Consider the following 212,581-nt stretch of genomic DNA (forward strand, 5'->3'; position numbering starts at 1 on the left):
AAAATCATTCTCCCCTATCTTTTGTTGTCTCCCTAACTCCATGCTATGCCTTACCTTCTAGCCTGCTCCCGCCTGGCTATTTTATGCCACCCCCGGTGTTATCTTGAGGCCGGCTCCCTCTTCCTCACTGATGAAGTGCACAAAGCTGCGGGCAGCTGCTCCTTGCGCATCCCGCACCTCATCTGAAAGCCTTTCCTCTGATGTTGCGACGTCAGAGAGGCTTCCGGTTCAAGCGCAGAACATGCATAGGAGCCACTGCCCGTGGCTTTGTGCATTGAATCAGTGAGGAAGAGGGAGTTGGCTCGAAGATAACATCGCATCGATCGCACCGTGGACCGGCGATTGAAGAACACTGTTTTGGGCCTGATGCACATGCCGGCCCTGTGGACCGGCAGGAAATTTCTGTGGACCAGCACAGGTCCATGGACCGGTGATTGCAGAACACTGTCTTAGAATATTAAGATGGAATAGTCTGAGTCTAGGATATCCTACCATGTTCAGTGAGAAGAAACTTGGATTGTGAATTCAGAGCAGAACCAAGCCCAGATGTCTCTGAATGCCTCAGCGCCCCTTGCTATATGAGGAGTGGGGGACAGATTGGAAACTTAGAATTGATCCAGTTCTAAAAGATATCTCCCTCTGTTGCCTGCTGCTTTAATTGCTTTCATGTGGACAAAAATCTTACTGTTGAAAATACCAAAAGAATGTGTCACAAGTGTCTAGTTCAGCCTGGAACTCCCCATTTATCAGTGTACCAAATACTGCAGCACATCATCCAAGACCAACACAAGGAGATACAGAGAGAAGAAAAGAGCTGCATTTGCTATAGTTGATGGTATACAGGTGGGGGAGGGGGTCAGAAACAAAGCACAATAAACATTCCATGTGAGAACACAGCACCTATGGTGTTAAGGGAGTAGACTGATTTGAATTGTAAAATGTACAAAATCTGCTCACGTGGCAACGTTTTGTCTTTCTGCAGAACATAAATAGGTCCTGCAATAAAACCAATTAGCAATTTATAACTTAAGATTAAGGTACACCTCTCATCTCAACAAGGCTCTCCCCAACCCAGCACACAGGGAATAGCACAATAAGCTCAATGGCCCGTGGCTCAGTATGGTCTGAACTTCCTCTGTGCCCGCATCAGCGCGATCTTCTGCTTGTCTTCCTCAAACTTCTTCCTCAATTGTGCAATATCTGAAATCAAAGAAAGTTCAGACATTCTATGATCAGCAAATGCCATTATCTATACACAGGCTAATCAATCCTTATAGGCATACCCGAGAATTCTCTGAATATGAACCAAAGATTAACAAAGACAGAAAAATGTGCAACAAGAGAAGGTGGTGGGAAGAGACCAGGAAAACAAGTCTCAGACAGTAGAGTACGAAGATAAAGTGAGATCCAAAAAGTTCAAAAGATATATAAAAGTCAATTCTATTTATTTATAAACACATCATCAAAATGAAAGCCCACAACTGGAGAAGCAAGACTCAACAGTCACATTTCAGCATAAATGCCTGCATCAGAAGTCCAATGTTCTAATACAGTGGTTGTTTTGCCCCCACTTTATGTGGGCATTTGATCAGTTTCTTATATAAGAACAAGATTAAGTGTTTATGTTAAGATGTGCTCTATTGACTTAAATCCCCAGAGAGGCTTCTCCCAGAGAGCTAGACTGCATCCATAGAGCTTAAGACCGCCCTTCTTCAGTCAGAAAGAACAATTGCTATGTTGTGGACCGCATGGCTATGAGAACCTGAGTCTAGCATTGTTCTCCCACTAGGTTTTCTGCCTTTATTTCTAACAATCTAACACATTTAGTTTTATATCTAAGACTGGAGAACAGTGTTATTTCTTTTCTATATATAACTAGTATTAAACAGCTTTTTTATAATGAAATAGGAGGCTGTATATTTATGAAATACCCTAATTGATTTATATGCATATTCATTAAGGATATCTTGAAAACCTGGTCTGTTTGCAGCTTCAGTCTGAACAATAGGGTGATTTATTGCAGGATAAGGAAGATTTGTTGTTTGTTTTAAATTGCTCTTTACCTCCCACAAAAAACTGGCCCATGCCCAGAGACTGCTAGTGCCCTGTACTATGTAGCAACAAAGGAGTTGGACTTTGGGATATCTGGCAATGAGGGATGGGTAGGAGATGTTGAGGATACTCACGCTCCCGCTTGGACTCTCGGTGCTGCCAAGCATAGAAATTCAGCAGCTCCTTGCGCGCTCTCTTCTTTTTCTCTCGCTCCAATGTTCGCAGGTTGGCAGCCTCTGTCCGTGGAATGCCAGGCCGCCGGCCCTTTCGCGTCACTTTTACCCAGCCCTCCTCATCCGGTACTCCTTCCTCCTCCTCAGCCTTCTTCTCTTCCTAGGGAAGATAGACAAAGACGCAGCTGTTTACTGCACACCCACAGGCAAACCAAGAAATGCCAACTTCTGCAATGCTGCAGCACAAGAACTTCCAATTTTAGCATATCTACCATCTCTTCTCTACAACTGCACGGTGTGCCACAACCAATGCAAACACACAGCAAAACATCTCTCAAAAATGTGCCCTATTTTTGAATGAGAAGTTATCGCTCATTATGCAGCTGAAGGAGGCAGATCTTATTTAGGTGGAGATTTTAACTTGACAATAACCCCAAATTAAGATAATACAGGGGTGAGACAGCTTATAGCGGTAGAGAGAGATGAGTATGCCACTCTTTTGTGGACACACTGAATGTGGCAGATGTGTGGAAATGGCTTCATCCTGCAGGGAGGAATTTCACCCACTTTTCTTATTTGCGAACTGATTATATATTTGTAGAGAAGGATCTATTGGTGATGGTAGGTGGGGCAGCTATTGAACAAATTACTCGGTTAGATCATGTCCTCCTTTGGGTAGAGCTAGGGAAGAGTTGGGTTGAAGCTGGGAGTGAAATATTGGAAACTAAATGATAGCTTACTGGATGATCCAGATATGCTTGAGGAAGGATATTGCAGAATATTTGCCTTTGAATGTTGGCAGGGAGGCTGTATGGGGGGGCTTGAAGGCAACCATGAGAGAGAACATTATTTCTATAGCAACCTATCATAAGCATCGACAGAGAGGAACTAGTGGCAATGGTAACTGAACTCCTTCACTGGGAATTGGAGCATAAGCACTAACCTAGGAAGCATGTGCTGCTTCGGTAGCTAGAGGATGTGCATAGGATCTGCAATATAAGATGGAATATCTGAAGCAGAAGTATTTTGAATTCAACAATAAGGCTAGCAGATTAGTTGCTCAGACTGAAGGAACAGAGGATCTGGAATAGCATTTTTAGTATTCATACAGGGGAAGGGGAGGGCTGGAGATTGGTCTTTCAAGAAGTTGTGATCAAGGATCGTTTAGTAGAATATTACAAAGCCTTGTACACACCAGAAACAGAGGTGGTGGAGAGGGAGGTGGATGCTTACTTCACTATTTCATTGAGAAAGATAGATACAGCCGATATTGACTGGTTGGACAGGCCTATTATACCTACTGAAGTGCAGGAGGCTTTCCACTCTGTGAAGCCTGGCAAGCTGCTGAACCTTGATGCCTTCACTGTAGAATTCTATTAACATACACTTTCAGGATTTGTTTAATCTGCTGCCATTTCAGATTTTTAATTCTATTGGTGAAGGGATGGGGTCTCTGCCATATTTCATGTGGCTAGCTGGGATCACAGTGCTCCTGAAGGCAAGGATTTAGCATGGTGTGGTTCTAATAGACCTAAATCTTTGCTGGGTGATGATACAAAGATTTTTATGTGGATCCTGGTGAACCACTTTATGCGTTGGGTGTCTCAGCTGTTCATCCAGACCAGTTGGGGGTTTGTGATGGGGAGACAAGTGGACAATAACATTTGTTGGGTTCTCAATTTGATGGAGCAGGTGAAAGGACACAATTTTGTCAGTGGATGTAGAAAAGGTCTCCGACTGGGTCTCTTGGCCGTTTATGTTTAAAGTCTTAGAGAAAATATGGATTGAAGTTGTGGAGTTAGATCTGGGCACTTTACACACTGTGCCAATGGCATGTATCAAAATTAATAGGGGGGTACTCAAACCTATTCGAATTGGCCAGGGGGGATACCACAGGGTCACCAATCTTGTTTGCATTGGTAATAGAGCCATTGGCCCAAAGGGTGAGGATTTCTGGAGTGGTGACGAATGGTTAGGAGCATAAGCTGTGCCTATTTGCATACTATATTTTATTCATGTTGACAAATCAATCATTGGAAGCAGTTGAGAGAGAACTGGAGGATTATGGGCATGTGTTGGGGTTTCAGGTTAATATGATGAAGTCTGAGAACTTGAATATTAATTTACCAAAGGACCTAGATGGAAGATTGAAAGAGTAGTTCCCCTTTTGTTGGGTGCAGTTGTCCCTGCGTTACTTGGGGGTCCATGGGGGGGATTGGGATCAAATTTGTTTTATCTTAATTATGAGCCAGTGATGAGGGAGTTGAGTTTGACCTTGGAGAGATGAAGCAGGATGTCATTTTCATAGACAGTCCTTTTCAAAGACAGGGCACCCAATAGTAAAATGATCGGTTCTCACGAAGCTCCTGTTTTTATTTCATAATCTTCCTGTTTGGATAAAAGACAGGGAATTCCCACGGCCTCCGGACTCTGCTTTCTCATTTTATTTGGGATATACACTACCACAGAGTGGGTAGAGCAGTTATGCGATTAGGGAAACTAGATGGGAGCCTTGCAGTGCCTGATTTAAAAAAATACTCTCAAGCTGTTCAGTTGCATGCAATACTGGGGTAGCAGACCCAAAAGGGTTAGCCATAAGTGGATGTGAAGTAGAAGGGCTCAGGGGTGTCATTGATGCACTTGCTTTGATTGTTGGGAAGGGCGGCCCTTATGGATTGACGATGAGAGTATGGCGACAATGTAAGCATGGCTTCTGGAGGGATGTAGGTATTTCTGGTATACTCCCCTACATTTCAAACCCAAGTTCGACCCTGAGGGGGGCCTGAGGTTTTCCATAGGTGGGAACAGTTGAGACCCATATGTGTGGAACAATGTTGCGATCAGGTGACAGGTAATATTAAATCTTTTGAGAAGCTAAAGACTCAGTATGGCCTTTTGCCCAGGGACCTATTTCCCTATTTGCAAGTTCAGCACCATATCCAACACTCTGAGATGTTCGAAGAGGTATGCTGGGGTAGAACTGACTTTGAATAATTTTTGGGCCCTGTAGTGAAGAAGGGGGCAACATCCCAAATTTATAAGAGTCTGAATAACCAGAGGGGGCTGAAATTGGGATGTATGAGGGCCTGGGAGGAAGAGCTGGAGTATCTGCTGGGGAGGAAGGAATGGGAGATGATCTGGGAAAGAGTTTGTTCCCTTGGGGTATCAACTACAATTGTTGAGAATGGTTAGAGTGATGTTGTGATGGTGTTATACTCCAGTGTATTTGGGGCAAATGGTGTGAGTTGCTGGAGAGGATGAGGGGATAGGGGTTCATATCTCTATATATGGTGGGATTGCAGTCATTTGAGAGTTCTGGGGTAGAATATTTTGGGCGAAATCTGGTCCAGTTTCCTGTTTCCAACAGTGGCCTATCCACGGCACAGTATCTGACAGAAACTCAAATAGTAGCAACATTCCATGCTTCCAATCTAGGGCAAGAAGTGGCTTCCCCCATGTGCTTCACTGGCAAGAAAAATGTATTGTCCAATTCAGGAATAATACCAACACTTTAATAAAATGAGCTTGCATCAGCAGTCATGCCTGACCATAGTGCCTCCAGAGTAATGTACTGCATGTGTCAAGGGTTACCTCTGCAATCCTTTTATCATGGTTCTGCATGAACGCATCCACTTCCATCTGCAGCTCTCCAGGATTGACAAGTGTTGTGGCATAGTCACTGATCCATTCTGCAAAAGAGGAGGGCAGCTTCAGGAACCAGAGTGTTCATAAAGTTGAGGGTGGCTCCTCTTTAAACTTCTGGTTACAAGCAGATTCTTGTCCCCAGCTGTGGGCCACAGCTCTGGAACTAAATACAGGCTCGGGACAGGCCCACGATCCGACACAAGTGAAGGAAATTTGGCATTGCTACCAAGCTCTGACAGAAAGGGAAAAGGTAAGGGATTTGACATACCACCTTTCTGTGGTTCAATCAAGTGGCTTACATATTATATATTGGGGGGCAGGGGTGTACCTGGGACAATGGAGGATTAATTGACTTGAGCAGGGTCACAAGGAGCTGTAGTGGAACTTGAACCTAGCTCCCAGCCCACTGCACCAACCATTAGGCTAGTCCTCCACTCCTGAGTGATGGATCACACAAAGTGCATGACAACAATGGATTTTTGGGTAAGATACTAGAGTAACAGCCAATGCTCTGTTGGGGAAATTAGGAAAAATACTAACATCAAAGGATGCTCCAGACATGAACCAAATGCTTCTCTCAGCACTAAAGCATCCTTTTCAAACCACAAGAACTCACAGTCCACCAAGATCCAAGGCTTCACAACCAGAGTAGAGGGGGGGATTTGAGCAGAGTTGGCAATAAACGTCTGAAATTTGAGCATGGTGTTCTTCTAAAGCATGCAGATCATTTTCTCCCCTTGCATGAGACAAATACCTTATCAGAGCCACATCTCACGACTGCTCCACTTACTCTTAATTCCAGTTTTAGTGGGACAAGTCTTCGTTGAGATCACTAGTGGCTCCCGTGGTTTCAAGGACTTGATGGTCTGTGCTCCTTCCTGGCTCTTAAACACTATATATGCAACCCTAAAGCCCTGTGGAAATTTGAGACAGAAAGAAGCTGTTAATTCACATCTGTAAACCTCCTCTCCAAGCACATGATCTTCTCATGTGGAGACACACTATCCTGCCCAGCAAGGCCTCTTCTTCTTATTCTTTCTTAACAGGGACCTTTTAAATCTGGCTTTCAGTGATGTCATGCCCCTCCCCTGCATGTAGAACACTGCCAGCGACGTGCTATGTTAGGAGAGTGCATCCTTAAAAACCATGTCTAAATGTCATTCTTTCCTCTGGCACAAATAGAGCAGTATCCATCAATTCTATTCCCATCCTCGGTGGGACCAGTGAGCTGAATGGTAATGGTATTTGTATTCCGTCAACTCCCCAAAACAGGTTCAAAGCAGATAACATGAAAAATCATAAGAACATCAACATAGAAAGAAGAACCTAAAAAAACATTTTAAACATATAAGCTTTCAACTGTTTTTGAAATAAAGAAGAAATTGTCCTCAATTCGGCAGGTAGAGAACTCCAAGCTGAAACTGCTTGATAAGGAATCAAGACAGAAAGGGATTTAAAAAAAAAAAAAAAAAATCCATAACAAGAATCTTCAGTATGAGAAGATGACAGAGATAATAGAAATGAGAAGAAAAAGAATAGATATTCCAGATATGTATCTGTAAATATTTTATGAACTCAACATGATGGGGCTCTATTATTTTTAAACTAATAGGCAGCCAGTGAAGTCATAACAAGGTTGGTGTGATATGATCTGACCTCTTTTAGCCTTTGGCTATTAAACAAACCCTACTGCCTCCCCCTCTGTCCATCCATATACTCCTTATCCCCACCCTATAGAACACACTACAAAAGGATCTATTATAGTTTTTTTAAAAAAGAGGGTGGAGAGGTTACAGGTCACCCTGTGGCTAGTCAGAGCCTTTCTTGCATCCAACACCCCAGGAGTTGCAGGGAAGACTTCTCCACACCAGCTAAAAAAAAAAAAAAAAAAATCAGGACAAAATCTGTCCACAATACAACCTATGAATGAGGTCACAGAAACAGTACAAAACCCGATGGTAAAAAGAAAAAAAAACAAAGTTAAAAATAAAAAATATTAGAGAGACGTGTACAGGTGACCTAATGGTTCATGTACTGTACAATACCCCACCTTGGGCAGAGCTCAGTTTCTTACCGGCACAGTTTTCAGGCTGAAGAATTTGGACTGTGCCCTTGCTATTTCCACTTTCTCTTCTGGTCCTGGTTTCTCCTGAAGCTCCACAGACTCTATGGCACAGTGCCGGGAAAACAGTGCAGACAAGCATTTCTGGTAAAAGAGAACAAATAGCTGCATTTTATCTGTAAATTTTTGTCACACACTGTATGCCATTCAGCACTGTTGACTCCACATATAACCCCCCTACTACTACTAATCATTTCTATAGCAACGCTGTACATCAAAACACAGAAGAGTCGGTCCCTGCTTAAAAGAACTTACAATCTAGTCAAGACAGACAAATTGGACAAGGTGGTGCATCAATACACTGTGCTCAGGTGGGGGGGGGAATTACAGAGGGAATGATAAGACAGATACTAGTGCTTAGGAGGTGGCCCTGCTCACTGGGGCTATTTTACACAATTTATAGTGCAACCCTCTCACTGTGTAGCAGAGGCAGCTTGGGATACACAGAAAAATGATGCTAGCACAGAACTTTACGTACAAGGATCATGAGGCAGGGTCCTCTGCCACACATTACCTAGCAAATTCCACATGGCACATCATATTGTTTTTCTTCAGACATTGCTTCCATTTCAATATTGCTTCCAGTCAATATTTCTCCCAGTCTTAGCCCGAGACCTCTGCAATTCTTTTACAATAATCTTACATGTCACAGCTGACCTTCCTCAGCAGTTTCCTTAAACCAAGGCTACTGACTTTGGAGAAAGGTCCTAATCAAGACTGTCCTGGTAGCAGTAAACTGTTTCTTCTTTACAATGATGGATTTGACAGAGCTCCGAGGGATATTCAAACCCATTGAAATGTTCTTACTGCCTTTCTAGACCTTTAAGTAACTCTATTCTGACGTTCCTTTGGCAGTTCTGTGAGCAATATGTTTAGACCAAATTCACTTTTACAGCTCACTTTTTCATCCATAAGTATTTAACTTATGGATCTACTAATCTGATAGGACACAGGTGACCTCTAACCTATTATAGACCTTATTAAGGCAATTTTTGAAAATAGTTCAGTTTGGGTTTGCTATAACAGAGTTTGAAGACTTAATCAATCAAGAATTTTTGGTTTCTTTTTTTTTTTTTCTTTTAAATTTACATTTCAAAATTACAAATTCAAAGAATACACTTTGATAAAGAAATTTAGAAATCCAAACAAAGAAAATAGAAATATTTAACCAACAGTAACAATTCTAAACATGCACATTTAGGGGGAAGAGACCAACAGCAATTCTACAGGATGCTGGAAATACAATAAGAAATAATATAAAAATAATAATAAAAGTAATAATAAACTTTTGTTAATAATGACAGGAGTCGCCATTCAGCATATCATCAGAAACTGGTAAAATTACACCAGACTTAATTACACATTCTGGTGGAATTCGTTGTGCTATATATACAAAATGGAAAGAACAATTGCCATGCAAAAAGGAAATTATAATAATTTTAAAAAGATTTGGGGGCCATTGATAACATATTGTAATGATTAGACACCCTTTTACACTAGAAGTATATTTATAACTAGCTTTATAGCCCGTTACATTAACGGGTGCTAGAATATATGTGTGTTTGTCTTTATTTCTTTCTCTCTCTGTCTCCTTAGCCGCTTTTTCCTGTCCATTCTCCCTTATTTTTACCTCCCCCTGTGTCCACCACCACCCCTTCACTGCTCCCCTTACCAGCAGCAGCCCTTCTCCCTTTGTTTTACCTCCCCCCTGTCCATCAGCATCTTTTCCTGCTCCCCCTGTCCAGCAGTAAGCCTCCCTTCATTTTTCCCCCGTGTCCATCATCACCTCTTCCTGCTCCCTCTGTCCAGCAGTAGGCCTCCCTTCATTTCCCCCCTGTCCATCAGCACCTCTTCTTGCTCCCCATGTCCAGCAGTAGGCCTCCATTCCCCCCCATGTCCATCAGCACCTCTTCCTGCTCCCCCTATCCAACAATAGACCTCCATTCCTTCCCCCCCCCGTCAGCACCTCTTCCTGCTCCCCCTGTCCAGCAGTAGGCCTCCCTTCATTTCCCCCCTTGTCCATCAGCACCTCTTCCTGCTCCCCCTGTCCAGCAGTAGGCCTCCCTTCATTTCCCCCCCTGTCCATCAGCACCTCTTCCTGCTCCCCTTGTCCAGCAGTAGGCCTCCCTTCATTTCCCCCCCTGTCCATCAGCACCTCTTCCTGCTCCCCTTGTCCAGCAGTAGGCCTCCCTTCATTTTTCCCCCCTGTCCATCAGCACCTCTTCCTGTTCCCCCTGTCAAGCAATACGCCTCCCTTCCTTTTTCCCCCCCATCCATCATCACCTCTTCCTTCTCCCTCTGTCCTGCAATAGGCCTCCCTTCATTTCCCCCACACCTGTCCATCAGCACCCCTTCCTGCTCCCCCTATCCACGGGAGTTAGTACAGGGCCGGTGTCTGCCATTCTCCCCAGAGTCCTTGCGCCCCCCCCCCTTCCCTTCCCACGGACCTGACTACCTATCCGGCGATTCAAGCAGCGTGTGCAGCAGTCTTCACACGCTGCTTCGGGTCCTTCTACTGCCCTGATTTACTCTGGCACGTCCCTGATGACATCATCAGAGACGCGGCAGAGCAAATCAGGGAAGTAGAAGGGCCCGAAGCAGCATGTGAAGACTGCTGCACACGCTGCTTGAATCGCCAAGGTAGTCGGGTCCGCGGGAAGGGGGGTGAGCGGAAAAGGACACGGACTACTGTGATCTGTCGCGGAGGGTGGCCAGGCTCCATTTCAGCCGCAGGGAAGGCTCACTGCCCCAACTCCTTACCTGTCCGCAGCCCGGGCCAGGCCTCCCGCGCTTTCACAGCGGCTCGGCTCGCTCGGTTGTTGTTGTTTTTTTACTCCGCTTCCTGCATTCGCTGCTCTCAGTGATGTAATAAGCGCGCATGCGCACTTGTCTTGCCACATCCCGACAGAAAAGGGATCAGGGAACACGCGAGGCAAGTGCGCATGCGCGGCTAGCATTTTATTATTTAAGATAAAGGGAAAGGGGGTGACATGGATAACCTGGACATACAGGTGATTCAACTGGACAAACTGGCCTCACTTGTGTATGCTGGACACTACAGACCTATATTTTCACTTGTGTATGCTGGACACTACAGACCTAAATTTTCCCATAGCCAGGCCCAGCCTGTACCTTGCTGTCTGTAAACATCTGCAGCCTTTGCAATGCTCCATTCCCTGCTGGAAGGATATTTCTCCAAGGTTCTGCTGAACTGTTATCAGTGCTGTATGACTTCATATGCCAGGCACCCTAGAAAGCCATAAAACTTTTATAATGAGCAAGGATCCCTGCAGGACGATGTGGGTGTAGCGAGATGAGAGAACTTGGTACCAAAACATTTGCTCCCTGTCTCTGAACCAAGTTATGAGAACCAAGCAGCTGGATTGTCGAAAGGTCACCTTTGCCAACTTTCAGCATACAAGGACACTATCCAAAAGATGCACAGAATTGTAAAACCACTAATTAACATCTACAAAGTCATCTCAGCGCTGGAGAAAGAAAGTTCACCAAGAGTTCTCTGTTTCTGCAAGGCCCCCCCCCTACTGGGGAGGGGGGGTGGAGGTGAGAGAGGCGTGGACTGAGAGGAGGAGTTAGCTATACATTATTTTATGTACCAATAGGGAATTACATAACCAGAATTCGGGGATGTACTTTTTGGAACAAAGGAAGAATTTCTCTGTATAAAACACACGTGCATTCTAGGTAAAGCCAGAGAGATTCACTTACTTATGCTACGGGGATCTGCTAGCCCCCTGCTTCTCTCCATTGCATATTCTGAACTGACAATATATTTTTCTGATATGTCTCTGCTGCTGTAATACTGTAAGTTTTTAAACTAACAATAAACGAATATTGTCTGTTTTGGAAGATACAATGCCGTCTTGTAGTTATTCCAATGAGGTAAACAAAGCAGCCTTTACTTCAGGGGTTATGTAGTTGTATTATTGGTCTTAATCAAAATTTTTGTTCATAATACATTTATGATATGATTGATTTACAATATTTGAGGAAAGGGAGGGCGGGGAAGGGCTTAAGTTATATATTTAAGATGAAAATTGATAAGAATTTCAAGTGATGTGTATGATTCAATTGATGTAATATTGTACACTTGATGTAAGATGAAAAAATGAATAAAGAATTCGAAAAAAAAAAAGAAATAATATAAAAAGAGGAGAGAGAAAAGAAACACTCCCCTTTTCCGGTTCCAAAAAGGTAACTTAGACAACTGCAGTAATACTAGCCCCTAGACATCCCAATTACTTTCCCAGATAACGTGAAAATTTAGGCAACTGAATCTTTGGGAAGGTTGTTCCAAAACCAGATTGAAATGGAAGACTCTTATTTGTGATTTATAAACAGTTCTGGTGGGAATCCCTATGTTATGTCTTTAAAATGGAAAAGTTTATGGCCATTCAAAAGGGTCAAAGTGACTTAGACAACTGCAGTAATACTAGCCCCTAGACATCCCATTTCCCTAAAAAAAAACCAAAAAAAAAAAAACCTGCAATTGAAGGGACTATACAAGAACTACTGGTGGTTTTATTAGAGGCTTCAGAGAAAATGCAAAAACAGGAACACCCCTATCTTGGGAACTACCTGTCACTGCAGATATGTATTCAGGGTTTCTTACTGGCTCACCTCCAGCTTGCCCCCTAGTATCAACTCCCTGAACTGACATCAGTGATGACAATCACATTTGTTTTTGATTGGAGAGAATACACAGCAACCATAGGAACCATTTTGGATTCTGAATGAAATAGCTGCTCAGTGATTCATCCAGGGCTGTGGAGTCGGTAGATAAATCCTTCGATTCAAACTCCTCAGTTTCTGATAGCCACGACTCTGACTCCAGCACCCAAAATTTCCTCTGACTCCACAGCCCTGGATAAATCACCATCCAAGTCAGTCTTTCTTGATCCCTGCCCCCATCCCCACGGGCTCTTTCCCTGTCCTGTTCCCACAGGCTCCGATTCTACCCTGTGAGCTCCGCCCCATCTCCATGGACTGTCATTTCAACAAGCCTCGAACACTTATGATTTTATATTTAAATCTTTTTATTAAAGTATAAAAAGGGACAATATTCTGTACAACTGTTTATAAATCACAAATAAGAGTCTTCCATTTCAATCTGGTTTTGGAACAACCTTCCCAAAGATTCTGTTGCCTAAATTTTCACATTGTCTGAGAAAGCAATCGGGTTGTCTTTCAGACATGGGTGTAGAAGAGAACCTAAACTGTATAGTGGATGAACAGGAAAATACATGTCTATTAAATGTTGGAAATGTTCCTTGATGCCAGCAACGATGGATGAATCGGTTGCAGTAACAGTAAGATGCCTGAGCAACTGGGCACGTTATAGCAGGATGTTGCAGGTGGTAGGAGTCTGATCAGCAGACAAGACTCTTGTTGCCACATCAAAGACAGACAAGACACAAATGATGTAATTTAATAATAGTTCATTTAAATCCAAAAGCACCTTCTGCAGTTTTTTTTTTAATCATTAGGCTCTCTCAAGTTTCTACTGCGGCCTGGGGCCCTAAATGCTCTGACGCTCATAGGAACTCTATGAGTATTGGAGCAGCATCAGAGCACTTAGCAGCCATGGTAAAAACCTCTATCGCGGCTTAATAAAATGGGGGATTAATTCAGTTGCCAATTGTCTAAGATGTCTTAAGGTTTTACATATTGATACTAGTCTCAAGATTTTAGAGAATGACACGGGGACAAAGTTTCTCCCTGTTCTCCCCCTCTGTCCCCATTCCATGTCATTCTTGGGCAGCTGTCATTTTGGAAAGTTTTATGTACTATTGGGTCAGTAGAATGGGGCTATGCAATTTTTTTCACAATCTAAATTAAAAACTGCAGGTACCTACAGTAGGATATGTGATTTCTGGGGTTAATGACTTTTTCACTTAATCCTACATTGCCCAGGTACAAAATAAGTACCTGGGTATATGTAAACTACTTTGAATGTGTAACCACAAGGCGGCGGCATTCAAGTCCCATCCCCTTTTATTGAAAAATGTTTCTCATTTTTTAAAGACATAATTAGTCCATACCCGAGACTGAAATTTGGAAGGATAATGCAGTTGATATTCCTCTATCTTGTGGTATAAAGAAACCATGTACCCCATTTTTGGTAGCCTTTCAATCAGTGGATCACACACATACCATGACATGAAAAATCAGCCACTCTCAACATTTTGGATCTGATACTTTGGCCACCTTTACCCAGTTTATCGGATCCAAAATGTTAAGAATGGCTGATTTTTCATGACATGGGTCCCTGGTGAAGTATTGACTGCTTTTTCATTTATTAAAGTAAGCAATATTTTGACCTAGAATCAATGATACTGAAAGCCTATACCTTTATCTAGCTTCAAATCGCAAAACCCAGAGGGTCCAGAAGGGGAGAAGTACCATCAGACAAGGAGCACATCTCTTCTCTCCTCGTCTTGGGGCACTTACCTTGGTACAATATGGGGGAACATTTAGAATGAAGAGGGTGCGGTCCTGAGGCCTTGTAGGATCCAACTCCTCTCGTACTCTATGTTCTTTCACATACAGGAAGTGATGGGACTGTGATTTCTTAGAGAACTTAATGGGGATTGCTACAGGAAGCAAAAAGAAAATTTGTGATGAGGCTTACAGTTTCACGCAGCGTGATGAAGAGCAGAGAGCAGCTTTTTGCTGTTAGTCAAGAACGTTTGCCTGAACCTGATTGTAACAGGAAGGCAGTATATAAATAGTAAATAAATGAACTTTTAAGCAAAAAAAAAAAAAAAAAGATAAAATGTCATAATATCAAATAAGAGTAAGTTCCCTAAAGACAGCTTTTGGGTCCTGTTCAGAGCTCGTAAATTCTACATAAATGCTATAAAAAAAGTGGTAATTCCATGGTCTGTAAAAACCATATCCCCTGCAAATCCACCATTTTCCTTCTTGAACCCTCGCTACCGTCATCTACAGCCCCACTGCTGAACTCACAGCTTAACAGGTCACAGCTCTGGAGGAAGCTATGACTGGTGCACACACATTAAAAGTGTTCAAGAGCTGAAGTTATCTGCAGAACAGTCAGTCATAGTAGTGTGGAAGGGAAAGAATGAAATTGCTTAAATAAGTCAAAAATTACAGTTCATCTCAAAATGTTCCTCATAAAGAAAAAAGTGAGGTCACCCTCACAAGGAAATTAAATACAATGGAGTGGACAGTATTGCATCTGTCTGTGAATCTGGCTTTCAACCAGTAGCAAAGGGCCGTGTGTATTCATGGTTACTGCTAGTGCATGTTTCTTAGCAAACATGAGATACTTAGTCATTCCAAGGCCCACAAGCCAATAATAGCCCTGGCAGACCTCTATGGTGGCCCTTCTAAATCCCCCTTGCACTCATAGACATTCCCTTCACTCTTCCAATCCCTCCATCCTCCCCGCAACTCTAAAGGCAGAAGTAATGGCCAATTGCTCCTGCCCCCAGCACCATGTTCCAGAACAAGAGGATTGGTTATCACTCCTGCCTTTAGAAATGGGTTGGGTTGAGGGGAAAGGAGAGACATTAGACCTGGCCTGGGTGGGGGAGGGGGCGACAGTTACTGGACCTGGTTGGATTAGAAGGGAAGAAAGATCCTAGATGTGACTGGGGGAAAGGTAAGGAGAAAGAAAGATACTAAACATGGGGAAGGAAAGGGAGGAGAAAGGTAAAATTATGTCCTTACCTGATAATTTTCGTTCCTTTAGTCACAGCCGAATCCAGAGACTAGTGGGATTACGTCCATCAACCAGCAGGGGTAGATAAGAGCACTGAATTGACCTCAGGTATATCTTGGATGCACATCCTCCTGGCCAATCAGTATAGGTTTTCTCAAAGCAGTCGAAATAAATCACATAAAATTAAATCACATCAAACACATTAAATATATGAGACAAAGGACACCTATGGAACTTCTTCCGTCACATGCACTACCCAAATCATTAATACATCAAAATCGAGACTGCAACTTCAGTCTAAAGGTAAGCCCAAACCGCTCCTGAGAGCGACAAACCCCGCACCAGGGTGGGGCTCTGGATTCATCTGCTGTGACTAAAGGAAAGAAAATGATCAGGTAAGGACATAATTTTACCTTCCTTGTCATCAACAACAGATGAATCCAGAGACTAGTGGGATGTACAAAAGCAGTCCAAACGTAGGGAGGGAAATAAACCAGTGAACTGAAAACCTGCCCTGCAGCACATGTCTAAGGAGATATGACCCCCAGAGAGTACGTATCCTATGAACATACAGAGGGTAACCCCTCTAGCCCATGTGAGCAGAAGTAATCCTTGCCTAAGAGCACCATGCTGCGGAAAACCCCAGCTACAATATCCCTCCATGAATAGTATGAGTGCAAAGCAGCTTGCTAATGCGATCACCAGGCTTCAAATAACCGTTTCTCAACTGAGGCCTAAAGCCCCAGGAACATGTACAGCAACGTTTCTCAACTGAGGCCTAAAGCCCCAGGAACATGCGCAGCAACATTTCTCTACTGAGGCCTAAAGCCCCAAGAACATGTCTCCCTACTGAGGCCTAAAGCCACAGGAACATGTCTCCCTACTGAGGCCTAAAGCCACAGGAACATGTCTCCTTGCTGAGGCCTAAAGCCACAGGAACATGTCTCCCTACTGAGGCCTAAAGCCACAGGAACATGTCTCCCTACTGAGGCCTAAAGCCACAGGAACATGTCTCCCTACTGAGGCCTAAAGCCACAGGAACATGTCTCCCTACTGAGGCCTAAAGCCACAGGAACATGTCTCCCTACTGAGGCCTAAAGCCACAGGAACATGTCTCCCTACTGAGGCCTAAAGCCACAGGAACATGTCTCCCTACTGAGGCCTAAAGCCACAGGAACATGTCTCCCTACTGAGGCCTAAAGCCACAGGAACATGTCTCCCTACTGAGGCCTAAAGCCACAGGAACATGTCTCTCTACTGAGGCCTAAGCCAAGTCCTCATGTGCTCCTGCACTACCAGAAGGCAAAAGGAGAAGTATTAGTGCTACAGCACACAGGGAGCTGTGCCGGCACCCGTGGTCAGGCTTTTCTTCTTATGGGAAAGGACCCTCCGACCATATCAGCTTCTTCTCTCCACGGGAGGGTGGAGAAGGGACCTGGGTGAGCCCAGGTATTGCCCCTAAAGTTGGTTCAGTATGGCCAACACCCCTATGCTCTACTGAAGCCACAGCAACAGGAGCAAATAGCCTTCTGTCCTCAGGAACCGAAACCAGGAACCAGAACAATAGCAATCATTTTTCAGATCCAGGAAAATGGTGCTGGTAGCTGCAGCCAAGCCTGGCTGAAATCCACTGCAGAATCCAGGAACTGTGAGAAACCCATCCTCAACCTGCTGGAGATAGAATATACTGATTGGCCAGGAGGATGTGCAGTCAATTCAGTGCTCTCTATCTCCCCCTGCTGGTTGATGGACGTAATCCCACTAGTCTCTGGATTCATCTGCTGTTGATGACAAGGAACATTGGATATAGGTGGAGATTTTACAGTGTTCCCGCTAAGCTGCGCTGGGGTGCGCTGACGCACAAAATATTACCTCGCAGCGCACAAGTTTCTCGTCACAGCGCACACAGTGTAGAGCACAGTTCTTCAACCGCCGGTCCGCAAACAAAATCTTGCCGGTCCGCGAAGGATTCGGTCCCCGCCGCAACGAAAGGCCGGCGTCAGCTGACTTGCAACTTCCTGTTGCAGTCGCTGTGCCGGGACTCCTGCCTTCGCCGGGACTCCTGCCTTCCACCGCGTTTGCCTCCTGCCTTGTCTCCGCACCTCCAGACCAGCAGCGGCAGCTGTGTATGCTTTTAACTTCGGCACAGAGCTGCCCCTAATCAATAGTTTAGCGCGGTTTCATAAGGCAGCCTCGGGGCCTTTGCTAGGCCGGCCCACATCGCATCATCGAAGCGGGCCGGCTATCAAAGGCCCCGAGGCTGCCTCATGAAACCGCGCTAAACTATTGATTAGGGGCAGCTCTGTGCCGAAGTTAAAAGCATACAGAGCTGCCGCTGCTGGTCTGAACTCTTGGGCCGCTGAAGGAGGGCAAAAAGCAGCTGTCCTGGAGGTTTCCCTTCCTCTCGCCTTTACAGGTTCCTTTTTTCCACCTTTTTTTTTTCCTTCAAACGGCAACGGGCCCCAGCATCGACATCAATCAAGTAAGTTCCACTGTCAATCAAGCGGTTCTGCTCGGCCAAAGCTTCCCCTGTGACATGAGCCACCCTCAGGGGAAAGAAAGTGACCCACAAAGGTGAGGGGAAGGGGGGCAGATGATGGAAGGTGGGGGGGGGGGGAGAGAGAGAGAGAGAGAGAAGGGGCAGATGATGGAATGGAGGAGATGAGAGAGAGAGAGAAGGGGACAGATGATGGAAGTGAGAAGAAGGGAGAGAGAGCAGAAGGCAGATGGATGTCAGTTGAGAAGGGAGAGCAGATGCTGAATGGAAGTGGGGAAAGAACACATACTGGATGGAAGGAGGAGATAAATAAAGGGGGAAGAAAATAGTAAGATAATGGAGGGGTGAGGGAAAGGGGTGACAAGCTGTGTGTAGACACAGTGAAAAGAGGGAAACGGGACTAAATAGTAAGAAAGAATTTAATTTAGATGGAGGCAGAAAATAGAGAAGGAAGACCAGAGAAGAAAAGGGAAGAGAGAGCAGAGAATGATCAGATCTGAGTGGAGGAAATGAGAAGAGAGATATGCTAAAAACCACAGGGGGGAGGGAAGGATAGAGATGCCAGACCATGAGGGGAACAGAAGGAAGATGATGGATGCTAGACCAAATTGGGGGGTGGGGGGGGGCAGGAGGAGAGATGGCAGGGAAAGACAGACAGTGAATGGAAGGGGCAGATGCTGGACTGAAGAGACAGAGAAGGTTATCATGCTGCTGTACCGGGCCATGGTACGCCCTCACCTGGAGTACTGCGTCCAGCACTGGTACTTTAAGAAGGACACGGTACTACTCGAAAGGATCCAGAGAAGAGCAACTAAAATGGTTAAGGGGCTGGAGGAGTTGCCGTACAGCGAAAGATTAGAGAAACTGGGCCTCTTCTCCCTTGAGCAGAGGAGATTGAGAGGGGACATGATAGAAACATTCAAGGTACTGAAGGGAATAGACTTAGTAGCTAAGGCAGGGAGAACGAGAGGGCACTCTCTAAAGTTGAAAGGGGATAGATTCCATACAAACGTAAGGAAGTTCTGTGGTAGAAAGCAACATATTTATTTGGCTCATAACTTGCTGGCGCCCGATATTTTTAGCTCACAGTGAAAAAAGTTTGCTCACAACACCCGCCCGCTTAGAGGGAACACTGGTGGAGAATCCAGGATCTCCCTACTTCTAAAAGATCCTATAATAATGATACTCCAATCAACATCTAACACATTAAAATCACCAATTAGTACTTTCCTTTTCACAGCTATATGTTGAATGTCTTCAATTAAATCTCTGTCCACTTGTCTGTGAAGGGAGTTTGTATGTCACCCCAATGAAAATACACTTTCCACTCCCCCTTTTCAAGATTGACCCACAGTGCCTCTTCCTTACCTTGTGAGTCCTGTAATTGTGTGACTTTTTAACATTATCTTTAACATATAATGCCACTACCCCCTCCCTTTCTTTCTACCCTATCTTTCCTGAACACATTATAACTATATCCCAATCATGGTTCTCCGTGATCACCACTAAATCCAAATCAGCCTCTACCATCACAGTTCTCCATAACTGTTCTATAAGTCACCTTCAACCTTTGTAAGCATAGCGCGACTCATAAATCCCAGATTAGATTAGCACTAGATCCAGAACCTTACTTACCATTCAGTGCTTTCCAGATGTTACCTCTACACCAGGGGTGCTCACACTTTTTTGGCTTGCGAGCTACTTTTAAAATGACCAAGTCAAAATGATCTACCAACAATAAAATTTTAAAAAGCACACTGTACGCAGAAAAAATGTTAATTATTATTTATATTCTGGGGTTTTTTATCAAAGAGATCAAGGCAGATGACTTTATACAATGTCACTTCAGTAACAACTATACAAAAATAGACAAATATACCCCCTCCCTTTTTACTAAACCGCGATAGCGTTTTTTAGCACAGGGAGCTGCGCTGAATGCCCTGCGCTGCTCTTGATGCTCATAGGCTCCCTGCACTAAAAACCGCTATTGTGGTTTAGTAAAAGGGGGCCATAGTGCAAAATATAGACAGCAGATATAAATTCTCAAAACGGCCACATTTTGATCACTAAATTGAAAATAAAATCATTTTTCCTACCTTTGTTGTCTGGTCATTATTCAAATCTTGTTGGTCCCAGGCTCTGGTTGTCTTCTGATAACTTGCTTGCCAAGGTCTCCTTCTTCTATCTGTCCTCCCCTTCCGTTTCCCTTCCCTCCCCTGGAAGTCTGGCATTTTTCCTTTTTTTTCATCTTCATCCACAAATCCACTTTTTCTCAACTACCCTTTCACCAGGGCTGCCCAAGTCCGGTCCTCGAGATCTACTGGCAGGCCAGGTTTTCAGGATATCCATAATGAACATGCATGAGCGCGATTTGCCTGTACTGCCTGCTTGGTATGCAAATCTCTCTCATGCATGTTCATTGTGGATATCCTGAAAACTAGTGCTGCCCAATTCAGAAAAAAAAATTGATTTGATTCAATTCAGCCTATTGAATCGATTTTTTGATTCGATTCAATTTTCCTGCTCAATTGGGTGGTTTTTTTTAAAAAAACATCCTGGTGGGTTTATTTTATAACCTCTTCACCCCCTTTGCCTTCTCCAAAACACACTGGTGCTGTGGTGTAAACAAACAAAAAAGACTTTTCCTCTCTGTTAAATCCTAGCTCACATTTGCGGTCTAACACCAGCTCTGGCAGGATACATGTTTCAAATCTGACATATTGTAATTACAAAATAGAAAATATAATTAGTTTTTCTACCTTTTGTTATCTGGTCATTATTCAAATCTTTTTGGTCCCAGGCTCTGGTTGTCTTCTGATAACTTGCTTGCCAGGGTCTCCTTTCTTCGAACTAAGCATCTATCTGCCACCTCTGTCCTCCCCTTCCGTTTCTCTTCCCTCCCCCGGAGGTCTGGCATCTTTCCTTTTTTTATCTCCATCCAGATCTACCTTTTCTCAACTACCCTTTCATCCAACATCTGTCCCACCACCCCAGGGTCCACCATCTCTCCCTTTCTTTTCCCAACTACCCTTCTATCCAGTATCTCTATCTCCCCCTCCACACCATCCCTTGTGTCCAAGCCCCCCTCCCCCCAAAGGCATGCACCCTACCCCTGAAGGCCAGTACTACCCCTTGAAGGCCTGCCTGCCCCCCTGAAGGTCTGCATTGTACCCGCGGAAGGCCTGCATGTTCCTCCCTACCCTCCCACATCAGCATGTCCCTGGCCAGCGGCTCCACAACCAGCACCCCTCCCAATTGCTACCTAAACTCGACCGACAACCCGCACAAGCCCGTCTACTCCTACTTCTCCCTTCTCCACTCTTTCAAGTACGTCCACCGCTAGAAGGACGAGAGCGTGTTACACCCCTCCGCTGCCCTCTCCGGCAGCCTGCTCTGCGCCGAGGACTCCTCTTCCTCCTCCACCGGCAGCGACAGCCTGAGGGGCCCGGAGGGCAGCAGGGCACAGTGGGGACAGAACGAGCTGACTTCTGACTGACCCTTCCCCCTCGCCCTCTAAAGAAGGAGTGGCGGCGGCCAGCCAGCAAGAGGCAGTGCTGCCGATCCTGCTTTTAGGGGGAGGGTCAATCACAGAATTGGGAGACCGATTTTTTTGGGTTGTTTTTTGTTGTTGTTTTTTTTTAATCGTATCGATTCACCCAATGTGAATCAATTCGAATTGGGCAGCACTAAGAAGACCTCAGCTCTTACCTCAACAGGCTTCTTTCTTCTGTAGTGCGCTAATCTTCATCCCCCACCGACCTTCACCCCACCCTGCCAGCACTCTGTTTGGCTGGCGTTCTTCAAGAGGTGGGCCAGTCAGGAGGGGGAAAAAAAGAAGGGAACCCGGCTCTGTGATTGACCGGTCGATCGCGATCGACGTATTGGGCACCCCTGCTCTACACAAATGCTTCATATACCTGAGGGCTTTGGTTAGAGTTGCCAAATTTCCTCTTAGAAAAAACAAAGAACACCTGGCTCTGCCCTGTTCCACCCCGTTCTGCTTCCAGCCAAACCTTCTGTCTCCTTCCCCCAGGTTTGGAGGGCCTCTGCGCGTGCATGGATGTTGACTCAATAACATCATATACATGGGCTTTTGACATCATTGCATCAACACCTGCACATTTGCAGAGAGCCTCCAGACGTGGCCCAGAGCTCAGGGACTTCCAAAACCCAAACTGCTGGGTTTTGGAAATCCTTCCGGGTACCCAGACAGTCCTCTAAAAAGAAGCCATATCTAGGTTTTCCCGGACGTCTAGTAACCCTAGCTTTGATCACCCAGCCCCAATAATTCTAGTTTAAAGCCCTTTTGAGTTTGCTAGTTTCAAAGTATTGAATCATTAGTTTCAACTGAATACAGCAACCGCCATGCTTCCGTTTTGATTAAAATATTGCTTTGAGTGTCACATAAAAATCCAACACATTAAGTAGTTACTAGTTTAAAGTACTCCCCAGGCGTGCAGAAGCAGAATGATATCGGGCTGCTTACCCTACCACCCCTGCTCCATCTCCAAGGATGCCGAATCTGTCCCTCAACGGTTTAGTGGGCATTCGGGGAAAAATCACTTTAATCCTCGAAGAAACTCATGTGAAAGCTATACACATCTTCATCCAACGTACACTACCACTGAAACCTACTGCCAGAGAAGTTTCAGCCTTTCAGTCAGCTGGAAAGGGTCGAGGAGATTATGAAAACTCGTATGTGATGAACATATTGCACCTATAAACCACCCCCACCTTCCAATCCAGAGGTAGCACACGCTGCAGTAAACCAGGTGCGCTCATAAATAATTATCGCCGAGCCTCCTTTTCCAAGTACCTGAATATCCAGCCAGAACCGGTGCAATTCTCTTTCCCTTCGTGTGCAGCCCACTGGAAGCTGCCATCTTTGCCGGAAAGACGGTGACGTCAACATGTGCTTAAGGAGCCTGCTGGGGGTTGTAGTTTTCGTCGCCCTGCAGAACGGAAGTGATGTTGGGGCATTACTGACGCATGGAGCACGTCACGCCACGTGCGAGGCTCCGTGCAGACTGCCTTTTGCTGTTTGGGGATAGAAGAGCTTCGGCCAGATGGGGACATTTGTCTGAAACGTCTCTCTTGTTCCTATGAGCTTCTTTAGGTCCGGGCTTACTTCTTCACATCTAGGGATTGTCTGTGCTTTTGTTGCAGTGCTTGGTGGTCACGAATGAGTTTTATGTTTCCAACCATCTGTTCATACTGGTTGGTCCTGCATTTAACGGCAGGCTGGCTTTGAAAGCCACCATTTTGAGATGGATCCATGTGGATATCTCATCTACTTTTATCGCAGCTGAAAAGAAGCCCCCTATTTCTGTCAGGGCTTATTCTAGAGGTGTTTCCTTTTCTTGGGCATCTGCAGTGATTGCTTTGGAGGAGATTTGCAGGGCTGCTATCTGGTCCTCCTTGCATACGTTTACCAAGTTTTTCAGGATCAATGTGGTGGCCAAGCAGGATACTGCTTTTGGCAGCATGCTCATCAGTCCCACCCTGACTCTACGGGACTGCTCTGTTAGGTCCCACTTGTCCGGGAATAGAGCGGAATTGTAGAAGAATGAAAGATTAGGCCTCTAGTCTTCAGAGCCCCTCTTTGACATGATGTATATCTAATATCTGCCTGAGCCCGAGTTGTGCTCCGGAACGGGTTCTATAGCAGTGATGCTCAGCAGTCTTTGAACTGTTGCCTCCACCTACCTTTTCTGGCTTCCCCACGGGGAGTCCAGAGCTTTGACAGGGGCCGATAAAACTAGAGCTTGTAGCTGTCCCAAAGAATATCCAAGACCCAGCTGCTGGAGGTGATGGCCAGCCATTCTTCCCAGGCCAAGAGCCGCCCTCTGATCTGCGGTGGTGCAGCCAGGGGCCTGGTGTCAGAACTGTTTCTTAGGGGTAAAAGCCGAGCAGTTTCCTGTAGACTGTTGGCACTGGGAACTGCCAAACCACTCTTTGGCTAACTGGAAGGAATGCTGCCCTGATGAGCCCCCCATAGTACTGATGGGACTGTCTGAAGGGATGAAAGCTAGGACGTCCCAGACCTTTAGAGGACCAGGGCCTGTTTTCTGGTAAGAACTTGGTTTACAGTCCTGCACACTAACCATGAGGTCATCTAGACCTTTACCGAACAGTAATTGTCCCCTGAAAGGTAGTCTACTCAGGGTCGCCTTAGGGAATGAGTCACCGGACCACTGCTGGATCTACAACATACTATGTTCCAAAATGAGAGTACACTGGGAGCTTGCTCAGCACTTTGAAGAAATAATACAAGGCCTCCGCCACATAATCCACGCCTGAAATTAAAAAGGGAAGATCCTGGATCACTACAGTGTCAGGATCATGGCGTAGCTTAGAATGACAAGATCTGGCCACAAAGGAAGTAACTGCTGCTGTTTTCAGCCTGGAAGCTGCAGAGTCAGAGTTGTTTAGGGGTAAAATCAACTCTATCGTCCTGCGCGTCCTTCAACATAACCCCTCCCATCACTAGTAAAAGAAGTGCATTTGGTGACCTGTGCCACCAAAGAATCCTCTTTCAGAGATGCAAAACGGTTAAAACCTCTTTCAGAGATGGTTAAAAGGTGTCCACAATCAGTAGAGCTTGGACATGGCTCTAGCAACTCTCAGAGGACCCTACGACACCCCCCAGTGGTCCATGAGCATCTTGACAATGTCAGGATGATCAGGAAAGGATGAAGACTGTGGCTTTGTGCTACTCATAAGAGAACATTCTGCTACAGCTGAATGCTCAACCTCCAACTTCAACTCCTGGAGGGATTCAGAAATTAGATTGACCAAAGCTAAGGGCTTGAAAAACCTCCACAGTATGGAGGTCCTCACCCAGATCTGGAACCTCCCCAGAATCCAAATCATGGAGATCTGCGAGTGCCACAACATCCTCCGTGGTAATGGTGCCAGTCTGCATAAGCAATGGTATGGTCAGGTCATCAGCCGACAAAACATCCCTGGACAACTCGGGGAAACTGGACTTAAGACTCATGACCTTGGGGGGAAGGGAGACTGCCGTAGCCAGCAAGGAGTCAGAGGAGGCATGGAATGCACCTTTTTCTTGGCTAAATAAGCTCGGTAGAGCATATTAATAAATCCTAAGGAAAACCTCTCATCCAGGGTAGCAGCCACCTCCTGGGAATTCAATTTGAAACTTTTGGAGGACTTTGGTGCCTTAGATGCCGAATTGCAGCTATGTTTTACCAGGGTTACAAGCATGCTGTCCCAGGGGCCCACTTTTGACTTTTTAGGCTGTCCCTGGCTGGAGAGAGTGGCGAGAACCCCTTCAGGGATCGAGGGAACTTGGGCTCATGAAACCACGGCCCTCTCCCACACCGTAGAATATCTGGAACAGAGCTGCTCACCAGACAGCCATCAACTGCAAACAGGGCATGAATCTGAAGTATTCTGCCCTGAGGAGTCCATCTGAGTGGTTTTCTTGCAAAAGCAAAGCTTCTAGAGGTAAAAAATAACTTTAAATTCAAATCATGAAAATCCAAGATGGCTGCCACAGGTGTAATTTTTAGGGGGAAAAAAACAGCCTGAGAAAAGCACAGGAACCCCCAAAACACTGCAATTTTAGGGGGAGGGGAACTAAGGCTAACTCCCAAACTGCCCACAATTCACTTTTCAAGACCCCCCAAATCACTGAAACAGCCCGACAGCCCTGTACTCACTGTGCCATGCTTTGCTAGGAGCTGCCGTAAAGGAAGCTGAATCTGCTGAACCAGCTGAGAATTATTAGTAAAGATTTGCAATTAGAACCAAAGTCATCAACAAATGCAAATCATATGCATTTATATTGAAGAAATCCTTCTCAACAGTTCTCAAGTGGTATATCCTGAGCCATCAGAAGCGGCACCCCAAATACATCAAGTATTGATTTAAGGTGCTAATTTGCCACTAATGCTTCCTCACAGGCTCGTTTACCACTTAAATGTTTTTATAATTTATCTCTGTCTTCAGTTTATAATTCATAAATATCTAACATTATGTTTAATAAATATTTTGAAATTGAGGTAAACTTATCTTTTAAAGTCCTGGTTCTGCGGTAACTAACACCAGGAATAGCAAGCCGCTGATGCTGACATGCATGTTTCGTGCATTAATACTGCTTTAGGGCATGGCAAAACTACAATAAAAACCATAAAGAATAATTATTAAGCCTAAGATACCAAATAACTGTATACTTATAAGATATACTAAATAATTAAATTTACAATTTTTACTTGAAAAACTTTCTGAACATGGTGGGCATCAATGCTGATCCAACGAACAGGAATAGAACAATGCTCCGCCCATCCCACATCATAAGGACGAGGGATGAATGTGATAGTCTAACGTGACTCACTCTAGCAACCATGCAACAGACTGGCATCTCAAGTTAACGACATCCAGTCCAGTTCTGCATTGAGTCCATTCGGTTCCAGAGTGTGGAGATCAAAAATCCACCTCTGTTCTTTATAATTAATCAAGGACTCAATGTTACCACCTTCCCACCCTACTATGATCTCTTTCAAAATCCTCCATTTAAAATTTATGGGATGATGTTGTGCTACTTCCCAATGGGATACCAAAGGAGCTAAAGAGTTTTGTTTTTTAGCCTAGATTTGTGCTCGAATAGCCTAGTTTTAATTCTCCTTAAAGATCTGCCCACATATAACTTTTCAATATAAATGCGTATGATTTGCATTTTGATGGTTTTGGCAAAGGAAGCTGAAACAGCTTACAGGGAGATCCTCTGCCTTAACAAGCCTTGCAACTGAACTGCTGGTCTTCTGACTGCCCCTCTGATTTGAGTCCCACAGCTAGGGACCTCTGCCACCCACAGAACACACTTGGTGAAGGAACAGCTCCGATCCCAGCCACACCTCCATGAAGCCATGCAGCCTGCACTCAAACCCACTAGTGGATGAAACTGGGGTGAGCTAGCTCCCAAGGGAACGAGTCCCTCAGCCCTGATCTGAAAGTGCAGTTTATCCAGAAGGTACACTACCAGGCAGTAAACCCCCTGGAAACAGACTTTATCCTCAAAGTCTGCAATCTCTCGCAGCTAGAGATGTCCCCCCTGGGAACCTCTGCAGCACAAAGACGTGAGGCACATAAAAATACTGACTTTTAAGAAAAAATAAACACGAGCAGAAAAGACTAGCTCCTACTGTCTCGCTTATAGGAAAGCAACTGGAAACCTGTGGGCAGTCCTGAAGTAAGAGGGAAGGGTCTGAAAAATTATGTAAATAAGGCTTCCTACAAGCAGACTTGCGACTTGGGATGCATAGCCTACTTGTTCAGGAATAGAGCAGGATTGTACAATAATTTCTGAAGACATCTATAAAAGACGTCATTAAGTTTCCAAGTTTAATAAAATTTGATATACTGCTTAAAATAACTGTCTAAGCGGTGTACAAACTAGAGAATAAAAATATTTAAAAAAACTTTAGGGGAATATGGCAAAGACAAAAACATTACAAAACATACAGGAACAAATGGAAAGGAGGGCAGAACTACAATTGTAATAGGAAAGAACAATAATGGAGAACACAGGGAGGGGGGTTATAGTCTTCATTTTTTTGATGTCTCGGAATGGAGTCTCAGAAAGGTAACGATATCGCTGGTCATATGCATCCCTAAATAAGAATGTTTTAAAATTTGTTTTAAATTTATCAAGCTGTTTCTCTTCCTGTAAGTGTAGAAGAAGCAAGCTCCAAATAGGGGCAGTAACTGAAAAGATTTGTTTCCAAGTGGTGTCATATAATAAATGCCATACAGAAGGAACATTTAAGAGAAATTGATTACTAGATTGCAGTGTTCTCAAAGAGCAGTAAGGCAGTGGTTCCCAACCCTGTCCTGGAGGACCACCAGGCCAATCGGGTTTTCAGGCTAGCCCTAATGAATATGCATAAGAGAGATTTGCATATAATGGAAGTGATATGTATGCAAATCTGATCCATGCATATTCATTAGGGCGATTCTGAAAACCCGATTGGCCTGGTGGTCCTCCAGGACAGGGTTGGGAACCACTGCAGTAAGGGATGAGTAATTTATCAATGAAACCTGGGATGTGTGAGGTTTTTGTTTTAAATGCAAGCAGTAAGATTTTATAAGTGATTCTATGAGTGATCAGTAGCCAATGTGATTTTATTAGGAGGGGAGTAACATGGTTGAATTTTTTAGCTTTATATATTAGTTTACGGTATTTTGGATGATTTGTAGTCTTCTAAGTTCTTTTTGGGCGATTCCCTGGTATAGTGAATGACAAAAATCCAGTTGGGAAATTACTAGCGAGTGTAGGAGAATGTTAAGAGATTAGAGATTGATCTGATCATTCTGTTTATAGAAGCTTTTTTTTACCACTGAACGGATTTGCATATGAAAGGTTAGTTTATCATCGATTATAATGCTGAGAATTTTAATAGAGTTTGATAATTGCATTGGAGTGGCTTTAAAGCAGGGGTGCCCACACTTTTTGGGCTTGCGAGCTACTTTTAAAATGACCAGGTCAAAATGATCTACCAACAATAAAATTTAAAAAAAACACAACGCACACTGTACGCATAGAAAATGTTAATTACCATTCCTATTCCAGGGTTTTTCAAAGAGGTCAAAGCAGATGACTCTATGCACTATCACCTCAGTAACAACCATACAAAAATAGACAAATATACCCCCCTCCCTTTTTACTAAACCACGATAGCAGTTTTTAGAGCGCAGGGAGCTGCGCTGAATGCCCAGCGCTGCTCTCGACGCTCATAGGCTCCCTGCGCTAAAAAACTCTATTGCGGTTTAGTAAAAGGGGACCTTAGTGTAAAATATAGACAGCAGATATAAATTGAAACACATTTCGATCACTAAATTTAAAATAAAATCATTTTTCCTACCTTGTCTGGTGATTTCATGAGTCTCTGGTTGCACTTTCTTCTTCTGACTGTGCATCCAGTCTTTCTTCCCTTCTTTCAGCCTGTATGCTTCCTCTCCTCCACACCTCATTCCCTCCCCCAACTTTTCCTTCCTCTCTCCCTGCCCTTTCTTTCTCTCTGCCTCCCTTTCCTTTTTTTCTGTTTCTCTTCTTTCCTTCTGTCTCCCTGCCTGCCCTTTTTCTTTCTTTCTTTCTCCCTGCCCTCCCCCAAGACACTGCCACTGCCATCGGGGACCCAAACTGCCATCGGGGACCAGGACCCAAACCGCCACCAATAACACGCCCAAAAGCCGACGCCGCCCCAACCTCTCCCTGCTTCGGCCGACCAGCATCGCGAGGAACTGTTGGGGGAAATGCTGCCGGGTCCTGCCTTCGCGGAAACAGAAAGTAGGCAGGACCCGGCAGCAAGAAGAGGAAATGCTTTCACTAACATGTCTCCCGCCTTAGCCCGTAGCGAACGCTTGCTTCAGGGCTCTCAACATGTGCGTGCAGGCTTCCCTTCTCCCCCCCTCCCCCTCCCCGGGCATAACTTCCGGTTTCGGAGGGAAGAGAAGAGAAGCCTGCATGCACACGTTAGAGCCCGGAGCATAAGTTCGCTAGGGGCTGAAATCTCCAAGCCGGTTTTTTGGGTATTTTTTTAAAATGTTCAGCAGCGGCAGATGACAGATGGGTGGACCAACCAGCTAAAAGGCCCTAGGGAGAATACTGGAGAGGAAGGCTGATCGGCCCGTAGATCAGGACGGCAACACGAGTGCGATCGACTCGAGTTGCCTTCCTGAGCTACTGGTCGATCGCGATCGACGCGTTGGGCACCCCTGCTTTAAAGCATATAAGGGAGATCGGGTGTGCATTGCCATTCCATGAAAAGAGCATCCCATTTGATTTTGAGGGGTTTAAGAATAGCCATTGGTTAATCTTTTCTATTGTTGATATCCTGAATATAGTTTTGGTCGGTGAGGTTGATTGAATGTAGTAGTTGGATGTCATCAGTGTAAGTCAGGGGTCTCAAAGTCCCTCCTTGAGGGCCGCAATCCAGTTGGGTTTTCAAGATTTCCCCAATGAATATGCATAAGATCAATGTGCATGCACTGATTTCAATGCCTATTCATTGGGGAAATCCTGAAAACCTGACTGGATTGTGGCCCTCAAGGAGGGATTTTGAGATCCCTGGTGTAGGTGAATATGGTAAACCCGATTGATTGTGCAATTGTAAGAAGTGGGGAGGTGAAGATATTGAAAAGAAGATGGGAGAGTATCATCCTTGTCCATAGTCTTGTTTAAAGCACTCTGATGAAGATTGTCCAACAATGACTCTGGAATTACGGTTTGAAAAGAACGAGGAATCATATTACATTTATTCCTTTTATTTTTTTGCTTTGTATTTGTATCAGGCTCTCTGTTATGAAAGCTAGCATTCTCTATTGATGTTTTGCATTGCTGCTGTTCTGTCAAATGCATCTTGTTTGCTAATAAAAAAATGGTTTACAAAAAAAAAAAAAAAAGAACGAGGAAAACCAGTCGAGGACGGTGTCTGTTATTCCTAGAAGTTTGAAGGGACTCAATTATACAAATGTGTCCAAAGAAGCATACGGGTACAAACAAATCCCATAAGCTGCATCTATCATAGACATGAGCCTATGCACTCATCCGGCTCATGTCTATGATAGATGTAGTTTATGGATTTGTTTGTACTCATATGCTTCTTTGGACACATTTGTATAATTGAGTCCCTTCATACTTCTAAGAAGATTGGTTAATGGCATGTCTTTTATAGATAGTATATTGTTCTGACCCCTTAGGCAGGCTCCTCCGAGCTGGGTCTTTATATCATTTGTCAATAAAGAATTTGGGATATAAAGTCATTCTGTCCTACTGCATCATTCTCATCAGCTATTCCAGTGACATGTCCCAGGTTTTATTCCTTCTCTCTTTGTTCTGTGGGATTTTGACTCCATGTTTTGCTTTACTTGATTTTTTCTAGGAGAAATTATACCTGCCTGGACACAAGCAAGGGTTTGCTCAATATTGAGAGTACTTGAGCACCTACAGAGCTAGCTATTAGATAATGCACTTGAAATCTAAATGCATTTCAACTTAACAAAAAGAGAAAACTAACTGCTAAGGCAAAGAAACAAGGAGTAGAATCCCCTTCCCCAAACTTCTTCCTGAAGACTTTGGCTAGCTTCTGTGTAGTCATCCTCCTATTTATTTTATACTTAATTCACACAGAGCTGGGGGAGAGGGGTTTCTTACTAACCCTTGGCTGAGGGAAATAAAGCACTAAACACCTTGAGTCAAGCACAAGCCCACCAGGGCTGTCCAAGTCCGGTCCTCGAGATCTACTGGCAGGCCAGGTTTTCAGAATATCCACAATGAATATGCATGAGAGCGATTTGCCTGTACTGCCTGCTTGGTATGCAAATCTCTCTCATGCATGTTCATTGTGGATATCCTGAAAACTAGTGCTGCCAAATTCAGAAAATAAAAATTGATTCGATTTGATTCAGCCTATTGAATCGATTTTTTGATACGATTCGATTTTCCTGCTCAATTGGGTGGTTTAAAAAAAAAAACAAAAAAACATCCTGGTGGGTTTATTTTATAACCTCTTCACCCCCTTTGCCTTCTCCAAACCACACTGGTGCTATGGTGTAAACAAACAAAAAAGACTTTTCCTCTCTTAAATCCTAGCTCACATTTGCGGTCTAACACCAGCTCTGGCAGGATACATGTTTCAAATCTGACAAATTGTAATTACAAAATAGAAAATATAATTACTTTTTCTACCTTTTGTTGTCTGGTCATTATTCAAATCTTGTTGGTCCCAGACTCTGGTTGTCTTCTGATAACTTGCTTGCCAGGGTCTCCTTTCTTCATACTAACCATATATCTGCCATCTCTGTCCTCCCCTTCCGTTTCCCTTCCCTTCCCCGGAGGTCTGGCATCTTTCCTTTTTTTCATCTCCATCCAGATCTACCTTTTCTCAACTACCCTTTCATCCAGCATCTGTCCCACCACCCCAGGGTCCACCATCTCTCCCTTTCTTTTCCCAACTACCCTCCTATCCAGTATCTCTATCTCCCCCTCCACACCATCCCTTGTGTCCAACTTGTTTCCTTTTCTGTTCCTTCCCTCCCTAAATCCCATTGCCCATCATCTCTCTCCCTCTCCTCTATTTTTAGACCCATTATTTCTTCCCCCCAAAGTCCGGCATATGCACGTCTCTTTGAACCCCCTTCTCTCCCTCCGTGTACTTCTACACCAGGGCCCATTCACCTGAAGGTTTGTCCCCCCCCCCCCCCGAAGGTCTACACCCCACCCCTGAAGGCCTGCCTGTTCCCCCCCTCTGATGTCAGAGGGGGGGGGCGGGACTGCAGCAGAGAGAAGGCAGTTTGAAGACCCGATGGCAGCTTGTAAAGATCCCTAGCACTAGCGATCTTATCCAGGCTGCTGAAATTAGGTAAATTGAGGCCAGGCGGTCAGGGGGGAAGCCGGACAGAAGCACTTCTCGACTAACACTCCCTACTCGCCCTCTAAAACAGAAGCGGCAGCGGCTGGTCAGCAAGAGGCAGCACTGCCGATCCTGCTTTAGGGGGCGAAGAAGGGAGGGTCAGTCGCCGAATTGGGAGGCCGATTTTTTTTGTTTTTGAATCGATTTGAACCGATTCACCCGAAATGAATCTGTGAATCGATTCGAATCGGGCAGCACTACTGAAAACCTGGCCTTCCAGTAGATCTCAAGGACTAGACTTGGACAGCCCTGCCCTACACAATACACATGAACAAAATTAGCATAAGTTAGCTAAACCCCACAAATTGCAGGTCATAGGAACTGCTGCTTCAACAGCTCAGGAAAATAAGCAAATTTAGGCCCAGATGCTCAAAACTTTAATGCCATCACTAAACTGTTTTCCGATAGTTTAGCCTGCACACATTTTAGCGATGGATTATCTCTGTCTTTAGCGACGTTTCTAGCACTCTCCGACACTAACATGCAAATGGCCTCTTCAGTATTGAAATGAGCACTCCGGTGAATTTTTAAAAATTGCCGAGCTATTTTCTAAAAGTGCCATCGGCTTTTGGCGACAAAAATAAGCGACTGGTCTAGGGCTGCAGGTACAGTCACAGCACTAAAACCCTGGCTTGGAAGTCAGAGTGCTAGAAAGCAGAGTTACTTACCGTAACAGGTGTTATCCAGGGACAGCAGGCAGATATTCTTGACTGATGGGTGACGGCACCGACGGAGTCCCAGTACAGACAATTTTAGAGTGATTGCACTCTAAGAACTTAGAAAGTTCTAGTTAGGCCGCACCGCGCGTGCGCAAGTGCCTTCCCACCCGACAGAGGCGCGCGGTTCTCAGTTAGGATAAGCCAGCTAAGAAGCCAACCCGGGGAGGTGGGAGGGACGCAAGAATATCTGCCTGCTGTCCCTGGATAACACCTGTTACGATAAGTAACTGTGCTTTATCCCAGGACAAGCAGGCAGCATATTCTTGACTGATGGGTGACCTCCAAGCTAACAAAAAGAGGGACGGAGGGAAGGTTGGCCATTAGGAAAACAAATTTTGTAAAACAGATTGGCCGAAGTGTCCATCCCGTCTGGAGAATGCATCCAGACAATAGTGAGATGTAAAAGTATGAACTGAGGACCAAGTAGCAGCCTTGCAGATTTCCTCAATGGAAGTGGAACGGAGGAAAGCTACAGACGCTGCCATAGCTCTAATCTTGTGGCCCGTGACAGAACCTTCCAGTGTCAGGCCCGACTGAGCATAACAGAATGAAACGCAAGCAGCAAGCCAATTGGACAGGGTGCGTTTAGATACAGGATGACCCAACTTGTTAGGATCAAAGAACAAAAACATTTGAGGAGATGATCTGTGAGGTTTGGTGCGTTCAAGATAGTAAGCCAGAGCACGTTTACAATCCAAGGTATGCAAAGCCTGTTCACCTGGATTAGAATGAGGCTTTGGAAAAAATACAGGTAGGACAATGGATTGGTTAAGATGAAAGTCAGACACAACCTTAGGGAGAAATTATGGATGTGTACGGAGGACCACCTTATCATGGTGAAAAACAGTGAAAGGTGGATCGGCCACTAGTGCATGCAGCTCACTGACCCTCCTGGCAGAAGTGAGAGTTATAAGGAAGACCACTTTCCAAGTAAGAAATTTGAAATGCTCTGTGGCCAAAGGTTCGAAAGGAGGCTTCATTAAAGCAGAAAGAACCACATTGAGATCCCAGACTACCGGAGGGGGCCTAAGAGGTGGTTTCACATTGAAAAGGCCCCTCATGAACCTAGAAACCAAAGGATGAGCCGAGAGGGGTTTTCCATGGACCGGCTCATGAAAAGCAGCAATTGCACTAAGGTGAACTCTGATAGAAGTAGATTTAAGACCAGAGTCAGATAATGAAAGAAGATAGTCCAACACCAGTCCCACTGCTGGAGACATGGGATTATGGTGATGTAAGAGGCACCAGTAAGAAAACCGAGACCACTTCTGTTGATAACACTGAAGAGTGGCCGGTTTCCTGGAAGCATCAATGATAGAACGGACAGGCTGAGAAAGGAGTGAATGAGCCGAAGTCAGCCCGAGAGAAACCAAGCTGTCAGGTGCAGAGACTGCAGGTTGGGATGCAGAAGGGACTGTTGATGCTGAGTAAGCAGAGAAGGAAACAGTGGAAGAGGTATGGGTTCCCTGGAACTGAGTTGAAGTAGAAGGGAGAACCAATGTTGCCTGGGCCACCGTGGAGCGTTGAGAATCATGGTGGCCCGTTCCCTCTTGAGCTTGAACAATGTCTGCAGCAGGAGCGGTAGAGGCGGAAATGCATATAGGAAGAGACTGGTCCAATCCAGGAGAAATGCATCGGGCGCCAGACGGTGAGGAGAGTAGAGTCTGGAGCAAAATAGGGGCAGTTGATGGTTGTGGGGAGCTGCAAAAAGGTCCACTTGAGGAGTGCCCCATTGAGCGAAAATGGACTGAAGAGTCATGGGATCGAGAGACCATTCGTGAGGTTGAAGAATTCTGCTGAGATTGTCTGCTAAGGAATTCTGTTCCCCTTGAATGTAGACAGCCTTCAGGAATAAGTGACGAGCTGTCGCCCAAGACCAAATCCTTTGGGCTTCCTGACACAACAGGCGGGAGCCCGTCCCTCCCTGTTTGTTGATGTAGTACATTGCAACTTGATTGTCTGTGCAAATGAGTAGTACCTGAGGGAAGAGAAGAGGTTGAAATGCCTTGAAGGCATAAAACATCGCTCAGAGTTCCAGGAAATTGATGTGGTGTTTCTTTTCCTGGGTAGTCCAAAACCCCTGAGTTTGGAACTCGTTCAAGTGAGCTCCCCAGGCATAGGGGGAGGAATCCGTGGTGATGACTAGTTGATGAGGAGGTAGATGGAACAGTAGACCTCTGGATAGATTTGAGGATGTCAACCACCAAAGAAGCGACTGTCGAAGAGACGAGGTTGTGAACAAGGATCCGTCGCTTGGGACCACTGGGTCGCTAAGGTCCATTGAGGAGTACGCAGGTGGAGACGTGCGAAGGGTGTGACATGTACTGTGGAGGCCATGTGTCCCAAGAGCACCATCATGTGATTTGCAGAGATGGAAGTTTTCTGAAACACCTGCTGACAGAGATAAAGGATGGTGTGAAGGCGGTTTGGTGGAAGAAACGCCCTCATCCGAATAGTGTCCAGAATGGCTCCAATGAATTGAAGTCGCTGAGTTGGAATGAGGTGCGACTTGGGTAGATTGATCTCGAACCCCAACAGTCGAAGGAAGTGAATGGTCTGTTTGATGGCAAGCTAAACCGCCTGAGGAGAATGAGCCTTGATCAGCCAGTCGTCCAGATAAGGGAAGACTTGAAAGTTGTGAGAGCGGAGATAGGCCGCAACCACAATCAGATATTTGGTGAACACCCTGGGAGAGGAGGCCAGGCCGAAGGGTAACACCTTGTACTGATAATGATGTTGGTTGATGAGAAAGCGTAGATATTGCCTGGACGTCAGATGGATAGGAATGTGTGTGTACGCCTCCTTGAGATCGAGGGAGCATAGCCAGTCGCCCTGAGAGAGAAGAGGGTATAGGGTGGCAAGAGATAGCATTTTGAACTTCTCCTTGACTAAACATTTGTTGAGATCTCTGAGATCTAATATTGGTCTGAGGTCTCCGGTCTTTTTGGGTACTAGAAAGTACCGGGAGTAAAATCCCTGGCCTCGCTGATCTTGAGGAACTTCTTCGATGGCGTTGAGAAGAAGGAGGGATTGAACCTCTTGAGCGAGAAGGAGGGACTGATACTTGTTGGAAGCAGACTCTTTTGGTAGGTCTAACAGCGGAGGAGTCTGGAAGTTTAGGGAGTAGCCGTGGGCTATGATCGAGAGCACCCACTGGTCGGTGGTGATTACTTCCCATCGAGAGTGAAAAACGTGAAGTCGACCTCCTATGGGCTGTGGAAGAGGACAGGAGGGAGGAAGACTGGCAATGCCCTAGAGAAGGGAGTCAAAAGGGCTGCGTCGGCTTAGTTTGAGGGGCAGGCTTTACGGTAGGCGGCTGTTGCTGACGAGCCTGTTGGTGCTGTTGGCGTTGCCTCCGAGGTTGAGGAGGATGAGGCTGAACCGGCCAAGCAGAAAACCTCCTCTGATACGATGGTTGTTGTCTAAATGGACGAGGAGGAGGAGGCTTCTTCTTATTTTTCAACAAGGTGTCCCACCGTGTTTCATGGGCAGAAAGCTTTTGTGTGGTGGTATCCATGGACTCCCCAAATAGCTCATCCCCTAGGCAGGGCGTATTGGCAAGCCGGTCCTGGTGGTTCACATCCAGGTCTGAGACTCGGAGCCATGCCAACCGTCTCATCGCTACAGACATAGCAGTGGCCCGTGATGTCAGTTCAAAAGTATCATAAATTGAACGGACCATAAACTTCCTGAGTTGCAAAAGGCTGGAGGTGCATTGTTGAAATGCAGGAAGTTTACGGTTGGATGAGATGTTTCAGGTAAAAAGAGAAGTGAAACGCATAATTACCTGAACGGTTGGCCAACATCGCATTTTGGTAAAGACATTTCCCAAATTTATCCATGGCCTTGCCCTCTCTGCCAGGAGGGACAGAGGCATATACACTAGCTCCCGTAGATTTCTTCAGGGTCGACTCCACCAGCAGAGACTCATGGGGAAGTTGGTGTTTGTCAAACCCTGGAATAGGAATCACTTTATAAAGTGATTCCAGTTTCCTAGGGGGCTCCTGGAATTGTTAGAGGAGTTTCCAAATTTCTGTAAAAAGTTTCCCTCAAGATGTCATGGAGGGGTAACTTCAAAAACTCTTTGGGAGGTTGGTCAAAATTCAAAGCATCGAGAAATGCCTTGGATTTTTTTAGAGTCAGACTCTAGAGGAATTGAAAGGGTGTCTGACATCTCCTTTAGGAACTTGGTGAAGGAGGAGTGCTCTGGCTTACTAGCAGGATCCTGCACCAATGGATCATCCTCATCAGACGAATAATCTTCCTCGGTACCGAGGGGATCGTCAGAGTCATCCCACAAGTCAGGGTCCTGTACCGATTGAAGACGGCCCTGCGAAAGGGGAGTGGAGGATTCGGTATGCTTGGTCTTGCGTACCGATTTCCCTGAACGTGTGGATACCGTACCTGGTGACTGCACAGCGGTACGGGTGTCAGAGAACGGTACCGGATCAGAAGCCGAGTAAGCAGTACGCCGAAGAGACTTCGGCTCTGCCGACAGAACAGGCATAGATATAGATTTTTGCAGTGCCGATAATGTCGATGCCGATAAAAGAGGCTGATCGACAATCGGCACCGAAGGCTCAGTAGGTACCGACACTGGAAGGTTCGGAGTCAGTAGAGCCGGGAGCAATTGTTGCAGTTGCTCCTTAAGTTGGACCTGTAGGATGGAGGCAATACGCTCATCCAGAGTCGGTCCCGATGGCACCGGTACCGCTTTTTTCTTGCTCGGTACCTGCGGTGCAGCTCGATGCTCAGGCGAAGCCGATGAAGAGGCAGTAACTTCAATGGGAGCGGAGCGCTTACGGGGCCGACACGCAGTCTGCAGGACTTGGCTCACTGCATGCTCGACTGGCGGCCCGAGAACAGTAGGGGAAGGCTTCTTAGCCGGCTTACCTACGGGGTGCAACACCGGCGATGGATCTTGCGGTGTCGACTTGGAGGAAGTTGCAGGAGTCGATACCGGTGGAACTTCCATAGCGGTACCGAAAAGGATCTGCTGCTGTATTTGCCGATTTTTTAAAGTTCTCTTTTGAAGAGAACTACAGCAGGTGCAAGTTTCTGCCCTATGGTCCGGACCCAGACACTGCAGGCACCACTTGTGCGGGTCGGATAATGATATAGGGCGCGCACACCGCTGACACTTTTTAAAACCCGGTGATGGGGGCATGAAGGGAAAAATGGCCGTAGCAAAATCGAAGCCCGAGGCTTCGATGGTGCCAACAGGCCCCGCTGGGGCCGACCGAAAAAATCGAAAAAAAGTGATTTTTTTTTTTTTTTAACACAAACTAAATAAAATAAGAAAGAGAACAATTCTCGAAGAAAAAGAATGCGCGAGCGGGAAGGCGAGTAACAATGAAAAAAATTTCCAACAGCCGTTGGAAGCACGCATCTTCTTAGCTCCGTGGAAACTAAGAAACTGGGGACTGCGTGCCTTCGTCGGGCGGGAAGGCACTCGCGCACGCGCGGTGCAGCCTAACTAGAACTTTCTAAGTTCTTAGAGTGCAATCACTCTAAAATTGTCCGTACCGGGGCTCCATCGGTGCCGTCACCCATCAGTCAAGAATATGCTGCCTGCTTGTCCTGGGATAAAATCTGTTTTGAAGCAACCCCACCTCCCCCCAGCAGTGGGAGAGATGCCCACTGTCTCCCACCACAAACAAGCCCCTCCCCCAGCAGGAGAGATGCCCACTCTCTCCCACAGCAAACAAGCCTCCCCCCTCCTCAGCAGTGGGAGAGATGCCCATTCCATCCGCAAACAAGCCTCCCCCCTCCTCAGCAGTGGGAGAGATGCCCACTCCAGCCGCAAACAAGCACCCCCCTGCAGCAGAAGAGATGTCCACTGTCTCCTGCCACAAACAACCCACTCTCTACTGCTGCAAACAGGTTCACTTGGCAACAGGAGATGCGCCCACTCTCCCGCCAAGTAACCCCCCCCCAGCAGCGGGAGAGATGCCCATTCTCTCCCACTACATCACAACCCCCCCGGCCTCTGACTCCTCTTCCCCCGTACCTTTAGATGGCTGACCGGAGGGATGCCTACTCCCTCCAGTCATTTGGCCCTCTTCCAAAATGGACCTTCTGCTCCCCAGTGCTCCGATTGGCCTGGATCCTATAGGAGGGGCCTTAGGAGTCTGGGTCAATCAGAACCTTAGGTCCCTTCCCAGTGCATCCAGGGAGGGGCCTGAGGCTCTGATTGGCCCAGGTAGTAAAAGGCCCCTCCTTTGGGAAGGGCCTTGAACAACCTGCACCAATCAGAGCCTCAGGATGCAATGGAGAGGGGAAGGCCCATTTTGGAAGAGGTGGGCCAGCTGACTGGAGGGAGCAGGCCTCTGGTCAGCCATATAAAGGTATGGGGGAAGAGGGGTTGAAGGTGGGGGTTGTGATGCAGAGGGAGAGAATGGGCATCTCTCCTGCTGCTAATGGGGGGGTATCGCTTGGCAGCTGGAAAGTGGGCATCTCTCCTGCTGCTGGGGAGGGGGGGAGGGCTTGTTTGCAGTGGGAGAGAGTGGATATCTCTCCCACTGCAGAAGGTGGTATTTGTTTGTGGCAGGAGAGAGTGGGGTGGTTGTGTGGCAGTGGGAGAGATTGAACATCTCTGTCGCTGTTGTGTGTTTGTTTTTTTGGGGGGCCACATTTTTTCTGCACATGTGCCCATCTCTTTCACCAGCGATGGGCACATGCAAATTTAGCGAGTCTTCGCTAATCTCCACCAACCACATTTATATGAGCATTTTTGGGAGAATGACTCGTTTTTTAAAATTAGCTATCAGAATGACTGCTATAACATATTGTCGCTTTTTAATGCGATTTTTTTTAGAATCTAGGCCTTAGTGACTGTTGCTGGATTATCCTGGTAATCTTCCTATTCCTGATGGACTTTGGCTCTCATTATTCAACTACATTGCAAACCCTTCAGGAACAACAGCCAAGAAGCAGAAACTTTTCAAACATGAGAGGAGAGATGTAGCAACTAGTTCTGCTCTGTAAGGCCTGGAAATGACGATTCTGGAGAGGTGATTTCACACCTTTTATCAAAAGGAAAATATACTACTCGGATGTTGTATCCACTTTCAATCAAGTCACAGCACAGGAAAAAAAATTAAGTATTTACAAAAGAACATTGTTTGTTTTTTTAATAGAAATAATCAGTTTTCTGTGAACTTTAATAACCAATCACAAAGGGGAGGGCTGAAGAGAGAAGCCAGAAGGTTGGATGAGAGTTTCGTGTCCGGAAGTCCACAGGAACACTTTGCACTATTTTGGAGAACACACAAGGAAAAACAAAAAGTGCTGAGACTATGAAGACAAAATAAACTAATGTACAAGGATGGTACTGTGTGTAGAAAATGACAATAAAAAGCCCAAGAGAAAAGCAGCAATGTTGGGAAACATACACAATCTTCTCCTCTGCTCTCAACAAGGTTTCAATAAAGTCCCTGGAGAGCCGCTTATTGTTTTTGTGTTGCTGCAGTTCTTGTAATAATCCTCTTCAGGGCAACTCCCACCCAGTCTTGGGGAGGGGGGAGGGAATTCAGAGTTTAATTTGGAAAGCCGTTGGCTGCACCGAAGCAGAAGGTCCTGAGGATTTGAAGAGTGCCTTCAAAATGGTGGCAGGGTCCACCTCAGCTTGAGGGTTAGAGGTCAAGCCTATACTAGACCTGCGGGCCTCACTGGTCTTCTTCACAGAGGCGGGAGTGTCACTCAGTCGCCTGTAGAAGGAAAAAAAAAAGACAAGACAAAGCCTGACAACACATGAAGGGGTAGTAATGAAGCAAAGATTTTATCAGTTTCCAAGGGTCAGATGTGGCCCAATAAAATGCATTTTTGCTTTATAACGTTTTGCTCAGTAGCAAAGAGAAAACTCACCTTCCTGAAAAAGGGGCTTTTTATCTTTATCACTTATATTTACTATTTCCCTCTGCCTTTGTCTCAGACATGCCTAAATTCCACGGAAACATGGTACGCTGTGCTTTCTTAGTCTGCCATATAATAATACACATAATTGGAAGAATTATGACAGGATTAATTACACTTTTTGGTGGGTAAATGTGTGTACCACATATAAGTATGAAAGAATGATGGCGGAACGTTTGGGGACTAGTAAGTCATTTAATGATGTATGGAGTCCATTGACTACATTTGTTGGATTACAGTAAGGATACAGATGTTCTGGAGATAATTTATTAAACACTGACATATAAAACCATGAAAATTCAATTAAAAAAGTACAATGATAAAAAAATACAGTGATAAAAATCCAACCGGACCTTCACGGTCCGTGTTTTGGCGAACACGACTTCCTCAGGGGTCCAATGGTTTGCAAACTCACATATAAAGAATTGGACTGAAAACAGTCTATTGTCTTTAAACATGTGAGCAAAGAACACCGCAGACAAGCTGAAGTAGCAAGGCGTGTTCGCCGAAACACAGACCGTGTAGGGTCCGATTGGATTTTTATCACTGTATTTTTTATCATTGTACTTTTTAAATTGAATTTTCATGGTTTTATATGTCAGTGTTTAATAAATTATCTCCAGAGCATCTGTATCCACAGTTTTTGTTTTCACTGTGGATCATTGGGTCTCCCCATTTCTCTTTGTTGTGCTGCATTACAGTAAGGGTCATGTTTTTTCTTTTTCATTAGATTTCTTTACACATCCAGGGAGGGAAATTTACTTTGAGGAGTTAAATTATTTAATTATAATATTGAAATCACATATGTATTATTGTATTAATAATTAAGATGAGGATGGGAGTAAATGACTGTTTAATGTAATAATTGTATATTGTATTAGTGCGTTCTATGCAGTATTTATGATTTACCAATTGTATTGCACTATTAAAGTTTGAAAATCAAAGATTGAAACAGAAAAAAAAAAAAGTCTGCCATATATTTGAATGTTTTTTTAATCATTCTCTTTTCCCCTTCCTTCTTCAAATGAGTGCACTTAAGTGTTTTTATACCTCATTTAGAATTGTGTACAAGCCCTGCACCATTTTGTTAGGTCCCCTTGAAGCAGAAGGATCGTATTGCATAGAAGTTCCCTCAGGTTTTTTTTTTTGTTTGTTTTTTTCCATTGCATTCCCAAACCTTAGTTAGCATTCACTACCCGCAACTGTATTTTTCAAGCATGACAAAGCTGGCTACTTACAGGAGAATGGGCTGGTCTGAAGTGATGACATTTCCATTCATATGAAGATTGCATTTCATTGGCTGCCCTGGAACACAGGAACAAATGTGTTAGGAAGGAGGACATCATCCTCCTGTATTTAACCACAATAAACCTTTGTATGAATACATCAGCATTTTATTTAATGTACAACCATATATAATCTGCTAGTACATAAAACCAGCCACTAGTAGCTAACATAATAAATACAACATATCAAAACAAACCATATCATTCACATAAAAAAAATATAGCAAAACTATACGTCTGCCTCAAGACAGCTGTAGCATCAACCAACAGGGGCAGGGATTAGTGTACACCAGAGTTTCTCAATATGTGGTACACGTACCCTAAGGGATATGCAAGCCACTTGTTGGAGGTACGCAGCACTGCGTGGGTCTCCCGCCCCCATCCTCAATGGCTGCCGCCGGGGATCCCATGCCCTCCTTCCTACCTGCCCCCTTTGCTGAAGCCGCAGATCTCATGCCTTCCTTCCAGCATTCCTCCCTCCACCAAAGCCGACCCAGAAGGCTTCCCTCTGATATCAGAGCTGACATCGGAAGGAAGCCTTCCAGGTCAGCGGAGGATCCCAGTTACCTCCTTCAGGGCTGTCCAGTGGCTCTTGCACGCTGCATGTGGCTGACCCAGAAGCCTTCTCTCCAACATCAGAGCTGACGTCAGAGGGAAGGTTTGTGAGTCAGCTACATGCAGTGTGTAAAAGCCTGCATCCCTGTGCGGCTGAAGGCAGGAAGAAGCAGCCCAGCTGGGTGGCCCTGAAGGGAGCGAGTGCAGCCCTGGAGTGAGCAAGTAAGGAAGAGAGGGGTCATATTCGTGGGAGAAAGGAGGGGGGGAGCACAAATTTGGGAAAAAGGCTGGAAGGCAGGGAGAGGGACACAAACTCGGGACACAGAAGGAAGGGAGGGAGCATGAATATGGGTCACAGAAGGGAGGAAGGAAGGGGGCACTAATTTGGGACATAGGAGTGGGAATAGAAAAGGAAAATTGTTGGACATGAGTGTGTGAATGAGAGGAAAAGAGATGGTGCACATGGAGAAAGGAAGAAAGAGGAAAATTGGGCAAAGAGCGAGGAGCAAGGTAGAGATGCATAAGGAATAGAAGGACGAGAGGGAGAAACGGATGTGGTGGAAAGGGAACAGAGGGACAGATTAAAGGGGATGCAAGGGGGAAGAATGTTGGACACGGTGATGGAGGGAGAGATGTGGTGGCGAGGGGACAGATTGAAGGGGATGCAAGGGGGAGGAATGTTGGACACAGTGATGGAGGGAGAGATGGGGCATTGTGCTGGAGAGGGGTGATAGAAGGAAAAATGGGCTAATGGGCAGTGGTGAAAAATGCTGCACATGATCCGGGTGAAGAGAGAGGGAGAAATGTTGGATGTGGAAGTAGAGGGGGTGGGAGAGATGCACCCTGGATCTCTCTCTCTCTTTCCCTACTCTCCTTGCAGGAAGGGAGGGAATGAGAGAAAGACAGATGGACAGTGAGAGAGAGGGGGAGACATGCTGCCAATAGGGGTGGAGGAGAGAGGAAGAAAAGTTGGACTTATGGAGGGACAGAGAGAGATGTTGGTTGGGGAAGGGAATGAGGTCCGGAGGAGAGGAAGCATGTGGAGGCAGAAAGAAAGAAATATGAGATGCACCGTCAGAAGGAAGTGCAACCAGAGACACATTAAATCACCAGACAACAAAGGTAGGAAAATTATTTTTAATTTAGTGAAAAAATGTGTCAGTTTTGAGAATTTATATTTGCTGTCTATATTTAGCACTATATTTGTCTATTTTTCTATAGTTGTTACTGAGGTAACATTGCATACAGTATTTTAAAGTCATCTGCCTTGATCTCTTTTGAAAACCCCCCAAATATAAATGATTAACATTTTCTCTGTGTACATGATGATTAACATTTTCTCTTTGTACAGTGTGCTTTGTGTTTTTTTAGTTTTGTGGTTACCATTATCCTCTATAATAAAACCCTAAGCGCGCATGCGCACTTAGGAGGCCGTGATCCCTGCTGCCGTGCTGTGTGCTTCCGTGGCCGCATTCCATTTGTGGCACGTACACGGGCTTGGGATGGCTTGCGGCGTGTGTAGTGGATTGAGCGGCAGTTTGTCTCAGCAACAGCAGATGTTTGTCGTGAGGGTGCTGCGAGGTGTCCCATGCTGGTAAGAAGTGGAGGGGGAGAGGGAAAGGGGGCTGCTTTGGGAGGAGGGGTGTGCTGGGGGCAGACAACAATCATGATTTGCTCTGGGGGGGAAGAACAGAAGGGGGCCACGGAGAGACAGGCAGGCATGGCACAACAAGAAATACAGGGACAGGGGGAGGTAAAACGAAGGGAGAAGGGCTGCTGCTGGCCAGGGGGAGCAGTGAAGGGGTGCTGCTGGATAGGGGGGAGGTAAAAGGAAAGAAGGCCTGCTGCTGGACAATGGGAACAGGCAAGGGGTGGTGGTGGAAAGCCGAGGAGAGAAAGAAAGACAGACAGACAGCGGCAAGGAGAGAGAAAGAAAGACACACACACACATCTATTCTAGCACCCGTTGATGTAACAGGCTTAAAGACTAGTGTATTAATAAGATTATATTGTGTGTATATGAAAAATGAATGGAAGAAATTGCACTGCAATTAGTACTATTATGGGGGTGTGGTCTTGGGTGGGTCTGGGGCGGAGTTTGGGTGGGGGTACTCAGTTGCTATTTGTTAGACTTAGGGGGTACTTGGCTTGAAGGTGTTGAGAAACACTGGTGTACAGAGTCAGCTGCTAGAAAAGTCCTCTCTAAGAAAAATTGCTTTTACTTGTTTCTTGAAGATCACATATTAAAAATCCTGCCAGAGTGTTTCCAAGAGAAAGAGCCCAGCTTTTTTTTTAATTCTTTATTCATTTTTGCATATTACAACAAGTGTATTAGATAAAATCATATGAACTTATAGTTACACACTTGATTAACTCTCATATAACACATTAAATATAACATTTCATTACATATTTATATTCTTTAATATCTTGAATATTATGTAATACACCTAATATCTAAACAATTATTATTAAATAGAAACCCTCCCATCCTCATCCCCTCCCGTAACAGAATTTCATACAAATATATTGACACTATTGATATATTCATATGCATTATGAGATAAATAAAAATAATACCCACCCTTTTCCCTTCTATCAAATATCTTACTTTGGGAAAATGTTATCATTCATTACAAAAGCCCAGCTTTAATTCAAGTTACACAAAGCAAATGCTTCCCAGCAGGCTGAGGGACAGAACAGCTAGATGTCATCAGCATATATTCTATAACATGTCAGGTGAAGCAAGCAGCTTCTCTAATGGCTGAAAGCAATGTTAAAATAACACCAGAACAGAGAACCCCTGTGTTTCCATGTGGAACATTTATTGGTAGGAGAGTATCCACCCTGAAGATCCTCTTTGGTGTATCTATTCAGGTGCAATCAATGTAGAAGAGACTATGGATTTTGTTTAGTGTATGCTCTATGAAATACTGCATCTAATGCATAGCAAAAGGTTCCAGGTAAACATATTGAAAATGGAAATAATGGAGACATCTGCTACAAAGTACAGATACAAGATCCTTTATCTGAAATCCTGAAAACCAAAAAGCTCTGAAAACTGAAATCTGATGTGAACCAGAAGTAGTTAATTTCTCTGACATGACACACACTGAAACCAACACAAGTGCATGCATTTCCCCTGATCTCTACACAATTCAGGTTGGAGGGCTGGAAAGTGGCGAGATTCCAGGGTGGCAGTGAGAAGCAGAAAAGGTTAGATGGCTGACACTTGCTACACCTCTTAAAGCCTGTAGCAGGCCGGGACATAGGCAGAAAAATAGCCGCCGCAAAGTCGAAGCCCGCGGGCTGCGGCCGAGCGGCCCGTCCCGGAAAACGAACGGAAGAAGAAAAATTTTTTTTTTTAAACTAAAATGAAAGAAATAAAAGAAAACAGCGATTCGTGAAGAAAAAACACCAACTGCGGTTGAGAGAAGGCAAAAAGTGAACGAAGTTAAACGCAGAAAGTCAGACGGACTTCTCGGCTCCGCGGAAAACAGAGAACTGAGGAGACGCGCCCTATGCTGGGCGGGAAGGCACTCGCGCATGCGCGGTGCGGGCGACTCAAAACTTCGAGTTTCTTCAAGCAAGTCTGCTTGTGAGGCATCTGCATCCGGGCTCTGATGACATCACCCATATGGGAGAATACCTGCCTGCTTGTCCTGGGATAAAGAGTTATTACTCAGCCTTGATTAGTAGAGCAGACACCTTTTCCTTTTTTGGAATCAAACTATTACCTTCAACCTACAGAATGCTATCTAATGCTGATATTAGGTCAAATGCTCTTGAATTAGCAATATTTTTTAAAAGGAAAACTGAAAAAACACACTTAGGTCATCTATTGCAACATCTAACTGGCTAATTCAGACAAATGATTTGTGGGGTTGTGTTCCTACAGACAGGATATGAGGTATTTTTCCTAGGATTAAGTTAGACAAGCTTGCGGATATGGTTACGTATTCTGCATTTCACAGCATGCTGGACACTTGTTCGACTTAAAAAAAACAAACCCAAAACTCCTCCTAATGGAATTTTTATCTTGGTTAATGAAGTGGCTGGAGTTAAATTTCTCTTTGGATCTGCTCCCACAGTATTTACAAAACATAGTACTCATCCCCTTCCCAAAAAATCCACAAGAAAAGTTATCTTTAATTTCAAACTATTGATTCAAACTATTGCCCAGTAAACGCTCTCTCGTTTTTTATAAAGTTAATGGAGAGCATGGTTGCTAAATACTTGATAGACTATCTAAAATTGCATGATGTTGTTATTACATAAATCTGAATTAGCATTTAGAAAAGGATTTTAGCACAGACATTATTGGGTACTTAAGTGTTGGAAGTTAAAGCCCTAATTAGCACTGGCAGCCAGGTCCTACCTGTACAATTTGACCTAGCTACATAGGGAGGGAGAGAGAATTGTTGGACATAGTGATGGGAGAGGAGTTAAGCAGAGATGCATGGGAATGAGAGGGAGAAATGTTGGATATGGGGTGGAGAGGGAACTGTGAGACAGATCCTGCATGGGGATGGAAAGGAATGCGAGAAAAAATGTTATACATGGTGGTAGAAAGAAGGGAGGGGGAGATGTAGCATGGGCTGGAGAAGGTGATAGAAGGAGAAATGTTCTGCATAGGACTGGTGGAGAGGGGTGAAAGATGCTGCACGGGGTAGACAAAGGGATGAGAGAGGGAGAGATGTTGGACATGGCAGTAGAGGGGGACTGAAGATGGAAGGGGACAGAACAATGAGAGAATAAAATGGAAATTTATTAGAAAGCTGAAAAGTATGGAGAAAGAGGGTGAACTCTGAGTGTACTGAGGTAGAACCGAAAAAAAGGGAGGAAAGAGCTAAATGGAAAGGTTAATATGTCAGAGGCAGTTGTGAGGAAATGGATCAAGACAGGAGAAAGAAGAAAAGACTAATGGACAACAACCGCTCAAAGAAGAATTTGCAGAAGACATGAAAGTAGTAAATTAGCAATTGGTGCAAGTGCCCGAGATGCCTGAATGGTATGCAGCCGAGACATCTGCAACAGCTCCTCCCTGAGCATGGCTCAGTACCCATCGAGGGCAGGCACTGGCAAAGTCTGGGGAGCGGCTTTAAAGACAGCCTAAGAAAATACTGGTGCTGATGAGTAGATTAAATCTGGCTGCTTGGAGACTGGCACACTGGCATCCCCACCAAAGAGAGGGAGCTACCCTTTTGATGCCTATACTTTTTGAGTACCGGCAATGCCAATGCCCCTACACTCTCAGCACTATGCTGGAACCCACTTGACGGAAAAATAATCTCCAGACAACAAAGGTAAAAAAAGGAATTTATTGATTGAAGTACAGTACTCCCCGAAATTCACAGGGGTTCCGTTCCAGGAACCCTTGCAAATTTATTTGTCAAAAGGCAGGGGAGGCAGGAGAGGGCAGCTGGAAAATCACTCGTGGTCTGCTCCAACCACCTCTTCCTGCTTTGACACGCAGCTCCTGATTGGTGTAGCCCGACTTTACTACAGGAAGAGGTGGTCGGAGATCATGAATGAGCGAGTCCGAGATTCCCAAACCGTGAATTCACGGGGGAACACTGTACATTAGCTTTGGGAAATATGTATAGCAGATGTCATCGTATTGTGTTCCAACAGAAAAGGAAATGCATTTCTGGTTTTATTTCTCCAGTGTTGAAACTCTTGATGACTCTTGCTTTAAGCTGATGGGGATCCCCGAGCACCGCCAACTAAGGACCTCCTCCAAAGGTGGCCCTTCTACCAAGCGCAGCAGTCGTAGGCAGCATCCATAAGCCACTAAAGGTGCCAACATCTGTGACTTAGTGACATTGCTGCTGCCTGCCAAGCTTGTAAAAGGGAGCTTTGGCCACCTTCAGAGGAAGTCTTCTGACATAGTTCGAGGGTCCTCATCAGCTGGAGTATTTATATTTTATTTTTACATTAGAGGCTCTGGCAGAGACCATTTACAAATTATGTATTCTTCCCAATTAATATTTCTAAATTAATAAAGTGTCTTTGCTTATTTGCAAATTGATCTCTATCAGAGCCTCTAATTCAGTAGCATAAATAAATGAAATAACTACTTCTGAAGTTTATGGGGATGGAAGAGACTACTTGTGGAGACTGGTTTGATTCCAGTGGGGACGGACGGAGGCAGGTTTGATTCCAGTCCTCAAGCCACTCTCTATTTTCTACTTGCTATATATGATGGTATGCACAACAGGCTCTGTAGGATGATGTCACCCAGATGTTAGAATACTAATGCCCTGTTTGTTCTCAGGTCTACTTCACACTCTAGCAATTTCCAGAACAGACTACTATAATAACATTCTTTAAAAAGAGCTCCCAGCCTCATCTCGAAACAGAGAAATATGATGGCAGATAAAGGCCTAATGGCCCAACCAGTCTGCCCATCTGTGGCATCCACTATCCCTTCCTTTTCTAAGAGATCCCACGTGCCTGTCCCATGCTTTTCTTAAATTTAGACACAGTCTTTGCCTCCACCACCTCTACAAGGAGATTATTCTGTAAAAAAGTATTTCCTTATATTACTTCTGAGCATATCACATCTTAACTTCATCCTATGTTTTCTCATTCCGGAGCTTCCTTTCAAATAAAAGACTTGCCTCATGTGCATTTATACTACATAGATATTTAAACATCCTTATCATCTCTCTCCTCTCCCGCCTTTCCTCCAAAGTATACAAATTGAGATCTTAAAGTGTGTCCCTATAGATCACTGATCATTTTAGTAGCCTTCCTCTGGACAGACTCCATTCTGTTTATATCTTTTTGAAAGTGAAGTCTCCAGAATTGCACACAATATTCTAAATGAGGTCTCACCAGAGTCTTATACAGGGACATCAATACCTCCTTTTTCCTACTGGCCATACCTCTCCCTATGCACCCTAGCATCTTTCTAGCTTTTGCCCTCACCTTGTCAACCTGTTTGGCCACTTTAAGATCATCATATACTCACACACAAGTCACGCTCCTTTTTGACCGATACAGAACATGACTATGACACTGCTTTCTAGTGCCCACAAATTTAATCAGGTCACCCCACTATTTGTGCATCATTATTGATTACTAATAAGTTGTTTAAGTTCAAACTGCTGCTCATCCTTACTCAGCAGACTTTACAATTTAACTCCCTTCCGTACCCCCCCCCCCCCCCCCCGTCTGACCTTCTAATCTTTGACTAGATTGTTCCTTATGTTCTTCATACAAAAGCTTACTTACTATCCCATCCCTTCTCCAAATTCATTTTAAAATTACTCAACGGACAGCTTTTGCCTTTCTGGCTTCCTTAATGTGGAATAATCTTCTGCTCCCAGACCAAAAACTCAACAACTAGATTTAAAATAGTACTTAAAAACATGGCTTTTAGGGTCCTGGACAGAGGAGCCAGAATGTATGGAAAACAGGCAATGACAACTCCTCTTTATTCTTTTCCTTTCTTTCTCTCTCTTCTGTTATTTTTGTTAGCATGCGTCTAAATTTATACACTACCTTAATCTGCAAGAATATAAAAGTGATTTAAATTTTACTATCCTGCCCAACAGATAAACCGTCAAGCAAAAATGCACATTAAAGATGTGCCATTATATACTGTACTGCTCTTCTGAAGGAGGGAACTATATGAATAGACACTGCATTGCATTATATTTAGAATCACTCAAAATGCGTGGCTACCAGCCTTCCCTATGTTGTCAGGGAACAGCACCCATAAAATGCAATCCAACTCTGCTGCATAGTTCCAGACTACAAAGTTGACCTTCCTTTCTTTCCCAACCAGGATCCCAATACACTTTCCAGTCATATGGTCACCTCTGAGATGTGGAAAGTCTACTAACCAAGCAGAGACCGTCTATAAATGTCAAAATGTACAGAGCTGCATACACCTTTCAGCGCTAAATAAGTGATAAGTAGTAGTAACCAATCTTCTTACATCACAAGTAAAAGGGAGAGAAGGAGCAATATCATTACCACCCAATTACAGTTAAACAGACAAAGAGCCAACATTGGAATGTAAGCACTTTGTCCAAATTCACTGCAGTATTGGACTGAGAATCTATTGATTTCCATCCAACTTTCAGCTCGGTGCCTGAACCACATGGTCTAAGCATAAAAGGCTGCCGGTGTGTGACCCTGCACAAAACATGTGGCCTTTGGTTAGTCAGCCCACATGCCTCACAACTTACCATCTAAGCATCTGTTATTATATTTCTTGTAAGCGCTGATGGCATCTTCCTTCTTCACAAACACCACCTCTGCAACACCAGGCTGGATGAGGCGAGCTCGCTTCAGAGCGCCACATACGCAGAATAATTCCTGAAAAGGGAAGGTATAATGATATCTGTGCCACTGCCATGCACAGTAACACCAGTTACTTACAAGCAGCAAAATCAGATGCAGTGACTAGGCAGCATCTGGGACATATTTTACAGACCCAAGCGTACAAGACCAGTCTGGGGGAAAGGATATAAGAAAAGGGTTCTCATCTTTATAGCAACATCAATTTTTCCCTCCTTCATTGGCATTTTCTTACACATCTCCATAACTTTTTTCTCAGCTGTCATACCTACTCTTCCTCCCTTAAGCAGTCGGGGACTCAGATGTTTGGGGAGGTTAAAATGGAGAGGGACTAATGCAGGGTGAGATGGGGCAAATTTAAATCTTTGGGGTCACAACACATGTGCCTGTAGGGCAGTGGTTCTCAACCCTATCCTAGGGGACCCCCAGCCAGTTGGGTTTTCAGGATGTCCCTAATGAATATGGATGAGAGAGATTTGCATATAATGGAGGAGAAAGGCATGCAAATATGTCTTATGCATATTCATTAGGGATATCTTGAAAACCCAACTGGCTGGGCACTTCTGTCTCTCTCTCCCCCCCCCTACTCACCACCATACAGTATAACTTCTCTCTCAACCCACCCTCTCTCCTTCCTACTATACCATCCAGAATCTTCTCTCTCTTCCCTCTGCCATGCTGCATCTCTTCTCTCTCCCCTTCCCTCAGCCATCTAAGATCTCCTCTCTGTCTCTCTCTCCCCATCTAATGATGTTCCTCCGTCTCTTCCCCCAACCAGCATTGCCTCCCCCCCATCATTTAGCACTGTCTATTTTCCCTATCCCCAGCTATTCAGCTTTGCCCCTTGATCTCTTTCCCCTCCACTCCTCCTCCCCTATAATCCTCTCTCTTTCATTCCTCCCATTTCCTGGCTCCAACATTTCCTGGCTCTTTCTTTCTTTTTCTTCCCCAGCCCCAAAAAAAGAAAATCAAACTGGAAAATCAAACTGCTGCCTGTCTGTCTGATTCATTGGTTGTCAATAAAGAAAAAAATGTGCACAGGGTCAGAGAGGCTCTGTATGCCGCTGACAGCTCTGCCAGTTCTGCCCAAACAGGATGTTGTCCCATGAACTTTAATCTACACATAAACCCATCAGAGGCACATTTTTACTCTTTAATGGGTTATTGAGCCCCTTCACATTCAAACTAAATCCTCATCGCATGAAAAATATTCACATACACTCAAAACATTCACCAGGATAACCTCCACACACACTGGACTCCCACCCCATAAGCCTAGTAACAGACCCTAAGCCCCCAACAACATAACATCACCCCTTATCTTCCACCCTTCAATGCTCATTAAAGCGCAAATCTACAGTGTACCAGTAGCCTGACCAAAAAACAGCTTCCCAAACCTGAGGCAAAAAAAATTCACTCCCCCATTATATAAATATGCAAGATAAGCAAACACTGATTCTACAAAACTCAAAAGGAAAAAAGCTTATGTCTCAATAACTTCCTAGAATACAAAACGTAACATAAAATTTTATTTGTATACTGCGATATACCATGAAGTTCAATGCGGTTAACACAAATTATCTAAAGACCTTACATAATCAGAGAGGGTACAAATACAAAAAAGCCTAGAGACAAAACAGGATCAGCATCGGATACAATCAGGTGATTAATACAAAAAGTCTAAATAAGTAAACAGCTTGAGTTACAATTAAAGTTATAGAGAGAGATCCCCAAATACAAATAGCTAAAGGGGTTAGGACATAGTATTAGATGAATCTGCACATGAAGCATTTACAGTTGTCAGGAAGAGTGTGAGTGCTCTGCTAGAAACTTATTGAACAGGTATGTTTTTAGTCTTTGCCTAAAATGCATGTATGATGAGGAGGTCCCTATGATGGGGAGTAGTTCCTGGCTTAAGTGAGTTGCTTGGTAGGATAACAGTTTTGTGATGTAAGCTCTTTTAAGCCTTTGTTGCATGGAGGGTAGAAAAAAAATGGAACACAAAGGCGGGTTGGGGAGGTAAACTCAAATACATCAAAATCATGTAGTTTGGTAGGAGGCCATACAGCACCTTATACTTGAAGCAGCACAATTTGAACAATAAGCAGGCCTCGATGGGGAGTCGGTGCAGTTGCTTAAAGTAAGGTGTGACATGGTCATTTTTCCTTAGTCCAAAGATAAGGTGCACAGCTGTGTGCTGAATCATTCGGAATCTTAGTGTTTCTGGGGGCATGAAAGAAAGAAGCAAAAGGCAAAAAACGTGGAACTGATGATCTTGGATCCAATTTATTTGAAAAATGGTGTAGAACTATACAGGTATACAATAAAATGTGCAATAACACAAAGGACACAGTATAAATGTGGCATAGAAAGAAAGATAAGGCAGTAGTGTAGCATGCTAAGGATTAGGGCTTCTAATATTATCAATACCCTTGTTGTGTAAAAATGTAAAATAGCATTAAAACTGTTATAACTACGAAAATAAACTATTGCATCAGTATGTTAAAATATGCTCAGAGACCTGGAGACAGTCAGATATTTATCTCACTTAAAAGCCTAATCGACCAATCATTGTATATTTTGAATTATTAGTTGAAAAATAACATGTACTGTAGTCATAACCATCAAAATAAACTCTGTAGTCATAACCATCAAAATAAACTCAAAGTACAACTTATCCTAAAAATAATCACATTTGTGGAGTGATACATTTAAGATAAGTTGTACTTATGACTGCAAGTAATTTTCAACTAAAATTCAAAATACGCAATGATTGGTCGGTGAGGCTTTAAATGTGAGATAAATATCTCAAATAGTCTCTGGGTCTCTAAGCATATTTTAACATACCAATACAATAGCTTATTTTTGTAGTTACAACAATTTTAATGCTGGTCTACATTCTTGCACAACAAGGGTATTGATACATTAGATATACGTTCAATTACCCTGTTATTGCAAAAATTTACTTTTTTCCCTTTAGTTTTATGATAAAGATTAGGGCTTGGCATAGGATTGGAAGGGAAGGACGTCAAAGTAAGATCAAATAGATCACCGTTTCCAGAGTGCTGCAAAGCCTTCGCGAACTACAGAAGCCACTTGGGTTTCCATTGTCATCTTGCGATCCAGCGTCACTCCAAGGATTTTAAATGGTGGACTGTAGCGGAAGGGTGTTACCCCTAATTATGATGTTTTCCTCATTCAGGTTTGAGGGGTTTGCAAGAAAGCACAGTTACTTACCGTAACAGGTGTTATCCAGGGACAGCAGGCATATATTCTCACATGTGGGTGGGTGACGCCATCTACGGAGCTCCGACGCGGAAGCATTTTCAAGCAAACTTGATTGAAGATTTAAGTTTGCTCTGCTGCTCCACGCATGTGTGCCTTCCTGCTCCACTAGGGGGCGCATCCCCTCGTGGTCTCCAGTTCACTTAACTAGCAAAGAAGCCAACCTCGGGGAGGTGGGCGGGTTGTGAGAATATATGCCTGCTGTCCCTGGATAACACCTGTTACGGTAAGTAACTGTGCTTTATCCCAGGACAAGCAGGCATGATATTCTCACATGTGGGTGACCTCCAAGCTAACTGAAAAGGGATGGAGGGAAGTTGGCAATTTAAACAAATAGATTTCGCAAAACCGAATGGCCGAATCGGCCATCGCTTCTGGACAGTGAGTCCAGACAGTAGTGGGAGGTGAAAGTATGAACCAAAGACCACGTGGCAGCCTTGCAGATTTCCTCGATAGGTGTGGACCTGAGGAACGCTACGGAGGCTGCCATCGCTCGGACCTTGTGTCCCGTTACTCGACCATGCAGCGCGAGACCAGCTTGAGCATAGCAGAAGGAGATGCAATCGGCCAACCAGTTGGACAAGGTGCGCTTGGAAACTGGGTGACCTAACCGGTTTGGGTCGAAGGACAAAAACTATTGTGGGACTTTCCGGTGTGGCTGAGTGCGTTGGAGGTAGAAGACCAACGCTATCTTACAGTCAAGAGTGTGGAGCGCCACCTCTCCGGGATGAGAGTGGGACTTGGGAAAAAACACAGGCAAGACAATGGACTGATTGAGGTGAAGATCAGACACTACTTTAGGCAAGAACTTTGGATGAGTGCGGAGTACCACCTTGTCGTGATGGAATACCGTGAAGGGTGGGTCCGCTACCAGAGCCTGTAACTCACTAACCCACCGAGCGGAAGTGAGCACAAGCAGGAAAATTACCTTCCAAGTGAGGAATTTTGGATGGCATTTGTCTAGGGGCTCAAATGGAGGTTTCATTAGTTGAGCCAGAACCACGTTGAGGTCCCAAACCACCGGAGGAGGTTTGAGAGGAGGGTGGACATTCAGGAGACCCTTCATGAAGTGAGAGACTAAGGGATGGTGCGAGAGGGCTTTCCCTTCCAGGGGCTGGTGAAAAGCCGCAATCGCACTGAGGTGTACTCGAATGGAGTTGATCTTTAGGCCAGAGTGAGATAATTGAAGTAAATAGTCAAGGACCAGAGGGACGGGGACCGACACTGGGTCCTGGCTGTGGGAGGAGCACCAGGTTGAGAATCTGGTCCACTTTTGGGAGTAGCAGGTTCTCGTCGAGGTCTTTCTAGAGGCCTCCAATATCTCCTTGACTGATTGAGACACGGGGAGAGAAGTCAGGGGGAAAGAAACCAAGCATTCAGATGAAGAGATTGAAGATTGGGATGTAACAGCGAACCCTGACCCTGTGATAGTAGAGAGGGAAACCGAGGCTGAGGCAGTGGATCTCTGACACTGAGTTGAAGTAGAAGGGAAAACCAAGGCTGGCGTGGCCAGCGAGGAGCAATCAGGATCAGGGTGGCTTGTGCTGTTTTCAGGTGGACAAGCGTCCGCGGGATCAGAGGAAACGGCGGGAACGCATACAGGAATCTTCCCTCCCAGTCGAGGAGGAAGGCGTCGGCCTCGAGCCGGTCCGGGGAGTACATCCGGGAGCAGAAGAGAGGCAGTTTGTGATTGTGGGGGGATGCGAACAGATCTATTTGAGGTGTCTCCCACTGTTTGAACACCTGTCGTAGGGTTTGAGAGTGCAGTGACCACTCGTGTGGCTGGAGGAGGCGGCTGAGTCTGTCCGCCAGGCAGTTTTGTTCTCCTTGTATGTACACCGCTCGAAGGAAGGTGTTGTTGGAGATTGCCCATTTCCAGAGGCGCAGGGCTTCCCGACAGAGGGACCAAGACCCTATTCCTCCTTGTTTGTTTACATAGTACATTGCTACCTGGTTGTCGGTTCGGATGAGGACCACCCGGTCGTGGAGCAGATGTTGAAAGGCTACAGCTGCGAGATAGATGGCCCGGAGCTCTAGCACGTTGATGTGACAGCGGCGGTCTTCCGCTGACCACATCCCCTGCATGCATAGGCCGTCCAGATGGGCTCCCCAAGCGTACTCTGACGAGTCCGTGGTGAGTACCTTGCTGTGATGAGGGGTGAGGAAGAGTAAACCTTTGGAAAGATTTGAAGAGTCGGCCCACCAGCGGAGCGATCTTTGCAAGGAAGGAGTCACTGTCACGGGACGGTCGATCGGATCCCGGTCTTGACGCCATTGAGAGGCCAGGGTCCATTGAGGAATTCTCAGATGGAGGCGGGCGAAGGGTGTGACATGGACGGTGGGGGCCATGTGGCCTAGGAGAGTCATCATCTGTCGAGCTGATACCGAGGTCAGCAGAGAGATCCTTTGACTCAGACTTACTAACGCCTCTAGGCGCGGAGGGGGGAGGAAGGAACGGAGGCGAACCGTATCCAGCGTGGCCCCGATGAACTGTAGGGACTGCGAGGGGCGTAGTTGGGATTTTGGGAAGTTTATTTCGAACCCCAGACTTTGTAGGTAGGTAATAGTCTGTTGGGTCGCTGAGATAACCCCTTCCCTGGACGGGGCTTTGATCAGCCAGGGGAATACCTGGAGGCCCTGGGAACGTAAGGTTGCTGCGACCACCACGAGGCACTTGGTGAAGACCCGAGGTGATGATGCTAGGCCGAAGGGGAGGACTCGGTATTGTAGGTGCCAGTCCCCTACCTGAAAACGCAAGAACTTGCGGTGAGCGGGGTGTACTTGGACATGTGTGTACGCCTCCTTCAGATCGAGGGAGCAGAGCCAGTCGCCCTCGTCGATCAGGGGGTAGAGGGTCGGTAGGGAAAGCATCCGAAATTTTTCCCGTACTAGAAATTTGTTGAGGCGTCTCAAGTCTAGTATTGGGCGTAGGTCTCCCATTTTTTTCGGTACCAGGAAGTAACGGGAGTAGAAGCCCTTCCCCCGTTGGTCGGGGGGAACCTCCTCCACTGCCCTGAGGCGAAGCAGGTCTCGAGCCTTGGAGAGTAGCAGGGGTAGCTGTGTCCGGTTGGGTGGGCATTTCCTTGGGGGGTTGTCTGGAGGAATGGCCCGAAAGTTGAGAGAGTATCCTGATGAGATCACGCCAAGGACCCATGCGTCCGACGTGACTTGTTCCCAGCGAGGGTAAAAGGCTTTGAGGCGGCCCCCAATAGGAAGGGGGCCTGGGACTATGGCGGAGGGGGCCCGCCCCCTTCCGCGAATCCCGTCAAAAGGACGGGGATGGTTTTGAAGTCGCAGGCGGTTGGGACTTGGGCATGGCTAGCGGACGCCTGGGTGGAGGCCGCGAGAAGGGAGGGGTGGATTTTTGTGGGTAGCGGCGTGGAGGGGCCCTGAACTGCCTGGGCGCGGGCGGTTTAGGTTTTTGCCGGACGAGGGAGGCAAATGAGCGTTCGTGTTCAGAGAGGCGTTTTGTAGCTGCCTCGATCGTCTCATCGAACAGCTCTTTTCACACGCAGGGTAGGTTAGCCAACCGGTCCTTTAAGTTGGGGTCCATGTCGACCAGGCGCAGCCAAGCTAGTCGGCGTATGGCGATAGCAAAGGCTGCCTCTCTGGAGGAGAGTTCGAAGCCATCGTAGGCCACGTGGAATAGATGGAGGCGCAGGTTGGAGAGGGACTCTAGAAGCAGGCCAAATGCTCCTTGGCGGGAGGCCGGTAGGTCAGTCTCAAAGGCTCTCAATAGTCCAATGAGGTGTTTGAGGTAGGATGTGAAGGTGAAAGTGTAGCTTTGCACCCTAGAGGCCATCATGGCATTTTGATATAGTCTCCTGCCGAACTTGTCTAGGGTTCGGCCTTCTCGGCCTGGGGGGACCGCGGCTGAGACCCGGGAAGGATGGGCCTTTTTCAAGGAGGATTCTACTAGCAGCGACTGGTGGGAGAGCTGTGGTTGTTCGAATCCTGGGTAGGGTACTGTGCGGTACTTGGCCTCCATTTTGGAGGGTACGGCTGTGACCATGTAGGGGGTTTCCAGGTTCCTGAAGAAGGCCTGTTGGAGTACCGGGTTAGGCGGTAAGCGGAGGGACTCTCTGGGCAGTGATGGCATATCCAGCTCCGCTAGGTATTCCTTAGAGTATCTGGAGTCGGACTGGAGGTCTAAGTCCAAAGCGTGGCCCATGTCCTGGACAAAGCGAGTGAAGGATGGGCGAGATGTTCCCGAGGCCCCGTGCGGGGTCGATGAACGAGACCTCCGTTGGGTGGAGAAGGATGGGGAGGCTTCCCTCGAGTATCGAGGTTCCTGCTCCGATCCACGCTCCGAGACCGGGGAAGTACTGTGAAAGTGTTCCGGGGTCGTAGATCTCCGACGTCTCGAGGAGCCCCTCGGAGACAATGTCGGGGTTCGAGGTACCGATCGATGTCGAATCGGTGACCTCGACCCGGACTCCCTCGGTGAAGACCTGCAACCTCGGGTCGGAGTCCCGGTCCGAGGGGGAGTTCGGAGGATGCGCGGATTGGAGAGTGATAACTCAGCCACCCTTAGCGGTCCCGTACGAGGTGTAGGTGAACGGCCTCGTAGAGTGGGGGAACCCCGGGCCTTCTTGGAGGTACGGCGGTTCGAGGTTTCTGTCGTTTTAGCATACGTTTTACACCGCGGCGGTCTGTGGAGGGAGAGTGCCTCGGTGAGGAGTCCGAGGAGGATGGAATGCGGCGAAGCTTGCGCGCTTTTCTTTAAGGTGGCTCGACACGAGACTCAGGCTGGTCTGGTACATGCGGGGTCGAGGTCGAGGCCGGTTGCAAATGGGCCATTGCAGCGGACAGCTCCGACGAGATCATCGCTCGGAGTAGGTCCTGGAAGACGGGCACGGACAGCATCGAGGGCATGTCCACTGCCTCGGTGCACTCCACCGGGGGCGACCTCGTATCAGAGTATTCCCGTGTGGTGGAGGCAAGGCCCGAAGGCTTGGAGGGCTTCGCCGGGGCTGTAAGCATGGGACTTCCACCATGCGTCGCCGGTGTCCCCGAGGCCGGTTTCTTTGCTGGTACAGAACCTGAAGAGGGAAGAGTGGACTTACCCGGAGCCGAGGTTTTCTGTTGTCCCGAGGACTTCGGGTTCGAGTCTCGAGGCGATGCCGAGGTATTCGGGGCCAAGGTCAAGGCCGGGGCCGACCTCGAGGCCGAGGTAGAGGGTTGGTCCGGGGCGAAAAGATCCGCCATGCGGGCTTTCCTTTGACGGAGGGCCCGGTTCTGGAAAGTAGCGCACTGGGGGCAGGATGAGTGGCCCCCAGGCAGAGGATGCACCGGCGATGCGGGTCTGTGATGGAAAGAAGCCGCTCGCACCGGGAGCACTTTTTAAAGCCGGTCAAAGGCCGGGACATAGAATCGAAAGTGGCCGCGGCTCGAATAGCCACGCGGCCACGGGGACCCGGAAGCCTCCGGGTCGGTGAAAAACGAAGCAGGAACAGTTGAAACAAGAAAAAACTCGCGCACAGCGACTAAAATCGAGAAAAAAACAAGAAAAAATCGTGGTGCTAGAAGGCAGTTGGGGCAGAGCCTGAAAAAACACGACTTCTAGGCTCAGCGGAAAATTTTGAACTGGAGACCACGAGGGGATGCGCCCCCTAGTGGAGCAGGAAGGCACGCATGCGTGGAGCAGCAGAGCAAACTTAAATCTTCAATCAAGTTTGCTTGAAAATGCTTCCGCATCGGGGCTCCGTAGATGACGTCACCCACCCACATGTGAGAATATCATGCCTGCTTGTCCTGGGATAAAGAACTTGTTTTTTAGGGTTTAATTTCAGTTTGTTTTATTATCCAGTCTTCCATTGTTCTGATAACCTCCTCAATTAATTCCGATTCCTGGCAGAGTGGGGATTGGAAGAAAGACCATGATGTCGTCAGCGTAACTATAGCTCTTAACTCCTGATGAGACTAGTTGGATCCACAGCAAACATAAATAGATATTAAACAGGATCGGGGACTGTGGGGAGCCTTGTGGAACTCCGCAGTGCATGGTCCAGACAGGGGAGACTTCATTGTCGAGGAAGACTTGCTATAAGTAACTTGTTAGAAAGCCCGGGACAGTGCCTGTGAAGCCAATAACATCCATGTAAGAAATAAGTATGTGATAGTCTACTAAGTCAAAACCATTGCTCAGGTCAAACTGCAGAACAAGGGCACTCTGTCTTCTACTGAAAAGTTGGCAGATGTCATTCAGTAGTGAGGATAGAACTGTCTCTGTGCTGAAGAGTGACCGAAAGCCTGACGGAGTCTTGCAGTATATTGTGCTCTTCTAGGAAATTAAGCAGCTGGTGATACACTAGTCTTTCTAGCAGTCTCAAAAAAAAAAGGGATGTATGCAATGGGGTGGTAATTAGCAACTAAAGAGATTGGTTCCTTGCTGTTCTTAGTAATGAGTGTTATCATGATATGCTCTTTATTCTCTGGGAATATGCCATTGTTAAGCATTGTCTGGGTCCAATTGAAGAGTAAACCCTGAAAGGCTGGAGTGAATCATATGATCTAGGGTGGGCAAGTGTCTAATGGGCATCGCCAGCGATATGTAGTCATGGTTTAGGGGCTCTAACAGTGTTTTGAGATCCAACTCACACGCTTTCTGCGACTCCTGACCCGCAGAGGGACCAGAGGGGACTAAGGCAATGGATCCTGCCCTCTCTTGGCATGTGGTACACGGACACTCTTTAGGCACCCATTCAGGGCAAACTTAGCCCAAATTTGCTAAGACCACCTGAGAAGTCCATTACAATCAATTTAAACAAAAATCAAGGTGTTTTGGAGGGGATAGAAGCTTTTAAAATAAAAATGGGAAACCCAAGATGGCTGCTGCTGAAGCATTTTGGCACTAAAAAATGGCCCATGGGTTTTCTTCTGATTCGTGTGTGGTTTGTTTGATGGGAGTTTAGCGAGGGGACCCTATGTATTATCAGTTTTTTGGATAGCAATTTTATATGTGTGTGGGGGATTTTCTTCTGTGACTGGATATTTTGAATTGTTATTTGTATCACTGTTTATTTCTATGAAAACATTTAATAAAAATTTATTGAAACAAAAAACAAAAAAAAACAGCCCATGGGAGCTAAACTAAAAGTTCTTTTTTTTTTTTTATTTTTTATTTTTTTTTATTTTGGTGGAACACAATATGTCATATATTCAAAATGGAAAGAGCAATAGCAATACAAAGAGGGACATATATTAAATTTATAAAAATATGGGGGCCTTTGACAAATTATTGTAATGAGTAAATAGTAGGTTTTTTCTTCTTCTTTTCTTCTTTTAAATATCTTTATTATGACACACATAGAGGGGGGGTAATGAAAATAATTTTTACATAATATGTTATAATATATTATACAATATGTTATGTATGAATGAAAAGTAATAGAAGGGTGGAGGGAGGGAGGGAGAGGGAATAAAAATATATTTAGAACATAATGTATTAGATATAAAAGTGTTATTGTATATTCATCAATTGTATTTTAACATGTTGTACACTTTCTGTAAAATTTGAAAATAAAAAATAATATATAAAAAAAAAATAAATAAATAAACTAAAAGTTCTAAAATCCTATTTTTGGCTTTTTTGAGTTGGGGAACCCTTGGAATAACCCCAGAAAACTTTAGTTTTGCCAATTTCTGACCCAACCCAATTTTCCCTTAGACAGTAATAAGCTGTGCTCATAGAACTGCTATGTGCTGCTCCTGTATCAGCTTCTCACTACCACTAGAAATAGAGAATTGATTTCTGCCTCAGACAAGCAAGGGCGACTCCAGTGGCTCATCTCTTCAAGCTGCCTTTTATTGAGGTTCCAAAACCTGAAACTCTTAATCCTTCACACTCCCACACAATTCATCAGGGAGGGGAGGAGTAATGCAGTCAACCTCCACCAAGCCTCCTGGCCAGTTGTGGGGTCTAATCAGCCTGCGTTCAAGTGCACCGCAGCTCCTGATTGGTGAGGCCAGACTTTAGTGCAGGAAGAGGCAGTCGGAGCATATAGCAAGTGATTTCCTTCACTCGCCAGCGCTCCGGCTGCTCTCCTGCCTCTCCGGCTGCCCTCTCCTGCCCGGTCATTTGCGGTCGGAAAATACCGCGATGACTGGGACCACGAATGACAGGGGGAGCACTTTATGTCAAGTCAAGTCAAATCAATCCAATCCAATCCACATACAGTCGAGTGAGATTCTGTAAATAGCGCCCAAATTTAGGTATTGAGAAAAATTTGTGCTAAGCGCCTGGCATAAATCCTGGTATGCTAAGTTGGGCATGTAACCCCAGTATTCAACAACACTGTACCTAAATATTTGAAAAGCCTCCGATTCGCTTGTGCCCCATCCTTGGCCACACCTCCTTTATAGTCACATGTGAATATAAATGATAATTAACATTTTCTGTGCATACAGTGTGCTTTGTTTTTTTTAATTTTGTGGCTACCATTATGTATCTACTATAATAAAGTGCTAAGTGCGCATGCGCACTCTTACCTGCGTGATTCGTGATCTGTAGGTCCGTGGCCGGCAGGAGTGCGCATGCGCGCATACAATGGTCCCTCTCTTGCAGACCCTAAGCTGATGTGTGGTCTTGCCGGCTCACTTACACTTCACACCCAGCCGAAGTTTATTTTTAAATTAAAAGCCGCCGCGGTGGCTCCTCTCATGAGCCGCACCTGCATCGGAGAAGGCTTCTGACCTAGGCGGCGATCGTGAAAAGAGCCACGACGGCACCTTTAAAATTAAAAATAAACTCCGGCAAGGGACTAAGGGAGCCGGCCAGACCGCGGGAAGGGAAGGGGGGGGGCGGCAAGAAACTAAGAGAGCAGGCCAGACCGTGGAAAGGGAAGGGGGGTAAGGGAAAATGCTGCTGCTGATGCACAGGGACATGGAGGGGGAAGGAAATACCGCTAATGCACAGAGAAGTGGAGGGGGAGGGAAATACTGCTGCTCCTGTTGCACAGGGAAATGGGGTGGGGGGAGGGAAATGCTGCTGCACAGGGAAATGGAGGGGGAGGGAATGCTGCTGTGACTGCTGCACAGAGAAGTGGGGAGGAGAGAAATGCTGCTGCTGCATAGGGGACAGGGAGAGAGACACAAAGACAGACAGACAGCGGGAGGGAGGAAGAAAGAAAGGAAGAAAGACACAGGGGCATGGAGAGAGACAGAAAGACAGACAAAGGGGGCCAGGGAAAGAGACAGACAGAAAGAAAGCCAGACAGCGGGAGGGAGGGAGAGAGAAAGAAAGAAAGACAGACACACATATATTCTAGCACCTGTTAATGTAACAGGCTAAAAGACTAGTTAAGATTATATTGTGTGTATATGAAAAATGGATGGAAGAAATTGCCTTACAATTAGTACTATTATTATGGGGGTAGGGTCAGGGGCGGAGCTTGGGCGGGGTACTTAGTTGGTATTTGTTAGGATTAGGGGGTACTTGGCTTAAAAAGTTGAGAAACACTGATTAGATCAAATGTATAAAGTATAGGAACTGATATTGGAACACGGCATGTTTGTAACCACTGAAAACATATACATAAGTTATAAGTAGAGTGGGATACATAGCATTTAAATATTGGCCTGTTAATGTCAGTTTATATTTTCTTTTTATCAAAAGCCAATTTACAAAGAAGATATTGTGAATAATGTTTTCATAACTGTTCAAACAAAAATATTCAATATGCATGCAATACTATGTTCCAATTATTATTTTCCATATTTATCCTCTCAATTCCAAATTACTGGAAAAGTTATACCACTACTCACTGGAGGGCATTTCTTCATTCTTGTCCCATATTCTAGTCTTTTGTCAGCATGGCTCTCACTTTTTTCTTCCCCACCCTGCTCATGTGATGTTGTAAAATCAAGAAGAGAGGGTAGGATACCACTTGTTCTAGTATGTAAATTCTGCCTCTGCTCTTCTGCCAGTTCCCATTAATGCCAAGTTTGGAGCTGGGTACCCTTCCCTCAGAAATTCAAAGTGCAATGCTAGCAGCTCCCCAACACGTTGAAAACAGGTAGGCAGTCTTGAGTACCACAAAAACGTTTGGTTTTCAGAACAGAGAGTGCTCAATCTGTGTATATTAAGCATATATTAGAGATGGTTTATAATATGAGACTTCATATATAATATTCATAGTATAGTATATCTCATGAACACCAAACCTATTTCTGGCCCTTAAGAATTGTTGAACCTCCATCCCTCCCCTTCAGTCTCTCCAGAAGAGGAAGTACTTTAAACTCCAAGGCAAGCTCTGAGGATTCTTGACCTACACATCTCAGCAATGCAAACATTCAGGAAGGTTACCAATTCTGTCCATCTTGTGCCACTTACCACAATATCTTCCTCTGTGACGCGAGGATGGAGGTTATTCACAGTCATCTTGGTACCTTCCAAAGGACTATACACTGGCTAAAAACAGAAAGCATCAACAGTGTATGCACATATTTAAGACAGTCAAAGAGTTCAACAAGAAAAATGACCTGGGCAGCCATATCCTAGACTACACCTCCAAGAGTTAGGAAACAATCTCCTCGACATTCAGTGGTACTTAGCCAACTGGGAACAGCTCCCGGATGGCTAAGTACCAATTAGCCAGCTCTCTGATGATGTTCAGAAGGAGACAGACGGCCATCTCCTGCTGAATATCTGGTTTGCCAGATTGGCTGGTGACAGGCTATGTCACACAACAGACAGTCACCACCAATAATCAGTGTCTAGCTGGCTGGCTAAGGCTAGTGGCTAAACCCCTAAAAAGCAGGTCTATCTTTTGATGCTTTACCTTAGCAGGCCAGCTGTTGAATATCAGCTTGGCAGGCTAAGTTTGAGGTGGCAAACTTTGACCCAGATTTACAATGCTGATGACCAAATACAGAGGTAAACCAAATAAAACAGAAATGTGGAAACAAACAATGATCAAGATCTTTGTTTTATTTCTTCAAGAAAACTTAAATACTATCCACATTTGTATTGAAGGGACCCAAATGTGGATAGTGTTTTAAGTTTTCTTGAAGAAATAAAACAAAGACCTTGAACATTGTTTGTTTCCACATTTCTGTTTTGTTTGGTTTGCCATTTTCTCTGTGGAAACTTGGGTCATTTTCTCTTGTTTTTCGTTGGTTCAAATACGAATAAGCCAGGCTGCCTCTCCATGATCTCAATGTTAGGCCCAGTGTCTCTCTTTTTTTTCTGTTCCGTGATGTCTTGGTCTCCTCCATTTGTCTCTTCACCTCTTCTCTTTTCAACATATTTCTTATCTTTCCTCTCCTTTCTTCAGCTGTTTTTTGCTGTCTTTTCTCTTTCCTCTCCTCAGCCTAGATTGCCTCATGACCTCTTCCTCCTTTCTCCACACTTTCTCCCTAGCTATGCTAGTTCTACCTTTCTGCTCTTTTACTCCCACCACTAGCCTTCCATCTAGCATCAATTCTTTCCTCCCACCCCAAATCTTTTACTTCCCTCTTCGAGATCTTTTATCACTATTGAATCCAGCTAAATAAATCATAATGACAGGTAGAGAAGAAACACCAGACTGGCAGAGGAGGAGAATAGAGAGGATATGCTGGATAGAAAAGCAGAGATGGCACAGGGTGGGGTTAACAGAAAGAGAGATACCAGCAGGTTGGAAGTGAAATGAGATCATGGTGGTGTATGGATTGATTTTCAGTTTGATGAACAAGATTATTGTAAGTCTATATGGAGATTTGATAATACATTGATTGCGGATTCAACTTTCCTTGAAGAATTTAAATTAAAAATGATTGAATTCTTTCAAATTAATTCTTCAGAAGATATCAGCATAGAAATGTTATGGGACACATTTAAGGCTATCATGAGAGATAATATTATTTCATATTCGGCTTATATTAGAAAACAACTTAAAAAACAATTTTATAATTTAGAAAAAGAAATTAAATATTTGGAATCTAAATTAGTTGATAATTGGGAGCAAAATACCTTACAGGCTCTATTAAAAGCAAAAGGTAAATATAATGAGATATCTTCTAAATTCGTAAGGAAAGATTTGTTTTCTCAACAAACTATGTATTATGGTAACTCAAATAAGGCGGGAAGATTATTGGCAAATTATCTTAAAGCAAAGAAAAGAAGAACAAAAATTATTGCAATAAAGGATAAAAATGGAGACACACATACTAAGATTGAAAATATTTTAAGTCAATTTTAAAATTTTTATAAAGATCTATATTCTTCTGAGCCTTATGGAGATAGGGAAAAAGATGGTTTAGAATTTTAAAATTTAATTGTTGGACCAAAGGTTCCTGAACACAATACACAAATCAACATATCAATCTTTATGACTAAACTCCAAGATTCAAGTTGGCGGTTTTAAAATCATATGGAAGCATTGGATTATTGCAGGTATACAGACTCTAGGTGATGATATTTTAAATGGTAAACTGCTTGATTTTTCACAGTTGCAACATAAATATGGTCTTAATAAATCACAAAGCTTTAAATGGTTGCAACTGAAGCAGGCTATTCAGGAGGGGTTCCTTGAATGGAAAAATCTTAACAGTCAGTATAGTCTGGAATTCTTATGCTTTCAGGCAGATTTCTTGGGTCACCAGGCCGCAGTGGTATAAATTAATATCTGGATTTATGAATAAAAAACCAAAGACTGGTCTTAGAGATATTTGGAGCATTGAGATTAAGCATCAAATTTCTGCATCTCTATGGCCATGAATTTGGTCTTGGAGAATGAGATGTACATTGTCTGCATCTATGAGGCAAACCTGGTTCTTTTTGTTACATAGAGCATTTTGGACCCCAGTTAGATTACAAAAGTTGGATAGCTCTAAGTCTAATAGATGCTGGCATTGTAATCTAGAAGCAGGGACTCTAGATCAGTGTTCTTCAACCTTTTTACACCCGTGGACCGGCAGAAAAAAAAGAATTATTTTGTGGACCGGCAAACTACTAGGACTAAAATTTAAAAATCCCGTTTCCGCCCCATCTCCGCGAGCTCGGTCCCCACAAATCATCTGATCCCATCCACACAAGCCTCAGTTATGATTTTATATTGAATGTATTTTATTAAAGTATAAAAAGAAACAATATTCTGTAGAATTGTCATTTTATAAATACAAATAATTCAGAGCAAGGATCAACAAAACCCCTGTCTCCCCTCCCCTTCACATATATCCCCTCTACTATCAAGAAAACTGAACAAGCCAAATTATTACAGAATGCTACACAGAAATATCATGCTAACAGAATACTGAAGTAACACATGACAGGAATAGTTTTAGGGGAGTGCAACTAGGGCAACTGCCCCCTGGTATGAGAGCGCCCTAAGCCAGCTGAAAGCTAAAGAAGCACTGCCTGGGTTTTGCAGTCCCCAGTTATGTTTAACACCAGCTCTAGCAGGATATATATTTCAAATCTGATATATTCTAATCACAAAATAGAAATAAAATTATTTTTTTCTACCTTTTGTCGTCTCTGGTTTCTGCTTTCAATCTTTTTTTCACTCTCTTCCTTCCAGCGTATGCCCTCTCTGTCTCTTCAATCCAGCATCTGCCCCTTCCATCCACTATCTGTCCTCTCCCCCTTCCATATGGTATCTGTCTTCTTTCTATGTCCCTCTCCCCTTTCCATCCAGCTTGTGCCCCTCTCTCCTATTTACATGATTCATTCCAGCTTCACTGCTCTCTTCATTTTTATCTCTCCTACACCAGATCTATCATCGTTGTCCCTCTGCTTATTTTTCTGCTGACCCCTTCCTATCATCGATCTCTCTACTTTCTCATGCCTGTGTCTCCCCTTCCCCTCCTCTAATCTCTCTGCCAGCTGTTTCCTTCCTTTTTTCATTCTCCCTTCCCTCCTCCTCCTGTCCAGCAGTAACTCTCTTCCCTTCCTCCCCTCCCAGCAGCATCTCTCCGTCTCCCTCTCCAGTAGCAGCTGTCCCTTTTTTTTTCCTTGCCCAGCAGCTTCCCAGATTCCTTTCCCTCCTCCCCTCCCAGAAGCATCTCTCCTTCTCCCTCTCCAGTAGCAGCTGTACCTTTTTTTCCTTGCCCAGCAGCTTCCCAGATTCCTTTCCCTCCTCCCCTCCCAGAAGCATCTCTCCTTCTTCTCCCTCTCCAGTAGCAGCTGTCCCTTTTTTTATCTTGCCCAGCAGCTTCCCAGATTTCTTTCCCTCCTCCCCTCCCAGAAGCATCTCTCCGTCTCCTTCTCCCTCTCCAGTAGCAGCTGTCCCTTTTTTTCCTAGCCCAGCAACTTCCCAGATTCCTTTCCCTCCTCCCCTCCCAGAAGCATCTCTCCTTCTTCTCCCTATCCAGTAGCAGCTGTCCCTTTTTTTCCTTGCCCAGCAGCTTCCCAGATTCCTTTCCCTCCTCCCCTCCCAGAAGCATCTCTCCTTCTTCTTCTCCCTGTCCAGTAGCAGCTGTCCCTTTTTTTATCTTGCCCAGCAGCTTCCCAGATTCCTTTCCCTCCTCCCCTCCCAGAAGCATCTCTCCTTCTTCTCCCTCTCCAGTAGCAGCTGTCCTTTTTTTTCCTGGCCCAGCAGCTTCCCAGATTCCTTTCCCTCCTCCCCTCCCAGATGCATCTCTCCTTCTCCTTCTCCCTTTCCAGTAGCAGCTGTCCCTTTTTCCCCTGCCCAGCAGCTTCCCAGACTGATAGTGGTTTTCTCCCCTCCCAGCAGCTCTTCTTACTTCCCAGCGCAGCGATTCACGAAGGCAGCCTCAGGTCCTTTGTTGGGTCGCGCCGCCTCTGAGGAAAGAGGAAGTTGCATCATCAGAGGCAGCCGCGACTCAGCAAAAGCCCCGAGGCTGCCTTCGTGAATCGCTGCGCTGGGAAGTAAAGGAGAGCTGCAGAGAGGGGAGAAAGCCACTGTCGGAGGCTCCCCAAGATCTCTCCGGCCCAGCGCACGCTTCCGATGCTGATCTTGCCGGTCCTGCGCGGACCGGCAGGAAGTTCAAATGAGTCAATCTTGCCGGTCCTGTGCGGACCGGCAAAAATTTCCTGCGGACCAGCGGTTGAAGAACTGTGCTCTAGATCATTTAATTTACTTTTGTCCCTGTATCATGGCCTTTTGGAAACCAATCTGGTCTCAAATTAACTGTTTATTAGAAAACCATGTAGCTCTAACATATGATACAATTCTATTTGGAATGTCAATGAGATTAAAAAGTCAAATTTAATCAAATAATAATAAATTTTTATTAATAATGACTGGAGTTGCCATTCAACATATCACTAAAAATTGGAAAAATTATACTAGATTAAACTACACCTTCTGGTGGACTTCATTGTGCCATATATATACAAAATGGAAAGAGTAATTGCCATACAAAAAGGGAATTATAATACTTTTAAAAAGATTTGGGGGCCATTGATAACTTATTGTAATTATTAGACTTATTGTAATGATTAGACGATTTTTACACTGAAAGTATAATTATAAGTATGGGAAGGGAGGTGGTTTATAGTTATATTATAGATTTTATCAATTTTTATGAATATATTATATGTATGTTTTTTTGTTGGTTAGGATAGTGTGAAAAGGGTGGGTGAGGGAGGGAGATATTTTATGAATTTAAGATGGTATATAGGAAATTTCAAGTAATGTATATGATATAATACGATATACTTGATGTAAGATGAAAAAACGAATAAAGATTTTGAAAAAAAAAATTAAAAATTAAAATTAGTTAACAATCATGATGGCGACCTGAGCAGACGCTGGTTTGAGAGCTCCTCTTCACATGGCAACTTTTTCTGTGAAAACTGTTTAAATACTTTCTTTTCGATGCCTAAAAGAAGGGGGAAACAGAGAGGTTTTCCTCCACCTTTCTCTGGCTCTTCAACCACATGACAGACTGTAATGACATCATATACAGTCCGACCCTACTCACCGGGCAAATCCGCTGCTGTGTTTGGGGTGGACCACAGCTTGGACGGCGAACCTTCGCTGAGCCCACGAGGACCGCACACGCCCCCAAAGCCTGGCGAAACACCGGGAGAGCAGACGCTGTTGGAGGGCATGCCGAACACATCAAGCATGACGCGCACTGCACCCGAAATTGACCCGGAGGTGATTCCAGCTATGCCGACTCCGGGACAGGAGCCGTTGCAACTTGGGAGCATAGAACCTGAGGAGACCAGCGTAGGGAGGGTGAGGGAGTCCGGAGTTTGTTCTCTGGGGACCTAGCCCATGGAAATCTAGCAGTTATCTCCCCCCCCTCAAGCCGCTGGAGAAACCACAGGCAGTGACCCTTAATTCTATATGGTCTGCAATTGAAAACCTGCACTCGGTTTGTACAAACTTTATATCTATTACTTTAAACTCCTCTTCCAGGATAACCCTTTTGGAGATATCAGTTCAACAGCAGAAGATTGAGTTCTCCAAATTAGAGAAACTAACAATTGAGAATAAGAATTTGCTGTCTAAACAAATGACTGATAGAATGATGTTACTGAGGAAGATTGAAAATTTGGAAAATCAGCAGAAAAATTTGAATCTAAGGATTCTTAATTTTCCTATAGCTAAATTTATGTCTTCCCAGGAACTTTTTAAGAACTTTATGATGACAGTCTTGAAAGTACCAGAACTGACTCTCCCCTCGACGCAGAGATTTTATTATTTAAAGAATGCTCAAAAAGAAAAAGTTTTAGAAGGTGGAACCGAGCAATTAGATGTATCAGCTATATTGCAATCTTCTGAAATTGAAATCGTGGGTCGGGCGACATTATTAGTTTCTCTTGTATTTCTACAGGATCTTTATCCTGTTGAAATTGTATTGAAATTGTTGAAATTGTATTTTAATTTGAAACAAGTTACCTTCTTAGGTGAAAGGGTATATATATTTCCGGACGTCTCGAAATGGACACAATCCAGGAAGAAAGAATTTTTGCAATTTTGTCCTAAAGTGACCTCAATGGGGGCAACTTTTCAGTTAAGATTTCCTTGCAAATGTTTTATTACCTATCAAGGGAATAAATATATATTTTATGAGCCTGCCCAATTAGGTTTTTTCTTAGAGAGTAAAGGGATTCCAGTGCAGCCAGAATGAATCAAGCGATTAGTGCGGAATTTAGTTTAAATAGTAGGTTAATATCTAATTACTGCTCTTTTCTTTATGCTTCATTGAAATTGTATCCTTCTTCCCAGGGTTTTTTTTTTTAATGTCTTGCCTACCTCCTTAGTTAGCATATTGCTTTGTGTAGTTTCTTTAGTCTGTATTGACTAAGTATATGTATTTCAGTATTTCTTGTACCATTTTATTGGTTGTATAGAAATTATAAATAAATAAAAATTAGTTAACAATCTTTACGATATACAGGCCTTTTCCCGCCCCCCTCAGTCTCCCCACCATCGGCCGATGCTCTAGCTGAATTTTTTAATAACAAAATCAACAACCTAAGATCCAACCTATCGGTCTCCACAACCAACCATATGAACTACCCAGTTGCTCAACACATAAGAAGAACCTAGGGTAGACATGTCCTGGAATAATTTTTCTGTCCTCACCTGGCAACAATTCAGCAAATTCTATTCAAAATATGTTGATTCTCACTGCAGATTAGACTGTTGCCCACCAAACATCATGAAAGCCGCCCCAATCGTCTTCAAAGCCAAGTTACACAATAGGCTCTCTTCTCTATTACTCGTAAGTTATACAGAACAAGTTTACAATTGAGCATACAAACAATGGGGAAAAGGTTAGAATGATGTCTGCAAAAAGAGCAAATACATTACTGAAGTATAACTCATGTTGAATACAACACTTGATAGGTGATTTTAATATGCTTGACGTTGACTGGACCATCTCTGCTGCAGGGTCATCTAGAAGCAGAGAGATCTTGGATTTGTTACAGGAAAAATTGTTCCATCAATTAGTAACGGAACCCATGCGGGATAGATCTATTCTGGACTTGATGCTTACAAATGAGGAAAGTGTTTCTGAGGTTAAGGTGGGTGATCATTTAGCATCTAGTGATCACAGAATGGTGAGGTTTAATATTAAAATGAGGGATTAGAGGACTTCCTCAAATTTAAAGGTTCTAAACTTCAAAAGAAGTAACTTTGTCAAGATGGGGGAATACCTCAAGGAGGAGACAGTTGGATTGGAACAGCTGAACGAAGTAGAAAAGCAGTGGGCGAAACTGAAAGGAGTTATTCTGAAGGCGACAAACTTTTATGTTAAGGTACATAAAGGTAAAAGGAAAAGAAGGCTGCTTTGGTTCTCAAATGCAATAGCTAAAATGGCGACAGAAAAAAAAAATTAGTCTTCATAAATTACAGAAAGAGGAAGACAGACAAAAATATGTGGAAAAGCCATGAGAAATAGGAAAAGCTGTCAGAAAAGAAAGATGCAAATGAAAGAAAAGATAGCCGAAATGGTAAAACTGGGGGACAAAACATTTTTTAGATATATAAGTGATAGGAAGAAGTGGCATAATGAGGTTCAAGGGGGAAGGGAACAAATATGCAGAAACCAATAAGGATAAGGCTGAACTGCTTTGCTTAACAATTATTTCTGTTCCGTGATCACAGACAAAAGACCAGGGGTAGGCACTTGAGCTGCAAAAATCCAGGAGAAAGGTACAGTATAGGAGGCAAGGAATTTTTTTTTTGTTGTTGTTATTGTTTTTGCGTGGAAGAAGAGCGGGGCTTGGGGATGATTGTGTCTGATGATTTCAAGGTGGCAAAACAGGTAGAAAAGGTGACGGTCAAAGCCAGGAAGATGCCTTGGTGCATAAAGAGAGAAATGGCCAGTAGGAAAAGGGAGGTGATAATGCCACTGTATAAGTCCTTGGTGAGGCCCCATTTGGAATACTGTGTGCAATTTTGGAGAACACACCTTCAAAAAGATATAAATAGAATGGAGTCTGTCCAGAGGGCTTCTACAAAGTTGGTTAGTGGCCATTGTCATAAATTATATGGGGACAGACTTAAGAGAACTTAATATGTATACTCTAGAGCGGGGGTCGGCAAACAACGGCTTACCGCCTCTTTTTGTATGGCCTGCGAGCTAAGAATGGATTTTACAATTTCAAATTCTTTAAAATTTCAAAATACAGCTATAACAGCTGACAGCCAAATTGCGGAGTTGCGAGAAAGACCACATGTGGCGTTCCTGTAGCTTCTCATTCTCTCACTCTTGGTGGCCTCTGCTGCGATGCCACACGGTCGCAGTTACAATTCAGCAGTGTTTACAGTACTATGTGTATCGTTATTCTGATCGTGCTGTTCTATCGTGAGTTTGTAATAGTTCTCTCGTTTATCATTCTTGTTTTATGACCACTGCATATCCATATTCAATATTTCATCAAAACGCAATTTCTTCATGAAAATGAAAAAATGAAACTGAAGCTGCAACTAAAGTAAGTTTACCAGTATCTCATATATTAGCCAAGGAAGGAAAGCTGTTAACTGACAGCAAGTTAATTAAATCATATTTAATTGTCGCAGCCAAAGAAATGTGTCCAGTGAAAACTGATTTATTTGAATCTATTATTTAAATTATTTATATTTTTGATTATTATGGTATTTTTTCAATAAATTAGTAAAAACTTGTTTTTTGTTTGTTATTTAAGTAAGCCTATCTACAAAAATATCCTTGAATTTGCCCCTTGGCCCACAAAAACTAAAATATTTACTATTTGTCCCTTTACAAAAAATGTTTGCCGACTCCTGCTCTACAGGAAAGAAAGGGGGGAAGGGATATGATAGAGATGTTTAAATATTTCTGTGGCGTTAATGTACAGGAGATGAGTCTTTTTCAAATTAAGAAAAATTCTGGAAGAAGAGGGCATAGGATGAAATTAAGAGGTGATAAGACTCAGGTGTAATGCAAGAAAATACTTCTTTATAGAAAGGGTGGAATGGTCTTCCCGGTGGAGGTGGCAGAAATGAAGACTGTATCAAAATTCAAGATAGTATGGGACAGGCATTTGGGATCTCTTAGGGAGAAGAGAAGATGGTGGGGAAGGGCAGACTGGATGGGCCATTAGGCCTTTATCTGCCATCATGTTTCTATGATGGAGTGCAAACTTGTGCAATTCAGCAACTGATAAAACTGCTCCAGATCTACCCAACAAAGATAAAATCTTAAATCACAAAACACAAATCCCATAAGTGTCAAAACTGGCAAAGCCTGCAGAACTCCCTGTGAGCTGGCATTCAGCGGATATGAAAAGTCTATGATGCAACAGTTGGAATATTTAACACAAACACACTAACTTTTATTTATTTTCTGGACAAAGCAAAGGGAAGTGGAAGCCTGGTAACAAAAAAAAACACAAAAACTCAACAACAAAAAATTTAAAAATCTGTTTTGCTTTATATTCCTTAAAAAAACACCCCCCCCCTCACCACAACATTAACAGCTCATCTGATCCACTTTTAGGAATTCCCTGCACTGATGGTTATAGAAAGAAAGGCTGGTAGAGGGAAAAAGTGGCAAAAGAAAGGGGAGAGCGGACATCCCTGCAGATCCAAAGGAAAAAAAGGAGGACTCCCCTTCCCTATCATATTACATTACATTACATTTATGATTTCTATTCCGCCTGTGCCTTTCGGTTCTAAGCGGATTACAGTTAAAAGAGATCAGGACATTACCGAGAGAATTACATTACAACGATTTAAGTAAATTACATGTTGTGGTATAGAAATTCAAGTATAAGATATCTGGATTTATCGATAGAATAACTTGACAGGGTTCAAGTAGTTACAAGGTTCAGTGGGGGAAAACAATATAGGCAACTGAAGAAAGATACCTAACTTTGAAGGAATCAGTTAAGTGGATACCTAAGGGAGATGCTTATTTAGGAGAAGGTTAAATGGATACCTAAGGGAGATGCTTATTTAGGAGTTTGGATATTTTTGGTAAATGAGGTTCAAGGGGATGACTAGTGTGTTATTTGCTGGGGAGAGTGCATGTGCGATTGGGGAGGGGAATATTAAGTAAGGACGTGTTTTTTGAAAAGAAATGTTTTGATTTCTTTCCGAAACACTTTGATGTCTGTTGTTTTGATCATCAGTTTGGTGATGGTGGGGTCAATTTTCGCTGCCTGAGTTGCTAGAAGGCTGTCGTAAAGTTTCTTACGTCGGGTACCATTATGAGGGGGGAAGGTGAAAAGATTAAGTGGTGCAGAAGTGACAGGGTATCCCAGCCCAAGCCATTTTGTTTTGTTTTTGGTTTTGTGTTAAACATCCTTCAGTTGACTTATTTCATCTCTTGCCATGTCTTTCCACTCGAATCAGGAGCTCTATCAGTTGTATCTGCCCGGGGGGGGAGCATTTCTTACCTTGTCTATGGCTGAACTGGGGGAGTGTTAGGGTACAGGGGGTTGAGTTCTTTGTAGCCTGGATTGTCCCGTTCTTCTCGCAGCTTTCACTGCAGGCAATGGATGGGGTTAGCTGGTGTTAGACATTTGGATCCCAGAGAGAATCCCCAAGGGTGTTTTGCTTTATTTATTTATTTAGTTTTCTATCCCGTCCTCCCCAAAGAGCTCAGAATGGGTTACAGGCTAAGATACAAAATATACAGTTTACAGTTTGAATGTGTCATAGTTACAGTACAGGATTTTTCTTTTTTTTTTTTTAGTTCATTAATTTTATTGAATATTATAAGTAATATACAGAAAGCAGTTCAAATACATAAAAATTGAATAAGAACTAGTGATGTAGAAACAAAAGAAACCATAATTGCTGTTATTTGCATATAGTAGATTAGTAAGAAGAATTCAGAGTATTTGAAACTGCTAAGAAAAGAAATAGAAAGGATAGAAAAGCAGAGAAGATGAATTGAAATAAAAAAGAAAAAAGAGAGATAAAGAAAGAGAAAGAGAGAGAGGCAGAAGTGTCTACAAGGCAGAATGAACATATGAATCTAAGAATGACCAAGGTGATTTATTTCGCACCAAATTTGTAGATAAACGAGATATCGTGTTCTTTTCATATGCATATGATTCGAATTTGTGGTACATGCTCAATGAGTTCCACCAAAAGGTGTAGTCTAGTAGTGTGGGTGACTTCCAATTTTTCAAAATGTGCATAAGAGCTGTCACAATCATGGTGTCAATAAGTTTAGGAGGACAGTTTGATAGTGTGAAACAAGGGTGTTGAAAACGAAGGATTATAATGTCTATGGAAATAGCTTCTGAACATTTGGTAATAGATTTTATGGTGTCCCAGATACGAATCCAAAAGGAATGAACCATAGTGCAGTGAAGAAGCATGTGATCAAGAGTCCAAGGCTCTTTCAAACAGTTCCAACAGGTAGGGTCTTGTTTCAGTTTCGCTTTCCACATTCGAAATGGAGTCCATACTACATTCCACATAACAAAGAACATTGATTGCGAAACTCTTGAGGACAATAGAGGACGATTTATAGATGACCAGAAGAGTTCCCAATCTATTTCAGAAAGCGTGGTCTTTAGGATAGAGCCCCAATGGTTCATGGATTGAGGTGTAAAGGTGAAGGTGTGATCTCTTAAGATGCTATAAAAAAGAGATATCGCCCTACCTTTCAGTAAAGCCAAAGTAGACCAGTGACGAATAGTTTGTTGAGAGGTCATAAAGTCAGGGTGCATTTGCACATTAGCTAGTATTTCAGTAAGCGTAAGCCATTGGGGATATATAGAGGATGGGAGTGAGTTTACAGAACAAAAAGTATCAAATGGGATAAATGAAGTGGAGGAGATCAATTGATGTACAAACCACACCCCTGCCCGTTGCCACCTCTTCCATGAAAGGGATCTACCCTTATTTTGAATTTTAGAATTATTCCAAAGGGACATAAGTGGGCCTTCAGCAACAGAGATCTCAGCCGCTGTATCTAATAGTTGAAGAGCATGTTGCGTTGCACTCAACAAAGAATATTTTCTCAAGTGTCTAGGTATCGACACTGTAAGGAAGCAAGAGATGTGTAGTGGTGCACATAAAAAGCATTCCATTTCAAACCATGCTGGTTTATCCTGTGGATATGAGTCAACAATCCAGTGAGCTCCTTATTTGGCTAAGGAGGCGATGTAGTAATAATAAAAATCAGGTAAATTTAAGCCCCCATTAATCTTAGAGGCCTTCAGCTTGGCGAGAGCAATACGAGGTTTTTTCTTGTTCCAAATAAATTCAGTAATTTTCATATTAAGCCAATGAAAGAGTGATTTATGGCAGAGAAGGGGAAGCATAGATAGAGTATAATTAATTTGTGGGGCTAAGGTCATTTTAATAGAGGCTATTCTACCCCACCAGGACAAATAAAGCGGGGACCAACGAGATGTAGTACTTGAAACTAAGTTTTTGATTTTAGATATATTGAGATCCTGAGCAAGTAATGGGTCTTTATGTATTAAAATCCCCAAATATTTTACAGCTCCCTGTGACCATGGAAAAGGAAAATGAGCTAGATCTGAGGAGGAAATGTGATCATTTAGCGGAAAAATCTCTGATTTCTCCCAATTAACAGAATATCCAGATATTTGAGAGTATTGAGATACGATGTGGATAAAATGAGGTAAAGAGATAAGAGGATCTTTGAGAAAGAGAAGAACATCGTCAGCGTACAGTACAGGGTTTTTCAATATAAGTTTTTGTCCTAACTCGACAAATACCTTAGTTTGTTTGGTTAGATAGGCTCAGAGGTTCTGCCAGCCCAACCAATTAAATTAAAACAAAGCGGGGATAGGACACCTTTGGAGATTCTCTCCGGGCACTGAATTCCCTATGCTCCTGTGATGGGAAGTGGCAGGACACTACAGAGGAGGAGTCAGAATGTTGTGCTGGCCTCTGACTGGTCAACTTTCAGCCATGAGGGGATTTGATGACTGGAGAGAATCTCCTGATGGAATGAGACTCAGGACATGAGAGCAAGCAGCCTGCACAGAGGTAAGGAGGAGCAGGGAGTAAGCAGCCCAGAGCCAGCAGCTGCGTTAGGGCCTTCACAATATCCTGAAGGCCCTGACTGAATGCCACTGCCCAGCATACTAAACCCTTGACAGCTACAGACAGCAACACGCTCAAACTGGAATCTACAGTGCTATAGTGGCTCACACATACTGTATATTTCTAAGCAATTTAACCCTATCTGTTATGGACAATGGACAAGCTCCAAAAAGGGAAGGCCATCTTCACAATTCAAACTGGTTGTTTTGTCCAAGTGAGCTAAAGCCTGTTCAGTTGAATACAGTGTCAAACTCCCTTTAGCTTTGAGAAGCCCTAGCCCTTTCCTGTTCTTCCGTAAGTCTTTAAAAACTTTTTTTATTCGCTAAACATTTCGGAAATTAATCCTCTTTTAATTCGTGTTGTTCTCTTTTAGTGTATTTTTTTTTTTTTTTTTTTAAATTATTGTTAACCGAGTCGAGCTTCCTCTGGTTGATGACCTGGTATACAAAGCCAAGTTTTAGTTTAGTTTAGACTCAAGCACTCTGTGAGATGTCTTTCCTTTAACAGACTGCTATTGGGAAGTTGCATTGTCAAGGATCTGAAAATACCTGCTAGGTACTGAATTACTGTTCCTGTTCTGGCCTTAATTATAGCCCTCTATTTTCATCTATTCCTTCCCAATACAAATTCTCTTTCTTCCCTTTCCAATTCCATCTGCCTCCCCCTACCCACATACATCCCCTCTCCTTCCAACCTTTCTGCTATATACGTCACAGCCTCTTGTTCTGGGCCCCAATCGGAGCAATAGAAGCCACCGTCTCATGGCTTCATTTAACTCTGACTGCCATACATGGAACAGCAGCAATGCCAAAAGGCCCTTACGGGTAGAATCTGCAAACGGTGCTCTAATCGGCAGCCGCTTACAAAAACAGTGCTGACTGCTCCACTTGCAGAATTGTAGCTCACAGTAACATTAGGCGCCAGTAATGTAGGCCAGAGTTTTAAAGGCCTAGATTATCAGTGCCTAACTGACGGAAAATCACACCTAATGGTGCCCAAGGTAATTTCCACCCTACATTTTTTAAACAAGATTGTAATTGGTTTTTAAACGGTGAAGTCAATTAGTGTGTCAATTAAAACAATTAAGTTAGGCAATGGTAGCACCGTTTGCAGAATCTGCCCCCTTAGTGTGGGAACTAGGAATTTTCCAACATCACAGACTGCTTTGTTGCTGACACAATAAGGATCAATACAGCTACACTTATTTGCCCAAAACGCTTCCAATTTTCCCTGTAACTTAACAGCAGCCACAAGATCTACGATTTCCATAATTAAAAAAAAACAAAAAAGTCATCATATCACAGCACCTCCCTAAACCGATGTGAAGTGATGTATACAGATTAAGTGCAAGCAAATAGGAAAATCATCTCCAATAAATACAGCAGCCTCCTCTGGGCTTTCCTTGCCACTCACCTCTGCAGGCATGGGTTGTGGCACAGGTGGTTCCTCTTTTGTGACCAGGGTGCGAGACATATTGGTCAGGGCTTTTGAACGAATAGGAGAAAGAGAACGGGGGATTGGAGGCGGAGGTGCAGGAGCCATGTAAGTATCATTCTGTACCACTTTGGTAAGAGGTACAGTCTTTGCCATGGAGAATCTGGAGCCACTCATTCCTGGCTAAATGATTCAAATTAGAAGACAGAAAGCATAACACTATTAATAAAAGTGCAGACACAGACACATAAGCTTGTTCCTTTCTCTCTACTATTCCTCTTTTTTTTGTTAGCCTTCATTTCTTAAATTTTTATATCTCTACAAACGTTCACAACCAATTTATGAGTGGAGAAAGCTCTCTCAATAGATTACTAAAATAACTTAACTGATGTCAATATTTAAAAATGATTTATGCAGCTTTATTTATTTATTTTTTTTTTATTAAATTCAGGGCCAGCTTACATATAACTTGAGAAGCCAACTAGATATCCAGCCTAAAGTTGTACATTTAAGGAAGGCCAGAAGGCACATTAGAGGAGCATGGCCAAAAGTTATGTAGTGCCGATATTCAGTGCTACCCAGACAACTCAATTCAGACTCTTTTTGATCAAAAATCACTTTGTACTGTACCTCATGCATTTGTTGTAAACAACCTGACTTTTGGATTGGAATAATCTCTTTACTGGTGCCAAGAAATGGGATCATGACACTCTATTACTTAAAGAAAAACAGTGGTTGCCCATCTCATCCAGAATTCCCTCTGAAATTCTAACCCTAGGTTCAAGATATATTACATAGGATTTCCATTATTTCGATCAAATCTTTAGACCCTTATTCATTTTCTAGAGTTCTTAGATCCACCCAACAAAATCTATTGATAGCTCCTTCATTTCAACAAATGAAAATAGACCTTATAACAAATTCTATCATCCTTAGGTAATAATGTGCCTTTACATTTGATGCTTGAAACTTCATTTCAGGAATTCAAACATGACTGGCAAAGGCCGACTCTGAGGCTTATGTTAGAAAAAGTAAAATGAAAAATGAAATAAAATTATCTTTCTTGACTGTACCATGTATATCTTTCTCTGCTTTTTCTTTTTCCATTATATTAGTTTTTTCTCTCCCTATTCTCATTATGTAATTTTTTAAAACTGTTAGTCACCTAGATGATTCTCCCAATAGGCAGAATATCAAATGCTTATTAAACTTGAAACAACTAAAGGTTTCTCTCAATTTCCTGATAATAGCCTTCTGAGGCAAAGAAACAGAATTTAACCTATGGTGGGACAGGTATGCTATCTAGGACAAATTTTTTTTTCCTATTTCCTCCTTATTTTAAAGTCTTTTCTTTTAGTATTTATTTATATTGTAAACTGACCTTAATATCCGTTTCAGATTCTTGGAACACAAATATTTATACATTAGTCATTTTCCCCCTTTTACAAAACTTCAATAGTGCAGGTTTTTAGTGCAGGCCAGTGCACTGAATGCTGAGTTTTTGTATTTTTATATTTTTCTGCTATCCACTTTTGAACCTTGAGGTTAAGTGAAATAAAAATGCCGGAATTAAATTAAAAGTAGGTGCTTTTTTTAAAATAAAATATGACTATTTTAGGCATGACCACTTGCATCAGCCATGAAGCTGGTGTAAATGCTCGTGCCTAGATTACCAAAAGCTGTACAAAATTATAGTATTGTACAATTTACATGCATTACTGTCTGCAGAATTTTGTGTAGGTTGTTCAAAGTCAAGTGCTCACTTTTGCTCTTGGATCTTCAAGCTGCGTGTAAAGTAATTGACTTAATTGATGATCATCACTTAATTGACCTAAACAAGCTCTTGTGATAATTAGAGGTTATATTTGGATCTGCCCTGTTCTATAACATGTATGCCTAATTTTCATAGTGCACAATTGTAAAGGGGGCATGGCCATAGAAGGTGCATACATGGGTCAAGGGTGCTCCCAGATTTTAGGCGCACAGTTAGGGGGAAATTCTATGAGCAGTGCCTAACTTAATTAGTAAATTGGCTTCAATTCATATAATTGAAAAAAAAATTGGGCAATAGGTACCTATCTTAGGCACTATTCTACAAAAGATAGGCACCTATTGCATGGCACCTAGTGCTGCTCAACTCCAAAGTAGGCATGTTTAGGGCTCAGAGGAGTTAGGTACCGTTAGGTGCGATTCTCTAAAAGACTTACTGCAGCTACCTATAATATAGGCCTTTAAAACCTTGGCCTGCATTGCAGGCGCCTAAGGGCTCCTGTTAGTAAGCTGCGTTCGGGCATTAACGCGCAGAATAGCACGCGCTAAAATGCTGCATGTGCTAAAAATGCTAGCGCAGCTTAGTAAAAGGAGCCCTAAGTTTTGAGTTAAGCGCAATTCTGTAATAGGCCCCTATCTTTTTAGACGCCATTTACAGAATTTCCGCCTTATAGAATACTGTCATTTCCATACCTAACTCCCATTAGTTAGATGCGAGCATTTACACCAGCCTTTGGCAGGCATAAATGCTTGTGTCCAACGTTAGACATGAAAATGCACGCTAAGCTAGTATTCTATAAAGGCATTCCATGTGGAGCAACCTTTACAGAATACTACACATCCCAGTGCCTAAATTTGGTAGACCTATACCAACCCAGAAGTGCATGGACGTCACCATGATGACATCATACACGTGTGACATCATCACGTCAACATCCACGCATGAGCAGAGGCCCTCCAGGCAGGCCCTGAAATGCCAGTAGAGCGTGCCAGCAGGGAAGTCTAACAAATATCAACCGAGTGCCCCAATCACAAACCTCCCAAACACCACCCTACACCCACCCAAACTCTTCCCCAGATCCCACCCCCTTTACTAATTGTAATGCATTTTTTTCTATTCATTTTTCATATACACACAATATACACAGCAGATATAAACTGACATATTTCTATCACTATATTGAAAATAAAATCATTTTCCCTACCTTTGTTGTGTGGTGACTTTATTTTTCTGTGCTTTTAACTATGTTTCCAGTGCCTTCTCTCCTTCTTCACTTTCTGCCATGCATCCATCTTTCAAATAAGACAAGCCTTTGAAGGGTGATCAAGAAAAATTGTATAAAATTACTCAGAGATGTGAAACTCTGAAAGGAAGGCTACAAAACCTCCCTTAGGTAAAGAGTTTACCTTCCAGTCATTGTTATTCTATAAAAATCTTTTTTGATCACGACCTGGAAAGGCTAAAAAGTTCAAACTGTTTCAAAAGTTCAAAATAACTGGTTTGTTCTTGGTGTTAATATCATGCAAACATCACTGCATACTTGATGAAAAAAATCCACTTAGCTGTTAAACAGGAATGAGGGGGTCCCAACATGGCCCCGTTTCGTTTCCTGCTTCAGGGAACCCGATGTAAGCTGGTTCAGATTAAATCCTAGTCGATACTAGTGCTGGAATGGCATAACTGCATGACTTGCAAACAAACGCATCATAGCTAGGGAGTCAAAGAGATAACTTCTTGCGATTCGGTGGTGCGATTTGGTGGTCTGAATCACAAGAAGTTATCTCTTTGACTCCCTAGCTATGATGCGTTTGTTTGCAAGTCATGCAGTTATGCCATTCCAGCACTAGTATCGACTAGGATTTAATCTGAACCAGCTTACATCGGGTCCCCTGAAGCAGGGAACGAAACGGGGCCATGTTGGGACCCCCTCATTCCTGTTTAACAGCTAAGTGGATTTTTTTCATCAAGTATGCAGTGACGTTTGCATGATATTAACAACAAGAACAAACCAGTTATTTTGAACTTTTGAAACAGTTTGAACTTTTTAGCCTTTCCAGGTCGTGATCAAAAAAGATTTTTATAGAATAACATTGACTGGAAGGTAAACTCTTTACCTAAGGGAGGTTTTGTAGCCTTCCTTTCAGAGTTTCACATCTCTGAGTAATTTTATACAATTTTTCTTGATCACCCTTCAAAGGCTTGTCTTATTTACATGGCCAGTTATGTCTTTTGGACTTTGACTCTTTCTGACTTAGTGTTTGTCAAATATCCCTGAACGTAATTCAGTAAATGCATCCATCTTTGGCATTATAACATTCGATTTTTTCATTTTTCTGCTTTCTCCTCAAAATCTACTTTTCCATGTCTTCCCTTCCCTTCCTCTCTCTCTCCTTCCCTCACCATTTCCATGGTCTGACATCTCTCTCCTTCCCTCCTTTCCCCCCAGTAGTTCATCTCTCTCCTTTCCTCCCTCCTTCTTAGTGGTCCGACATCTCTCTCCTTCCTTTCCTCCTTCCCAATGGTCCGACATCTCTCTCCTTCCTTCCCTTCCCCCTTCCCAGTCTGGCATCTCTCTCCTCTCCTTCCCATAATCTGGCATCTCTCTCTACTACTACTATTATTATTATTTCTATTGCGCTACCAGACTCCCATCCTTCCTTTCTATTCCCTGGTCTGGTATAGCACAGTTACTTACCGTAACAGGTGTTATCCAGGGACAGCAGGCAGATATTCTTAACGTATGGGTGACGTCACCGACGGAGCCCCGGTACGGACCTTTTTAACTAGAAAGTTCTAGTTGGCCGCACCGCGCATGCGCGAGTGCCTTCCCGCCCGACGGAGGAGTGCGTGGTCTCCAGTTAGGATAAGCCAGCTAAGAAGCCAACCCGGGGAGGTGGGTGGGTCGTAAGAATATCTGCCTGCTGTCCCTGGATAACACCTGTTACGGTAAGTAACTGTGCTTTATCCCAGGACAAGCAGGCAGCATATTCTTAACGTATGGGTGACCTCTAAGCTAACAGAGAGGGAGGAGGGATGGTTGGCCATTAGGAAAATAAATTTTGTAACACAGATTGACCAAAGTGCCCATCCCGTCTGGAGAAGGCATCCAGACAGTAGTGAGTAGTGAATGTGTGAACTGAAGACCAAGTGGCCGCCCTGCAGATTTCCTCAATGGGCGTGGAACGGAGGAAAGCCACAGAGGCAGCCATAGCCCTGACTTTATGGGCCGTGACAGCTCCTTCCAGTGACAGGCCGGCCCGAGCATAACAGAACGCAATACAGGCAGCAAGCCAATTGGACAGCGTTCGTTTAGATACAGGGTGACCCCGACGGTTAGGATCGAAGGTCAGAAAGAGTTGAGGAGAGGTGCGGTGAGCCCTGGTACGGTCAAGGTAGTACGCCAGGGCACGCTTACAATCCAGCGTGTGCAGAGCCTGTTCCCCAGGGTGAGAATGTGGTTTTGGGAAGAAGACAGGTAACACGATGGACTGGTTGAGGTGAAAGGCTGAAACCACCTTAGGAAGGAATTTTGGATGGGTACGCAGAACCACCTTGTCGTGGTGAAAGACAGTGAACGGTGGATCGGCGACCAGTGCATGTAGCTCACTAACCCTCCTGGCAGAGGTGATGGCAATGAGGAAAAGCACCTTCCATGTGAGAAGTTTGAGCGAGGTAGTAGCAAGAGGCTCAAAGGGGGGTTTCATGAGGGCTGACAAAACCACATTGAGGTCCCAGACGACCGGGGGAGGCTGAAGAGGTGGTTTGATATTGAAGAGGCCTCTCATGAACCGGGAAACCAGAGGATGAGCCGTGAGGGGTTTTCCAAGGATAGGCTCGTGAAAAGCAGTGATAGCGCTGAGGTGGACTCTGATTGAGGTAGACTTGAGACCAGCGTTAGACAGAGAGAGCAAATAGTCCAGTACAGTCTCCACGGCCAATGAGGTGGGATTGTGATGATGCAGGAGGCACCAAGAGGAGAACCGGGTCCATTTCTGATGGTAACATTGGAGTGTGGAGGGTTTCCTGGAGGCCTCCAAAATGTGACGGACAGGCTGAGACAGGTTTCCTGGAGAGGTCAGCCCGAGAGAAACCAAGCTGTCAGGTGGAGGGAAGACAGATTGGGATGTAGCAGAGACTGACGTTGCTGCGTAAGCAGAGATGGAAATACAGGAAGAGGAATGGGCTCCCTGGAGCTGAGTTGGAGTAGGAGGGAGAACCAGTGTTGCCTGGGCCACCGAGGGGCGATGAGAATCATGGTGGCTCTGTCCTTGCGGAGTTTGAACAAGGTCCGCAACATCAGAGGAAGTGGAGGGAAGGCATAGAGGAACCGATCCGTCCAGTCGAGTAGGAATGCATCCGGGGCCAGACGATGTGGAGAGAAGAGTCTGGAGCAGAACTGGGGCAGCTGATGGTTGTGAGGAGCTGCAAAGAGGTCCACCTGCGGAGTGCCCCAGCGAGCAAAGATGGAGTGGAGAGTGGGAGGATCCAGGGTCCACTCGTGAGGCTGAAGGATGCGGCTGAGCTGGTCGGCCAGGGAGTTCTGTTCGCCCTGGATATAGACCGCTTTGAGGTAAAGATTGTGGGCTGTGGCCCAGGTCCAAATTCGGAGGGCCTCCTGACAAAGGAGACGAGATCCGGTGCCGCCTTGCTTGTTGATGTAGTACATGGCGACCTGGTTGTCCGTGCACAGGAGAAGAACCTGAGGATAGAGAAGGTGCTGGAAGGCCTTGAGAGCATAAAACATGGCTCTGAGTTCCAGGAAATTGATATGATGTTGACGCTCCTGAGGGGTCCAGAGTCCCTGGGTGCGTAAATCCCCTATGTGAGCTCCCCATGCATAGGGGGAGGCATCTGTGGTGATGATCATGGAATGAGGGGGTGGATGCAAAAGGAGGCCCCTGGAAAGATTTGAGGAGTTCAACCACCATTGAAGAGATCGCTGAAGAGACGATGTCACAGAGATGGGATGAGAAAGAGGATCCCTGGTCTGTGACCATTGGTTGGCGAGGGTCCATTGCGGTATCCTCAGATGGAGTCGCGCCAGAGGAACTACATGGACTGTCGAGGCCATGTGACCCAGAAGAATCATCATCTGGCGAGCAGGGATGGATGGTTGTAGGAGCACCTGTCGACAGAGGTGAAGTAGTGTCCGGTGCCGGTCGGCAGGGAGGAACGCTCTCATGAGGTTGGTATCGAGAAGTGCTCCGATGAACTGAAGGCGCTGCGTGGGAAGCAGATGCGACTTGGGATAATTGATCTCGAACCCCAAGAGATGGAGGAAAGAGATGGTGTGGTGAGTTGATTGCAGCACAAGTGGTGAGGTTGTTGCTTTCACCAACCAATCGTCCAAGTAGGGGAACACTTGAAGGTTGTGGGACCTGAGACAGGCCGCTACCACAATCAGGCACTTGGTGAACACCCTGGGTGATGATGCGAGACCAAAGGGTAGCACTTTGTACTGATAGTGGTGATTCAGTATCTGGAATCGGAGGTAGCGACGTGAAGCCTGATGGATTGGGATGTGAGTGTAGGCCTCCTTGAGGTCCAGGGAACATAGCCAGTCGTGTTGAGACAGAAGAGGATAAAGTGTGGCAAGGGAGAGCATCCTGAATTTTTCCTTGACCAAACACTTGTTGAGGTTCCTGAGATCGAGGATAGGACGAAGATCCCCTGTTTTCTTGGGTACCAAGAAGTAGCGGGAGTAAAATCCCTGACCTCTTTGGTCTGGTGGAACTTCTTCGATGGCATTGAGAAGGAGGAGGGATTGGACCTCCCTGAGGAGGAGAGGAGTTTGGGAGGAGTGAGAAGCAGACTCTACGGGAGGATGGTCTGGAGGAAGAGTCTGAAACCTTAGTGAGTATCCGTGACGGATGATGTTTAGAACCCACAGGTCTGATGTGATGGCCTCCCAGCGTCGTAGAAAGATGGTGAGGCGGCCCCCGATAGGTTGAGGCAGAGGCAGCGAGGGTTGGAGACTGGCTATGCCCTGGAGAAAGGAGTCAAAAGGGCTGAGGAGGCTTAGTTTGAGGGAGAGGCTTAGCTGTCTGGTGAGATTGTGAGCGAGCCTGAGAGTGTTGTTGTTGTTGTTGGCGAGGCCGACGAGATTGCTGTTGAGGAGGATTCAGTGGCCTAGCAGAAAAGCGACGTTGGTAAGAAGACTGAGGTCTGTATGGTCGTGTCGGCGGAGTCTTCTTTTTAGGCTTAATGAGGGTGTCCCATCTCGTCTCATGAGCCGAAAGTTTTTGTGTGGTGGTATCTAGAGACTCCCCAAAAAGTTCATCACCAAGACAGGGCGCGTTGGCAAGGCGGTCTTGGTGGTTGACATCCAGGTCAGATACTCTCAGCCAGGCAAGGCGTCGCATGGCAATTGCCAGAGCAGAGGCACGGGAGGAGAGCTCGAAGGAGTCATAGATTGAGCGTACCATGAACTTCCTGAGCTGAAGGAGGGTGGAAATTTGTTGCTGAAACAATGGGACCTTGCGTTCAGGGATGTACTTTTGCAGAGCAGAAAGTTGTTGTACCAGATATTTCATATAAAAAGAAAAATGAAATGAGTAATTGTTGGCTCTGCTAGCCAGCATGGCATTCTGGTATAGGCGCTTTCCAAATTTATCCATTGTTTTACCCTCTCTGCCAGGAGGGGTGGAGGCATAGACACTGGAACCATGAGATTTCTTGAGAGTGGATTCTACCAGGAGGCTCTCATGTGGCAACTGGGGTTTATCAAATCCCGGGATAGGGATGACCCGGTATAAACTGTCCAGTTTCTTAGGGGCACCTGGAACAGTAAGGGGGTTCTCCAAGTTTTTATAAAACGTCTCCCGCAGAATATCATGGACGGGGAGTTTGAGAAATTCCTTGGGGGGTTGGTCGAAGTCCAAGGCTTCTAGAAAGGCCTGGGACTTCTTGGAGTCGGACTCAAGTGGGATGGAAAGAGCCCCAGACATCTCCCGAAGGAATTTTGTAAATGAGGACTGCTCGGGTTTGGAGGTGGATTCAGCCATGGAGGGTTCCTCATCAGTGGAAGAGGCATCCTCCTCGGTACCGAGTGGGGATTGCTCCCATAAGTCAGGGTCCCTGATGGCCGGCTCAGCATGGCGGGTTTTAGAAAGGGACTTGCCAGATCTCATGGATACGGTGCCGGGGGATGAAGACCGGTGCCGATCTCTGTCCCGGGAGGAGTGGTGTCGATCCCGGTCCCGAGACGATCGATGTCGATCTTGGGGTCGGGATGGGTCCTCCGCCGTGCAGGTCTGTAGTGTAGGCTGTGCCGATAAGACCGGCATCGAAGTGTTCATCGGTACCGAGGGGGTGGCCACTGGCGTAGTGGTGCGAGGCTCGGGCCGGACCGGTACCGGAAGGAGTGGTGCCAGCAGGGTTGGAAGCAGTTCCTGAAGCTGGTGTTGGAGTTGTTCCTGTAATTTAGTCTGGAGGATGGCCGAGATACGGTCCTCCAATGGGGGCACCGGTACCGTTTTAATTTTCTTCGGTACCATAGGTGCCGCTCTACGCTCCGGTGATGAGGAGGCCGATGAAGAGGCACTCACCGTTATCGGAGCGGAGCGCTTACGGGACTTGCGGGATGTCGGAAGGACCGGTGTCACCGCCGTGGCTGGAGGGCGCTCGAGGGAAGTGGAAGGCTTCTTAGCCGGCTTACCTGGCGCCATCGACCCCGCAGAAGGATCAGGTGGTGTCGATGTTGACGATGCCGATTTCGGCGGTGCCGTCGACGTCGGGGTCGGATCCATAGCAGAACCGGTGCCGAAGAGGAGATTCTGCTGAATTTGTCTATTTTTAAGTGTGCGTTTTTGAAGAGTCGCGCAGCGGGTGCAGGTGTCAGCCCGATGTTCCGGACCCAAGCACTGTAGGCACCAGTTGTGTGGGTCCGAAAGGGAAATCGGGCGTGCACACCGCTGGCACTTCTTAAAACCCGGCTGAGGGGGCATGAAGGGAAATACGGCCTCAGCGAAATCAAAGCCGGAGGCTTGTATGATGGCAACAGGCCCCGCCGGGGCCTGTTGAAAAATAAAGGAAAAAATAAAGTTTTTTTTGTTTGTTTTTTTTTAGATTAGAAAGAAAACAGAAAACCCGAAGGAAAAAAGCAGAAAAAATCAGAATAACGCGAGCGGGAAGGCAAAAAAGGAGTGTTCAACAGCCGTTGAATACCACATGCGTCTTCTTCGCTCCGCGGAAACGAAGAAACTGGAGACCACGCACTCCTCCGTCGGGCGGGAAGGCACTCGCGCATGTGCGGTGCGGCCAACTAGAACTTTCTAGTTAAAAAGGTCCGTACCGGGGCTCCGTCGGTGACGTCACCCATACGTTAAGAATATGCTGCCTGCTTGTCCTGGGATAACTCTCCTTCCCCCCCCCCCAGTATAACATTTTTCTCTCCCTTCCTCCTTTCTGGCCCCGCTCCCAGTCCAACATTTCTTTCTCCCTTCCTCCTGCATGCTTCTTCTCCTCTGGTCCTCCTTCCCTCCCCTAACCAACATCTCTCTCTCCCTCCATGAGTCCAACTTATCATTCTCTGCCCTCTCCTCCTTCCCGAGTATGACATTTCTCCTTCCCTCATTTCTGCCCCCCCATCCATCTCACCCTCTCCACGAGTCCAACCCTTTCTACATCCTGCATACTTTTTCCCTATCTCCTTGCCTCTTCCCTCGAGTGACATACTTCATTCCCACTCCCCAACCCATGTTCTTTCCCCATGCATTATTTCTCCCTCTCCTCCACCCCATGTCCATTTCTCCCTCTCTCATCACTCTCACTCCTCCTGTAACAATTTTCCTTCCTTCCTTTCCTCCAACCCCACTAATATGCTCTCTCCCCATCCACCATCACACTTTCCCCTCCAGTGTGTAGCATCTTTCCTTTCCCTCCCCTTCTATCAGGTCCAGCAGCACCTCTTCTCCCTTCCCTTTCCCTGCCCCCTGTCCAGCAGCTCCTCTTCCTCTACCTATGTCCAACAGTACCCCTTCTCCCTTCCATCCTCCCCCTTCCCAGCAATACCCCTTCTCCCTTCCCTTTCCCTCCTCCCTTGTCCAGCAGTTATTCTCCCGTCTCTAACGGTAGCTCACTGTGTGTTTTTTAACTTGGTCACACAACTGCCGCTAGGATTAATTTAGACACTGTTTCATCAGGGAGCCTCGGGGCCTTTGCTAGGCCGGCCCGTTTCGATGATGCCCGCCTAGCAAAGCCTCCGAGGCTCCTGGATGAAACCGCGTCTAAATTAACCCTAGCGGCAGCTGTGTGACCAAGTTAAAAAGTACACGGAGCTGCCGCTGCTGGTCAGGGGGTCGGGGTTGCAGAGAGAAACGCGACAGCAGCAGGAAGATGCTTCTTGTAAGGGGGGGTGCGCGCTTAGAGAGAAGCGCGATAGCAGCAGGAAGATGCAGCACCGGCACTACAGGAGGTGCCTCGCAGTGACAGGTAAGTCAGCTGGCTAGTGCTTCTCTTCCTCCTCTGTGAGCCGTGGCACACTTGGAATCTCAAGAGGCACACTATTGTACTGCGGCACACATTTTGTGATACACTGACCTATACAAAATTCCCCCCTCTGTGTGCCCTGCTCACCATCCATCTACCTCCAAACTACTTGCTATCGCATTTAGGTACCAGTTAAAGTTTCCAAGTATGTAAAATATTGGTATTTACATGCGTTTGTATGCATGTGTACAAAAAAATGCCAGCATTCTGTCATTCAGGTGCCTTCTTAGCACTTAAAATAGATGCAATTCGTAAGATCAGAGTTTGGGATGGATATAAAAAATATAGGGAACAGAAAGGTATGACAAGCTAGAATTTACTGATGTACTTGTCAGACCTAGAACTGCCCTCTGTGTGCTTAGGGAGAAAAACATTTACTGGATGATATTATGAGAAGGAAATTATCACACAGCAGATGCTGGCAGAGTTGTAGTGCTTTAACCTAAAGACTTTTCATCAAATTCTGCCTCAGGGGAAAAAAGTACCTACAGATATCTGCGCTTGCTTTTTCTATGAGTACTTTTTCCCCTTCCCACAATGGGCTTCATTTCAAACATTCCCAATATATTTTTCCCTAACCTTCCTCTTGCCTACTCTAATCCCTCTTTGCTCTCCATTTTAAATTTGTAAGCCACCAAGATACACGACTTCTTGTGTGATTGGTGATATATCAAATGTCTTCAAATAAATAAAATTCAAAGCCACATTCATTGTAGTATTCCCCACTCTAAATCCAGCTCTGGGAATGCCACTGTTGGATGCAAATGGAACAATGCACATCCTTTTACCTGCACATGGAGTGAGCAATTTTCACACAGTGTGTGTAAACGGCTTTTCAAAATTGATCTCCTAATGTGTGACCAGATTTAAATCCTATACACATACATATTTAAACTGGGAGTAGCTACTACTGACCATGCACAGAACTCAATTTTCCAATCACCTTCCAAATGCACCTCAAGAACTTTCAGGGATTAATGTGAGCAACTCTAAATCTGATTGGCTGAAAAAGCCGCCTTCTGTCTTGTTTTGTTCCACACAACTCCCGAGACCCAGTTTATTGTCTCTTACTCGATTCTGTAGAAGATTGTTAGTGGCTGTGATTTTCAGTGGTTTAGTAGGAATGGGATTTACAGTTTCTTCATCTTCTTCCTCCTCCTCCTCCTCCTCCTCTTCTTCTTCCACCTGCAACAACAGACACAGCCTTTAAGGCTATCAAATTTCAGAAGTGACTTTTGAGAACTCTGAAGACAGCTCAGGGCCCCAGAATCCTAATACAGGTAGTCCCCGGGTTAAGAACAGGTTCCGTTTCTAAACCATTCTTAAGTTGAATTTGTATGTAACTTGGATCCTAGTATTCTTCCCACCTTCTTCACCTCATTGAGGCCCCTCTTGCATCCCTTTCCATCCATCCCACTGTTCCCTCTCCACCACCACATCCAACATTACTCCCTCATCTCTCTTTTCCACATGCATCTCTACCTCACTCCTCTCCCACCATGTCAAATAATTCTCTATTTCTCCCTATACCCAACAATTCTCCTCTATCTTCATCTCCCCATATGCACCATCTCTTTTTCCCTCTCTCAGACACCCAATTCGCCCTTTCTATTCCCTCCCCCACCTCAGCATCTCATTCCCTCTCTCCCTCCATTCTTCCATCCTATGGCTCATGCTCCCTGCCCTCCCTCCATTCTGTGTCCCAAGTTCATGCCCCTCCCTCCTTCCTCCCATCCATCCTTTGTCAGAAGTTTGTGCTCCCTCTCTCCCAAGTCCCAACGCACTGTTCTCACTCCCTCTCTCCATTCTGTGTCCCAAATATGTGCCTCCCTCCAGCAGGTGTTTATCTTCTGATCGGCTCCCTCCTCCTTCCAGCCACAGTCATTTCTCTGCACAACGCCGCGGGTAGTGGCTCCTCCGTGCATCTTGCAGCTGAACTGGAAGTCTTCCCTCTGATGTCAGAGGAAGCTCCTATCATGTCAGAGGGAAGGCTTCTGGCTCAGCCGCAGGATGCATGTAGGAGCCGCTGCCCACGGCTTTGGGCAGAGAAACGACTGTAGCTGGACGGAGGAGGGAGCCGACCAGAAAGTAAACACCTGCTGGAAGGAGGCATGTATTTTTGGAGCACAGAATGGAAGGAGAGTGGCGCGTTGGAACTCAGGAGGGAGGGAGAGGTGTGTGTTGAGACACCAAACATAGAACCAGAGGGACCCCCATTCATAAGTACAAGTCTGACATAAGTCGATGTTCGTAAAACGAGGACTGCCAGTAATTACATTTTGCATGTTTCACCCTTCAGCAGTACCCTGTCATAAGAAACAGACTGACATTCACTCTAATAGTGTCGATGATGAAGGGCTGAAAGGAAACTATATTGTGGTGAGTTTCCATCCCATTTTTTTCCCCCAAACATATTTATTGATATATAAAGGATAAAGGCATATGATTTAGAAAAATGCAGCTGATAATGTAAAACTCCTGTTTAAAGTAGTTAAGGTTGGACATGTGCTGTGGGCAAACGGGTTAAAGATCTGTACTAGCAATGCAGACTGAAAAGCCAGTGAAAGATTAAGTGCCCAAGTTGGAAAACAGCAGTAGAAATAAGCTGGGTAGTCAATCAGAGGCACTGGATGATGAAAACGGTATATAAATTTAAAAAAATAAAAAAGTAACAAAATAAATAGTCTCATGATACCTGTGCCAGCCAATACATGAGAAATGATCAAGAAACTGAAGAGATTATTCTACCAAAAAATAAATTGTCTGGATAGCCATCTAGAGGAGATTTGCTGAAAATTGCCCGTTACCGCAGCATTCAGTCAGTCTTAGTCAGGCTGAGCCATGGTAGGAAAAATGACCTGGCAGAAACCGATAGGGCAATTCTTTAAACTTGCACCTAAATATACATGTAGATTATAGATTAGCATTTACAAGCATCATTGGTGCCAGTAATTGGCATTTACATAAGTAAATACAAAGCATTATTCTATAAAAGTACATTCCAAAATTACTTAGCCTTTACCTGAAAGAAAAAAAAAAAAGGTGGAGGGGAGTGTACATACAGGTATGTCACCAAGCGACACATGCAACTTATAGAATATCGTATTTCCCTATATATAGGCCGTGGCCTATATATGGGTTTTGCAGTCCAAACAGTGGATGTGGCTTCCTTATATGGGGCGACCTATCTAACGACATTGTAGGTTAGTAGATCCCCCCATATCTTTTTAAATAATGTAGCTCCCTCACTGACCTCCTGCCGCCTTCAATATTGCAGCTGCAGTGCAGGGCAGGAGCAAACTTTTCAGCGTCCAGCACCTCCCCTCCCCCCGCGCTGCTTGCTCAATGCCTGCATCAGTTTTCATGGGACTCGCGAATCCCACGAGAACTGACACAGGCATTGAGGAAGCAGCGTGGGGTGGGCTGGACGCCGAAAAGATAGCTCCTTCCCTGCACCGCAGCCGTGACATTGCAGGAGGCAGTCGACTGAGGTAGGGTATTTACCGGGGGGGAGGGATGTATAGGCCGCCCCAAGTGGTTTTAAAACTCTTAGATAAGCCGCGGCTTGTAACATGGGGTGGCTTATCTAAGAGTTTTAAAACATGTATAGGCATTTTTTGAGGCCTATACACCGGGGCGGCCTATATGCGGGGAAATACAATACTACTGTATCAGTTACATGCACCCTGAAGCCATTATAGAACTGGTGCTATGCAAACACCATTGTGGCACCTAAATCAAGGATCCAAGATATAAAATTACCCCCAGTATGTACAAGATAGCTTTGGAGATGTTCAAATTGTAGAACAACTCAAAAAAAAACCCAAAACAACAACCAGCATAGAAAGCAATGTTACTTACCGTAACAGTTGTTATCCAGGGACAGCAGGCAGCTATTCTCACTAGTGGGTGACATCATCCAACGGAGCCCCGATACGGACATCTCACAAGCATACTTGCTTGTAGAAACTTTTAGAAGTTTTGAGTTGCCCACACCGCGCATGCGCAAGTGCCTTCCCACCCGATGCACCGGGCGCGTCTCCTCAGTTCAGATAGCCAGCAGAGAAGTCAACCTAGGGGAGGTGGGTGGGACGTGAGAATAGCTGCCTGCTGTCCCTGGATAACAACTGTTACGGTAAGTAACATTGCTTTATCCCAGGACAAGCAGGCAGGTATTCTCACTAGTGGGTGACCTCCAAGCTAACCCAAATGGGATGGTGGGAGAGTTGGCAACTTAGGAGAATAAATTTTGTAATACTGTTTGGCCAAACTGTCCATCCCATCTGGAGAAGGTATCCAGACAATAGTGTGAGGTGAAGGTATGAACCGAGGACCAAGTGGCAGTTTTACAAATCTCCTCAATCGGTGTCGATCTGAGGAAAGCTACAGAGGCTGCCATTGCTCTGACTTTACTGTGAAGGGGTAATCCAGCCTGGGCATAGCAGAAAGAGATAGAAGCCACCATCCAGTTGGAGATGGTGCGCTTAGAGATAGGGCGTCCCAACTTGTTCGGATCGAAGGAGATGAAAAGTTGAGAATCAGTTCTGTAAGGCTTGGTGCGTTCCAGGTAGAAAGTCAAAGCACATCTACAGTCCAGAGTGTGAAGAGCTAATTCTCCAGGATGAGAATGAGGCTTTTGAAAAAACACAGGAAGAACAATGGATTGATTCAGATGAAATTCTGAGACCACCTTGGGGAGGAATTTGGGATGAGTGCGAAGGACCACCTTGTCATGATGAAACACTGTAAAGGGCGGATCCGCAACCAATGCTTGAAGTTCACTCACTCGACGAGCAGAAGTGAGGCCAATGAGAAGCACCACTTTCCAAGTGAGAAATTTCAGAGGAGCCTTGTTAAGAGGTTCAAATGGAGGCTTCATAAGTTGAGAAAGAACAATATTGAGGTCCCAAACCACTGGAGGCAGTTTGAGGGGAGGATTGACATGGAAAAGTCCTTTCATGAATCTGGAAACCACAGGATGTGCAGCCAGACCAAAAGGAAGCGCACAGAACTAATAGTGCTGACCCACAAAACAACGCAAAATGAAGAAGTGCTGATGGGAGGCCCAAATTGGAACATGCAAGTAGGCCTCTGTCAGGTTGAGAGAGGTTAGATACACCCTCGATTGAACTGCCAGAATCACAGATCGCAGTGTCTCCATGCGAAAAGATGGAACTCTAAGAGCCCTGTTGATCCCCTTCAAATCTAAGATGGGCTGAAAAGTCCCCTCTTTCTTGGGCACCACAAAGTAAATCGAGTACCTGCCGGTGCAACACTCCTAAGGGGGGCACTGAAACCACAGTTCTGAGATCTAGCAATCTGTGAAGGGTCTGGCGAAAAGCCTGCTTCCACTTTGCCTGACAAGGAGAAACTAGAAAATGACCTGGCAGGGAGCAGGCAAACTCCAGAGCATAACCATCCCGAATCACCTCCAGGACCCACTGATCGGACGTGATCTCTGTCGACTTGTGAAAATACTCACATAGCCGGACACCCATCGGAACCAGAGGGGGCGCTGGCAAGGAGTCATTGGGTAGGACGGGCTGCGGGAGAATCAGCGGGGGATTCCTAGCCCCCAACGGGCTCCCTGAAAGGAATGCATGCACTGAAAACACTCCCAGGAAAACCCAGAAGTCAGCAAGGTAGCAGCCCAATGCCCAGGGCAGAATCTGCGGAAATCCCGCAGATGCCCCCTAGCAGTACCACCTCTAACTGCTGGGCAGGCATGGTCCTCCAAGCAGGCGGGGCACTTTAAGAGTCTGTCAGAGTCTGAACCAACTTATCCAAATCATCTCCAAACAAAAAAGACCCCCCAAAAGGAAAATTTTGTGAGTTTAGTCTTGGATGCCGCATCCGCTGACCAAACACGCAGCCACAAGGTACGACACGCAGCCACCCCAAAAGCCAAAGACTTGGCGGAGGTCCTCACCAAGCCATAGAGGGCGTCCGAGAGGAAAGAGGCCGCCATCTCAATCTTCGCCACCTCTTGATCCACCAAGGTCCATCAGACTCAAGGTCAAGAATACGCTCAGCTCACCGAAACACGGCCAGAGCCCCGAGCCCCCCCACAAATAGCACCTGGACCCCCAAGGCAGAGACATCAAAATTCTGTTTAAGGAGAGTATCCAACTTATGCTACTCAGAATCACGTAAGGCAGAACCGCCCTCTACGGGCACGGTATGCCGTTTTGCAATAGTGGAGAGGTAGCCCTATCCCCCTCCGGGATGGGATACAAACAAGCCATGAAGTGCGAAAAACGTAACGGTGCTTCCGACGTATTTCACTGTGCCTGGACAATATTCCGAATATCCTGATGCATAGGAAAAGAGCGGGACGCAGGGCGGATCCCCCAAAGAAGAGGGTCCTCCACATGCTGTGTCTGGGAGTCGTCTCTCTGAAAAGGGCGCACCACGGACACCACCTCGCCAGTAGCCAGAAAAGCCGAGGCTCCACTACCAGCGGCCATCCCCTCGAGAGGATCCTGGAGGTCTCCCCAAGGGTCCAGATCCACATGCTCCTCAGACCACAAGTCTTCTTCCCAGGCCTCCCACAGGCGCTTGGATGAGGGAGGAGGAGGGGCATAAAAGGAGTAGAGGGGGCAAAGCTGAAGTGGGCGTGGAGGGAACAAACCTCCCCCCGGGCCAACCGCAAAACCTCTGGCTGCCTGAAAATAAGCTCTGCACAAAGCAAAAAATAAATCAGGGGAAAAACCCCTGGCGGCCCCATGGGCATGGGACCCCGTGCCCGAGCAGGGGACCTAGCAGAAACCTGCCCCTGTTTTTCCAAGACAGGGGGAAGGTCACCTGAGGTGGTAGAGCAAATGGAGGGTTTGCTAGGTAAAAATGGCGAAGTTCCCACCAAAAATAACCCCTCCAGGGCCTGTAGCGGCTGGGAAGCCTGAACTGTTCCAGCTGCTAAAGTAGGCAAGTCGGCATCAGCTGTTAAAGAAACAGCTGTGAGGGAATCTCTAGCCGCTTTGGCGGTAAGGGAATACTTTTTCCCCTCACCGTCAGCAGCTGAGGAAATCCCTCTGTGAGCAGTAGGGGAAGACCGGGCTTCCCCACTGCTCGCTGCCAACTCGCGAGGCATGTGTGATAGGGAACCCTGGCCACCGGCAGCCGCTGCCAACGAAGCTCCTCTACTGCTCCGGCCTGCACAGTGTCTACACAGGCTGGCCACGAGTGCCTCGCGTCTACAGCAAATTGAGCACTTCTTCCCCTGTGAAGTGCTCATTACTCCATACACAACCTAACTAAAGAAAAGTGCCGGTTAGCAGAAAAATACAGTAATTTACATTACATTTAAAGGGAAAGCAACCCTTCAGGCCAGCACTACCGCAGGATTTTTTTTTCTTCACAGAACAGACTCCACTTTGCTTTCAAAACAGTATGCCTTACCAACCAGGGGGCAAGACTTATTGCTGAGGCACCTCTAAAAAAGTGTTGGGGGAGGTGGAGGAAAGTGGGGGAGGGACCCAGCACGCAACCTGCCGGGTTTGATACCCCCCAAAATCGGACAGACCACCAAACAGGGTCCACTCAAGCTCAATCTGGCACCAAATACGGACAAAAAGCCCTAAACAAATTCCAACAGCTGTACCAAGGGAGATGGGTACAGCTCACCAACACCTGTTGGAGACTGAGAGAAGACTGAGGTAATTTGGGGAATGACACCTAAAATGTACTATTCCAAACTTTTGTCTCAGTGTCCACCTGCTGGTCATGATGAGATAACCCACTTGTAAGATTAACCTATACCAGTCTGGAGAGTTGCTAAAGAAAACCTGTTTTAATTTGCAAAGAAGCCCCCAGCAGTAAAAAACACAAACAATTTAGTCCTTTTGAGAATGATCCATATACTTCTAGATATTCATTTGCAGCTCACAACATCCTATGTATTATTAGCAATTCAGGGTCATGCCCTCAACATAGATAATCATGGATGCTTAGGACGCCTAGTAACATCTACCTTTGGAATCTGCATGCAATTTTTTTTAATTGGTTAATTGGCATGGCAATTGACTGCGCTAGTTTTCAGGTGTGGTTGTCTTAGGCATCGCTAGATGTTTGAGTTAGGCGCCGGTAAATTAGGCCAAGTAAAACCTGGCCTAATGTATCGATGTCTACCTCTAGGACGCCTAGCAATGCCTAAGCATGCTTAGGTGCATTATTCTATAAGCAGTGCTTAGCGGTTGATTGACAACTACGATGAGTGTTGCCTACAATGTAGGCGCTACTAGGTGCCGTTTATAGAATCAGGCCCTTATGTCAAAAAGTAGGCATGGTTATGGGTAGAGAATAGGTTTGGTTGACTTAGGCATCTGATATATGCACCACCAAATTAGGCGAGTGAAAAGCTGGCATAATGGAGTGGCACTTATGTCTAAGTCTGCTTAGGTGCTGCTAGGCATGATTCTATAAATGGAACAGTTTTTTTCATTGATAACCGCACTGAGCGGCGCCATTTATAGAATCTGGCCATTAGTGCACAAATGTGAGCTATCAATCTATCTCTGGCACCCTACCCATTTATTCTCATTTCCATGTTTATTTGCTTACTTTTCCACTTTGAAAAATAACAGGCACTCTCACTCTGCCTCTTTAGGGATGGCAGCAACAAATGGTCTCTCTGATTTAGGGCCTAACGATAGTATTACTTTATAATGAAAGGAAGGAAAAGCTCCTTCCCCACACTGTCAGGGGTCATGGTTTTATGCAAATACACGCCCCACTCCAACCCATTCCTCAGAATTAAAGGAGCAGAAAGTGACTACACATATATGGCTCTTAAATCAGCAGCAAAGCCAACGCTCAACCCATCCACCCACTTCCTAAGTTATGCCCTAGTACACATGTCAAACACAAGGCCCGGGGACCGAATCTGGCCCGCCTGGCCATTTTATGTGGCCCGCGGTGACTCTGCCACATCTAAGCGCCCGACTGTACAACCCCAGTCCCAGTGGTGCTCCAAGTGTCTGAACGCACTGCCCCACTCCCAGCAGTGCTCTAAGCTCTTCACTATGCTGCCTCAGTATCCATTTGAAGGCCCCAGTCTCAGTGTAACAGCTAGGTTAGAGCAGGGCGCTCCACACAAGTGCCTGAACGCGCCACAGTTGTCTGAGGGTGAGGAAGGACCTATACTTCTACTAATACTAAGTATCTTTTATTAATACTAAGTAATTTTTATTAAAAAATTAGGCCCGCGACAGCCTATGTTTTAGATTTTGGCCCCTTCTGTGATTGAGTTTGACATCCCTTCCCTAGTACCTCATTTTGTGTGTGGTTGTTGATTACGTTGATCCTCATTCCTGTTGAAGGGTGGGAGAGTCCAGGAGTGGTACCCTTTAGCAGTGCAACCTGTGGAATCTGAGAACATTAGCACATTCCTGTCAATAACAGCCTGCAGTCTTGAAATTCATGAATGTAATACATAAAGCCATGTTTGAACACCAGTGATCCACCGGTGGGGGGAAGCCTTCAAGTGCCTTAAACAATAACATACCCCAGTTAACCAAATTTCTGACCAACTCAAAATAACAGGAATAAATCCCTGGATCAGCACCTGCTGAATCTGAAGATTATTCCCTCTTCATTTCATCCATTCAGCTAAACATACTAAAGGAGTATAACAAATAGCATCTTTTCTGAAAATTAAATTACAGTTTTTGGTGGAACTCATGCAGAAAGAGAATTATAAATTATTGTAATGAATAGATACCATTTTTCCATTATAAGTACAATACAAGTGAAGAGATGGGAGGGAGGGAATTTTGAATTTTATTAAATGTTTGGATTTGAATTTTATTAAATGTTGGTAAAAAAGAATATTTCATAGGATATATTTAATTGCATGTTATGGTAGGGATGGTTGGGAAGGGGTTAAATTTTATGTATTATTGTTAACTAGTCTTTAAGCCCGTTACATTAACGGGTGCTAGAATATATGTCTGTCTTTTTTTCTTTCTGTCTCTCTCCCCCTCCATTTACCTGTGTAGTGCTGTCTTTGCTTTTTTCCTCACGTTGCACTCTCCAGCTGTAACATTACTGCCTCGCTTTTTCTCCTGCAAGCATGTCTGCTCTCCTTCTCATCCCCAGGCTCTTTGCTCTTTTTCTCTTCTTGCAGAGGTCTCTGCTCTACTTTCTCTATGTGTTCCTTATTCCAGCAAACCTCTATGCTGTATTTCTCTGTATGCTCCTGATCTTGTGTTTCCCTGTAGGTATTTATTCCTATTTTTTTTCCTTCTTCAGTCTCAGCTCTTCTTTCTCTGAACATTTCCTACCTCAGTCTCTCCAATTTTCTTTCCTTCTTCAGTCTCAGCCCTTCTTTATCTGAACATTTCCTTCCTCAGTCTGTCCAATTGCAGCTCTCTTGCCCTCTAAGCCCCTGCTGCAAGTGGCTGTGCATGTCTTCTCTCCTGCTCCCCTTTCCCGACAAATCTGCGACTCCAGCAGCATATGCAGCACTGTACACACGCTGCTTCGGGGCCTTCTACTGCCCTGATTTGCTCTGCCACGTCTCTGATGATGTCATCAGGGACGTGCCAGAGTAAATCAGGGCAGTAGAAGGCCCCGAAGCAGCATGTGTAGAGCTGCTTGAATCGGCGTTTTGGAGTCGGGACCGCAAAGAAAATAGCGGCTGGAGTCTTTTTTCGGCGCTTCCCTTCCCGCCCCTTGAGGTGTCGCCGCAGCTCCTCTCGATCCCCACCAGCGTCGGAAACCTTCTCCGACGCTGGTTTGGCTCGTGAGAGGAGCCGACAGGAGAGCATGATGTCCAGCGCTGGGATCCAGTCCTTCCGGCAAGTGTAGGTAGGTGCTGGGGATTCGCGCATGCGCACTCCTGCGGCCACAGACCTGCTGATCATGGAAGCACACCGATAGGAGTGCGCATGTGCGGCTAGCGTTTTATTATATAGGATATGACAGAATTTCAAGTGATGTATTTAATTTCAATTGTCAACTTATTGATACTTGTTGTAAGATGTAAAAATGAATAAAGATTTAAAAAAAAAAAAAAAAAGGGGGATTCTACTTTTCTTTATATAAAGAAACTGATGTTATCCAGTGATTGACTCCAGAACCAGAAAAAAATCAGAATGGCACAAAAAATAACCTAATATCTGGGAGGAACAACATGTGGGTTTAGATAGTACAGGTAAAAGAAAGATTTCAGATTGCCCTGCACTTATCTTTATTGAGGGGAGTCTCAGCCAGGGCTGCTGTTTTTTTTTTTTTAAATAGACCATGAGAAGAGATTCTGATCATCTGGTATTAGTACTGGAGGTCTCATCACTCACTGGAAGAGGAGTATAGTGGGGCAAGAAGGGACCACGTCAGAAATCATAAGAGCAAAAAAGTTGTTTCCGAGTTGGTAACTGGAAATTTTCTTATGCATGTCTACTTTTGTTCAGAAAATCCAACACTCACTGGGGAGGTTAGCTATTGGGTAAGCACTAAGACTAATACAATACAAAGTAACAAAATCACCAAGCCCTAATTAGTAAAGGATTATACAGTACTCCCCCGATATTCGTGGGGGTTCTGTTCCAGAACATCCCGCAAATCTTGAAAAACCGCAAATACGGATTTTCATGGGGGAGACTGAAGAGGGCAGCGGGAGAGGGCAGCAGGAGAGCAGCCGGAGCGCCGCGAGTGCAGGAAATCACTCGCGGTATGCTCCGATCGCCTCTTCCTACACTAAGTCGGGCCTTATCCAGTCAGGAGCTGCGTGTCAAAGCAGCTCCTGGATTGGATAAGGCCCAACTTAGTGCAGGAAGAGGCGGTCGAAGAATACCGCGAGTGATTTCCTGCACTCGCCGGCGCTCCGGCTGTTCTCTCTTGCCTCTCCCGCTGCCCTCTCCTTGTCAGTGGTTCGCGGTCAGAAAATACCGCGAATGACTAGGACCACGAACCGCCGACTGCGAACGACCGGGAGAACACTGTGCTCAGAAAAAAGTTTTGAAAAGACCAGACTTTGGGCCCCAGCCCCAGCTGTAAAGGTTGCTCTTCAATCACAGCACTTGTTGAAACATCATATTACAGCTGTAAATTCATCTGCTACTAAGCATATTCTAAGAATATAGCAGCATATAGTAGCAGATGAATTTAGGGCTATAACATGATGTTTCAACAACTACAACTACTATTAATTATTTCTATAGCGCTACCAGACGTATGCAGCGCTGTACTGAGTCACAAAGAGTTAAGAAAACAGTCCCTACTCAAAAGAGCTTACAATCTAAACAAGCAACACAGACAAACAGGATGGCATGGATACAGTTAAGGGGAACGGTTAATCAGCTGGCTGGGTCGGAGGACCGAGGAGTAGGGTTAAGGATTGAAAAGGGGGGGTTTTCAGTCTGCTTTTAAACAAGGGGAGGGAAAGAGGCTTGACGGATAAACTCGGGTAATTTATTCCAGGCATAGAGGGTAAGCTGCATGAAAGGAACGAAGTCTGGAATTGGCAGTGGAGGAGAAGGGTAATGTTGAGTGACTTATCTGAGGAATGGAGTTCTCTGAGAGGTGTATAAGGAGAGAGAAGCAAGAGGAGATACTGAGGGACAGCAGAATGAACACACTTGTAGGTCAGCAATAAGATCTTGAACTGTATGTGATGGCAGATAGGGAACCAGTGAAGTGACTTAAGGAGAGGGGTGACATGAGTGTAGTGAGGTTGGTAGAAGATGAGTCGCACAGCAGATTTCTGCACAAGATTACAAGAGGGAGAGGCGACATTGAGGGATACCACTTAGTAGTAGATTGCAGTAATCTAAGCAAGAGGTTACAAGAGCTTGGACAAGGGTCCGGGTAGTGTGCTCAGAGAGGAAGGGGTGAATTTTGGTGATAATGAAGAGATAGAAGCGACAGGTCTTAGCAGCTTGTTGGATATATGTAGAAAATGAGAGGTCAGAATCGAAGACGACACCAAGGTTGTGAGTAGAGAGCTGCACGGGAACGGGGACGACGGGAATCCCGCGGGACCCGCGGGCATCCCACGGGTTCCCCCTTCGGGTCACGGGGTTATCGTGGGGACGCCCCCTAGGGTTGCGGGGATCCCGTGGGGACGCCTCCGAGGGTCACGGAGTTCCTGCGGGGCTGGATGTACTAAGTCGCGCGGCTTTTCTCCCTACCTGCTCTGCTTACAGCACAGAGCCGAACGGAAGTCTTCCAGACGTCAGCGCTGACGTCGGAGGGGAGAGAGGGCTTAAACAAAGCCCTCCCTCCCTCCGACGTCAGCGCTGACATCGGGAAGACTTCCGTTCGGCTCTGTGCTGCAGGCAGAGTAGGTAAGGAGGAGTAGCCTCGTGGCTCCCAAGGGAGGGGGCGGTGCGCCCCGCCCCGGGTGCAGCACAGCCGGCCAGGTCCCCTTACTTTTGTGGCGCTTCCCCGACCGACCGACAACAGCCCCGGTCTGACAAACCTCCCTGCCCTTAACCGCAAATCTAAATTACCTTCTTACAGCAGCTGTAAGAAGGAAATTTAGATTCGCGGTTAAGGGCAGGGAGGTTTGTCAGACCGGGGCTGTTGTCGGTCGGTCGGTCGGGGAAGCGCCACAAAAGTAAGGGGACCTGGCCGGCTGTGCTGCACCCGGGGCGGGAGAGAAGGAGGGGGGAGGATGCTGAAAGCACTGGGGAAGACAAAGGGGTGGAGAAGGACGCTGAAAGGCCATGGGGAAGACGGGGGGGGGGGGGGGAAGGACACTGAAAGCATTTGTGGAAGACAGAAGGGGGAGAAGGACGCTGACAGGACATGGGGAAGACGGGGGGAAGAAGGACGCTGAAAGCACATGGGGAAGACAAAGGGGTGGAGAAGGACGCTGAAAGGACATGGGGAAGACGGGGGGGTGGAGAAGGACACTGAAAGGCCATGGGGAAGACAGAGAGGGAGAAGGACGCTGAAAGGACATGGGGAAGACAGAGGGGGGAGAAGGACACTGAAAGGACATGGGGAAGACAGAGGGGGGAGAAGGACGCTGAAAGGACATGGGGAAGACAGAAGGGGGAGAAGGACGCTGACAGGACATGGGGAAGATGGGGGGGGGGAGAAGGACGCTGAAAGGAAATGGGGAAGAGAGAGTGGGGAGAAGACGCTGGCAGGGAAGAAGACAGAGATGCCAGACTATGGGGGGAGCGGAGGGAAGAAGATGGGTGCCAGACCAATTTGGAAGGGGGGAGAAAGGGAGAGGCACAGTAACAGAGCAAATGGAAGACGCAGAAGGAAGAGAGACAGTGGATGGAAGGAACTGAATGAGAACATGAGGAAAGCAGAAACCAGGCAACAAAGGTAGGAAAAGAATTCTATTTCTTTTTTTTTTTGCTTCAGGATAAAGTAGTATATTAGTTGTGTTGATAAAAATTTATAAACAAAAGAGGCTCTCGTAGAAACCCATTTACAAAGTATGTATTCTTCCCAATTAATATTTCCAAATTAATAAAGTCTTTTTGCTTATTTGTAAATGGGTTTCTACCAGAGCCTTTAATTCAGTAGCATAATTAAATGAAATAACTATTTCTGAAGTTTATAGGGACGGGCGGGGACGGAGAGGATTCCTCACGGGGACGGAGGGGATTCCTCACGGGGACGGAGGGATTCCTCACGGGGACGGAGGGATTCCTCACGGGGACGGAGGGATTCCTCGCGGGGACGGAGGGATTCCTCGCGGGGACGGAGGGATTCCTCACGGGGACGGAGGGATTCCTCACGGGGACGGAGGGATTCCTCACGGGGACGGAGGGATTCCTCACGGGGACGGAGGGATTCCTCACGGGGACGGGTGGGATTCCTCACAGAGACGGGTGGGGACGGGTGAGACTTTGGCGGGGACGGGTGGGAACGGGTGGGATTTCTGTCCCCGCGCAACTCTCTAGTTGTGAGCAGAGGAGACTGGAACAATGATAGTATTATTTACAGAGATGAAGAAAGGAGGGGGAGGAGCAGAGGGTTTAGGAGAAAGAGTAGCAGCTCAGTCTTGGACATACACTCAAACCTTGGTTTACGAGTGCACCAGTTTGCGAGTGTTTTGCAAGACGAGCAAAACATTCGCAAAATCGGTGCCTCGGAAACCGAGTTTGACTCGATTTACGAGCGCCACCCCCCGCGATCCGGCATCCCCCCAGCGATTCAGAATCCTCCTCCCGCTCGCATCGTGTCGTCCCCCCACCCACGATCCTACATCCACCCCGAGCACCGAAATAACATCCCTTACCCCGATTTGACACCGGCACCAGCACCAATGCACAGGACATGCCGGTGCCCAAAGATGCTCCCTCTTGGCTGTGCTGGGTTGGGCGGTGCATCGGAGATCCTCCCTCTTGCCTGTGCTGGACTGGACTGGGCCTTGAGCATTGCGCATGCTCAAGGCCTTCTTGTCTCGCTCTCTCCGAGATTCTCAGAATCTCGGAGAGAGCGAGACCAGAAGGCCTTGAGCATGCGCAAATGCTCAAGGTTCAGTCCAGCCCAGCACAGGCAAGATGGAGGATCTTTGGGCACCGGCACCGGCATGTCCTGTGCATTGGTGCTGGTACCGGTGCCAAATCAGGGTAAGGGATGTTATTTCGGTGCTCGGGGGGAGGTGATGTAGGATCGTGGGGGGGGGGGCGACGCGAGTGGGAGGGAGGATGCCATTTCGCAGGGGGGATGCCAGATCATGGGGGGGTGTATGGAGCAGCACCAGTAGCCTCGGGGGGGGGGGAGGAGGTGGAACGAATCAAAGCGAGTGTCCCTTACTTCCTATGATATACAAGCAATTTGGTTTACGAGCATACTTCTGGAACGAATTATGCTAGTAAACCAAGGTTCCACTGTATTTAGTTTCAGATGATGGCAGGACATCCAGGCAGCATTGTCAGCCAAACAAGCAGAGACTTTTTCTTGGACTTTAGGTGAAATTTCAGGTGTAGAGAGGTAGATCTGGGAGTCATCAGCATAAAGGTGATACTGGAAGCCATGGGAGGAGATCAGGGCACCAAGGGAAGAGGTGTAGAGAGAGAGGAGATCCTAAGACAGAACCCTAGGGTACACCAACCGCTAGCAGGGTAGCAGAAGAAGAGGACCCACCAACACATACACTAAAGGTGCGTTGGGAAAGGTAGGAGGCAAACCAGGAGATGACAGAATCACAGAATCCAACCAAGGACAGCTGTGATTGCAAAAAGAAGAGCAACCTTTACAGCTGGGGCTGGAGTCTGGTCTCTTCAAAACTTTTTTCTGAGCACTTATGAAGATGATACAGTGTATATAATCCTTTACTAATCAGGGATTGGTGATTTTGTTACTTTTGCTCTGATTCATAAATTTAATTTTTCAGGTTTGTTCGTTTGTTTTTGTCAGTTCAGGTTCAGTTGGACTCTCTATCAACAAGCCCCTGTTCAAGAGGAGGCCCCTTTATTGGTGTGGCATGTTCCTGTAATCACGCAGTCATTTCCTTAGGTAAAACTTCTGAAGAGAGTTATGGACTGTTCATTCTGTAAAAGAGCACAGAAAAAAGGCTGCAGTTTTCACCAGTCCATAGGAAGATCCAGACTTGATGCTATCCCAGTTTTGAACTGCGCATGGTGCAAGCCATGTACATTTATCCTAAACACAGTTTTGGCAATACCCCTAAAAACAACTCTACAGCTTCCCTTGCTAATCCAGCACTGGAATCCCACCCACAGTTCTCGTTAATGCTGCTTGGTTTGTTTGTTTGTTAACTTGAAATTTTTATTGAAGATTAAAAGAAATGAACATACGTCCCACCCAAAAAAAAAAAAAAAATTTCAGCCCAACTTTTCTATACCCAATATAAACCCCCTTCTCTCCCTCCAGTGCTGTTTTTCTATGTACAGTGAAGCTATATGGTCTGTCTATAGAGATGAAGTTTCTACAAAATGCTTCTACAGGACAGATTTAAAACTGTAAGCAAGACTCTCCTGGCAATGCTAACACTTTTTTAAAAATTTAAGACAGGGGTATCACTCATGTCAGTATTATACTGCACTGGGAAAAAAATGCATTACATGTTCTCTCCCCCCACTTTCCCCACCAATTTTTCCCTTTCCATTCCCTTTCTCCCTAAACTCTCCACAGTAGGTTCTTTCAAGCCCTTCCTTATTAATCTCTCTCCATCAGTCTCTCTCTCCCCCTCCCTCCCTCTCAATTCAGCCATTCTTTGACAATCCTTTTCTCTCTCCTAAGCCCCACCCCAAGTCTCTCTCCTACCCCCACACATTTCTCTATAATCTCTTCCCTCAGCTGCTAATATCTTCCCCCCAGAAGTCAACTTTGCATCCCTACAAGCATTTTTTAAAATTACACAGGTCAACACATCATTTTCATCAGAGTTAATATTGGGTGAGTTTTGTAATATTTTTCATGCTGATTTCAAATCTGTGTTTCGTTTTTCACTAGCACGTCACATTTATGCGATGAGGCTCATTATATATAATTATAAACGTTAATTGGGCGATATATCATGCATTTATAGGATAAACATATAATGAGGGTTAACAACAGTTGTCTTTATTTTTCTATGCTACAGATATTATTTTCCGGTGATTAATACCAATCTTTATCATGCAAAGACATTGTACTAATCATCCAGATAATTTCTGTTACATCTGTGGTTCATTCACAATGAAAGCACATTGTCGCCCAATTACTGTACACTTCTCCCTCCGTATCCACGGGGGTTAGGGGCAGAGCCGGCCCGCGAATATTAAAAAAACAGCAAATAATATTCAGGCCGGTTCTGACCCACCCCCTACTTCCCCCCAGCATCCCTTAAGCCTTTTTTGATTTATTTTATTTATTTATCAGATTTTCTATAACATTATCAAGTATCCACTTGTACAGAAAAGTTGAGTTTCAACGAGTTATTATGAAAAAACATTAATGGGAAAAAAGAAACATGAAACATGGTCAACTGAAGGAAATGTCCAAATTAAACAATGAGCATTCATACTGTCTCTGCTCTCAGGCGAGCAGCCGTCAAGAAAGTTGTCTATTGGGTAGGATCATAGAAGACATATTTTTGCATTTGATACTGTATCACACATTTACATGGGTGACGAAGGAAAAAGGTTGCCCCTAAAGAAGTAACATCCGGTTTTAAAGTCAGAAATTCACGTTGACGTTTTTGTGTGTCTCGTGCCAGGTCTGGGAACATTTGTATTTTATATCCAAGAAATTCTTTTAATTTATTTTTAAAGGAAAGTCTAAGCAACCAGTTTTTATCTGGTGCAAATGCTACTGTAACAAGAAGTGTTGCCGGTACTGCCATTTCCCTATCTGAACGTTCCAATAACAATGTAATATTTGACGGCTGTTGGTCATCTTGTAATTTTTCCCCTTGTTGTTGTTCTTCTCTCCATATAGGTAAATAGTAAACCTGGGTAAATGGTGGCAACAATTCTTCTGAAATTTCTAAGACCTCTGTCAAGAAACGTTTTAATATGTCTCTAGGAGTTGTTGTTGCGACTCTGGGAAAGTTAATCAATCTGAGGTTATTATTACGAGATAAATTTTCTAAAGTCTCCAATTTCCTTCTCAGATTTGTATTATCTCTCACCAATATTTCTGTAATCTGTTTAGAAGTAACATTGGATGTTTTAAGGTCTTGTAGTTCAATTTTAAGGTTTTTAATATCAACTTCTTGAATATTTACTTTTTGCTCCAACTGAAGCAACTGGGGTTTAATTGATTTAGCCAGGTCTGCCACGAGATCCCAGATAGCATCCAGAGTTACCTCTTGAGGTTTCTTTATTGTAGAGAAAGATTTTTCAAATTGGGTTTTAGCATCCTCACTAGTCGACTTCTCCTCCTGACGGCGACTCTACCTTTCGCGGTTCACCCTCTGGATAGAAACTACAGGCTCCAAAGGACTCTTCTGCCGAGAATCCAAGTCCAAACTCCCCTCTCTGATGTCCGAGGCCTCCGGGGAAGGAAGCACACCTCCGGGGAAGGAAGCCTTCCGATTGCTCCTCCTCCTGCGGGGAGCTGGCAGTCTGAGGGAGAGCGGGAGGTGCTCTTGCGTCGGGACTCAGTGTAATCTCTAGTCCCGGGGAGACTGCCTCTGCCTCGCTACAGGGCGCCTTCAATGGGGTTGCCGACGCCGCTGAAATTTCCTGCATTCGGCATAGGAGCTCATCGATATTGCCGAGTCGGGCCAGGCCAGGTTGCCGCGAGTCTCCAGCGAAACTACGGCCCCCTCTTCTTTGGCATTACAAAAGGTAATTTTTTTCCTCTCAGGCAAAGGGAACCAGGAAAATCACTCGAGCGACCGCACCGAACCGCTCAGCTGACCCTTCCATCCGCCATCTTGGATCTCAGACGCGGTTTCTGGGATCCCTTAAGCCTTACCTGGTGATCTAGCAGGTTTTCAGGGCAGGAGCGATCTTCCTACGCTCCTGCCCTGTGCAGATCACTCATAGGAAAGGCTGCCATGAGCTCCCATCGTAGTCTCGAGAGCCATTTCCTATAAGTGATCTGCACGGGGCAGGAGCATAGGAAGATCGCTCCTGCCCCGAAAACCCACTAGACCACCAGGTAAGGCTTAAAGGGGGTCTAAGAGAGCTTAAAAATAGCCTGAAAAATGGATCTTAAAAAAAAAAATTGTGAATAATCAAATCCGCGAATGCTGAAACCACGGATTCGGAGGGAGAAGTGTAAATCTGAAGAAGGTATACAAACTGTACTTTGGCTGTCCACTGGGTGACCAGGATATGTGGACTCCAAAACTTTGTGATTGGCTCAATCGACGAAAGGTAGCGATGTCATTTGCAATCCCAATGATAATGGAGGGAAACGTGAGTCCATATTAAAGATTTCTACTTTTGCCTTGTGAACACAATTGGATTCTCAGCTAAAACTAAGCACAAAATTATATATCCTACTCTGGATTCTGCTATTAGGCCTGTTCCTCATGATGACTCACTGCCTTTCCCTGTACCTCCACAAGATGGACTTGCTTTTGTGGAACATGATGAGGAATGTGATGATGATGCAGCAGCTGGTCACATTCCATAATTATCTGATCCTGATTATGTGAATGATGAAGATTCAGAACCAGAGACTTTTGCACAAGCTGACTCAATGATCTTATTCATGATCTAAATCTTTCAAAAGAAAAAGCATAACTTCTATGACTGCAACGGAAAAATTATATTCTTACCTGTTAATTTTCTTTCCTTTAGACGCAGCAGATGAATCCAGAGAACAATGGGACAGCACACATCTACCAAAAGGTGGAGATAGACAAACTGATTAACAGGTGGTCCTATTGGCTGGCATGCCTCTTGCATCTTCAGTATTGCTCCTTGTCTAAGCATCCGTAACCATCAATATGCTTAGCATGTAAAAAACTTTCTTTCCCATAACAAATTTCAAAAGGTAATAATACAGAATACAACTATCAATAATAACAGACTTCGAAAGTTGCAAAAGAAACACCCGACAGTCAATATCCAGAAAGCGTGGGGCTCTGGATTCGGTGACGGGACAAAAGCGCGTGAGGACAAATGCGCGCCGACAATTCAGCGTGCCACAGGAAAACCTTCTTTTAAAGGGCTCCGACAGGGGCTGTGGGGAGGGAACCCCCCCACTCTACTTAATAGGGATCGCGCTGCCTCACGCTGCCATGTTGGGGGGGTGTAACCCCCCACAATATACTGAAAACTTAACTTTTTCTCTAAAAAATAGGGAAAAGTTAAGTTTCCAGTATAATGTGCGGTTACAACCCCTCAAAACCCCCCCAACGCCAGCGCGATCACTATAAAGTGGAGGGTTCCCACCAACATCCCCCATCGGAGCCCTTTAAAAGAAGGTTTTCCTGCAGCGCGATGAAGTCTTGCGCTGAATTGTCAGCGTTCGTTTGTCGGCGCGCGTCTATCTCGCACGCTTAAGACTATGAACCCTGGATTCATCTGCTGCATCCAAAGGAAAGAAAATTAACAGGTAAGAACATAATTTTTCCTTCCTTAGCAACAGAAGCAGATGAATCCACAGACCAATGGGATGTAACAAAGCAATCCTCAACTGGGTGGGAAGCAAATGCCGCCTCCGCAACAACCGAAGCACTAAACGCAGCCTCTGCACACGCCTCCACATCCAACCGGTAATGCTGAGATAAAGTATTCTTGGAAGACCAAGTAGCCGCATGACAAAACTCCTCCCAAGAAAAAAACCTTTAGACAGAGTCCAAGTAGCCATCGCTCTGGCTGAATGGTCATGAAGTTCTTCCGCCAACCGCTTCCCTGCCATCAAGTAAACGTAAAGAATGTCCTCCTAGATCCTTCGAGCGATGGAGGCTTTGGACGCTGCCATACGTTTGTCACATCCCTTGAAGAATACAAAGAGGTGAGCTAAACGACTAAAAGTCGTTAGAAACCTACAGATTGCGGAGAATGCTACACGCTTTTAAGAAACACAGTGAAGAAAAATTCATCTCCCCATTTCTCCTCCCAGGAAGAAGGAAGGAAAAGTGAGAGCGGCATAAAAGAAAGGATGACACCACCTTAGATAGAAACTGTGGTACTGTCTGAACCGACACCCCAGAATATGTAAATCAGAAATAAGAATCCCTGCCGTACAAGGCCTGCAACTCATAAACTGCCAAGCTGAAGCCATGGCAAAAAGCAACACTATGTTCAACGTCACAGCCTTTTAGAGTCTCAAAAGACAAAGTTGAAACAGAGCCTTCTGTAAACTGCGACAAAGTACCTAAAGACTGTACTCCGGACAGGGCTTCTTAAGAGGTGTACGAATATACTCCTTTTAGGAATATACTCCTTTAGAGGTGTACGAATATACTCCTTTTAGGAACTGAATTACATGAAGCTGAGAAGTAAGCAAAGAGCGAGATACCTAGCCCTTGTAACAAGATTGCCACTTGAAGCTGAAGGGAATTGAATGCTAAGCCCTTGGCAATACGCTTGTGCCAAAAAAGAAAAAATATAAAATATACAAGTCTGGAAGGGTGTCAAATGTTGAGAAGTACCCAAGAAAGGAAAAGCCACCAAACGGTAGTATAAGCCACAGGGAAGACGTCTGTATCGCCTGGAGAAGAGAAGAAATAACCTGCTTCACATAACCCTTACACGTCAGCCATGGCTTTTCAAAAGCTAGGTTGTAATACCAAACTAGGACGAATATCCATGCTGATTAGACGCTGGGTGAGTAAATCCGGAGATACTGGGAATCTCAACAGTTCAGCCGTCGGGAAGACTCATTAGATACGCATACACATCGACTATCAGCTCCGGGCGGCTTTCCCGCAGAGGAGAAAATCCTGCATTCACCGTGAGCCTCATCTGGGGCAGCCTCCTTGGAGCGGCTGGGGCACGGGCAGTGTGTCTGGGAATGAATACATGGATAGGAGACCATCGCAGGGGAGGAGACATAAGCATCCTGGGACTGTCAGCCAAGTCTCTTCCCTGAAGAAGCCCTTTCTGGGAACGTCAATCGCTCCTCCTAAACTTACTTGCTCCACTTCATCACTGACGCTGAAACCGTGGATTGAAAACAAAGTTTTATATTATTTTTCTTTCCAGCTTATGATTTATCGTTAATCTTATCTATTGTTTTGCCTTTTGTCTTTGTTTTGTTCTATTTCTATCATTTAAATTTCTCCAGAATTCTACTGTTCAACGGTTCCCCCTTCTGCATCTATTCCTTTCTCTCCTTTCTTCTACCTTCCAAAGTATTTAGATCAATGCTGTCTTGTTAAAAATGTTTATTTTTATTTTTTATTTTTCCTCTATCTCTACTTTTCACTTCTCTATTACCCTCCAGGTACTTTAGTTAGATTGTGAGCCTTCGGGACAGTAAGGGAATTTTTCAAGTACCTTTCTTATTTCTAATCTTAATGTATATTTTCTGTAAACCGCTTAGAACCTAACGGATGTAGCGGTATATAAGAAATAAATTACATTACATTACATTACCAAGGACGGTGCGGCCAATCCGGAGATTCTCTGATTACTGTGCCCTGAAAGCGAGCTTGAGATGGCAAATCCATCCAATCATCAGCCAGGGGAAAACAATTAAAAAAGAGAAAGCAGAAGCGAGAAAGAAGCAACGCTGCAACCCCCTCTGACTGCTACTTCCTGCGTCTGCTGAAGAAGCTAGGAAGCTTTGAATTTCAAGACAAGGCCATGAGGTCTAGTTCTAGGAGATCTCACCTTTATACAAAGAGCTGGAATGCCTGAGCGAATAGTTCCCAATTTCCAGGATGTAGAAGATTTTGTGGTGAGAAAGTCTATCTAAACCCTTTTCCTGTCCTGTAAAATGATGCGCCGATAGAAGAGAAAGATGAGATTCTACCCATTGAAGTAGAACCATTACTTTACTCACCAACTGAGTACATCACGTACTTCCTTGGCTGTAAACAAATATCACCGTCATAACACTGTCCTAAAAGACCTTTATCGTCATTCCAGAAGAATGGTCTGAAACTCCAGAAACTGCAGCCTGACCATGCTTCAGTCCAGAAGAATGAATGAGTACCGAGTCTCCTCTTAATACCAGACTCCTTGCGCTGAGGATTGAAGGCACTGAGCCCACTAACCTGATGGTCTGGGATGTTTGGCGACTATGAGTCAGTCCAGCAAAGACCAAGGCATGCCTTTGAAAATATAAATCTCGCTGAGCCACCAAATTATATTGAGCGACGCTTGATGAGCCTACTAGATACTACAATTGGAGCTTTGAGATACCTGGAACCACCAGAACAAAAGCAACTGCTGTAGCATTCTTACGTGAAAGCGAGCCGAAGTTCCCAGTGGAGTCATCACCATGGATCCTAGAACCTGTACAGAATCCCGTGCTCTTGTTCTTGGCGACTGAAGAAGGCAAACCTGAGACTGTAACCTGTCATCCGGGAACACATTCCTCTCCTATATCCCCTGATATTCCAATAATTAATACAGGAGAAAAGAGCTCTTTAGAAATTTGAAGATTCACATCCAAAGAATTGAAGAAAAGACAAATTGACCTGGCTGGAAGACGTCTGAATCAAGCAGTCGTCTAAGAAAGAAAGTACCTGAATCTCCTGTTTGCGCCAAAATACCACTACTGCCCTCATTTTCTAAAATGTTCATGGAGCTATGGCTAGGCCAAATGGCATCTGCCAAAACTGATAGCACTGCTCGATGAGAGCCAAGCGAAGATAGTGCTAATTCGGTGTCCATAGGGAAATTGTAAATATTCTCACAGTTTTTCTCCGGAAATGTCTAACTCTGAGAAACTAATTTACCAGAATGAGATCCAGTCCGTCTGACCAATTCCCCCATCTTGGGCACTATGAAGTAAATGGAATAACTTCCCTTAGTTCCAGAAGAACTAAAACTACTGCCCCAAGTACCGGTAACACTTAAAGGGGGTCTCCATGCAATGCTAGCCAAAAACTTACTGCCTTTAAAGTAAAGACGTACTAGACGTAATCTAGAAGCTGCATTGACCGCCCCATGGGAAACAATCTGCACCCTAATTGTTATCAGACAAAGCTCACATCCCTAAAGAGAGCTTCAGGAATGATTCCAACAGCTACATACCGTTTGCTACTTTGTGGTTTTGGGAGAATAGGTACCTTGCCCCTGGTTAGAAGGAGCCGCACAGCTCTTCCTGCCAGTTTGAAGGACTGTGTAGCAGGTGCCATGAGAAGATGCCGACCTGAGAAATCTGCGCGAGAAGCTTTGAAACTTGCAGTCCCTGGCACCCTACAAATAAAAAAAGACAGTTCTGACCACATAAAGATGTGAAGTGCCATTATGACCCTAGAGACTCCCCCAATTCGTAATCTATTCATACTACGTTCAGGAATCAATTCTATAGTGCTACCAGACACACACAGTGCTGCACAGAGGCACAAAGAATATGAAAACCTCTAAACCTCCATAGACTCACCCTTCAGGGACCCCGAGAGAGACAAGAAGATACCCGTATGACACACAGGGTACTCTCATGCCGCTGACATCACTATGTGGCAATTTGACTTCTGTTGACCCATAATGGCAAAAAAACGAGATTGGGCAGCTGAGCATAGGGCAGAATCTCTTTCTTAAGCACTGTGAAGTATAACAGTACAGTCCCGATTAAAGTAGTTGAGCCTTTTCAAGTAGAGAGAGTGGAGAAACACACACACAAGGTATATCACCGCAATAGTGGCAAAAGCTGTTGAAACTCCCGACATATAGAACCCCGAAAACTGGGAAACCATGGGATACAATGACCAAAGTCAGCTGCAAAATAAACCCAAGCGTTTGCCTGTTTCACGCTGAAATGAACCAGCTTTATCAAAAGTGCATTAGAAACCTACCTGGAGCCAGCCATTAAAATATTTATCCCACTGTCATGGCATAAAATGCTTAAAATGAACCTCAGAGAGAAATAAATAAATGCTGCTTCGTTCTCCTCAACTTAGGAAAATAAGCACGCACCTCTTGCGCTCAGTCAGGAACCGGCTATGTGAAGAACACACCCAGAGACGTCCAAATATTCACCTCCACCCGGCCACGGAAACTGCCAAGCAAAGTCTGCCTCAGGGAGAAATCCCACTACCACCAAGGTGCTGCGAGTATGAAAACAAGCGTGCACCTACAACAAGGCACCAGCTCCGTCAACGGAGCTCTATCCATACACCCAAAGCCCTTTACTGAATAAACTTCATATAAATGTAAATTTACTCATCAGTCGCTAAACCATTTCCACAACTCTACAAAAGATAGCGTTTGATTAAAAAAAAAAAAAAACATATTCCTTCTGTAGAGTCACACCGATCTCAAATTCCTTCTGTAGAGTCACACCGAACCAGAAAAGAAGTTCAAATAAAACATATACTTTGTTGATAGTGCCAGCAGATGCCAGTAAATGGCAGTTGCTCAGCACTATGAGGGCAGAAATGTTTAATAGTCATTGTGGTCTTTTTTTTTTTTTTACAGTGAAAAGAAAGAAGAAAAATTGAGACCCAGTCAGACCCTCTATCATTGGAGGGAGGGTGAGGCAGGGACCTGGGGGGGGCCCAGGTGTAACCCCTAAAGCTGGCACCATTCAGCCGGACACCCCTGTGTCGCTGAAGAGAAACCTCAACAGGAGAAAATTGCCCAGTCACAGCCAGAATCCAGGAGCAGAGAATAACACAGGGAAAAAAATCTGTCCCCGTCACTGCCTCGTCACCGGACCACCGTCCCCTACACCACCCTATCCCCACCATTCCCTTCACCGCCCCGTCCCCGCAGCATCCACTCTTCCCTCTCGCCACTTTTGCAGCGTATTAGTAAAGAAACTTATTGAAGCCAGTGGAGATTGCCTGCCTGTACCTGCAGTCACGTGTGTGTGGGCGCTTCAAATCATCTTGCGTGTGAGCGCCTCAAACCATCTTGACGTCATGACATCTGGGACTTGCGTGTCGTATCTCCACTGAATCTTAAAACGTTCCAGTGAATTATTACGTTTATTGGTCATACCAGGGCAATCATCGACGGCTGTAGCGCGTAAGATGGGCGGAGTGGTGGCAGATGTTGCTAGGAAACGAGGCGGCGGATAAACGGCGCAAGGTTTGTTGCTGTTCAGACTTGTAACAGATGACTAAGGACTGGAGTGGAGCTGGGTCTGCTCTGATCAATATGGTATGTGCTTAGGTCCCTGGCTGGGCTCGAGCTTTGTTGGGCGTCAGGACTGCCAGGAACTTCCAAACGTTGTGTCAGAGGAGAAGCTTCCGCCCACACACACACGACTGCAGGCAGGCAGGCTTCACCGGCTTCAGTAAGTTTCTTTACTAAAGCACCGTGAAGGGAAGGGAAGGGAGGGAGGGAGATAGAGTTGGTCGTAGGGAGGGAGGGAAGTGACCACACGCCTTTTTCCTCCCTTAACTGCGGGAACAAGGCCATTCACCACTCCACGGGGCAGTGAATGGCCTTGTCCCTGTGCCCGCAGTGAACAATTCCCCCCCCCCACCGTTTCGGTGGGTTATCCGCGGCTAACTGCCACCGTGTCATTCTCTATCCAGGAGCTAGTTGAATAGCGACTATCACCTACTGGGAAATAGAGCATACTGAAGATGCAGGAGGCGTGCCAACCAATAGGACCACCTGTTAACCAGTTTCTCTATCTCCACCTGCTGGTAGATGTGTGCTATCCCATTGGTCTCTGGATTTATCTGCTGCTGTTGTTAAGAAAGGCAGAGTTCTGGCGTAAAAAAAAAAAAAGGAAAACTTAAAAACTAGCAATTTTAGAGGAAGGGTAACATGAGAGCATATTGCAAAATCACAAAATTGCAGACCCCCCACCCTGATTTCTCTCATACGCTTTTACAGCCTTACTCACTGTGACCTGAGCTAGCAATGTGCTTCAGCCTGCCTTAGCTCTTAAGATAGCTGGATCTGTGAGAAGAAATCACTGCCTCAAACAGAACATCCTTCCAGCGCTGAATCTTCAGGTTGCCAGTCTGACTGAGCCTCTAACCCCCAGATTGTAGATGTGCAAAAACAGGAAGGAGAGGCAAAACACAGCTGGCACACACCGCTGAGCCCCCTAAGGATCCCTAACAACCTGCGCTCAAACCCCCTCAATCAGTAGGTGAGCAATGCTAGCAGATGGCCCCAAGCTCCAAAAAGACTTCTGCAGGCTGGCTAACTGGTACCACACTACAAAATTAACTAGCTCAGAAGCACTAGAGCTCTAGAGCAGGTCCGTCAGCTGAAGTTATGTGCATGCAGTGAGAGGAAGGATATTAAAAAGAGAACCTCATCCTCCACAAGGCTGCGTGAACAGTTACCATCTAAGGACAAATCTTTTTTATTTTTTATTTCATTTCTTCTTTTTTTTTCTCTTTCCTTTATTAATGCTCATTCTTCCCCTCCTCTCACACCCTTTTTCGTTCTTTCCTTTCAAGAATGTAGTTCCACCCCTATCCCTATTGTTCCAGTTTGTCCAAGTCATTTTATTTACTGCTGTACTAACTTGCTTGTAGTAATGTCTATTCTTATAAGTTCTGTAAAATAACTTGTATTCTTTGTCATGCTCTTTTAATTGATGTACACCACCTAGAAGCCTGATTAGGTGGTTAACAAATTTTTAATAAACTTGGATGATGATAGACACAGCCTGATCAAACAAACTAAAATACAATAAATGAATCACACTTGGAGCACTGGGGTGAGTCCTTCTTCCATCAGACATCACCTTTCTCACCTGGATAGTTTTGGTGATCTTCATAGTTGGAGGTGTGGAGACTGCAGTGGGGCTGGTAGCAGCAACAGGCAAGCTACGCTTTAAGCTGATCTTCTCCCGTGCGTCCATCACTTTCTCACTAGCTTCACTTTGCTGTTTTCGGGAATTTAGCATGTCCCTAGCATCCTGTACTTTGCCCTTGATGCGAAAGCGGGCATCCTTTTGCAACAGTTTCTCCCTGGCATCTTTGATACCCAGTTTTTGACGTGCATCTGTAATGCCAATTTTTTGCCGGGCATCAAAAGTTCTCTGGAAAGTAGGTGCTGGCCTGCTTACAATAGGCTGCTGGAGGCCAATGCGAGATCTGACATCCCCTAGACCAGGCCTGAGGTTTAGCCTAGAAAGGGAATGCAGGACAATCAGTGGGAAAAAAGCATGAAATAAATTAAGCCATACACTCTACTAAACAATCTATTGCCATAGCTTTATTTTCAATGCATGACAACTTCAGTCATTATTATGGATATTATGAAAACAGATCTTTCCTCCCTCTTAATACCATGTACTTAATACCATGTACCATGTAGTTAATTTCACCAAGCCTTTTACATTGCTGTACAAATATATAAGAGACAAACCTTGTTTTGAGGAGCTTAACATCTAGTCACATAAGCTAAGCACATAAGGACTTTAGCAGCAACACCCACTGACATTACTAGAAGTGGAATTATATGAAGGCTAAAGCAGGTTCTAGAAGTAAAGCATGAAAAATTAAGTCAAGAACCTGCAAGAACTCTAAGATGTTAGGCAGGGAAGTGCGAAAAGAGACCACTCTCGTATGTCCAAGTATTTAAATCTACTGTATAATCTTGTATGTCCAATTCACTCCATCATGAATGTTTACTTGTAACCGTTCTGAGCTACTGGGAGGAAGGGATAATAATCTAAATAAATAAATAAAAAGGAATAAAACAAAAACAAAATGTATCATAACTAAATTTATACCTATCCAGAGTTATATGATATACTGTATTTTTCGCTCCATAAGATGCATTCCCCCCCCCAAAAAAAAAAAAAATGGGTGGAAATAAGAGTGCGTCTTATGCAGCGAATATACAAAAAAAAAAAAAAAAAAACCCCAACAACCCGGCTGCCTGCTGCTAATCAGGGCCCGTGGCGCACAAGCGCTAATGCCTGATACCGGACACTTCCCTAATTGGGCCGGTCACTGGTGCTTCGCAGGGCTGCTGCCTGCTGATTACTGGCACATCGGGGGCAGCGGCGCACAAGCGCGCTGCTGCATGGGCAGGCGCCACTTCTGAATGACTGCTCAACCAGCACGGTTTCAGCAAAGGCAGATCTTGTTTGACGAACTTACTGCACTTCTTCGAGGGAGTAAACAGGCAGATAGACAAGGGCGATCCGGTCGACATTGTATATCTGGACTTTCAGAAGGCGTTCGACAAGGTTCCACATGAATGACTACTTCGGAAAATTACAAGCCATGGAATCAAGGGTGAAATACTCACGTGGATTAAAAACTGGCTGAAGCACAGGAAACAGAGAGAGGGGGTAAATGGACAATACTCGGACTGGAAGAGCGTCACCAGTGGGGTGCCGCAGGGCTCGGTGCTTGGACCCGTGCTCTTCAACATCTTTATAAATGATCTGGACATAGGTTCAACGAGCGAGATGATTAAATTTGCGGACGATACGAAGTTATTCAGAGTAGTGAAGACACAGGGGGATTGCGAAGATCTGCAAAGTGACATAATCAGGCTCGAGGAATGGGCATCGACATGGCAGATGAGGTTCAACATGGATAAATGTAAAGTGATGCATGTCGGTAACAAAAATCTCATGCACAAATACAGGATGTCTGGGGCGGTACTTGGAGAGACCTCCCAGGAAAGGGACTTGTGAGTTCAGATCGACAAGTCGATGAAGCCATCCACGCAATATGCGGCGGTGGCGAAAAGGGCGAACAGAATGCTAGGAATGATAAAGAAGGGGTTCACGAACAGATCAGAGAAGGTTATCATGCCGCTGTACCAGGCCATGGTGCACCCTCACCTGGAGTATTGCGTACAGCACTGGTCGCCGTATATGAAGGAGAACATGGTACTACTCGAAAGGGTCCAGAGAAAAGCGACTAAGATGGTTAAGGGGTTGGAGGAGCTGCTGTACGGTGAAAGATTAGAGAAACTGGGCCTCTTCTCCCTCGAACAGAGGAGATTGAGAGGGGACATGATTGAAAAATTCAAGGTACTGAAGGGCATAGACTTAGTAGATAAGGACAGGTTATTCACCTTCTCCAAGGTAGGGAGAACGAGAGGGCACTCTTTAAAATTGAAAGGGGATAGATTCCATACAAACGTAAGGAAGTTCTTCTTCACCCAGAGAGTGGTAGAAAACTGGAACGCTCTCCCGGAGTCTGTCATAGAGGAAAACACCTTCCCGCTCTTACCTTAAGATAATCGGCAGCCTGCAGAGAGGACCGCGGTAGAGCGAATGTGGTGCTAAGGACAACGGCAGCTTGCAAAGATCACTACAGCACCGTGATCCTCTCTGCAGGCTGCCAATTATCTTAAGGTAAGAGCAGGAGGCCAGGGGAGAACATGCAGGCCTTCGGGGGGGGGGGGCCCTGATGTAGAAGTACACGGAGGGAGGGAGTGAAGGGAGGGTTCAAAGAGACGTACATATACCAGACTGGGGGAGGGGGAGAAATAATGGGTCTAAAAACAGAGGAGAGGGAGAGAGATGTGGACAATGGAATTTAGGGAGGGAAGGAACAGAAAGGGAAAGAAGTTGGACACAAGGGATGGTGTGGAGGGGGGTGGGGGATAGAGATACTGGATAGGAGGGTAGTTGGGAAGAGAAAGGGAGAGCTGGTAGACCCTGTGGGATTGTAAAGGAGGGAGAGATGCTGGATGAAAGGGTAGTTAAAGAGAGATGGTGAATCTGGGGATGGTAGGGTCCATTACTGCAGCTGAAAATGTTGAAATTGTTGAAAATGAATAAAGAATTTAAAAAAAACCAAACAAACCCAAAACAAAACAAAAGGAAAAATGCCACACCTCCATGGGAGGGAAACAGAAGAGGAGGACAGAAATGGAAGATGGATGGTTATAGCATGGAGAAAGAAGAAAATGACAAATGGGTAGGAGACAAGTTATCAGAAGACAACCAGAGCATGGGACCAACATGATTTGAATAATAACCAGACAACAAAAGATAGAAAAATAAAATTTTATTTTCTGTTTTGTGATTACAATTTGTCATATTTGAAATGTGTATCCTGCCAGAGCTGGTGTTAGACCGCGAACATGAGCTAGGATTTAACAGAGAGAGGAAAAGCCTTTTTTGTTTATTTTGTTTACATCAAAGCGCCAGGGTGGGTAGGAGAGGGCAAGGCTATAAAATAAACCCACCAGGATGTTTGAAAAAAAACATCCAATTGGGCAGGAAAATCGAATCGGATCGAAAAATTGATTCAATAAGCTGAATCGAATCAAATTTTTTTTCCCTGAATCAGGCAGCACTACACTTACAGTAATAAAACAATATGTTAATCTTGTGTTAGCACCTGATTTTTTTATGTTTGTTATTCCTTTTGTTTCTCTTTTATATCATTTAATTCAGAATTTTAATCTTAATTTATTATGGGGGTTGCCTTCTTTTGTCAAATCTTATCTTTACTCCTCATGTCTTCTGCATATTTTGGTTTTCCCCCTAATAACAGAGTGACAGTGGAATATAAACCTGGTTGCCCTGGATTCAAAATCCACTCACTGAAAACTAGGTTGCCCCTCCACTCTACAAGGATGTCTGTGTGACTTTTTGTAACAATGCTACCAGACAGATAGATGTTTGTCCCTGGTTTTTTTCGGCACTCATAATTTGAACATTTTTCCTATTCAAAAATGGCTGCGAAATGCAAAGATTTCTTTGGATGTTATAAGCAACCCAAGTCTGACTTGGACATTCTTTCAAAAATGCCTCTGTCAGTAGTCTCCAATGTGGTCCAAAGAACTCCACTGCAGCCCTCAAATCAGTTGGCTAAAATGTTCTTCAAATTATAAAATGTTTTATTTCAATCTTGTCTACTTGATATAGTAACTGCAAACAATCTCTTCAGTATGCTACTCAGGTGTCTCATTTATGAAATTTGCTGCTGTTGACAATCAAAACTAGAGTGTGTTTTTAAAATATAGACTTGAAATGTTGTAGAATCAATATTAGTATTAATTTTTAATGTTTAATATGCAGTCTGAATAAGCAGGTCAAGGCGGTTTACAAAATTAGTAGTATGTATAAGCTTGAAATTTTTGGGTAGCCCTCGGAGCTCTTTCGCATTGTCCTTCACATGAAAAAGGTTAGAGACCATTGTTCTATACATAAAAATGAAATGAAATGAAATGAAATGAAAGAAAAAAGGTAGAGCCTCACAGACAAAGCATTTTTTTAGGAATACATCTTTTTGGTTCCTCTAAGAGTACCAAGATAGCCTTTTTCTTTTGTAAATAAATAAACCCAAACCAAACAGATGACTACTGAAAAGAAAATTTATCATTTTCTGTGATATGCTTTTGCCTCCTAAAGTTAGAAGTTGTTAAATCACTGAAGTTCTCATCTCTTTCAAGAGCTATGCATTTCCCATGGACCCTAGGACACCTGACTATACTTTATATCAGAAAGCTCATGTTGTTATCTTTCTCTTGCAATCTCTACAGCAGTGGTCTTCATTGCAAAGCTCATGAGCCAATGGCAGCCCTCCAAGATCTCTATGGTGGCCCGCCAAACCTGTGAAGAATATCATCTCCACAATACGACAAAACCTTCACTCATAGGGTTGAATCATCAGTCTATACAATTTCTTAATCAGTCTATTGGAAGATTCTTCATGAAATTCAAAAAACTGACCAACCACTGGTGCAACATTAATTACTTATCCTTTATTGTAGTAAAGTTGCTTGCCCCAATACTTATGTGCCCAACGGGACCCGTTTTGCCTAAACAGGCTTTCTCAAGGGTTCCAGCAGGGAGCACTTATTTTGGCATCCTCATGATTCCAGGGCAGGAGCTGTAATATCATCTCCCCAATTGGTATCATCTCCCCTATTGATATGTTTCCAGCGCTGCAGTCCTGCACTCTTCACAGTTGGCGTTCGTTTTGTCATTAAGCAGTCTGTTGGAGCGTCTTCTAAGAGTACACTTCCCCCTCTCCATTCGCAGTTTCGACACTCGCGATTTCACATATTTGCGATTTTTGGGGGAGGGGGCAGGGGAAACCCCACACCATAGTTTAGCACATTCCCGCCTCTCTCCAGCCTTCCCCCCGGCATCCTGGCCTTACCTGGTGGTCTAGCGAGCTTTCAGGGCAGGAGCAATCTTCCTACGCTCCTGCCCTGTGTAGATCGCCAATAGGAAATGACTGCCGTGAGCTCCCACTGTAGTCTCGAGAGACTTTGGGAACTCATGGCAGTCATTTTCTATTGGCGATCTGCAAGGGGCAGGAGCGTAGGAAGATGGCTCCTGCCCCGAAAGACCCGCTAGACCACCAGATAAGGCCAGGATGCCGGGGGGAAGGCGGGAGGGAGACGGGGGTGGGTCAGAGCCGGACAAGAAGATATTCACGGTCCTGCTCTGCCCCTATTCCCTGTGAATACTGAGGGAGAAGTGTAAAGCTTTTTTTTGCAAAGGTAACCAGCGTTTGATATGTCTTTTATATATATTGCACAATACTTGTTTGCTAACATTTTAAATCCCTTTGGTGATTTGGTTTATTTATTTTCATCTTGTTAGATCGATACCATCTACTGTCACCTAAACATTCTTTTCAGTGCAGCTGAATACCTAGCTGTTTGGTTTCCTGAAGTAAGAGTACGAAACGTGTTCATGTCGAAACTAAGGAACCAAGCTTTAGCTAAGGGCTCCTTTTACGAAGCCACGGTAGCGGCTTTAACGCGCGTGACTTTTCATCACGCGCTAGCTAGAAAACTACCGCCTGCTCAAGAGGAGGCGGTAGCGGCTAGCGCGGCCAGCAGTTTAGCACGCGCTATTACATAAGAACATAAGAATTGCCATCTCCAGATCAGATTCTGGGTCCATCAAGTCCGGTGATCCATTCACACGGAGGCCCCGCCAGGTGTGCCCTGGCATGGATTAAGTCCCCATGTCACTGTATGCTTTAAACTGCTACCGCGCCTTCGTAAAAGGAGCCCTAAGTTTTTTTTCATTTATTATTTTTTCACTATGGGCTCCTTTTACAAAGGTGCACTAGTGTTTTTATCGCACACACTGGATTAGCGCGCGACAGCAAAAAATCTACCGCCTGCTCAAAAAGAGGAGGTAGCGGCTAGCGCGTGGCAATTTAGCACCCCTAGCGCACCTTCTTAAAAGGAGCCCTACGTGTTATGAGCTTTAGAACTCCACTGAAATAACTTGACACTAATTTATGCTTAAAAGTATGGTGGATCTAGCAATGATCGGGTGGTGAGGTGGATGGGGGGGTTTTCCCTCTGTGGTACCCCTCCATGTCTCTGAGCTAATCGTCACATATGTTAAGCATTTTTCAATAACTATTATAGTGTTTTTTGTCATAAATAAAAAGATGGATGTAGGGCAGAAAGTGAAGGAGAGAAAAACAGCAAATGGATAAGAGCATAGACAGAAGGAAGTGCAACTAGAGACGGGGAAAAGATGAGTAGAAAAGTAAAATCACCAGACAACGAAGGGTAGGAAAAATTATTTTATTTTCAGTTCAGTGATTCTGAGAATTTACATCTGTTGTCTATATTTTGCACTGTTCAGGAAGAAATGCATTTTTCTCTCTGGGCTCCTTTTACTAAGATGCGCTAACGTTTTTAGCGCACGCACAAGATTAGCGCACTAGCCAAAAAATTACCGCCTGCTTAAAAGGAGGTAGTAGCATCTAGCGCACCTTCGTAAAAGGAGCCCTCTATTTCTCTGGTGGTGTACTACATACAGAGTCTGGCATCATCGGTTTCAGATGTGTATATTAGTTTGTGGTCCTGTATTTGCATAGAGGGACATAATCGAAAGTGTGCCTCAGTCTGAGGTTAGATTTTTTTTGTGCAAGATGTCCAGAAACCTATTAGGAAAAATGTCCATTTTCAAAGCTGCCAAAGTCTATCTTTTATTTTGGAAAATGAGCTAGGTACAAGTCCTTAGGACGTCTACCTTTTTTGCCCATTTTCAAAAATAAAAACGGCCACGTGAAAAATGTACAAAATCAAGTTTGTAGATGTACCCACTAACTACCTTGTCTGATCGCGGCAGAGGAATCCTAATCAGCTGAGCAGGTTTTGGGGATTCCTGGTGGCTCAGCCAATGGAGATGCCCCTGCCAGGATCAGCTGAGCTGTGGAGCCCTACACCCCTCCCCCCAGACATCCCCGGACCTTCTCACATCCCCCCAACATTCCTGGGCCCCCTCCCACCTACAGGGCTGCATGCATTGGGAAGGGGAAGCTTCCCCCCTGCCATTTTCTCATCCGAAGGTGTGTGGAGGTCTGGGGATGTCAAGGGAGATCTGGGATTTCAAGGGGATGTTGCAGATATCAGGGGGAGGGGTGTAGGGCTCCGCAGCTCAGCTGATCCTAGCAGGGGTAATCCACATGAGCTGAGCTGCCAGGAATCCCTGAAACCCACTCAGCTGATGGGGATTCCCTTGCCACAATCAGCTGATGGGAGGCCTATGGGTTTTGTTTTTTTTTCATTCTTTAGGTGGTGAGATGGTGTCATAACCACTGGGGGAGTAAGGGGGGGGGTCATGCCTTAAATCCTCCAGTGGTCTTCTCGTCAGTTTGGGCACCTTTGTGGAACTTAGACGCAACTCAAACAGGCCTGCCGATGGATGTCTAAGTTCCCTCTAGGAAAGCTTTGATTATGTCTGCAGTACGTTCAGGTTGAAGCCCACCCGATTCCCGCACATACCACACCTCCCAACATGCCCCTTTGATCTCTGGACACATAGAAGCTTAGAAGTGCTGCTGCACGTCGAGAAAGCTGGTTTTGATTATCACCACTTTGATGTCCCTGCTATTAAGACATCCAAATGCCAACTTAGGCTGGTTTTTGGATGTTTTAAAGTTTTGGATTATGAGCCCCATAGGGTTTATTGTATGACCAAGGCAAGGTGTTCTGGTAGGAATGAATGACAAAAAGCGCTAAGGCATCATGACCCCAAGTAGTAAGATATTTGTCAGCTCTACTTCAGTCCTTTTGGACCCAAAATGGCATGCGTTTAAAAATTTGCAAAGATCACTACTCTACAGTGTTCTTCCTAAGACCTTCTGAATGAGTGCGCCAATCTGTTGACTTTACTGACCACTCGGCTAATTTAACAGAAAATATTATAATACTGCACAGAACTGCCCAACCAGTCACCCAACTATTCCTTCATGCCACCTGGCTGGCAAAAATTTAGGGGAGAATGCTGCTCTAAGGGACAGCAGGAATACTGCACAATGGTATCTGCTGTTCTATGTTCTGTTGACAAAGGTTTTGTGCTTTCAAAACGGAGCTGAGCTAAACCTTACCAAAGCAAACCCGTTAGGCTCAGACTCTAGGCTTGTGCACTAAGGGCTCCCTTTACGAAGCCGTGTTAGCGGCTTTATCGCACGCAACTTTTTAGCACGCGCTAGCCAAAAAACTACCGCCTGCTCTAGAGGAAGCGGTAGTGGCTAGCACGGCCTGCAAATTAGCGCGCGCTATTATGCGCGTTAAACCGCTAACGCGGCTTCGTAAAAGGAGCCCTAAGAGAACCACAGTGGCCATTGTCAAAAACCAAGAAAAGTAGTGATTATATGAATTCCACACTTCACAATATCAATTGAACCAAAAAATGGAATATAAAATCAAATATTGTTCGATTGACTGTTGTAGAGAAATATTCTACTCAATGAAAATTTTATTACTGTTATACCAAACGTCCCTTACATTGAGGGGAAAGGACCTCAGACTGGTTTCTAATCGCATATAGATCAGCTGCAACAGCTGTTCAGCTGAAGGAAACCACAGTATATTCATTGGTCCTCTTCCTCCTCCTAACCAATTTCAATGTGCAAATTTTAGCAATCCTTAAAAAAAAAGTTTAATTAATAAATAGTTATTTCTGATAAATATCAAAGAAATTAACTTATACGCCCCTTATCTGAGTATTTCACTGATTCTATTTCATCAATTCTGACAGGCCCGTTTCACCCTCTTGCTTCTTCAGGGAATCACAGAAATCCGGACTGGACTCTACTGTCCGCTTGTTATAATATAATCTTAAGTGCCTTAATTTTGGAGCACCGTCGAGTATTTTTCTAATCTTAATCGCAACTGCTGTGCTCCTGACAAATGGCGTCTCTGACTCTGGTAGAACCAGATCTACCACAGGACCACATCTATTTATGTCATTCTCCGAGCACAGATGAGAACCGCCCACAAGTTCTAAGGCACGACATCAAGGCTTCCGGCTATCAGCTGTGCTGCGAGAACACTGTAAAAAGGCGGAGATTAGCAGTTCTAGTCTCTACTAAAATGACTGCATTGTTGCAAAATCAAAGTTCTTCTTTCTCTTCCACTCTAGAATATTTAGTCCTAAAAATAAAAAACTTTTCCTTCTCCCTCGACACTTCTTATTTATAACCCACTCACAGTTACAAGTTCTTCTCTTTTGGCTCTACAAGAGCTTATTAGTTTTTATATTACTTTGTCCTCACCATTATTTATCTTGGGAGACTTACCCCCTCTTTTACTAAGGTGCGCTAACCGATTAGCACATGCTAGTCAAATTAGCGCATGCTAAACACTAACGCGTCCATAGACTAACATGCATACATTAGCGTTTAGCACGTGCTAAAATCAATTAGCGCACCTTAGTAAAAGAGGGCCTTAAATATTCACTATGGTGATCCATCAGATGCTTTGGCTAACGCCCTTTCAACTTTTCTTAATGATTCCACCCTCCAACAGCTAGTGTGTATGGTCCAACTCTTTCAGAAGACCAGCTTCTAGATCAGTGGTCTCAAACACACGGCCTGGGGGCCACATGCGGCCCCGCCAGGTACTATTTTGAGGCCCTCAGTATGTTTAGCATAATCACAAAAGTAAAATAAAACAGTTTCTTGATTATATGTCTCTTTAGCTATAAATTACAATATAAGTTTTGCCTCTTTCAAAGTTGTCATTTTGTTAATAAGACATTAACTATTTTTTCTAAGGCCCTCCAAGTACCTACAAATCCAAAATGTGGCCCTGCAAAGGGTTTGAGTTTGAGACCACTGTTCTAGATGTTGTTTTGACTTCTCAATCATATGCCTTCCAGTTTTCAATTCCAGTTATTCTTCCAATATCATGGTCTGATTATACCTTTTTACACTTCTCATATACTATTACTAATTTAACATCCTCTTCTGTTTCTACTTCAGTAAGATAGGTTAGGAAATTGAAGTCTCTTACCCCTGAAGTTGTATTTTTTTTCAGTCATTGTGAAACCTCTCCAACTAAATTTTCATCATGTTCTCTTCCTGATCAAATTGATATCTGGAATAATACTCTTAGATCTGCTCTTGATCTCTCTGTACCTTTATTTTCTAGTTCCTCAAAAAGTCGCTCATCACAGCCTTAGTATCATTTTATGTCTTATACTTTTGAACCACTAATTGCATAGCACAAAGTGCTCCTGGCATCAAAATCCTTCATTTAATACATTTCAAAAAAAATTTTAAAGGCCTTCATTGCAATATTCTTATATACTGCGTAATGCTAAACACATATATGTTTCTAATATTCTTAAACATGACTTAAACTCTTCCTATCTTTATCGCTTATTATATTCCCTCTCTAACCTAGTCCCTCGCAATCCATCTACTCTCAATGCTGAAGATTTTGCTTCAGGATTTCAAGATAAAATTACTAATTTACAACAATCTATTCCTTTGACTATTACCTATTCTTCAAATGACATCTTCAACTTCAATATCTACAGTGCCAGTGACTGTGGTTACATCTTTTAATCTCCAAACTAGTACTAGTAAATTAGACTTCTAAAATTCTTCTCTTCCAACTGACCCTATTCATGCTACTCTTATTTTTTGTTTTCTAGATCCACTTCTAGAGCCATTATTATTAATGGTTAATAACAGTCTTTTCTGCTGCTGACTTTCCACAAAATTAGAAGAAAGCAATAGTTACTCCTTTGTTAAAGAATCAAAAGTATGATCCCGACATTTTAGCCAATTATAGATCAATCTCTAATTTGTCATTTGTTTTGAAAATTGTTGAAAAAGTAGTTGTTATTCAATTATCAGATTTTTTTAAATGAATACTAACATACTTCATCCCCATCAGATGGGTTTTCATTTGAATCATTCTACAGAGCACACACTATTAGGTCTTTTAAATCATAACATGCAAATTTTAGATAGTAATCATGATGCTGTTCTTTTTTTCTCTTGACATGTTTGCAGCTTTCGATTTGGTGGATCACAACATTCTTCTTAAACGTTTGGAAAAGATATAGGTTAAAGGGTCTGCCTTTCAATGGGTTCATTCATATCTGTCAAACCGTAAGTATGCAGTTCACTACTCCAATACTTTTTCTAGCTCTCGCTCTCTCCATTCTGATGTACCGAAAGGCTCTGTTTTGGGGTCTATACTTCTCAATATTTTTCTTGCTCCTCTTATTCTTCAATCTTTAGGTTTAGATTCATTATTTATGCAGATGATATCCAGCTTATTATTCCACTCAATTCTCATTCACCACTTAGTTACTCATCTATTTCTGCTAAGTTAAACAGTCGAAGACTGGCTTACGCATAATAAATTTACAGTAAATTCCCAAAAAACTGAATTAATGTTTTTTTTCTCAAGGATCATACCCTCAAAATCTTTAAATTTTAGTTAACCTTTCATTCTCATATTTCAAAGGTAGTCAATTCCTCCTTTTTTGCCCTTCATCAAATTCAATCTATTCATTTATTTCTTCAATCAGATTCTCTTCGCACCCTTATACATTCTTTAGCATTATCTAAACTCGATTACTGCAATTCTATTCTAGTTGAGTCTTCCAAAATATCAGTCACAATTAATTCAAAACACTGCTATCAGACTGCTTTACCGTTGCTCAAAATTTGATCATGTTACACCTCTTTTAAAAGCTGAGCATACTCTGTTTCATATTGAATTCCTTTCAAGTAGAATATTCTTTCATATCAAATTTTATCAAGTGGTCTTCCATCTTTTTTATTTCACTTTTTGTTTCCATATTCTCTACAGAGAACTCTTCGATCATCAAATCAACAGTTGTTGACTATTCCTTCATTCAGGTAATTCCTTGATGTTCATAGGAATTACCGGTACTCATTTTCAACCATGGTTCCTACCCTCTGGAACTCTTTGCCTCTCTACAGAACTCTTTGCCTCTTCGTACAGAAAGTTCATTTTTGACATTTAAGGTTCAACAAAAGGCATATTATTTTTCTCAGGTATTCTATTCATAAAGTAGACTGGGCTCATAACTACTAGAGGTCTGCACGGGAACGGGGATCGCGGGGATCCCGCGGGTTCCCCCCCTGGCCCACGGGACTCCCACGGGGACGCCCCCTGGCCCACGGGACTCCCACGGGGATGCCCCCTGACCCACGGGACTCCCACGGGGACGCCCCCTTGCCCACGGGACTACCTAAATTCTGGCGATGCAAGCATGCAGCTTACAAGTCTGGCGTCGCGTCGGGAAATAGCCATGTTGAGCAGTGAGCTCAGCACGTACACAGATGAAAGCCTTGCTTGCTGATTGGTCCGGCGGCCCCGCCCCACCGTGCCGCCGGACCAATCAGCAAGCAAGGCTTTCATCTGTGTACGTGCTGAGCTCACTGCTCAGCATGGCTATTTCCCGACGCGGGCATTAGGCTGTTTTTTGTCATTTCGGGTGGGGGATGGCAGCGGCAGCAGCAGCCTGAAAAAGAAATCATCCTGGCCGGGTTCGGTGTCATGCTCCGGAGCTTCTACAGCCTTCCTATCTCCCTCTCCCTTCTACCTGCGGCTCTCTTCGGCAACTCAGCAGCAACGATCGACACAAGCTTCTGGCGTCGGGGCCTACCCTCTGCGAGTCCCGCTTGTTTCAACTTCCTTTTTCCACAAAGGTGGGACTCGTAGAGGGAAGGCCTCGATGTCGGCAGCTTGTCTTGATCACCGCTGCTGACGAGTTGCTTAAGAGAGCCGCGGAGCAGGGGGGTGTTGCCAGGTGCAGGTAGAAGGGAGAGGGCCAGATGCAGGACTCGTGGGTGAGGGAGGAGAAGAGAGAGGGGAGAGAAACAAAAGGAAATATTTCATACTGGGCTGGGCCGGAGTGGAGAGAGGGTGGAAAGATTCTGGCTACAGGGTGCAGTAACAAAGGAAAAGGGGGGAAAGCTGAAAATGGAGATAGTGACACAAAGAAGAGAAAGGGTAAGCAGGACCTTCTGAATAAGGATAGAGATACAGAGGGGACATGAAGAGGAGGTGAAATAGAGACATAGAAGTAATGCTGAAAAAGTGTGTGTGGGGGGGGGGGGAGATAAAGACATTGAAAGGGCAAATGGTGAATATGGGGTAAAGACAAGGACAGAGACAAATGAAGATTCTGAAAAAGTGGTGAGATAGGGATATAGGTGAGATGGACACAAAGAAGGGTGATGCTGGAAAATAGGTGGAATGGTAATTCTGACAGACACAGAAGGGAAATGCTGGATCAAGGAGAGATGGGGCTCAGGCTGGATGGAATGAGGAGAAATGCCTTGTTGGCCCGGAACTTCCTCTCCTACGTCAGAATTGACGTCAGGGAGCGGAATGCTGGTCAGCGCGACGCTTCTGCAGGGAAAGCTTGGGACAGCGGTGGCTTGGGGACTATTCCCCGATGGCGGTGGCAGCAAACCGAGTGGCTTGGGGGAGGGCACGGAGAAAGAAAGAAAGGGGGAAGACAGAGAGAAAGAAAGAAGGGGGAACAGGGAGACAGAAAGAAAAAGTTGGGGGAGAGAATGAGGTCTGGAGGAGAGGAAACATACAGGAGGCTGAAAGAAAGGAAGAAAGATTGGATGCACAGTCAGAAGAAGAAAGTGCAACCAGAGACTCATGAAATCACCAAACAGCAAAGATAGGAAAAATGATTTTATTTTCAATTTAGTGATCAAAATGTGTCTGTTTTGAGAATTTATATCTGCTGTCTATATTTTGCACTATGGCTCCCTTTTACTAAACCGCAATATTGTTTTTTAGCGCAGGGAGCCTATGAGCATTGAGAGCAGCGCGAGGCATTCAGCGTAACTCCCTGTGCTAAAACCTACTATTGTGGTTTAGTAAAAAGGGAGGGGGTGTATTTGTCTATTTTTGTATTTTGTTACCGAGGTGACATTGCATAGAGTCATCTGCCTTGGGAAATGTATATGGCAGATATCTTTGTTTTGTGTTCAAAAGAAAAGGAAATGCATTTCTGGTTTTATTTCTACAGTGTTGAAGTACTTGTTGGCCCTTGCTGTGACTGGTGGGGATCCCCAAGCACCGCCAGCAGAGGACCTCCTCTAGAGATGGTCAGAACTCCCCTCCACCAAGCGCAGCAGTCGCTGGCAGCATCCATGAGCCACTGAGGTGCCAGCATCTGTGACTCAGGGACGCTACTGCTGCCTGCCAAGCTTGGCAAAAGGGACCCCAGGCCAACTGCAAAGGAAGTCCTCAGCTGACAGTTTGTGGGTTCTCATCAGCTGAGTATTTATATTTTATATTTACATTAGAGGTTCTGGTAGAAACCCATTTACAAAGTATGTATTCTTCCCAATTAATATTTCCAAATTAATAGTCTCTTTGCTTATTTGTAAATGGGTCTCTACCAGAGCCTTTAATTCAGTAGCATAATTAAATAAAATAACTATTTCTGAAGTTTATAGGGAAGGATGGTGACTGAGGGGATTCCTCGCGGGGACGGGTGGGGACGGAGGGGATTCCTCGCGGGGACGGGTGGGGACGGAGGGGATTCCTCGCGGGGACGGGTGGGGACGGAGGGATTCCTCACGGGGACGGGGGGGGACGGAGGGATTCCTCACGGGGACGGGTGGGGATGGGTGGGATTTTGGCGGGGACGGGTGGGGACGGGTGGGATTTCTGTCCCCGCGCAACTCTCTAGTAACTACACAACACTTTTTTTTACCCTAACCTTATGTTTTATCCTTTTCCTATCTTTGTAATTTAGTTTTTATTGTAATCAACTTCTATTTCTTTCCCTTACGTTTTGCATATAAATGTAAAGCACAGTTACTTACCGTAACAGGTGTTATCCAGGGACAGCAGGCATATATTCTCACATGTGGGTGACGTCATCTACAGAGCCCCGATGCGGAAGCATTTTCAAGCAAACTTGATTGAAGATTTAAGTTTGCTCTGCTGCTCCACGCATGCGTGCCTTCCTGCTCCACTAGGGGGTGCATCCCCTCGTGGTCTCCAGTTCACTTAACTAGCCAAGAAGCCAACCTCGGGGAGGTGGGCGGGTTGTGAGAATATATGCCTGCTGTCCCTGGATAACACCTGTTACGGTAAGTAACTGTGCTTTATCCCAGGACAAGCAGGCATGATATTCTCACATGTGGGTGACCTCCAAGCTAACTGAAAAGGGATGGAGGGAAGTTGGCAATTTAAGCAAATAGATTTCGCAGTACCGATTGGCCGAACCGGCCATCGCTTCTGGACAGTGAGTCCAGACAGTAGTGGGAGGTGAAGGTATGAACCGAAGACCACGTGGCAGCCTTGCAGATTTCCTCAATGGGTGTGGACCTGAGGAACGCTACGGAGGCTGCCATCGCTCGGACTTTGTGTCCCGTTACTCGACCATGCAGCGCGAGACCAGCCTGAGCGTAGCAAAAGGAGATGCAATCGGCCAACCAGTTGGACAAGGTGCGTTTGGAAACTGGGTGACCTAACCGGTTTGGGTCGAAGGACAAAAACAGTTGTGGGACTTTCCGGTGTGACTGAGTGCGTTGGAGGTAAAAGGCCAACGCTCTCTTGCAGTCAAGAGTGTGGAGCGCCACTTCTCCGGGGTGAGAGTGGGGCTTGGGGAAAAACACAGGTAAGACAATGGACTGATTGAGATGGAAATCAGACACTACTTTAGGTAAGAACTTTGGATGGGTGCGGAGTACCACCTTGTCGTGGTGGAATACCGTGAAGGGTGGGTCCGCTACCAGAGCTTGTAGCTCACTAACCCGCCGGGCGGACGTGAGCGCGAGTAGGAAAATTACCTTCCAAGTGAGAAATTTTGGATGGCATTTGTCTAGGGGCTCAAATGGAGGTTTCATTAGTTGAGCCAGAACCACGTTAAGGTCCCAAACCACCGGGGGAGGTTTGAGAGGGGGGTGGACGTTCAGCAGGCCCTTCATGAAGCGAGAGACTAAGGGATGGAGCGAGAGGGCTTTCCCTTCCAGGGGCTGATGAAAGGCCGCAATTGCACTGAGGTGTACTCGAATGGAGTTGGTCTTTAGGCCGGAATGAGATAATTGAAGTAAATAGTCAAGGACCAGAGGGACGGGGACCAACACCGGGTCCTGGCTGTGGGAGGAGCACCAGGTTGAGAATCTGGTCCACTTTTGGGAGTAGCAGGTTCTCGTCTAGGTTTTTCTAGAGGCCTCCAATATCTCCTTGACTGATTGAGACACGGGGAGAGCAGTCAGGGGGAGAGAAACCAAGCATTCAGATGAAGAGATTGAAGATTGGGATGTAACAGTGAACCCTGACCCTGTGATAGTAGAGAGGGAAACAGAGGCAGAGGCAGTGGATCTCTGACACTGAGTTGAAGTAGAAGGGAAAACCACGGCTGGCGTGGCCAGCGAGGGGTAATCAGGATCAGGGTGGCTTGTACTGTTTTCAGGTGGACAAGCGTCCGCAGTATCAGAGGAAACGGCGGGAACGCGTACAGGAACCTTCCCTCCCAGTCGAGGAGGAAGGCGTCGGCCTTGAGCCGGTCCGGGGAGTATATCCGGGAGCAGAAGAGAGGCAGCTTGTGGTTGTGAGGGGATGCGAACAGGTCTATTTGAGGCGTCCCCCACCGTTCGAACACCCATCGTAGGGTCTGAGAGTGTAGTGACCACTCGTGTGGCTGGAGGAAGCGGCTGAGTCTGTCCGCCAGACAGTTTTGTTCTCCTTGTATGTACACCGCTCGAAGGAAGGTGTTGTTGGAGATTGCCCATTTCCAGAGGCGCAGGGCTGCCCGACAAAGGGACCAAGACCCTGTCCCCCCCTGTTTGTTTACATAGTACATCGCTACCTGGTTGTCGGTTCGGATGAGAACCACTCGGTCGTGGAGCAGATGTTGGAAGGTTACAGCTGCGAGATAGATGGCCCGAAGCTCTAGCACGTTGATGTGGCAGCGACGGTCTTGTGCTGACCACATTCCTTGGGTGCGTAGGCCGTCCAGATGGGCTCCCCAAGCGTACTCCGACGAGTCCGTGGTGATTACCTTGCTGTGGGGTGGGGAGAGGAAGAGCAAACCTTTTGAAAGATTTGAAGAGTCGGCCCACCAGTGGAGCGATCGTTGCAATGAAGGAGTCACTGTCACGGGACGGTCGATCGGGTCCCGGTCTTGACGCCATTGAGACGCCAGGGTCCATTGAGGGATTCTCAGATGGAGGCGGGCGAAGGGTGTGACATGGACGGTGGAGGCCATGTGGCCCAGGAGAGTCATCATCTGTCGAGCTGATACCAAGGTCAGCAGGGAGATCCTTCAACTCAGACTTACTAACGCCTCTAGGCGCGGAGGGGGGAGGAAGGAACGGAGGCGAACCGTGTCCAGTTGGCCCCGATGAACTGTAGGGACTGCGAGGGGCATAGTTGGGATTTTGGGAAGTTTATTTCGAACCCCAGACTTTGTAGGTAGGTAATAGTCTGTTGGGTCGCTGAGATAACCCCTTCCCTGGACGGGGCTTTGATTAGCCAGTCGTCCAGGTAGGGGAATACCTGGAGGCCCTGGGAGCGTAAGGTTGCTGCGACCACCACGAGGCACTTGGTGAAGACCCGAGGTGATGATGCAAGGCCGAAGGGGAGGACTCGGTATTGTAGGTGCCAGTCCCCTACCTGAAAACGCAGGAACTTGCGGTGAGCAGGGTGCACTGGGACATGTGTGTACGCCTCCCTGAGATCGAGGGAGCAGAGCCAGTCGCCCTCGTCGATCAGGGGGTAGAGTGTCGGTAGGGAGAGCATCCGGAATTTTTCCCGTACCAGAAATTTGTTGAGGCGTCTCAAGTCTAGTATTGGGCGTAGGTCCCCCGTTTTTTTCGGTACCAGGAAGTAACGGGAGTAGAAGCCCTTCCCCCTTTGGTCGAGGGGAACCTCCTCCACTGCTCTCAGGCGAAGCAGGTCTCGAGCCTCGGAGAGGAGTAGGGGTAGCTGAGTCCGGTTGGGAGGGCAATTCCTTGGGGGGTTGTCCGGAGGAATGGCCCGAAAGTTGAGAGAGTACCCTGATGAGATCACGCCAAGGACCCATGCATCCGACGTGACTTGTTCCCAGCGAGGGTAAAAGGCTTTGAGCCGGCCCCCGATGGGGAGAAGGCCTGTGACTATGGCGGAGGGGGCCCGCCCCCTTCCGCGTGTCCCGTCAAAAGGACGGGGATGGTTTGGTGGTCGCAGGCGGTTGGGTCTTGGGCATGGCCCGGTGGTGGGCTTGCGGACGCCTGGGTGGGGGCCGCGAGAAGACAGGGGTGGACTTTTGTGGGTAGCGGCGCGGAGGGGCCCTATACGGCCTGGACGTGGGCGGTTTGGGCTTTTGTCGGACAAGGGAGGCAAATGAGCGTTCATGTTCGGAGAGGCGTTTTGTAGCCGCCTCGATAGTGTCATCGAACAGTTCTTTTCCCACGCAGGGGAGGTTAGCCAACCGGTCCTGTAAGTTGGGGTCCATGTCGACCAGGCGCAGCCAAGCTAGTCGGCGCATGGCGATAGCAAAGCCTGCTTCTCTGGAGGAGAGTTCGAAGCCATCGTAGGCCGCGTGGAATAGGTGAAGGCGCAGGTTGGAGAGGGACTCTAAAAGCAGGCCGAACGTTCCTTGCCAGGAGGCCGGTAGGTCAGTCTCAAAGGCTCTCAATAGTCCAATGAGGTGTTTGAGGTAGGATGTGAAGGTGAAAGTGTAGCTTTGCACCCTAGAGGCCATCATTGCGTTTTGATATAGTCTCCTGCCGAACTTGTCCAGGGTTCGGCCTTCTCGGCCTGGGGGGACCGCTGCTGAGACCCGGGATGGGTGAGCCTTTTTCAAGGAGGATTCTACTAGCAGCGATTGGTGGGAGAGCTGTGGTTGCTCGAATCCCGGGTAAGGTACTGTGCGGTACTTGGCCTCCATTTTGGAGGGTACGGCTGTGACCATGTAGGGGGTCTCCAGGTTCCTGAAGAAGGCCTGTTGGAGTACCGGGTTAGGTGGTAAGCGAAGGGACTCTCTGGGCAGTGATGGCATATCCAGCTCCGCCAGGTACTCCTTAGAGTATCTGGAGTCGGACTGGAGGTCTAAGTCCAGGGCGTGGCCCATGTCCTGGACAAAGCGAGTGAAGGATGGGCGAGATGTTCCCGGGGCCCCGTGCGGGGTCGGTGAACGAGACCTTCGTCGGGTGGAGAAGGATGGGGAGGCTTCCCTCGAGTATCGAGGTTCCTGCTCCGATCCATGCTCCGAGGCCGGGGAAGCACTGTGAGAGTGTTCCGGGGTTGTCGATCTTCGGTGTCTCGAGGAGCCCCTCGGAGACGATGCCGGGGTTCGGGGTACCGATCGATGTCGAATCGGTGACCTCGATCCGGACTCCCTCGGAGAATACCTGCGACCTGGGGTCGGGGTCCCGGTCCGAGGGGGAGTTCGGAGGATGCGCAGGTTGGAGAGTGATAACTCAGCCACCCTTAGTGGTCCCGTACGAGGTGTGGGAGAACGGCCTCGTAGAGTTGGTGAACCTCGGGCCTTCTTGGAGGTACGGCGGTTCGAGGTTTCTGTCGTTTTAGCCCGACGTTTTGCCCCTCGGCGGTTTGCGGAGGGAGAACGTCTCGGGCGCCTCGGCGAGGAGTCCGAGGAGGATGGGATGCGGCGAGGATTGCGCACCTTTCCTCGAGGTTGTTCGATGCGAGGCTCAGGCTGGTCTGGCATATTCGGGGTCGAGGTCGAGGCCGATTGAAACTGGGCCATTGCAGCGGACAGCTCCGACGTGATCATCGCTCGGAGTAGGTCCTGGAAGACGGGCATGGACAGCATCGAAGGCATGTCCACTGCCTCGGTGCACTCCACCGGGGGCGACCTCGTATCAGAGTATTCCCGTGTGGTGGAGGCACGGCCCGAAGGCTTGGAGGGCTTAGCCGGGGCTGTAAGCATGGGGCTTCCGCCATGCGTCGACGTTGTCCCCAAGGCTGGCTTCTTCGATGTTACGGAACCTGAAGAGGGGACTTACCCGGGGCCGAGGCTTTCTGTTGTCCCGAGGACTTCGGAGTCGAGTCTCGAGGCGATGCAGAGGTATCCGGGGCCGAGGCCGGGGCTGACCTCGAGGCCGAGGTGGAGGGTTGATCCGGGGTGAAGAGGTCCGCCATGCTGGCTTTTCTTCGACGGAGGGCCCGGTTCTGGAAAGTAGCGCACTGGGGGCAGGAGTCGGTTGGATGAGCCGCCCCCAGGCAGAGAATGCACCGGCGATGCGGATCTGTGAGGGAAAGAAGCCGCTCACACCGGGTGCACTTTTTAAAGCCGGTCAAAGGACGGGACATTAAATCGAAAGTAGCCACGGCTCGATTAGCCACGCGGCCACGGGGACCCGGAAGCCTCCGGGTCGTCAAAAACGAAGCAGGGATCAAGTTAAAAGGTAAAGAATTCGCGCACAGCAACTTAATCATGAAAAACAAGAAAAATTGCGGTGCTAGAAGGCAGTTGGGGCAGAGCCTGAAAAACACGACTTCTAGGCTCAGCGGAAAATTTTGAATTGGAGACCACGAGGGGATGCACCCCCTAGTGGAGCAGGAAGGCACGCATGCGTGGAGCAGCAGAGCAAACTTAAATCTTCAATCAAGTTTGCTTGAAAATGCTTCCGCATCGGGGCTCCGTAGATGACGTCACCCACATGTGAGAATATCATGCCTGCTTGTCCTGGGATAATATATGTATTGGTTTAGTGTTTTTGTTTTGTCTCCCCTCTCCTTTTTGTATATTACATTGTAAACCGTTTAGATTTCAACTTTGATTTTATATTTGTGGTATATCAAACAAACTGAACTTGAACTTGATGAATGCGTGTAACATGTAATTCAAGAATGTGCAGGACAAGTACAGAATCAGGAGGCACCAAGGAGTAGTTCAAAATTACATGGGGTCTGGGATACTGCAACAGCATGGGAAATAGCAGAAATGCAAAGAAAGCCCCCTAGAATTTGTTTTCAGATCAACAAGCACAACTTTCATGATATAGCCTTGAATTTTAAAGAGTTATCCTGCTTGAAACAGAGGCTCAAAGGAGGTCTATCCCACATATATTTTGGGACATGGCCAATATCTTTCTAGCTTTCACCATCACCTTTTCAATCCATTTGGCCACTTTAAAATCATTACATACTATCACACCCGAGTCCCGCAGCTTTTATGCTCCGTCATACGTATCTTAAAAGGACATTTTGGAACTTCAACCTGCATTTAAGGTACACAACATAACTTGAAATAACTTTAAATCCTTCTTATGTTAACAGGACATTGACATACACCACAGTGAATGCTGCTGGTGAATGTGAAGGATGGTTTAGGGATCCCTGTACTGGGAAGAAGTTTTTCTTGTCACACAACACTTCATGTTCCTCCACCTTTGTTGTATACACAGTGTTATGTCCATATTCCAAAATATATGTGGATCAGACTTCCCCATTGTGTCCAATATTTTTCCCTCTCCCCTCCATACACCATCTCTCCCTTCCCTCCAATCCCATATTCATCATTTTTTCTTTTGACCCTCTCCCACCCCATCCCCAAAATGTATCCCTTTCTGGCCCCTCTCCACCCTTTGCTGCATTTCTCCCTTGTCTCCCTCTCCTGCAATTCTCCCTCTCTTTCCCCCCACTCAGCATCTGCCCTTCCTTCCCTCATGCTACTTCACCCACAACCCTACTCTGGCCAGCAAGAAGGGAGTCTGGGCTTCCGTGTCACTCTCTTCATGGAGCAGGGGCAGCAATTTTCTCATGCTGCTTCTAACCCAGTAGTCTCCCCTCTGATGCATCCTACCCCCCTCTATTACAACTTCTTGGACAGGACACAGCAGAGGGGAGACTTCTGGGGTAGCAGCAGGCAGTGTGTGGAAATCTCTTCCACTGCTGCTAACCCATGAAAAGAGTGACACAGTAGCCCTCCTCACTGGCCAGCGAAGAGTTATGGATGAAGTAGGATGAGAGAGGGACGGGAAATGCTGAGTGGGGTGGGGAGAGGGGTGAAAGAGGGAGAATTGCTGGACATGGTATGGAGGAGACTGGGGAGAAAGGTACAAATTCAGCAAAGGTGGAAAAGGACCACAAAGGCATAAATTTGGGAGCTGGGAATAAAGGCGGGGGAGGGTCGAGAGGGAGAAAGCGTTGGATATGAGGCTGGAGGGGAGGGAGAGATGGTGCATGGGGGAGAGAGGGAGAAATATTGGACTATCTCCATAGTGCTTTAGGATTTATGTTCAAAATCAGGACTAGTCCAAAATCTCCAGCCCGGAACTGGGTAGCTTGGCGTCTCTGGAAACAGGGTTTAAGCATGGACAACACTACTACTACTATTAATTATTTCTAGAACAGTACCAGATGTACGCAGTGCTATATGTAGTCACAAAGGATGCGAGACAGTCCCTATTCAGATGAGCTCACGATCTAATCAATTAGCAAGGGATGGTTAAACTGCTGGATAAGGTGATGAACAGAGGGAGAGGGTTTTGCATTGAAGGTAATCTTAAAAAGGTGGGCTTTCAGTCTATGTCTGAACAAGGGGAGTGATGCACGGCCTCAGGTAGACCATTCCAGATATACAGGGCAGTGAGGTGAAAGGAATGTCTAGAATTGGCAGTGGAGGAGGATTCAGATAAAAGTACCTTATCTGAGGAACATAGTTATCGGGGAAGCGTATAAGGAGAGACAGCCCTATATGTCATATCTGTCTGTCCAAGTTAAATTGTAAACTCTTCCGAGCAGGGACTGTCTATAAAAGTCAACATGTACAGTGCTGCGTACGCCTTTCAGCGCTATATAAGTGATAAGTAGTAGTAGACAACAAGAGAGGATAAATACTGAGGTGATGAAGAATGAACACACTTGTACTCGTAATTGAAGTTTTAACTCTATGTGAAGGTAGATAGAAAGCCAGTGAAATGATTTAAAGAGAGGGGTGGCGAGGCTAGCAGAAGATGAGTTGTGCATCAGAGTTTTGCACAGATAAGCAGGGGGACAGGCGGATCAGCTGGAAAGAAGTGCATTGCAGTAGTCTAAACATGAGATTACTAGGGTATGGACAAAGTTCTGGGTAGTATGCTCAGAGAGGAATGGGCACATTTGGTGATATTGTAGCAATAGAAGCGACAATCTGTTGGATGTGCATAGAAAATGAGAGGTCAGAGTTGAAGATGACTCCGAGGTCCGAGGTTATGAGTAGAGGAGACAGGAATGATAACAGACTCTGGACTTTTCCTCCAGGAAATTGTCCAAACCTTTCTTAAAAGTTCCTGTTGGAAAAAAGTCGTGGTCGGTTATTGAGAAAGACATGGGAGAAAATCAGGGCACCAAGGGAAGAGTGGACTGGCGCTCCCACCCCCTTTCCCTTTCTAGCGACGTCCCAGGGCATATTATTTCTTAACAGAGGTTTGCCAGCATTCCAGGCCCCACCTTACTCCTACAACTTCATGCCATTTCTGCAATAAGGGAGCGGTAAACAGCAGCTTACTGCTTCACTATAACACACCCCACCCGACACTCGGGCTCCACCAGCCCCGCTCCAGATAGTCAGAGAGCCATCACCCCCGCCTCCTCCAGCCTCTCTCACTGACCGGCGGCGTTCTCAGCCAATCAGTAGCCAGGTACACGCCGCTGCAACCAACCGAGAGGCCAAAGAGGCGGGGCTTCGTCAGTCCACAACGGCGTACCGGAGGAGAGTACGGAGCCGAAGGCAACCGCGGACAAGGGACCAGTGCACAGGAATAGTTAGTATATAATCCGGAGAAAGAGTCTGGGCCCTAGAAACCAGCGCTTACCTGCCTTTCACCGTTACGCCGCGTTTCCGGATAAGCTCGTCCAGCGACAGATCCGCCATCTTACGCACTGCAAACAGGACGGGCGAAGTTGTGTTTGGTCGGTGTTTACGTCACAGATGGTAATACGGCAGCTCGAGGTGGTCAAACTACCTGAAAGCGCCAGCTTTTCCCTTCAGATTAAGACCGTTTCCAGGAGACACAAGGCCCAATGCCATTTCCGTCATGCAATTCGGCAACCTAATTTGCATGGTTAGCCTCCTGCTCACCGAATGCGCATTTTTGTTTTAATAGAACGTTCAGCATTAAACAATTCCAGTGACTCGCGGATGGTGAGATAAGAAATTATTAAACTACATTTATTTATATTTCCTCACCTCGGCTGTGGTTCACCCTGACTTCATGAAGAGTCCATTCGGTGGTAGTGGCCACCTCTACCAATGCTCAAGTATGCCTTAAACTAATGAGTAAGGAAAATAACGATTCGGGGTGACGCCCGAGTCCTCACCACTTATGTGAGAAGAATTTTTGAACGGGTACAGGTCGCCCTTTGGAGTGACCCGCTTACTTTGCGGGATGCCCAGTTGCAGTGATCTGCCCGACTCCAACCCCCCCTAAATATGTTTAAAAAAAAGTAGGATTTTTTTTGTGATTTGTTTTGCGGAGCTGTAAGCGAAATACTCCTGCGGTCACGCTTTTGTTGTATCCAGCGCATCTGCTCTATTAAACATAGTTTAACTGTGCTGTTATCACCCACCCCCATTGACATTGTGAACAGTAAACTTATCACAGAACACATTGTTCGTTTAATAAAAAGATTATCACCTACAAACTTGCTTGTTTCTGGATTACTTTTATGGGGATGAATCGGGAGAAAAAATTTTTAAGGGAGTACAAATTAGAACAAAAACTAACATTTATTCTGTGACTACTGGGTTTTTTTAGCCTGTTAGTGTGAGACTGTAATAAACTGAATCAGTCAGCAAAAGGGTGCTAGACCCAGTCACTCATTTTCATTCAGTAATACAAATTAGGTATAATCTTGTTGCTGCTGCCGTTAAGCTAGAAACTGTAGATAGGAATATTCTGTAACTCTCAAATAAGGCCAACAGGTGGCAGCAAACACAAAACTCATAAAAATAAAATTCTAATTTATTTTCTGCTTGCGCAGCTGTTTTAATATTGTGACCCTGCTAGGGCCAAGTGGTAGAACATGAACTTCCCATATTAGCCTAACTAAGAAAAACCTCCACAGACTCCAACAGATTCAGAATGCCGCAGCCAAGCTCCTCTTCGCTAAAAGTAAATTTGACCATGTCTCCCCGCTCCTGGCCAAGCTCCACTGGCTTCCGATAATCGCCAGGGTCCACTATAAATGCGCCTGTTTAACTTTCAAAATCCTATATGGTATCCTCCCTCCCTTTATCCCTCTTTCTTGGAATTCCTCAAACCCTAATACCACCAGTTCCTCCCACAAATTAAAACTATCCTTCCCCTCGCTAAAAGGCATTTCCCACACAGGAAAGCTAGGGACTTCCCTCCACTTCAAAATCACTGAGCTCTGGAACAACCTTACCTCCCCTCTTCGGAACTTGAGCTCTCTCCAAGTTTTCCGCAAACATCTGAAAACCTGGCTTTTCTCAAAAAATGTAAGTCTCCCTCCAACTTAGGAATCAAGGAAACTCTTATATCTTGGCATCCCAAGTCCTCTAAATTTTCTTCACACTTCTTCCTCTAACCTTCTGTTGTAGTTCCTTCCTATTTCTCCTACTGTTAACCGCGTCGAGCTCTACGAACGTGGAGATGATGCTGTATACAAACCTAAGGATTAGATTAGATTAGACAAGACCTGAGTGTCAGCAGGACAAGAAAGGACTGTCCTCAACTCGTGGTCAGCCCTAATATTTAATAGAAAATTGTTTCCATGCAGTTCATAATTAAGCTGCAGAACCTGTTGTCAGAGGATTTGGTTGAAGCAACCAACTTATTAGGAAAAATTCATAATCAATTATTAGCTAATATCATTGGAAATTAGATATAAGAAATAGATCTGCTGGGTACTGTGGGAGACACATAGACCTTGCTGTGACTCGGCATGGCTTTTCTGATGCTTTTCTGTTCTTAAGAAGATAAAAGAGAGTAACAGGATTTTAAAAATACAAAATACTTTATAGAGAATATAAATAATGGTGCAATTATGATTGATGTTTTTGAACCATTATGCATCATCTTTTTTCTATTCAGGCTCATCAATGCTGATTTATTTTTATTTCTGTAGCAAAGACAGGATTTTATACCATAATCATGAATCTGCCGAAGGGTGTCACTCAAAAACTCCTCCATTTCTGCGGTGGAGTAGTTCTATTTAATTATTTATATTCTGCATATCCAACAATTCTAGGCAGATTACAAATTATTCAGGTACTCAAGCATTTTCCCCTATCTGTCCTGGTGGGCTCACACTCTATCTAATGTGCCTGGGGCATTGGGGGATTAAGTGACTTGTACTATGTCCTATAACTTTCTCACTGTTATGCTCAAAAATCAAACTTCACCACAATTGCATTGAAAGTTTCAATTGCATCAAAACTCATTAGATTTAATAAATAAGGGGAGAGCCTCAGATCCCCGTGCGTGACTGTTAGTGACTGCCGCACTGGAAAGGGAAAAAGGTTCTTCACTAGCTCTTAATCCCCCTCCTACCCACAGGATATAACTTTTTTCAGAAAAATGTTTTTTCAGAAAAATGTATATCCAAACTACTAAGCTGTAGGTGGAGTAGTTGATATGTTTAAATGTCATTGTCTCTGCCAGTCCTCACCGATGGACGTCATGCTAGCCGCCATTTCGCCAAAAGCTGCGTCAGAGCTCCAGACCGGTATCTACAAAAAAAGGAATAAAAAAGTAGCAGAGATCCTATCTCAGTGCTGAAACACATTTCATTGTTGTTGTAGCTTACAGCAGCGTTCTGATTTTCACGCTTACTAAGACAGAGACCACCTCAGGTGAAACTGCTGACTCTTAAATCCCATCTGACGTCAGTACATTAAGCACGTTCACAGCTGATGTTTGTAACCGGGCCTCACTCTCATGAACCTGAAAGAGTGAACCTCTGAAATGAACTACAAGGTTGAAAACCCATGAATTGTTTGGTTGTTTTCAACATCCGCTAACTTTGAGATTCCACTGGCTCCGTTACAACACCTCTTGTGACACTTCTTTTGTAGTATACGGGATTTTATGCCCTTGCCCAAAGTTGTACATAGGACAAACATCGAGACCCTTCAGGGTCAGGATGGGTGAACACCGCAGTAATTTAACATGTCACAAGATAAAAGAACCACTGGTTGAACATTTTTGACATACAGGGCCACAACTCTAGGGATTTTAAATGTTTCATACTCGATCATTTGGGAGACAGAAGATTAGCATTACAGAAAAGCGAACAAGAATGGATTTTTCGTTTACACACAGATGATCCAGATGGATTAAACCAAAAGATTGAGTGGCATATATTTTTTTAATAAGGTCCTCAGAGATAATCCAAATTGGGTTTCAACCTTGTAGTTCATTTCAGAGGTTCACATTAATGTTGTTCTGAAGGGCCTATCATGGGCTCCGTATGAGCCCCTGCCGGACACGTTCCTCTTGGATCTTACGGTTAAGACCGTGTTTTTGGTTGCCATAGTCTCAGCAAAGTGGATCTCAGAGTTACAGGCCCTCTCTTGTAGAGAACCCTTCCTCCAGTTTATGGAGTCTAGTGTTTCTCTGCGGACAGCACCTTCTTTTCTACTGAAGGTGGTTTCCATATCAGTCAGGAGATTCATTTACCCACTTTTCACCCTACTTGTTCGGTGAAACAGGACAGAATTTTGTGGTGACTGGATATGCATACAGCCCTACTTCACTATCTGGAGAGGATTAATGATTCCCAGCTCTCCAACCACCTTTTTGTGCTGACCAGCCAATTGAGACAAAACAATCCAGCTTCCGAGGCTTCGATTACCAGATGGATTCACATGGCAATTTCATCTTCCTACATTGCCTGCAGTAAACAGCCCCCTATTTCAATTGCAGCACATTCAACTAGAAGTGTGGCTGTTTCCTGGGCAGAGTCCTGAGCTGTTTCATCTGATGAAGTTTGTAGTGCAGCTACTTGGTCTACTCTTTACACCTTTATGAGATTCTACAGTGGATGTGACGTCTCAAGATAAATGTAGACTATCAACTTGGATTTGCATTTGTTTGTTTTTATTGTGAAGAGTGACAAATGAATTATCTTTCAGAACATCATCATCCACAGTTTTTTTGGTTTTATCATTTGGATTGTTTTCACTGTGGAACATTGGGTCTTCTACTGGTTTTATTTGTGTGGCAGGAATCAGGCAAATCAAGTCTGTACAGGGCGGGCCGTACAGAACCCTATATCTTCTATCAGAAAGAAGATTAGCAAAGTAAGAACCTAATCTTTCATTCTGTAGTGAAGACATAGGATTCTGCACCTTAGCTAACATACCAAAGCAGTGCCAGACATCTAGGGAAAGACAGATGAGTCTGCCTGAAGTACTGAAGACCCAAAACCAGCAATATTTGTCCTACCGGACATTTCAGTGAACACGCCTTCCTCAGATAAAAAAATGTAGACTAAAAACAATATGCATGTCTTTGAGCAGGTCACCAAAATAGCAGTGGTGGAGACGGAGTGGCATGAAAAATCGCTAGCATTGCCATTGTCTCTCAGGACCTCTTCTCCTGTTTCTAAGATTTAGCAGAAATAAATTACAGCAGGGGTTCTTAACCTGGGGTCCATGGATGGGTTTCAGGGGGTCAGTGAGGGTCAGATAAAAATTAACATTTATATTCACTGTACATCCCGGCACTGTTGATTTTTCTCACAGATAACGAGAGAGTAGTAGTAGTAGTAATGGTAGAAGAAAACATAGTAGTAATAGATCTGTTTTAATTTGCACAAGAAGAGCCAGGGGTTTACGTATTCCTCAGGTGTGCCAGTTACATGCTGCAGAAGGTTTCTTCAATTGCTTGGGTATTTTGGGGGGTCTTTGTCGGTTATGAGGTGGATAGGGCTATTTAAAATGGTACTATTCCCAATTTGGTTATATTTTTTTTTTTTTTGCAGACTCTTCCATTTTATTTATTATCCAAAGAGTTATATGCTTTGGTCCAGTGTTTTTGTTGGGGGGGGGGGAGTAGGTAGGCAAGGATATGACTTTCCTTGCTGTTGGGAGGCTGGAGGAGAGGGGACTTGGGGCTACCAGATATTAAAGTATACAATATGGCCTGCAAGACACTTGGGGAGACTGAGATTTTCTCGCCCTTGTCTATGGAGTGTGCATACTTTACTTCTATATGTTTTGCAGGCTCGGAGTAGGGAACTTTCAGATTACTTAAAGTTGCACCCGATGATTTGATCCTTGAGAGAGTTGTGGTTCACCCTGGCTCGTTGGAAAAACTTTTCTCCTTATAGTAGCTGCCTGTTCCCCTTGGGGGGGAATGGGGGTTTTAGGCCTGACTTGGATAATCCTGTTATTGGGAGGTGGAGGAATCAGGGACTGACTTTATTGCAGCATGTCCTCACAGATGAGGGTCAATCACATAGCATGGACTCGCACTGGAGCCCATTAGCGCAGTGGGAAGACCAACTTGCCTATTTCCAGCTTCAGTTCTATGTGCGTTCCCTACCGGTGGCTTCGTTATCCTCAGAGGTGGTTCACATAATCAAGGATCTGTTTGATGTACCCTCTGATATCTCTCCATCTATTATTTTCATAGGCAGCTTTCCCTGGCCCTTCCATTCAAGGATCTTTCTGATTTAGCTGTTCGCTGGAGTGCCAATTTGGCTTATTTAATTCTACCTAAAGACCTTTTACTTGGTTACGAGCCATCCCATATTATGTTTCTTCGGCAGTGTTACGGGAATGTCAATACATATTACTTTTTCGAGCCTATGTATCTCAAAATAGACTTTATCATATGGGTTTTCCTGACTCCTGATTCAAGATGCCTCTCAAACCCTTCGGGACTGGAACCACAACAGGGCAGCTAGAAAATAACAGGCGTGGGTAGAGAAGACATCAGTGGCTGAAGTGTTCTATGGGGCCGAATGTTTTGTCGCACGCTTTCTGGAGCTGTGGCCCTATTGCTGCCTTTTGGAGGAGGGCAACGAGATATCTAGGAAGGGTGTTGAATCAATCTATTTCATATTTTTCCAATGGAATGAAAAAAGTGGAAAATCACTGGTCTAAGTGTATAGCCCTCGATGGAGACTGTCCTAACTTTGTTGGTTGGGCTGACAACTTTTCAGCGGCCCCTTTTATACCTTAGATCAGTGTTCTTTAATGCAAGACCTGGGGGCCATGAGCAAATTCCTATATGCTTGACTCCTGGTTTTGTATTGGGTAGTGAGGAGCTGATTAGAGAGCAATGGATCCAGGTGGGGCTGCGCATTTTATGACAGTTGTGGTCTGAGCAGGGTTCAGAACCCTTTGAAACGCTCCAAGAGGAAAATGGCCTCCCCATCAGGAATTCTTATCGCCACACTCAGATTCGCACCTTTTTCTATAAATCAGCAATCTGGGATTTAAGCCTCGGTGAGACAGCTCTGGAAGCAGCATTGCACACTTGAGTGGGAAGGGGAAGTGCATCTCGCCTGTACAGAGCCTTACTGTTGAATGAGTCCCCACTGGGAGAGGGAAACGGGAAACTCCTAGCAAAAGCAAACTTGGGACCTAATCTACAAGTGGTTATTTAAACTATCAGACTCAAGTTTCATGTTTTACTAAAATTTTATATAGTCATCTATCAGAAATTTATATGCAAAATACAGAAATTTAAAAAAATGATACAATTTTAAAATCACATATACATAATTCCAATTTGAACTAACCAAACATACTGGAACATGGAGGGGAGATGGGGAGGAACTACATTTGTTAAGGTAAAAACATATAGATAAGGATAAGGAGAAAGAGAAGATCTTTGAAATTGGTTATGGGTGTTTAGGAAAGTAGAGGTTATTATAAGAAAGCATCTTTGAATAGGTGGCTTTTCAGTCTACCTTTGAAACGGTCAAGTATTTTTTCATCCCTTAAATCTAGAGGGTAGTGCGTTCCACAGCTGAGGAGCTGTGACAGAGAAGATCTCTAAGCGTCTCGTACTGATTATTTTTAGGGAAGGAACGGTTAGTAATTGCTGGTCCGTGGATCTGAATGCGCACGATGGTGTGGAGAATGGCTATAAAATGTACTCTAAGCGGTATTATACCCCCTTCTAAACTCAAGGTTATATGGAAAGGGCACGGACCAACGCTGGTGAATGTATGGCATACAGGAGATTTCCATCATACCTGGTAGACCTGCCCTATCATTAAGCCTTATTGCTAAATAGTAGGTCAACTTATAATGCGTGCTATTTGCAAGCATTGCCACTGAATGATGGAGTATTATTTACTAAATGCCCCTATGCTAGGCTATATGAGGGGAGAACACAAGCTAGCTACACCTGTTTTTACAGCGGTACATATTGCACTGGCCAGGACGTAAAGGCAAAAGTTGACTCCTGATCTATCTTTGATTCGCACTAAATTGGACCTCTTGCAAGCAATGTCTAAACTGACTGCTATTAGGCATAATGCATTGAAATCTATCATAAAGTGTGGGATATCTATACTAGCTAGAGAGATGAATAGTTTTTTATACTCATTAGTTGTTTTGATTACCCATTGTTCTGGTGTTCTTACTATATGGATTGAATATTGCTTTATATGTATGGGAGTGGGGGTGAGGAAACGAGGTGTATAACTGAGGTAGTTATGGTTGTGATGAGGGAGAAGCTGATAATTGTATACACTTAATGTGGACAAACCTGATGTTAAAGCAGTTGAAATTTTATTGTACGAACCTATAATTCCTCAATAAAAATAATTTTGGGGGAAGAAAACCCTAGCTGTCATTCCAATGGCCAATTACAGGCATAGCTAAAGTGCTTCTGTGTGACAGGTTTAATTATGAGTAATGGTGTACAGCATGGGTGTCTAACCTCGGCCTAGGTTTTCAAGATTTCCCCAATGAATATGCATGAACAAGTTAGGATGCCCCATGAAATATTCAGTTCATTCTTAAGAAATGTTCATATATCAATGTCAAATCTTTTTTAAAATTTTTATCTGTGGAAAAGAAAGTGATATACTTGCAAGAAAGTGATATAATTGCAGGTAAACAGCAAAACATTTTCTTTGATTTACTCATGAAACAAAAGATATCCACGGAATAAATTAGGATATCCCCAAATAGCCTCCCACTTAAAGTGGCTCATCAGGCTGTGAGGAGCTGACAGGGTCAGCCTGCCTTGCAGAAAAAGGTCATGAAGAGCATTGTGCCATTCTTGATGCCATACTCCGCCATTGTCTTGCCGTTTTCCAGCTTCTTCCCATTGCAGACGATCACCTGATGACTTGGTTTCACTCCAGTGTGCTGCTGAACCCTCTTTCTCACCTGCTTGACACTGTTTGACCTCTTAGCCTTCAGAGGATGATGGTTGCCCTCGACATCCACTAGGTTCAGGCTGACTTCGGCGTCGCTCATCTGAGCAACACGCAGCACAAGGTGGATGGTGTTGCTCTTGTCAAGGCCGTAGTCTGATAGCTTCTTTTGCTGTTTCAAGGGTTTTTCATTTAACAGGAGCTCCTGATCAATTACTGGGATCTTGGTTAGAGATCGAATATGCTCATTCAGCTTTCTTACTCTGTCTTCTGGGTTCATGAGAAAGGATAGGGTATTTATCCACGAGACTAAGACCTAGACATAGACATAAAAACAAGAAATACATCTCATTTACAATTTTCAAACATTCACATGAATTTTGTTAAAACTATAAACCTGAGAACAGAGAATTATTTATCAATCATCTTTCTTAGGATTACTATATGGTTCCAGAAAAAGGAGGAAGGATTGAGACATCCGGATTTTACTTCCACTAAAAGCAATGGAAGTAAAACCTGGATGTCTCAATCCATCCTCCTTTTTCTGGCATCATATGGTAACCCTAATCTTTCTAAATAAATTTACCCCCAACAAGAATAAGAACATAAGAATAGCTATGCTGGATCTGACCAATGGCCAATCCAGTTCACTAGTACCTGGCAAAAAGCCAAATAGTAGCAACATTTCATGCTACTTATCCAGGGCAAGCAGTGTCTTCTCTCATGTCTGTCTCAATAACAGACTATGGATTTTTCCTCCAAGAACTTGTCCAAACTTTTTTTTTAACCAGCTCTGGTAGACAAAGGCAATTGACAATTACAGCAGAAGAAAATATTCCAACCATGCATCGCAGCAGTGTTTCTCAAGCTGGTCCTGGAGTACCCCCTTGCCAGTCAGGTTTTCAGGATACCCACAATGAATATACACAGGAAGGGGTCTCCATAAAATGGAGGCAATGTATGCAAATCAATCTCATGTATAATTTTATTGTTGATATCCTGAAAATCCATTTGACAAGGGGGTACTCCAGGACAGCCTTAGGAAACGCTACATGATATCATAGTATGATACTGGCAATGTCAACACAATGATTGTGCAGAACTGTGTTAATATACAAGCAGCTTTGCCAGGCCCCTTGATGCTGGCATGCAGCACACACCTGCTATTCCAGTAGAGCAGTAGTTCTTAAATTTGACCTGCAGGACCCCCAGCCAGTTGGGTTTTCAAGATATCTGTAATTAATATGCATGAAAGAAATTTGCATGCCAACTAGCTACTTTATAGGCAACTTTTGCTGGTAGGGAATATACTGGGAAAGCTTTATTAAAAAGCTTAAAATTTTCCCTGAACATGTGAACACTTTGATTCACAACTCCTGAGAGACATTGTATTAGAGCAGTGGTCTCAAACCCATGACCCAGGGGCCACATGTGGCCCACCAGGTACTACTTTGAGGCCCTCGGTATGTTTATCATAATCACAAAAGTAAAATCAAACAGTTTCTTGATCATATGTCTCTTTAGCTATAAATTACAATATTATTATTAAGACTTAGCCAAAAGGAAAGATTTATAAACTATAAAGAGTTTTACCTGATGCAAAATTGTCATTTCTTTAATAGGACAAAAGGTGCAAAACGCTGCAATCCACCTTCTGAAAAACCTAGGCATCCGCGACCATGTTACCCCTGCATTAGCTTCCATGCACTGGCTGCCCATTCAAAAACGCTGCACCTTCAAGGCCCTGCTCCTCGCTTTCAAAACCTTCCATGAAACGATTCCGTACTACATGAAAACTAAACTACAAATCTACTTCCCAAAACGACCACTGAGGTCCCAAGGAGAAAAACGACTGACCATACCTTCTGGCCGCTCCCTCAAAACTGAAACTGCCCTCAAACGCTCCTACTCACATTTCATACCCAAACTTTGGCACACAATCCCTCCATCTGTCAGATCACTAGATGGACTCTGGAACTTCAGGAAGGCCGTGAAAACCTTCCTGTTTACTAACCCAGCGCCTTAAAGTCATTCACCCTGAAATGCCACCCAGTCAACTCACCTATGTCACTTAATTTCACCAGATGCTACTTAGTATATATGTTTTATTGTCATGTCTATATTGTAATTTATGTAAACTGTCATCTATATTGTAATTTATGTAAATTGTCATCTCTGCTCTGTCTGGATTATTATGGATGTACTTTGTAACCCGTTGTGGGCTCTTTTGGGAGGACGGGCTAAAAAATCGAATAAATAAATAAATAATAAACTATTTTTTCTGAGGCCCTCCAAGTACCTACAAATCCAAAATGTGGCCCTGCAAAGGGTTTGAGTTTGAGACCACTGTATTAGATCTAGGCATTGCTTACTTGCATTTTGGAACCAGTATTAAAAGATGGCGAGTGTAGAGAAAATGTTCTCTGAAAGGATAGATAAGACTATGAGAATAGTGAATGTGCAAGTTGGAACCGGGAAAATTAAGCCTTGAGAGAGAAGTACCTGGCTGCAGAGATACTGTCCGTGCTGGACTCAGAGGGGTTCAGGAGAAAGAAGAGATGCCAAGTTACCCAGTTCCAGGCTGGAGATGTGGGGTCAGTCCCGGTCAGTTCCCCAGTTTTAGACTGGAGATTTTGGGACAGTTCTGGTTTTAAACATATATCCCAAACTAATGTGGCACTTGTAGTGCCTGATCCTGCACTTGAAAATCAGTTCTACAAGCCTCATATAATGCACCAAGATGGGAGTGATTAGAAATCAAAGAAATGTCCTAAAGTCTCCAACCTGGAACTGGGTAACTTGGCTTCTCTACAATAGCTAGGAGAGAGGCATATGCTCAGGGTTACCATATGACTCCAGCTAAAAGAGGACAGATTGCGACATCTGGGTTTTACTTCCACTGAAAGCAATGGAAATAAGGAGGATAGATTGAGATGCCCAAGTTTTACTTCCATTGAAAGCAATTAAAGTAAAACCCAGATGTCTCAATCCATCCTCTTTTTTTCTGGAGCCATATGGTAACCCTATTTATGCTTGTACCTGGGGCAGAAAATGAACTGATTCAAATGTGACTCCACAGAGCACTTGAGCACCTCCTGCAAATCTATGAAAAAGAAGTCAAGGGCGGCCCATCCCAAAGCTGGAGATTTACCACTACTTTGCTAGAGATTGAAGGTGAAAGAGTGAGGTCCCTAGCCCTGTTTAAAACCAGTTCTGGCAGAAGCACATTCTAAAAACTGACACAATCTAATCTATAAATAGAAAATAACATTCTTTTTTTTTCTACCTTAGATGTCTGGTCATTTTATTTTTTCTTATTGTGTTAGTCCCAGTCTCTGGTTTCTGCTTTCCTCTTCCTTTTATTAACTATCTTGCCAGAATCTCCTTGTCCATTTGGCACTTCTTTTCTCTGTATGTCCACTATCCATCTTCTCTCTGCATATCTGACCCAGCATCATTACTATGCTGAGCAACTCCCATCTCTATGTCACTATTCCTGCCCTGTCCAACATAACTCTTCTGTGACCTTATGCCCCCCACCACATGCAGTATCTCCCCCTCTCTCCAGTTCTGTGCAGGACCAGCACCTCTCCCTCTTCCTTTTTCCCCACAGATTCTAGCATCTCCCTCCTTTCTTGTCCTTTCCACTCCCCCCGCACCTAATTCCAGCACCTCTTTCCCTCTATGCACCCCCATTCTTCCTCACCCCCACATTGGATCTCCCTACCTGTCCTCCCTGTCCAGCTAGCCTTACCATATGACTCCAGAAAAAGGGAGGATGGATTGAGACATCTGGGTTTGACTTCCATTAAAAATAATGGAAGTAAAACTTTGATGTCAATACTTCCATTGCTTTCTATCTCAATCTGTCCTTTTTTTGAAGCCATATGGTAATCCTATGTCCGGCACTTCTATCCCTCCTTGCCTCCCATGATGAAGTAGTGGAGTGCTTCAAGAATCAGTGCTGGGGCTGATTCTGTTCAATATGTTTCTGAGCAATATTGACAAAGGGTTAGAGGGTAAGGTTAGCTTCTTTGCAGATGATACCAAGATTTGTAAGAGTGGACACCCCAGAGGTAGTGGAAAACATGAAAAAGGATCAGCAACAGTTAGAAGAATGGTCTAATGTTTGGCAACTAAAATTCAATACAGAATGATGCATTTGGGGAGTAGAAATCTTAGGAAGCCGTAAGTGAGAGGTTGATGTGCATGGATGGAGAGAGAGACCTTGGGGTGATAATGTCTGAAGATCTGAAACTGTGTGACAAGGCGGTGGCTGTAACAGCCAGAAGGTTGCTAGGCTATATAGAGAGAGGCATAACCAGCAGAAGAAGGTGTTGATGTCCCTGTACAAGTCATTGGTGAGGCCCCTCTCAGAGTATTGTGTTCAGTTTTGGAGGTCATATCTTGCTAAGGATATAAGACGATTTGAAGTGATCCAGAGGAAGGCGACAAATGGTATGAGGTTTGCACCATAAGACATACGAGAAGAGACTGGAAGACCTGAATATGTATACTCTAGAGGAGAGGAGGGACACAGAGGAGATATGATACAGACATTTAAATACTTGAAAGGTATTAATATAGAAACAAATCTTTTTCAGAGAAGGGAAAATGGTAAAATTAGAGGACATAAATTAAGGTTGCAAGGAGGAAGACTTAGGAGTAACGTTAGGAAATTCTTTGTCACGGAGAGGGTGGTTGATGCCTTGAATACCCTCCTGAGGGAGGTGGTGGAAATTAAACAGTGACAGAATTAAAAAAAAAGTGTGGGATGAACACAGGATATCTCTCTACTTAAAAAATGAATGACTTAAACCAAAGAACTAAGATTGGTACTGGGCAGACTTGCACTGTCAGTGTTCTGTATATGGCACTTCAGTTTAAGATAGGCTGGGGAGAGCTTTGACGGGAACTCAAGTAGTTGGAACCTAAGGATTGTACGGGGCAGACTTCTACAGAAATATCAAAGAAAAAAGACAATTTAATTTAATCATGGATTTATAATGGGCAGACTGGATGGACCATTTATTTCTGTCTCTGCTGTCATTTACTTTGTTACAAAATCCCAGTAGGGGTAGAGAGCATGAGCAGAGCAATTGATGCTGCCTGCACGAACATCTGTATGGCAAATGCAGAATTCTGCACATACTGTGGACAGGGGAGATTCTGTACTGTGCGGAATTCCCCAGGACTAAATTTATGGGGATAGATAGGAGAAAGTTTATTTCCATAACAAAAACATTGTTTGCTTTATTACCAACTACTTGAACTGTCTGTCTGCATTTACAGTTTTGCTTTCAGTTTCACTGTATTTAAGTTGTCTCTGTGCTGGCATTTAATTGCTTTAAAAACACTTTACACTAGCCACAGGTTTCAGGAAGCTAAAGGTATAACATTTGAACTAAAGAATGACATGGGGGGGACACATTTTTTCCCATCCCCGCAGGAACTCATTTTCCTGTCCCATCCCCGCGAGTTCTTTTCCTGTCCCTGCCCCATTCCTGCAAGCTCCGCCCTCATCTGCACAAGCCTCAAACACTTTAAAATCCTAAGTGTTCGAGGCTTGTGCGGTTAAGGCAGAGCTTACAGGAATGGGGCAGGGACAGCGACAAAACTCGCGGGGAAGGGAAAATTGAGTTCTTGCCCGTGTCATTCTCTAAGTTGAAGTACAACAGAAGCAGCTTAAATGCACTTTTCATGTACAGGCTTATAGTTTCAGGTGCTTCTCGGAGTTCAGCGCTCTCACCAATGCCCTGCAACATGCACTGTAAACTATTTCTCAGATCATGGGATCCAGCACTAAGAAATAACTTTAAATCAGTTGTCAGCTCATATAAGGGCAGGATATCTCTGAATAAGGAATCTGTAAACGCTGGGACATTGCTAAATAGGGGACTGAGAAACCAAAAGCCAGCAGCTCTAGAGCGGCAGCAAAAAAAAACCCTTGTCTAACTTTGTCTTGAATCCTTGGAGGGTGTTTTCCCCTATAACAGCCTCTGGAAGGGCGTTCCAGCTTTCTACCACTCTCTGGGTGAAAAGCCAAGTGGTCCTGCTAGTAGGAAGAAATCCGAGCATGCTTTCCTACATATTTCTTTCCGTGCCCCATCCATTTCCTTGCAGTGAAACCAACGATTGTACTATTAGCCCCTGAATGGAGAGCAGTTGTTAGCCTGGAGAATTTACCCACAGTGAACCCACTCTGTTTATAGCCTTTCAGAGTCTCCAAAAGCTCTCCTTGTGACCATGGGCAAGTCACTTAATCCCCCCATTGCCCCAGGTACATTAGATAGAGTGTGAGCCTGCTAGGACAGGGAAAAATGCTTGAGTACCTGAATGTACACCACTTTATTATAAGTGGTATATACATACTAAAATAAATACTGTACATTTTATGTTTCTACCCACCCACCCCATTTGCAAAGCAAAAAATGCACTTACCGTATATTTCCCTTTCGAAAGGTTCAGTCTTGGCATTTCTAACATGGAATCATAGAAGCCTGAATAGGGTCACCATATAGCTCCAGAAAAAGGAGGACAGATTCAGACATCTGGGTTTTACTTCCATTGAAAGCAGTGGAAGTAAGACACAGATCTACCCCTACACATCAGATCCATCAAAGGACTCCTGAACTTTAGGAAAGTCATCAAAACCTACCTCTATTGCTATATGAGGGACAACGAAGAAAAAATGTATATTATTCTTAAGAACAATCAAGAAGAAATATATGTTGGAATTAGATCCTCTGTATAGAACAAATTCTGATGAACATATTGTTTGTAAATACATTAACTGTAACCTGTCTTGACTGTATTCTGTGTATGTTAACCTGTAACCCATTCTAGGCTCATTGGGGAGAATGGGATAGAAAACTAACTAAGGGTTCCTTTTACAAAGCCGCGCTAGCCGAAAATCTACCACCTGCTCAAAAGGAGGCGGTAGTGGCTAGCACGCGCAACAATTTAGGGTGTGCTATTCCGCACATTAAGGCCCTAGTGCGGCTTTGTAAAAGGAGCTCTAAATGTCCTAATCTGTCCTCCTTTTCCTGGAGCCATAGGTAACCCTAAGCCCGAGGGGCCTGGTTCCCACTATGCTTAGCAAAAAGTATTTCCTACTTGAGCTAATCAGCCAAAATTCTTATTGCTGGCTGCATGTTTCTGTCACAGCCCTTCTTGTTGAAATACATTTGAACTCTTCCTAGGCTTTTCTAAAATTACCCCAAAATTCTAGGAGAAAATCACTGGTCCAAAATGTGATCCACCACCACGAACACACTGGAAACCAACACCAAATTTTGGGGCAGTGCCCAGAGATTCTTACCGTAGCCATGTTCTTATTCTTCTTTGAGCTGCAACAACAACAAAAAAAGAGTCTCCTCTCATTCAATCCTCACGAACCTTTATACCTTCAGAGCAAAAATTCCCCAAGGAAAATCCAGGACATTCCCGATGTGGCCGTACCTCTAGTTAATATTTACTGTATTTAAAACAAATAAGTTTGGTGCTTTCAGTTTCAGGATTGCAGAGCTCTAAGTTACAGGAAATAGTCTAAGATTCACTAGAGGTAGGTCTTGTCAGACAAATCTCATCAATTTCTTTGACTGGGTGACCAGAGAATTGGATACAGGATGTGCGCTACAAGCCTTTGACAGTGTTCCACACAGACGTCTAATAAATAAACTGAGTGCCCTCGGGATGGGTCCCAAAGTGACAGGTTGGGTCAAAAACTGGTTGAGTGGAAGACGCCAGAGGGTAGTGGTCAATGGAGATCGCTCTGAGGAAAGGGATGTTACCAGTGGTGTGCCTCAATGTTCTGTTCTTGGGCCTGTTCTTTTTAACATTTTTATAAACGATATTGCTGAAGAGTTGTCGGGTAAGATTTGCTTCTTTGTGGATGATACCAAAATCTGCAATACAGTAGACACGCCGGATGGTGTGAATAACATGAAGAAAGACCTGGCGAAGCTTAAAGAATGGTCTGAAATTTGGCAGCTAAAATTTAATGCTAAGATATGCAAGGTCATGCATTTATGCTGCAAAAACCAGAGGGAACGGTACAGTTTAGCGAGTGAAGAACTTAAGTGCACGACAGAAGAGTGGGACTTGGGCATGATTGTATGTGATGATCTTAAGGTGGCCAAACAGGTTGAAAAGATGACGGCAAAAGCTATAAGGATGTTAGGGTGCATAGGGAGAGGTATGGTCAGTAGGAAAAAGGAGGTATTAATGCCCCTGTATAAGATGTTGGTGAGACCTCATTTAGAATATTGTGTGCAATTCTGGAGGCTGCACCTTCAAAAAGATATAAAAAGTATGGAATCGGTCCAGAGGAAGGCTACTAAAATGGTATGTGGTCTTCATCATAAGGCGTATGGGGACAGACTTAAAGATCTCAATCTGTATACTTTGGAGGAAAGGCGGGAGAGGGGAGATATGATGGAGACGTTTAAATACCTACGTAATGTAAATGCGTATGAGTCGAGCCTCTTTCATTTGAAAGGAAACTGCAATGAGAGAGCATAGGATGAAGTTAAGAGGTGATAGGCTCCAGAGTAATCAAAGGAAATACTTTTTTTTACAGAAAGATGCATGGAACAGTCTCCTAGAAGAGGTGGTGGAGACAGAGACTGTCTGAATTCAAAAGGGCCTGGGATAGGCACATGGGATCTCTTGGAGAGAGAAAGAGATAATGGTTACGGCGGATGGGCAGACTAGATGGGCCATTTGGTCTTTATCTGCCATCATGTGTCTATGTTTTTACATTTTATTTTTTTGCAAAGTATGGCGTGTCATGGAATCGATAATGGATTGATTTGCTTGTACACACCTAACTGTTATGTAATAGGGCTCCTTCATACTTCTGAATCCTACACCAAGAGGCAGGAACTATGATGCACATCTGCATGACTTAAGAGGTCTAATGAAAAGAAACAAAAATCCAAAAGCATTGGAGATGACACAAAGATAGGATATCCTGAAAGCCTGACCTGTTTGTAGTCCTAGAGAATTGTCAGTGAATTATCGCAGACATGCCAAAAGTAACACACATTTAACCCCCTTCTTCTGCTTACACATCTTTCTAGTTCAGGGGTGTCAAACTCAATCAAATAAGGAGTCAAAATCTAAAACTCAGGCTAAGTTGCAGGCCAAATTTTTTATCAAGATAATTAGGGCTAGATTCACAAATCTGACTCTCCATGGCCGATCGGTGCAGGCCCGAACAATTCACAAAACAAAAAAGTTTAAATGAGGGCGATCGGAGGAACGCCCCTCTCTGACCACACGGATTACTAGTGTGCGAAAATGTGTGCGAAAAAGTGTGCGAAAATGACACATGAGCAGACCATCTTCCTTGCCTATAGATGGTCTGTGCATGCTCTCAGCATTTTTGCAAGACCTCCGTGCCCAGCAGAGCTTTTTTTAAAAACTTTTTTACTGTTTTTTTCTACTTTGCAAGCCCGTGGTTTTAATCCACTTTATACCCGCGGGTTAAAACCACAGGCTCGTACTGCGGAGAAGGGCAGGCGAGTCGGGGGTTGAACAGGGCAGGAGATCAGCTGGAAAGCTGGGGGCTGAGAGCAGGTTGTGGCAGAGAGCAGGTTTATTGCAGGGCTGGCAGGACAGTCGGAAAGGAGGTGAGCAACTGGTCCCCAGAGTCGCTTCTTGTTGATCGCCAAGCCCAGTTGATTTTCAAGATTTTTGTTTTGTGAATCGTGTCCCTGCCTACTATGCATGCTGTTTCCCTCATTTGCATGCACGAATCAGAATCGGATCAGTACACAGGTTAGTGAATCAGGTCGGAGGTAAATCGGGCCGCAAAGAGCTCGCAAACCAATCGGTTTGCTTAGTGAATCTAGTCCTTAGTGGGGAGGTATGGGGAACTTTCCCACCCTTGTATAGCCCTGAGAAAGAGGAGAGAATTTATTCAGGGTGCCTGCTGTGTCTTCCTGTAAATTACTACTTTAGCAGGCAGGAGGAGAAGGAAAGCTGCCAACATCTGATATCATCATCACTGCAGAGCCATAGTTTCTGCCACCTAGATATCCAGTGTAAGTCTTCTTCTTTCTGAACTAAAAGCAAAGGTACACTTCCAAAGAGACCTTTTTACTTGTGAGAGTCCTCTCCTGTGTACTTTAGGAAAAAAATGATTTGTTGTTTGGAAATTTCACCTTGATAGTGCTGAAAACAAAACAAAACGAGACCTCTGCTGAATTAGCACTCTGGCAATAGAAGAGATGTGGAATTGTTAGAGATGTTCTTTAATTGGCTGTTTAATAATGAGTCGCTATGTATTATAAGTATAGCCTATATTATATTGAGAGCTTTAAATACAGTAAAACCTTGGATTGCAAGTAACTTGGTATGCAAGTGTTTTGCAAGACAAGCACAACATTTTATTAAATTTTAACTTGATAAACAAGCAAGGCCTTCCAATAGGAGTACATACAGTATTTTGTATTAAAGTTTTTGGGTTGTAGAATGAATCGTCTGAGATTCCATGATTTCTTATGGGGAAATACGAGTGTTTTGGATTACAAGCACGTTTTCGGAATGAATTATGCTCGTAAACCAAGGTTTTACTGTAGTGGGAAGTGGTTCCAGAAGGGAGGCTTTGCTCTGTTTCCTTTCTTTACAGTGGAGTGAACTGAGCAGGACTCTAGAGTCAGATTTTAGTGGCCTGAAAAAAAAAGAAAAGAGGGGTGGAGGGCTTTGTTACCTGAATATAAGGTGCAAATCTCAATGCTCAGAAGGTAGAAGCCAGTAGAAACCATGGGCTGGCTGTAGTTCCGAAGAGTGTTCCAAGTACAACTACAATTATCAATATTTGCTTGGAATAGAGCAAAACTGGCAGGGGATTTATCAACATAAATTTACCTGGTGTATTCCGGGCAGGGGAAAAGCCGCAGAAAGATGTAAAACAATTTTCTTCCACCAGAACAAGTACTATGCTACCTTTGTTCCTTAATATGTATTGTAAAAATGTCATGCCAGGGCTTTGTGAGCCTCGATCATAGATTCAGGTGAAAGTGAAAGTGAAAGTGAGCTTGTGTATCAGTGGTTTGTACAGAACAGCAACTGGACATCCTAGATGGAGATTTGTGGGGAATTTCACATGAAAAGTTTGGAAAGGGAGGAGCATTAAGGGACAATTCCTTCTAAATACCTGGTGTTAATCGTTCAGCAGGATGAGTGTGCCATTCTCATCATCTGCTCACTGAAGGATATAAAATATGAATAAGTGTGAAGCAATATAAACCATACGTGTCTTCAACAGAAGATTGGATGTGCTTTCGGTATCTTGATCACTTTTAATCCACGAAAATATGTGCACAGCTTAGGCAACAATTTTGTAGTTTTAATCGTTACTTAGCATTCCTAATTGACCCAATTTTATGTGCTTTGTTTATTCGCTTTAGTCATACGCTTTATTTATGTATTTTTTTAAATATTAAGGGCTCCTTTTACAAAGCCGCGCTAGCGGGGTTAACATGCGCAACTTTTCATCACCCGCTAACCCCCGCGCTGGCCAAAAACTACCACCTGCTCAAGAGGAGGCGGTAGCGGCTAGTACATCCGGCGGTGTAGCGTGCATTATTATTACATTACATTACAGATTTCTATTCCGCCATTACCTTTCGGTTCAAAGCGGATTACAAAAGGAGTTAAGAACATAAGCAATGCCTCTGCTGGGTCAGACCTGAGGTCCATCTTGCCCAGCAGTCCGCTCACGCGGCGGCCCAACAGGTCCAGGACCTGAGTAGTAATCCTCTATTTATACCCTTCTATTCCCTTTTCCAGCAGGAAAATGTCCAATCCTCTCTTAAATCCCAGTACTGTATTCTGCCCTATAACGTCCTCCAGAAGCGCATTCCAAGTGTCCACCACACGTTGGGTAAAGAAGAACTTCCTGGCATTCGTATTGAATCTGTCCCCTTTCAACTTTTCCGAATGCCCTCTTGTTCTTTTATTTTTTGAAAGTTTGAAGAATCTGTCCCTCTCTACTCTCTCTATGCCCCTCATGATCTTATAAGTCTCTATCATATCCCCTCTAAGTCTCCTCTTCTCCAGGGAAAAGAGACCCAGTTTCTCCAATCTCTCAGCATATGAAAGGTTTTCCATCCCTTTTATCAGACGTGTCGCTCTTCTCTGAACTCTCTCGAGTAACGCCATATCCTTCTTAAGGTATGGCGACCAAAACTGGACACAGTATTCCAGGTGTGGGCGCACCATCGCCCGATACAGCGGCAGGATAAAGTTATGGAAGAAAGGTTACAACGTTAGATCAGAGAAGGTTTCCAAGAGAGGGAAAAGTAGGATCTGGGGTTAGGGAGGGGATGGTAAGAGGGGGGTTAAGCTTTATCATGGTATTAAGCTTTATTAAGTTTTTTAGGGAAAAAGTTCAGTTTTAAGTATAATGTGGGGGGTTACAACCCCCCAAACTCCCCACAACACCAGCACGATGTCTGTTAAGTAAAGTGGGGGGGTACCCCCCCAAACCCCCTATTGGAGCCCTTTAAAATAGTGCTTTTCTTCGGCGCGCTGTCAATCTTGCGCTCAGTTGTCTGCGCGCCGTTGTCTTGCGCGATTTAGTCCCATCACCCAAATGTCACAACACCTGATATGTGGACTCAATATCTTTCACAGGCACAAAAAACATCTGTATAACTAATCTAACTCGGCATGATAAAGGGAATGGAACTCCTCTTGTATGAGGAAAGACTAAAGAGATTAGGGTTCTTCAGCTTGGAAAAGAGACAGCTGAGGGGAGATATGATTGAAGTCTACAAAATCCTAAGTGGTATAGAACGGGTACAAGTGGATCGATTTTTATACTGTTTTAAGATTTACAAAGACTAGGGGGGACACTCAATGAAGTTACAGAGTAATACTTATAAAACCAATAGGAGAAATACTTTTTCACTCAGAAAATAGTTAAGCTCTGGAATGCATTGCCAGAGGATGTTGTAAGACCGGTAAATATAGCTGGTTTTAAAAAAGGTTTGGAGAAGTTCCTGGAGGAAAAGTCCACAGTCTACTATTGAGACAGACTTGGAGGAAGCCACTGCTTGCCCTGGATCGGTGGCATGGAATGCTGCTACTATTCGGGTTTTTGCCAGGCACTTGTGACTTGTATTAGCCTCCATGAAAACGGAATATTGAGCTTGATGGACCATTGGTCTGATCCAGTAAGGCTATTCTTATGTTCTTAGAAATTATAAATCAGCACTTATCTTGTGGCCCAACGGAGACCCATTTCACATATTATGCTGGCTGGGAATCTGCTCCGTCATATTCTCCTCTGCAGGGTACTGGTGTTCTTTTCTTGGTTCTTGTTTTAACCTCTCCCAGACAGATTTTGACAGCTTCTTGATCTCAATCTGCTAGCTTCTTCAGAGGATCTAAGTGCTGTGTCTTGAAAAGAGTTTGACACACTTCACACTGTCTTTAGCATACCCTATTGGGCCACAAGATAAGTGATGATTTATTATTTATATTCATTCATTGCATCACATGCCAAGTTAGATTAGTTATATGATTATTTTTGGGCCTATGAAAGATATTGAGTCCAATATGAGGTGGTATGACATATGCTGTTATAGCTGTTCACCTCTGGACCTCTGTGGCTTTTTTTCCTCCATTCTAGGTAGATTGAGATCTGTTTTGTTAGATTTTGTCAAATGTATGCTGACATATCTTTCAGTGAGCATATATGTTGTAGATGATGAGAATGGCACACTCATCCTGCTGAATGATTAACACCAGGTATTTAGAATAAGGAATTGTCCCTTACTGCTGCACCCTTTTCAAATTTTCCATGTGGAAAGCCCCCCAAATCTCCATTTGGGATGTCCAGTTGCTGTTTTGTACAGAGCACTGATAAACAAGCTCATTTTCACTTTCACCAGAATTATGATTAAGGCACATCTACAAAATGGGTTTCATAAATAGATATTCAGACATTTTTGTGAGAAAGACATCCATCTGCCCTTTTATGCCATATTTTGGATGTTTTTCTCTTTTGAAAATGAGCCCCATAACTTATTTAGACTTTATTTACAATTGTCAGAGAGGAAAGGGGATGGGATTTGATATACTGCCTTTCTGTGGTTACAATCAAAGGAGGACACAGGCAGCTTCTTTATAAACTGATAGTCCTACAAAATCTAAAGAAATGGGAAGAGGAATCTGAGTTTGTAGAGGCACAAAAATCATATTTTTGTGACTCCTATAACATTAGATGGGATAGATGCTGAAGTCTGAGTCATGCATGATGGAGAGGATGTGGGCAACAGGGGACTTTTAGAAACATAAAAACATGATGGCAGATAAAGGCCAAATAGCCCATCTAGTCGGCCCATCTGCAGTAATCATTATCTCTTCCTCTCTCTATGAGATCCCACATGCCTATCCCAGGCTTTCTTTAAATCAGACACAGTCTCTGTCTCCACCATCTACCACCCTTTCTGTAAAAAAGTATTTCCTTAGATTACTCCGGAGCCTATCACCTCTTAAATTCATCCTATGCCTTCTCATTCCAGAGCTTCCTTTCAAATGAAAGAGATTCAACTCATGCCACGTAGGTATTGAAACATCTCTATCATATCCCCTCTTATGTGTATTTACATTACGTAGATATTTAAACGTCTCTATCATACCTCCTCTCTCCCGCCTTTCCTCCAAAGTATACAGATTGAGATCTTTAAGTCTGTCCCCATACGCCTTATGAAGACCACATACCATTTTAGTAGCCTTCCTCTGGACCGACTCCATCCTTTTTATATTTTTTTTAAGGTGCAGCCTCAAGAATTGTACACAATATTCTAAATGAGGTCTCACCAGAGTCTTATATAGGGGTATCAATACCTCCTTTTTCCTACTGGCCATACCTCTCTCTATGCACCCTAGCATCCTTCTAGCTTTCACCATCACCTTTTCAACCTGTTTGGCCACCTCAGTGGCGTACCTAGCATATGTGACACCTCGGGCCCATCATTTTTTGACCCCCCCCCCCATCTGTACGAAAAACATGATTTTTAGTAACAAGCCACATGTCACACATGAGTACCTAGGAAAAGGCAGCATCTTACATACTGCTGGGACCGCTCCTGTTCAATATATTTATCAACGACCTGGAGGCAGGTACAAAATGTGAGGTTATTAAATTTGCGGATGACACTAAACTATACAGCAGGGTCAAAACCATGGAGGACTGCGAAGACCTCCAAAAAGATCTGACAACGCTGGAAGAGTGGGCCAAAAAGTGGCAAATGAGCTTCAACATAGGAAAATGCAAGGTCATGCATGTAGGGAAAAAGAACCCGATGTTCACTTACAAAATGGGGGGATCACCGCTAGGGGTGAGTAACCTTGAAAGAGACCTAGAAGTGATGGTAGACACATCATTGAAGGCGTCAGCGCCACAGCCTCAAGGAAGGCGAACAGAATGTTGGGCATCATTAAGAAGGGTATCAAGACCAGGCGAAGGAAGTAATCCTGCCACTGTATCGTGCAATGGTGCGCCCGCACCTGGAGTACTGTGTCCAGTACTGGTCGCCGTACCTCAAGAAGGACATGGCGGTACTTGAGAGAGTCCAGAGAAGAGCAACTAAGCTAATAAAGGGTATGGAAGACCTCTCATATACTGACAGACTGAAGAAGTTGGGGCTTTTCTCCCTGGAAAAGCGGAGACATGATAGAAACCTTCAAGATCATGAAGGGCATAGAAAGAGTGGACAGAGACAGATTTTTCAAATTACGGGGAACCACAAGCACAAGGGGGCACTCGGAGAAATTGAAAGGGGAAAGGTTTAGAACAAACGCCAGGAAGTTCTTTTTCACTCAGAGGGTGGTGGATACATGGAACGTGCTACCGGAGGATGTGATAAGCAGAAGCACACTACAGGGCTTCAAAGAGGTTCTGGACAGGTACCTGGAGGACAAAGGGATTGAGGGGTACAGATAGGAGTAGAGGTAGGTAATAGGGATAGAATTAGAGGATTAGAGGCAGTTACAAAATTAGTCATGGACACTGTTCAGGCAATTAGGCCTGATGGGCCGCTGCGGGAGCGGACCGCTGGGCAGGATGGACCTCTGGTCTGACTCAGCGGAGGCAACTTCTTATGTTCTTATGTAATACACCCATTGTAAAACTAAACAAGCCAGACTAGTACAGATCAATCCCGCAGTCAATCCTACCAAAAAACCATGTCTTTCAAACACACAGAACACAGAAAACACCTTCGCCTAGTATGGAATATGTCATCACAAACTAACCCCTCCCCTTTTACAAAACTGTAGTGTGAATTTTAGCCATGGTGGTAACAGCTCTGACACTCATAGAATTCTGAGCATCAGAGCTGCTACCACCACGGCTGGCGCTAAAAAACGCTCCACAGTTTTGTAAAAGGGGGGATAAAATAGAAATACATAGACAAAGGTTAAATTGAACCAGTAAGAAGCTGGACTCTGCATACAGTGCACCACAGAAACAGCGACACATGTCTCCTAAAGTAATAAATAAATACAAAATTTTTTTTCTACCTTTGTCTTCTGTGGTTTCTGCTTTCCTCATCTTCTTGTAACTCTCTTCCTTCCATCCACTATCTGCTGTCTCTCTTCCCCTATATGGCATCTTCTCTCCTTCTATGCCCCTTCCAGAAACTGTATGCCTCCCCCTTCCATCTCTCCTTTCACCCCCATTGGTCTGGCAGCTCTCTCCTCTCCTTCTCTCTCCCACACCTCTCCTCTGCAATCCCTTTCCCTTTTTTCCCCTCATTTTCCTTTTCAATTTATTTTCTGCATCTGTCTAGATTACGTTCTTACTACCCTCTCATCAATGTCCTTTTTCACTGTCTACCTAAAGCTTGCCACCTCTTTTTCTCACCCCTCCAGTGTTTCCCTAACTCAATCCTTTTCTCCCCATCATGTGCCCTCCTTTTATTTATCCCCTCCTTCCATCATGTACCCTCTTTCTCCAACCCTTCCATCTAGTACCTTCTCCTCTCTCTGTCCACTTCCATCCAGCGTCTGCTCCCATCTTTCTCTCCTCCCATTACCTTCCTGCATTTGCTCCCTTATCTCTCCCATCTGCACTTCCATCCAGCATAGGCTCACCACTACCATCCAATGTCTGTCCTTTCTCTCGCGATCCACCCCTCTTCAATCAGCATCTGCCCCCTTTCTTTCCCTCCAATATCCTTCCCTCATGTCTCTCCCATTTCTCTGTACATCAATTCTATCAGCACCACCCTTCCATACCACCCTGCCCCCTTTCTTTTCCTCCACCACTCTTCCATTCCAGCAATCCTGCTCCTTTCTCTCCCTTCATGCAGCAAGGTCCCACGATGATTGTAGCTGCCGGCTGCCAGTCCACCCCACTCCAACGTACTTGCTCTGGAGCGGACTCAGCAGCCGCATGCTGGAAGGTCCCGCGATGACTCATCTGCTGACTCTGCTCCAGAAGTAAGTTACATCGGAGGGGGTGGACCCGAAGACGCAGGGAGTTGTGGCAAAGTCCCGCAATGACTGTGTCTGCCAGGTCCACCCCCTCCGATGTAACTTACTTCTTCCGCAGCAGAGCCAGCAGACGAGTCAGCGCGGGACCTTCCTGCACCTCAGCACGGCTGCCGACTCTGCTGCACAGAAAGTAAGTCAGAGGTAACATAACCATTTATTTTTTTCATCAAAAGGGGACATCTATTAATTGACTGTGTATCCTTTCTTTCATTTCTTTCTTTCTGCACTCAGGCCCAACAATTGTCCCTTTCTATTCCCTCCCTCCTTCCTTCCCATGTCCTTAGTGCCCCCAGTGCCTCCGTCCTGTGTCCATAGTGCCCCCAGTGCCTCTGTCCTGTGTCCATAGTGCCCCAGTGCCTCCTTATGTCCCCCCCACTACCTTCCAGATTTTGGCCACCCCAAAGCTAGCCTGCCTGTCTACCTATCTCCCTCCCTCCCTGCCGCGCTAAAGCCAGCCAGCTTGCCTGCCTACATCCTGCCCTCCCTGCCGCGGAAAAAAAAAAGCGCCTCTCCCCTTCCTTTCCCCCGGCCCGCGCCGCTATGATCCTACCTCCCCCGCCAACAAAAAGTCTTTCCGACGTCAATTCTGACGTCGGAGAGGATGTTCCGGGCCCGCCAATCACTGCCTGGTTGGCCCAGAAAGTCCTCTCTGACGTCAGAATTGACTTCGGAAAGACTTCTTGTTGGCGGGGAGAGGTAGGATCGTAGTAGCCCGGCCGGGGGAAAGGAAGGGCAGGAAGACCCGGACCTGGCTGGCTGTGCACCCCCCCAAGCCATGCACCCGGGGCGGACCCCCGCCTTGGTATGCCACTGGGCCACCTTAAGATCATCACATACAGATTATATATTAAAAACACTTTTTCAAAGCGTTTTCGTCTGGAAAGGGGAGTTAGACAAGGATGTCCATTATCTCCTTTGCTGTTTGATATTGTTCTGGAACCCTTGTTATTAGCTATTCAACAAGCAGAGGAGATTCAGGGTATTCCTTATGCAGGTCAGGAATATAAAATATCTGCTTATGCAGATGATATTTTGCTTCATTTGAGGAATCCTGAAACTACCATTTCATATTTATTAGATTAGATCAATAGATTCAGAAAAATTTTCAGGATATAAGATAAATCGGAGTAAATCAGAGGTTCTTCCGCTAAACGTACACTGTCCAAAAGGATTATTTGACACATTCCCTTTTCTTTAAAAACTTATTATAGCTTGCAGATCATGTGATTCCAGACAGATCTTTTAGGACATCAGGCCGCCTGATGGTATAAATTATTTTCTGAATTTTTGAATAAAAAACAAAAAAATAGTCTTAGAGATATTTGGAGTATGCAGTATATTTCTGCATCTCAATGGCCACAAATTTGGACTTGGAGGTTAAAACGTACAGCGTCAGCATCTATGAGACAAACTTGGTTTTTCTTGTTGCATGGGATTTTTTGGACCCCAGTTCGTTTGCAAAAGTTAGACAGTTCTAAATCTAATAGATGCTTGCATTGTCATGTTAAAATAGGAACTTTGGATCATCTGATATTCTATTGTCCATTGATACTTAATTTTTGGAAGTCGATATGGGGCCAAATTAGTGTAGTACTTGGGTCATCGATACCACTGGCTTATGAAGCCATAATTTGTGGTACTCTATCACATGTTAAACCTTCTTTGGGTCGCTATAAAAGCTGGTTTTTCTTAATAATGACGGGAATATCCATCCAGATGATAATACGCAATTGGAAGAGTTATGATCGACTTAATTATACTTTCTGGTGGGCAAACTTATGTTCTAGCTACAAATATGAAAGAATTAACTCTGAAATTTTAGGATATAGTAGTGCATTTAAAAGGGTGTGGAGCCCATTGATATCATTTATTGAGTCACAATAGCTGTCATGTTCTTTTTATCTGACCTCCTTACACATCCATGGTGGGAGGGAGGGAGATGGGAAAACATTATAATTATTATTCATTATATCTATTTTATTGAAATTATACATGTGGTTCTATTTTCATTAGTTAAGGGGAGGAGGGGTGAAAATGTTTGTTTTTGAAATATTTGTATATTTAAAGTGCTTTTGTTTGATTCGTTTATGTTTAAATTCACTGTATTGCACTGTTAATTAAAAACTAATAAAGATTTAAAAAAAAAAAAGAGAGAAGATCATCACATACAAATCACACCCCGCTCTTCTGTTGTGCAGTTAAATTCTTCACCCCCTAAACTGTACCATTCCCTCGGTGGGACTGCCCGTGGATTCAACATTTTTGGACAGAAGTACAGTGGTGCCTCACACAACGAACTTAATTCGTTCCAGGAGCAAGTTTGTTATGCGAAAAGTTCGTTATGTGAAACGCGTTTTCCCATAACAATACATGTTAAAAAAAATAATTCGTTCTGCAGCATAAAATATGCTAAGATGACATAAAAAAAGATAAATTTGTCAAAATGGTGAAAATGGTGGTCTTGCTGAGGCCAAACTCTTTGACGAGGTCACACTGTTTTACCCCACATTCACTCCTTCTAATTATTTCCCGTTTCATTTCAACAGAAATCACCTTCCTGCTTTTTTTAGAAGCCATGATATATAAAAAATATTGAGTTTATCTTAAAAGGACAACTGTATACAGTGAGAGAGGGCAGTTAAGCGCAGTGACTAACGACTGCCTGCAGTGCCTGCGCGGAAGGATGCAATACATCGGCAGCTCGGGCGACTTCGTTGTGTGAAACGAAGTTCGTTGTGTGAAACGAAGTTCGTTGTGTGAAGTTCGTTGTGTGAAACGAAGTTCGTTGTGTGAATCAAGACATGAAGTTCGTTGTGTGCAGCGTTCGTTGTGTGAGGCGTTCGTTATGCGAGGCACCACTGTATATGAAAAAAAATCAGAAGACCATTGCCTTTTACAATATAAGCCATGTTACTATTTTGGGAGATGCTGAGCAGGGATGCCTGGGTGCAGATCTCATAAGCTTTCCTTTGTTAGCTGCCTGTCTAGTCATTGTTCTCAAGTGGATACATTAAGTACCACCTTCTATAGAAAGCTGGATTGGCTTCTGCCAGATGGTTTGGATGCCTGTCACAGTTTAATTATATATAGACACCTTTGGAGAACTCTCCCTTGTAAAAGAAGTTCAATCATGGAAGGAGTCGGGGTTAAAACTGGTCAAGACAGTAGAATGAACCTGAGACTAGAGAATGACACGGGGACAAATTTTTCCCTGACCCCGCAAGAGCTCATTTTCCCATCCCATCCCCACAAGTTATTTTCCTTCCCCTGTCCCGTTCCTGCAAGCTCTGTCCTCATCTGCACAAGCCTCAAACACTTTAAAATCATAAGTGTCCGAGGCTTATACAGTTAAAGCAGAACTTACAGGAATGGGGCAGAGATAGGGATAGCGACAAAACTCACGGGGTCCTACAGGGACATAGAAAAATTTGTCCCCATGTCATTCTCTACCTGAGACCCTCTTGTGTGTGTTTATTTTATCCCTGTACAGAACATCACACATTCATTTATGTATTTATTTGTTGTGTTGTTAAATTTTTAGGTAAGAAATTGTGGTAGTACCCCGATTACCTAGTTGAGGGCCTCTTTTACAAACCCGCGGTAACGATTCTTTCTGTGACCAGGAAGTGACTTCAGAGGGAGAGCTGAGGCTGGTGGCAGCAATAAGTAGGAGATGCTGCTCAAGCCAGTGAAGAGCCAAAGAGGTTCAGGGAGCGTGATGTAGAGAGGAACTAGTGATAAAAAAGTTATAGAGAGAGAGAGGCTGAGAGTGCTAGTGTGAAAGAAAGAGACAGTGAGAGTGACAGCTAGAGTGAATGTGAGAGAAACAGAGAGAGTGAGAGACAGAGAGATCCCCAGAGTGTGTGAGTGAGAGAATGAGAGAGTCTGTGAGTGAAAGAGTATGTGATGGGAAAAGAAGGGAGCCTAATTGCCCCCCTTGGGAGACAGAGGCTTTGGTGGAGCTGTGCCTCTATTATAGGAGATACCTCTTTGAGTACCACCAGAGGAGGCCCCCTGTACTGTCTCCCTGAGGATCTGGCGCTTCATTGGAAGCACCTTCCAGAGGTGAGTGTCAGCCAGTATCTTCCACTATCTAAGCCCTAGACCAGACATGGGCAACTCCGGTCATCGAGGGACAGAATCCAATCAGGTTTTCAAGATTTCTCCAATGAATATGCATTGAAAGCAGTGCATGCAAATAGATCTCATGCATTGGGGAAATCTGAAAACCCGATTGGATTCTGGCCTTCAAGGACCAGAGTTGTCCATGTCTGTCCTAGACACAGGCAGCCTGTAATATATCTGAAAGTCTGAAACCCCTAAATTCAGATCTTAGCTGATCAGCTCTCCGCATTTTCCTCCAGTGACAGAAAGAACTGGAGTAGCAGACGTAACTGGTTAACAACAGTTATTATATATTGCAGGGCTGCCCAAGTCCAGTCCTCGAGATCTACTGGCAGGCCAGGTTTTCTGGATATCCAATGAACATGCATGAGAGAGATTTGTATACCAAGAAGGCAGTGCAGGTAAATCTCTCTCATGCATATTCATTGTGGATATCCAGAAAACCTGTCCTGCCAGTAAATCTCGAGAACCGGACTTGGGCAGCCCTGATATATTGCATTTATGCTTTGGATAAAGACAAATCGACACGTTTTGAAATATTTGCACAATGCTAACGTCTAGTACCATTTAGCACTGAGCCGTAAAAATGAGACACAGCTTCTATGCTGTTCATACCAGCAACAGCAAACACGTGTCACGCCTGCAAAGTGAAATCAAGTCAATGAATAGGATCAAGAAATGTGCAGCTGAGTCCCCAGCACCAAGAGTCAGCTTAGGGAGTCATATGAGGGGGGATCAGGGTCTGTGATCCTGCAGATTTAGGGCAGTCAGGTGCAGAAAGGCACGATGTGAAACAGCTTGAGCACGTACTCCTATCTTTCACAACACATCAATGTATGTTTCACTTACAAGTCATCATGGATGGGTGCCAGGGGAATTTCAAAGGCCGTAAAGCAGACTCTTGCAGCACCACAAATGAAAATGTCAAAGATCAACTCACCAAAGCCCATTTTGTGGATGTGCAGTCTTGTTCATTCTTATCCTCCATCATAAGAACATAAGAATCGCCCAGTAGCCCGTTCGCACGGTGGCCAAAACACAAAGAGTAGCAACATTTCATGCTACCGATCCAGGGCAAGCAGTGGCTTACCCCATGTCTTAATAGCAGACTATGAACTTTTCCTCCAGGAATTTGTCCAAACCTTTCTTAAAACCAGCTACGCTATCCTCCTTTACTACAACCTCTGGCAACATGTTCCAGAGCTTAACTGTTATCTGAGTGAGAAAATATTTCCTCCTATTGATTTTAAACGTATTTTCCTGCAGTTTCATTGAGTGTCCCCTAGCCTTATATTTGGCTGCACTTGGTCGGGGGGGGGGGGAGTTATCAACCTAGATTACCATACAGATGTGCTTACCGTTAACCCCCGCTGTTATAACTAGGTCTTGCTGCATAGCATGGGACCCGTGGTTAAATTAGGGGCCCGATATTCAGCTGGTGGCGCTCAGGATTCTGCTGACCACCACCAAAACAAAACCTGTAAATTGAACACTAGTGCACTGGCACTAGAATTTCTTGGGTTTGCGGAGCTGGCTAACACATAGCTGGTTAAGTGCAAAACAACTGACTGTTATGTGATCCTATTTATGCGGCTAACCTGTCCAATTAAGTGCTGAATATTGGCACTTATCAGGCCATGCTGACTCCGCCCTGGAATGCCCCCCAAATGTCCCATTTTGAGTTTGGCGCTAACCAGTTATTTCCAGCGGTGCTAACTGGTTAAGTGCTTCTGAAAATAACAAATTAGTGCCAAACAGGCGATTTAACTAGCCAGGAACTGTTTCTGGACAATTAAATCATGTTGAATATTGTCCCCAAGATATCTTAATGGTAACCCTTTTATCTGAGTGGCACTTATCCCCCCCCTCCCCCAAATAACCACACATACTACACCTACATGTCAATCTCTGAAGGTATTAAAGTTAGCAGCTGTTGTAGTCAAATAAGCTCCTGTGCAGTTCAATTTCATGGAACAAAATAACCCAGTATGGATGATTGTTTAGGGCAGTGGTCTTCATTCATTTTTAAGCTGGGGCTATTATAGAACCAAAAAAGCTGAAGGAGAGCCACCAAATATGTTCCAGTGCTGAGCCATGACACTGTCAATCAGCATGTGTAAATAATATTTAGTCAAATGTTTCATTGGGGGTATCCTCAAGGGGTGTTTCCAAATCCATTCTCTTCTTCATGCGTTGTTCTTCCAGCATAGGGTTACGAGATGACATGTCCTCTTTTTAGAGGAATGTCCGGGTGTCCAGATGGACTTTCCAAAACCCAGCAGTTTGTCTGGGTTTTGGAAAGCTCTGGTCATGTCTGAAGGGCCTCTGAGCATGTGCGGATGCACATGTCCAACCTTTTGGCTTCCCTGGGCCGCATTGGACGAAAATAAATTTTCTGCGGCCGCACAAACACTAACACTAGCTGATGAGGAAAAAAAAAAAAAAAAGTTTGAGCAGGTCCCAAATTTGCAATGGAACGCATTGGCAGAGGTTGTGGTAAGAGCAGATAGCGTAGCTGGTTTTAAGAAAGGTTTGGACATTTCCTGGAGGAAAAGTCCATACTCTGCTATTGAGACAGACATGGGGGAAGCCACTGCTTACCCTGGATCGGTAGCATGGCATGTTTCTACTCTTTGGGTTTGGCCAGGTACTAGGGATCTGGATTGGCTACCATGAGAACGGCTACTGGGTTTGATGGACCCAGTGAGGCTATTCTTATGTTCTTATGAAAATGACTATCACTCATTAATCCTGTACAGCTAAAAACATGTTCAACAAATGCACTAGCAGGAAATAAATTGATCAGTCTGATATAAAGTTCCTTCAGATCAGGCTAGGCTGCAATATTACCAGTCTTTAGACTGGTTCTGCAAATATTGATCAAGGGAATCTCTGTCTGAAAATCTGACTTTCCTATAGCAAAGAATACATCATCATCATCATCATTGTCATTATCATCTATATTAAAAGCAGTTTTGTCTAATTAATCACTTGCATCTTAATCTTCATTATCATCATCATGCTGGTCAATTACAAAGAAGACGTTCACAAAGTTGGAATCATTGTCTTTAGTTGTTCTAACAGTTTTTCATCTGATGACAAATTCTAAAAATCTTCAAGAACTGATGCAAAAACATCAAATGTATGGGGACCCTTCAGTCTTGGGGCCAGACAAGCAGACTTCCTAGTGGATAGTCACCCCAATGCAAAATGTTACATTACATTACATTGGTGTCATCTATCCCGCCAATACCTTTCAGTTTACAACAAGAGTTGGCCTGGGCATTTACATGGAGAATACATGGTTAATAGATGTAGTATGTGTTGGGATCTGTGGAGGGTCAATCAGATTTAGTTAGATCATTTGATAAATTTCTTGAATAGAAAGGTTTTAAGTTATTTTCTGAATGTTTTGTAGTTGGGCGTTATAGTCAGCAGATTGGAGAGATGGTGGTCTAGTTTCGCTGCTCTGGTGGCTAATAATCCGTTGTATTTTTTTTTGCTTTGTATACCTTTGATTGTTTCAATCATGTCCCCTCTCAATCTCCTCTGTTCGAGGGAGAAGAGGCCCAGTTTCTCTAATCTTTCGCTGTACGGTAACTCCTCCAGCCCCTTAACCATCTTAATCGCACTTCTCTGGACCCTTTTGAGTAGTACCGTGAGGGCGCACCATGGCCCGGTATAGTGTCATGATAACCTTCTCCGATCTGTTCGTGACCCCCTTCTTTATCATTCCTAGCATTCTGTTCGCCCTTTTTGCCGCCGCTACACATTACATGGACGGCTTCATCAACTTGTCGATCAGAACTCCCAAGTCTCTTTCCTGGGAGGTCTCTCCAATTACCGCCCTGGACATCCTGTATTCGTGCATGAGATTTTTGTTACCTACATGCATCACTTTACACTTATCCACATTGAACCTCATCTGCCATGTTGATGCCCATTCCTCGAGCCTGATTATGTCATGTTGCAGATCTTCGCAATCCCCTTGTGTCTTCACTACTCTGAATAACTTCGTATTGTCCACAAATTTAATCACCTCACTCGTCGTACCAATGTCCAGATCATTTATAAATATGTTGAAGAGCACGGGTCCAAGCACCAAGCCCTGCGGCACCCCACTGGTGTTGCTCTTCCAATCCGAATATGGTCCATTTACCCCCACTCTCTGTTTCCTATGCTCCAGCCAGTTTTTAATCCACGTGAGTATTTCTCCCTCGATTCCATGGTTCGCAATTTTCCGAAGTAGTCTTTCATGTGGAACCTTGTCAAACACCTTCTGAAGATCCAGATATACAATGTCGACCAGGTCGCCCTTGTCTATCTGCCTGTTTACTCCCTCAAAGAAGTGCAGCAAGTTCGTCAAACACGATCTGCCTTTGCTAAAACTGTGCTGACTGGGCCTCATCAGCCCGTGTCCGTCAAGGTGATCAATGATGCGGTCCTTTATCAGTGACTGTAGCGTCTTTCCTGGTACCGAGGTCAGACTCATCGGTCTGTAATTTCCCGGATCTCCCCTTGAACCTTTCTTGAAGATTAGCGTAACATTCGCCACCTTCTAGTCTTCCGGAATCTTTCCTGATTTGATCGACAGATTGGCTATTAGTTGAAGCAGTTCAGCTATGGTCCCTTTCAGTTCCTTGATGACCCTCGAATGGATGTCATCTGGTTCCAGGGATTTATCACTCTTAAGCCTATCAATCTGCCTACACACCTCCTCTAGACTGACCGTCAATCCTGTCAGCTTTCCGTCTTCATTTCCAGCATATAGCCTGATGGGTTCCGTTATGCTGTGTAAATCTTCTTCAGTAAATACAGACGCAAAAACTGTGTTCAGTTTGTCGGCGAATGCTTTGTCCTCCTTTAGCACTCCCTTTATTCCATGGTCATCCAACGGTCCCACCGCTTCCTTCGCGTGTCGTTTCCCCTTAATATATTGAAAGAACGGCTTGAAGTTTTTCACCTCCTTGTGTCCTTTTCGATCTGTCTTGCCTGTGATCCAGTGAGTTTTTCCCTCTATCTTCTTGCACGGTATCCTCCAGGTGTACCGGTTCCTGAACCATCGACTCTCTCTCTCTGTTGACTGTCGGCTTTCCCCTGCTTCCTAGATTAAAAACTTCTCAACTTCTCTCTTGATGTTGCTTGCAAGTAGCCTCATTCCGTCTCTGCTGAGGTGGAGTCCGTCCTTCCTGTATAGCTTGCTCTTCCCCCAGAATGTCGTCCAGTTGTGCACAAAGTGGAATCCTTCTTCTTCACACCAGCGCCGCATCCACGCGTTGACTGCTTGCAGCTCCATCTGCCTCTTTTCGTCAGCCCTGGGTACCGGCAGGATCTCTGAGAATGCTATCCTCTGCGTTCTGGTCTTCAGCTTCCGTCCTAGCATCTAGAACTTGTCCTTCAGTACTTCCCTGTTGTAGTTCCTGTTGCTCACGTTGTTCGTCTCCACATGGATCACCACCACCGTATCTTCTTCTTCCATACTGTTGATGATCCTGTCGATGCGGCTCACTATGTCTTCTACCTTGGCTCCTGGTAGGCAGGTCACCAGCTGATCCAGTCTTCTTCCCGCTATGTGGCTGTCGACTTGTCTGATGATGGAGTCCCCCACAACGATTGTTGTCTGTCAGCATAGCTATCGCTAGCATTCAGCATTTTCAGTTGGCATAACTTATGTCAGCGAAGGCCTATGGGAAATTATATCAATCTGACTCTGGCATGTGAATGCAGATAGACCCTGAGGGCAGGGAGACTGTTTTAAGTAGCCCTGATTGATATGTTTTAAGTAACCCTGATTGAATCATGATTAGCTAAAAGGTGTTAATGTGTTAATGTCTGATTAAGAGGGTGCTTAGGACAATGGGTCCAGGTGCACAGATAACTAAAGTTAATCAGAAACTATTGTCAGAGGCATACTGGAAATTACATTTGACCATAGCCTATTCTTCGGCTGTCTAGCACAAGTTTACTAAGGAGGGGAAGATTTAACTTCTATTGAAGCTCAATAGTTTTCTATATTCAGAATAAGATTCCAAGCTATAAAAGCCTCCTCTCTGCAACACACAAAAATCTATCTCTGTCTCTTGGCTCTTGGGTCTTGGCTCTCTTGTTCTTTCTTTCTTTCTCTCTCTGGCCGATCTCTGGAACCCGAAACTTAGACTATCACCTGAGAGGAAGGAGAAAATCATGGAAAACTCTGGCATAAAGGAAAATACACTTATAAAAGTCCTTGTATGATACAGGTGAAGCACATTAAGTCCTTTGGATACTCTAAAGGTGAAGAAACCTGACCTCAAAGAAGGAAAATCCCCTTTTTCTCCCTCTTGCACTAATAAATCAGTATATTAACAATTTAAAAGACATTTCTTACTACATTTGCCAGCTGGCATATACTGATTGGGAAATACCCTACTTAGCTAACTGCTGGGCTAAGCGAAACGTATGAGAAGGAACAAACAAGCAAGCAAGACTTAACTCAGTTGCATGGCAATAGGGCCTCACATCTGCCAGGATATTATGAAAGGATGACCACATCCTGGTCAAGAATGGAATTCTAAAGAAAATTATTTAGCAAGAGTATCTTGTGATAAAGGCAGGGCTTGGAATTGCTGATGTGGTAGGATTAAAAGGACATATGCGGGAAAAGGATAGGCTTTCTGGTAAACTGGACATACGTATAGCATGACACAAATATTATAAACCAATTAATGAATTAACAAATGTAATGACGTGTAAGAAATAACCAATAAAGATTTATCATGTGATTTAGACCAACGTGGTGCTAGCCACCAAGAAATGTATAAAAACAGGCATGTAAGAGGAAGTAGGTAGTATGCTGCCACACTTTCACAAGAAATAATGGTGTCACAAATAAGTGAAGGCAGTGCTGCTTGAGTTTATAGGGGTGTATGTTTCAAAAACGGAGGAAAAAGCCTCAGACAAATGCCCTCCCACCGCCACAATGGTGGATAAAGGTGGTTGGATGGTAACCTCATTGGCAGAAAACCTCCATTGCACTCCCTATTAAATAAACTATAAGCAGGGCTGTCTCTGTAGATGATAGATGAAAAAACTTTCAACTTATCTATGATCGGTACACCGACGATGGCCAGCGTTTCACCAACTTGCTGCCTCAGGGTGTAACAGAATCCGATCAACTTTTTAAACGGGACGTGAAGAACGCCTCCTCTGATCAAAAAAAAGGAAGTAGGTAGAACAGACATCAGAGGATCCTCAGGCCTGAAGATCACATTCTGTTACTCTATATGCTGAATGATTTATTCTTGTAAGCTACTGATTTGTTAATAAATATACTTATTGATTGATACCAGTATATAGAGTGTGAGGTCTCTATCTCGGGGTAGGCCTAGACAGCTGGCCGACCTCACACCCCATCCCCCTTTCTCTCTCTCTGGCTCTCCCTAGAACTTCAAACTCTCTGTCTCTTTGCCTCTGAACTATGTAAGGCAGGGAAACTGCTTTGCTCTCTACTTAATTGTAATGCTTAATTGTAGTAATGCCTATGAACACTAATTTTCTGTAAGCCTATTTCTATAATATATTCTTTATGCAACCACCTCTGGCTGTGTTTTGTATTTGATTCTACTCCTGGTGAATCATCTGTGAGGGAACTGAACCTGGGACCTGGCGTTTGTAAGGGCGCCTCTCAAGTGACCCCCATCAACCATATATTGTGGGGGCCACTAACAAACCTTACATTTTGGGGGCTCATCTTGGTCCTTCCTGATTTCATTTGGGTAAGTAGAATTCAATTTTTTTTCTCTCTCCTTGTATGCACTGTGCAATAGGATTATTAGCTGCCTAAGACAAGGTGAGAGATGGTATTTTCCATTCAAAAGACCTTGTGCAGTATAGACAGAGTGAGATAGAAATCAAAAGAGCTTGGAAACCCTTAGATTGATTGTACGTTAGACTGGATAACACACTGGTGAAAAATTCCAGTAATATTTTGGGTTTTATACTTGGTGAGATTTTACTTATCAATAGACTTTGTATTTTTGATTGATAGACAGAGTGAGATAGAAATCAAAAGATCTTCTGGAACCCTTAAATTCTTTTAGACTGGATGACACACTTGTGAAAAGTTTCAGTAATATTTTGGGTTTTATATTTGGTGAGATTTTACTATCAAAAGGCTTTGTAGTGTTACCTGTGCCAATTTGCATTGTATGATTTGCTATTATAAGCTTGCTAGGGTGTTGAATGTAAGAATATTTGAGCTGCTCTGAAGAAAAGCATGGTCCAAAATTAAAACAGTCACTCAATTAAGACACGCCACATCTGTACTAATAACTTTTACTTTTTTACCTTGTGCTTTTAATTCTATTTCTTGTCAGTCTCTGCCCTGGTGAAAGGCCCAGTGCACACTGGACTGGAACTGGCAGCTGACACCTCTGCTCTTCTAACAGACTTCTTATATTTTTTTCCTGCTAAACTTCTGCCTGTAAATTTCAGGTAGTAACCAGTGTGGGCATAAGTGTATTATTTATGCCAATGACTCTTGCCTAACACGCTTTACCTCGATTTTCTACCTATTCATTAAAGTCTCCCTCCTTCATCAGTAGGAGCATTTCAATCTCAAAGGCTACACACAGACAGGGATATTTAGAAGGCCATATAAATATATGAGCAAGGCCCACGAACCAAGGCAGACTTCTGCAGCCTCAAATATGAACCCTTTTGATTTTCAAGAACTCAAAGATATTGTACACAAATATTTTGACAAGAAAGGGGGTCCATATGAGGGTAATTTTCCAGAACACACATGGCACGATATTCAGAAACAAATGGTTTCTCATTCTCAGGAGTTTAGAAAGAAAACAAATAAAAGAAAATGCCTTTTCATTCAAGGAATATTAAGGGGAGTTATTAGCCTAAGACAAGAAAACACTGACTTGAACACTCAGTGCCATCAGCTGTCCAAAGACTTAGATGAGGCACAAATTAATATATCCATGCTAAGAACCCAAATTGTTCAAGCTACAAATTCCTTTTTAGCAGTAAATGAACAATTAGAAGAGGCCAAGACAGAATTAAAGTATTTAAAGTCAAAATGTGCCTCACAGGGACAGGTTAATGCTGTCTCCTTACAGATTCTGCCGTCTGCACCAGTGCAACATTCACCCTATCATTCACCCTATAATCCTTGTAGTCAGTTTATTGAAAAACAAAACACTGTTTTTGTAGTAGGCCAGCGAAAAGGTAAACTAGCTACAGATGTAGAACAAGAAGAAGAACCGACAAACGAAAGTGAGGAAAATTCATTACCAGACCATAGCAATACCAATAGTACCCCTATAAGTGACACAGCTCCAGTAACTGTAGTGCTGCAGGGACATATGAAGGACAGTGACATTGAAAGAATAGTACATAAAGTGGGACCTATGCCTTTCAACATAAATGAATGGTGCAAATGGGCTACTGACATACTGATTCACTGGGGTCTAGGGAAATACAAAAGGAACACTGCAGATTTTGATAAGCTTATGCACCTAGCCCTGGGTCCACATTACCGGACCTTGCCCAGAAATAGCTAAGAAGAAGAAAAAATAAAAAAATAAAAAATTTAAATTGAATCAGGTTGGGCAGACTGGATGGAACATTCGGGTCTTTATCTGCCGTCATCTACTATGCTACTATGTTATTATAAATTTGGATCTCTTGTTCATCCATACCAATTTGTAAAGATGGGCATCGAACAACTATTTTGCTGCACCTCTTTGCAAGTACTTAGAACTCTTTCACCCCTGCCAACCGATACACCAGAGCAGTTTGCATATAGAGTGTGGGTAATCAACGCGGTACTTAACGAACATGAACATTGGCCCATTTCCTCAGATTATGGTCAGAGAGAACATAAAGAATTCCTATTAGAATTATTATCTCCCGAGATTACTAAACACCTTCTGTTGTTCTCGGAGGACCCTAAAACTACGCCTTTTGACACTTTAATGCTCAGGATTGGGTCTGTGTGGAAGACCCAGCCAGCTCAAATTATTTCAGTCTCAGAAGCTAGAAGGTGGCGTGCTGAGGGAGCACCCTAATACAAGAAAACACCACACACAGGAAATAGAGGTCATGTCAGAGGTAGTTACAGAAATTCCTCCACTTACATTCCCTTCCATGAACTCAGAGACCACATGGAAAAATTAGAAAAAGAGAAAATGAAATGGGAACAGGATCGGCACACAATGCAGATAGAATTGGACAGAGTAAAAAGTGATTTAACAGCTAGGAACAACAGTGCTAGTGCATAGGGATGTCCTGACTTTCTGTGTCCAAATACCAAGGTGACTCAAATCTTCACAGCCCTGCCGGACTCCTATCACTTTCCTGTGGACTCACTTTTGGAGACGCAGGATAAGGGAAAGAAGTCAGACTCAGAATTCAGCTTGAGGTATGTGGCACCTTTCATTTTGGACACTTGCGGCCGCCCCAATGTTAATACTACCATAGAGGGTCAGGATAAATTAACTTTGATTGATACAGGGGCTGGAATCAGTTTTACAGATAGAGCGCCTCCTACTGGAGATCAGAAAAATATGGAAATTTGTGAGATTCAGGGTCTAAATGACAAAGCTTCAAAGTGTGTGTTTATCCCACAAAAGGAACAAATGAAAGACATTGTAGAAACTACTGCCAGCACGAGTGAGAATACAGGCAAAGAAATAGTTGAGGTGGCTGGTCTTGCATTGGGTACAGGAATTCTAAATGCTTCTAAACCTTTGGTTCACGAGGTTATTCCTGTTCAGTTAGCCACACAGTGTAGCAGCATGATCGTAGTATAACTCACTCAGAGACTGCAGATGTTTCAGTTTGGGCACAGAAATTTTGTTTGAGGGCGAAGATCCTGAACCACAAACACAGCATCCAGTACTTGCTTCAACAACAGAACTGGTGCCTAAGATGGAGGAGAGGGGTCTGAGTGGACCTATCTCTTTAGCATATGGCTCTCCAGCTTGGTCAGATGCTAAACCAGAGGGCTCTGTTAGGCTCACTATACACTCTCGGGCCCTAACTAAGATTTCAAAGCCTGTAGTACTAGTGGCTGCCTCTTACTCTGACATTACTGTGAAATTTAACCCTAAATGTGCATTTTTCTCTGTCCTAGACATGACTAATGATTTTCGGAATTTGCCCCTTTCCTCTGAATGCCAGGATACGACAGTGCAGACAAAAGAAGACAAATCTAGCCTGCACCTGACTTCTGCAGCGCAGTGCCCACTTCTTCGAGTGCAGTGGGACCCAGGTGGCAGACATGTGGTCAAGGTCGGCCGGAATGGAACAGGGATGAAGTTTGCTCTAAGTGACCTTGAGGATGCTGCTAATTTGAAATATTTTTTCTTTTTCTTAGCAGCAGTTCGGATATATACATAGCCATCCCAGACCAGTTTTGGCACAAAGATATTTCTAGTGTTTTCCAAGGTTCCTCTTTATCACTGCAGAGATAAAGACGTTCCAAAGAAGATATTAGCTTTGTGCCTTTTCTGAATATGAGATGGTTATGATATGCATTATTTGTACTACTCAGGTGTTCATCTTTGCTGTGTTTTTCTATAACAGATATGGAGGGCTATGTATGTTAATGCACACAGCTTGGGCAATAAAATTTTAGAATTAGAGACTGAGATAACAAACGCCGATCTTGACGTGAAAGCGATATTCGAAACCTGGTTCACGGAATCGCATGGGTGGGATATGGTTATACCAGGGTACAACCTACTTCGTTGCGACCGAGTGGGTAAATTGGGAGGAGGAGTAGTGCTATACACTAAGGAAAGCATCAAAACCACCAGAATCACAGATGTTAGATACACTGGAGAATCCCTCTGGGTGAACCTGGCCAGAGGGAACGAAAAATGCCTATACCTTGGTGTGATATATAGGCCTCCCAGGCAACAGGAGGACAAAGACATGGAATTAATCGAGGACATAGAGAACATCACACTGCGCGGGGACTCAGTAATTCTAGGAGACTTCAACATGCCAGATGCAGATTGGAACACACTGTCCGCGACTACAGGCAGCAGCAAAAGAATATTAAACTCCTTAAAGGGTGCACGTCTCAAGCAATTGGTATTGGAGCCCACCAGGGACCAGGCGTTACTGGACCTGGTTCTCACCAACGGAGATAGCGTCACGGAAGTCTCAGTAGAAGAGACACTGGCCTCCAGTGACCATAATATGGTATGGCTCAACCTCAAGAAAGGTTTCCCAAAAACAAACACAGCAACAAGACTTCTCAACTTTAGAGGCACAGACTTCAACCGCAAGGGAGATTTCATCCATCAGGAGCTACATAAACAAGCAAAAACTGACAATGTGGAGGATATGTGGTCGTCTCTGAAGTCCATACTACACGAAGCAACAGACCGATACATAAAGACAGTAAGTAAACGCAGGAGAAACAAAAGACCCCAATGGTTCTGTAAAGAAATTTCAGACCTAGTTAAACAGAAAAAAGATGCATTTATCGCCTACAAACATTTAGGCAGAGGGGGCAAAAGAGGACTATCTAGACATATCCAAAGCTGTCAAAACAGCAGTCAGAGAGGCCAAACTCCGAATGGAGGAAGAGCTAGCATGGAAAATTAAGAAAGGGGATAAATCTTTCTTCAGCTATATTAGTGACAGGAAAAGAAACAAAGATGGGATAGTACGCCTGAAGCAATCGGACGGTAACTTTGCAGAATCAGACTCTGAGAAGGCAGAATTACTAAACCAATACTTCTGTTCAGTGTTCACCCACGAAGCGCTGGGAGTTGGTCCTCAGCTGCAGATGGGAGATAACCGAAAAGACCCGTTTCAAGATTTTGAATTTACGCCCAGTAGTGTCTACGGCGAACTTTCAAGACTCAAGGTAAACAAAGCCATGGGGCCGGATAACCTACACCCCAGAATGCTCAGGGAGTTAAGGGAAGTCCTGGCAGAACCATTATCTGTTCTTTTCAATCTTTCCCTAAGCACAGGAAGGGTCCCCTTAGACTGGAAAACTGCCAACGTAATCCCACTCCACAAAAAGGGCTGCAGGACAGAGACAGCAAACTACAGACCAGTGAGTCTCACGTCTATAGTGTGTAAACTCATGGAAACACTGATCAAACAGAATATTGACACAATCCTAGACAAAGAAAAACTACGTGCTCCACACCAACACGGATTCACCCGGGGTAGATCCTGCCAATCTAATCTGATTAGCTTTTTTGACTGGGTTACTAGACAACTGGACGCCGGAGAGTCACTGGACGTGGTATATTTGGACTTCAGCAAAGCATTTGATAGCGTCCCTCATCGAAGATTACTGAACAAGCTGAAATCGATGTGATTAGGAGACATTCTAACTACATGGGTTGGGGATTGGCTGAGCGGTAGACTTCAGAAGGTAGTGGTAAACGGTACCCCATCCGAAGCATCAGACGTGATCAGTGGAGTGCCGCAGGGATCGGGGAGATATGATTGAAACGTATAAGTACATCACGGGACGCATCGAGTCATGGGACCCTCGACCACCAGAGGGCATCCGCTGAAAATCAGGGGAGGGAAGTTTCATGGCGACCCCAGGAAGTGCTTCTTCACCGAAAGAGTGGTGGATCATTGGAACAGACTCCCACCTCAGGTGATAAAGGCCAGCAGCGTGACGGATTTTAAGAAAAAAATGGGATACTCACGTGGGATCTTTAAGGGAGTAAATTCAGGGGGGGGATACTTGGCATGGGCAGACTTGGTGGGCTATAGCCCTTTTCTGCCGCTTTTTCTATGTTTCTATGTTTCTAATGTGTTTATTTGCAGAGTTAAATTCAGCCCCCTTTCTCTCTCTCTCTCTCTGGCTCTCCCTAGAACTTCAAACTCTCTGTCTCTTTGCCTCTGAACTATGTAATGCAGGGAAACTGCTTTGCTCTCTACTTAATTGTAATGCTTAATTGTTGTAATGCCTATGAATACTACTTTTCTGTAAGCCTGTTTCTATAATATATTCTTTATGCAACCACCTCTGGCTGTGTTTCGTATTTGATTCTACTCCTGGTGAATCATCTGTGAGGGAACTGAGCCTGGGACCTGGCGTTTGTAAGGGCGCCTCTCAAGTGACCCCACCAACCATATATTGTGGGGGCCACTAACAAACCTTACATTGTCCTCTCTATCTTCTCTTGATTCTCCAGCCACAGGTCTGTGTCCCTGGTGTATGTCCATCTCTCCAGCCGCAGGTCCGTGTCCTTTGTTCTCACTGCTGTGTCTCCCATTTCTTCGTGGTGGTTGTCCATCGGGTGGTCCACACTTTCTGTAGGTGTATTTCAGCAGTTCCACTGTTGTTGGTGATTTTCCATGGCCTCCCTGTATGCCTCCTCTATGAACTTCTCCAGCTCTCGGACTTCTTCCTCGATATTGTCCTCTGTCTTGTTCTCTGCTTCCTCTGTCTTGATGTTCTCTGTACCTCTGTCTCTCTCCTCCACTGCTTGAAGTGCCTCTATTTCCAGTATTCTACCCTCTATTTGTTTCTTCAGGATCTCCAGTTCTCCGCATCGAGTGCATACATAAGACTGCCTCCCATCATACATATGGCAGATGGTACAGAAAACTGGGTAGCTCAACATCTTGCTTCCGTTTGCTGCTTCCATTGCTGCCTGCTTCCCGGTTTGCTGTGGATGTCTTCTGTGTCTGCTGTGGCTGTCCTTTGCGCCTGCTGTGTCCTCTGTGTCTGCCTGGTTGTGTGTCCTCTGCACCTTCTGTGGTCTCCTTCTACTCTCCTTTAGCAGTGTGTGGTTGTGTGTCCTCTGTGCCTGCTGTGTCATAAGAACATAAGCATCTCCTCTGCCGAGTCAGACCGTGGGTCCATCGTGCCTGGCAGTCCGCTCCCGTGGCGGCCCCCCAGGTCAATGACCTGTAAGTGATCTGTTATTTAACATTTTGCCTTGTATCGTATCCCTCTAGTTATACCCTTCAATCCCCTTTGCCTTCAGGAACACGTCCAATCCCTTTTTGAATCCCAAAATCGTACTCTGCTCTACCACCTCCTCTGGAAGCGCATTCCAGGTGTCCACCACCCTCTGAGTGAAGAAGAACTTCCTAGCATTTGTTCTGAATCGTTCTCCCTTCAATTTTTTTGAGTGCCTTCTTGTTTTTGCTGCCCCCGCCAGTCTGAAGAATCTGTCCCTCTCTACCTTCTCCATATCTTTCATGATCTTATAAGTTTCTATCAGTCTCCTCTAAGTCTCCGCTTTTCCAGGGAAAAGAGCCCCAGCTTCTCCAGCCTCTCAGCGTACGAAAGGTTTTCCATGCCCTTAATCATTTTTGTTGCTCTTCTCTGGACCCTCTCGAGTACTGCCATGTCCTTCCTAAGGTGCGGCGACCAGTATTGAACGCAGTACACTTCCCCCTCCCCATTCGCAGTTTCGGCAATTGCTATTTCACATATTCGTGATTTTTTGGGGAGGGGGAAAAAAGAAACCCTCCCACACAGTTTAGCCTTCCCCCCGGTGTCCTGGCCTTACCTGGTGGTCTAGCGGGCTTTAGGGGCAGGAGCGATCTTCCTACACTCCTGCCCCGTGTAGATCACCAATAGGAAATGGCTGTGGGGAGTTCCCATCGTAGTCTCAAGAGACTACGGGAACTCACGGCAGCGGTCGGGGGTAGGCAGAACTAATTCTCGCTGATTCCCCTCTTTGCCTCTTGCCTCTACTTCTCTCTCCTGCTCTTTTTCTCCCCTTTGAATAAGGTAGGCGATAGTGGAGAACCTTGGGGCACACCAGATGGGTTGCTCCATGAATGAGAATATTTACCATCATAAATGACTTGATAAGATCTTTTCTTCAAAAAATCTTGAAACCCATTCCAGACCTTTCCCGAGTGTCTAAACAACTCAACAATATTTCAAGATCTACTAGATCAAAGGCACTACTAAAATCTAGCTGAAGAATTAAGGCACTAGTGCCTTTGCTAAATAGACCATGAAGATAATCAAGCATTGAAGTTAAGATTGAGCAGGTTGAGCAGGTCCCAAATTTGCAATCACTAATATAAAAGATATACATATCTAATAATAAACCTTCATTAAAGGGACACTGTGGAGAAGAACCCAAAAAAGCAGTAATACTTAACCTGACGGAGTGATCCTCCATGTGCACCTCTGACAGTGGGAGCAGCCACAGGCTTCCACATCCACACTGATGAGCAGGGATGCACGCTACTGGTTCTCTCATTCACTTCTATGACAGCTAAGGTGAGCCTCTTCAGAGGGAGCCTCGTCAGAGTGGGGATGCTGAATCAGCTGTCAGCAGCACACGTGGAGGATCGTTCAGTCAGAGTAAATATTACTCTTTTATTGGGCCTCCCACTTTGAGTTTAGACTCCCTCAAAATGAACATCTCCCCTGCTGTAGCTAGTAGGGATCCCCCAAACTTCACCAACTGATGGCCACCTCCTCCCCCTCCAACTTCCCATGTTCTGCAGATGGCAGCAATGTTGCAGAGCTGCTGCCTTCCCTCCTCCCTGCCCCCCTCGGCTTTCATGCATGCATGAAAGCAGTGGCAGCTTGAGGATATTGCCACTGGCTGCAAAGCTTGGAGATTTTGAGTTGCCAGACTGGAGGAAGATATCTTCAGTTGGCAGGGCTTAGGAATCCCCACTAGCTCAAGTATTTATAAATTGAATTCAGGCAGGGAGAAACTTTGTTGCCCATCCACTAATTTTGGGCTCCAGTCCCTCCCCCAAATCAGCTGTATATGACTACACCACTGAATATAAAAATAATTGTGATGCACATATCCCAAAGCTAACATATTCTAGTTAATAAATTCAAAATAAAACAATTTTTTCTACCTTGTTGTCGGGAGGTTTTATCGGCTTTTTGTCTATCTTCACCTAATTCTCTTTCCAGTGTCTGCTGTCCATTTTTTTCTCCTCTTCTCTGGTTCCATTTCCTTCTTATGCCTGTCTCCAATGTATTGATTTTTCCTTTTCAGCTTTCTTAATTTTTTTGTTTCTTTTTTGCCTGTCCACTCAAATCTTGCCTTCTTTCTCACCCTTCTTTTTAAATGTTCAGCTACCTCTCAATTCTCTATCTTCTCTCAGTCCCTAGCTCTCCCATTTCCCATCTCACTCCTTTCCCAGCCTCCTATTTCCTGCTATCTACTCCCCATTACCACATTTCTACTACTGTACTCACTGCTCTCTCACTCATCTTGTCATCTCCCTTGTCATCTCCCTTGTCATCCACATGGGTCACCACTTTCAAAATACCCCTCCCTCTTTCCTCTGGTCAGGCTATAACTCCCTGTCCCTTTCTTCCCATCTCCTAGCATCTTCTTATCCCAGCTATCTTCCCTCCTGCCCTCCCATGGGTCCATCTCTGCTCCTCTATCCCCATGACCCAACATTTTACTTTCTCTCTTTTCTGTTTTTCTTCTTCCCTTCCCCCTTGATGCTGAACAATGAAATGGAGGGGAAAAAATTAGAAATGCTGCATCTCTCTGTCTTCCATCCATAGGCCTAACATTTCTCCCTCCCTCCCTCCCTTCCATCCCCAGATCCAACTTCTCTCCCTTTCTCTTCCCAACTGACCCCATCTCTCCCCCTGCCCCTATTTAGTGCCCCCAGTTATAGAATTGCCCCAGGTATAAAAAAACTAAATTGTGAACCCAAAGGTAGTACCTGCATAGAATATGTAAACCACTTAAGTGGTGCAACAAAGAGGCGGTATATCATAGAAACATGATGGCAGATAAAGGCCAAATGGCCCATCTAGTCTGCCCACCCGCAGTAACCATTATCTCTTTCTCTCTCTGAGAGATTGCACATGCCTCTATCCCAGGCCCTTTTGAATTCAGACACAGTCTCTGTCTCCAGCACCTCTTCTGGGAGACTGTTCCACACATCTACCACCCTTTCTGTAAAAAAGTATTTCCTTAGATTACTCCGGAGCCTATCACCTCTTAACTTCATCCTATGCCCTCTCATTACAGAGTTTCCTTTCAAATTAAAGAGATTCTACTCATGTGTATTTTCATTACGTAGATATTTAAACGTCTCTATCATACCTCCCCTCTCCCGCCTTTCCTCCAAAATATACAGATTGCGACCTTTAAGTCTATCCCTATATGCCTTATGATGAAGACCACATACCATTTTAGTAGCCTTCCTCTGGACCGACTCCATCCTTTTTATATTTTTTTTTAAGGTGCAGCCTCCAGAATTGTACACAATATTCTAAAATTAGGTCTCACCAGAGTCTTATACAGAGGCATCAATACCTCCTTTTCCTACTGGCCATACCTCTCCCTATGCACCCCAGCATCATTTTAGCTTTCGCTGTCACCTTTTCAACCTGTTTGGCTACCTTAAGATCATCACATACAATCACACCCAAGTCCCGCTCTTCTGTCACGCACATAAGCTCTTCATTCCTTAATCTGTACCATTCCCTTTGGTTTTTGCAACCCAGATTCATGACCCTTGACCCCCTATCTGTACTGACATTTTTGGTAGGCCTACATAAGGGCATTTGAATATTGTTGTCCTAGATACTATAACTCCTTCCATATTGTCTCAGAAGGCTTCAGGGGCAATTCCATAAAATGTACTAAAAGTTAGGTGCCCCAAACCCCCAAAATCTAAGTGCTGATCTAGTATTCTGTAACAGCAAATGTGTGCATCTAATCTACTTTAGAATGCTTGCATATGTCAATATCTAAATATAGGCACCACCACTAACACCTGCTCTAGGACAGGTATGAATGAGAGAATCTACATGCAGCAGTTAGTCACCTAAATGACAGTATTCAGTACAGCATGCTACAATTCAGTGGTGCCTTGGTTTGTGAGCATAATTCGTTCCGGAAACATGCTTGCTAGCCAAAGCACTCGTACATCAAAGCAAATTTCTCCATAAGAAATAATAGAAATTCAGACGATTCGTTCCACAACCCAAAAACATTTATAGAAAAATACTGTATTGTATACAGTAAAAAAATATATACAGTAAAACAAATTAACCTGCACTTTACTTTTGAAAAGAATCGAGGCTGGTGTGAGGGAGACGAGAGAGGAGAGGATGAGGGTTATTGTGTATGACAACTTTCACTAGAACTAGCAGAATCATTGCTATCTGTTGGTTCACTGGAATCTTTTTATTTTTGTTTGACTTTATATCAAGGAACCTATCCAATGACAGTTGCTTTTGCCTCCTTTTGAGGATTTTGAGGAAATATAACATTGCATTGTTGTTAAACAGATTCATCGCTCGCACTGCTACAGCCTTATTCGGGTGGTGCTTTTCAACAAAATTTTGCACTCTTTCCCACATTTTAAACATCTCCCTAATCTCATTTGAAGTTAGAGATTCCTTCATCCTTTTATTCTCCTCCTCAGACAAAATCTCCTCCTTAACCTCTTGCTGTTGTGAGCAATGCAGATCCATCAGTTCAGCTCGTGGTGGTCAGCTCCTGGCCATGTTCCTCCATCAGCTCTTGGAAGTCATCCTCATTCACCTCCAGTAAGGTGACCATAAGTCCCATTTTCAACGGGACCATCCCGTTATTGGATTGGCCGTCCCATTGTCCCAACCCACCGCTTCGGGATGCCGAAAGGTCTCGTTTTCAGGGACAGCGTCCCGAAGCTGTGCACGGGGACAACGGGTCAGGCGATCGCTTCCCCTCCTTCCTTCCAGTGCTGATTCAAACCCCCGTTCACCTGTCACCACTGCACCTTCTTCTTGCCGGTCAAGAGCCTTCTTCCCGACGTCAATTCTGACGTTGGAGAGGAAGTTCTGGGCCAGCCAGGCAGCAATTGGCTGGCCCAGAACTTCCTCTCCGACGTCAGAATTGACGTCGTGAAGAAAGTTTCTGGGCGGCAAGAAGGTGCAGTGGCAGCGGACGGATGGGGGTTTGAATCAGCGCTGGAGGGAGGGAAGGAGGGAGGCTGGCAGGCAGCGGTGGCGGCGAAGGTCCAGGGAGGATTGAATTGGGCGCTGGAGGGAGGGAAGGAGAGAGGCAATCGCGGCAGGGAGGAAGGGAGGTAGGCTTTGGTGCAGCAGGGAGAGAGGGAGGTAGGCAGGCTTTGGCGTGGCAGGCAGGCAGACTGGCTTCAGGGGAGGGGGTGGGACAAAGGCTGGAAGGCAGTGAGGGGGGACATAGGAAGGAGGCACTGAGGACACTAAGGACATGGGAAGGAGGCACTGAGGGCACTAAGGACATAGGAAGGAGGCACTGGGGGCACTAAGGACATGGGAAGAAGGCACTGAGGACACTAAGGATATAGGAAGGGGCACTGGGGGCACTAAGGACACAGGAAAGGGCACTAAGGACATAGGAAAGAGGCACTGGGGCACTAAGAACATGGGAAGAAGGCACTGAGGACACTAAGGATATAGGAAGGGGCACTAAGGACACATGGGAAGGAGGCACTGGGGACACTAAGGACACAGGAAGGGGCACTAAGGACATAGGAAGGAGGCACTGGGGCACTAAGGACATGGGAAGGAGGCACTGGGGCAATAAGGACATGGGAAGGAGGCACTGTGGGCACTAAGAACATAGGAAGGGACACTAAGGACATAGGAAGGAGGCACTGGGGGCACTAAGAACATGGGAAGAAGGCACTGAGGACACTAAGGATATAGGAAGGGGCACTAAGGACATGGGAAGGAGGCACTGGGGGCAGGAAGGGGCACTAAGCACATGGGAAGGAGGCACTGGGGGCATTAAGGACACAGGAAGGGGCACTAAGGACATAGGAAGGAGGCACTGGGGCACTAAGGACATGGGAAGGAGGCACTGGGGGCACTAAGGACATAGGAAGGAAGTAGGGAGGGAATAGAAAGGGACAATTGTTGGGCCTGAGCGCAGAAAGAAAGAAATGCACAGTCAGAAGGAAACGCAACCAGAGACTCATGCAATCACCAGACAGCAAAGGTAGGAAAAATGATTTTATTTTCAATTTAGTAATCAAAATGTGTCAGTTTTGAGAATTTATATCTGCTGTCTATATTTTGCACTATATTTATCCATTTTTCTATAGTTACTGAGGTGACATTGCATATTTTAAAGTCATCTGCCTTGACATCTTTGAAACCCTCCAAATATAAATGATAATTAACATTTTCTCTGCATATAGTGTGCTTTGTAATTTTTTGAAAATTTTATGGTTACCATTATGAATTAATAAGATATTATGTGTACATAAAAAATGAATGGAAGAAATTGGGGGCGGGGCTGGGGCGGGATTGGGGGTGAGACTGACAATTAATAGATGTCCCATTTTGATGAAAAAAATTAATGGGCACGCTACCGATGGAGCATGAGCAAGGATTAACAATGGGCCTTTAGATACACAGCCTGAGGTCTGTTACTTCACAGGTACTTCAGCACTGGTCTGGCTCTAGCAAACCTCAAGCAGGATTCTCACAAATATTAAATTAAGGTTTAATTTACCTCAGCCAGGTTAGGGTAGCTATACATGGGTTGTACAGACATATACTCTGAATCCAATTCTTCCTTCCCTAGGCCTCCTTAACACAGCTCTGGCCCTTCCTTTTATACTTCCTGGCAGCTGTTCTCCTGGCTTCACTCCTCCTATGTCACTTCCTCTTTGGGCGGGACTATGTGGCTTAAGCTAGTCCTGACTCTGTGAGAGTAGGGTTACCAGACGTCCAGATTTCCCCAGACAGCTTTTCAAAACCCGGCACTTTGGGCTAGATTCACTAAGCCCACTGATCAAGTCCCAATCACTTAGCAACCCCTTTGCGATCTGATTTTCCTCCAACCCAATTCACTAATCTCTGTCCTGATCATCCTCCGATCTGATCCGCGCATGCAAATGAGGGAGAACGGCATGTAAATATAGGCAAGCAATGATTCACTAAAAAAAAAAAAATGAGGCACACTGGCGATCCCAGAACAAACGACTGCTGGGGACCAGTCGCTCACATCTTTCCGACTGCATCTCCTGCTCTCTCCCCCAATTTTCCACCTCTCTGTGTCTGCCCCAATCGCCGCCCTATTTCTGTCCCAACTCTCCTTTCCTTCCCCGTAGTGTGAGCCCGTGGTTTTAATCTGCGGGTGTAAAGCAGGTTAGAACCACAGGCTCACGAAAAAGTAAAAAACAGCAATAAAAAAGTTTTCTGCCCCGGCAAACAACCAGGGCTAGTACATTTATTTGTACTTTATAGCATTTTTTGGTTGGAGATCTGAGCACTTTATTTGCACTTGATACACTTTATATGTACTTTTAAAGCATATATTTATTGTTAACGTGTAGAGTATTTATGGTAGTTGATAATAATATATCATTGAATATTAGCAAAAGAACATCAGGAAGATTCCTACCTTTACCGGTCTTAAGAAAGCTCTGAAGACACTCCTACAAATGCACTCACTCAGCTGCTCCTCAATATCTGTCTTCACTTATCTACTCCTATGATTACCCCGCCCCCCCCCTCCCCGTGAGCTCCGCTCAGTTGGTAAGTCCCTCCTATCTGTGCCATCTTCTTCAACTGACAACTCCAGACTCCATCCCTTCTGCCTTGCTACATCATATGCTTGGAACAAGCTACCTGAATCCCTACATTGGGCTCCATCTCCGACAGTGTTCAAGGCCCATTTAAAAGCCCACTTCTTTGAGAGTGCTTTCGACTCCTAACTCCTCTTACCTTAGGTTCTGTACACCCTACCATATATGTCATGTCTGTCTGTCCATGTTAGATTGTAAGCTCTTCCGAGCAGGAACTGTCTATAAATGTCAAAATGTACAGCACTACGTACGCCTTTCAGCACTATATAAGTGATAAGTAGTAGTAGTCCTGGCTTACAGAGGCCTTCAGTGTCTCTGTCTGAGGACCACAGTACTCTCGTGCAATGAATGGCTGCCATTTGTGTACTTTGCTATTTATTTATGGAGTTCTTTTCTTACTGTATCAATCTAATTGTATACTGCTTCCACCCTTTGGAATTGTGGTATAGCATATATGGAAATAAATAAGGCACTCCTTTACTAAGCCACGGTAGAGGTTTCTACCATGGTCCAGGGTGCTAAATGCTCTAATACTCATAGGAATTCTATGAGCGTTGGACCTTTTAGTGCAGGGGTAGGGAACTCCAGTCCTTGAGAGCTGTATTCCAGTCGAGGTTTCAGGATTTTCCCAATGAATATGCATGAGATCTATTTGCATGCACTGCTTTCAATGCATATTCATTGGGGAAATCCTGAAAACCCAACTGGAATATGACTCTCGAGGACCGGAGTTCCCTACCCCTGATTTAGTGCTTTGTGCCACGGTAGAAATCTCTATTACAGTTTAGTAAAAAGGGGGGAGGGTAAATATATATACTGTATATATATATTTTTTTCATTTAGTGTCATTTTATGTCATTTTTCATTTAGTTTCTTGTAGTGTTGTACAAGATGAGTACAATAAATGTCAGCAGACAAACAAAAGCAATGATTCACGCACGCTACATATTTACAATGGACAAAGAAGTTCCTTGCCCCAGAAAGCATATAATCTCCATAATAGGTTGTTGCTTAATGTAATAACATTGACAGTTAATAAGATTATTGGTGTAATTGCTTCTGTCCATAGCCTACCCTCATACCCAAGGAAGTCATGAGATGCAGCATCCTAAGAGTTAATTCTTGTTTTTTTTCCTGATTAGCTGTGATTAACTTTGGAAAATGTGACTAGTCTTTTGTTGGAAAACAAAGACCCCCCTTTGCTATGATCCAAATCCCTGGGGTGTATAAAGAGAACCAACGAGCATTAGAACAGGTGCAGAAACCAGTTTCCAAACCCCTCAGCTCGTGTGACAAACACAGCAGAAGTGCTAAGACGCCATGGCCCTCTCTGACGCAGATGTGCAGAGTGCTCAGAGCGCATGGGCCATGCTTTATGCCAATATGGAAGAGAACGGAACAAGTGTCCTCATCAGGTATGCATAAGAGTTAATCTTACCAGTGCAGACTGAGTTAAATTCTTTTCTCCCCATTGCATACCTAGCTTTTCGTAGTGAAATTGCATGAACTAGGATAAAATTTGACCTAACTATACCCTTTTTAGAAAAATGGTACCAGTTTGTTATCTGCTTAACTTTTTGAGATATCTGATTTTTATTTGAAGGGATAGCCTTTAGTGCTATACACAGGTAGGCCAGTATTCAGGGACAACCTTACTACTAGGTATCTGTCTAGGGTAGCAGGCTTCAGGGGACAAGAATGGCACATACAGCACAGAGAGCATGAAAGTCCTTTAAAAGCCATTGTGAGCAGTGGACCTTCCAACATCCTAGCATATACATGCATTAAAAGATCTGTTACATCCTGCCCCCTCTAATGGTATATTTGAAGGGGTTGGGCTTGGCCAACATTGAGCATGCACATGGGATGAGATTCTGAAAGGCTCAATCTTTTACAGGATTTCTTTACTGCTGTCCTTGTTTTCCCCCTCCCCCAACTGAAAAAATGTATTTTCTTGATAAGGAAGTGGGAAGGTTAAGGGAAAGAGATCGATGCTGGACATTTGAGTAGGGAGGTAGGGATGAAGAGATGCTGACTACAGAGAGAAGAAAGGTTAGAAAACTGAAGATGTAGGAAAGGGAAGAGAAGGGAAAATGTTATGGGTGGGACGCGGTAGGTGGGTGCATGGCTGATTGTTTGCTTAGAGCATCTTACATCTTTAGGTTGGTTCTGCCAATATTTTAAAGGATTTGTATAGATATCAGTGACTAGTATCTCTATTAATTCTCTATTAATTCGCTATCCATCAATATTTAGGCCCCACATGAATAGTCAGATGCTGAATATGTACCTAACCACTTTGCCACTGTCCATATGGTGGGAATATTCGTATTTGATTCGGCCCTGATAAGTGCCCCAAATGAATTATTTGTATTTGGCTAAATAGTGATTTAAGTTTGAATACGAATAATCCAGGGCTCTACTGTGCTAAACCCTACTGACATGAACACTTGATCTCTGATTCTCTGTTGCTTCTTTTATTCTTTGTTATGGTAAAGCTAAATGCCCATTATTCATATTCGGTATTTGTATTCAGTTGAACAATAATTTTAATTATTTGGCCAAATAGTAAAATATACTACTCAGTACAGCTCTAGGTGGGAACCACAAATTATCCATGTAGCAGTGATACTCACCCATTATATATAGATAACCTCTGCAGACCTAAAATTAAATGTGCAAATTACCCATATGGCAGGAAAATATCACCACTGTTCAGATAATAGTAAGTACCACTGACCATCTGTATAACATTACTGAATATATATATTTTGAATGTCACAGTGTTTATTTTATTTATTTATTTATATACCACTTTTATCCTAAGGAGCTCATTGTCACTTAGACACACAAAGTACCTTAGAAACCTATGGCACTTTATGTGTCTAACTAAGTGTTTAGAATATGAGCCTCTAAGTGGTTTACATTCAGGTATCATATTTCCCTATCTGTCCCGATGGGCTCAAACTCTATCTAGTGTACCTGGGGCAATGAGGGGATTAAGTGACTTGCCCAGGGCCACAAAGAGCAGCAAGGGATTTGAACCCACAGCCTCAGGGTGCTGAGGCTGTAGCTCTAACCCCTGCACCACACACTTCCACCATGGCACTGTTTGCAGAAACACGCTGACTACCATCTTTTGAAATGGACCCCAGAATGACCAGAGAGCTCCACGTGGAAAGGGGCAGGCCAAAGCAGTCCAAGTTTATCCCCACTGCACTTATAGTTGCCTTGGTAAGAGACTGAAACTACAAGCCTCTAGCCAGAACTGTCTCAGTGTGTAAGGCAGGGGTGTCAAAGTCCCGCCTCGAGGGCCACAATCCAGTCGAGTTTTCAGGATTTCCACAATGAATATGCATGAGATCTATTTGCATGCACTGCTTTTATTGTTCAGAGTAGAACATTCATATAATAGAAATATTATAAAATATCAACAGAATACAAATTCAACATTTTAATAGGCGTGGGGGTGGGGAGGACCTGTGCAGTAGGGACATAGAGACAGGCAAAACAGGAAGACAAAGGATGCTGGGATAAATAAAAGTGGTTGGCTAGCCTGAAGAAAAATTCTTTGTATAATTGAATCAAGTATGTGCCACTACAACTACAGACCAACTGTCATCTACCTTTGGACACTTTCACCATCACACTATTTCAAGGGAACAGAGGAATTACAGTGTGAAAAAATAACCATAAAATATTAAATGTTATATTATTTATGGTCTTATATCCTGCCAAATCCTCTGGAGTGGAGTTTGAGGCGGGTTACAACAACAACCAATGTATCACAGATATTATAACAGTATAGTACAGTAAAAACTCCAGTTGTACTCCTAGCATAGATTTTGAATACAGTGAGTTAATGGGTAAAGTACAGTATAATTCAGAATCTGAGTCAAGTTAGGCTCCTAGCCAGGATTTTTGGAAGAGCCATGTTTTCAGATATTTGCGAAACAGGGTGTACGAGCAAATCTCAGTGGGTAGTGAGTTCTACATTTTTGCAGTTTGATTGTTAAATGGGTTGCAATTAATCTTTTTATATTTTACTCCTTTCAGGAAGGTTAAGGATAACATCAGATGGTTGGTGTTACGTTGTTCAGCAGATCTTTCTAGTGGTTCAGCAAATCTGGGGAAACTATTGGGAGACTCGCCATATTAAATGTTAAACAGTTTTAATTCAATCCGCTTTTCAACTGGGAGCCAAAGTAGTTCTATAAGTAGTGGTGTGACATGATTGAATCTCGATTTGTAGAATATATGCAAGTCTCACTACTGTGTTTTGTTTTAGTTAAAGTTTTTTGTTCATTTCTTCGAGAGCCCTGCATTTCTATAGTGCTACTAGACATACACAGCGCTGTACATCAAAACATAGAAGAGACAGTTTCTGCTCAATCTAGTCAAGACAAAGGTGCATCAATACACAGTGCTCAGGTGGGCGAATTATGTATGTTTAACCTTACAGAGAGAAGATTGTCGATTAGATCAGTATTCTGTAGTGCTGTGGAGAAAATAAGGTCTAACCCTTCTCAATTGTTGTAGTGTGACCAATTACTTTTTAACTAGGCGGTTGATATGATTTTAAAATGTCAGTGAGCTAACCAAGGTGATGCCCAGGGACCCTGGAGGACTTCTCGGTATTAAGGTGAACTTAGTTTGTCAGTGTGTAGGAAGCAGACACTGCAAAACACCAGATCCAGTTCTACTCAGTTTGCACTGAGTTTTCTTGTAAGGTGACACTATTTGATGACCGCTAGTGTTTCTGCAGTGCATTCGTTGACTCCAAAAGGGATTTTCTTGAAACAACATGCTGATTTAGCAAAATATTCCTTTTGTTGAAATGGCTGCCGAGACTTCCAACAATAGTCTTGTGAGACTGCTGCTGGAAGTCTTGGCAGCCATTTTCATTATGGGCAGGAGCAACTGTGAATGGCTTTTGCCCCAATGCGCCATTAGACCACCAGGGAAACAAGGTAGGCCTGAGGCTATTCTTCTGGGTCCGGGAGGGGGAAGGGTGCGCTGACGTCATGAGAAAGTTTCCTGGTTTGGGAGAGGAGGAATCCGCAAATACATGAACACAATGACACGAATGGGTAATATTGGTTGCAATTGATGCAAATGCGCAGATAATGAGAACGGACTGTAGGTGCCATTGAATATCAGGTCCAAGTTTTTTTTCAGTTGGCAGCAGGTGTAAGGGAAAGAATGCACCATGCCAGAGGACTTCCCAAATCTGCTCTGGTGGTCCCATAGCTAGTCAGGTTTTTGGATAGCCGCAATATATATGCAGAAGATAAATTTGTATAAATTGGCAACCCAGGATATACAGATTAATCTCATGTATGCTTATTGTGACTCGTAATTTGGAAAACTTGGAAAACTACTACCTATCACTTATATAGCTTGAGAAGCTGTGACCTAGGTATATACTTCCAAATGAGGTCTAGATCTGTAGACATTTGCAGAGGAGTTGCCAAAAATTTCTGGAGAACAAAAAGATCAGTAGTTAAGATGATGTTCTAAGAATGGAGATACAGAGATCAGTTTTTAGTGAGATTATATTTTGTAATTCCTCAACTAGGACAACAATATTGATTGGGGCAGTGTTTTTTTTTCTTTTTCTTCCATCCTCTGATCACAACAAGAGAGTGCTCTGAGAGGCTACTAGAAATAACTGACCATTTAACCCAGTCTACTTAACTCTAACTAAATAAAGTGATTCTCAAGTGAAAATGTAATTTCTGATGGGATGGAATAGCCAGAATTCTTTTAGCTCTTGCACTAATGCCATTTTTGTTTATTGTATTGAAGTAATTTAATTCAAAATTCCAAACCCAGGAGCCTTCGCATTTGCAGAAGAGGATGGAGTGACACTGACCAGCTCAGTCCTTATCTTCAAGCTATAGCTGTTTGTTATAAATACAAATCCAATCTATGGAGGTAATCAGGACAGTTGGAAGTGTGTGGCGCAGTAGTTAAAGCTACAGCCTCAGCACCCTGGGGTTGTGGGTTCAAACCCACACTGCTCCTTGTGACCCTGGGCAAGTCACTTAATCCCCCCATTGCCCCAGGTACATTAGATGGATTGTGAGCCCGCTGGGACAGAAAGGGAAAATGCTTCAGAACCTGAATAAATTCATGTAAACCGTTGTGAACTTCCCTGGGAGAATAGTGTAGAAAATTGAATAAATAAATAAATAAGATGCTTGAATAAAAAAAATTTCACACATATTAATGTAATCAGAATTTGTAGAGTTGCTTCCCTCAGCAATTGAATATGATAATATAGCAAACTGTGACAATATCCTGTACTGATCGACAAGTCCATGAAACCATCTGCACAATGTGTTGCGGCGGCGAAAAGGGTGCTAGGAATGATCAAGAAGGGGAATCACAAACAGATCAGAGAAGGTTATCATGCCGCTGGACTGGGCCATGGTGCACCCTCACCTGGAATTTTGTATCCAGCACTGGTCGCTGTACATGAAGAAGGACACGGTACTACTCGAAAGGGTCCAGAGATGAGCGACTAAAATGGTTAAGGGGCTGGAGGAGTTGCCATACAGTGAGAGATTGGAGAAGCTGGGCCTCTTCTGCCTTGAAAAAAGGAGACTTCAAGGGGACATGATCGAAACATTCAAGATACTGAAGGGAATAGACTTAGTAGATAAAGACAGACTGTTCACCCTCTCCAAGGTAGGGAAAACAAGAGAATACTCTCTAAAGTTGAAAGGGGATAGATTCCATACAAACATAAGGAAGTTCTTCTTCACCCAGAGAGTGGTGGAAAACTGGAACCCTCCTCCAGAGGCTGTTATAGGGGAAAACACCCTCCAGGGATTCAAGACAAAGCTGGACAAGTTCTTGCTAAGCTGGTTACACTGGACTCATTTGGAGCACTGGTCTTGACCTAGGGGCTGCCGCGTGAGCGGACTGCTGGGCAGGATGGACCACTGGTCTGACTCAGCAGCGGCAATTCTTATGTTCTTATGTACCCCTCTTGAATAGGACTGACATATATGGGGCAAATCAGTGATTCTTCATGAAATCAGAGGGGGGATCCTGATGGCAATAATGATATTAAATAGGATATGGGGGGGCATAACCCAATATAAGCAGTCAGCTGGAAGAAGTGAGCAATTGAGCAAGCTCTATAGCCACCCTATTTTTTATTTTATGTTTAAATCATTTTTATTAAAGCATAAACATAGCAGTGAACATAGCATAGTACAATTTTCAAATAGCAAACAAATCCAATCCCCACCCACCCAACCCACCAACCCCCCTCCCACCCTCCCACCCACCCTGGCAGCAGCGGTAACAAATCAAGAAAGAAAAAGCAAAAAAGGGGGGAAAAAGAAGTCAATTAAGTACCCCAAAGTTGATTTTGAACATAAGGTGTAAAAGTCAAGCTAAAAGGGTACCAGCACTGAGTGTATAAACGTCCAGCTTTAGTGGATAAGTCCATCACTTCACGTCGCTCCAGTAACATTTGGTGTAACATTAATGCTCTCCATTGAGGGACAGTCGGAGGTTGTGGTGAAAGCCATTGCAACAAGATACATTTCCGTCCCAGCAATACAGTTTTCCTTAAGAATGCTGCACAACCTGGTCTAGGTGGATGAAATCGAATCTGCATCGTGAAAAGGAAGTTTGGGTGCAATCTCCAAGAGCAATGCCAAAGGCGTGCCACCAAAGACACTAACTGTATCCAGAAGGAGGATATCATGGGGCAAGACCAAAACATATGTCCAAACGATGCCATAGGACCAGCACATTTCCGGCAACAGTGATCAGCACTTATCCCAATCACATGTGCCCTCTTGGGCGTACAGAAGGCTCTCAGTATAAATTTGTAATTTCTTTCCCTCTCAAGCGAGGACACAGTCGTGGTCCTTCCCAAACGAATGCCTCTGCGAATCACATCCGCTGCAATGGGCAATTGGAGATCAGCAGACCACCTCTGAGCCAAGGCAAGAAAGTCTAATTCACCCGCCCGTTTCTGTAGCCCCTTATGGAAGAATCTGAGGGACATTGACTCAGGAGATGTGAGTGCAATCGCTTCTTGCAATCTGTCTTGTATATCCTCCTGTAACCTCACCGGTGTCAAGGACTGCAAATAATGTGTAAGCTGTTGATACGCAAACCAGTCCATAGATGATATCCGAAACTGTGTTTGTAGGTCTCTGAAGGGAATCGGTGAACCATTATCTTGTATGGTCTGTGACACATATTGTAGGCCCTCACGAGACCAGCGTCTGAACACTGCGGAATCCATGCCAGGTAAGAAATCACCATTCCCAATCAATGGAAGGCAAGGTGTATGATGTGGAGAAATCTGTAAGCCCTTGCACAACAACCTCCATGCTGTACGCATCGCTGGCAAAAGTGGATGGGACTTCAGCTGAGGTAAGTCTGGTAACTGAGGCGCATGGAGGAGATAGCTAAAATGATATGGCTGGAAGGAAAAACATTCAATCACAGGCATAGAAAAATCAGAAGTGTCACAGAACCAGTCATGGATGTGACGTAATTGACATGCTAGGTTAAACCGAGATACACATAATAAACCCAGCCCCCCTTGATCCACAGGAAGCCGTAACTTAGCCAAGGAAATCCTCACTCTTTTACCCTGCCATAAATATTTAGAGAGATGGGCGCCATGCAGTGCAGTGTGAGATGTGGTTAACATGAGAGGGAGCATTTGTAAGACATATGTCCATTGAGGCACTACCATCATGTTATAGAGAGCTATTCGGCCTGACAAGGAAATAGGGAACGTCCGCCAGCCATGCAGCGTACTAGCAGTTCGATGAAGCAAGGGTATTATATTGGCGGAATAGAGTCTATTCAAATTTTGAGGGATAATTACACCCAAATATGTCAGCGAGGAAGTAGCCCACTGTAGTGGAAAATCACCCGGCCAAGTGTGTCTCACCTCTAGAAGAGTGGGGAGTGCTAAAGACTTTTGCTTATTCAACTCCAGGCCAGAATAAATGTGAAACTCATCCAATAGTTCTAACGCTCTTGGTAGTGAGCTGTGTGGATTATCCAATGCAAGTAAAAGGTCATCCGCAAAGGCCAGCACCCGTAATTGCGACGTGCCCTCAGGTAAACCCTCAAGGATATCATCCTTTTGTATAGTGCGCAGTAAGGGATCTAAATACAGCAGAAAAAGCAAGGGAGATAGCGGGCAGCCCTGTCTTGTCCCCCTACCTATGGCAAAGGGAGAAGATCGCACTCCATTCACCAATACTGAGGCCGTCGGACCATTGTAAAGTGCTTGCACAGAGGACAGAAAACTTGCGGGGATCCCTATATAGTTTAAGACCTGAAACAGGTAGTGCCAATTAACTTTATCAAAGGCTTTTGCTGCATCTAACCCAACAAGCAGTCCAGGGCGGTGTTCTAATTGAGCACGGGAAAGAGCTAAAAGTATGTGCCTGACATTAATGGCGGAATGCCTGTTGCGAACAAATCCCACCTGTTCCGGCACTATAATGGAAGGCAGAACAAGGGCCAATCTGTCAGCTAGGACTCTAGCTAGGATCTTAACATCCACATTCAGTAGAGATATCGGTCGATAGGATTCTATATCGTCTGGGGGTTTAGATGGTTTTGGAATCAAAGTAATCAGGGCGTCATTACTATGACGAGGGAAAACCCCCTGTTCCTGTATAGCTATGTAATAATCCAAAAGAGAGTTACCTATACAGGGGGATAAGATCTTATAAAACTCGGGGGAGTAGCCATCCGGACCCGGTGCTGTACAAGATCGCAACTTTTGAATTGCCAGGGTCACCTCCTGTACATGTAACGGCCTATCTAATCTGGATGTCTGGGCCACTGTCAGTCGAGGCAATCCCGCATCCGCCAAATAGTCCCGTACGTCAGGACCCGTGTACAAGCCAGGGGATGCATAAAATGCCTCAAAATATTTCTGAAAACCCGCCGCAATATCCACCGACGAAGTTAAGAACTTCCCCGAGCTCTCCCTTATCATGGGTATGTATCTGGACCCCTTCCAACTCTTTGTAATAGCCGCTAGCAATTTCCCCACCTTGTTACCATATTTATGAAATTGAAATTTACGATAAAACAAAAGTTTCTTGGTGCGTTCGTGGATGAGAGAATTAAGCTCCACCAACACCGCCCTGTATGCCTCGGTAGTAGCCGCAGATGGATCACGCAACAAGTCCTGTTTCAGCATTGTCACTTGTCGTTCAAGATATATTATGCGATATGCTATTCTACGGGTTCTAGTAGTGACATAAGCAATAATAGCCCCGCGTAATACCGCTTTGGCCGCATCCCAAAATAAAGTTGGTTGGTCAACATGTTGGGCATTGTGTGTACAGTAATCCTCCCATTTTTCTTTTAAGAATTCCTGGAAGTGAACATCTTTGTGTAAATAGGAGGGAAATCGCCATCCAGTTCCCGGACCCCGTGGACCCCCCAGTGCCACATCAATCCAGATCATATTGTGGTCCGATATTTCCAAAGGGCCTATCGTGGCCTCCGAGACCTTAGGAAACAAAGTCTCAGAGAGTAGAATGTAATCTAGTCTAGAAAAAGAACCGTGCGCTCTCGACTGGTGCGTATAATCCCGTTCAGTTGGATGTAATAGTCTCCAGGAGTCCACCAACCCCAAGGCTCTACACAAATAGGGAATGCCCTTCGTTTGTTTTACTCTGGTCATACTCGTCGACCCAGAGCGGTCCATAGTGGGATTATGTACCTGATTTAGGTCACCCACCAAAATTAGGGGGCAGCCCAGATCCTGCACACAAATATTCACCAAATTCTGAAAAAATGCATGTTGATAGCTATTTGGACCATATCCCACCAATAGTCTGAATGTCCCACCCGGTCCCTCCACCCTTACCAATAGATACCTACCCTGAGGGTCACGTCGCAATACCCGCACTGTACCTAAGAAGCCCTTGCGAATCAATATGGCCACCCCAGCTCTCCTCCCTGGTGCAGAAGCAAAGTGTAAATCTCCGACCCATCCTCTCTGAAGTTTTCGGTGTTCACTATCAGTAAGCCTAGTCTCCTGTAAGCAAGCTATATCTACAGAGTGATGTTTCAATTGGGAAAGTATTTTAGTGCGTTTTACCGGAGAAGTGATTCCTGAAACATTCCAGGAAAGAATACGTAAATTACGATCACCCGCAAGGATCCCTGTCCCTCCCGTCAATAACACCACTTCCCGTAGTATTAAGAGTCCCGGGACGCCCAGCCTCGCCCCGAGACCACACAATCCACTCCCAAGCAGACCACCCTCTCCGCTGGAAACCATGCAATAAAACAGAAAAGGCAGTATACATACAAACATCCCCAAACCATACCGCTGCTGCCCCCAAGAAATCCCCAGGCCCCTCTTCCCCGTTAACTAATCCCAGAACCCCCATCAGGAGGAACTAGAGTCACAGAAATGGTCACCCCCCAGGGCCACCCTGACCTTCAATTATCTGCCTATCACCATAATACATGAAAAACAGTGTCCCTGCCAACAGCAAGTAGCACAAAAGTCTTATGCAGGCACCCACCCTACCCAGCCTGCGTCCAAACCCAGGTTAATCCGCTCCCGGCTTCTGGGCGCCCAGTTGCTGCAGGTAGACATCCGCCTCCTCTGGGGTCTGAAAGGTTTTCCAGACTCCATTGCAGTGAATCCTCAATGTAGCTGGATAGTTGAATTGAAAACGCTGCTTTAAATCCGCCAGGCGTGCACATAAAGGGTAGTAAGGTCGCCGCCGTTCCTGCAAAGCTACCGAGAAGTCCTGGCTCAGTCGGACTGGCTGACCATCATAGTTCAGGTCATCCTTCTTGGCTCTGTACTGGCGCAGCAACTCAATTTTGTGTTGGAAATTTAACAATTTCAATATCACAACACGCGGGCGCCCGTCTAGGCCAGGTCGAGGGCCCAGCCGATGCGCCCGTTCTATGCGTAAGGGCCCCAGTGAAGGTCTCAAAGTGAACTCGTCCCGCAGCCAGGTCTCCAATAATTCAGGTAAGGCTCTCTCCGGCAACGTCTCCGGAATGCCCATCAGACGCAGGTTAGAGCGACGAGATCTGTTCTCTAAATCATCAATCTTATCATGCTGAGCCCTAACCTGCGCCTGCAGCGTGCTAATATCTGTGTCCCGCGCCGTCGAGGAATCCTCCAAGTCAGACACTCTGCTTTCCAGCTCCGCGGTGCGAGCCGCCGCTGTGGCCAGCAAAGCCTCTATATTAGTAATTTGGGAGGCGAGTGTCTCCATTTGGGGCCCCAATACCTGCGAGAGCGCTGTTTTAATTTCGCTCAGAGCCAACTCAGTCAGGCTGGAGACCGCCACCGCGGGACTCGCCGCCATCTTGGGCTCCACCGGTCGTGCACGTGGTCCGGTTTTCTTTGCTGATTTCGGCTGCATTAAGTCTTGGGATCGGGTAAGGTAACAATCCATATATGTAGGGATCGTACCCGGCGTCTCTTACAGCGATCGGGTCGGCAGGGTGTCAGCAATTCAGTGCAATTCGGCAGGGCTGCCCCGGAGTGAACGAGGAGACGTCCTCACTCGCTCATGTCATCACGTGACTCCCATTTTTTATTTTAAATAATGCACCTGCTGAAATGTGATGTGATCCAAATTTCCTCCTCTTTTAAGACAAGGAAAACCTTTTTATTCCCTTAGTAGAGCACTGGATAAAGGTTTCCCTTCTTTGGAAGAAATTGAAAATTATTTTAATTTTTGCACAGGTTGTAGGTTAGGTGGGATAAACTTATCGATGATAAATGGATCCTAGAATTTTCTCTTTTTGTCTGTATGTGTAGATTACGTTGGATGATATTTCAGGAGGAGGTCCTTAGAAAATCAGAAACTCCATAGTAGGTAATCAGGACACATTACAATATGCAAAGTAGAAGACATGTAGCTATTTTCAGCCTTACCAGGCCCCCAATTAAGACATAACTTTGAGGCTCCTCTGCTATGCCAGTAAGAATATGCAGTTAAGCTTCTAAATCTTCAATGGTTGTTTTTGGTATTTTAGTCCTGCAAAGCTACAAATTGAGATCACACATGCTACTTGCTGCAGATACCTTCAGCATAAAGAATATTTTAATTATTTCCTATTTAAAGAGGTTGTGCTCTGTGATTCTATTTGGTAGAATGTTCTGGAACCCAGTACTAGCAAGCATATTGCCTTCAATCTGTTTCCAAGAACTCAGGCTCTGCCTTCATGGTCTCTTCTCACAGAATGTTCACCAAACATCCTGAGACAAAGTCCTACTTTGGTCATTTCAAGGGTATGGGATCAGCTGTTGAAATGGAAGAGTCGGCTCAGGTCAGAAGTCATGGCAAGAAGGTCTTCAGTGCCCTCAATGAAATGATCCAGTGCCTGGACAATACCAACATCTTTACAGAGATGATAAACTCCCTGGGCAAGAAGCATGCCACTCAGTTAAAAATAGACCCCAAAAACTTCAGGGTGAGCCTATTATATTGTTTCTGATTCTTTAAATGTGTATGGTATATGGTATTTATTAAGCTACTTTCAGCCTTGCAAAAGTGTGGTAAGTTGGAATAGGAGGTCCAGAAACAAGCATGGATATTTAAAATAATCATCTGGATCTATGCAGCAAGGATCCCAACAGGTCTTCATATCAATCTCTTCAAAACAGTTAAGCAGCCACCTCTGGCTAAATGGGGAGAAATTGATTTCTCTGCTTAGATCCAGTATGAGATCCTGTGAAAGGGTGAAAGTGAGATGTATACAGGGTTTTCCTTACAGACACATATTGGGAGAAGACCTTTCATGAGGTCATTATTCTTTTCCCTTATTATAATAGTGTAAATAGAGATTTGGTTCACTAATGTTACTTGTTTGAGGTCGCACAGAGTCAGAACTGGTCAGGCTTTGAGTGGTAGACCACTCCTCTATTACATTTTTTATGATATAGACTCCTCCTTCTCCTACCCCTATTGACTACTGCAATGTATTATATGTTGGATGTCATGAGAGCGTTTGACAGAAGCTTCAAACTGCTCTGAACACTGCTGCCCATCTGATATATAAAGTTCCTAAATTGCCTAAAGCAGTGTCCAGCAAACTTTCTCGAGCCACGGCATACTAAAGGTAGTGGCCTTGGCTCGAGGCAACAGGAAGTGCACGGATATCACCGTGATGACATCACGCTTGCGTGACATCATCAATGCGATGTCCACATGTGTGTGAAGACCCTCCAGGCGGGCCCTGAGATGCCAGTGGGGGGTGCCAGACCGGAAGAGGGCCAGAGAGGATAGGTGCTGGCGCCCACTGATTTCATACAGGACGTACCTCTCGCCATGAGAAGCACATCTTGTAGGCAGTCAGCTGGCACCAGAGCCTCTCTTCCCCAGTGTACCGCAGCACACCTGAAATCTCAGGAGGCATACTAGTGTGCCTTGGCACACAGTTTGAGATATACTGGCCTAGTAAGAGATATTTGATAAATTCATAAGAAATACAAACCAAAATTCCAAATCCACAACCACCTTGGGTTCTGCATCTCCAATCCTATATACTCGTATGTCATGTCTGTCCAAGTTAGATTGTAAGCTCTTCCGAGCAGGGACCATGTCAAAATGTACAGTGCTGCATATGCCTTTCAGCGCTATACAAGTGATAAGTAGTAGTAGTTTTATAAGAAGTAATTGGTGTAGATCTGTAATTTATGGGGTAATGTCCCTTCTTCTTGGTATGTAAGATGCACAGAACCGATATGGACAGCAGGGCTTAGAAATAACTGATGTGATATACGGTAAATGACATCATAACAAGACCCACACAATCCATGCAATGTAATGTAATTTTACTTTCCTTCCACAGAGTGTTATCACAAGATAAGACAAAACTTAACATCTAGAAGCATAATCAATATGACATCACATAACCAAGTTTCCAAGTTAATTCAAAATTTGTTATACCACCTAATCAGGCTTCTAGGCAGTGTACATTAAAATTAAATACATAGAGTATTGCTAAAATAAATAGTTATAGACGACACTGGGGGCTTATTGTAAAACAGAACAAAACGATTTGGACTTACATATACCAAAGGAAAAAGGGGTAGAACTACAATTTTGAAAGAAAAGAACATAATAGGGAAAAACAGGAAGAGGAGGGAAAAAAGAAACAGATCCTCCAATTGTCCTAAGAAGGACATTTATGTTCCAAATGCATCATGGAACAAGAAAGTTTTTAATTTGGACTTAAAATGTAGTCTAATAACGTGACCTTGTCTGTCTCTGTGCCTCTCACCTCTCTCCTTTAGGTAATCTGTGATATCATCTTACAGTTGATAGATGAGAAGTGTGATGGGGATGGCCGTGTTGCCTTTGAGAAAGTGACCAACATGCTTTGCACCCAGCTGAACAGTGCATACAAGGAAGCTGGATGGTGGCAGGACAGTGGACCTCATTGATTTTGGAAAAGAAGCAGATTCAGCCTGGGTCAGACAGAATGATCTATTGCTTCCCAGCATAGATTTGTTTTCCCTTCTCTCACTAGAACACACAAACCCCTTTAGTCCAGGGCTTCTCAAACGGATCCTGAGGACCCCACAGCTAGTTGGGATTAGTGCTGCCCGATTCAGGAAAAAAAAAATTTCGATTCCATTCGATTTTCCTGCCCAATTGGGTGGTTTTTTCCAACATCCTGGTGGGTTTATTTTATAGCCTCTTCACCCCCTTTACCCTCTCCTAACCTCACTGGTCCTGTGGTGTAAACAAAATAAACATACAAAAAATACTTTTCCTCTCTCTGTTAAATCCTATCATATCTCACAACACTAATTGATATGAGGTGGACGGCTGTGGTAGTGGGTAGACCCCTGACGAAAATTCAGTGAAACATGTTGGGTCTTACCGCATAGTCCCTATGAAAAGCAAGATTTCACCATTACTAAGTTAAGTGATAATAACGATATGTTAAGAAATGCATGACGTTTAAATTGTTAAGAGACTGGTGAGGATTTCACTGCTTGTATCTCCCCGTGTTTACACCTCGGTGGGATGGAGGAGTGGTGGTTCTGAGGTCTCATGAAAAGACAAAAAAGAAGTGTTTTCAAAATACTGTGAACATACAGTCTAACCAGTCATTGAACTTGAAAGAAGAATAGCAAAGCACCTTAGAAATAACTCCAGTTTAATTGATTTAGATTTCTAAGGAAGCATTTAGCCTTTTTTCATATAAGTTTGAATGGAGGTATATAGAAATTGATGACATAGCATA

The 212,581-nt window shown here is 44.7% G+C and overlaps 4 protein-coding genes and 1 non-coding gene across 5 annotated transcripts; 2 read left to right on the forward strand and 3 right to left on the reverse strand.

Annotated features, from left to right (window-relative positions):
• Positions 1–307: 307 nt before the first annotated feature.
• RRP7A (ribosomal RNA processing 7 homolog A) lies at positions 308–23,154 on the reverse strand. Its single transcript, XM_033929995.1, has 7 exons — positions 23,011–23,154; positions 14,461–14,603; positions 7,945–8,076; positions 6,661–6,784; positions 5,817–5,914; positions 2,187–2,385; positions 308–1,200 (listed from the first exon to the last, which is right to left on the reverse strand). The coding sequence occupies exons 1-7, from the start codon at positions 23,075–23,077 to the stop codon at positions 1,115–1,117; spliced, it is 849 nt and encodes a 282-aa protein (XP_033785886.1). The 5' UTR covers positions 23,078–23,154; the 3' UTR covers positions 308–1,114.
• A 17,310-nt stretch (positions 23,155–40,464) lies between these two features.
• POLDIP3 (DNA polymerase delta interacting protein 3) lies at positions 40,465–143,832 on the reverse strand. Its single transcript, XM_033935180.1, has 9 exons — positions 143,677–143,832; positions 119,463–119,838; positions 100,569–100,667; positions 92,373–92,486; positions 80,021–80,224; positions 65,035–65,112; positions 51,305–51,434; positions 42,501–42,567; positions 40,465–41,057 (listed from the first exon to the last, which is right to left on the reverse strand). Exons 1-9 carry the CDS (start codon positions 143,733–143,735, stop codon positions 40,880–40,882), a joined length of 1,305 nt encoding a protein of 434 aa, XP_033791071.1. The 5' UTR covers positions 143,736–143,832; the 3' UTR covers positions 40,465–40,879.
• Positions 143,833–144,123: 291 nt separating this feature from the next.
• LOC117356102 lies at positions 144,124–144,274 on the forward strand. Its single transcript, XR_004538544.1, has one exon. It is a non-coding gene; the product is annotated as a U12 minor spliceosomal RNA (small nuclear RNA).
• A 6,318-nt stretch (positions 144,275–150,592) lies between these two features.
• UBD (ubiquitin D) lies at positions 150,593–195,309 on the reverse strand. Its single transcript, XM_033934007.1, has 3 exons — positions 195,253–195,309; positions 159,492–159,519; positions 150,593–152,486 (listed from the first exon to the last, which is right to left on the reverse strand). The coding sequence occupies exons 2-3, from the start codon at positions 159,498–159,500 to the stop codon at positions 152,028–152,030; spliced, it is 468 nt and encodes a 155-aa protein (XP_033789898.1). The 5' UTR covers positions 159,501–159,519; positions 195,253–195,309; the 3' UTR covers positions 150,593–152,027.
• A 2,341-nt stretch (positions 195,310–197,650) lies between these two features.
• LOC117353886 (globin-like) lies at positions 197,651–212,007 on the forward strand. Its single transcript, XM_033930377.1, has 3 exons — positions 197,651–197,745; positions 209,566–209,797; positions 211,623–212,007. Exons 1-3 carry the CDS (start codon positions 197,651–197,653, stop codon positions 211,770–211,772), a joined length of 477 nt encoding a protein of 158 aa, XP_033786268.1. The 3' UTR covers positions 211,773–212,007.
• The last annotated feature ends 574 nt before the right edge of the window (positions 212,008–212,581 follow it).

This window comes from Geotrypetes seraphini, chromosome 2 (assembly GCF_902459505.1).
Source record: "Geotrypetes seraphini chromosome 2, aGeoSer1.1, whole genome shotgun sequence".
NCBI classification, from domain to species: Eukaryota; Metazoa; Chordata; class Amphibia; order Gymnophiona; family Dermophiidae; genus Geotrypetes; species Geotrypetes seraphini.

Coding starts and splice junctions, on each gene's coding strand:
- LOC117353886 (XM_033930377.1), top strand. CDS start 197,651: ATGGCCCTCTCTGACGCAGATGTGCAGAGTGCTCAGAGCGCATGGGCC. Junction 197,746..209,565: donor GGAACAAGTGTCCTCATCAG/GTATGCATAAGA, acceptor CTCTTCTCACAG/AATGTTCACCAAACATCCTG. Junction 209,798..211,622: donor TAGACCCCAAAAACTTCAGG/GTGAGCCTATTA, acceptor TCTCTCCTTTAG/GTAATCTGTGATATCATCTT.
- RRP7A (XM_033929995.1), bottom strand. CDS start 23,077: ATGGCAGCTTCCAGTGGGCTGCACACGAAGGGAAAGAGAATTGCACCG. Junction 8,077..14,460: donor TTCCCCCATATTGTACCAAG/GTAAGTGCCCCA, acceptor CTCTTTTACCAG/AAATGCTTGTCTGCACTGTT. Junction 6,785..7,944: donor TCAGCCTGAAAACTGTGCCG/GTAAGAAACTGA, acceptor AAATTTCCACAG/GGCTTTAGGGTTGCATATAT.
- POLDIP3 (XM_033935180.1), bottom strand. CDS start 143,735: ATGGCGGATCTGTCGCTGGACGAGCTTATCCGGAAACGCGGCGTAACG. Junction 100,668..119,462: donor AGATCACCAAAACTATCCAG/GTGAGAAAGGTG, acceptor TAATGTTCTCAG/ATTCCACAGGTTGCACTGCT. Junction 80,225..92,372: donor ACAATCTTCTACAGAATCGA/GTAAGAGACAAT, acceptor TGAATCATTTAG/CCAGGAATGAGTGGCTCCAG.